The sequence below is a fragment of the Rissa tridactyla genome, chromosome 9 (assembly GCF_028500815.1).
Source record: "Rissa tridactyla isolate bRisTri1 chromosome 9, bRisTri1.patW.cur.20221130, whole genome shotgun sequence".
NCBI lineage: Eukaryota > Metazoa > Chordata > Aves > Charadriiformes > Laridae > Rissa > Rissa tridactyla.
The window spans coordinates 36,336,480-36,624,837 of record NC_071474.1 but is presented as its reverse complement, the minus strand read 5'-3'; the positions used below and the strand labels follow the sequence as shown (position 1 = coordinate 36,624,837).

Genomic DNA, 288,358 nt, shown 5'->3' with positions numbered 1-288,358 from the left:
ATTGAGAAGAATGCCTTTGCAGCTCCTCCATTCCTCTGTACCCTCATCAAAATCAATCAATTTCATTCATTTGAGATAATGAGTACTTACAGCATCACCTCTTTTGAGAGAGGACAGAGGAAGGCAAGAGAAAAATAAGCAGAAGAGTAAAGTAAGATCCTGAATCTTGAGCTCTGAGTTTAAAAGGTAGTTTTGTCTCCTTCTAAAATAATAGCTCCTTTGGCACTGTTTGAGGACACAGAGGACAAGAGAATTAATTTGGAAGCTCTCTTATATATATGATACATGAATAAAAAGGCTTGTATGTACCTTACAGAGGAGTATTGGAGTTTATCCACCTTAAGTAGAAATAACACTTTTTTCCCCTCAATATTTTATTTTGTGCCAGCACTTATTTTATTTACAAACCAGTGCTTTAGCTAAATTATGCAATATAGAGACAAGTAGCCTAAGCTATAGGTTTATTATAACAGAAACCATATATAGTTCACCTCACAGAGAACGACTGTCAGAAGTTCAAGTTTAAATGCACATTATCTTTTTCATATTGTATACAATAGACTCTTTATATATATATTTTGTATTCTATACCTGTATCCATAAAGAAAAGGGTAGCTCAAACCAATGGCTTTAGAAAACATTTCATATCCCTAGCGCTGTCAATAACGACAAACAACTAATCTCCCCTCAATAAATGTAGCTGTTATAAGAGCATTTCCTTTTACAATTTCTAGCATAGAAACTGTAAGAAAGGAACACACAAGATTAGATGAGAACAACTTGACCTAATATTGAAAAACAGATTACTGCTGTCCTATATTATAGAGGTTATAAAATCAGTGATTTCTATGTGGAACAGCTCACAAATATTAGTAACGATTTCTTGAGTAGAAATTGGGAAGACAATAAGACGTCCCGTTTAGTCTGAAATAATGCAAGAGTGTTAGATTCTTTTCTCTCTCAAAATGCAAAGGTGGCCCATGTAGCCACCAGGCTACATGGCCCATGTAGCAGCTAATCAATAGGCTTTGATACTTGCGCAGTCAACAATAGTTCCTGTGTGCTTGCATAATGTCCACTATTAAAACTTGTAGCTTTTCATGCTAATTCATTTACTACCTATGGCCCAAAGTCAGCAGAGAAACATGTATTTACACTCCACACATCACTCTTTTTTCAGATTCAGGCTGAACACATCAGAGCACAGGGGAGATGGACAGAAGAGGAGAAGAGGAGGAAGAAAAATAAAAGGCAGGGGGAACAGGAGGTGAGATTACTGGAGATTTCAGGTGAGAATTTAAATTCTATTACTTCTGGACCTATTCCATGCTTCCTCAGAAGAAACAAACCATAAAATAATCCTGCTTCTCTCATAATGAACAAAGTCACATGCAGGACTTGGGGATGTGACACAAAGCCATCAGAAGACAAACACAAGATCCCCATGGACCTTGGACACATCTCTGTTTTAGCTGTTGCAGACTCATAAGACCTAATTTCTCATGCTTTAGTTTTCATGACATATTTCATTCATTCAGCAATCCCCATTTCCCTCAGTAATAAGTCACAAAGAGCAATAGGTTATTATCTGTTAAGTCCAGAAACTAGCATTGAAAAAAAAGGGGAAAAAAAGAAAAAAGAAAGTGGGGCTGAGGTTCTTCAGAAGACATTGTGGTTGGACTTCTTGGTCAAACTACATACAAATGCTTGACTTCTCTTTTTAGCTTCTTCAAATTTGGGATACTGCACCTAGGATATTTAGGATCTACTTCACAAATGTACTGAGGAACAGTAGGTGACCAGGAGTTTCATTTGGAAGAGCTGATTTGGATTTGAAATCTTCAAAGACAAGAGCCTATAAACCTTACAGGGCATTCCAGAATCAAAACTTTGCAAGTAAGTGTCTACACTGAAGCCAATGACTTCAGTATCTTTAGTCTTCACGTTCCTTGGCTTTCATCTCCTTTCTCCAGGAGATGTGATGATACTGAACTCATTACTATCAGAAAGGTAGATAGATACAACAGGCTAAAATGCACTGTACAATGTAATATATGCATTTATATGCAGAGTTCTTATTGTTTTGTGGCTTCTATCTTGTGACTCACAGTTTTCTAGTACAATGGAGGCTACAAAAATGACAGCAACAGTGACTTATGCTCAAGGTTGGAAACCAAATGCATAAGAAATGATGCTCTGGCTGTTTTTGAAAATTATCTTTTGTCTTTCACCTTACAGTTTGCATCTTAGGAACAGTGACTTTCATAAGGCTCTTTCAAACTGTTTAAGGACTATGAAAGGAAGTTTGTTATCCTTCCTGCTTGCTGGACCCTTCAGCCCCTGTAAAACACAAAATGTTTTTCTTTTCTTTAGCCTCTACAGGTGGGTACTGTATTTTCTTTCATTTTTTTCACTTATTCACAAGTATCCCCCACTTTAGCTTTCTCTCCTATTCTTTCTGAAATATTACTGTAGATATTAATTCTCAACTTCAATACGGTGTTTTCAATTTCTTGCCTTTTTGATCTCTCTTGCCTACTCAGTCTAATCTTTTATCCATAACTCTTTTATCCTGTATGCCATTTTCTCTACTTTTATATTCTTTCTTATAAGATGTTCATCACTGTACCCACAATTTAATCACTACTCTGTGCTTTTGTGAGCTTTCTACCTTAAGAAACCTGACCTGACCATCTTACTACCTGACCTCTCCATTTTCCATTCTCACCCCTTCTAATTTATGGGCTTGCCTTACTCACTCCTTTGCAATTAGCCTTTGACTATTTTTTACACAGTCCCCAAAAGCACTTAGTTCTAATCTTGTTTACTCTTCCAGCCTGTTAATTCATAACCCCTTTTGCATTATCCAAAATGATTATTCAAGTGAGCACCTCTTGCAATTCCAGCATGTTTTGCATCTCTGGATAGATATTGCCACAATATTGGTGTTGCTGAAGGAAACGTATTACATCAGACAACTGCAAGCAGCTCATGAAATCCTTAAATCCTTGTGTACCTCAGAAGTGGCCACCTAAGGAGAAGTCAGTGCAGCACAAACACCTAATACACCAGGTCACCTATTTCATCAGCCAGGACAAAACAAAACTCTTCTTTATCCACCTGCACTTTGCTGACCAACTATTTGTCCACAGTCGCTGGCCCTGTGGGTTGGTTTTTTTCTGGCCCACCGCCCCCCCCCCGCCCCCCGCACTACAGACATCAGACTTTTCCAGACTGATGAAATCAGAGTTTTCCAGACTAGAGAAATATTCTAAGTTTCTTTCTTACTTAGCAAAACATCTCTGGTTTTCTGTAGGGTGGGTATGGAAAATAAATCAATTGGGATGTATTTTGCTTTAGTTTTACCACTTGATTAAGCACAAACTAGCCTTCATTTAAGTAATGAATGACACAGCTTGCTTTTTATACACCAGGGAAATTTCGCTTGCTCTAAAGACTTTTTCTCTTCTGCAGAGAATCAGAACAAGACCAACAATCTTTCTGACTGACAAGAAGGAAAAAGTTGCTGTGAAGGAACTCCCACCTTCTCTTCTGCCAGCAGCACACTGTGGGGAATTTCACTTGGGATGCGTTGGAACCAGCACATGGAGACTCCAGAAACATAGAGTGTTTACATTTCTGATTGCACCCCCACAAAGCTAGGCCACTGGGGATAGGTGAATACATGTTTCTGGACTTTGTTTGAATCTGCAGAGTAATAACATCAGGAATCTTATTTGTCCAAGTTCGTTTCAGAGGAAAACAAAAAACCCAGTGTATCAGATCTTCCCTGAAGAATCTCCTTGCCGAATTACAGTGGATCCTTACACACACACCTGTGCTATTGACTGTAAATCACCTATGTTAAGTCAGGAGGAACAGGAAGCACACAATCAATTGCAGGAAAAGGAAATACTGCACTTCAAGTTACCTTGGTATTGACTTCACTGGAATTCAGACTATGTCAGTCTGAGAGTTACTTTTACCTCATTAGTGTGACTATCGTAATACAGGATTGGTGCCATTTTATTTAAAGCAACCAGTTTAACAGCTGCACAGGAGGTGCTGCACATAACCTATTGAACTGCTAAAAAACAATGATAATGGAAAAAGTGATGATATCTGATCCTTTCCAGAGTAACCAGTATTCAAAAAAGGACCAGAGAGCTCAAAAAAGGTGATCTGTACTATGGCATGTGATAAGGTGCCTCCAGGACTGGTTTTTGGTAATGCACAGGATGCATAAGTGGTCCCAGCTCTCCAATAGGGGATTCTGGGGTGTGTTCAGTTTTACACAAGGTGGAAGATAAAACATAGGTGCAAAATCTACTCCTGGATCCTGAGGACATCATGCACATCCTCTCCATCACCTTTGCTAAAAGTGATGTGTCACATACATAGAATCGTAGAACTGCCCAGGTTAGAAGGGACCTTTCAGATCATCGAGTCCAACCATCGACCGAACACTGACAGAAACCATCACTAAACCAATACCACTAAGCACTATGTCTACCCGTCTTTTAAATACCTCCGGGGATGACAATTCCAACGCTTCCCTGGGAAGCCTGTTCCAATGCTTCATAACCCTTTCAGTGTAAAAATTTTTCCTAATATCCAATCTAAATCCCCCCTGGCACAACTTGAGGCCATTTCCTCTTTTCCTGTCGTCTGTCACTTGGGAGAAGAGACTGACCTCTACCTCACCACAACCATATGAGGTCTTGGGCTATAAGGAGGGCCATGACAGGGATGATATACCACAGTTGTTAACAGATGCATAGATAGCCTAACATTCACCAACAAGATTACATTTCCTTAGTAAAGTAGAAGCATTCAAGGAAAAAAAAACCAAACAGCCAACACTTGCTATATTGAAAGAGAGAAGGTTTCCTCTCTGCAACACAGTAGAGGGATAAAACACAGAAATCAGGTACATTTGCACTGCACTACCTCACCACCTTAAGTCCTGGACCAGAACCAAGAAGAAATATTAAATTTTATTATCTTTTTAATTTTACACTTACTGTTTAATCCATTTAATGGGATTTCACCCAGTGATTCCTGCATCTCTGGAGGAGGTCAGACTAGATGATCACGGTGATGCCTTCTGGCCTGCAAATCTAGGAAATCACTGGGCCATTATAGCCTCTCCAAAATATGCAATTAAGAAGTACTTATAACACCAGCAGCTGTCTGAGATTTAAAAAGCCTCACAAGCTTATCTGGCTCAGGGAACAGAGGAGCAGGAAAAATACCCAAACTGTTAAAACTTCCATAGTTTCCCCAAACTTCTAACAATAGAGGTACAAGCTTCATATTTGAGATGACAAGATGATAGCCAAACTGCTATCTCCTGTATTCTTAGCATCAAGAATCCTAAAAAAAAAAACCAATAAATCATTGCATCATTTGAATAACTTCTAAGCTGAAAGGCTTGCCTAAAAGCTATTTTTTAAGATGAATCTTTATGCATGCTATAAGCAGAAATTGGGTTGGATTAATTGTTGTTGGTGTGAGGTATAAAATTATATTTTTCAGGGCCTACTGCAGTTGCTATATGGCTGAGAGGCTCAGCTATTGCCTCTCGCATGCCTGGTAGTACACAGGGAGATAACTGGAGCACCTTGAGTAAGAGCGGAATATAGACAGATGCTGAATTAGAGACACAGGCTGGGTGGCATTTCTCAGGTCAGAACCACAAGAAAACTTTGCAGACACTTGGATCCAACAAAGTTATCACCACCTTATCAAAAACGCATAAACCAAGTTCTCAACTTAGAGCTACTCTCTGACTTCCACTCTTTCCTGTCCCTCCTGAAGAACACCTTATGTTTCACCACTTCAACTATTTTCTAACGAAGTAAGGAAACAGCTTTCTAAAAGACCAATAAGTCTAGTAGCCAAGATGGTTATAAAACTTCAGTCCTTTAAATTTGCAAAGGAAGTTAAAGGAGTAAATGTTGTTGAAGAACACTCAGTCACTCAAGCCAGAGCCATCAGTGAGGCTGCCAGCAGAGTGGTTTTCCACCCCAGAAACCCCATGCAACAATTCAGCAGTCTCCCAGCATTTGGTGATCATGTCAAAACAAGCTGGATAACACTTTCACTGTGGTGCTGCACTTTTCTCAGGATATACAAGTATTTCTCTCTTTCAAAAGGGAAACACTGCTGCTGCCAAAAGTGTTTATTTTCCCACTATTCTTTTTAGAGGTAAGAGAGCACCCTCTCACACTGACAGTAACCACCTCTTGCTGACCCTGCAGAGCACCTGGGTTAGATAATAATGACTTGGCTTACTTTGCAGGTGAGATTTTATGTTATATGCTAGATGCAACCTTTAACACGTGTTAGAAGGTCAAAGAAGAGGCTGCTCAGAGCAGGGAAGTCTGCAGCAACCTCACAGCCTTTTAAAGGGGAGAGAGTTAAGTCCCAGGCAGCAGGGCAGGGTCAGCATGGCTTTAAGAGGAGTTATTGGGAGTTTTGCTACTGAATTCAGTGAGAAGGGGAAGACAAAAGCCTAAGGAATAGGAACACAGTTCTCTAAAAGGGAAGGAGCAGCAGAAGTGCAGGACAGAGAAAAATGACAGGTATAGAGCTTTGGAGACGCAAAGTAGGGAGGTAGGTTTCCAGGGGAAATAGAAGTGCCAGCAGGAAATGGAAGAACTGTGTGGAAAAACAGAATGAACTTTTTAGCGATTACTTTCCAACCCAATAGAAAAAAAAAAAATTGAAATAAATGCAAGCCATCTATACAAAAGCAAATACGAGTTGAGAAGGGAGTTATGCTTTAATAAAAATGTACTGGGTAATTTCTGATTTTGCAAAAGGAAACTGGGACTGAATACACACAGCTCCTTTCCATTAGGATCTCACATTTTAAAGATGACCAAATAAAAGGCCATCTCACTTATGAGCACCAGCATTTACCAGCAATGCATTTCTATAGTCCAGGCACCAGCACCTTCAATTATTCTTGGTGGTGTCCATTGTTTTTAAAATATATAGTTATACAGTTTGTTTTTATGAACAACAGTTTCACAAATTTCTTTGTGCTCTAGAGGAGCTGAAGCATGTATAGTAAATACCGCACTTTAAATACCTCTCTTTATACCTCTCTATTATAGATGTTCAGTAGGTGTAAGCTTAAGAACACACACTGTTTAAATATAGAGTAAAAATGCCTTACCAGAGGCAGCACTACTAAAAAGAACCTGCACTATTTTCCATATGTTAAGTAATACATTAAAAGCCATCAAGAAGAAATTACACGCAGCTCACATTGTTTTCAATGTGTTTTTTTATTTTCTCTTTTTTACCGTCTTGATCCGTATAAATGATGGACCAACTATAGAGTGAAAATGGTTTCTTGGGAGACATAGGTATAATGCCCGTTATATGCTGTTGATTCCCAGTGTGTAAGGGATGGTGTTATGCAGAAAATTGCTGCAATGTTAAATTTCACTGCAATCCATTTGCTGTGAATTGATGCAGCCAAATAAAATGAAAAAGTTTATTACAAATCCTTTCATAAGAAGAACTAATCAGAAACCACCATTCACTCAATTACACATGCTAGAGTTTAGGTTTAATCTTAGACACTTGCACCTGAGCTAACTCACTAACTGGGGGCAGAAAATTTGCTTCCCATCTTCCCACCTAGGAGTTATTTTTTATACCCTTTGAGTGATGTCTGTAAAAGATAAACGAATCTCATCCCTTGAAAAACTTACATCAAGGCTTCCCTACAAACAGTGCTAACTTGCTTCTCATAGATTACTGATCTTGTACTTGATGTGGACAGAGAAGGAAGAAATACCTTCTCCAGAACTGCATTTTTCCAGACATCTTCTCTGTTCATGGGAGGTTCACTTAATGCATTTAATGGAAAGAGCCTCAATTGAGCAGGCACTCAATACCAGTAAAAAAGCCAAATGAGGAATCTAACTGTAACAAAACAAAGCATAACTCAAAAAAAAGGCACTGCAACACACATTTAAGTTGTGTTCCAGTGTTTCAAGCTTGACCCAAAGCTCACTGTGGTTAATGACTGTGTTTCTACCAGATGTCTTCCTAGGTGCTTTAGTAATGTCTCTCACTAATTAAGGTCTTAAGAACCTGCTCGAGAGCCTTGCTGATTTAGTCTTTTTTTCAAATCAAAAAGGGCGTTTTGTTTTCTAGTTAGAGAAAATAGCCAAGAGGATATTTGGAAATACCCACGTACATAGAGGAGGCAAGATTTTCCTGTAAGTCAGCAAGGTTGTGGCCCCTTCATTAACACTGTCTGCACTGTATAAAACATCCCAGCTCCCATAACAGGGAAACACCGGCGTGGTACCAGAATGTGCCTGATCCCCACTCTCAGGAACATGTAGGTTTGGGATGTCTCTTCATTTGTCACACATTAATGAATCAACAATGTATTTTGAAGCACTGAGGCAAGTTGTCCTTCTTCAAGAGAACCTTAAGTTTTTTGGCCTAACTCCTTGAGTCCTGGAGCTTAACAGACGAAGGACTGTTCTATATTTATCTTATGCCAAGAAAAAGTATTTGTATGTACACTGCAAGTGTACAGCTCCACATTTGAAGAGAGCAGTCCATTGCTGTCCTGTGAGACTACCCTTAACCTTGCACAATAACACCACAACAGCAAGAGCCATTCTGTGACACAAAGTACTGGCATTTCTAAAAAATTCTGAGATTTTTGAATCTTCCAGAATAAACTGGCTTCATGGATACTGCATTCCATCCAGGAGCTGACTGAAAAAAAAAGCTGGAGGGAGTTACCTGGGCCCACAGCCTGAGAAGCAGATCCGTGGAAAGCATCCTTCACAACTGTACAAAGTCAGACCCAGGAGTCATAGAGCTCCTCTTATTCTTAAAGCCCATGTACTAGAGACCAGGACCTGCCTCTTCAGACACAAATGCTTTGAAAAAAGCCACATTGCCAGGCATTTAATCAAACATATTTGCTTCCTTCAGTCATGGAGGAATACTACTGGGAAAATTGTACATATTATGTATTTCATATTTTTAAAATAACTTTAGTCTTCATTTTAACAGGCTGGACCCAATTCTTAACTTGCCATTTGTAGATTTCCTCCTTTAAGACATCACTGAAAATGACTGTAAAATCAGGCCACTTAGTCATAATATGGCCATTTGTTTACATGGCATGTTTTAATGAATCATTAATATATTTTGTGGGTACTTTAAGTAATCTGTCCTTTACCTTGATGCTACACAATACACCCCAGGCTTAATGGCCCATTAAAATATGCCCTGTTGAATCTTGTGGCTTAATTGATGCACTTTTGCTGTTTTCATATTATTTTCAGGAAATTTGTTTTTGTTTTCAGCAAGAGAGGACAGTACTAAATTGCAAATGAGCTCAAAAGGCCATCTATTAAAGGTAAATGTGTGTGTTTTCCTTATGATTTTTTTCTAATCCTCCCGGTGTTCAAGATTATGGCACATTTAGATTTAAATTACCAGATTGGTTGATCACAGCAGGAAATAGAGTAAGCACATTATTTCTATTTTGACAGAACAATAGAAGATTTTTATACATTTCATTAAGCAGAATACTTAAAGAAAAAAAAGTCTTACTGTGTAGCACCATCTTTTACTCATGAACATCCTGTTGAAAATCCAATTAGCATTTTCAGAAGGAAGAAAAGTCCTGCAGTTAAACTTCATTGCCACAGTAGACATCATAAGTATGAAATGAAGCTCCAATATTTAAATTTTTCTGTGATCAACCTTTGTAGCGCCAGAAATTGATCATAAATTATACTAAATTAGGATTTTTTTCTTATCTGTTTTTTGAATTCATGCAGAGAAAATGGAAATACATAAATAAGCTTCGTAACAACTCTGAAAGCATTATCCTATTTGCTTATGAGTGGACTTTTCCCTACATAGCAATGTTTGATTCTTACTGATTGCAATAATATATTATGAGACTGTATTTGGTTTTTTCATAGAGAGCAGATAACAGAGATCCTATGAATTTCTGATAATTTTAGCATTATAACTGATCAGTGTATAAACCTAAATCCCAAATGGATCGGTCACTCCTTGACACTAGAAGCTGCACAGGTGAAAACAATTAATTCTTTGCAAATTTGTGTCAGGGACTTCATTTTTTCACATATTTTAAATCTGAAGGTTATGCACAGCAAGAGCAAACACACTGGTCACATAAGACACATCCCATTCCATGAAGATAAAAACATCAAAGCAAGTGGCAACTAATTTGGAGGTGGTCAGCCTCACACCTATCGTATCCAGACACAACAAAAATTCCAGCAACTCTAATATGGAAGTCTTCATTCCAAAATTCTGCTGCTGTTATTTTATAATACATTAAGGTAATGCTGTCTGTTACCACTCAGGTTTAAGAAACAGCAATAAGTAAGCGTGCTTCAGAAAATGTTTACTGCAACAGAACTTTTCCCCTAGTAAAAACTGTCTCATAAGGAGGTACAGCAAGCAGACAGTTTGGGTGCCATGGCATTTTAATTTAGCCTAATATGGGGTAAAGGTCCTTAAAATTACATTGTAAAATACTATGCAAGTTGCTAAGGCAGAGGCAAAGAATGAAAATACAGGCAATTGCAGATAGTTGAAATGCAGTGACATAACAGCACAGCCAATGATTTGTGTTTGTTTTCCTCCCCATTTTTCTCCTCGTTCATTCCCATTGAGAAAACACGAAAAAATAAGCTACATTAAGACAATATCTTTGGTTCAGACTTAATTCCCTGTGTTGATACAGACTGCCTCTGTGACCCTGGACAAGTCATACGGTCCCACTGCACCCTCTTCTCCATGCCATAAAATTGGCTATCCCAGTTTCTTCCTCACAGATGTCAGATGCTCCAGTACTACAATGATATGGACCATAATTGTAATACCCAGTGGGACTTAACATGGCAGGCAGTCTTTGTTCATTACCTGCTTTCACCTTCTAATGCTTTCAAAGGTGATACCTTCTCCTGGCTGAAATCTAGCATGGAGTCTAAGCATAAACTAGGAGACCATTTATAAAACACAGTCAAATTATGTTTCCAGATGACTGTGTACTGACTGTATATAGATGGGACAAACTACTGTCAGTAGTACAACACAAAACTAATAAAAGCAGCTTGTCCCTGAGTAACACTGTGTGGCTAAGATAATATTGTATGAAGTCTGCATTCACTGAAAAAAAAAAAAAAAGCCTAAAAGAGCAATTATTTTTGAAATGACACCCACTAAATCACATAAGTGTCACAGAATCCTGGTCACCTTGAGCTACATGTGCATTAGCAAGTAATGCAGCACAGCAGGAGGAATTGCTAAAGAAAACAGCTGGTTTTGATGGACAACATCATGCTGTGTGCATTTGAGGATGAGAGGGGAAGTAGCTTGGACCATCTCTAGTCTGATCCGGTGGACAGGATATGTGCAGCACCTGGAGCACACCTTGCTCCAGCAGCGTATCTCCCAGTCCAATTGTATCACAAAATAACGTAGCCTCTTTGCTCTACAAGACTGTTTTGTGAAGCAAATCAAAGCATGCGGTAACTGGGGATTATTGGGAGACTCATTTCAGAAGCCAGCTCCTGATCTGAACTACAACTTTAATGCAGATGCATCTTTGTAACACACGAAAATACTTAAACTGTGGCAAAAGCCAGCCTGTGAACTTTAGTGTGCCTAGTGACATCTTACAATTATCCCAACATACTGCAAGGCAATATGAACAACTTCCAAGCAGTGCAATAATATGTTACAGTTTGAATGCCTGGAGCAGGATTGCAGGTGAGCTCTAACATGAAAAGTTAAGCAGCCACAGATTCCAGTAGCCCAGCTGGCACACAACAGAGAAATGAATTAACAGCACGGCATCCTCCTGCAATGGCACTGGTCATATCTTTCCAGTATCCCAAAGTACAAAAAAAATATGGGGTTTGTGAGGCAACTAAAATGGTAATCAAAAGATAGTTCATGATGAACAGTGATTCCAACCTTAGGTAGCTTAACAGCAGGCTTTATACAACTCCTAGCAAAGGATGAAGTGGGGGCAAAGTGCAGCAGGGACCAATGACCAGAATTTGCTTTTCTAACACCCATGGTTATGAAAGCTCAGAAAGCCTAAGCTCAATGCCATTCAGACAGTCCATATCATAGAATCAGAGAATTGCCCAGGTTGGAAGGGACCTTTCAGATCATCGAGTCCAACCATCGACCGAACACTGACAAAAATCATCACTAAACTGTACCGCTAAGCACTACATCTACCCACCTTTTAAATACCTCCGGGGATGACAATTCCAACACTTCCCTGGGCAGCCTGTTCCAGTGCTTGACAACCTATTCAGTGTAAAAAATTTTCCTAATACCCGGTCTAAACCTCCCCTGGCACAACTTGAGGCCATTTCCTCTTGTCCTATAGCCTGTTACTTGGGAAAAGAGACTGGCCCCCACCTTGCTACAACCTCCTTTCAGGTAGTTGTAGAGAGCGAGAAGGTCTCCCCTCAGCCTCCTTTTCTCTAGGCTAACCAATCCCAGCTCCTTCAGACGCTCCTCATATGACTTATTCTCCAGACCTCGCACCAGCTTCATTGCCCTTCTCTGGGCCCGCTCCAGCCAGAAAATGCCTCATCGAGGTCAGCTGCGATGAAATTATGAACTTGTGTCATGACAAGTTAATTAACGTCCCTTTAGCCTTACCCTTCCCCTCATTTCCCCCATGTCACTGCAAGCAGACACAGCTGAGTTGCCACAGTAAGCACCTGCTGCACAGCAGCCCCTTCCCTAGAGCTCACCTATGGCCTCGGGGAGCACCATACCTGCTACACTCCATCCTGGTACCTACTTTGAAAATTTAACCTGCGCTCCCCTGCTGGATGCCATGGCTGTGATCAGCTACTGCACCAGTGTGGGCTTGTATCCATCTTGTACAACCTAGAAGCATTATTCCACTGGAGGAAATAGGAATTTTTCAGCATAAAAGCTAGGACTGCAAAAGAATAGCACGTATTTTAGCTACTGGGTGTATAGTATGCACTTTCCAGAATTCAGACTGTATTAAAAGACAAAAAATCCCCACATTTTGTTAAACAGCTTCAGCTAATGAAGTGCACACAGAATACTAAATTGAAGGCACTAGACCTAAAATATTCTGGTTTCTTCTGCCCTCTTGTTTCTCATTAATATGCTGAAAAACAAGGAAAGGATAACAGTCTGAGTCTATGACACAAATTAAAATTATATATACAAAGCCAAAGAGGAAATAACATACACATTGGGCTCAGCAATTATATTGAACAGGCAGATGAAAAATTGATACAGAGGGAAAAATACACTGCTATGTGAGCCTTCTCCTCTCCCCAAGGATAAAACAGGATTTTGAATTGCTTCTACAACTAGCATCTATATTCACAAAGGCAGCAACAGACCAACTAACTACCCTTTGCAACTGCAAAAGCATGGAGGTATCCACAGCTGTGCCATAGTCATCATTCTCTATATTCTGTGAGCCCCATCAAACCACCCCATACCTGGTGACCTGCCATGAATGATGTGGACTGTGGCATGTTTTCCAGCTCAATTTTTCCACTAGTGAATCCCAAATGCTTTCCCCTCTTCTCCTATGAGAGAGGAACCGTCAACTTTAGCTGCCCAGAGCTGATTTGAAAACATAAATTCAATTTATATTTTTATCCTAGCAACTCAAAAAAGTATCTCTCTGCTCCAGCATACCCTGTCTGAATTAAAATCTTTTCAGAGATATCTAGTCATTAGTTTAAGCTTAAGATAGTAAGACTTCTCGAATCTTCTCTCCTTTCTTTCTTCAGTCACTGCTGACAGTACAGTGCCACTTGCTGCAATCCATATCTTGGGATAACCTTCAACTCAGATCCTTCTCTCCGTCCCCAAATCCAGCTTATGTGTAAATCCTGCAGATGCTCTCTACATAACAAATTCAGATGTGGCTTTTCTTATCAGATCACACTGGAAAAGCTCTCTCCAGGCTCCCAACACCTTTTGTCTTTATTAAAGCAACATTGTTTGTTTCCAGGTTTGACAAATGCAATTCTGGCCCTGCTCACATCCATTTGCAATACTTCTGAAAAGATGATTTTCCTACCCTGACACTTTGACCACATCAGCCATCCTATCTGTCCTCTTTTGGCTCCTTCTTTTATGTTGTATCAAACAAAAAGCATCTTAATTTTCTAAGATCTTCCTTCCCTGTCCCTGCCTTGCCATCTCTCATTCTGCACTGTGAAACAGGCTGTCTCTTTTCTTCAACCAGTGACTTGCACCTTCAGCATCAACTCACTACAAAAACACAAAAGCAGCTTCATCCTCTCTGCCACCGTGTCCTTCATGCTAGGAAACAACTCACTTTGAACATCTCCAAAGTTACTTATTATAGCCCCTCAACTCTCTCCGCAAAGATTTCCTTGCTGTTACAGCTAGGGAATGACCAGCCTTGGACAGCTGCATGCTGAGACCTGGCATGCCATCTACCGTCATCACCCTGTTTCTTTTGTGTTCCTCTGTCTATAGTATCCACTTTTGTCTCATCTTACATCAACACGTTGTCTGTTCAGTGTTAGTGCAGTGCACAGCACACCGCCACCCTTCATAGCCCAAGGCTGGGCTTCCGGGCACTGTGGGAATGCAAATAATAATGAACAAAACTGCTGTCTTTTCTCTGCACTTGGCTGTGCTGCTGCTGGCTGAATAGCCTCATTTGGAAGCTGGGCTCCAGCTCTGCGTTGGTTGCACACATCACAGTGCGTACATCTGAGCACGCCATGGGTTTACTAGTGTGCAGTCTAGGTTCTTGTAATTTCCTTGGTGAGTGCTAAGGGCTCAAAGGATTTTCAGATCATCAAGTATTGACAAGTAAAAGCTTTTATATTGGAGAAATATGAAACAGCACAGGTCTTGGGCTTCTTTTAAGAAACACATAAACCACAAGATTTCATTTCATGTCATGAGAGTTTTGCTTTCAAAGATCAGAAATCTGTGCCAAAAGGCACTTCTTTGCCCTAGCAACCATTTCCAGGGCAACAGACTTTCTTCTAAAGTTGAAGGTCTTTATGCCTTGCAGAATCAATTCTTCAGAGGTCTCAATTTCCCATCCTGTGCAAGTGATATATGCTCAGGTAGCTTATTATATGTACACCGTACCATCCAGATGGAAATTTATCATTAGAAAACTACAGTAATACTGATCTTGGTTACCAGTTAGGGCTCAACATGGGACATCAAGAACCAAAAAGCAGGTTTTGCATCTTGAAGACGGACCCATGTCTGGAGACTGGTGAAGACACCTTTAAGTGTCTTAGCTTATAGTGTACTGGCACCCCAAGAGTAGATGCAAAAAGAAAAAAGGAGTTTGGATAGACTAGAGAAAGCAGAAAGGGAAATGCCAATAGAAAAGTGCAAGAAAGTTCCAGATATTAAAAAGGAAAATCCTTGAAGTACTTCAATTTTTCTTTCCCAAGAGAACACAAAATGAACCAGAATCCTGGTTCATAAATCTACGTTAAAAATGCTTGACCTAATATAGTGAGCTTTGATCTACTCACATCAACTTTCATCTTCAACTAATCATTGTGCTCTGGGCTAGGTGGCAGCAGGACAGGTATATCTTTCCAAAGCCTATTGGACAGTAACTAATTTTAAAGATTGGTTTGCAGTTTGTAATGACATGGCTCTTGTATATGCTCTGTATAAATCAGTACAGTCTCACATGCTACACTGAACAAATCAATAAATCACTTACAAGTAACACTTGCAGACCTTTTATTATCAAGTGCCCTTTGAAACACTTCCTGCCCCTTTCACATATTATTTCCTATCTTCAGTAGTTACTAGAAAGGTATTTTATCATTTAACTGTCTGTCACATTGGAGACATTTTATGCTTAACTTAGCAACTACTAAAAGATTCAGAAGATTTCTGTGAACCTTTTTTCTTTGGCCTCGATACCCTTGAAAATTCTGGTAAAACCAGGACAAACTCTGGCATATGGAAATGTGAGCCCCATAACTAGATACAGTCAAAGAGTTGCAACAAAATATTACGGGATCTGTCCATTCACTCAAAAAAAAAAAAAAAGCCTCTAGTTTTCAGTGAAAGTGAAAGTTTATAGCAAACTGCTCACAACCAAAGAACACATGGAGAATTCTTTATCTTACTCATTTGGTGAATAATTTTGGAAAGAAAAGCATTTGTTTATGGTGAACTGGTGAATTAAAAAGTGGGTTTGATCAAGTAAGTTATTGATTAAGAACTCAGTCAGTTTTAATTAAAAAATTTCCTCCAGGGTGGTTTAGAGATGTTGGAATGATTTCTAAATGCAAAAGGATTCACAGGTATCCATTGCAATTGCTTGTCTTCGTAAACACAAACAAAGCCTTTGCCTCGCTTCCTATTTCCTATTTCTGAATAAATTCTTCTACCCTTCACTTTTGGGTGGTTTTTTTTTCTTTTAAAATTCCTCCCAACAGCAGTAATGGAAAGCAGCAGGTTCTAGTCCAAAAGAGTGATTTGGAATAAGAAAACAATTTCCTCCTTTTTTTTTTTTTTTTAATAAAGGTTTATAGCATTGTAATTGTCATCAGTGCTAACAGCACGTAAATCATCATTCTTCTCAAAAGATCAACCAACGCAAATTCAGGTTAGCTGTATACAAAAAGTGCCATGCATCCTTTTGCTAACAGCACTAAAATCAGAATTTTCAGACGAGTCTATCTGAACCCCATGTACCCAAATCTCTTTGGAAGTCAGTGGGCCACAGTTGCTAATTCGCTCAGAAGTATCAGAAATTATTTCTACTAAACTCTCATGTAAGCTGTAAGGATTTGTGCTCTTAGTGTTCAAGAACTCACATTCTAGTCTTTGAGATTAGTCAACCGAGCTCCAGTTAGAGACCTCTGCTCAAGAAAGAGCCTAAACATGTTTAGATACCTAAATAGGATAAAAATGACTGATTTTATTTAAATGGCCCAGCCATACTAGAAATTTTTCTTCTTCAGAGATCCTCTTTATACTGCAGCAACCGATCCTGCTCATGTCTGCTGCTGAATGAGCAGAGGGAAACTGGGAAAAACATGTCAAAGAAAATGTATCTGCTTTGGACATCTTTCATTATCAGGTTTTCCACACGCTCATTTTCACATAGTGCTTCTCCTCAGCCCAAATGTGGGTTCACAAAGGTCAAGTGTAGCTCAGCATGGCTGGGAAACCAGAACTAGAGCTGCCCGGGTCATTCACCTGGGCCTACCTGGCACAAGTAATGGGAGGTATTTTTTCTGAAAATATGAGAAATAGAGATATCAAAACACAATAAGCAATATAATAAATCCACATTCTTCAGATCTGCACATAATTCTAGTCAAAAACCTAAACTTCCAACCACCTATTTCAAAGGACAATGTGTTTGAAGAGCAACATTAGCGGATCCTTCCAGTTTGCTCTTTCCATGAAGCCAATAAAAAGCATCACATGCACCTGTGCACTCCAAATTACACAGATCATTGCAGAAGGGAAGGGATTTCCATCATATTCAGCAGCAAAGAGTGGATGATGGATTTTGTTACAAACTTCAAACTTTTAGCAGAAACTTAGAGCAACAAATCTGAGCTAAGCCTTCTTTAAGGAGAAAGCATGCTTTATTCCCCGTTGTAGGCATGAGAGACTGGATTTCCACAGTTAATGTAAGACCTGCTTTGGTCCTTACGCTAATTGGGACTTTGGCACAGAGCCATATGAAATTGACAATACTCACATATTTGATATAATGTTTCAGAAAGAGTAATAGCCATAAGTGCCAAACCAAAAGAGATTATCAACCTTAAAATCTAGAAATTTTTAATGTGATTTTACTAATATAGCTAGAGGTTTCATCTGTTCTGGATGGCAAAAATTAAAATACTTGGATAAAAGCTCAAGGCTTTGGTAGGAATCATCTCTTCCCCAACACTTTTGTAAGCTGGCACACCAAACTTCTTTTCTGCAAGGTAATCAGAAACGTTTTGTAACAAGAAAGCTTCACAGAACCTATAGATATCCCCTTAGGTTATGTAAGAGTGTATATATTTCTAATGTGGTGGTTGATGAACTAGAGTGTGCTGGGATGTGAAAAAAACATTAATGGGAATGAAGATGTAAGAAATAATGTTAACTAGGCCTTTTCATTACAATTGAAGAGAGCTGTGCATGTGTAAAATGGGTACATAAAGTTTTATAACATATTGCCTGCTCAGAACCTCTAACATTTATAATACATTTCCATTACTATTTGCTGTAAATTGCCTATGTCTTTTACATTAAAAATAAACGGTTCCAGCTAGACAGCTAAAAGGTTTGATTGCAAGCAATTGTAGTTGCCAGTATCAAACAGAAAAGGTCTATAACTTTGAGCTTAAAGCAGAAAAGAAAGATGCAACTTTGCAGAGTTGATCACTAGAGAATGAATCCTGAGCTGTTTTCCATTCCATTAATACTTTGTCCTGATTTGGGGGGTTATTCCTCCACATTACTTTTGGAAAGCAAGAGAAGCACCACCCTTTGTCCTCTTCACTCACCAAAGAGCTGAAACAGTCAGTAGCAGTTTTTAATTTGATTCAGTTTGTCAATAGAGACAACTGTAATCCTCCACAATCAATGCTCACATACAGCACAAAAGGCTGTTAAGAGTTTTACCGGCTTTTATTTTATTAGTAGGCAGGGGGCAGGGATCTGACAATACTTCCTGGAGCTCTTGCTACTGCGTGAGCAAGCAGTCTAGAAGCCAGCCTGCCCCTGCTTTGATGATGAACCCTTTTCAAACAGTGAAAAGAAAGAAAATGGAACCAGTGGAGACATCAGCCCTTGCTTGGTTAATCTCCACATCATATGCAGCCTGAGTAGGGTAGACAACAAGTGGACTAACCAGGTCTATAGGTCAGGCCCTTTATGAACAAGGAAGGAAAGTAAGTAACCCCATCTATGTTGTTGAAAAAAATGTATGCGTAAAAGCTAGAGCATACATTGCTCACTCATGCCCCCCTGCTTAAGCTGAGGAGTGCTGGTGCACCGTCATCTCCCATTATTTCACCACACCAACCACTTGAAAGCAGGTGGAAGAGTGGCATACTGCCAAAAGAAGATAAATAATTGATGTTAACATAAAGAACATATAGCAGCACTCACATCAACAGGGAACAACTAAAGCAAGAGTTCAACAGCAAATATGCTCTTGTAATCTCCTTTTATCTTTTGTTCTCCCTCATGGGTGTGACCCAGTTTATCATGACTCCATGGACTATCAGCGAGTTCAGAAATCTGCGGCAGAGTTGCCTGGGAAGACAGCATAAGTATGATGAAATTTTAGGTGATTTTATGTATTATAAGGTAAGAAAAAGTCTTTCAAGGGGGGACATGGAATAAATCTTGCCAAAATGCACCAAAGCCAGGTCTATGGGACAGTTATACACAGCAAACTGGCTTAACTAACCCTACTCCAGGCTCCCTCTGCCATGGTATGCCATTGCTGACCCCAGTTCAGAGAGGAACTAGAGATCTTATGAGTAGTGGAAATAAATAATACAGAGACGTGCCAGGAGTGTTACATTCCCAGAACAGTTCCCAGATATCTGCAGACTAGTGAAAATGTCTGATTGCTGGAGACCGGGAGAGAAAAAAAAAAAAAAAAAAACAACCACAAAACATATTTTCCCTATAACTCTTGATATTTGGTCACAGGACAGAGAAGTAGACCTATCTAGACCTAGTAGAATCTACCTATTCTTAAAACACTATTCCTCTTCAAAAGTACAATTAAGTGGTACTCCCAAATCTTTTTCTCCCCATTACTGAGTGGGATAGAAGCTAGTGAAGGAGTTTATTCAAACAGTCACGTGACCCAAGAGCTCCTGCTCCAAGCAGAACTTTAGAATCTTTATCCCACAGCAGCCCCACCATTCAGTAATGAATTACTGCACGAAATACGTGAAGGAAAGAAGAATCATCTTTCCAGGTTACACAGTAATCATATGGGGTTTGTGATTTTTTTTCAGCTGTTATCTGGTTAAATGCTTATCATGTGACCCCAATTCCGCAAGCATCACCCTGGTGAAGTCTCCATGGAAATTGAAGTCATCTCATGTCACATCATGACTTTTACCTTGGTGCTGGCACCCTTCCCTCTTGAATAAAGGTAAGTGTTTCACAACTGTTACCATCTTCACTGTTTGACTGACAATTAAAAGAGGGGTCTGTAATTGACTTAGATTGGATTACATTCTGCTGTGCAAAGACAAACAAAGCCTCAATAACTAACAGGTGAAAGAAATTAGTTTATTCAGCTGTCTACAAGTTTCAAGAATAAAAGCCCTTCACACTTCATGCAGGAGAATGGTGGAACTAGGTTGCGTGTCTGCAGCAATTCAGTGTTCAGCATCTGGAAAGCTTCTAAGATGCATATAAAAGATAAAATGGGAATGACATAAATTTAGAGCCTAAGAGATGTGAGCAATTTATTGCCAAATAATCTGTTCTTGCTCAGAAGAAGTGTTAGGTGGAGCAGTGAGGGGAGCCTTTGATTCACATATCCTACAACAGCTCAGCCTAAGCCGAGCATTAAGCAAGTAGCACAACCAAGGGTGACCATGGGCTCCCAGGTATTCCCTGTGCTCAGCTACAAGGACGGGCTCCTCTACTTTGTCACCCGCCACTTCCCATAGCTCTTGGTCCTAATCTCAGTGACCTGAACCATGTGCTGACGCCACTCACTCGCTGCTGAGTGGCACAGAGCAGCACTGGTGTCCATGGGACCATGCTGTTAATCTGAGGTGCAATCTTGCATCCTGACACGCTTTACGGGTAAATATATTCTTTTACTTAACAAGACACTGCCATTCTTATACCTTCACCCACTATAGGCACTGCCTATCTCTAGCAGGTGCCCTGTCATAAATACATATTAATTTGGCAGCAGCAATGCTTTTTCTAACAGCGTCTGAATTATTCTCCATGCAACATTCAAACCAGGAAACACTGAAACTGGGTAAGCAAATACTAATGTCACAGCAAAATCTCTTAGCCCATCAGCTGCCTGTGCACGTGCTCTTTGACACTGGATTTGGATGTCAGGCGTGTGGTGACAGCAGAAGTATACACAGCCCTGAAATAATGTTAAAAATATGCAAGTTCTTGCAGTGAGGCAGAAAGAGCGTGTGCACATATGTACAACTGCCACCTTTGTGAATTTTATTCCTAGATGTGTAATGCAAACACTGCAATCATAAAATATTCTTTTGGTACTTCTTTTAGTATTCATAGTGTGCTTGTGTGGTCTAAAAACAATTTAGACCAAAGAAAAAGTAGTGCTGCTTTTACTGATTCTGATATTGAATTCTTTTTCTCTCTGCTATCCCCTCCATGAATACACAGTGAGTCAATCTGGTATGTCTTGATGGTTGAATAAGCTCTTTGATTTTTGAATTATTTTGAGATTAACTGAATTTGAAATGTGTGCTGCATGCAATGTCTTGCAGGCACAAAAAGATGAGCTTTGTTATGGACAGAGAAAAGTTGCAAAGCCACAGTTTTCATTACTACTCTGTATTGCTGAACTTGTGTTCCTGTCAGACTGCTGCCTGCCACGACAGCAGGGGCCATCAGGTTGAGAAGTTCAATTTCCAGTATTCTCTCCTGACCTGCCTGAACTTCAGAGAGTAACAAAGAGGCCCTTTCCAGCATGAACCCAAAACAAATCTCTTTTATAAATAATAAAAGATAGTGGGCATTACATTAGGCTGCCTGAAAGCTGTATAATACTAAGAATGCATCAAGCTCCACCTGAAAAACATGGTTTTATCAGTACAATCCATTATAGTGCCACAAAAATTTACTAGAGTTTCTACAAGTTCACCCCAGTTGGTGCTCTGAGGTGCTGTTGATCAGGAGCTCTGAAGAGCTGGCTGTCCACCTGAAAATTTCCAAGGCTGTAAAATTACTTTAGAGCATGCACAGAAGCACATATTCATAATGTTTTTGTCCGTACAACTTACTATTACTGCTGTAATTGACATTGAAAAACTACACATCAGGACCAAGAAGGAGAGTTGCCAAGCTGAATGCAGGGAAAAACAGAAGGAAGAGTCTTATCAGATATTCCACCGAAACCCAGATACAGAGTTCAAGAGGCTTTGCCCTTCAGAAGAAGAGAGGGAGGGGAAAGGAATGCTGGAGCGACTAGTTCTCTGCAACATCGCCTAAGCACGTTAGAAACACCACATCTAATAATAACCCTCTTTTCTGCCTTGAAATTACCCTTATTTTCCTCTACTTTTCTCCCAAGAGTAGCCCCTAAAGAAGTCTCCTGTAAACTCTGGGTGCTCGATATCTGACCTCTTCCTACAGTCACTGCTAATGAACCTTGGGTCCATAACTGCCACTTTTGATCCTGCCACAAGACCAAGTCAAGGGAAAGGACTTTAGTCTGTGTCCCAGCAAAATCCAGGTACAGAACCCAGAGGACCCCAAAATAGATCTGAAAGAAACCAGCAAGTGCATTATTATTCAGCCTGAGCTTCACAAGCTCTGAGGTCTGATGAGAGAATGACTCAGAGACTATGGGCTGTGTTATGAGGGTGTAAAGTAAAGCTGCACAAAGCTTGGTAGTGTTACATTTCTTGAGAAGTGTAAATTAGGGGAAAATTTCAGTGAGCCCATAAATGTAATCATCAGAGGGAAAACAGCTTTTTCTTCTCATCTGTTTATCATTGCCTTCCAGTCCTTTTGTCCAGACAAAAAGTGTTTTGTGCATACAAAATGTATTTGTAGTTCTCCTACTGCTACCGTAGCACTTCACACCCTCTCTCTTTCTTAGCCTTCGTTCTCTTCATCACCTCTAAGACTCCTCTCACCATTCTTCTTCTCTCCTGCCTGCTTTCTGCCTGCTCTCTTTCAATTTCCCATTTTTGTCTCCCTCCTTCATCCCACCATTCTTTTTTAGCTCAAATTCCTGGTACTCAGGTTGAAAGTGTCCCAAACCATCTAGATTAATTTTCCTTTACTATTTAGACCTGATCAGCAAATATACCAGGTGCTTTTTGAAGACAGGAAAAGAGTTCTTGTCCCATGGAGGATGGGCCTGTCCATTTCCAGAAAATCTATGGTGGTACAGTAAAAACAGCATTGCTAATATCATATTTCACTAGCTTCTCTGATGACTGGTGTAATTGAAATAAATTATGAATCCCACATGTGCCATACTAGCAGAAAGCAATAAAACACAATATTTATGAATAAAGATAGCAATTATCTTATTAAATCAGACAGTAATGTTATTCTACCAGAGGACTCTTCATCTAACATTATAATCAATACTGATTATGAGTGTAAAGGAAAGGCTCCTGCAATTACTGTAACAAGGTCCCATAGATTTTAAAAGGTAATGAAAGATTTTCTGTAGAAAGTAGAATTCAGCAGAGTTATAACTGAGATTTTGAAACAATCTATTTGGCTTTTGAGGTAGAAAGTCTTGGATATTAAGCCAGATTTTGACATCATTGACACCAGTGTCAAGCTGACATAATTGTATCGACATCAGTATTGTTAGCCAAGATTGATACCAGCAGGACTGGGAGCAAAATCCCAATCTTTTAAAAGGATTTTTTAAAGGCTGAAATAACTTAATAAGACACTCAAGGTATTTCTGTATCTCTGTTTCAGTAGGTGGTAATTTCCTAGAGATGTAGCACAGAAGCTTGATTAAAAGATAATGATCCAAAATGTATGACTATTTCTGGAAGAGCTATTTTAGTCATTAAAGGCAAAAATTATCCCCAAGAAACATATACTTTGTGCCTCAGCTCCATGTCTATATTCGAAGACAGGTTTGACCAAGATTTTCAGAAACAGTAAGTGATTCTGACACCTCAGCTTTGTGCCTGTTTCCTTAAGATTTATCCTTGTTTTCCAACAGATGTAACTTTTTTAGAGGTGTTTTACAGACAACTTAAAGCCACAATAGTGCTATTAAGGTAAGAGGTAAATACATTTATTAAAATTGAATAAGCTATAGAAATGACACAGAATATTAAACCTGTATTTAACACTGTTGTTCTTGTTCTAAAGAAAAAAAAATTCTAAGACAAAATAATTCTTTTCAAAATTATTTTCTCCTTATTTTTCTGTGGAGGACAGAGGAAAACGCAATCATTGACCAAACCAAGCATTTCCCCACATGGTCCCAGTACATCCATGCTCAGTAAGGAATAATCTATTTCAACTTTGAAATACTCCATAACCAGAAACGAGCAAGTAGTTAATAGAGACAACATTGACTGGGACTTTCCCGGTGCCTGCTGGTGACATGATTGTCATCCCAGGAGCTTGATAACGGTTTTGTATGTATCGTGTATATTTCATTATTTTCTGATTAATATTATTATTTTTATTATTTTATTATTACTATTTTATTCGTTTAGTTTCTTTTCAGCTCATAAGTTCTTTCTTCCTCTTATTCTTCTCTCACTTGGGAGAGAAGTTAGAGACCATTTGTCATTTGTTTTAGTGGCCAGCCCAGCCCAAACCACGACACTGCTGATTTGAAGACTGAAAAGGGCTAGGGAGGAAGGGAAAGAGAAGGGGAGCTTGTTAGAGGGAAATGCGTTGAACTCCAAGACGGATTTAATCATCTCACATGGGTTTTTTTGTCAGAGGAAAAAGCAGAGATTGTCATGGCTACCATGGAGCACAAGAAAAAGTTTCACTTAATCAGAATATGAGCTAAGCATGAGCACCACATTGCAGCCATTTAAATATATTTCACAGATAACATGATATAAACTGGGAAACAAGTAGCTGATACTATAGGGGCAGTCACAGAACAAGAGAACTCAAGGAAACGTATCAAGCTAGTGACATTAAAGCCTCAGCCACAACCCAAGGATATTGACTCTTGTAAACTCTTACTCCATTACTTTGCGTGCAAATACTCACTCCACTCCCCTCACTCTCTCCTCCTATTTTTCAGTTCACAACCACCATTATAAGAACAACTCTATGCTTAGTATTTTTGCCTTGTCTTTATTCTCCTCTTTGAAATCAAGGGCACTTTTAGATAACGAGATTCATAAATTTCCCCTGCTATTCAGCAGAAGTCTTTTGACCCCATGCAGGAACCTACGATGCAGCTGGACACAATCTTAATAGAAGCAGAGCTATGAAATATTTTCCCAGCAACTTTGAAAATCCTGGAAAATTCCCCTGACCTCTTGTTCTGTTACTTGCAAGTAACGAGCTCAGCCAAAGTTCTCTGACATCTTTTGGAGTTTGCAATTCTTTCAAATAACCTTTTACTAAATTCTGTGTGAACCTATCCAGATTTACAGCTTTAGGATTAAATCACTCAAACCTCAGTGGGCTCTGTGTAAAAATGAGGTGAAACCACAATGGCTTTGAGTTCTGCTTGCAATTTCAGGCTTGCTTTGAACTCAATGCACAAAGAAAAATGCACTTTAAGCCCGAGCAAGCAGTCTTTTGAAATCCTGCTGTCTTGGAGGTACAGTAGACAAGCCACCTCTGCACATTACTGGGAGCTTTCTTCTGTGGTACAGGGTCAAAAGGAGGGAAAACACATTCTTGCCCTTCTGACTAATAATTTCCATGTCCTAGTTTTAAATATGTGTCCATCTCCTTTGATCAGTTTTCTCAGCCAAGCTCAAAGTTTTACCTTTCAGAAAATTTCACCTTCTGCAGCATGATGCCAAAAATAACTTATTGTGAAGTCTTGAAAGCAGTACTCACTTCCTCCGCTCTTGAGATCTGTCTCCTCCTCCTTTTTTAACAGCCTACAATGTATCATGTATCTAAGGAACACACTGGTCATGTCATTCATATTCTACATGCCTCCTTCCCTGCTCTTGAACACCTCTGTGTTGTAACGGGCTCTACCCTTTTCTAGTGTCTTCAGATTAGATTTCCCATTAATAGTCCAGCATTCAAAATTTCAATACTCCTCTCAGCAGATGCCTACAAGCAGGGTTTATTCTATAGGTTCCAACACTTCTTTCCTTCTACAGACAAAATAGAAATGTTTCTGCTGGTTCTTTTCCACTTCCACTAAAACTCTAAATTTAGCATGTATTGATCTAACCTGTCACTGGTGACTTACTGACCTTGATATTTTAGCCTAATCATATCCTTTTTTCCCCTCCCTCTGTCTCTCAAAAAAAATGAACCCAGACCAAAATAAGAGGAAAAGGTAGAATCTTCTCTCATACACATTGTCTTTCTAGCCTGTAATGAGCTTTGTCATTATTCTAAGATTTTCACATCCTGAGGCATTCTCCAGATTAGTTCGCAGTCCAGAATGCATGGAGCCAAATGTAAAAACAACAACAAGAAATTGTTAATATATGTAGCTCACAATTGCAAATGATATCATAAAACTAGGCAAGTGCTCCAGTAAGCCAGTTAAGACATCTTCGTTCTCTACACACACCGAAAATAACAGGTGCCGATCTGCAAGAGTATCTTTAGAGACCATGCTGATGTACATGAAAGAATTAGGCATTTGATGCTTCATTTCAGAAACAAGTATGATAACAAGATTACATTCTTGCACCAAATCTGGGTTCTCCAAACTAACTAAAACCCTTTCTTAAAATACTGGTACACTTCATGAGCTAGTATTGGAAGAATCTTTTCTTTTACTTCTGCATAAAAGGTGTTCAGCTTGCAAGTCTGTTTTGTTGTGGTTGTTTTACTTTTGCTTTAACTATCAACTATGAATGCAACCTGGGAACTGAAAATGAAGTGGTATTTCTACCCCATTTCACAAAAATCACTACCAACGAGTACTGAGTAATCAATAATAAAGAATTAGTACTTAACTCATGGTTTCATTTGTACATGAAGCAGAACAGAATTCACCTCCCTCTCCCAAAGCTATATTGAGTTTGCAGTGTTAAGATTACCCAAGTGCAAAGTAATTTATTAACAAAGTCTACAGATATGTCCTGAAGAGAAATATATAGACTTGATCTAATACTCTTAAATCAGTTACACGATTCCTGCCGACTTTGATAGCTTAAGATGGGGATCATAGAGCAAATATGTTTAGACATAAACAACTAAACTGCTCAAAACAGACTCTATGTAAAATTAAACTCTGTCCAATCACTTTTTTAGACTTTATAGATTGTTTAGAAGCAAATTAACTAAGAAGATTCAATAATTCAACATCACATTAGGCCATTTGTTCATAAATAGAAGTGTGCAGAATATGATCGTGTGTCTGCCAAGAATATTTCCTTTTTCCAGCATAGCCATGCTTTCTCTAGATACTCTAATTGTTTCATTTTGGCAAAGATAAGTTTTCCAAATTAACTTTTACTGACCCTCGCTCCCTCCACCAGCTTCATAATTCTCATCATCGCCTTCCGAATGAATAATGTTTGTTTATTTCAGCTTCTTTCCAGCAAACACTTTCCATCAAACATCTGTCCCAGGATATGTACTAGCTGGAGGGTATAAACGATGTGTTCACCCTGGTTGCAATTTCTCACTGCCAGTCTTTTCAACAGTGAGACTGTCTTGCAGCCATGCAGACTGTATACTCTGGTGGCTTTCTGCAAATACAACTGCATTTTACAAACCCCCTTTGCTGTTCAAGGCACTGCCTGATGTTTTTCTGTCCCCCCCAGCTCAAAGCTAAGCTTTGTCAGGCGGAGGTGTACAGCTACCAGTTTGAAGTCTGCTCAGCCATCAGTCATATCCCATCCAAACAACGATAATTGTTTCCTGGAATTTACTCACTATTACAGGCAGTATGATCACTAATATTTTTGATGTGGAAGGCTTAGAGCAGTGAAGCAGCAAGAGTTCAGAGCACAAGAGTGGAAAGGAGACATTATTAATTACTGTGAAATGCTACAAATATTGTGTATCCACTTAATACTGCATCTGCAGTTCTGGTGGTGAAGTACACTCTTCCATTAGCACAGTCTCCTCTTCTGATTTTTCAGTGCCAGATAAGAAAAGAGGTATTTACAGCCAGAAGCAAGCACTTGATATCAATTTCCAGGACACTTTATAGACCATATTAGAGATGCTGACATTGGTCACAAGACCTTATCAGGATTCAAAAGCATTTTGCTTACTGAGACTGTTATTTAACCCACTACCAGTGCTTCATCTGGTGAAAAAAAAGAAACCTTGGCTCCACTCCTCCTGCAGTGGAGCTCTGAAGTGTCAGGGAAGACAAGAGGCTGATAGAGTACCTGGTGAGCCTGCTAATATACATGATCCTGGGGCAACTGCATGGTGAATGCAGATTTCATGTACTTTTGACACCTGAAAATTGAAAGTTTATGAACTTAAGCAGGCCAAGAAAGCCTGTATCATTTCTCTTTGGGAGCTTTTTGCTCCCAGTGAAACCTGTCCTAGGACAGTCCAAAATATAAAGCTTAGTTAGGTAGACATGTTTTACCCCAGTCAGATAAGCATAACAAAAATGTGTAGAAAGACCCCTATGCATTAGTGAAGATAAGTACTCCAACATGTTTCTTATAGAATCAAGGCTATAACTGAAAGAAAAGTACTATGCAAAAAGGGGTGAAAAGATCAGGGAAGGGATGCAAGAAGGCTCTCTCTTTACAATCCCAGCACAGGTGTACAATAGCAGCTGCTAATAGGAACTGTCAAGGTAAAGAAACTGTAACTGGACAGCATCAACGCTGGGAAGGAAGCAAAAGAACAGTGAATAACAGCAAGCACAGGTAAATAGTGGTACAAAAGTGCCATCTACACTTATAACCAAGGACAGCACTTAATGTTAACGAATGCATTAACATTCTCAGGCAATAAACTCATATACTCATAGCATTAGAGCATTTTAACATGTCTTGAGTAGCCTGTTAAAGGAGGAGGACAGGTAGTGCTTCATAAATTAAATCAAATACATTATGTGATCACATTTATTTTTATCTGAGCCTACACCTCTTGAATTTTTTATCACCTTAAAAAAAAAAAAAAGATTATAGATATGCCCTGCAAACCCATCAATTTGTCAAGTTTAGATTTTGAAATGCATATAAAATTTACACCCACTGAGCATATTTTTATACCCACATAAAAATTTATTCTGGCAGTGTTTTGCCAGTATGTCATCTATAAAGTTCTGTTTAGACTTTTATATATATATACATATATATATATATATAAAAAAAAAAATATAGGGGGCTAAAGTTGCTTTTCTGTTGAAGAGCTTTTCATCTTAGTCATGTAAGGCATGCTCTCAGCATCATTCTGCTCATATTTGAGATATAACATTTTCCAGGTGAAGACAAACAGTGACCGTAATGATCACTAAATTGGATTTCAATTCTGACTACAAACTCAGTAAAGACTGTAATTATGCTCTGCAGGGTCCTCTCTGGGCAGGCAAAATTCAGGGTCTGCATACCTCACAGAGGACATGGACACCTGCCTGTCTGTCTGCTCTGGCTTGTGATGTAGGAACCTAGAGACTGGGTAATGATTTAACTGGCCAGATTACTTATTCTTACAAAAGATCGCAGCTCAAGCTGTATGGCTGCCTCAGCGTTACAGCTATGCAGTCCTTGTTCATGCAGGCTTACAAACTCGGTGGCTCTAGACCCCACGCTGTGCCTTCACTGCAGAAGTCATCACTAAGGAAAGATGCAATCTGCCTGGTGGCTACTGGGCACCACAGCTACACCTTACCCCATCACTCCGCCCCCCTGCAAATCTCTCTGGAAGATTCTCCAACGCTGGGAGAAAGCAGAAAAGCGCCAGACATATTGGTAGAACGCTGTATCTGCACCCAGAGAAAGCTACTGACACCTTTGCACGTATCCCTGTGCATTTCTGGTACTAAGCCACAACGCAGCCTTATATCTCTCAGTGTGCATAAAGCAAAATATCATCCCCACAAAACAAAATCCACAAACGTATACCACAATGTAATAGCCAGCAGGTAAGAGATAAGGAGGCAGCTGCACCTGGCGTTAATTTGAGGGAGAGGAGGGAAGCATGGAATGTCTTTAAATGGCAAACTATAGATTTCCCACTTGAGTGTAGAGTACAGAAAAATCACTTGTAAGGGTATTCTGATTTTTACTGTAGTAGAAAACAATAACACAGATATGCCAATTTTCTTCTTAAGCTAAGTACCTGTCACATCCTGCTCCGTTCTTTTTATTCCCTCACAGGTTCTGTTTGATTAGCGAGAGATAACTCATGAAAAGCAATTTCAAAAGCTGTACAGTACCACACTCATTTTTCCAAATGTTGCTTTTAATGGGTTCTGCACACTCTATGGTGTCCTGGGTTTTGCATTAAATAACCATAGAAAGTCACTGTGATACAGCTTCAATGATCAACTAACACAGATCTGACGATATGATCCAGGAAAAAAAGCTTTTATGCCTCCTCTGGGCCATGGCTGTGTGGTCTGCTTTCCTTTGCTGTTGTGTACTTTGTACTCCTGTCTGCTTACTACCACCAAGATAGCAATTTCAGAGAATCTACATGGTAGGTAACTTGGCAACACAACCAGCCAGTGAAAACTACCTTCATGTTACAATTTGCCTTAAGCTGGACAGATGCATGTGAATTTAGGGATAGAGTTAGAATTGTGTCCATGTGTCTCCACTGACTATACACATGGAGAGCCATTTATCAACTCCCACAGAGGCCACGTAATTCCCGTTGCACTCCAGGAGCTTATTGGCATCCTTAGGCACTCAAACCCCTGTTTTATTTCCTTCCTTGTACTTAGGCTGACACTTGACACATCAGAAAGGAAAACCTGTCTTTGTCCACAGAATAAGTACATGAGCCAATGTATGGGATAAGTCACAAAGCGCGAGAATATAAAATCTTTTTCTCTTCATTTCATTGTGACTGGTCATGCTGTTATATTTACCTTTGGCACAAGTAAAAGCAGGAATGCTTGGTTTTGGTGTTTGGATTTTGATGTGTACGGTGGCTAGCGCATGGCACCATTTTACACTTGCCTGTTACCAGGTGCACGCAAAGAAATATAGGAGAGCTCGGCTCCCCAGGCGCTGCAGACCCCCGGATGCTCGCTCAGTTCTCTTTCCTTTTGAGAAAAGGCAATGCACCAAGCCAGGCAACAGAGCCCGTGGCAAGCACTGTGCTGTTGGGTGCATCCCACATTTACACATAGCACAGAGACAGAGTAAACTAGCAAAGGTACGACTGGAGAGAATGCCCTTCCCAAGAGGGGAGATCATGGCGTGGTCAGACAGGACATTGCTCAGCAGAGTTTGAGCCAAGCCTGAGCCCAGATCTGTGAAGAGCCTACCACAAGGCAGACCTTTCAAACTCTGAATTAGTGAAAAGACTGAAAATTATCTCATTAATCTATTAATATTTGAAACGGGCACAGCCAGCTTAAGAGCATGTACCCCCATTAATTTAAAGCACACCGATAACTTCCCGCCCTCCCTGTTCCTGTAGGTTTTCTACATTAAGCAGTGCCTTTCACTTCCATATCTCATCTCTAAACATTTTCAGATATGACTTTTACAACTGCAGTACGATTTCACCTGGGCAGTTCTTGTGCTCCTTCATATGTGTGTACTGTGGAAGGGTATTTATGTATTAGGTAATTAAATATCCAATCACAATCAGATTTGTGTGCATTAAGTGACAAAAGAGTTTGAAGCTTAATTTTAACTAGCCTCTAAGAAGTTACTATAAATCCAAACTGTAATTCTTGAAAAGGGCACTTCAAGCCTAATGTTAGACAAATTTAATAGCTAGCTGCAAGAAGAGTGAACTCTTCTTCAATTCCTGCTTTTCCCCAGCTGTCAGCTGTTATTCCCTGCCCCCTCCCCTGTGCACTCACTGGTCCTGCAGAGGTTGTGTTCAGGAAGCTGAACTAACCTGAGACAATTCTTTTTTCTTTTTTTTCTTCTCCTCCAAGATTCTTTTTTTTTTCTTCATAATTTAGTTCAAGATATCAGACAAGCACTAGTGCTAGAGCAAGGAAGTAGCAGGCATGAGCAGACAGAGAGAGACAACCGATCATTACAGTAATTTAGCTGCATTGCCAAGGTGAATGGGTAAAAATCAAGGGCAAAACTACTTGAAATTAGAACAAAATCAGATCCCAACATAGACTTTTCAAGCATACATTCAGTGTACTAATAGCAACCTCAGAGACACGAATGTTTGTAGCTAATTTCCACCAACACTGCTTTGACTGCACCTCTTACCAGGGTGAAGTTCACCTGCTTTCCTTGCTATAACTTTTGAGGCTGTTACAGACGCTCCAGTGTATAAATAATAATTAACTTCTGCAAGCAGAGGCTTACAAATGGCATTGTTTGATTTGCAATACATTTCAGTCAATTTTTCTTCCGCATAGAGAATTCTTAAGGAGAATTCTGACAAACAAGCAGCATAAGGTCTGTGTATTATTAAAATTTAAAACACATGCTGCATACACAGAATGTCAAAAGAATATGTTAATCAAGTACAAGTAATAAGAAGCCAGCTTGATCAGCTCTTAGCTGTGATGGTGCAAAGCTGAGGGAGCTGTCAATAGCAGAGTTACTCTGGCTCCTTGTAACCATAGAGGATTTATCCAAATACATTAAAGGAAGTATAGACATTTACTCTTCAAACTCAGGCACTTCTCATGTTCTAGTGGATTCACGCTGATAATTCAGAAAGTAATGTAAACCTTTGAATTTTGTTTTACTGAATGATGTTGCCAGAACTAGGATATTCAAACTGTAACCACAGGCTATGAAAGAGCAAGGAGGAAATCAACTTGCTGACCACGAGCTACAACTCCACACAGAGCTTACACCAAATGATGTCCAGAGCAGCCCTCAGAACATCCAGGCTTGGCATATTAGCTTTGTCCCCCTCAGAAACCAAACCATACATAGTATGCAGTCTTTTGCACACAGTAAAACCTAGCTGCAGGTACGTCAACTGGCTTTCAACTTTGTCAAAATGATTCTTTCAATCCCTCTTAGAGAATAAACCCTGAATCAGAAGACGAAAAACATTAGAAGTTAGAGGACCAATTCCACTTACCTAACTTAAGAGACCCATCATTAATGTCAGTTCATATCCTATCGCTCTCCGCTGTTGCTTTGCCAGGAAACATGAATAAAAAAAAAAAATATTGATTTCTAAGGACTGGATTCTTACTTGCAATAATTTAGGATAGCTTTTTCACCTACAGCAAGTGAGACTGTGGATTTTTGTTTCCAACTTGAATTCAGTTTCTCACACTCAAGAAAGAAGCGGGCTCTCTAGGTTTGCATTTCCTTTGCCATATTTGTAATACTCGGGTCATCATTTATGTGCGGTTAGAGGCAATTGATCACTGAAGAACACTTTTGCTTTATAAAATGAAAACACAAGAAAGCTTTTCCTAGATGCAAAATGCTTTACTCTTAAAAAAAAGAAAAAAACACACACACAAAAAACCCAGTTGATTGCGAATGCTGTTCACAGCTACCTCTACTTTCAGTTTACATTCATTCGTTTGGTTTGGGGTTTTTTTGTTTGCTCACTTTTTCCAGTAAATCCAGAATAACAAAGAAATCTCAGATTAAAAGAGGCTTAGGCCCAAATGAGAATTTGCTGATGTTATTACACAAGCAGCAGCAGAGCTGTATATCACAAATGTGATTCCCATTGATAATAGTTTACAGCAGAAAGTCACAGATGTGATGGCACGTGCAGTGCTTCAGCCACAAACAGACACATGTCCAAGGCAATTCCCTTTACTGCACATTCATTCTGGGAGCAAATGAAAATGGATGGAAGAGTGTTTTTGTACGAACACTATGGGGAAATCTTGCTCTGCTGAAGCTGGGCACATTCCGTGCCAACTAACAGCAGAATCTGTTTAAATGCATAATTCACTGCAAAATTAGTATGTTTTGGAGTTTTTTGGTTTGGGTTTGTTTTGGTTTTTTACCTCCAAAGAAGGATGAATAATGAGCAAAAATGTAGCATGCAGGCAGGTCACTGTCCTTTTGCATTTATTTACATTATATTTATGATGTGCTTCTTAAAGTGGCACCTACTCCTTTTAACCAAATTGTCCTGTTGCAAGTGCTAATTTTTATAGACTTAGTGGAATTTTTTAAAATTCTTTTTTTCCCCTGTTAGAATGATTTCCTATGCAGAAACTGGTTTTGCTGATAGATACTCCTTTCCGTGGGCTCCGTTGAGCTACTTCTTATACCCCTGAGCTGTAGCATGGGTTGGGAAAAGATGCACAAAGAGGCACAGAGAATACAGAAAAGATGTGATTGGCCAATTTTACTGCATAAATCCTTTTCAGACCTCAAACATTTTCCTCTGTTAACGTAAACTGTGCACAAAGGGAAGCATAAAAACTTCAGTGATTCAGGCCTTAAATGTTACTCCTACAGGGAATTTCAACAATTTACTGGTAATATACCAAGCAGGAGAGCTAATGTAAAGTACAGAGCTCAGGGCAGGCATTCTTATAAAAGGATCTGCTGATGAACTGAATTTATCAGTCCAGCTACTTTTTAAAGGTGAAGGAGGTGGTGCTTCAAGAATTACCACTCCATTTCTTTAAATAGTGTCACTTTCCCTACCACTAATTGCTTCTTCTATTTGAAGAACTGCTAGCAAATTCTTTTTACCAATAAACTCTATTGTCAATGTCAGATTGATATTACTTTTAGTAACAGCTTTAGAAAATAAACACGATTCATTCATCAGATTTTAATCAATATCTCCAAAATTTATATTCAGAAGGCATCTTCACTTTGCTTTTAAACAAATAATTTCATCATCATAACCTACTTCTCAGTAAAACTACAATAAGTTTTCACATTATATTACAGGAGCAATGGCTATTCAGTTCTAAATAATGGCTCCTTTGCTAGACAAGTCAATGGAAATTGATTTGTTTCAGCCTCCTGTGCTCGCACACACAAAGCCTGCGTACAACAACCCTATTGACTTCTGCAAACAGTATTCAACCTTGCATCCTCAAGGACTCATGGCAAAATTTTTAAATCATTCCCCTCCTGTATTGTACCCTTTATGAACCAAGACTGCATTCAAATGTCAGTCCCCAGCGATAATACTATAAAGAAGAAATTCGTCACTGAATTGAAAATCTACTTTATATTGAAACATACAGCCTAGGACTGGATATAAGAAGGAGGAAAATTAAGATGTATTGAACTGCAAAATGAAAAGCATTGACTGTACATACGGTAAAAGGAAACAGGCTCCAGCACCCTTTCTACACAAGAGAGTTTTGGCGTACAAGCCACCCTACGGGCTAGCCAGGCTGCCTGCCATAAAGCTCCCATCTGCACACAAAGTGTTCTGCATGGCAGAGAGGCCTTTTCCAGTCCTGTGTGTACTGAATATTTTCTCTCTTCTATAAACAAGAACATTTAAAAACAATTAAAATAAAGATTAGGGATATTAGCATGGTAGAAGCATTAAGTGCGGTATCAAAGAGACAAGAGACCATATGGTCCATCAAAATCTGTGTTTATAAGCCCTGGAAATACAAATCAACCATTTTCCCCATCCTTTTAATCCTTCCTTTCCTATTTAAATCTGATTATCAACTTTACCCCTATGTATCCAAATGAAACACATTATTGTTGCCACGTTTTACATTTCAAGCACTGCTGTAAACAAAAACAATTGTGAAAAATCCATATCTGAATGCCTTCAAGGCTGATGCTTGACCTCAGCTTTTTGAGTTAGTTACGATCACACATAACTTATTGGTCCCAACTTGTTCCACTCCTTTTTGATTTTTATATAACATTTAAGAGAGCACCTTTGGCATCTGGCGGACTCCATGACAGCAGCTTTGTTCACATATGTCATGGCAATATTTTCACTTACATTTCACACAATGCCAAGTGTCTAGTGACTGGTACCCTGTAGTATTAAGCTTTAGAGTTATTTATATGATAAAAACCTCAGAAGTGGGCACTTGAATATGTTTTATGGTGGCTAACCCTCATCCAAAAGGGATGAATAGGTGACTTTTGTTGTTGTTCTTCCTATTATACCAGCATAAATACTACATTATTTACTAGTTCACAGAGTTAAGTGACCTAACAGAATTCTGAAGCGCGGCAGAAATCAGTCCTGTTCTATTCCTTAGGCTTCTTTGCCTAAGTTTGAGTTTTCTTTTAAGAACAAGGAAGGAATTAGCATGCTCGTGCAGTACATAGCATGCTATGTATGTGGCACTGGTCAGGTCTTGGTGAGACTGTATCACACGTAAGAATGGGTAACAGTGGCGGGGGGGGGAATCAACGACTGACAGCAAAACCTGCTTTTGGTTGAAAACAAGATGTGCAGCATTTAAATGCAATCTCATTAGCACATTGTTTACCTACATTTTTTATAATGAAAGAGATATTTAAATTTCCTTACATAAACATGTACAGTCCTGCAAGGGACAGGATACCTTACGGGTTGCCTCAGCTGAAGGCTGGGCCTTCAGAAACCCTTATGATGAGATATATGAATCATAAATATTTTGACTGTACAGATAGATGTTTTCACTGATGCAGTGTGGACTGATATGAAACTACTGTACCAAGCAACAGCTTTCATAGATTATTCAGCAGTGCTCCAAGGATAGATGAAGAACCTATGAATGCCAACAGAGATCATTTTGATACATGACTAAACCTCCTTTCTTCCCTCCCTCCATTTGTTTTGTTTAAATATTTACGCATGAACTGCCTGACCCTGAGCAAAGCAAACATAACAGAGAGAAACTTAAACTAAGCACTGGTTTTGTAAGAATCACTTTAAGACCTTAAATCTCAGCATGCATGAGAATAGCCTTCGGATAAGAAGTGAAGCCACAGATACAAACCACTTTGGAATACAGCCATACGTGTCACAGTGATTCCTCTTGATATTATCACTGAATGTTATTTTGAGATAGCCTTGACTTCTTTTCCTAATTTCCAACCAGTCCTGTTTCAGGTATTTCACAGCAGAGCCTGTACTTCGCTAAAATCACGATAATGAAGTCCAGCCCAAAGACAAAATAGCATCTTTCAATTCCTCCCTTCCGATAGATAGGATACAACTTTAATAAACCAAATTAATGACATTTTCAGTAAATGTGAATGCTCATGTAATAAAAAAAAATTAAAAATATAAAATAAAATAAAGTGCTCCCACTGCAGCTGGTGCTTCTTTTCATCTCAGCGCTCTGCAGGACCTTTTACTTTCCAAGGTAATACCACATATAGCAGATACTGACCCCAGGTCAAATGGCAGTAATATGATTTGAATGCTGCTTGCAGGTTTCGTTTTTTCTTAGAACCACTGAATATAACTTGAGGTGCTTCTCCTCTTACAAACACGCTTTTTATATCATCACATCATATATATTAACATTTTGTCTCTCTCTACCCATATTTACTACTGTGTTCTAAAACTCATTTCTTCCTCCAGGTTACAGAATAATAAGCATCCATTTGATTCTCATAAATGGCCTTACAACTATTTAAAATTAGTCTTTTCATTTTCTGATCTAACCTTACCTCTCTCTTCTGTCATTTACTTCTTGATTGTTTCATTAAAACAAGAAGTGTTCCCTTTTGACTGACATTCACCTGAAGTAATACGCTCATCAACTGGAAACAAGTTAGAAAACAAAAGACCTGACCATAACCAACCAACGCAACAAAAATATTTCACATTTCAGAAATGCTATTTCCAGCTCTGAGACAAACGAGTGAAAGGATTTGAAGAGACCTGTCTACAGTTTTGGGTGGCTATATTTAACAAGGAAAGAGGGGGATTTAACAGCATAGGCTGATTATTAAAGCAAAATTGAAGAATTTCGCTTACTTACTTACCTGACTAAGAAGATAAAGCTTCTCCATCAGTATATCATTGGTACAGACATCAGCAAAGAAGCAAAATCATATACACTAAAGACAAGAGCTGGGAAGGAAAAGCATTTACTTTAAAAGTTACTAAAAGGTTCTGAATCAAAGAGAAACATGAGAGCAGTAAGGATGCAAACACTTTTCTTCTCCTTTTAAAATTGAGCTTGATCAGCTTAAGGAAAAAAAATATATGGTATACACAGGTAAAAGGAGGGAATTAGACATGGACACAGCGATCAAGAAGATCCTAACAGCCCAGTGTTTATATGAAGGAAGGATGATCAGTGTAAACCTGGGGGTTATATAGCCAGACAAGATTATCCTGTTTGGTGTGGAGTATTTGCAAGAAAAAAAGAGGCGAAAAAAAGATAAAAGCCATACATTTGTAAGGATGAAAGTCTGCAGCCCAGGTGAAATAAAGGGAGAGAGGGGGCATGCCCACTAACTTCCAGGGGATAAGTCTCCACCCAGGAATCACAGCAAGACACAGCAAAGGAGAAGTAGCAAAAGATGGGCATGGCATAAACACCCATGCTGAAGCTAGGACTCTATCCCACAAGATGATGTCACTGTCATATCTATAACATCAGGAAGTCTGTACGTAAATAGAATTATTCATCACAATTTTCTTCCTCTTTCTGTGTGTTAGGTTGGGTTTTGGGGTTTTTTTCCATTGAAAGTATGGACGAATAAAATCTTGTCTACAATAGCTGCAAAAGAAGGAGCATTCAGACCTGAATCTTGTATCTTCAACCCACCACCTTGTGGATCAACTCAAAACTGTTTCACAGAATTGCTTACCATTGCCTGTGATCTTTGAGAGACTTCAGTACTTAGAAGCTGCAGCAGAGGCTTTCCCTAAAGCCTCAACATTTAGCATTTCATGAAAACATCAGCTTTAATTTATAAATTAAATGTTCAGTCCTTGAGGTGGCAGAAGAAAGATTGGCACAACTGTAAATAAAAGGATCTCAATGTAGAAAATAAGTCTGAAAAAATTCACTTGGAAAAAAATAGGAAAATGTATGTTTGATTATGCAGAGCAGACTCAGTCTGAAAGCTTGGCATGGGTAACGCTGTGCCAGACTAGAGCACGGAGTGTAAGCACACATCACAACTGATGGGATGCAGCAAGAAACAAATCACATTCACATGTATGAAACCAGGCAGAGCAGGTGAATAGAAATTGATTAATTAACAGCATGAATATTAACAAGATCAATGATGAAATCTAAAACTGCAACTGACAAGAACCAGTGGGAAAATTACTAATACTCAGCTGCACCTAAGCTTCATTTTCTTTCCTTTTCCCCACAGTGAAAGATAACCATCAATTCTTTAAATAAATCTTAACCACAATGTCACATACCGAGCAGTGTGTGAACCTCAGCAATAGGGAGGAAGCTTCTTTGTGGCAGCAGCTGCTCTGTGCCATCATGCTGCTAATTATTTAAAACCTGGTGTTAAAATTCACGGCACAGGACAGTTTATCAGCCCAAAGTAAGCAACAAGAGAGACGCATCTTGATCCTAGGAAATGATGACCAATTTGTGGAAATCTTACCTCTCGTTCTCTGGGGAATTTTGGCACTGTGACATGAAAAGGTGCCTTGCTATTTCATTCTGGTAATTGCCAGGTCTTCAGAGAGTGATGACTGGATGCTAATGTTCAAATACTCATGGAAAATATGTTTATTTTGGCTGGTCAGAACCAAAACATTGCCATTCATGCTTCCTAGCTAGCAAATGTAAAATGCAACCCACTCCTCTAAAGGCATTAACCCTGCATGCCCAATGAACGCGTATAACATTCCATCATCCTTTATTATTTCACACCTTAGATTTCTGGTGCAGATGAATGAAATACAACCTGCCCAGCTAGTGCTGCTCTAGTAATGGAGGAGTTAACAACTCAACCACTAAGAAAAAGAAACAAAATACTTTGTTTCCTCCACTTTGTCACTGTTTTGTAATTTAACATTTACCATCAATTAATTGCTGGAAGTCTCCATTAAAACTCTCAACATTTTGACTAAAATTTCAGCATAAACTCAGGGTCACTATTTACAGTGCTCCCTGAGCAAGCAGTCTTATTGCTTGGAAGTAACCATGAACACTGAAGGGTACAAGGCAAGTATAATCAGGAAATGAAATACAAAACCCTAAAAATATCCCTGTGATCTATGCATGTAGCCGTGGTGTCTGACAAATTCAATTAAATCTGTCATACATCATTCCTACAATGTTATTGATAGAGACATAGCGGTATTGAATTTTAATTATTCAGCTAGTATTGATCCCACAATAATCTCGTGAAAATCATCTCAGGTTGTCAGTACCCCTAGGAGACAACGGCTATTATCTAATTATAAATCACACTGTGTCATTTGATAAAAGGTTAGGGCTTTCTTTTTACACATTTTTGCAGTCAGATTCTCATGTATAAATCAGAGTGACACGATTGTCTGCAAACGCTAATTATTTTCTTCCCATTGAGCATCTATTCCATTACCATGACGGACTCATAAAAGTGAGCTCTAAGTGTACGTAGCAAATTCCCAGAGATGCAGCAACAACTAAGGAACTGGGATTTCAGATTTTTATTCCGTATTGACCTTGAGCAAGCAATTGTAACGCTCGCAGGGTTTGCATTTCCCCCAAGGAGAAGAGTGGGATAATATTTGCAGTGCCCACTCTTGTTAAACGCTTTGAGATTCTCACAGGAAAGCTGCTGAAAAGCAGCAAACTTTCCTCTTCAGCTCATAAGCAGAGACAAAGAGGCTGGCTAGTAATCCTGCAGAGTGCTCTCCTTCTCTTCCAAAAATCTTAGTTTCCCTCTGCACCCTGGGCTGGTTTCCCTCTCCACCCCTCTGCTGGGAATTGGGTGGTTTGACACTATCTATCCATTTCCTTTTTCTCCCCTCAGATCCTGATGTATCAATCCACGCAGGACACCAGGAGGACACATCACCTTGCAGTGACAGCGATGCCAGCCGGAGGGATTCTCATGCCTTGCAATGCCAGGAAGCTTATTCTTAGGGGTGAGCAGTGTTCCCGCAAGCTCACCCCATGGCCTCTGGCGGGGAGGCACTGCCAGATGAGAATAGCTATGATATACTGCTGACATAACAAAAACACCCAGAAGTTTGAGGTAATCTGGCATTATTCAGCAGCCCTGAAATAACCACTCGAGGAGGTCTCCAGCAGCCCCTTACAGACCCTCATTCTTCATCCTTTATTATTTGGAAAAGACATCCCACATCCAAAGAGACCTTTTATTAAATTTGGTAATTTGGGCCCAGAGGAGGGAGCACACATTCCTGAATCTCTGAGACGGTCCTAGCAACCAGCCTTTTCCTTTTATGACAATTGTCTCTTGGCTCAAGCACCCTCGGCTGACCAACAGCTGCAGCACTATCATGCGGGCAGAGAAATGCCAGCCCATTTACTGCTTCAGAGATCATAACCAGCTTCTTGAGCTCCGCTGAGAGACCCAAGGGCAACCAGCGCAGCTCCCCAAGTAAGGTAGTCAGAGGGAATCTTTACACACAATCCAATAGCATATGACAGACGGTATCCCTGCAGGGTACATTTATGTATAAGGAAAGAGGGTAATAAAAGTGCCCGATCATTGCTCCCTAAAATACAATGACTTAAACAACTGCAGTGATGGTCTGTAATAAACGCACCATTCAATGCCATTCTGGGACGCCCTTTTTTTCCCACACATGCCTTGAACTTTATGATACAGAAATAAGGATAAAATAAATGATCAGCAACAAATGGCCTAAACCGAGAACATGAAATCTGAAAGGGGAGGTTAAATATTTAGAAAACTGTAAATGTTCTCCTTTAGATTTGAATTTTAACTGATTTGAAAGTGTCACTATTGAGTCAAGGACAATTTAGAGATGAAGGAAATTTTCCAGCTGAAACAAGGGACATTTTGGAAAATCTGGTTCAAATGAGAAACATACACATGAAAGCTATCGCTTGGCACTCATTGCAGTCTGCAAGCCTTCAGCGGGCTTTGGGACTCACTTTATTTTGTCAGTGGACATTTTTACACTTGTACTGGAGACCTCTAAAATTGTGACATTTTCTGCAGCTAATGGATTTCAGAGACTCCACAGGGAGACTGACTACAATCCTCCATTCCCTAACACTGCCCTGAACTGAAGGATCTTTCAGAACAAAATGAGGTACAGTATTAGCAACAGCCTTAGATTAGCACCTAACCCATGCACTTTTACAGGGGTAAGGGAACACCAGGATCCCCCTGTATATGCTACTACCAGCGACTTCCAATCCTGTCACTGGTTTTAAGTCCTTGGGGGACTGAGGTCTAGTTTGAAGGGAGGATAACCCAAAGGCTTCCTTTCATTTCATTTCACAGAAAGCTAACACATGAGATAGTATTAAAAGCTCCTCTAGCTGACCTTTGCAAACCCACTCCTAGCAAGTCTAGGTGAAGTTCAGCACTGTGTTCACTCCCGATTGCTTATTCACTCTTCATTTTCATTCTTTTAATTACTCCCAAATCTCCCACACAACGCAGTACGACAAGCCACTACGAATCAGTGCAGAAAACCCCCAGTGTGAGTCGTTTAAACTACCACACAATTCTCAGTCACTTTTCATACCCGAGCCAAATTCATCTCAGTCATCTAAAAAAGAAAGCTGTGTGCCCTAAGCCACTGCTGTCCTGAGCCACCTTGGTTCTTTCTAAATACTTCATTTGATGACTCCTTTCTATCTTTATAGGTCCTTTCTATTTTCAGTCCTTGCTTTTTACCATGTCACTGTGACTACTTCTTTTGTATTAACCTCATTTGTTTCTAACTACCAGTGTTTTTTCTTACTCTGGCTGTAACTTCTCATTTTGCTTCCTCTTTAGAGTACCCTATGTTGTGCCAAAAACTTCATGAACAAATAAATGTACTGGGAAACTCAGTCTCAGCAGGGTGCAAAATTGTGTGTTGTTACTCTATTAGCATGAGTAACCCGAAACCAAAATGAACTTCCAGAAGGCACTTAAAGGAAAACAATGCCAAGAAATGCCAGGCTTACCATACACCATTTCTTCCTGCAGAAACATTTGTCTTTCTCATCACGGCCCAGTTCTTCCTGTTCAAGACCACCTATAACTCTAGATTAGACTTGCACACACTTCACCACAGATTCACAGGTCGTGGGCGGTGATGCAGAAAAGCAGTGTTTGCTTCTCCACATGCTGACCCAGATACCTCAGGTCTGACCTAAAATCTGTGCCTTCTCACAGTCTGCAACCCAAAACTGAGATTATGCCTAGTAACAAGGGAAAACCTGTGTGACAAAACACAGAAGAAAACCTACCTGCTAATTTTAAGGCAAATGCATATTTGTAAAGAAACCCGTATTTTAAACAATCCAATGTTTTTTTGAAAACTTGAAGACCTGTGCAGTTTGAAAAGGCTACATACTTAAAGGCTTGAATTATCCCAGACAAATGACTACATTTCACAGGCAATACAAAAACCTACAGACTGAGTAATGGCAGCTCACAGGTGTACAGAAAATTCGCATCTAACCAAAAGGTAAAAATAACACAGAAATTAAAGCATGATTGTGAAATGTTTGGCTTGGAGAACATTCCCTGAGAGGCCATCCATCAAATCCTGTACTATGCATGAACATGGTATCAGACCCATGCAACATGCAACATTTTCTCATCATGGAGACACTTGGCATTGCTTCACGTGTCTAATTTTGTGTGCTTTTTTTCCCTGAAATTTAAGCTACTTCAAATGGATTTTTCAGAACTTCTTGATTCTTTTTACTGCTAAAACCTTGTAGGACCACACACTTTGTTCAGTGAGTTGAGATGATCTTATTTACCATTTTGTGCTCAGAGATCCTTCTACCACAGGACAGGATTTTAAAAAAAAAAAAAAAAAAAAAAAAAAAAAAACACCACACAAAAAGCAAGAGCCTCAATCAGCCCAGGATGGACAAGGACAGCACAACCTTGATTGTACTGAAGTGATATTTTATGGCACAGGACAAGAAATGGACAGGACTCCATTTCAGGCATAATGATAAGCTGCATGAATTGGCTGAGGTGTTTGCTGTAAAATGACTTATTTCTGTCTCTCTAAGTATTTATCTATAAATAACATCAATGCTGTTTGTGGCTTTTTTCCCCTCCTGATGGCTTATGCTGCTATCACACTCACTTGACCCATTCATCTACCACTGCTGACCTCTGCAGGAACTTCTGCAGTAACCCCATCTTCTCTATCTTTTCCGCACATATCCACACCAAACTGCAACACGGTGAAATAGCTCTGTCACTCAACTTACAGCCAGAGATCCAGTTACTCTGAATCCTCCAGGATTACTTTGCTCAATCGGCTTCACTCCAAGGGTGAAGAATGAGTGCTTTGCACTCACTTTCTTTTTTCTTTTCTTTCCTCCCTTTTCTATGTCGAAGGAAATGAAGCCACATCCATTCCAATTATTACTACTATCTAAAACCTTTCCAATAACAAGGCATATGGACAGCTAAACATGCACAAACTAATCAGCTTTTACTGCCTGATAAAGTGTCACACTTGTCGTGTTCCCTGATCAGCCGAGCTTATTAGTTCGCTGCATATGACGGTCACAAATTTGCATCTATTATCCACTGTCTGGAGATTTAAGAGCTTCCTGTTCTGCAAAGATTATCCATCAATGGAAGCAATTCTTAAGGGAGAGAAAAGAATATGTTAGTTCAGTGCTAGCTTTGCTAGGCAGGCCTTGTTGGATTTATCATCTTAATCTGTTACATTGATTGAACCCATTGCAGCTGTTTTTATCCAACTGTTTCAGAACTGATTGGCAATGTATCAGTAATAATTGTACTAAACGCTCTTTTGAATCCTTAAGAACATAAGTCAAATGGGACTTCTTTTTCTTTGGTTTAACAATAGTTCATTATGTGCTCATAAAATCAAGTAGGTACCTGAGCAGATGTGAAGTACCTTTGGGTGGTACAGTGTTTGGCAATTTAAGAAACTGCTTCATCCTGCCATGGCATAGCCATGTCATCTGGGGCCCACTTACGATGGGAGGAAGCAGAGGTGGCAGGACAGGGCAGGCTCCCATCCCTCTGAAGATCACAGGAAGCCAAGACGCCCTACCTTGCTTATTTATCTTTTGAATGGAGCAAGCTGGGCTTTTATTATTCTTAATCTTACACCTTAGAGGAATGTCATAAAGGTGTAAAATCCTCTTTAAAGAGTTGGCTGGAGCTTCTTGTTTTCCATCTCCCCCTCTTGGAGCGCAGGTGCCTGCATCATCTCTGCTGCTCCACTGTAGTCAGTGGCTCCTACTGCCCACAGTTTTGCTGAAGCAATCTGTCCTCTTTCTTCAAATGAGTTAACATGATTTTTATTTTTTTTAAATTGAAAGACCTTTGTCATGTCCTAATCTGAAACGTGCTCTTGTCGGGGTTTTCCTCCTCCCCTCATCCTCTCCACAAGTTACTTGCCTCATATGTTTTGGAACGTTTGTTAAGGATTACTCTTTCTCTAGAATACTGCATCCAAGATCGTATCCTCTTCAGCAATCACAAGTGACTCTAAAAATGTATGTCCCTCCTCTTGCAAAATGTACCATTTATCATACTTAATTTAATTTTTAAGAGATTCTGTGTACAACTCTACTCACCAGCACAGGCCTGTGTGGTGCCACACTCTACTTCTAGCAAGTAACCAAGTCCTCATCTCAAGTATGTACTTTTACATGCTAATGCACAGATATGCAGTCAATCTCCAAAAATAAAGATAATCTTTATCTATTTACATATTCCAAGCAGGGCAAGAAACAACTGTAAATCAGAGCCAAATAGTTTATCTTGCAAGCGTCAGGGCTAACCCACATGAGGTTCTATATTGTTGATTCAATCTGGCTCCATTTTATTTTCTTGATAGTGCCAGTCTCTGTTCTTTCTCATTATTACCTTCAGCCAGAAGGAAAAAAAAGGCTGATACTTATTCCAGCCATGAATCAGCAAACAGAAGATAATACATGAGCATTCAGGCTGGCATCTTCCCTAAAGAGATTAATTGTGGCAAGCTTGCTTGGCCTTCTGCCACTTTATACTCCTGCATAACAATCTCTCCATGGCATTTCTGTTAGCCATCGTGCCCCTCCAAATGAGCGTAGATAGTTAGTGTAATTGTGCTCTCCAACAAGTCGAAAAGAGGGAATTAGCTGCCCTTTACTTTCTGCTCAGGTCAGCTAATCCTCAGGGTGGTCAGGCAAGTTGCAGAGAGAATGTCGTATAGAAATCACATCAGGCAGACAGAGGACCGAGTCCATTATCAGCACTTGTACAAGCTGCCTCCAAATCCAGACTGTGAGCTGCGAGTTGGGGGAGAGGGACAACGGGAGCAACAAGGCTGGTGGGTGTATGAGCAACCCATCCATAAGCCTACAGCAATGGAAAGGAAAGATGAACAGTCAAATTAATTCTCTTGTTGATCTGCTCAGAAAGAACGGGACTACAGATTGAAAGTGTCAAAAAATTAGATGGTAACTGGCAATGCAATTCTCAATTGAACTGGAGAAAGGGGCCAGCGATTTTATACTCTTTGCAAATACCTTTCCATGTTTCCAAGCAGCTATGCCTAATCAGAGTTGTATTTGAGTAAAATAACACACAGATTGCAAAGCTCAACATGCTTAAGGTGATGTCTTTCAATAAATATATTATATCACCTAGTGACATTTATTCAGGAACTGGTAACATTGGTGCTGCCCATGAATAAACACTATTGCTTGGGCTAGCACTGCATCTCCCTTACTTATTCCAGTCTTCACAAATACTGGTCTGATCATCACTGAACTAAATCAAAAGCTGTAGCAATCACAGAGCACCTCTGTATGGTGGCCAGTGAGCGCTGGAATTTCTGACAACACCATGAATTCTCTGTAATCAATTTTTGGATAACCAGTAACAAAAAGTAAAATAGCAGAAACATCCAGTTAATTCTCAGTGGTCATATACTTCAAGGTTGTGTGACAAATGAAAGAATATGGAGAAAGCAGTAACGACTTTGTTGTGATAAGCCGTACTTCCTCGCTTTGTGAGATACCGCTTTGCCAAATACGTTTGTCATTCATAAAGGCCAAGCCATGTAACAGGTGGAAGAAGAGAAATGTTAACTCCATTACACAGGTATAGCTGATTGGTCCAGCAAATTGTGCAATAAAAGATCATTACTGCTTATAACCCTGTTCAGATAACTGACCTGTGCAGTTCAAGCACTGCCATCCTTGACCACAAGGGACTTTGAGTCATGATAAAATTACAGTAATTTTTCTAGTAAATCTCTTCTACTTCTAAAACACACAAACAAACCAGGATGAACCAGAGCTGCCAGATACTACCATTTTATATGAAAACTATAAAAGACACCATATGAAGAAAGTATTCTCTATTTGTGGACCCCAAAAGAGAAAGATGGGAAAACATAACTCTCTCCAACTTAGTGACTGGGAAGCTGAAGCAAAAAAGACTGCTTTGTGACTGTCACACAGATCCAAATAGCAGCCAGTGGCCTGGTGTCTCACCTCTCTGCTCCAGCAGTTTATTCTTCACATTGCGCTGCCCCTTGAGACTAGGCAACTAAATATTTATAAGAGAAGATCAGAAGAAGTATTTAGAAGAGAAGAACATTAAGTAAGAAAGAAAAAAAAAGAAACAGACAAAGTCTTTTACAAATTAGAAACAAACCACCCCTGCTGTTAAATAGCCTGTAACCAAGGGTACTGTGCCATTCTCTCAGGTCTTTTTCACCCAAACTACTTAATTCTAGGGAGGATTTAGCTTTACAGGTTTAATTCGGTCTGTGAAGGTAACCAAAGATAAGCCATTCATTGAAACCATTTCCCTCTATGCTCATGAGACTTGAGCCAAGTTCTGCCCTGGAGAAGAGGTACGCCAATCTGTATTGATAGCAAAAATACAGCAAGATATAAGTCCCAATTTAATTGTGACTATTTAATTCACTGCAAAATAAACTGTTTTCCCAAGAGCTTCATGAAGTTAAATGGAAGTAAAAACTATTTTATATTCAAGTAAACAAACTGGAAGAGGAGACAATCTCGTTAATGAAAAACACTGAAAATAGCTGAAAGAATAATTCCAAGAGTTGCAAACATGACACACTGTAGAATACGGAGCGGCAGCTGATTAGCAGTCCCATCCTTATTTTCTAATGGTGTGTAATTAGTGGTTTCTTAAAGAAGATGCACATGGCATTTCTTCAAACTAAGCACAGGCTCTGTTTGCTGAAGACATGGGGCTTCATTCTTATCTCAAACGTGTTGCACTGCCAGGACGTGCCCTTTCTTAAGGCTGTGTTCTCAAATAACAAACACCACTAGGCTCATTCTCTGAAAAATCTTTTGGAATGTCACAGAAAGGAGTATTTTTAACATTTCAGTCATTATCTTTTAGTAAAAAGGAATGCATAATGCCAAGAGTATATTTGCCAAGGAAGCTGGTTGATTTATTTGAATATTTGCACACCTTTTGCAGCAAATCTCTCCTTCACTGTTTCTTCTGCATTTTCAGATCAGAGAAGAAACCCAAGTATTTCAGTAGCATACAAATGGAGCAAACAATACCCGCCCCAACGGACTGGGGAGTAAGAAAAAGCCTAAAAATACATACACATGGGAAGAACAGAAATCAGCTTTTTTAACCGAGTAAGGTAATAATTTCATGCAATCATGGACCTTATTGCAACAGAGTTAGGACAAAACAACACAATATAAAGATGTCAGACAGCTAAACATCAGCAAAAAAGCAACGTGAGGCTATACTTCTCTGGTAAAGTGCTTAACACCGTGTGCTAAAAGTTCAGAGAGTTACGGTACAAGGTGAACTTAGGTCCATATCCCCAAAAGTCATCTTACTGCTCACATTAGCAATTATCTCAATCAATCAATAAGAAAATTTTTTTCCACTCTAATGTGAGATTTTGCATCAATACTGGAAATGTCACTGTGCATCCTAATGCCTACAACAAATAGAAGATGCCCATGTGTATCTGTGGCTGATTATTTCTCCACACAACCTATTTCTTTGTGCAACAAAGGCATTAAGCCTCCACACTGAAGCCCTCCAGAATAATGGAACTACTGCTATCTGAATTCAAAGACAAACACTTCAAATGGCATGGAGCTTGCATTTTGGGAAAAGTCACATGGATGGAAAGGATTTCAGCTTGGAAAATCCCACAGAGAATGAAACTGGGAATTAATCTGGGTCTAAATAAACCTGGGAATGAAACGTGTTCAAGCCCCCCCACACTTTTTTTTTTCTTCTTGAATCCATACCTCACGAAGCATACCCCTTACTTCTCCCAAATATTTGTGAGAAGAAAGAGCATGAGGGCTGAAAAGCTTTTAACTGTCCTGCCCTATTTGCAATTGATTTTTCATTTGGAAGTGTCAAACCACACATTTCCAACTAGTTCCAGGAAAGGCCATGGGAAAGGAATCAGAGGGAAACTTCTTTGCTTCCCCTTGCTCACAGAGACAAGCAACCAGCCCTCCTGGGGAAGCTTTGCTGGAGGAGAGCTGAGATTACACCTGTGGGCTGTTCCCTCCTCCAAAACCTTTCCTGCAAAGCACAGGCATATGGCTCTGCTTGTGACAGCGTTCTTGCCATCTCAGTGCAGGAATGACAGAGGCAAGCAGAGGTTCACAGGGACAGAAAACTGTTTTTCTCTTATATTCCTGTACAGCCACTTAGAGACAGACCTTGATCCCAAAAGTTTCATACAGGTAAACAGGTAAGTCAACAGTTCAAACTATTTTCTTAGGTAGACATTAGTACAGAAGTGAAAATACCAAAGATAAGGGAGAACAGAGATGAAAGATGTGAGACAGCAGAATTGAATGGCTTGGAGCTATCTTTTACACATTCCCTTTACAATCTGTATTACCAACTTCTCTGTTGAGGTGTACTAGAATTTTGCATGTTGTCAGGTATTTGAGGAAGCAAAACACATCGAAGTACGTAACATCATATTCTATCTAGCAGAAGACTATTCTACTGGCAGAAATATGCATTTAACTTCTTAAATTGTATGCGCAGCAGCTGGTTAAATGTCTAACTAAACTTTCACTTCAGGCAGTCAGAAAATGCTCTAGAAATCGTCTATCAAAGTGATGAAGTGAAGGACAGACAAGTGCAGTAAGGGTTATCCACACGTGCAACCAGCAGTGGCTCACCTGATGGGAAGAGGCATTGCAGGTTTTTTTCTAAAAGGCTTCCAATTTAACAGTTGGGCACATTGCAGAGACCTGGTCCCGCAGCAGGAAGGGCTGCTGGGCAAGACATGCACACCTGAAGTCCTGCTGGCTCACCATTTTTTCAACCCCTTCCTTAGAAGGGGACCTTCTCACACTTTTTCTCCACAGAGCAGAAGCAAAGTCAGAAGGAAAAGAGGCAGCTCTCAGTGACATGATCCAGTAAGGGACAGCCAACGGTGCTGGGCAGACAGTGCCTGATAGTGATGATTTTTCAGTTTTACCTGGAAATTTGATGCAGATTAGGGCCTGTAGGTACTGCAAGAATAAAGTAGTCTTTTGTGCCATATTATGGAAGAGACTACTAGAGATGAGAAACCACTACCCTTTTTAAAGGTGGGACTTAAAAAAAAAATTAAGTCCCTCTTAAAACACTTTACACACACACCCCTATCTCCAGGGTTCTAGAAAGACTTCTGGAGCCAGAATTTGCATTCACTGCAAGGCAGAAGTAGAAAACAAATGGATCTACCATATAACTCACCTCGTTGGTGACCCAGGAAGCTCATTACAATTCTAAATACCTTCCTTTTGACTCCAGGCAGGTCCCTTACAAGCACAGCCACAAATGAATTTGTAGCTAAAAATCAGATACTGCAACCTCATGCCTTGAGGTCTCAGTGTGGGGCTCTGAATCCTGCCCTTCTTTCCACATTGCCTGTGGAAATTTTGCAACAGAAAGTTTTCATTCAGTGTGTACTTGGCATGTGCCAAGAGTGCATGAGAAGTCACAGATAGGAGAACACTTACCTCAGAAGCTCTCATTTCACTTAGAAGTAAGCTGGGATCACACCATCTCAGCTCTGTGAAGGCAGAGACACTCTGGGCCAAAGTGGAACTCTTAGCACTGGAGAACAAAATTAAAATAAAGACATGAGTCAACTATAATACTTTCATTACCTTCAGCATTAGGTGACAGCTAAACAGACTTCCAGTATCATCATTTTGGATGGGGCACCCAAATCCTCAGCAAGCACTGATCCTCAGCTTGAGCTCTGGTCTCAGTTCTTTGCCTGTGAAAAGGCATGAACAGAATTTGCCTGTTTTGTGGGAGGCCGTAGGGACAGTGCTAAGATATTGAAAGAGCGTCAGTCATAAGTACCCATGAAATCCTGGAATCCAGTAATTGAATATTAGTGCAGAAAAAGGTTGTGTTGGCTTAGATATAGAGTATCCTGCTGGTTAAAATTATTTCTGTTTTACAATGTTAAAATCTCTCTGTGCAGTAGTATATAAATTTTAAGACTAATTATTTTCAATGATCGTTTGCTTCAAGATGTAATACAACTACTATTACTCCAGTTACCCATTACTACTGTAACAGCATTCAAAAACTATAGTATTCAAAATCCACAGACTACTCACTCAGCAAATAAAAATTCTTTTCTCGATGGGCAGTGGCTTTCATTTTTCCACACTCATCACTTACTGCTACTGCCTCATTCTTCACTGATATCTTCTGCAGAAAGAAAAAAACAAACAAACAGTGAGTTAATCGGGATTAAAATTCCTTTCTCTGAGTTCCTGCCACAGGGATCACTCTGTTACTACCCAGATCAGCTGGCCCTATCCGGCCTTCCAGCCTGTGCTCGTGGCATTATTCTGTCTATGCTGTACCTGAGTCCATGGGAGAGAACGTAAAGCAGGCTCCAAGGCACTGATTGAAGAGACACCTCCTGCCTACGTAACAAAAGCTGCTGATGGAAAAGATCTCAGCGCTCTTGTGTGCTGTTTGCAGAAGAGCCACAGGTGCTCTCAATCAACAGCAGGCAACGAGGCAGCCCGAGACGCTCTGGGGGGACTGGGGGGCTTGAATCCTGCTTTTATCATAGGATTAGATACTACAGCCACTGTGGGCCAGCTGTTTTTTATAAAGAAAAAAGAGGTAGCACAGCACCCCTCTAGGAGTACACTTAGCATGACAAGCTCATTTATTCCCAGCAGTTGTTTACCACTCTGTAGCTTTCCTGCAGCAAGTGAGACAAAAGACAGGATTTGAATGTGAGATGGTTTAAGCATCACAGTGGAAATGGCGGGGGGGGGCGGGGGAGGGGGCGGTGTCCGGATTCCCTCCGCTGATCTATTGCAAGACTTGTGGAGGCCTTCGGCAGCTTGTTTCTCTCCTGCACCTCAGCAGTTCTCTACAGAAACCAGGGATACTGGTATGCAGTGTGACAGCCTACTAACGACAGGATTAATGTTAAACCTCAGCTGTGTGAGATTTCAGGATGGGAAGAGCTACTGACCATCATTGTGCAATTTTATTCATTTTCAGTAACGAATTTTCCAGTCTCCTCCTTTCCTTCCTTCCTGGTAGTACCAACCTACTGGAACTAGTCCTCACCACTGCTGGCATGATGAACTGAAGTCACCAAAGCTGTGACCATGCACTTAGTGCCAAGGTTATAGCATGCAATGACTCAGACTAAAAACTCGATGATCACAGTAGCCCCAGTCCTCCATCTCCACTGGCCAGATCCTGCCTCTTAACTCACACCCGCTGCAAGGCTCTCCCACCCACCACTGGCACACACCAATCCTGAGGAAAAGAAATATGGAAAGTGGGGAGGACCAAAAAAAAACCACCTCCAAAACCAAGTAGCTTGTCCAGGTCAATCGTTGTCTCCAAGAAAGTCACTGGCGTGTGCTCCTGGCAGGGTGGGTATGGGGTGGCCTGGAACAGCCCCTGTCCCTAGGGGCAGGGGACAGATAAATTACACACCTGGAAAGGAACTAGCAGAAACCCAGAAAAAAAAATTGTATTTAAAATCAACAACTGTGGCATATCTGATGCAGGCTGGCTGATCTCTTCCCCTCTTTGCTGGTGCTCTGGAGCTTCAAGAGACATGTATATCAAGTAACAAAAATCAATTGAAAATTCCTATACGCATCTCCTTGTTGAATTTTTTATTTTCATTCATTTAAACCCCACAAACTACACAGCCCCAGTTTTCAACATCACGTGTCCATGAGTCCCTCTTGTCTCCCTGCTTTTGGCTGGAAAAGCAGCTTCATGCCTCAGTCTGTTGGCACCAAGATCAGCACAGCAGTCCTGAGGCAGTAGGCATTTGACACCCCTGTCTCTAGAGAACCCCAAAGTCTCTACTTGTTAACATCAGGCACGACTGCATTTCTGTATTTCTTTTATACAATGAATTCATGTATATCTGCAATTTAATTTCTAAATCAAGTTTGCTTTCTAGTGTCTGAGCACCACAAGTGGCACCACCAGGCAAGGACTGACTGTGCTGGGAGCGCACATCTCTGACCCAGCAGAGCAAATCGCATTCAGGAAGTATTCCCTGTCACTGGAGCGCAAGACTTGTATGGGAGCCATCATTATACACTATATTTACTATTATTTTGAGTAAATTGGGGTTGATTTTGCGGAGTGAAAGAAAAAACATTCAGTTTGGGCTTACAAGAAGAGAAGAGCAGCCCCTACTACAGCAGCTCAGCTGGGGCTAATACCCAGGTGGGAGCCCACAGGGCAAGGCTCAGTTCCCCAGGGATAGAGCTTCCAGCCTGAGACATGCCCCAACACTTGTTCTCCCTATGGCTGCAGAGCCCCTTAAACCCATTTTCACCTCAAGAAATCTTCTTTTTCTTTGGCATGCCCTTTCAACAGTACCTAAAGTCTCAGGGAAGAAAAAAGGGTAACATTTTCTGGAAGTGCAGAGAAGTATTACATTATATTTGTATATATTGTAGATATGCATGCATATATGTGTATGTATAGATTTGTCATCCACATTTGAGTTATTGTGAAACTGTTCCCCCTAAGAATAACGCTGAGAGGCACAGGGGTTTCATCAGTCACCTTGCAAGAGATCACATGGCTTTGGATACTGAGGAGCTGGATTTATACAGTTTTTTTATTTTCACTAAGTTTTTTGTGTGTTTCATAAAGCAGAACATGGTGTAATTTATTGCTTGTCTAGCATCTTTCGTACCAAAAAGATTATAAAAATGTTTCACTGCCAATTACAGTTAACCAGCCTCACTCAAAGGCAGCAGAGCTAATGCTCTTCAGTTCATGGGCAGATGAAAGATCTCAAAGCTCAATTACTTTTCATGGACAGAATTCCCATCATCCTCCTTCTAACCATATCCTTCCCAGGAAAGGGATCTGAAACCTGAAGAGCTCAACAAAGATGGCTTGAAAGGAAACCTGTGAGCCAAGCTGGCCCAGGAAAAACATGTAATGGAGCATTCCCAGGCAGGGCACACAGGCAAAAAAAGGAGAAAGTTCTCCTCCTCCCTCAGTGTCCTCAAAATAGCAAATACAGACCAGAACAATGAGCACAGTTAAAATCATAGAATAAGAGAAATTGGCTAGGGCAACACAGCAGGGAGATTTTTAAATGAGCAGGATCATTTATATTTGACTTCGAAAAGAAAGGATATGACTATCCTCAGCCTGGTGTGGAGATATTTTTATTGCTTGACTTTTACATGAACTTATCAAGCTAGTATTTGGACAGTAAGAATACATTGCAGAGATATATCAGTATGTCTGTACTGTGTCTGGCAGGGACTTGCAGCTTCTCTATTCCAAGCCTCAGGCAATAAAGTCCTGGGTGACGTGTTTCTGTGTTGAAGCACTGAACATCCATTGGATTTATGCAATTCACAATGCCCATGTGCTGACTTCAAAATCCATGAAGTATAGATGGCACTGAGATCTTTTTCCCCTAAATAAAGGGTTATTCTTCTTTTAGAAGATGGTTGGAGCCACAGACAATATATAATGTTTTGAAGGCTAAACTTTAATTAGAGAGATAAAGAAACGTATCTTCTTTTGTTAACAGGGCCGGTTGTATTGAATGCGTGACAATGAAACTGCTTTCAGGACAACCACCAGAGATGTTCCTGCAAGAAGCTCTGGAGAAGGAAGATAAAGAGCTCACTCTTCACAAACACTGTCTTTTTGCCATCTTTGCACTTTTGTGACTCATCTCCTACTGATTTCAGTAGGAAGCAGGAAACCTTAAATGCAAATAATACTTCTCATCCAGTTTTATCAAGGGCAACGTCCAATGCTAAATCCAGAGTTAGTCAATCCTTTCATATTAATACTGAGGAAAGGAGGAAACTTATGGGTCTATTGTCATGTGAATAAAATATTATAACCTATGAAAGATAATGGGCCTTTAGAGCAGGGCTTTAAAGTTCTCACAAGTGCTGCTGCTAGGAGTTAAAGCAGATACTTCTTTCTTTTAATAGAGTTCCCTACAAAAATATGCCAATCAAAATACTGTGCCTTGCATTTGAGAGGTGCCCTTGTCTAGCATAGTCAGAGAAGAGTGTAAACAGCACAATTCAGTCTTCTTCCTTGGCACACAGCAAAGAGCAAGCAAACCCTAAAAGAAGGGCAAACAATCCCAGCGAGCAGCGTGATTAGGTTTGCTCCAGAACACCTGTACGCAAATAAAGACAAAGAGAGTGCCAGCGTGTATCTTCCTCTCTGGGAAAAAGGAAACACGAGATCTGGCAAAGTCCATCCCTAGTGTGCTGATACACAAGGATGAAGTGACCCACACTGCAAGAAAATGTAAACAAGCAAAAAGAGATGACAAAATCTTATATTTAATACTACAGCCTAAGTTTTCTTGACTACAGAGTTCAGACTAGAGTTTCAAAGGTTGGTGTCTAAAATAACAAATAATGATATTGTCAGTGCAACCTAAAAAACTGTATCTGGAAAATAACGCAATGAGAGTTTGTCTAAGGACAAGCTTGGAAATGCAACCTCTGGGAATCTGCTTTTTCATGAAATTTTAAAGATGGGCATAAAACAGGGGGTTAGGTTGTGTGCTTAGAATTGTGTGGAATCAAGTGAAAAAAACCACTTCCTTGGCATCCATTTACTACTTGAAAGAATGAGTGCTGGCAATCTGTATGCTTAAAAATAAGATTAACCCAAACTTGGGCAAAATTCCATACCTTCCTCCTCTTCCGAGGTCCATCTTCATCCCAGGAGCCAGCTCACTATAACGGAAGGCACCCTGGATTTTACAAAGATGTTCTTTTTCTTAAGTAAAATGCAAAAATTTACTTACGTAAGTATTCAAGTTTTCAGACTCAGGCACTTGACTTTAGAGCAAATAGTCGTGGATGCCATGGTTCAGATTGGCATTTGCTGTTTTATAATGCAAATGGGAGTTTTTAACAGCTGCTGTGACAAGCTCTGGCAGAGATGGGTGTCCCAGGGTGCTACTGGGACCTGACACTAAACTGGTGTTACTATTCCCTAGTTACATGTGGCTTCTGACAGTGCCAGATCTTCCAATCCCTGCCTGCTTAGCAGTTTCCTAACACAGGAGTCCCTGTGTTAGGCAGCTCTTGAACCCAGAGTGATGGGCTGGAGCAGAGGGTATTTCTACTAGAAATAAACTGGTGCATAGACTGAATCCTGATGACGAAACCAGCACATCGCTGCCTTGTGGAGACAGAACGTCACCTTCTCAGCCTCAGCATCCTCAGGATTGTTTAGTTCTCACATATTAGTTTCACTATTAATCACACTATTCCACCTAATCTTGTAATTATTTACTACCAAAAAAAAAATGCACCAAAACCAACAAAAAAAACCCACAACGATTAAGCCCCTCAAATACAAACAGAATATTTCAGCAGTTAGTGCATCACATGCAGCCTTGCTTTGATTTTCTGACTTAAGGATCATCCAATTTGCTGCAATGCTGCACAAAATACATCACTAACCTCTTAAAATAACAAAAGGAGGACATTTAATGAGTCAAAGACAGTATTGTATTACAGAAGCAAAGATTAAAGGAACTAAATTGTTCCTTTAAAACAAAATTTGAAAGCTTTACAGAGCCCAAGAAAGCTAAAATGCCGTACATGAAGGAAATACAATTATTCCAACCATAGAAATACAAATGTTATTGGTGGAAAACATAGCAGACCTTTTTGAGAGAACACCACTGAATGAAAGCAAGAGAAGCAAAAACTGGATGAAAGGAGGAAAGGATGAGACACATGAAAGAAAAGATGAGAGCCGGGTGAGAAAACAGGAGGGTCATTTCCTTTATCTATACTTGCTAACTTCACTGTTCAGAAACAAAGGCAGTGACTGTTCTTCACAAAATTGTCTCCAAGGACTCAGTGGCCCATTTGGTGGTATTTTTAAAAAATAGTTTGAAGAAAAAAAAAAACCCTATATTCTTTAATGTCACTCAGCAGTAGTTCTGCAGCTGGGGATTTCTGTTCATACAATAGTTTGAATTTTTTTCTGCTCTAGTTATTTCATTACAACCATAGGATTTATTACATGGTAATTCCCTGGGCTCTTATAAATCTATTGCAGGGGGTTTGGGGGTGCGGTTTGTCTTATGATTCCAGTCTGGAAACAAATTTTCCATGTAAAATTTAATCTATTGTATCTCACTTCTGTATAATCAGATCATTAAAATGCATTGCTAATATGTAAATCCGAGCTAACCTCATTACCATAATTATGCTCCATAATTATTGAATAAACAAGCATTTTAGAGTTTCTGAAGTCTGCTGAGAATGCTTTTGCACTTTGGGAGTGGCTTTAATTATGTGCCCCCTAATCATTATTATAAACCTTTGTGGCAATCCTGCTATGTGACTGTTTTAAAAGCTGCTCCTAATCTGACTGGCAAGGACCAAAGGTTTGTGTGCTGAGAGCACATCAGACGGCATCCTTCACTCAGCCTGACTGCCATGCTCCACATGAATTAGTATTACTGTTTAATTTATAGACAGGGCTTTGCTCACAAGCCTCCACGTATTTTAAGGAATTATAAGCAATGAGTCAAATTCTGCCTTTCCCTCTGGAAGGAGAATTAGTGAGTGAACATCCCTGTGTGTGACATAAGCTTATTGAACATAAAGTATTCTGAGAAAACACACTCACCATAGGTTTTACACCTGCACTGCACAGATGCCCAATGAAAGAGCTTTCAAATGTGCTGCCTACTGAGTATTTTTTCTCTTTTTTTCTTTTTCTTTTCTTTTTTTTTTTTGTTGATGGTGTAGTTTTTTTAATATATCCCTAAATGAGGCACAGGGTAAACATTAGAGCCACAGCCAATACAAGTAGCTCCACTGAACATAATAAATTTTTGCCAATGTATGGAAGATTCAGCCCATTACCTTTAGAAAGCATCATGAGCAAAACCTTGCTGACTTCTTCAATCCAGTTTCATCTTTAAGAAGCAGCACATCATTCTCAGTCTACCGTTCTCAGAACACGTTGTCACATCTTGACCTAAACACATAATGGAAACTTACTGTCTTTGCAGGACCCAGGAAAGATATCCACAATCTGTGATAGATATGACCTTTGAACAAACGACTCATAAATGATCAATAAAGTCTTGGCAACATTTGAGTGTCCTTGACCCAGAGTGATATAACCAAAAATACCCAAGATATTGACCTTTTCTTCTTTAACATGAGATTTTGTTTAGGAGATTTAATTAAAGTCTGTCAAAGTATAAGAATGTCAATAAGATTGAGCCATACAAATTTTCAGAGTGAAAATGAAAAAAAAAAGTGTTTGATCCATATATTAGAAAAATCAAGCCTAAACAGTATAGCAAGCATACTAATAAATGTGCTAGCATAGAAGAAACATCTAATTAACACCACCACTATAGTTCTCCAAAGGGCAACAGAAAATACAACACACATACATTGGCAAGGGTCTTTCAACTCAAAAAAAATCCCCAAACAAACAAACAAAACCAAAACCCAAGCAACCTAAGAATGAGATTACTTTAGTACTTTTTTATAGAGTCCCAAGGCTCATCTGATTTTCCTATAACAAACATGAGAAAAAGACTAAGAATGTCTTAGCACTCGGAGGGTAGCTCTCTTTCTCCAGTTCTTTGTAAGAACGTCCCTCTACAGTCTGTCCTTTACATATTCAGTCTCTCAGGTCTCCTTCCCTGGAAAGCGAACTAGAAAGGAAGCTCAAATTAGATTCAGGCAGTGATGAACATTACCATTTTGGTGAGCTGAAGCTTGTCAAGCTCTCTTATCCTTTAGGTGAACATCACATTACCTGACCATGGGACAAAGATTTGATGTGAAATTACACTTCACTGTGCATTTATGGGACAGACAGACTGTTTTATGTTAGATGGGAGAAGAAAGATCAGACCTTTATAGGAAAGAAAAAAGGATTATTCACATTCACTAACAATAGCATCACCTCATAGGCAAAGACCAGCACTTCTCTTTTCTATGTATGGATTTTGTGCCCTTCTGCACAACCTTTTTTTGAGAGCATTAGAAAGAAAAGTGACAGGATTAAACATCAGTATAATAAATCATTTGCTCTTAAGGAGTTCAAGATGTAAAATAGAAAGAAATGCAATTGATACAAGAAATGTATATTCGGAGAAATACGTTAACCTGGAAATTAACCACAAGGAGCTGGTTTGGATACATGAAATGACTCTCAAGCTAAATTTAAATCTCAATTTATCCCATTAAATCCTGAGTCCATCCTTTCACTACAGAGGAATTTCCAGTGCAGGACAGCCAGTAGAAGGAAAGATAAGATCAGTTCTTTGTTCAGTAGGAAAATCTTAGTACAATACCAAGCTTAGGGCCCACACCAAGAATGACACTGACTAATAAAAATAATGGTTTTCATTTCAGTAGGGCTTTTCAACAAAGAAAGCAGAAGTACTTTCAGTATCCATTTATTAAACTTACTAATGAAATGATACGTGTGTGCACATTTTCTAGATTAAAAAAAAAAGGTACATAAAGATCTGGGGCTAGATCCCTTTTTTTTGTTTTTGTTGAAAAAGGCAAAATAACATAGAAGTTTCAGGTCTTTCTTGCAAGATTGTTCTTTTTATTATTGTCTTTTTCTGCAACCTGAATCTTAGATCTCCACCTGCATTGCACCATAGCTTAAAGAGTCTAGATTGGCACCCTTGTTTCTAGGTGAGAGGCAGGTTTGGCCCCACTCTTCCTCAGGTGAACCAAACTCCTATCTCCTGCCACCTCACTGAGCCTGAGACCCCCTGAACAGCAAAGACATATTCCATGGTGATACACACCTTAAAAAGAAAGCAAAAGCCCCACAATGCAAGAGACCTGAGCCTGCCAGGGTACAGCAGAAAGCCAGCAGCAGCACAGGCATCTCAAAATGCTGCAGGGTTCTTATGCCCCCTCACTACCACTGCTCACCCGGAGATGTGCAGTGGTTTGTGGTGCCATACTGCACTCAGCTGAGAGCAGAGAGGGGCAGCGAAGAAGAGCAGGGGGAGAGCAGGGCTTGCCCTCCTTTGGGAGCGGGGGCTCAGATTCCTGCAGAGCTGTCTCCTTGTCTTGGGAGGCTTTGCTAATACTGGAGGACAGAAAACATTCAGGTAAAAAAACAAAAACAAAAAAAACCCACCAACATTATTTAGATGTTCACTATCATCCCATATGCTTCATTTTCTTAAGTGAAAACCAGTGTTGATTCATCAGTAAAAACAGATGTTTTCTTGAATTGCAAATCTTGTTATCACTAGGTACAGATACACCCAACCACTGAAGCAAGATGGGGCATTCTTTCACCTTTTTTGTACTGCCAGAAGAGCAAAAAAAGAGCAGGATTCTGCCTGGGCAAGGGCACTGTACACAGTGTAAAGCTGCCATAGCACTTCCCATCACGTCTGTCTCTCGTACAGTCTTCACTTGCAAACAACAGGACAGAGGGAGAAGGAAAGGAGCTGTGTGACATACCATGACACCAGCTCACAGACTTTGTAACATCCCTCCTTTGACTTCAATAAGCAGATTTCACAAACTCAGTACATACAATGAATCACACAGCTGAGAATCATGAGCTAGCCTTGTCTTTTCTTCTGCCTCCAACTCAGGATGAAATGTGTTCCTTATATTGGATGTTTACTGACTGACCCTAGGATGGCACACACAGAGGGACCTTCCCACTGGCCTGGAGATTATTGCAAGATGATGCTCAGAGCCTTAAATTCAGGTTCAAATTCTCTGTCTGTTTCACTGGCAATTTCTTTCAGCTGAGTGCAGTTTTCTTTTTTTGGTTATTTGGGTGTGGGGTTTTTTTTTGGGGGGGGAGACATAATAATTAAAAGATTGAAATGACCCCTCTGTCCCAGATTTCCCCAACTTCTTCCTCTGTGTATCTCTTAAGTAGTTTCTCAGTACAGAAGAGCTGTTATTGTACTCTGCACATGCTTGTGACACTTGACTTCAAAGAACTGCAAACCCCTCTTCCTGAAGCAGCACTAAAACAGTTAATTACACTAAGCTAGTTAATAGCCTTTCATCATCAAGGACTGGTTCTTCTGCACACACAGGGACAGAAGCCATTTATTTTTTATGTATATCCTTTTATTTATCTCACTCCTACCAGCTGTATGATAATTTATTCTCTGTCACTGTTCTTAACTCATGAGTTCATTTAAAGTGTGATCGCAGTGGAAATACATTAACAGTTTCAGAGAATAAAACCTTTCCGAAAATGGAATCCAGCACTTTACTTTTACAAATACAGAATTTACACATTTGCACTTGGCTTAATTAATTAAATCCATACAGGAATTGCCCGAGCCATACAGTATGGCACAATATATATGCTGATACCTAATTATCATCAATTCAGATGAACAAAGAAGCCAGAAAACTGCCTCAATATACGAGGTGTGTTGGGGTCAGCCAAGGAGTGAGAGGAGCAGTTCCAAGCTGACAGTAGCTGCTTTGAGGTGTCTGGGATGTGGTTTCTTAAGACTCTACTGTAGCCCAAAGGAATGGACCCTGTCTTTCTTCCATCTATCTCTGCACGTACATCCCATCTTCCCCACTATGTCATACGTGGCCCATTTAGTTAATTCATTCATCTGAAGACTGAACAAGTTTAGGTAAGGTTAGTTTAGCAATGCTGGAAATGGCTGGCAGTTAGGAGGAGGGCTGGGGCCATTTTGGGAAGAGCCTGAGCAGCTCACATAACTGCACCCTTGGAAAACCTCAGATTGCTTTAAGCCACAAGTTTCTGAAATAGCAGAATATCTGAGAGCCTTTTCTCCTCCAAAGCCATGCTACCTCATGTGCTATTATTGGGTAAGGGTGTGAAGCCCTGAAGAGCAACAGACTCTTATCAGTACACTGACCCCAGAAAGCCCTTTCCCTGGAAATGTTCAGCTCTGGAGAGTTTCCGTGAGGTCCCAAAACATTCAGCTCCCTGTCGGTTTTTGCCATGCCAGTTACGTGGCTATCACTAACCCACATCAGCAATGCTTTTGGACTATGCAAGAGCAACAGCCACTTCTCTCTTGGGAAGTGAGTTTGCAAAAGAATTATCGTCTTTTAGCCACTAATCCTGTTTGCTAGTGCAGCAGGGACACTGATAGAGTGTTTCACCCTCAGCGGCAGCTGTGTCACAGTGCCCTCACCAGCCCCCAGCATGGCCCTGGCACAGGGCAGCGTAGCCATGGGACTGCAGCTGCTGCACTGACAGAGGATCAGCAGCTCTGCATTTCAGGAGATTAAAAAGCCTGAGCAAAATAGATTGAAGGGGTGGTTTTTTCCCATTTTTTGTTCCAAACAAACTCTTCCACTCCCCCTTCTCCTTTTTTCCTCAGCCTCTTCTGTGTAATTAAGAGCAGTTAGAAAAGAATTAACCAGGAAAAAGCCATCAGATTCTTGGGTAAAACAGCCACTTGGCAGAACTGCTTCCAGATCTTTGCATGAAACGTCAGCTGTTCTTTGTAAGTGGCCTTTCAGAGAAAGGCAGCTCCAAGAAAACAGCCGTAGAGATGGCACACAGCTCATGTGCAGCAATAAAGACTGGAGGGACAATCTGATAGAACACACCGACAAATTGAAAATACGTCAGGCCTCTCCCCAGAGGCAGTAGCCTGGCTGCAAGGAAGCCTCCGGTATATGCAAATAAGCAAAGGAAAACGGGAAGGGGGAAAAGTTAGGAAAAGACATACACACCCACAATCCATTGTAACAATCATTATTATCGATTTTGCTGCTGTCTTTAAGGTAGGCATCTATTACAGGAACCAATACTTAATGAAATTAGAAAGAAACACATATGCTTTCCCATAAACATGCTGGAGACAATTGCCCATCACTGTTCATTTGTTACAACTCTCTAGATTCAACCACAATCTGGAAATACCATTCCAATATCGACATTGCTCATAAGCAAACATGTAGTTAAAAAAAAAAAAAAAAAAGAATTCTACTTATTCCGTTCTTGGTCAAAACAGATCGGTTTTCACCACCTTTGCTGAGTAGAAACATTCTGCTCCCACCAAGAAGCATTACTTGCACAGCTACTAATACGCTTCAGTCAATACCCCAGAGGAAAAACAGGAACCACCCAACATATGAAAGATTATTTCAGTCTTCATGTCACCTGTCATGCTGTTGCTAATACACTGTTAATTTCATAAAGCACTTAAAAGTCAAATGCTTCTCAGTTTTAAAATTATAGTTCTACTAATCAGTCTCCTTTAGCTAGAAACGATATTTAAATGAAAGAGATGCAAATCACAGAACTGATTATACAGGGTATAAAAGCTTTTCTCTGAAAAACAAATTTTTAATGGTTTTCTTCATGTCTCAAAAGTGTCTCTAAAAAAAAAAATATTTTGCAAACTTTCATATTTTTCCTATTGTTTTTGGATTAATGTTAATGTTAAACACAGGTAGAAGTTTTTCCTTTGCAGGTAACGTCAGTTACCGGACCCTTAAACCTGGAAATCGACTACCATGACTCAATTCAGAAAGAAGCTGTGTTCAACCTGGCCTCTTTCACAAAGGCTTTTAGCTACATCTCACTCAAAGTACCTGCACACTTTGGACAAAATAAAATTTTCAGCTTCAGTTATTACACAGTTAAACAACATAGCTATCCTCAGAAACACCAGAGAGCTTTTTTAGATCAGCTCTGTGTACCAGGTAGAAGACCAAAATGCAAAAGCATTTTATTTGATTTGATTTACTCCCAGATCAGGCTCCATTAGCTTTTCAGGTTAAAGAGGTGATTTCTGAAGTTCTGTTTGTATATAACAGAAAATCGCTGCACTTTAGTGTAATTTTTGCTTCTCCAAAATACAATGTCACTAACGCAGGGCTGGTACTAACATGAAAGTCAAGTTGTATCAGAGGCCCATCAAGCACTACAGTATACACCAGTTTAAACACCATTGTGGAAAACCTCTAAGGAATTTTATAAAACATAATAGACTTTTTAAAACCAACATTTTAGAGCAAGGATATATTTCTATTAACGAGTACTATACAGTTCAAAAATTTAAAAGTGATCTCAAACTCTATTAAATTCTATCAGCTTTCAGAATCACTTCCATAAAACTTTTTAGACCCAGAGTCAGCCAAAAACTTACTCGGCTACTGGAGTTTAAACATATGATTTGTACCATTCCAGTTCCACTGAGCACTTCAGCATGTGTTAATTTTAACAACACGTTAGGGCTCCCTTGTGTCAATGCCAGTAAGGATTTTGAGGTCTTTGGCAGTGGGTCATTCTTTTCTTTCGAAGCACTCAGACTATATTTATACTAACACAGCAATACAGTCACGCTCAAAAGAAAATGAAAATCCTCATAGGTGTTAAGTGGAAGAGACTGTGAACCCTGCAGATGCTGCTTTAGGTCCCAGTTCAGCCCCAGGTGAGAACTGCTGGACAAGGTGAATTAGTGCCAGACCAGAGGAGGAACGGCTGCTCTCTCCTGCTGCCCAGCACTGTCTCTGCGAGCCTCCACACTGCTGCACTAGCCATTTCCCTTACCAGCTTACTCACCCTGCAGCTGCATCTTTCTGCAGCTTTCTGTGTCTGCCTTTCTGGGTATAGAATAGATGAGCTACAGCAATAAAAATGAATCTGAGTTTAGGAGCAAATAGTATAGCTCCTAACATTTGGAAGCATTAATATTTTGGATTTTACTTCATCCCTTCACAAAGGCAGTCACTGACTTGAATAGCTTTATAGTGCAAAACCTTTTGTTTAAGCTGCCCCCAAATTAGCGAGCAATCCAGGTTACAGATTCGCCTGTTTTATGGCACAGTGGTTTATCACAACTCAGATTGCAAAACTAGCTCCTCTGCATATGCCATTTTGTAATTTAGGAAAGGAGAAGCTAGGAAGCGGAGCTGTACACGTCCGTATTCTCCAGCTCTGTGCTCAAGCAGAACAAGCTTGAAACAAGGTTGCTAGCAGACCCTATGCAAAATTTTAGTAATGTGTGCGCTTCCACAAGTTTTAAATCATGACAGTCATGATGACATCTGTGCGAGTGAATATGTGGTGCTCTGTCACGCTGTTGTTGGCTTTCTTCTTTCAGCAGCTCAACTTATTTGTGTGCTTCTGTGAAGAACTCCAGCATGTCCTCTTGGGCAGCAGGACACAGTGAAGAATGCTGTTAGCAAATCAATCCTAAAGTGATTTATTTCCAAGTGGCAGATACCAAGCAGGCAGCATATATTTATCATTTGGACAAGGCCTTAATAAAGATAAATTCAGAGTATAAGGCTCTCTAAGAAACAGCTTCAGCTGCAGACACATGCCAAAGCTCACTTCGCTGTTTAATTAGACACATATGCTTCAGCTGGGTTTTAATATGGATGATGTTTGCTTTCAGTTGTGAATACTACAACTAGTTCTCTAAAACTAAAGGTTGTCCAGGTCAAATAGTGCGAAATCCTTTTGCAATGTTTTTTTCCAACACCAATAATCAATAAACATTAGAAATCAAAACATACTCCCTGAGACAATAATTACCATATAGTTATTACCTGAATAAAGGTATTTTAAAATATTTTTTAATTTTAAATTTAAATTTTAAAATATTGCTAAAATACCTGAGCAATACTGAATTCTGTGGAAGACTCAGAGTAAATGACCAATTTAGGACAATAGGAGCATTGCTTTAAAAGTACTTCTTCTCTTCTTTAGAATCTGAGCACCATAAAATAGGGGGGGGAGGGAGGGCAAGGGAAGAAGGAAGAAGAACACAGTTTCTTTTTCTTCAAAAAATACACTAAGCTTCCTTTTGTCTATGCCTAGATAGCCATCCATCATAAAAAATCATCTATTATTTACTGTAATTTAAAATATTTTCTGTGCTGTACAGTATAGTTTCCCAGTTTCTTTGAGACTAACCTTGAGCCAACCCCATCTTCTTGCACAGATGATCTTTCTTTCAAGTCAGTGGGAGCTGCAGGAGGACATGGGTTGCAGAAATGAGGCTGAGCTACTCAAAGGAATTTAGATACACTTGTTCCATCAAAACGAATGAAAGGTAAACCTCCTGCGTGCCTTGAAAATCTCAATTACTTTTCTGAACTTAATTCAGTGAAAAAAGCTCCCTTTATTCAGCTGCTCAATAGTATTTTACCTATTCCTTTATGCAGAGCTGCCATAGGATCGTGTGCTCTGTGGCTATTTCTATTAGTTTTGTAAATACAACCACAACAAACCTAAGGCAAATGTCAAATTCCAACAATAAATAACTCTGTACTACCGTCTGTCCACCACTCCTGCCCCACATATATAATGTGAACCAGGTTCTTCTTAAGTACTCTGCCGTAAGCCAGGAACAACCTTTCTGAAGTCAAGGGAATCACGTTGAATAAACCTAGTTCAAGTGCAAAGAGAAACACTTCAAAAAAACTGGAAGGGAATGTCTGGTCTGTGATTTCTCACCAACTCCTGAACCCACTGTTCCACTGAAGGCAGAACTCCGCCTTAATATCTATCCTCTCAACAGTAAGGTTAGAAAAGCATCCCTAGAGATGTAAGCTGCAAAAGCAAGGATGCCAGCCCACTGGAAAGGAGCACAGAAATAGCCTGCGCCACTCCCATTCACTCACAGTTCCTACAAGTGTCAGCATGGTTGCCCAAATGAAAAGCAGAGCCACACTTCACCAGGTACTCGCTGTCTGGAGAGCTATCATCCTTTGCTATGGATGATAGATCCACCTCCTACATAAACTGGAAGCCATACTGACATCAGATAAGACTTCTTAGAAATAGAGAGGCTTGGAAATATATTTTAAAACAGCTTCTAATGAAAAGGAAGCTTCTTGCCGAGGTCTTCTGTTCTTGTGCGCTTCCTCCAACCCCTTTTCAACTGAGAAATCCAACAAGAAACCCACACAAGGGCTACACATAAGTGTTCTTTGCACCAAGAGTCCAAAATGCTTTTCAACATGATATGTCTCAGACAGGTTACACAAATAAACAGCCCTTCTCCTAGGTGACTGCCCAGAGACTCCCCCCAGCCCCAAGAAATCCATGTTTTCCTCAACCTTTTAGTGCATCTCCAAGAATGACAAGTGATAATGGCTCTTATCAATCTTGTGTTGTGGCACATCTCTTTCCTTAACAAAGGAGACAGAAGAGACCAAGGAAACCTCAGAGGGAAGTGGCTCAGTGTAAGGCTAAAATGCAAAGCTTAATACTCTCACGGGAAAGGGGAGACAAAGGAAAACACAAAGGATGAACTTCCCTGCAAGGTAACAGAAAGAGAATCTAACAATTCTTTGCATTTCATGTTATCACAAAGCTCACACAGATGCATGAAAACACATATACTGAAATGAAAGTGAAGATCAACACAGCCCGCCCTGTTACCTGTGTGTCATTCATTAGTTTCACCAAAGTTTCACAGCAGAAAGGGCTGCTAGAACGTAAAGGAGTTGCCTAAAGTTGGGGTGGAATTTGAGGACCTCCACCTCACTCTGCATATGAGGAATACAGTTGAAAGACTCTAACATGATGGGTAATTTGCAATTTTGAATGATCAGATATCATCTGATGGCTTTTTAGCTTTCCTTGATGTATCTATGTTAGACAAGTGTGGTAATGCAGGTTAGCTAACTTAAGCTAAACGTCTCAAGGTAGAACACTAGTGAAGGGGAATTTTTACAAAACCCTTTTTATTTTTCTCCTTTTTCAAAAAAAAAAACAAACCAAACAACCAAACACACATTAACAGGTCAACATGGGAATTCTGTGGCCTTTACCTCAATTCGGTATTTTTAGAAATTACCTTGCCTTCACTAGACAAGAATTGTGGAATGTCAGGGGTGAGACAGATCAAGAACTGTAATGCTTTATACAGACAATGAGTTTTTAAAGTCAGTTTTTGCTAAGCATTACAAAACAATTCTCCCTATTACTAAGGCTGTATCTTAAAAATGGTAATCACCACCTGGCATACTCCATCAACACTTAGAAAACCCACAAAATGAGGCTGCACTTTACATTTAGGCAGCAGATCAGCAGGAAAGGAATGCATCCATGTGCTAATGTAGGCAGACACATGGAAAGAGAAAAACATGAAGTAATTTAGAGGGCATTATATAATAATTGTTGGCAAGTGTTGGCTTTTTAACAGCAATGGCTTTAGAAATTGGGCAGCAACCCATCAGCCTGCAGGTGCTAAGCAGAGAATAAATTGCTTATCTGTCCCTGCTGCTCATTCTCAGGAGAGATGCTGTATCATGTCATTCAACTTGCTGATCTCTTCAGACAGGTTTCTCCAATGACAGAATTTTAGTGCCAAAAGTATTGGTTTACTAATAAGGAAACATGGCTTCTCTGAATTGATATTTCTATATGCTGAACACATAGGGATACCCTTGGGTAGTCACAAACAGCAACCATTTTCTAATTAATTAATCCACACATCTCCTGTTTCAGCTACATCTGTATACATCAGTACTGACATCAAATTGTCTGTTAACTTCATCAGAAGTATTTCCTTTCCCCGAATTTCCCAGAGGCTGTATCAATACCTGCTTCCCTAAATAAAAGTGGCAGGCGGATGTAAAGTGAGTATCAACTGACTCCCCTGTTCAGCATATCTCCAGTGCAGCCAACAGTTCAAAATGGTTATTAAAAGGTCAGAGATCCTTCCAATTGACAAGGCACCAAGTCCAGGTGACACTCATCCAAAAGTGCTAATGGAAATGGAGACAGAAATTGGAAAACCTGTAGGAGACATTTTGACAAGCTCAGCTGAGTAAAGATCCCTGAAGGCAGACAAAGGACTAACATAAAACGGTATTTTAAAAAGAGCTAAAAACAAACAGGGAAATACATAGATATATAAATTTACAGACCAGTATTAAGGAGTATTTTGAGAATTATTTTCATGGCTCAGGATTTTAAAAAGCCAGACTTCTTTGATTTGATACTGCAAGCACGTGATATAGTTTCAAGAAAATGCAAGTCTCCCTTCTTTTGCCACCTCCATACCCTTTACGACTATGCCTTTGCTTTCTTAGTGGAAGAAAAACCCTGTTCGAGGGATCACATTTAATGAAAAGGGGCTGAAAGGGAATTCCGACAGCATCAGATGTCAAGAGTTGATGCCATTCCTTATATATTATTGTATGCAGAAAATCCTACAAGTACTCAGCTGCAGAAAATTCCCTGACTTAAAATCAATACTAAACTAAAGTCCTTTATCCTGCCAGTAATAGGTGTTTGCATGCAAAGTTGCTGCATATGCCTTCACTGGGAGAAAAACTAATAAGAGTTTCCTTGTATCGGCAGAAAAACAAAGAACTCGGATGTATGCTCTTAGCACTTTTGTGCAGGGCTGGATTGGGAGGAGGTGGTAATGGCCGCGTATCTTCCATCTGAACCTAGAAAGCCATGCAAGTCATGCAAAACAGCACTTTCGGTTTCTTCAGTAAGCTGCAAATCTCTAGATCACAACTGCCTGCATAAATTGTGTCAACCCGTTGACATGCAATTCCTTATGTATGTGCCCAATATATGTACTTCCTGAAAGGGGATGCCATGTTACCTTAGGGGACACACTGAGGTGTCAGAACTAGAGGTAAGACTGGAAATCATCACAAATACCTATTTAAAGACAAGTTCTTCTGACAAAAACTGAGTTGACTGAAAAAAAGAGGTGAAAATTTTACTGCTTCTCTGGCCTGCCCAGAGTGCATGGATTTGGAAAAACTGGTGAGGAAGTATAGTTACGTGCCCAACCCTATACCACTAAGGTCATATCGGTTCGAGTACAGGAGTCTTTTCAGAAAACTGCAAAAATATCCAAGTTTCCAGTTCTTGCTTCTTAGATGTTTCATTTTTTTTCTGGTAACATACTAGTCTCCATGTACTGAGCCCTGTGGCACACCTGTGGTGGTACTTGTATGCACTGCACCCCCTGTAAGAGACCAAACTCATGCTGCTAAAACCACTGAGTTTCTAAGCAGCATCCTTTTGATGAGCTGGAAACATCAGCTGCAGAGCTGCTATACAGCTCCATGATCTCTCTTCTCCTTTGGGTTCCCCCATCAGAGAGCTGGTCAGTGGGGCACAAACCTGCTGAACTAGGATAGTGGAGACCCAGCACAGGGGAATGGCCACACACCTCACAGGTGGTGCAGCAAGATGTGCGCAAGATTCGTTCTACAGTCCTACACAGAGTTCTTTGCACCCCTCTTTCCTCATTAGTCACTTTGAAATGGAAAGACAGGAAAAAAAAAAAAGATGCCTAATCAATGTCAAGAGATACTTGTTCTGTGTCTGTTCCAATAAAGCAACCAAATTATCAAGGAGCAGAATTGCAGCATGTTCCAGATGACTTCACAGTTTACCACTTGCTAACAGAGAGAAGGTGAGCTGTGCTGTACTGAAAGGATCCTGATGTAGAAAGGCCATGCTCCTCAAGGTCAACGTGTGCAAAAGACAGTGACTCTTCATCCACCTCATATCTACTTGCTCTTCTTGCACAAATACTACTCCTGCTTGGAAGCATTCAGGCCACCTGACACTTATTCCTCCCCCAACCCCACCATGCTCTCCCTTTGAAATCGACTGATTTTAGTTTAAAGGACAGACAGCAGAAATAAAAAGAACTGAATTCTACAGATCACATGTATTCCAAAACTTCATAGGATTTGTGTTGAAATTGCTGTCTATCCCCTATAACGTTTTCACCTGAGCGGTGCAGTTTGTTGGCTTTGCAGCTGGCCAGATAGTAGGGGGTATTTGATCATCTCTGAAAAATCAAATTGCACCTTTTGTTTCCCTGGGGTTGCACGGCCATTTTAAGCTGTATTTTCTAGCCAGCCTTTCCACAGCTTCTGCAGAAGCATGTAATTTCCACCAGCACCTTTAATGCCAATGTTGTTTAATCCCTTCCTGAAATGCAATGAAAGGGAATTTAGAAGCAAGTGAAAGTACCTGGATGAATAAAGAAGGAGAATATCCCAGTGTCAAAACCTGAATTAGTTAGTGTGCCTGCATGCATGTTGTTTTATTATAGACCTGACTATTAAAAATGGGCCAGTGTACCGCACTGGTAGAATCAGAGCTTGAGAACCTCATGAGCTCTCTCAGTGAATCAAAATCACGCAATCCCCTGTGCTAAATAACTTTGTGCTGATGTGCTCTGAAAATGCAGAGACAGTCTCTGCTCTCTGCTCAGCCTGTTTATCACTTAAAGTGGACCTATGGAAAGTATATTTTGCCTTTGAATCAAATTACAAAGGCAATGGGGCAACGGCTAAGAAAAAGCCAGGGCATCATGGGAAAGCAATTAGGTCTGTGGTCACTCACGCTCACTAACTGACCACCGTCATCCAGGTCTGAGGCATATCTGGCTTGCTTGGTTTTTCCCCCTCTATTTGGTAGAAAATGATTGCCTGCTAGAATATTATGGTTTGATGCTCAAGTAAGGAACTTGTCTCCATCTGCGTGTGGCCCTTCAGCCACCAGACACACTCAAGAACTTGAGAAGTCCCCAAAGGGAAGCTGGGGTTTGAATCCAGCCCATCTAAATACCCACCATCACTTTTTATTCTTTCCCAAGCAGCATGACCTGAGACTCAATGGGGTTTGGAAAGTTCTCCTCTTCTTGATCTGACTGAGTATAAGTTAGAAATAGTTCCTTGGATGTCAGTAGTAATTCTTGTAGTCCTGTCTGTTATATAATAAACATCCTGTGTGCAAAACAAGTATGAAACACTTCCAGGAAAAATTCTTCTCTCTGCTGGAGCAAGATGGCATTTCACACTCACTCAAAACTGCCTGGTGCATCAGACTGTAAAGAGTCAGTCCCCTAAGGCGCAAAACCAAGAAGAAGGCCATACTGAGTTTTTCATTTTGCTTTCAACTTTCTCCACTTAGCAGCTCAAAAAACAAGAGGTTCTTGCAATTAAATGCTACAGCAACAGTTGAAGCCATTGAACCCTTCCCATGAAGGCCTATGAAGTTCGATTTGGATACATACCTTTTCCGAGTCCCACTGAAACCAGTAAGAACTGTATCAACAGATGATGCCCAAAGCATCCTGTATGTACTGGTGCCCTTTTCACACAGATATCCCTACTCTGCCTCACCAACAGTTTAAACTCTGAAACACATGAAAAGTAGAGATCGAGGCTACAGCACGTATGCAGATGAAGCGAGTGGAGGGTTAAGTGAGCTTTGTTATTTACATTTCCCATGTTGTACTGCATTTCTTTTAAGGAATGTGAGACAAAGCTGAATAGAGGAAGGAAAAAAAAAATCAGGGCAGTTGTCACCAGACTAGGTGTTTCTTAGAGGAATGGGGAAGGAGCTCTGGACCTTGGTCTGATGGAGTGCTCTCTGCCACCCCAGAGCTCTGCCCTGGCCTTGCCCTATTAACTCTATCTCTTCATCCAAATCAGTCCTTTGTGCCCAGTCTCAGTTCTGCCTCAGTACCAATTTTATCCATTCCTCACATCTTGCCAGCTCACACCCGGACTCCTGTCAGCCCTCCCTCTCCTGCTGTAGCAGGGTACCCTGCTCTGGGCAGCAATGCCTGCCCCAGGAGAGCCGGGCGAGAGCCATGGCCGTTTCCTGGCCAGTTGCTTTCATGGCAGGAGACAGGCCACAGGGTGTGGTGGACAGGCAGGCAGAGGGGACACGGCGCCAGGAAACTCTCAGCTGGTGTGCTGAGTGAGTGCTAAACCTTCTTGACAAGTTCACATCCCCAAGTGGACATTTTCTTTTTTTTTTTTTTTAATTATTCTTGAATTTCCCAGGGCTTGAGTGGTAAGGCATTAATGGCAGTTGCTTAATTAATTAATACTCCGAGGAAGCAGAAGTGCTGCCTTGCTCTGAACTGCATTTAGTTGTGTTGATCCTGCTCCAGTCAGGCAGCAGAACTGAGCAAGAGCCCAGTGGACTTCACACAGGCTGTTTCAAAACAATATGCCCAGCCAAGCTCAGGAAAGTATGTCACGTAGGGCTACAGGCAGCTGCTTAGTGCACATTTCCTTACACGTGCCAGTCAGATCAATATTCACAACTATACTTTTGACAATGCTGATATAAACCCGTGTTATAGATTTCAGGGACCTGTAAGACCTTTGTAAAGAAGAGAAACCCCTGTGGCCTCCCCAGAAATAATCTTTATCAAAGTTATGTAAGGGCAGGCACATACTCCAACAAATCTATCTAGTAACTACTTCTGTACCATGCCCTGTATTCAGAAAACTCTGAGGAATGCAAGTAGCAACAACATTGAATAACAAATATCAACAGTAGCTCTACAGCAGCTGCTCTTGTTAGCTGTCAGGAAACTAGAGCGCGGCAGATAAGCAATGCCCCACAACAAAATATGGGGTAATGCTGTCCAAAGGGAGCATTGCTCCATCCTGTTACTGCTGCATGGTTTTGAACTTTACTGCAGTGACACAATACAACTATGAAGTGGTGCTTCACTTAATTAAGTCAAAACTGAGACTACCATGCATATTAATGAGCACCCTAATGAGCATTAATTTTTGATGTTCCTCGTTAACAAGCATTATAAACTATGACAAATTTCTGTTTGACTGAATGCCAAAATTTGGATGAGCAGTGGTTTAAAATTGTAAATCTGAATGCTTCCCCAGGGGATTAGAACGCCACGCATAAATACTCTGAGAGTTTGCAACGTCAAAGAGGAAATATAAATGCCATGACAGGCTATCTTCTACTGCCCTTCTACATGTGCCAGTGGAAAAGCACTCGCGTCTTTCAAATAGAGGCAATTTAGATTCAAGGAATAAAAAAGGAAGTACCCAACTCTCAAATGGTAGAAATGAATTATTCTGTTCCTAATGAAAGCTTTAATATTGAGAGCTGTGCATGAGCAGAGGTGTGCTCACCGCTTTGAGTTATGTTTGTGGATCCTGGCGCAAGTCAAGGAAACATGCAGGTTTGTACCTGTTGTCATGACATTAGCATGAACAAATTAAACATCTTTAAAAGATAAACATCTCTAAAAAAAAGTCTGCCTCATGCAACACCGTGATGAGAAGATCTAGATGACAATAAACCCATATATATATTCCATGCATATATTCCTGTGCTAATTGGTACAAGGGGTTTCCTCAGGCTTCAGCTGCCCTGACTTGAGCGACGAGACGTGTGGCTCCTCTAAAACGCATTACTGATGTGTCTAAGCCATTGTTGCATTTTATTTGTGTACAGATAACCAAAGTAGTTTTGGTTGGGGTTTTTTTGTTGGTTTTTTTTTTTTTAAATTTCTACCTTCCTTTTCTGTTCTAATTCTATCACAATCAAGCACCATTTTGAAGATGATAAACATAACACACCAGGCGAGGCTCATCTGTGCTTCTCACACCTCACCAGTTTAGATGGTACAAACTAGAGATGTACAATCTGCATTTGTAAACAAATATAAAGAACATGGCAAGCGAGGAGAAGGAAAGCTGCAAAGTCAAGGGGCCCTGCCCTGCTGGAGTTTCACCAAAAGCCTCCAATGATTTTCTGCTACACTTCACGTTACCCATCTAACCATGCTCTAAACATAAGATCCCCATCCAAAAGGGAACAAAAATGAGCACCAGACTGGTACTCAAGTCATAATTCATGGAACTAAAATTGAGGTTTCATAAAAAATGATTTGTCAAGGTTGTTTGTTTTTCAGAGAATTTAAATTTAGACTCTTTTTGTGAGGTCTTCCCCCTTTTCTTTTTCTCTCAATATTTTCCTCTAAGTATCACTATGATCAGTAGTGACATTTTGCTTTGTCAAAATCTGGTGTTCAGTGCAGCAATACGCTTATTTTGATAAAGTTTGAAAATTAAAAAATTCTGAAAAAGAAGTAAGAAATTCATCAGCGTTGATATACTCCCCACCCCCCAAAAAAAAAACCCACACGATTTTCAAAAAACTGCCTTCCATGAAAAAGCAGCTGGTCATAGACTGACCTCACAGCAGTTAAAGCGCTGAGGATGGGCTTCATTTTGTCCTAAAGCAGACCTCTGGAAGGGCCAGACAAACAGCACCCCAGAAGGGCCTGTCCCTCTCCATGGAACCCAGAGAGACTGGGGGGCTCCGTCTGTGCGTTAAACAGGTAAAGATGGGTAAAATGAATCCCATCACTACCACAGACATGATTTTTTTTTTTACCTCTGTTCTCTAAAAAGAAGATGCAGCCAGATTTTAAGTGCCATCTCACACACACTTGCATATCTGTGGAGCTGAACACACAAAGCAGGTAAATACAGGCTCTAGCCAAACTGGTCACAATTACAGGGCATGGTGCTTGAAAAATGGAAAACTCTAGGGAAGTGTCTGTGAGGTACCATCTTGGCACATCACACTGAGCTTGTGTAACAACTATTACACTTGGTTATTCAAGTAAATCAAGGTGTACCTACCTGCCTGCACTGGGTGCGCCGGCACTGGCAGGGGCTGCAGGGTCCCCTCTGAGGAGAGCCCAGGGGCTGCCCCGCGCCGGACACGGCCGGTTCCAGCAGCCCCAGCCCAGGGCAGAGCTGAGCCCCTCAGCCGGGCTGGCGGCGCCTTCGGCAAAGTGGGTTTAGGAAAAAGCAAAACGCTGCGGGCAGTGAGGGGAAAAGTGTGAGAAACAGCCCTGGGCAGCGAGGGCCGGGCAGGGGGAGGGAGCCGGCACTCCAGGCCCCGAGCAGAGACTCCCTTGTGCCATGGAGGGATCCCAGTGGAGCTGGTTTTCCTGACAGGAATGGCAGCCACAGAGGCCTGGAGGGACCCCAGTGGAGCTGGTTTTCCTGACAGGAATGGCAGCCACAGAGGCCTGGAGGGACCCCGGGGGAGCTGGTTTTCCTGACAGGAATGGCAGCCATGGAGCCCTAGAGGGACCCTGGGGATCTGGTTTTCCTGACAGGAATGGCAGCCATGGGGGGCCCACGCTGGAGCAGGGGAAGCCATGAGGAGGAAGGGGCGGCAGAGAGGAGCCGTTACGGACAGACCACAAGCCCCCATCCCCACCCTCCGCAGCGCGCGGGGCCGGGGGAAGTAGAGGGGTCGGGAGAGAAGGAGCAAAGTCGAGCCTGGGAAGAAGCGTAGGGTGGGAGGAAGCGGCTCGAGTTTTCATCTGCTTTTATCACCATCCAAATCTATTTTTAATTGGCAGTTAATTATTTTGCCCCATTTCAAGTCTGTTCTGCCCATGACGGTAATTGATAAGCGATCTCCCTGTCTTTATCATCTTATTTTCTCCCCCTGTCCTGTTGAGGAAGTGGAGTGAGTGAGCAGCTGGGTGGGCGCCTGGCAGCCAGAAGGGTCAACCCACTACCCCATAACACACACCCTACAAAATTCTGTGTTCCCTGCTCTTCTGTGTTACAATTGCTGTTATCTGACACACCGCAAAAACCCTTGCCAGTCTAATTACTTAATTTAATTGATATTCCTCTGGCTGTACTTGAATAGATTCACTCCCTTTACTGCTCTCACCCTTGTTAATAAATTAGAAGATGGGATTTTAAAAAAAAAAAACAAACAAAAAAAAAAACAAAAAAAAAAAACCAAAAAAACCCCAAAAAAACGCACACTACTATACCCTTTATGTATCAGCCAGTCCTGAATTGCCAGCTGATTTTCTCTGCAGAAATATTTCTGATGCTCACACTAAACCAACCTGGATGCTTTATACCTGCCGAGCATCTTCCAGTCCTGTCCCTCCAGCTAGGGAGGTGAAAACAATGTTGGCCTTGTCAAGTGATCCATCACAAATTTTCATTTCTGTTTTCACTTTACTTTCTATTGGTGTGCCTTTGATTTCTACTTTGATGTTGTTTCCAATAATCAAAATAAGAAATCCAGCTTTTTACTGACATCTTTCAAAATTGTCTTCAAATTATGACAGTTTCGGCATCCCAACAGGAAAATTCAGAAAGATCTGCCATTAATACTTACACTGTAGGATCTCAGTGCAAAAAAAATTGATTAACTCACAGACATTGTTTAGGTCAGGAAGGTAATTTGTAATTGGAAAATAATAACATCCTTATTCTTCTGTCAAAGTGAATGATAACTGACAGCAGAATTTTCTAAATATCTTCCATTAGAATATTAGGGAGAGGGTTAGGTTGTGTTTTTTTTCTTTTCTTTGGACCTGTGGAAAAATTGGGGATGATTAGATTAAATGGCAAATCAACAAACACTGAGATAAAAGAAACCAGTTGTCCGAGGTCATTATTCAGTGACACTTTTTTCAGTCACTTTACTCCACCCTGAAATCTGTCTTAACAAAGCTCACACAATTGTTATTAACATAAGCCTCTTGGATAACATTAAGGAAAACTCCTTTCAGTAATCTCCCTCATGCATTTCTGAAAAGGATGGAAAAAGAGCAAGAACTACAAAAATCATATCTTTTTCCAACTGACCTGGAAATACACCTTTTAAGAAATAACAGATTATGGGGGGTTTTCCCCAATTTTTTTGTGTCTTTTACCCAGCGATTGGATAGAAGCATGGAGAGCTTTAGGAAAAGCCACTGTGTGCTGCCCAAAAGCAGCATTTCAGATCCATCTCATTTTCAGATGGATAAAATCAGAATTGGTGTACCCGGCAACAGATGGCTATTTCATCTGATCAAGGCATGATTCACTAACTATAAAAGGTATAAGAGAGAGAGAGTTTGTGGAAGGGGGAATGAGTACTGTCTGCCAAAAACAATCTCCCTTCAAGACCCCAGGAAATTCCCAAAATCATCAAAATACCACTTGTGCATATTGCTTGAAAGTGCCATTAGTCGTCTCGGGGAAAAAAGAAAGGTAAAGTTTTTAGTTCAATTAATGGAATTGTGCTGTTTGAGACAGCTCAGACCACCAGCTGCTAGACCATGTCTCTGCGTCCCACTCCCACCCTCTATCAAAGCGAAATGGTGAGGGCACCAAGACAGATAATATCCCCTGTCACTCCATACTTCAAAATAAATTGTTGCCTATCACAGCACACCAGAGCAGGGGGCATACATCCTGCCCGATGCTGCAGAGAGAAAAGGGGACAAGCTGACCTGCAGGGTGTCCATGAGACCTTTCCCAGGGGAACAGCTCTGCACTATGATGCTGGGAAAGGCGACGCAGGAACTGCAGAGAAACACGGAGAAATTACAGGAATCACTCACTGCCCCGAGAGAGGAAGGCAGCCCGTTCCCCTCTGCAAGTGGCTTCCTGGAAGGGTTAGCAGCAAGAGCACATCTGCAAAATCATCGTAAGCCTGAAGCACAAGGTGCCCTGTTGTCCTTTTCCTCACCATAGGCAAAAGGAGCGGTCCTCTTCCTCCCTCGCCTTCCCAAAGAGGGCTCAGTTTCAGCATAGCCCAATGACAATGAGCAATGTGGTTATATAAAACTGTGTTGGCACTGTATGGATCAAACTGGCTTTTGTTAGCCAGAAGTGAAGGGTTCAGTGGTGCATTCCTCACTCCAAGAGTATTCCCATTGAAAGCTGGGGCATCCTGAAAGCCATCCAGGCTGCCAGGGCAAGGAGAATGGGATCGGTATCAAAAGCTGCTGTCGTTCTCACCTCACCCCACTTAAATATGTGTTTATGGGCAACAGCAGAGGTTTGCTCTCACTGTAGTCACTGAGAGGGCAACAAATAAACTTTAATGAATATTGCCACAGTCCAGGTCAATAAATGATTCTGTTATTTAACATAGCTCTCAGAGTGACTTCTAAAAGTAGAAACCCACATTTTATACCTCCTTATTCAGTAACACAAGCTACAGTGACATTTAGCTTGGCATCGGCTGGGTTTTGTGAATTAAATGGATAAACTCCATTAATTTTCTCTTGATAAAATGTTATTTGAACTCATTCTAGTATCTATTTTTCCCTTGCCAAGATCTCCAGTTCCTTTTTTCCCTTGCTACTCCCTATCTGCACTACATAAAGTCAAAGCTAGGCAGTAGAATATTTCCTCTATTGAAAAGTTTCCTTTATTGTCTGTTGATAAACTGGCAGTCTGCAGGGACTGCTCCATACAGCCCATTCCACACAAGTTGCTGCTGCTGCGCTACCATGACTTTGCACAACAGGATTGCAAGAAATGCCCCCAAACTTGCATCCATCCTATCATCTCCAAACAGTAAGATTACCTTAATCTAAAGAAACACCACCTGACTTTCTAGTCCCAATAATATAGTTTTACATGAACAGTTTTACAGGAAACTTTCTGCTAAGCTAAAAAAGAACATTTTAAAGATTATAACATTCTGCTTTAACATTTGTGACCAAACAGTTGGGCTAGTACATGAGACCACTGGGAACGAACCCAAAACTGATTTATCTGATTTCACTTGCCAAACTGAATGACAAGCTGAAAATTGAAGCAACCAATTATGTTTTGAAAATAGTTGCCTCAAATAGCTGCCTTTTGAAAATAGTTCCCTTATCCCCTCATCATAACACAGAGCAGAATTAAAAGCAGCACCCCTTCATCTTGGCAGGCAATGCAGATAAAGCCACCTCTCTTACAGAAGTCTCCAAAAAAGAAGAATATAAATTCCGTCTTCTCCCTAGGGAGCAGGACTCTCTGCTAGTAGAGGAGAACACAGTTTGCACCTCTGCCAACTTGATGCTATATGGAAAATATTAGTTAAGAGTGAGAAACTAATGTAAGGAAAAGAGGCTAGGACAGTTAAGGTGAAGAGAAGGAACTAGAACAATTTTGCAAGAATAGCCCCGAATGTTTTTCCTTATTTAATATATTTATTCATGAGACAGGCTACCAGTAAGAGTGTGCTAATGAAAAATCATTAGCTGATGATATCAGGTTATGAGATCTGATCAATACACAAAGGAGGAATGGAGTATCACAGAAGAAGAACAACAAGATCAAAGCTGAACACCAAGCATTTAAGAACTACAAGGATTTTGCTGTAAAGTGGAAACTCTAGAGAGGACTGAGGAAGAGAAAGACTTGGGTGCATGGCTACAGAAACAGCAAATACAGTGCTAGCGCGCATCAGCCGGCCAGATCCAGCAGCGACCTGAATGTGCTAATGCAAGTCTCCGAGCAGGGGAGAAAATTCAGTGCTGAGAATGGCAACGGTTATTGTCTTTAAATTTGTCATGAAAGAAAATCTCTTGAAGATAAATGTTATTTTTGCCCCCAAAACGAATGGGTACATGTTGACCAAAAACCAATTAAAGACAAAAATGGGGGTGGGCAGAGTGGGAAATATCAAAGGAAAATATTCTGATATTCTGTAACAGTTTTCAAATAATGGAAACAGCAGAAGAGGAAGTAGTCTGAGTTCAATATATTTGTAAATGGGAATATTTCGTATGACGTGAACAGAATTATAGTTTCCTGCACTGGTAGGATGCTGGACAATGCTCTGGGAAGGCCTCTCCAGCTCCTGTGCTCCAGCAGCAGGAGTCACCTTGAGCTGGATGGTGCTGCAGGATTAAGGCCTAAGGGAATTCATCATATTTAATATTAAAGACTTTACTTTGACACAATTTCAATTGACTACAACAAATCAAAGCAAACTCTGCAATAAATGTCTTCATAATGCCTTGTGCTGTAGCTGTACTTTGAAAGTCCAAAATCAATAAAAACAAAATGGTGACATATGTTTGTATTATTTGGAAAGCTAAATGCATGCAAGGGATCTGTCACTGCAGGATTAATAGAATACAAGATGTTCTGTTTGTTGGGCATCTGATTGTCTGTCTCATAATATGAATTTTGAAATAGCTAGGGATTTCTGCTAGTGCATTTGCAGGTTTATGCTGAATTTCACATTAACAATAAATCATCCTGTATGTATAGTTCTCTTTTTCAATTTACTGCAACATAACTTCATCAATCCACATAGGGAATAGGGCCATATGCATAATGAGTAGAAATCTGATAATAAAATATTAAGTAAGACAACGAAACAAAAACATTTGAAATATTAATACCAAGGCTCTAAAATACCCCTCATTGCCATTCAGCCTACATTTGGTGTGCACATACCTCTTGCGTGTGGGTGGAGTGACAGCAGGAGAGTGCCAGGTAGCTTATTCTAATGACTGCAAAATAATCTACTTGAAATTAAGAAATCCATTTAATGATGATGTAAATGAAAATAAGATGCATTATGTTGTGAGTTGAAGGACATTATTTTTACTCTACTTGGTAAAATTACCTTTGACCAAGTAATTATTCACTACGTTAGGACCTTTTCCATATCCCAAGTGCTTCACAAAATGAACTCGAATGTATTTGTCAAGACTGATCCTTGGCTGTCTTGGTGTCTGTCCTAATGAGGCAGAGAAGAATTCCTGGCACAGCAAGGTCCCCATGGCGCTGGATGGCTGCAGAGCCAGCGCTAAGCCTGTGCTTAAGCATTCCCTTGACTTCAAGCACTCCTTTTCAGCAGACATTGCAGTGCGTGCTTAAATTTAAGCATATGCTGACACATGCTTGACAGCAATGGGAACTCTGCATATACCTGTGTACATACCTGAAGTCAGGGCTCATACTTTTGCCCTCGCCTTTTTGGTATATTCTGCAGAATTCAGACACTGAAACCTCTGGAATTAATCCAGTCTTGGATTCATTTTTTAAATACATCTATATTCAAAAGCCATAGGCAAGACTTTTTCAAGATCAAATGCTTTTGGTATTCCACAAAATACAGCTCTCCCATCCCATGTGTCATGCAAATAGGCTCATGAATTGAGTAATTCTCATCTAACTAGGATCATATTTACTTAACTGATGTGAACAGACAAAGGAAAATATACCACTTGCTCAATGTGTGCAAAATTTATAGTATGTTGCTAACATAATGTGTTTAACAATTTTATCCAAGTTTCAATCTAGGACAAAACAAATATGTTCACATAATCCCAAACCATATTATAGCAGTTGCATGCAGTAAGTGATTTAAAGTTTTAATTCATCATTAAATACACTGTACACATACAGGTTTTTCGTTTTAAATAATAATATGCAAAACTTCCAGAGTCATTAACAATTTAATAAGCTGTTTAAACAAGAGAACTCTCTGAAATGCTTGATCTGTGCCTATGCCTTCTAAGCATCATGCAATAATTTATCATTTTCACAAATTGCTTGTCAGCTGGGCTGAAAAAACAAACTGTTCTGCAATTACCTCCATTCTGAAAAGTCTCTATATAAACTTTATATCAATGGGTACAGGAAGTATATGGAATCAGATCAAATATATTTTCCATTGAGAAAATGTTAATTGGCCTTACCTATGTCATTAAGACTTGAGGAGAACCCAAGGAAAAATTAGTCTACTGCCAGATCATAAGGCTGCAGTATCTATATTTCATTTGCAATAACATAAACAGTCAACAGCAATAATCACCCAGTAGAACATAACAGACTTGACAGCATAAAGTCAACTGCAGGACACTGCTCATGCTACTTATGTTTTCAAAAGTTCACTGTACACCTTCACCTGCAACTGGGGGGTTATTTACCTAGACATCCACCAGTTTCACCTCCAACTTACGCTCAATTTTTGCCAAAGGAGGGTGAATTAGTGATGAGGTTGACCTTCAGCACTACAGAGCCATTTTAGTTCTTCCCCTACTCGAGCTGCAGTTGGGTTAGCAGGGCACAAAGTTGCTATACATGAGCCTTGGGAAAAGGACACATAGGCAGAATTGGTAAAACAACATTTCCCTCCAGCACACCAAGGTGAAGCAGCACATGGGCAGCTCAGGGCTCCACCTTCTTTGCCTGGTATTATGCAAGGAAGAGATGCAGGGAAGCTTCTCTCTAACTCCTGCCTAAATTCAGTCACGATTTGTCCCATAATATTAAATTTGTGATGAATGCAGCTGACTGCAGGCCATCAAATGAACTATCACAAGGGAGCATCCACCAATGACCTGCAACAAAAACTTCTGGATATCAGCTTTTTTCTTGCTGCTTTCCCACAGTAACCTACAGCCACGTAACACAGTCTGTGGCCTCTACTCAATAAAAAACTCGTACTGAGAATAACAGCAGTTTGAGTGAATATTGTTGCTAAAGACATACGCGGGGCCGTACTTTGACACTGGGCTCTAGCTGGCGCCAGGGCATAGCCACTGTGTAAAACCAAACCACTGAGGAGTCCAGCTGCAGCTTTGAGATTCTGAGCTTGGGAGAAGAGCAGCACTGTGAAATTTCATCAACCCCATAACTAGCTCCATCTGCCTTTATTACCCGAGTATAGCCATCCAAGAAATTTACCCTGTAGCTCTCCCTCACTTTTATAAGTTACCCTTTTATAGCTTTCTATTATGCCACATAGTATTTAGTCAATAGAGGGAAAGTCTTACTGCATTTGAAAGTACAATACAAATCTTTAAGTGCTTTTTACAAAGCCAGCCAACGAGTAGCCATTCCTGTTTTACATCAAGACTTGCATTCTAGTTTTATTGCATTATTAATTATTTAATTAATATTGTTAAGGAGAAGCAGAACGAATGTAAAATTTGGCCCCATGGATTTCAATATCCAGCTCCCACTGTGGCAGGTGAAACATCCTATGGAAATTTCTGAAAAGAGTGCAGTGACTAACCTCATCCAAATTCATGGACTTCGATACACTGCACTCACAACGTAATAATTCAGTCCAAGTTCTATTTTCTGCAATAGTTTATAAAACATTGTTTTATAAGCATAAAGTTCAGCGATTTTTACCTGCAGGGGCAATAACAGTGCTTGTCAGGACTTGCTGGTCTCTAAATACCCACGCTGGCACCTCACACTGCTGAAGCATTACGTCTTGTTCCCAGAGTCACATTCCTTTGTTTTATGCTGCTGAAGTATAAGAACACAACACAATTGACCTGTCACAGCAAAGAAATTGGAAAACAACTTGGTTTTTGAAAATGCAGGTTAAGGAAGAACCTACACATGTCTCCAAGCCTCTACCTTTGAAAGCGTGCTTCCTGCGGTTTGGGATGGATTTGTAAGGTGGCTCTGACATTTTGTGAACGCCCCCAACCAAGCATTATGAATTATTTTGTTCATTTCACATCCAAGATCCTACGGCTTTTCAAACATTAAAAGCATGTACTACTGCATATAAACTTGAAATAATAGGGCTCTGAACTCTCATTGCCTGCCAGTTAAATTGCAGAATTACCACAGAATTTAAAAGCTTCAGAGATCAAAAATGTTCAATGTTAACTAGGACAGCCATCCAAAACAGAGTGGCATCTGCTAGCAAAGTTAGTGAAACAAGGGAAAGAGAAGTAGTTCTTATCATAGAGACAGAAACTAATATGATTAATTCTGTTGCCAGCAATGAACGATGGTGGTAACAGGACTTGTAAGATTGGCATGATAAGTAAACAGCTGGGAAGAGAAACTTTGGCTAGATGGCAACAAGAAGACTTCCATCAATGGAAGAACAAACTCGCAGTGTGCAGGTTTCCAGAGCCAGGCATCAACATATGCGTAAGAAATGCTACTGAAGCCTCAGAAACATTGTAATCCTATTCTCTTTAATTTTTGGTCCTGGAAAAAATGAGAGCAGGAATCCAGCACTGTATTCAGACAATTTAATATTTCTAATTATATGATCCTATCATATAATTTGATGTGTGGAATCCTATGAAAACATTCTCTCTAACCTACATCCTGCAGGTCTCAATAGCATATTCTGGACTCAGTAGTAAATTGCCATAATGTCAGTGGGTGAACTGCACAGAGACCAGGGGAAGAATCTATAGCTGATGAAAATAAAGTGGAATAGACTGCCTGTCACTGGGGACTCTGACATTTACTCACAAGGATCAACTTGATTCAAAGCACTGCTGAAAAAAGGTGTCTTAATGAAGACGAAGTCTTATTTGCATTGTAAGAAGTTGTATTTTCTGTGTTTCAGATGCTTTGGAAAGACATCTGAAGACAATGTGGTGCTTAATAGAGATGTTTGTTCTTAGTTACCACCTGTACTTTTGTTCTAATTTCATTGCAGTTGATTCACAATGTCTCTGGGAGTTATGAGCCAGTTTTTCACTACACAGTGTGCCGCAATCTCTCATTAATAACATGGAGATATACGTAAGCTTCAAAAACCACTCAGCATTTGGCAGGATTAGGACAACTCAACAAAATGAGCTTTGAAATAACCTTTCAAAAAAGACCCGTAGCACTTAGCACTGCAGTTGCACATGACGCGTTGTTTGTATGCCTTGCTGAATCTTAACTACAAACTTCATTAAATATGATTCCCTACAGAGGAGAATGAGTACGCATCTTACCTGCATACATTACAATTTTGAGGCCAGCTGAGGATGTACGTTTCCTGAAGAGCAAGGGAGATAACTCCAGCTGGGCTGGGAAGGTAAAGCAAAATCAAGACAGAGAGAAGCAAAGTATTGCATCACTAATGCAGTGACATCCACCAGGCAGATTGAAATAGGCTAGAAATACAAACGGAAGTCTGAAAGCACAGTGTGGAGCAATGGATCCAAGCCCTTAGATAAGAGTTACATCAGCCAAAGGAAATAAAATATCCTCTTGACCTACATTGCTCACCATGCCATCCATTACAGAGGTGTTGCCAGACAAGAGTTAGGACAGATTTACCCCGTGCAAGTCGTCTTCCAAATGTGAGTACATCAATGATGATATTCTGCCCCCATTTGAACACTCATGTGGCACTGAAGTGGATATTTGTGCCTCAGTCTCACTTCTCCACCAATATGCAGGAATGGGAATCCTCAGGCACCCACATTTACAAATTAAGCAAACATTATTCTGTAACAAATGACTACATACTTGGAAATTATTTTAAAGCAATCTGAAAAAAAGCCTACAGGGGCTCTACAGATTTATTGCAAAGCAAAACCAACATTAAACCACAAAAGAATGAGAAAAAATAACATCATTTCCCATATGCTCAATGTGCAAAATGGATATACAGCCCTTTAGGTAGCAATAGTAATAAAGAAAAGTCATCTGGGTCAAATGGCATATTTCTATTTATTATTAACATTATTTAAACTAGACTTAAGGTGTACACAGTGCTCTAAAAACAAATAAAAAACTGTCAGATCCTTTCCCTGGAAAACATACAATCTGAAGTAGGAGAATCAATGGATAATAACTTTCAAGTTTTTGCAGTAAGGAAAAGTGTCACAACAAAGAATGTATTTCAAAGTTTTTGGCCATGAAGTGAAAGGCTAATTTAAATTTTTTTCATTTTATTACAGAGCAAGCAGCAGTCTGGGTTCAGATGGGCTCCTCTGTTAACACAGATGAAGCTACAAACAGGAATATTTCTAATTCTACCAAGCAAACACAAAACAAAAAGAAGCCCCATAAAACAAACAAAACCTCAGATCTCATTTGTTGGGTGCCAGCAGTGCACTATATATATTTCAGAGAAGCTCACGTGGAGTAAGACAGAGTTTCAAAGATAAGGGAAGTCTCAGATGATCCCCTACTGTTAAACTAACACAGTATTTTATTAACCACATGTCAGTTATTGCTACAAAATGTGTCAAATCCTGCCTGGGTTTTTCTCAGGGTATTGGCTGGCTCATTCCTGCGAACGCGCCCTGTCTGCCCTGTCCTTGGCCCTGGGCCACCAGGCTCATGCTTTCAGGGAGTTTCTAAACAAACTTTGAGGCTGCTCCTCACCACAAGCCCAGTGGGACTGACCCCAAGGGGGGCGACTTCCGTGCCTGAGTCACCCCTGAACAAGCGCGTGTGCTCAAGGGGATGACAGCAGGGCACAGAGCCTCTTTAACGCAGAGAAACAGAGGACAGCAGTGGGGGTTTGGGGGCTGGAGACCTCTGCAAGCGTCATATGTTGAAACTAGAAAAGTATAGGCAAGGGCACTCAGCTGCTCAAATATCACTCAGCAAAGTGAGTAAGCCTAACACAATAAAGCCTGTCTGTGTTGCAAGCAGATTCTGTTGCAAGCAGATGAAGCATAAACTCTTAAAAAAAACCCAACTAAATTAAGTTTAAAAAAAAGACGGAAAAAGCCAAAATCTCCATCTACCTAGGGAAACATCTGATGACCTTCCAAATATACAAAAAATTTCTGATGCCCCAGGGCTTAGCAAGATGTAAAAGAAATCCAGAATGGACAGAAGTGTTAGAGTTTTACTGTAAGAAACAAACGACATGGACTGCTAGGGAGAGAGTTTGATGGAATTACAAACACAGCAAACCTTTCCAGATCTGTGTGACATATATATATAGTATAAAGGTGCACACCAAAAATGAAACACTAAAACATTCATCTTCTGTTATGCATCCTTTTATTTTTCAATATTTTTCCAACTGCAATCCTTGGCAGTACCTTGTAGGTGAAATAAGATATTCTGATCATCAAATTTACAAGACCAAACCAACTAGAAGATAAACTTAATAGCATAGAGCAATGGCAGTTAATGGTTTTTCTTTGATGACAAAGAGAATGGATACAGATGTAGTGACAGCATGTAATCGAGCATCATAGTTCATAGAAACATCCACAGAACAGCCGAATGCAAGAACCCAGTGTTACTTTCCCATGTCAAATCAAAAACACCTTCCCCACCCCCCAGCCCCAAGTTTTGTTATGGAGTATTCTTAGTATGATTCAGAAAACTCACTTCTTTTTTCACTGGCTCTGCTAGGGCTGAATGAAATGACATCAAGGAAGGAATTTGCCTCAGGTTATTTTATGCAGCCTTTTTGAATGCTAAGGGCAAGAATACAAGCAAACCTATGAAGAATTCACAATAAAGCTCACTTCCACAGTTAAGAAAATGTGGAAGTGTTCACCTAACAAGCAGTATGTACAATTGCTAAAAGCTGGTCCATCAGCCCAAAATGTGCATGTACATCTGGCAGGTAAAAGGGCAAGACTAACATCTCTGTAGGGATCCCTCCTTTTCCGATCATGGTGACTCTGAGGTGCTCGGATTAAAGTCTGCCTTCCTCGGCAATTTTTATACATAGAAAGCTACTTAACTGAAAGACTCCTTCCACCAGTGGCTGCCACCGTTATCAGTTTTCACTTGGGCTACAGGAACCAAAGTAAGTTTTGGTCTTCCCCTTGATCTGGGCAGCCCCAGATGTGACACAGACTCCTTGGGCGGATGCTGTAAATCAGCGTGGTTCCCTTCACGTCCTGCTCCACCAGACTTCCAATGGCAAACGAGTTCATCCCGTGTACCTATTTTTCCTACCACCTTAGTATTAAAACACAATGGACAAAGAATAATTTCCATTTACAGGAGTGTGATACATAAGAAAATTATTAAAACATTAAGTCTTTCTAAATAAATGTGATGTACACAATTAAACTCAGCATTTAGTGTAGGGGGAAAAAATGCCCTCAGACTAAGCTTGTTAACAGGGAGAAGACCGTCTTTCAGGTCTTCTAACTGGTTTCTATGATATCATCATACTTTTGTCCAACTTGTTATGGTCGTCTCCCCAGCAGCCTGCATTACCTGGTCCATGCTACTGGAAACATTACCTCCAGCCATGCTTATGGGGGCCGATTTTATTTCTCTCAGTAATTTTTTTAATGTTATATGCGCATATGGCATCCGGTATTTCAGCTCAGATTTACACATCACCTCTGCTATTTCCTACATGCAACTGTATTTCTCCGAATTGGATTTCTGAGTATAATGCAAGAACATTTTGCTTACAAAAAAGCTTGTTTATTAGCAACATAAAACTGTCAGTTGTTTATGCCCCACTTGTAAATACCAGGCCACATTAACATAAACTTGCCAAATGGAGGGCAGGGGGGAGAGCGGGCCATTTTCCTTGCAATCCTTCAACAGACCAAAAGAATAAATAAAATTCAAGCACGGTGGGAAGAGTTACTGTTCATTCTTGTAATTCTCCCCTGGCTCCAAAGAGGAGGCACATGGCCTGGAGGACAGGAGTGTGCACAGCTGTGGCCAGAGCCCCCGTATCGACTGCCTCGAGTCCCAGCCACGTTTGCCAGCCTGACTTTACAGGGGAATGTGTTGGCTCATCTTGTGAAAATATATTGTCAGGCTATATATTTTAAATGCTGTCTACCCTCCTTATAAGATTCAAGACCTAATCAATCCTTTATGTTATAACCAGGTGTAAGTCATAAAGGGGTTGTTATTACAAAATTTTATAGAGTGAGGCGCTTAGATACTCATGCGGGAGAGAGATATATAAACAGCCCTCTATGCCCTCCTGTTTTCAGGTACCAGTGTCAAGACTTCTACCTACTGGTCCATTTTAGATATTTTCAGTTACTCTTAACCCACTGTTTTCAAATTCTAGAGTTACATCTGCTGCTGGTTTATAAAGGCAAAATTGTGCAGCCACAGAAAGATCCAAATAAGACTCACCAGGGTATTTCAGCTTGGGGACCAAAGCTCACGGCATGCCATAGCACCGAATTTGACTTTGCATCCGTGTTTTGGAGAAAGAAGGGTAGAAATTAGAGTGGAATGACAACAAAACGTTTACAGACAGTATAATTTGACCTTTTACACATTGCAAAGTATAAAATCTACTCTTAAAATTAAAACGGCAGTTTGAAATCTACATGGAGACCTCATTGTTAAGTTACCAAAATGTCAAGGCAACAACAAATGAATCCTAACTAAACTTGTATAAGCACTTGTGAATTTATACTTATTTCAGGTTAAGACCACTTTTTTCAGTTTAGCTTAAATCACTGCAGTATAATTCACAATGAGAAGGCCCATATAGATTTAACTAAACTCATTTCACTACCAAGAAAAGTTAAACAAATGCAGTAAGTTATTGCAAAAAGTTAAACTTCTACTTTGTTTGACAAGTATAATATAATTTTATTTAGCTTAATCCATGATTTGTCTTCCTATCCACTCCCTGCACTGCAGAATCCCACCTAAGTGTGCTTCAGCTTTGGTTAGAAATTTGGTGCCCCACTTATATTTCTTGTAACACTTGGCTTTTTGGAAGTCCTGTCGAATTGCTGAACAGGCCCATGACCTCTGCCTATGAGGGAGAAGACTCAAGCCCGCAGTGGCGCTGGGGAGTAACGATGCTTGCAGAGTGCAGCTCTGCTCATCTACATTGTCCTGCACGGCCACTGAACCCCACAGCCCAAGGAATGATCCCAACTACTTCATTTGCTAAACAGCAGTTTCAGAAGCCTCTGGGTTTCAAACCTGGATGGATTCCTTAATAAGTGGAATTTATCTGCACATTTCACATCTGCAGTTAGTATTCGAGCTGCCCGCTCACAAATTTCCTGCTTCTCTCACCAAATTCCAGCAAGTCGCTATATTAAATCCCGCAGAGCGAGCCCAACCTTTGGTGGTGTCTCACTCTGCTATTTTTGTCCTAGGTGATTCTGCCTCCTATGTAATTTGTCAAAGTAGTTGTAACTCAAAGGATCCAGTTCCCACCCACACAAATTGAAAAAAAATTAGGGCAAGACAAGACACCAGGTATCCACAGTGCTATTACTATTTTCTTGATAAAATAGCAGGGACACAGATTCTGCCTGTCACAATTAAGGTGATAAATGCCTGTTTCTTCGAGACTTGTTTGAAAGTCAATTATGCAGATTATTTCTAGAATACAGACAGATGGTCTTTTCCCCCATATGAGACAATCAAGTTGAACTTTGATATGTGCATAAAAATACTGTAATTTGTCAAGCTCCAATGGGGCCATTTTATCACAGATAACCAAAAGACTATATGGATTTTTGTATTTGCCTCTTTTCGATTAACACAGCCTATGTTCCTTTTTATTCAGATTTTTTTTTTTAATGGAAGCTTTGCTATGTTTCATCCTGAAGTCAAATATTGATCCTTCAGTCTAGTCTTCAGGTTTTGATTAACGCAGAAGGTTGCCAAGCGAGTGGCTTTTTGTTTGTTTTCTGTTAATTCTTTTTTTATTATTCACTTGCTGCAGTAAATCTCGCTTTTATTGTCCAACCACTGAAAAGAAAAAATGGATTGATTTGAGCACCTAAATAATTTACAATGCAGAGCTTTTTTGAAAGACTGATGCAATGTTGACCTTCATTCTTCCCCCTTCTCTTGTTGACAATAGAACATTTTTGATTGACTTGAAAGGAAAAAAAGGAAGAAGATTGATTTTGACGTGCTAATGATGGTTTAATGCAACAAAGGCTTTAGAAAATGAGTGTTTAGTAAGACATGTTTCTTAACAAAAGAAAAATAAGCTGTTGTAAGTAAAAGAATTATTATAAATGTTTTTCTTGTCATTTTCATTCTCTATCAGGCCAAATTTCATGCTCCTCTTTAAAACCGAGTTATATTTACTTGTTATTCACAAACGTTCTGACCGCCTGAATTCCTCTTCATCAACTCCATAATAGGTTTGCTAAGCAATAAGAATAAATGGCAAAGCTCTGACAAATGTAGGAAAGCATAGTCTGAAACAGACTGTGAGAGACAAAGATTCTGTTTATGTAGCGACTTTTTAATATCATTGTGGGCAAATGACTTTGGCTCCCAGGGAAACACAACCAAGTCAAAGACATAGCTCCAGTCCAATCCAATCCAGGGATGCCTTAAGACTGCTTACAAATACAAGACCTCATCAAGGGTATGAATATTAACTTACGTTGTAAGTTCATAACATCTGGAGTCACTAATAGATGCTGTCTTACCTCTCTGAGTCTGGGTGTTAAAGTGAGGTAAATAACACCTGCTTAATCAAGGAACATTTTGAGGTCTCCAGGTGAAGAGTGCAACGGAAAGACAAGGTATTATTAAGATAACTTTTTAGATACTGGAAGTTTTCCTTGCAGCACTAAAGTATGCAGCACCAATCACCGGTAAACAAATCACACAGGGTTGGATCCAGCCAGCTGCCAACAGGTATTCAGGTGAAACATTTTACCTACTTCAGCTGTAAGAAGTGTAATGTTGATTATGAAGGTTCACAAGGAAGCATGGATATCAGAATCCCCAAAACCCACAACATTTCTGCAGAACATATAAACACACACTTCAAACAACTGCTCTCCACAATCTACTTGCCAAAGTACTTGCATTATCTAGAATTTTCTGTTCAGCACTTCTCAATAAGCACATCCTGACTTTCGAAACAGTGCTTCAAACAACTTCAGTTTTTTCAAGTCAGAAAGTTGCTCTCACAATATTAATGTTACCAGCTCTGACCCCCTCCACCTTCCAAACAGCAGAACTGCACCGTAACCTACCAGCCATGCTGGGCTGGAGCAGTTACCACCGAATGAGTCAATATTTTTACCGTTTTTTCTGTTACAGTGATTGTTTAATATCTCTGGACATGTAATACCTTCATTGAAATTGGCTCCATATCAATAAAATGCTATGGAAAGCTGGTAATAAATATTCAGCTTTTCTCCTGGGGATGTATTAGCTCATTTTCACTCCAATGGAATATAATAGCAGCAAGTACTCATGGGCCCGGTAATTCACATGTTACTATACACCTGCCAGATACACATGTGTACTAGCTCCATATGCTAAAGATTATTATTGTATTCTCTTAGAATACAAATTAAATTAAGCCATTATCTCAGTAAGGTTCTGATCCACCGAATATTCAATATCACCACAGAAGTAGTGAAAGCTGAAGATATGCTTAACTGTTCTGGACCGGAGCCTAAATTAGATTTCCAAATAGAATAACATATGTCTTAAATGTCAAGCTACACCCAGAGTCAACACTGTCCTTATGGACCATTTTGTTTGTTTCAGGCAGTTGTATTTTTTTTTAATTAAATAATAATTTTAACTCAACACAATCTCTCTTCTAGTCATCAATTACTTACCATAAAAAAAAAGTCCTAAAAAATGAGCAAGTCGTGTGTCTTTCAATTATCAACTCCCATTATCTCCGTTCTATCCAGATGTTACTGAGACTAATAATCTCCCTTGTACGAATAATGTTATGTATGCATGGTAAGCACAAATGTATTTTAGGACTGCTTATTTCCATGATTTTTGCTGCTCACAAAAAAAAATTTGCCCACACGGTGAGGTCTCTGTAAAGATCATGAAGGCTAAACAATAACAGGTTATACTGAATTTGGACAGTTTACATGCAGAAGGAATGTGAAGCCTGAAAAACATACATAGTCTGTAAATCTATAAAAGGAAACACACTTCATTTTAATGAAACTCTATTCATCACAAGTAATTACACGTCCAAGGTTGTAAACAGGACATCTCAGTGGCCTTAACTTGTCCAGGGAATGTGTTCATATCAGAGGATCATCTTTATAATTGGCTGTGTCTGCTTTGTTTTCCATGACTGTTTGGCAGGAGTAGAGGCTCATTTATGCTACTGGATGTTGGATCAAGCCTCACGTGTTCTCAGTTCCCTTCCTTCTCTGCTTTGAGAAGAAGAGTTTGCCACTGTCCTAAGAGAAAAATGGAACTTCATTTAACAGGTTCGTCAGCCAGGGTGTTAGCGCCTTGCCAGCCGGTGAGCCTAAGTGGGAGCATTCAAAGACACATACTCAACTGCATTCTCTGCTTTAACATGCCAAACAACAAATATTCAAAAAATAATAACTGGGATTTTCATATGATCTGGCTGGTGAACCCGATCTGCTTAGTTTCTAAGTTCACCCAAGATCAAACTCACTCACTACAGCTATACTCATATATGAAGCATTTCTTGAATTTAACAATGAAGGATGAAACTTCACAGCGTGGAACATATTATCAAAGCTTGGACTAAGCGCAATTTGTATAAATCAATAAGTCTCAGTAAAGGCAATAAAATTACTAGGTCAACCGAAGACCTCAGCTTGTATGTAAACTCGAACTTTTCCACTGCCTGCCTTCATAAATGTGGCTGTGTTATCGTGCATAAGCGTATTTTAACGTGATCCCCTTGTATCCGCTGTTTGCCACAACATTATACCATGCCACTGCGTGGAAACTGCTAGGAGAGTGAATGCGGGAACAACATTCAACCCATACTTGGAAAAGTACATTGTAGTGCCTTAGTATTTTCAGGAGAAAAAGCACAGAACATGAAAGGATAAGCATACACTAACAGAGAAAGAATATATAAGACGACAAATGAAATTTTTTCAACTTATTTTTAAAAGCACACTGTGGGCAGAAGATGCTACTGACAAGCGTTTTCAATAAACCAAATTCATTACCATCAAGTAAAGGAATCAAAAAATTGTTGAACCTTGCACATCCTTAAAGCTACTTACGGGGCTATTTTCAATTGTGTTTAAGTTTACAAGGACAAATCAGACCTTTGAAACTAACAATTTCATTTTTAAGGGTGTCCTTGAAAGAGTGCAGCCATATACAAATAAGTTACAGGATACAAGAGAAAGCCACGTAAATAACAACAAACTTACACTGAATGTCAGCAATTGAAAACATACATGCAACAGCTGCAAAATAAGTTACGACAGTCGAAGCTGTTCCTCAGACTCAAGAGCTCATATGGCAGTCTTTTAAAGGTCAACACTGAAGTCAGTCACATTGGAAAAGAAGTCCAAGAATATGAAATCCAGCGTTCAAATGATTTCTTTGCCCAGGGGTCCTTATTAGAAAGGTAATCTCTTTTCTATCACTGTTTAATAACATATCATTACTTTGTGAAGTGCTTTAAAATACCTGGAGTACAAAAGATGATATTTAAAACCAATTCATTCTACTCCATCCCAAACAATACATAAAAAAACCTGGAAAGAACAGGATAAAGACGTTAATTTTACTGACAATTTTGTAACACTCCTTGAGAGAGAGCAAACAGCCATAACTCCAAAATTACATTGTAACCACAGGCCATTTTATCACAAGAAAAGTACCAAGCGATGATAATTTCTACGCTGACTTTAATTAAGCTTCTTGGAGACTCTCTCACACGCTCTCCTTCCTGCTCTCTTTGTTATTAAAAAAAAAGAAGTGAAGTTACCCCCCAGGTGAATTTTGCCAAACGCTCGTAGTTCCAGTGTCAGAACCATGCCTTGCATAATGGAAAGTTTACATGAAAAGTCAAGGTTTTGATGAATGTCACACTTGAAAGCCAATTAAGTGGGCTGAAAGGAAGACACAATTTCCCATTGTCTAATTGCCTCACAGCACCTTCAAGGTAATAAATTTGTCACATTGAATTATTAATGAGAAACGAATATTTGACTTGCAGCCTTGAATAGAAAGTAGTTCATTATCAGTTGGCATTGTTCCTTGCAAATAAAGAGAGGGGCACGATGGGAGCTAAGGAAAAGGTGTCAGAGAAACTTCCTTGCATCACTGTCACACACACTGAATGCGCCTTTTGGGTGTAAAAATTCCAATAGGGGAAAAATGATGGTGCATCTAATTCTGAATTCTCTTTGGCCTTTGCAGCCTGACAAATAAGCTTCTATCTGGATTCCCCAAAACACACTCTTTTACCGAATCACTTCGAACACAAAGGTTGTAAAGTTTTTTAAATTGGCTACATAAAAGTACAAGGAGCACAATAAAGCAGAGGCCAGTTTTAGGTTTATGTGGCTTTTAAAGGCTTTCTGCCTTATCTCCTCTGCAAAGTATTGTTCATACGTGTGGGGGGAGACAGGTAGATAAGCATATTTATTCTTAATCCACAATTGCTGAAGCAAAGGTAACACACCTGAAAAGCATTCATTTCAGCACAGGGGACCTTTAAAATGGCGAAGGACTCTCTGCTACACATCCTATGCACAATGAAAGAAGTCGAACTAAAATGAAACCTAAGTCCTTGGTTTGGTGTTAGATCTGCATCTGAAAAGGGAATTACGAAATAGAGTTCATGTGACCGTATCCTGGTCTTCTTGACAGCCCAGACTCTGGCCGTGTAACGCCTGGGACCTCCTGTGAGTTGGGGATGGGCAGACCAAGGCAGCCCTAGAGGTGAGGAAACAGAAGCATATTTTAGGTTGCATCACTACGAGTCAGCAAGCTCCACGTCCTTCCTCTCCACGTGGCGTTACAATGCCCTTGCCACGGCTACACCAGAGAAGCATCTGTGCAAGGTAAGCACCATGGCTCACATTGCACCAGGTGGGTAACACAACAGTGCCGTTCCCTTGTGTTTTCTAAATGGAGAAAGAAAAATGAAAAAAAGGAGAGGAGCAAAATCATGGGCCACCAAAAATTACCTTAAAAAGAAAATAAGAACACTGTAAAGATGACACTTATGAAAATAGTTCTGGGTCATCTTTTTTCTGCTCGTAAGAGTGAAAATTTTAGAGAATAACCACCTAACACAACCCAAAATCCTGATACTGGTTCACCATGAAGAGTTTGAATATTGTTTACTCCCTGGATACTACCATTCGATAAAGCGCACTACAGGTTAGTGCACCCTACATTTACTGCTTTATCTTTTTGAAAGACATCATTAGCTGGGAGGAAAATTCCTTGCACTCAGAAGGTACCTGGGGGAAAGAGGTAATCTGTCTGTATTCTGATTGTGAAGGACTAGAAAACACAAGGCCTGCCAACACATGGAGACCAAGCACTTGCGTATATTCAGCCATCACTCAAACAAACATTTTCTGGAATATTTTTCATTTCCACAGAAAGAACCTAAAATCAGTAATTTGGACCACAGGGCTCCAGTTCATGAATTCAGGTGGATTTGTTCATAACTCCAAGATAGCAAGCCCTTTCCTTTTTGATCTCAAGATCAATAAAATTGACTACTTTTGTGCCTGACCATTGCAGAACTCAAGTGGTCCACGAAAAGGGTCTTTAAAACATCCTCATCCTCACTTTATACTAAGATTCTCAGTGTTATTTAAAAGCGAGATTAATACATGCTTAACCGCTGTTTCCATAAACAGGTAATCACAGCCAATGATTATAAACTCTCACAGAGTGCAGAGGGTCAATAGACTGCTTTCTCACCTAAATTATAACCAATCACTCCCAAAAGAAATCCTAATAACACTTCAGAGCTCGTATCACTCCAGGCTGAATGCAGCTACAGTGATTTGGGGAATGGAAGCAGAGAGGAGGGAGGACAGACCCCTCGACCAGACCCCGGGGGCTCAGGAACGCTGGGTGGCCATCAGCTGTTGGAAGGAAACGCCTGACAGACAGTACCCAGCTTTGCTGCTATAGTATTGCAGCGTCATTCGCCATGTCTGTGGTAATCCAGCACATTCATCCTGGTGCACAGAAGAGCGATGCAGAAACCAAATGCTAGTTACAGAGCTTGCAATGAAGCAGCTTTGGACATTAATACATCTGTTTGTGTGGAACTTGGCTGCAGTCATGTGTAAAGACCGAATCTCGTTCTCGTTGGGCAGAAGCTAAAGTACTGTTAAGACTCTTTTGAGATGCAACATTTGCCAGAGAGGTTTGCTGATCTAAAGAGGTGCTTGAAGGGCCTATTCCAAATACTAGCGTGAGCCCTTAGCAAGAAATCTCTCAGATGCCGGCATTTCTGGCACTTTATCAGAACTCTGTAGAGATGAGAATGCCTTGGGGCTTCAGCGGCTTTAATTTTGCTATGAATTTCACTCGGTGCCTTTCATGTATGTACCAATGAGACCTGTAGTAGAAACCTTAGAAGTTAATGAATAAGACAGGGAGATTTAGAGATTTGGGCATATAATTACTATAGCAGCATGTATTCTTTCTTGCACTACACCATGAGATCTTCTATTAGGCATGCTGCAGTAAACCAAATAAATCACAGGTCACAAAACACAGCAATAAATCCTGCCCATATTAAATTGCAAAGTAATTAAAACTGGTATGGTATTTTCATTTCAAATTCACTAATAACATCAGAAAAAATTCTGATTATAAGTGCATCCAAAGCAGCCTCAGAATTGTTTCTTCATGAAAACCTAACATGAAGCTCCGCTTTTTCCAGCAGGGCCAGACATACGAAGGTATTTAGATCCATAAATCATAAAATCATAGAGTTGCTTAGGTTGGAAGGGACCTTTCAGATCATCTAGTCGAACCATCAACCTAACTCTGACAAAAACCATCCCTGAACCATATCTCTAAGCACTATGTCTACCCGTCTTTTAAATACCGCCAGGGATGGTGCCTCAACCCCTTCCCTGGGCAGCCTGTTCTAGTGCTTAATAACCTTTTCAGTGTAAAATTTTTTCCTAATGCCCAGTCTAAGCCTCCCCTGGTGCAGCGTGAGGCCATTTCTTCTTGTCCTATCACCCATCACTTGGGAGAAGAGGCTGACGCCCACGTCTCTACAGCCTCCTCTCAGGTAGTTGTAGAGAGCGAGAAGGTCTCCCCTCAGGCTTCTTTTCTCCAGGCTGAACACCCCCAGCTCCCTCAGCCACTCCTCATAAGACTTGTTCTCCAGACCCCTCACCAGCTTCATTGCCCTTCTCTGGACCCCCTCCAGCACCTCAATGTTTTTCTTGTAGTGAGGGGTCCAAAACTGGACACAGTACCCAAGGTGCAGCATGCTCTTCCTAAGGCTTAACAGAAGTTCCTTGCTTGGGTAGATCCCTAATTCCACTGATACCTGCTAGTGAAATAATCATACGCTTAAAGTCCACTCTATAAAAACCCACCAAAACGGTCACCTTCATCTAATTAAGTTTTTGTAGAGCACCAAACAGTACTACTTAAACTGCTTATTGGCAACTTGATTTTTCATCTCTCAGTATCACCTCCATCCATGGTCATTCCAACAAAAACAAAAGGAAAACCAGGGGTAGCCCTTAGTGCTACTGTACATGTATCGTTCAGGGGCCTGAGTGGTGCCAGACCTCAGACTTCCACTGTGCCTTGCAAATTGAAAATCTAAATCCCCCATAATCTTCCAGGCCAGAATCTTTCATTAGTGCTGAAACAACAAGCAAGAAAATTAATTCAGTCCTATAAAAACCTGACAAGACAATGGTGAAACACTCATTATTATCCCTGACTTATAGGGCAAGTCAAGCCTTTAGTCATCCTTGTCTTAGTACACTCTTACTACAGATAGCGAACAGCTTTCATCCTATTTCAGAGTAAAGCAGCTACTACAGCTGATACACTGAAATGAAACTCAAGCTTTCATTACGCATCTGGTAGATTTTATTATTCTGCTGCTTTTCATGTTGGTCACCTGTCAGTAGTTACGTATCCTCCTCAGAAATTGGGATGCAGCAATTAGATATCCTCAGTCAGACAATGATAGTGCTTCAATCCTGTGCGTGCACTCAGTGCAGTGACTCCCAGTACATCACCAAGCTACTTCTAAAGAGCAGCCGACATCTCCTGGCAACCTATGAAAAATGTCCTATTTTGAAACAATTTTGCCTCTGCGTGATGTATGTCCTGTTTTTCCTTTCCCTTCGCTCTTCGTTACTAACATCATTTGCATGAAAAATAGCATCTTCCTTCTTCAAAAAGTTCATCCACTCCTGCTGCTGCTATTTTTTTATTCTCTGCACTTGAACTCATAATCCTCTTTTTGTGTAGCTGTAGCGGGATGCTGTGAAAATGACTGTGGTATCGGCAAAGAGAAGAAAATGTGGCTGCTGATGAGTTCTCAGGAGGAAGGCTGGGTGCCAACATGGCCCCTGGTAATCAACACAGAAACCAAATGGGCAGCTGCCAACATCTAAAGTTTTGCCACCCTCAGCAGCAGTTGCCTGACTGTCAGCGCTCACGGCTGTAAGTCAGGCTGGAATTTCTGCAGGGTGCAGCGCACCCACCTCCACAGTGTCCCATGCAATGCAGAGTAAGATAACCTCTGCCCCTTCTCCTAGTGCTTCACTCAAAGGGACAGCACAGATCACCAGTCTCTGGAGATGCCACTCCTGAGTCAGACACAAGCAGGCACCATCACGGGTGTGAGACACAACCAATGCAACACCTTTTCCAGCATCCCTGCTCTGTTCAAATCCATTTGGGAGACTGGTGCAGAGACCATTTTTCTCACCCATTGCTTTTTATTCTGCAGAAGTGGTCAATTATGGCCTCTTGCCCCTGTCCCCTCTGTGCCATGGGCCACCTGGTACCTGTGCAAACACCCTTCTCCTGTGCCAACCCCTGCCCTCTGAAGGCACCACCTGTAAAACCATTCCAGAGCCACATCCACTCCTCCCAGCCCTTTTTAATTCTTCAGTGGCAACGGTCTCACAACAAGCAAGTCCCTGCTACTGGCTGATATTCCCCCGCTTTTCCCCTGTGCTGTTCGGACTGTCTCTGTCAGTTGTTTTACAGCCCTGGACAGTGTCTTCTTTTGGGCAATCACCATCAGTTTGTGCATTGCGATTCTGGTGCATGAATAACGCTCCAGCTTGCTCTGGCACCAGAAACAGCGCACATAAATAATAAGCAGGGGTGAAATATGAAAAGCACAGGCATATGCTCATTTCACTCATCTCCCACTGTTTTTGCTGGCCTTTAATCCCTAAAACATCAAGCCAAACAATGAAATTATGTTTATGGTGAAATAAGATCTATGGGACTCAGTCCAGTCATTTTTCCTTGTGTAAAACTAATACACAAAAACATTTCTAGCGAAGAGTTGGAGCATTCAACTTCCCAGGGAGAATGTTATTTCTGCAAGAATGCGGCCAAGGAAATTTACCCCAGCACAGAGGGAGCAAGAACCACCTACGTGCGGGAAGAAATTAGCCCAGAGCAATGTAAGTGGTGCGCAGACCTTGTGCTGGCCCTCAGCAGGGGCGGAATTTCTCCCAGCGTGCCCATTCCCACGCAAAGATACAAAGCACGTTGCTATCAAAGTGCCTGCCCCGGAGCATCACCACAGCCATCAAATTGCTATTCTCTACTTTCCTTTTCCAGGATGCAATTACTCAGATTGCATTATGGCTCCAGAACAAAGTCGGGGGAAAAGTCAACAGGAGCTACCACATGCTGTAAATCCTCAAAAGACGCCCCTGTCAGTCACGCTGTGCCTTTTCCTTTCTTAGGAGGAGCTAGCTGCCGACTACCATGTTTTCTGTCCCTCCCACCTTCTTATCAGAATTACTATAATCGTTTGATTATTCCTTTCTATGCACTGGACAAAAACATCAATCATTTAAACCAAATGTTTTAGGAAGTTAAGTTTAGCTTTCAAAAGGTGGCTATTTCCATGAAATATGTTATTATTCATAATGGCTTTAAACAAAATCTGTTTTCCCCAAATGCCTGAACACAAGTTGAGAGCTCTTTCATCTTCTGGTGTTCACCCATTTTATTTTTTTATACACGTGGTGGGCTGTATTCAGCCAAGCAGCTCTGTAAAATACGAAGGATCCATATACAATGAACCTGATTTACTGAGCAAGCGTAGTCTTCTCAAATCCAGTAATATATGAACAGCAAAGGTGGAGGAGAGAGGAGAGCAGCAGCTGAACGCCAGCCACCAGAAAAAGGTAAACCACTGCAAATGGAGAGAGAAGAAATGGGGGAAAGCCATAGCTCTCAACATCTCTGTGTGAAGTAATTACGCCTGTGAATTAACAAAGCAATAAAGCAATCATGTGCCTAAGAGGCGAACTGTGTCTTGGTCTCATAAGGCGAGGCATAATTTCTGTAGCCATAAACTTGCCAGTGATACGGCGCTGGTTGATGCGAATGCATCCTGCGCCATGGGGTTCCGGTTAGGCCGGGCCATTCCACTTTGCTCCGCACAACCATTGCGCAGCTGGAAAGACTGAGGCTGCGGCCGAGGACAGGTCCCTGAGCACTCTGGTTGTGGGTGCAAAGGGAACCACAAGCCGCAGGAAGGAGCGTGCCAGCAGGCAGAGAACCAGCACGCTCATCACAGCCTGGCGAGCACAGTCACCTCCTGGGGATTTATAAAATCCACTTGCTTTAACAAAACCTTGGGTGGTGGGAGATGAGACTCAGCTCTGCCCATGCTTCCCCACAAAAGTTTTCCTCTCACTGGTTATTAATGCGATAAACACAAAAGCAGAAAAGATACTTTAAAGAAAATCAATGTTTTTAAGATAAAACATCAATGTAATTCAAACAGCCTGAGTCAACTGCCTATAGTAAATTAAGTTTAAAATTTTAACAAACTGTCATGTAAAACTGGTGGTGTCTGACAAATTGAATTACGATAGTAATACATCACTCACAAAAGTATTATTGATAGTGACAGGAAGATATTGAATTTAAATTATTCATTTTTATTGATTAAACAGTATGTCTTCAGCAAGAATGGGGCAAAACATCTGACAAACATTTGAGATTCATATTTTAGCTCCTGGAATAAATATCTGTCAAACCACCCATGCTGGGCTTTTGTGTATGCCCCTGCAGCAGAACAAGTCAGCACTGAAACTTCACATGTGAAGAGCTATTCACCCATGTTTCTCGCAGCAAACGCTGAGCTGCAAAACACGCTTTCACTTTCCAGAGACCATTTTAGAAGCTGTTTCTGTGAAGATGCACGGGCGAGCAGCTGCCTTCCCACATCCTGCGATGCAGGGCAGGCATCCCACCCAGGTGGGGCACCTCAGCTCAGCACCAGCTACGAGATGCCATCCTCTACCCTAATTCCCTCGGTCCGGTACTAGTAAGGAGATTTCAGTTGAAGACTAGAGCTTCAAGTCATTCGACAAAGCCAGTCTGAACTTCATTCCCTGCCAGCAGCAGTGAGATCCCAACCAAAATGAAAGGAGTAATTGCTTTCTGAGCTGGAAGACTGATCCAAGCCACACAGAGAATACTGACCCTAAGCAGCTCTAACGCATGTACAGTGAGAGCAAAAATAATCAGGAAACAGAAAGTCAGGTCGGCTTCAATAACCAACATGCACTTCTTCCCCTCAAACTATTACCTGTGAAAAGTCCTGGGGATTGTTATTTCATTTAAGCCCCCAAGTTTCCTTGGCCAGCTTCTGTCCTTTGAGATTTTCACTACGATGGCACCAAACATCATACATATAATGGGAAAAGAAATCTATGCCAGCAAAGAAGGCGAGAAGGCGGAAGCAACAGAATAAATTTTACAACTTCACCCAGCCCAAAACCAAGCAACAATCTCATATGGGAAGCAGATCTTTTACATCCAAACTTGTGCCTTCTATATTTTTTTTTTTTAAGACTTTCAGCCGTGGCAGCGTTCACATGCCCACAAAATCCCAAGCTTTCCCCTACTGTAAGAGAGGGAATGTCAGGCTGAGAGCTCGGATATGTTTGTGCTGTTAATATTTTTGCTTATCTGCACAGTTTTAAGGGCTGAAGGAAAATAACTCGACACACACATACATCTGGGATGATGTTCATGCACGATGAAGAATTTCAGAGCTGGTGGATGCACATTCTTCAGCTTCCTGTAGGAGCTTACTCTCACATCAGAGCACGGGGAATGAAGCCATCTTTTCACATATATGTGCTGGGTAACCTACACATGGGCTGTGCACATCATTAACACATACACGAACAACCTTTCATCATTATAATGCATTTTCAGTGGATTTGTAGAAGTTCTATTGCCTTTGTCTATGTCCCAATGTAATCACAAAATGCTACAATGCCACTCTTTGGGCTGAATAATCTTACTTGGCTACATGTGACTAGTTTTCTCTTTAAAACATTAGATATGAGTCCTCATAGCTTGAGCACACATTGTTACCGACAATACTGTCATAAGATTAGCCAGCCTGTAAAGAAAAATTCTGTTATTCCAGACTGGCAACATCTGTGTGCAAGTGCCAAGGAAGAGAAGAGTTTGCACTTTCACACATTTAGGATCTCAAGCCATGATCAGTATTGGCTTTTTGATAAGCCGACACAGCAGACTGCTCTCTGCATGCTGCACGCGGTGGAGCCCCAGGCGCAAGCAATTCATGAGCTGGTCCCAGCACACACAGCCCAACACGGCCAAAACAAGCCTGGGAGATCAGTTTTACCATTAGCTGGTGGTTCTTCCCATGTTTAATGTTAATGTTTAATTGTATCTTCCAAAGGAAGGTATTCGCTCCTGTTCTGAACTGTCAAGAGGGAATGGAAACGTAGTGCAACAGCTACGTGTCAATGAAATGTTTCACTGGAGCGTTAATACAGGAGCAGCATGCTTTACTCTTTTCCCTGGTCTGCAGAACAACACAGAAGTAAATAATATTATATTAAAGAAAAGCTCTACAAAGTTAGCAATCAAACTTGTTTAGATACTAAGCTGATGTACGGGCTTTTTTTCAGAATAAAAAAAAAAAAACCTCTCCACCTGCCTCCAGCTGACATTTTTATTTCTTTTACATGAAGAAAAAGTGTCTTTTGGTACAAGAAAGTTCAGACTGCTACCCGGATTATTTCTGTCTACTTGAAATAAAAAGGAATTTGTTTTATATACTTGACCTTTGATAAACTACCATACAATAAATCCTTTTCATTTCCCACTCCCTGCTGAATGTGTATTTGGGCCAGTCTAAATACAGCACCTTTCAGCAGCTCTGAGAAACTTCAACAAGAGACCATGAAAATTAGTTTGTTCCTAGCATTACTATGCCCTTGTTTAAAAGCCCTCTGTGATCCATCAGAAAAATACATCAAATAAAGAACATCAATGTTTAAATGATTCACAGCCACTCTACCAAAAAGCAATGAATCCAAGATGTTTCAATACCTCTTAACACCTTAACGACCAGTTTAAATGTCCACTTCTTAAAAGCCCTAGATTTAACACATTTCAGCTATTCAATGGAAAGATTCTGAACTATGAAATCAAGTGGAACTTCTCAGTCCTAATCTCCTACCAATATTTCACAACTCATCCTCTTCATACCAAATACACAGTGGAAACCTATAGGAGAAGCTTTGGATCGATGCCCAAAGTTCTACAACATTGGAACAAAAACAGGTATCCAGAAACCTTGTCCCAAAGTAAATCCAGAGGCGAGACTCTCTTCTGGGGGCAGTACTGAATGAAATCTGGTCCCTCAGACTTCCGGTCACTGCAGACTCCCATTAGCGAGACTCTCCTATTAGCAAGAGCTCACCACATACGTTCCTAAGTTATACTGTCACATTGGTCACGGCAGAAAAATTAGCGCAGGAAGCCTAAGAATGGACAGGTATGATATTTTTCTGCTAACAGGTGAATAAATCTGTAACTGCCAAGAGGGCTGAGCAAGGAAGAGAAGATTTGGGAGGAAAGCAAAAAGGTCACATCCCTTTCCTCCAAATGAGAGAAAGCTCCTCTTTATTTCCACAGTGAAGGATTTCCAGGCATTTCTGAATGTCTGATTTTCAGCAAACAATATGAAAAATAATCTAATCATGTTGATAAAGCCCCTTTTATCTTCTACCTAATCCAGAACTGCCTTGTGCCAAGTCTCCTGCACTCTTACAAGAGAATAGAGTCAGCAAGCCCTTCCTCTGCAAGATTGTTTTGCTACCTGCTAGTTAGTATTTCCTAAATATATTTCAATGAAAAACAATGAATTTCAGGAAAGATGTTATAGGAAAATTTTTAACAATTTTAGATCATTTTCTTAATTATTCAACAAACTCTGCTTCTCTCATTTAGTTTATAGTTCTGCACATCTGTCCTATTATTGAGAGATCAATGCTAAAAACAAAAGCAGCTCTCCAGACCCTCAGGAAGTAAGTTCTATGCAGACAACCACAATTAAAAAGCCATAAACCTGCTGGGTGCAGCTCTCAGATGCAGAAATGTCCAGCTGAAAACATCCACATAGCCCAGCTACATCAGTGTGCTTTTAATTACATCATCACACACCAAATTTCTGAAAAGACCCACTTTATCTTGAGTTCAGGCAAGCGAGTAAGGCAACCTGTCAACATTGACCATGATCATTTCTGTGCTGCTCCTCTTATGCACGGTCTGCTGTCCAGCCTCTGTAATAAGCGAGTCACATAGTTTGGGCAGTTTGTGTACTAATAACTGCTCTAAATCAAGGCAGAAAAAAAATGCCATAGATGCCTTTGGAATGCAAATACCTAGAAGGACCAAGACTGTGTAGTCCTAACACCAGCCTTCTGTTTTGCTTTAATCGCTCTACCTTACCACCTCAAGCATCCTTAGTGTCATCTGTTATTTCTAGAGTTTTTATATTTTCCCAGTGATAAAAGACTTTCCATCACACAGAGCTGTTTCCTAGACAGCAGCAGATGCTCTGTCTTGCACTATGTGGAGCACAAAGTCACCGAGAGCTGCGGGTCTCTGTGCCAATCGGGGCTTTACCTTCACTGACAAAACCCAGCGCTGCTTTCATGCAGTACAACTCCCCTCCGGTGGAGACCCGGCACTGTCGTTTTATCACAAGGACAACTGCAGGGAGGCGAACGCAGCACTGACCTCTCCCGCTGACGACCAGCCGCACCGTGCCTCCGTGAGGATTTCACTGCAGAGCAGCTGATGAACACAGAGCTCGCCCAGGGCACAGGTGAGAGAGGCAGCTGCCAGGATGCTGCCTGCAGGAAAGGGCAGCCCGTTTGCTTTACATTTGCCAGAAGAGACCAAGATGGACTATTTCAAACCTGCACAGCCTCCTGCTCTGTGAGACGAGGGAGAGACGTGCAGGGTTGGCACAGGGGATGGCTCTACCCTGCTACAGCCACCCCATCCTTCCCTCAGCCCTTCGGACTCTTCTCACCAGGGTCTGACTCCACTTTTCCACGCCAACCCTACACCACTTGTTTTCCTTCCCTCCTCCTCCTTTCTTTTGAAGCTGCGGTCCCTTCCCCAGCAAGCTGGAAACCAAAGAGGGGAATAGGGAAGACCGCTACCTTCTGCTGGAGATGGAGTGCTGGAGACAGAGAAATGCAAAGCAGGATCTCTGCAAGTCCCAGAATGAAATGGGGAAGAAAGGGAAGGCCCAATGCGGGAAGACGGGAAGAGAGACTCCCTACCCAAGCCCTGCAAAAACCCAATATCCCCATAGCACCCCGTTCTTATATGCAACCTACTCTGTTGCCCCTGTGCCAGGAAGCCACGGGACAGCTGTGCTTGCACTGACAGCAAGCACGAGCCACACAAACACCTTTTCTAGCAGTGGAAACATGGCTAATGCTATTCATATTTACAAGCATAAACATAAGGATTGTGATTGGAAAGCACCAGCAGCAAATGACTTGCCAGCCTTCACTGCGTGTGTCAGTGGCAGCGCTGGAATGTGATTTCAGGAGCCCCGAGCTGGAAGCTTGGGCAAGCAGACAATGCCATCCCCGTGCCTGCGGCAGGGCTAGCAACAGCCGTGTCTGCCCATGGGGAGGCTGGATTTACCAATGCACAAAACTGGGGAACGGGGTTTGCTTTATTTATCTTTCATCCTTGACACCTGTGCTACAAACCATATACTTCACCTCTACGGTAAAGGCAGCATGAAATCCAAATCACCACAAGGAGCCTGAGCCGATAAAAGCGCAAGGCCCATCATGCCAGACTGCAGATGAGAGACGGTAACCCACAGTCTCACGCCGACCGTGCCGACCCCACCGCATACCTTTGAAACAGCTGCAACGTCCCGTTCTGAGCAATTGCAATGTTCAGTTCTGAGGCTGGCACAGAAGAGCCGAGCAGATCAAACCACTCCCCTGCTGAGGCTGCAACCGCAGCACTTTTTCGTCCCGCTGGCGCTACCTTTAGGGCTTCAGACTCAACTTTGCACAAAACAACAAGAAAATCTTGTAATGTAGGTAAATAGAAAAGTGGCTTGGCCTGAGTACAAACAAAACTCAGTATTCTCTAGTGTTCTGGCCACAGGCTGGGTTTTGGCAATTATTAGCTGGGAAAGGGCAGTAGACCGTTTTGGAAGATAAAATTTCTGGAGATTCCTCCTGTTCTTTCAAAAGGATCACGTGAAATTGCTCTTGATTCCACACAACACTAAAGAGAAGGGAATAGCAAGCACTGCTAAGAAAACTGAATGACACCCCATCCAGTTACAAGAAGTACTCATTACTGATGGAGATACTCATGAATTTAGCAGAAAGTTATTTGCAAATAACGTCTGTTACTAAGGTTGTGGTGTTCAACATCATTTCTCTTAATTATTTCTGACACATTCCATATCATTTATGGCCCCCAATGACACTGGGAAATTAACTCTGAGTCGTCTTTAGAGAAAACGTGCCAAGCAAACAGAATGAAATGCTGCATATTTGTATTATAGCATCCAGACATCTGAAGTAATCAACCAGTGCATGCTACGACATGGTGGGAGTAATATTCATATAAATGCCTACAATGGACGAGGGCATCCTTAGGCAGGTTTTGCTGTCTCTCCAGAGTCCTTGTCTAAACAACCAAGGGGGCTCCTGAACTTCCAATAAGTTTAATCAGCCCGTGCTGATAGCAAGCCAGCCCAGCATGGCTTGTGCAAGGGACTTACAGAAAGGAACAGAAACAAAACTCACTTTTCAAGGAACTCTCACCCCAAAATATCTGTCAGCCTGGAGGTGTACAAACGGTCCAGCTGGCCCAGAATACGAACAAAATCTCAACCCTCATTCATACTTTCCCCCCATATTTGCCCATGCTCCCTACAGCATAATGGCTACATACGGTATTTTTCAACCCATGCCAGAATTTTCTTAATACGATCAGTAGCTTCAGATAGCAGCATCCACGATGTACTTCAGAAAGTTAATGAAATCTGCCCACCAGAAAGGCTGAGAAATTGTTGTCCTTCAGCTGTGTCATATTTACTTTCCAGTGATATTTCCTTTTCAAAGCAGTGTGGGGGCAGGAATAGCCTTTCTTCTTGTGGCAGGTGCAGGTACTAACTTACAATCCACAGGCAAATTTATAACAGGGATTTGGTACCAAAAGATAGGAACTGGAAATTAACTCTTGCTGGCTTCAAATCCACTAAGTTCCTACCTGCTCCTTTAGGTCTCTAAATCTTCTAACCATCTGCCCCTGTGGGCCGGCCCGGGTGGGACACCAAGGTCTCTGCTGGGGGGGAGGGGGGGGAAATAAAATAAATAAAAGGCTGCTTCTTAAGCAGGCTTTCTTTAAAGACACAGTTATTCTCCTGAACATGTCTCACATTTCACTAGAGCTTAACACCACCTGGGTAGCTTTTTTTTAAAGTCTGTCTCTTCCCACAGACAGCAGTGGAAAGATGACCGGGCAGAGGAGAAGACCCTAAAATATACTCTCTCTTCATGTTCATTTGAATTTCGACTGTTCAGTCTGACTGTGTTATCTCCCTGTTTTATCTGCAACCTGCAAACATTTCCACAAGCAGATTTGTATGCACATAAATGTCTGGGGAATAGTTGTTCTTCAGACACATTTGAATGAAAACAAGGCAATATTATGCACAGATCAGAGACTCTGCAGCTCATCAGCACCTATTATCACTAAGTAGGAAACTGCAGACAGACGGAGAGACACACGGATGCAGCTACTCCATCAGGATAAGGGTGCTGCGATGCCAGGGCTACGCAACCACACAACGATGACAGCGAGGGTTCCCGCAGCGGGTACCTTCTACACCCCACGGGGAGACACGACGAGTGGTTGGAGCAAATCAAAGAGGGGTACAATGCAACCATTATATCTATAGTGACAGACAGCTGCCATGGAGGAAGAGCTGTTTCATAAGCATCATGGCACAGTCTCACTAAAATTCACCTTTTTTTTTTTTTCCTTAAAAAAAAAAAAAAAAAAAACTTTTTCTCTTTTTTTTTTTAAATGCCAATCTTGCTGAAGAAGCGAATCCCATGATGCCAGGCAGAGAAGTCTAGAGGTCTGCTAGCAGGATTGCAGTACCAGTTCTAACGTGTCATGAATAGTCTATGGAAATCCTTTATTCATCAACTTAAATAGGTTTCTACAAATAATCTCATCAACTAACAAATGATTTGTAAAGAGGCTATAACTAATGAAAATGAAAAGGGCTAAATTCACAGAACGTTATGAATTGGTCTGATAGCACTTGGTGACACTCAACAAGCAAATTGGCCACATTAAAAATGCATGAAGTCACAGTCGAAGCAGAAGATCTGGCAAAAGAATGAATGTTGAGAACTCTTCCTCTTTTCATGATTAACTTGATCATTTGATGGCCAGATCAAATCAAACCCATAAATGGGAGCCCTGACATGATTAAAACCTCCATGAAAAAGTTAAGGGCTGCTTAATTGTCTTACAATTCAGCACAAGATTTAAGAGAAAAGTGTCACATATGAAAGATGAGCATTAGGAGATATATAGAGTAAGGGTCAGGCTGGCCTTTTAATCAATAGTTAAGGCCCTGAAGACAAGGACTTGGCAAAGTCATGAATGTGACACACTAGCTTTCTGAGAAGACAAGATCCGTAAGGACCCTCCATACCCACCTTTCTATTAAAGTCTATCTTTTTGGTCTGGTTCTACATGTGCAATATCAAGGAGGCAATTACTTATCTACCTTTCCAATGCACTAGGAGAATTACCAATGCAATCTGCAGGTAGGAGATGGCAATAAACATCTCCAAAGTACAGGCATCAGGCAAAAGAAAAGCAGAGATTTTAGCATTTTTAATTTATTGACTAGCAGGGAATGATATCACGGGTGTCTGACTGCAGATGGAATAGCTGCTTCAATTCATTGGTATAACTGTCAGCACTGAATCCAAGCAAAGAGAAAAATGTGACACCTTTCAGCCAAACTTAATAGGAATATAAATGGGTTGAAACAGAATTGCAATCAGGCCTACAATTGAAACATCTAGGTGCTTAGAAAAAATTACTTATTGTGATAACTCGGCGAGTGTGATGTGAACCAACAAGTCACCAAAGTCATGACTGTTCAGTAGATAATATAAAAATATATAGCTTGGCAGTTGTTTGGAATTTTGTTATGATTTTTTTTAAATATACCTGACAGCCAGTATTTTTTGTAGGCTCAAAGAAATTTCATATTTATTTCAGACTCATTATCCTAAATAAATCATAAACTTTCACGCTGCTTAGTTATCTAATGAGCAAGAGCGTGCATATAAAATAAAAGGCCAGACTGGCCTTTCAACACACTAGCAATTTTTTTCTCTCTCATTTGGAGTAAAAGTTTACATCTGAATTAGAAATCATTAGAAACATACCTGAAAATCAAAGCAATACTTCTTTCCTTCTGCAGAAGATATTAGCACAGAAAAATTGGTTCAAATCAGGAGGGACACAAGAGGCAGTAAGGCAAGACAAGACATGACAAGAAATCAGTCGTGTTTAACCCCCCATCCTTAACAGAGAACCAGCGTCATCATTCCTGACTCATCTTTGCCTAAATTATTATCTGAAAAAGTCCTTCAGCATGTAGACTCTATAGCTTGGATAATGTACACAAATGCTATGCCAACAACTCCACCTCAGCTTGCCAAATTGAAACATTTAAAAGCCTTGTGTCAGGCTCCAAAATCACTGGATTAAAAAAAAAAAAAGTTTCTTGAGTTCTTTCACTTTACACCTTATTTTTTGAACCCTGAAAGTTTATATTTCCCAGTCATTCTGAAATATGATTTATTTTTTAACAGAAATTGATAGCTTTTTGTATTCATCCGAGTCTAGATTCTCGATCTTGGGAAGCAAAAATTATACGCTTCTTTCAAGTGCTGGCATTTTTCATTTAATTTCTTGCAGACAGGGTGGAGGGACTAATAGTCCGTTGCCCTTTAGCCTCCCCGTGCCCAAAAACTCGTACAAGTGTTGCTTTTCGCATAGTGTTCGGCTGGACCTTGCTGGAGCCGGTGGAAAAGCTGGCCCTAGGAAACGGGCCCCCGAGCCCCCTGCAGCACCCCTCATCCCTTGCTCTTGTTTCCGTTGTTCCCTTTGCTCCAAGGGACCGTGCAGCAACAGTTTTACTTCCCTCTTTCCCTCCTGTCCTTCCCCCTCCTTTAAGCACATCGATCCAGCAAGTATTTACCTGGTCCTTCGCTCCATCTGCTGCTCAAATATTAAATGTGAAAAAAGCCAGAGCCCCTGGGCTAAAGCAAAAATGCTATTTAGGGTATGGTGCTGCTATGGAGCTCACTTGCATTACCAATTTGAAATAGAAACAAGATGCTTAGTAGAGGATTTCAGGTATTCAAGATTTAGCTTCACTTTCATTTGGACAAAAAAAAAAAAAAACCAAAAAACAAACAACCCAACAACCTAACCAAAAAACAAACAAAGAAAACCCCAAAATTCTTTATGCGAAAGGAAGAACTTTTTCTGCTTTAGGGGGGGTTCTTCCACATACACACAGGCAGGATGGCCACCATCTCTGGGGACCAGCAGAGTGGGGGCTCAGCCCCACTGGCCCCACCTCCAGGCTGCCTAACTGGGAGCCCGCCGCCCTCCCACGCTGGTTCTGTGCCACAACAGCTGGTAGATGGGTGTCCCCACAGGGTCCGGGGCTGGCTGAGCAGTGTCAGCCGCTTCCTCCTCCTCCTCAGACCCTGCACTTCAGGAGCTGCCCAGACCCAACTCTTGTTACCTCTACAGCAGCAAACAGCCAACAACCACTCCACCAAGGCGAGCTTATGCTTGGCACGACCAAAGAATGTACATTACATTTTACAGAGGTTTTTTCTTTCTTTTTTTTTTTTTTCCTTCCCTCTCCAGTTTGGACATACGCATTTTCTTTCTCGATTCAGGAAATGAAACAGGGGAGCAGAGCAGGACAGAAGAGATTTGCCTTTTCGTTTCTAGAACGTGGCCATAGCACCCCCTGACTCCTGAGCTTTCAGTTCACAGTGGTTTGTGCAAATCAGCTTTTTTTTTTCCCTGAAGAAAACCTTGGAGATGTTCCTTTGGTCTTCAGAGGAAGAAGCAGCTCTATCCATTTACCACTTTTCTGTTTAACAGGAGCATACAACATAGATGAATTTTAGCCATGTTTTTTGTGCCCATATACTTCTCCTGCATGATAGGCTGTAAAAATTTAGTCACAGCCTCATGCATCACTGGCCTGATGCATCTTACACTGAAATCAGTGGGCACATCTCAACAAAACTGGACCCATGCACCCAACAATTTTCCTCTAACCAGGCTAAAAATAACAGAGCTCTTGTATGAAACTAGATACAAATGGATACCAGACAATAAATCACTGTAATAAATAATAGCAAGAGAAGAAAATGGGGATTCAAGTCAAGCTCCAGATTTATAAACTATAGCGGTAAACGATCTAGCAGCTGTGCAGAAACAAATGGGTATGATTGACTGCTTTGTTCCATTTGCAGATAAACTTTGCAATTGCAGCTCTAGCTAAATAATAACGCAGGAATACTTAGCTGTAAGCACAAAGGGAACAATAAAACAGCAAAACACAAAAGTTACAACGCACAATAGAAGATAGGAGTTGATGCAGCCTGCTCCTTCATTTGGCAGTACTGTCAAAGTGGCATAATGATTTAGAAAATAATGAATACATAACTAAAACTATGTCAGAATAAGCAGGAAGGGAAAAACCATGGGTTTGCTACCAGTCTCTCTCACCACTAATTGCTGATTTTGATAGCTTTGCATTTCTTAGCGGGCAACACAGGGGATGGGGAGGGAAAAATGTTTTATTCAGAGCTCAATAAATGCTCTGCAGCTTTGTACTGACACGCCACTCAGGACAGCAGCACTCCACCGTGCCATCGAGCAGCTGAACTTCTCGTCCTGCCTTGTCAAAAAAAAAAAAAAAAAAAAAAAAAAAAAAAAAAAAAAAAAAAAAGAGTGAGATGCCCCTTTCCCCAGTCAAATGACACATTAGTGGCTGTCACTGTTGTCAAGTTTGAGTTATAACGATAGCATTACAGCTCGTACAGCCTGCAGTCAACCCAAACAGCATCAGACGGGGAGGCTGCCAGAAAGGTGCAGTCACAACCTGATCTGCCTAGTGAGAGGAATGATGTTTTTTGCAAGAGATACTTCCCAATGAGCAATGATCCTAGAAAACTGCCCTGAGAAACACCCATCCCTTTTGGACGAGTCTCCTTTTTATTCTATGGATACAATAGATCAACCTCCACATCCACAGCTGATAACAGTATTTTTCCTCGTCAAGCTGAGGCCGTACCGGGCTTTTTCTGCCATACCCAGCCCGTAACAGGCCATTCACATCATGCTGTGCTTTGACGCCATCTCTTGTGGGAGGTTTCCAACCTTCCCGTGCTGCAATCCAGCTTTGACCATATGGCTGAAAGGCGCAAGAAGTGCAATATAGAAATTAGCATGCGGCACACAACATCAGCCTTCACAGGGCTTCACTTTGGCCCAAATAAAGTCAGGGTTATGTCCCGATAGGATTATTGGCCTGTCATGCAATTATTATTGTGAATAATATTTTATTCTCACTTAAAGAGAAACAATTTTAATTTTACAACCGCTTCCCTGCACTCTTTCTCCTAGCATTTCCAATTCTGCCAGACTGTTTGAACTCGCATTAATAGCCCCCAATTTCTCTCCATTCTGACAGGCGACGCACTTGCATTATGTTTGTTTGCTCACAAACTGGAGCTTCCACTTGGATTTCTGTGCCCCTGGCAAAGAGCTGCCCAAGTTGTGTCCCACCACTAACGAGCCTGTGGGTATGCTGAACAGGGAGGGACCAGCCTCATGTCTCAGCATCGCAACGAGCTGCAGCAGCGACAGCACCTCGTCAGAGAATCTGTCCCACCAAAGCTCATTAAGGGAAAATAAGCAAGGAGTGCTGAGGAAGGATCTTGTCATTGTTAATAATGTCAGACTCATTTCTGCCTTGTCTTTTCATGTTAAAATTTTCAGAAGAATGTGGAAGAGTCACACTTGACAGGTCCTAGAGTACCTTTGATATCCTGATCAAACTTGGCACCTACTACTTTATCTCTGGAGTAAATGATCTTTGGAGCTCACATATACATCACATATTAGCATATGTAGCTTTTTTATATCTATTTGATATGTATGATTCTGTTTAGTTGTATATGGATATGCAGCTACCTATTCCTCGGCCTATTTTAATATCCAAGGGCATTCTTGGGCAAATTCCTACTAGGTTGGCCTCAAGGATGGTCTTTTTCTGCACTATACACAGCCACAGCAGTTACTCTGAACAGCTTGTGAGCCTGCCAAAGCATTAAGTGACTCCTGCTAGCCAGTTACACAGACTGGCTATTTTCCTTTTTCCCTTTTGACAGATAAATTAACAAACATATGGAACATGAAAGTTTTAAAGGAAAACTCACAGGCAGAACATCCACACACCATGGCAAGCTCTTATATTTGGATACCTTTCTCCCATGAGCCTCTAGCTGCCTTCTCTCTCTTAAAAATGAGGTTCCCAGTGGATATGAACTTGGTTATCGTGATGCACAACCCACTCCTAAACACAGCTCCCTGCGTTATTTCGCCAGCTCACGTCTCCTCAGCAGCATCAGATATACCAGACTCCCGAAAGGTTTGCCACCTCACTGGTAATGGCATATCTCCTACCTTCCAGATTTTTATCCCAGGCTCCCTGTAAACCACATTAACTTCCTTGAGATTTGAAATTAAGCCTGTCTGGCCCCACAGTCTTTGCGGTATCGACTGAATGCAACAGTGTGGTGGCCTGCAGCCCATTCAATGGAACAGCTGGCTGGGAACCTGGCTGCAGTGTGTTTCTGATGGAACACACGAAGTGAGTTCTTCAGTGAAAATACTGACACAGCAGTGGTAGCATTTCTAACAGGTGCCACTAGCCCTGGGTATAACAGCCATCTTCCCTCACTAGGATGCCTGAACTCATCCTGACACACTACTGTGCGTCCCGCTGCACTCTATAAACAGTCTTCAGCTACTAGAGCAGGTCCAGAGGAGGCCACGAAGATGATCCGAGGGCTGGAGCACCTCTGCTGTGAAGTCAGGCTGAGAGAGTTGGGGTTGTTCAGCCTGGAGAAGAGAAGGCTCTGGGGAGACCTTACAGCAGCATTCCAGTATCTAAAAGGGGCTACAGGGAAGATGGGGAGGGACTCTTTATCAGGGAGTGGAGCAATATGATGAGGGGTAACAGTTTTAAACTGAAAGAGGGGAGATTTAGATTAGATATTAGGATGAAATTCTTTACTGTGAGGGTGGTGAGCCCTCAGCCCTGGTTGCCCAGAGAAGCTGTGGCTGCCCCATCCCTGGAGGTGTTCAAGGCCAGGCTGGATGGGGCTTTGAGCAACCTGGTCTAGTGGGAGGCGTCCCTGCCCAGGGCAGGGGGGCTGAAAATAGATGATCTTTAACATCCCTTCAAACTCTAACCATTCTATGATTCCATGATTCTATTGTGCAGAGTGCAAGAGAGAAGTTTTGTTGTCAATCTCCCATCATTTTTGTGCAGATGTAAGGGAAGGTGGAAATAGGCCTTGTTCATTTAATGAGCACATCCATCAGTCCCAAAAGGTGCCAGCCCTAGAGCCTGCAGCCCCCATCCCTCTACAGAGCATGCACAGCTCAAGTATTTGTAACATGCCCTTCCAGACACCCCCACCCCCCTGCAGCAATCAGCTCCAGCAGCTGGGTCACAGGAGAAGGTGACTGCTCCCGCAGGCACTGGAACAATCAGTAGCTACTGATTTTCTGCTGCATTCAGTGGCCTGACTTAGACAAAGTTTCACCAAGTTACTCCAGGCCGTGCATTTCCTCAATTTTGTCACCGGAGCTATCACTGTGTACTACGTAGGGTGATGTTTTCCCTTGATGCAGTGATTTGCCCACAGGGAATTCATCTGAAATCTCCTCCCAGACCCAGAACAGCACCAAGCACACTAACTAGATTTAATCCAAAACTTAAGGACTGCCTATGGCGTTCCTTGGGGGCTGGCAGCTCCAGCTGCCCCACACGCCCCCTCCTCCAGCCATCTCATCTCTATTGATCTTTAATTACCAAGAAGCCCTTATTTCTGATGCTAGCTGTCCAGAAGTCTCGCATATAGCGGAATCATCTCCCCATCTTGCTTATATTACAAAACAAATTAGAGATATTGAAGTGAAGTGTGTTAATCCTGTAATTATCATGGTAATAATGAGGCAGTTTAATGATCTTGCTAATTGTCTGTTCAGTGAGACCACATTGGAAAACATTCCTTACCCCATCCACCCTTTTAATTCTGCTTAAATCAGATGTTCCCTGTAAGTGAAAGTTGTAACTATGTGTATCACTATCCCATCACCAAACTAATGTTTAAAAATTGCTGCAGGTCTACCCAAAGGCCAAGTATTATATTGTAAGCAATATCTATGTGGCCACAGTCAGTAGCTATTCAGCTATATATTAACTGAGACAAGATTGCCAGAGGAAGTAAAAAGAGAAATTAAAACATATCCACGAGGACTAAAATTTTGCTTATGGATTGCCTGTTAAGGGTTAAAATTATGAGCGGAAATAAACTGCCTGAGACTTGTATCTGCCTAATCAACTCCCTCTCCTGTTTACTCTATTCTGCTGCAAAGCACCATCCTCAGCATGTCAGTGCGCAGCGAAATACAGGTGCTGCCCCAGAAACTGCCTGCAATGCCCCAGGAAACTTCCAGCTCCGACTATGCTCATCTTGGGAGTAAGTCAGAAGCCCCCACATAGACCGTCAGAGACTCATTAAAAATGATTTTTAAAAATGAAAATAATCAAGAATAAGTACACAAACAAGCTATTGTTAGCTACTGCAGAGCACATACTTCCAGCACATCAGCTTCTCTGCAGGAGTCATCCTGCATATGCTGATACTGGAGTAAACAGAAAGTGATTTCAAGCACTGAAGTAATAATTTACCCCATGTTTACGGTAATGCAGCTGATACAGCCGTGCTTGCCCTGCCATTGCTTGTTCAAAACCCCACACCTCATCTTTCCAGCACTCTCGGTTATAAAAAAGGTGAACTAACTGTAACAGGTAAAGTTTACCAAGCACCTCAATGTGGAATTCCCATTTTGAGGCTGACACCTGTGTTTCCCAAGCAAATTATTACATGAGAAGTGAAAGAGAATGAAGCATGGTCTGTCCATTTATCCAAACACATAGCTTTGATCTACTGAAGCAACTGGTAGAACTTCCTTCTGCTACCAGCCATCTCTCTAAACAGAGTGAATCCCTACTCCTTATGCCTGCTGCTCCAAAGCAAAGGTGACTTGTTAGCCAACCCTGGTAATAACAGTGCTGCGAGCAGCCATCCAAACCCCAGAGGCCAGATTCAAATTGGGATTAAACCGGTGAAGCTCCGCCAGTCAGAAGATACAGTGATTTACAAGGAGTTGAGGACCCGACCTCAGCATCCAGCAGGCTTTGCATCATGTTGCACAGGCAGACGTCCCAACACACGTCAGCTAGAATACCCACCGCTGCACAGAACAGACAAACATCGGTAGTCATCTCTCACTGTATCCATATCTTAATGCTTAGTACCTACCAAACATTGTTTCTAGCACATTTGACACGCTACAGAAATAATGAATAGTAATTAGAATTAATCATTGCAAGTTCCAATGCAATTAGCAGCAGTGTTTAGCATGCCAATTATTTATGAACACAGAAGTGATGCACTGGATCAGCCCAAAGATTTAGTTAACCCCCTGCCCCATTTCCAATAGCGGTCAGCAGCAAATGCCTATATGTACGCAAGAGCAAGGCAGGCATCAAGCAATGCTTTCCCCGAATATTCTTCCAGCCTCCAGCGACTCGCAGCTCAGGAATTTCCCAAGCCAGACACACTTTCCAGACATTCAATAAGCCAAAGCAGATCTCTCAGCAGAACACGCCTTTGACCCTGCGTAAGCTGTGACTCCTGGGGGAAGGTACCCAGGGCTTAGCACCGTGCTGGGCAAGGAACCACCTCCCCACAGGGGTCCTGCCACAGCTGCACCTCTGAGCAGCTGTCACCAAGCAGCACCTACAAACTCTCCTTCGGCTCCGCGGAACATCACCACCTCTGCCTTAAAGGCCAAGCCCCAGAGGATACAGGCACCTACTGCATGTAGCACTATTTTGTTACTTATTTGAGATACGATCCTTCCCTCAGCACCACTGTATGAGCACAAAGCAGCGCAGGGCTGGAACACCCTGTTAGCCAAGTGCTGAGTGGGGACAGATTACTGGAAAAAAGGGCTCACAAGTGAGACAGCTTTCACAATAGCCAGGTAATAAATATCCTGTACTCTAATGATTGTCCATAGCTTTAAAAAATACTGTCACTGCAGCATTTGGCCATGATAGCCAAAGGATGCAATCAAGAGAAGGCTTGTAGGTAAGCATTGGATTTCATTAAACCAACCAACAGGGATTAAAAATAAAAAAAGAGACAAGCTTATCAGAACACGAGTCCTCTTCCCAGTTCTATCACCTCTTCTATTAAATTGTATCATCTCTCCCCAGAGACATTCCTTCACTGAGCACTGCTTGGAGCGAGGACAGCAGGGAGCAGGTGGGCTAAGTGGCCCCTGGAAGGCCACCGCCCCCGCTCCCCGCCTCACAGCGGCCAGAGAAAGGCTTGACATCTCACATGTCAAGCGAGACCCAGGAATGAAAGTGCATTTACCAGCAATGGGAAAATATTCCCTTGGCGGGAAGAGGAGAGGCCAAGTCGTAGTGCAATCTATTAAATGAGCCTGTGCGTCTTACCATGTTTTAGACAACAGAGAAGAAAGAGCGGAGTGCAGACAGTAGGTGGAATCATTGGCAAGATGAGAATTGACCACAGGTACTCTGTAGGGAGATGGGTAAAAAACCCAAGGGGATAAGGCTGAACTCATTTCCTTCACACCTACAACAGGTATTTTTCATTCTGTGCAGCACATCCCTGATAGCAGGGAAACAGCCATTTGCAGCAGGTCGAACCGCAGTGCGCTCAAGTCAAAGGAAAGTTATTCAATAACTTCTGACGGGTTTTGGCTTAAACTCCAAAAGCCCTTCCTACTCAGCTCTGTAGTAGCCGCTTGCAAATCAGCTGTTGTACCTGAAGCAGGTAGGCTAGTGTGAAATTTTAAATAAAATACATATTGATTTCCAGACATACTTTACAGCAAGGAATCCACTGGAGTTGATGGAGAGCCTTCTTTTGTTGTTTGGGTTTTTTTGTTTTGTTTTTTTAAACAATTTAACCACCACTCCAAAACAAGCTGCCACGTCAAGTGCCAGACTCAGTATTACATTTTAAATAAAACAATTATTTGTTTCTCATTGTGCCTTCAAAATTATAAGCTTCTTGATTACAAAGCCCCAGTCTCAGAAAACCTGAAATTAAGAGGTATGTTGCTGTGCTGGCAGCCAGAGAAGAGCAACAGCTGGACTGTTATCAGCATCATACAATCCTCATCAATATATCAGCACTGCAAATGAATTTTGCATACCATAGATATTTAGGCCAAATATGGCAGAAACTCCTAGCTATTCCTCAGCTGCAACATGGCTCAAACTGTCCCTCTATCCAACACTTACTGGTCCGCCTTTAATATGAGCAACTGGTGGAAAGTTTGGGGTAAAAAAAAAAAAACAAAAACTTTGCAACGATGAATTTAAATCAGAACCAATATTTATTCTGAGATCGTTCTGCAGTCCCCCCAATCTGCCCCCTGGCTCTCCACAATAAATCACCTGGGTGCCCCATATACTGCACCGCGGCAGTTCTCAACAGCATAGATCAGAATACACAGCTGTGTTTATGTGAAAGAGAAACTAATAAATGAAAAATTATGAGTGGAAATTGAATCTGCTAGACGAATGCTCAGCAATAGATTAACATATGCTGCATTTGCAAAAAAAATAAAATACTTTAACTCCAGCTTATATTAAATATTGAAATTGCTGAGTTTTCCTCAATATTCTGCATGTCTTGATATATTGTAAGCGAGCATATTTCATTAGCTGCATATATCCATATCTCTCTAATAACTTTCAAACTCCTGGACTCCTGTCATTTGGACTTATATTTGAAGAGACACTTGAGACCTATAAAAGAAAGAAAAAACACGAAAACCAATACTAAAAGCAATGTGCTTTCACTGCTTTTGTCAGTGGAAACTTTCCTTTGAGCTGTATAATTGAAAAGCAATGCAGTAGCACAAAATATTACATGAGATGAGGAACACTTCAGTGACAGACTCGCAGCCCGCAAACCAAAACATAATGCATTGTTTATCACAGATAATTGCAGGCTTTCCTTCCCATTTTAATCCTTTTGTTACCTCTTAAACAAACTCTTGGTCACAATTTTAGAGACGGGAAATAAGAAAAAACATTTGCATTCTCTTCTGAAGAATATTCATTATCCAGGGTAACAGAGAGAATAAACTGGATCTTCTGCAGAATATACTACCCAGCTCGTGGTAGCTACCCTTTGCAAGATAAGATACAAGCCAATGAACCATCACAATACATTTTCTTTATTTAACTTTTAGGAAGCTGTAACTAAGTGTTAAGCTTCTCTGTTTATATCCCTTTGCTTTGAATTCATTTTCTTCCTTATTTTTATATTTTCCAAAATAGAAAAAAAAAACCCAAACAACCTAACAACGTCAAACCTTTTTCATGCAGATCGGGATGGTAGGAGGTAATTCAGTTGCAGATTTATCCTTTAGAACAGGGACCAATTTAAAAAGGCATATCTCCATTTTTTAATCTTTTTTTTTTTTTTTTTAATAGACTAAGAGGGAGCACCTTCTAGTGAGATATTTTTCCTCCTGCCTAGACGACACTGAAGAGCAGTCACAGTCTATATAACATCTGAACTGCTGTAAAATCCACGAGAAGGTCACAAATGTAATTCTGACACCAATCTTAAAGCCTAATTCAGCTAAAGCCACTCAAGGGAGAATAAAAACAAACAAACAAACAACAACTTAGTGGTCAATAGGCAGAGAGAACTTTACACGCACCCCTTTGGGTTACTTATTTCACAGACGTCAATGTTGATGACTATTCTTATTTTCATTTGTATCATAGCAATATGTATTCATAAAAATTACAGAGGACTAAAACATCTGAGTGCAGTACTGGAGACACAAGCAAATAGAACAGGTGAAGGGATGTAGGGTGGTATGGGGCAGCCGTGAGAGCCGTATTTGTCACCTGATGTTGGCCAAGGGGTTTGCTGGTGCCACAGCCATGACAAGGCAACTGCCAGAAAATAAGTGTTAGAAGCTACTAATAGGGAGCTGTCAGAACGGGCAATTGAGACCTCAGTTTTGGCAAACAGACAAACAACCAACCCCTCAGCAACATGGACAATAGCCAGGTCTTGCTGGGGCAACAGCCGTGGAGGGGTCGCAAGGGGTGCTCAGTCCCAGGGGCATCCCCGAGGTGAAGCTGCAGGACCTGGCTCGAGGGGCTCAGGCAGTTGCCACCAACTTCCCCGCTCCGTACGCTCCCTCTGCTCATCAAGGAGCCAGAAGGATTGCTTATTAGTAAGCAGCTGTCCCCGTGGATGCTTGCTAGTTGCTAGTTATAGTTTTCAGCCAGGATAAAAGCTCAAAGGTCTGGGTCCCTCATGACAGAATTCATCACAAAAACAAAGTTATTTTTAACGTAGCCATCACAAGTGCACGGTCTGATACCAATCTGTGGATTGTGTTCACCACATAGTCATACATAAGCTTTAGCTCCTGTGATATCTTCCCAACAGGTATCATAGGTAATCCACAGAATCCCTTAAAAAGATGGAAATTGATGCCTGAGACGTTGTTCCTTACACATATACCCATACCCCAAGTATTTTTTGTATGACCAATACAACTCATCTCATGAAAGTCAGTGGGATTACTAATGCTCACCTGCTACTGCTGAATTAAAGCTGACTGTTTACCACCCTTTGATATCAGCTTCTTTCTCAGGGTGACCCAGTTTGAACTTCATACACATATTTAACAAAAAAAAACCAAAAACCACACACCCACTTAGCTTTCCTCCAGTGAGATACTACTGTGCTGGTTTAGTTATATTCTGCAAATACAAGGGCTAGCTAACGCAGAAAAGCTTATGCAAAGTCAGCTCAGTTTGCTGACACCACTCAGATTTTGGTCCTGCAAGGCACCTGCTATAACAAGATTTGCAATGCATTTTTTAGAAGAGCACTTGGTTAAACCAGTGTCTGCTAACTACAATGAACACATGCATAATACAGTGTAGCAGCTCTGAAGATTTAGTAAGACTATACAGACAAGCATCCACCGTGTTAAATGAAAAGTACGGGTTTTCAAAATACAAATCTTGTGCCTCAAGACACCTGTTACGTACTCTCAGAATGAATGGAAAACTACCAGAAATAAGAATAGGCATTCTCATTAGGTTGTTTTTAATTAATGACTCTGTTTTGCACCCTCGGCAAAGCAGACCGCTCTGGCTGTGCTCGGGCTGTTGCTGTCCCAAATTCAGGCAGGGGAGAAAACCGGGCAGCACAGCAAAACCTGGATCCAATCTTAACTTGCCCAAGGTGTAGGGATGTCTGAAGGACAGCTCAGAAGAGGAAAAAGGACATTAAGTGGCTCAGTCACTGATGTGATACTAAGTAGGACAGTGCAAGGTCTAAAGAAGTAAATTGTAACACAGTCCTGGTCTCCAAAGAAAGTGCAGAAGTAGGAGGATAAAACTCAAACCCTTGTGCTTCAAAGGCATGAAACTTCTGCTGCTGAAATGAAGAAGTGACAGTCCAGGACTCTTAGTAATACCTGATCTGGCAAATTTTTCAGAAGACAAAAAAACACAGAAAACAGCAACACAGAAGCACAACAAGGTTTGAAGTCACAGCTTTAGAGAATTCCACATTAATCCAGTTAAGGTAGAGCTTGCTATTAGAGACTATTGCTTTCAAGTTGCTTCTGTTGGAGTATTTATTAATTTGGGGCTTTTTAGACATTTTCTACACAAAACAACAGATTGATTTTAGACTTTTGGATAATATTCTGTCCTATTCTACTCACTATTTCCACTGAGCTGCATGTAGGGTAAGCTTGTGAGTGCTCCAGACTGAAGCCGTCTGTTCAAAATGCCATGTATGCTTTTGGCAATCAAGACCAATAATAATGCACAAACAAGGAGTCTGCATTTGTAACTAAAAGACATTATGTACTTCTAACTTGCATCCTCCTGCCCAGTACCCCTGGGGAACAGCCCTGCCACCGGTAACACCCCAACACAGAGCAGCCCTGTCCATACCCCTGTCCCCAGGACTCATTCTCTGCATCAGAGACAGGTGAATATTGTCCCCTCACACCAAGTCTCATACAGCTGACAATTCCCAAAAGAGGAGCCTTTGAATACTCAAGCAGGCATTTGTACGGCTGAAATACCAAGAAGCCAAGACCAGGGTCAGGAACCGACCACTCCAACTTCTTCCTCATTATAAATTGGTTGCAAACGTTTCTGCTTGCTCTAGCGGCATGAAGTTGGAAGTCATGAGCGAGCAGAGCAATTCCCACTGCAGCTGGATAAACCCTCCCTTCCCAATCTGTTACAGCTGTAACAAGATATACGTGGAGAAATAATGTTGATCAAGGTGGAATAATATTTAGAGCAGAATGTCAGGTTCAGCCACAAATAGATTTGCTTGTGGAAGCAGCTGCTTCATGCATTAGAATTTTCTAATAAACTGTTATGAAGATTGACACCTTGGAAGTAATTAAGTATTAGGTATTTTTAGGTAATTACTGCAGCAATAACATAAGACGTGCTCATTTTCAGAATGAGGAATTATCTGTAGCTCCCGTTGCTGTGCTCCTTTTAATAATTCATAATAGTTTTGACACCAATGATTATTTTTGATTACTCCAGCTTTTCAACTTTCCAAACAATCTAATAGGAATAAAAGAAACTGTTTACAGTGTGGGGGAAATCCCATCAGCTTAACTTCAGCAGGTTATATGTTTAGGAAAGCTTACCTGTAATCACTCTGCAGAGGAAGCGTACCTATCCTGAAGCTATTTTTAAAAGAAGAGTGACCAGGCAAGACCTCAGTGCTGTCCCCCTCCTCCATGGTGTCACAAGGCCAGAATTCACACTAGCAGAAGCATCCTGCACCCGCCACTTGAAGGAAGAGACCCAGCAGTGCCAGCAGGCTGGGGGATGCCACCTCTTGGACCCTGCCACGATGAGAGCAGCTGGGCTCAAAGAAACTGCTCTGCCGTTCTAAAAGAAATTTTGAAAATTTAAAAGTAAGTAAACGTCAATACTCATCAATTAGACAAGAAGTCCAAAGCGTCAAAAATGCAACTGAATGAAAAAAAAAGAAATCTAAGGAAAAAAATAAATGGTCTTATTGAAAAAGTTTGCTTCAATGGTTTTAAAACTACCTTAGAGTGGCTTTGGCCTTTTTATTTTCAGTTAAATCTGGAGGTTTATTTTGTTTTGTAACTTAAATGTCAAGTTATAAATGCACTTTGAACTGAAGACACATTGAAAAAAACCTTTTCAAAATGGGAAATTCACTGAAACTAACCATTTTCCCTGAAAACAGTCTTGGCTTTGACCAGAAAATTCAGCGTAAGACATATCCATCAGCTCCATTCTGAACTGTGGGGACCCCAAATGGCAGGATATTCCTAATTTGGCCTTCTCAAAACATGTCTGTAGTGCCTACCTACCCAGGGACTCCCAGACATCCTTCTCCAGCAGCACGGGCAGTCCATTGGTGTTCCTCACAGTCAGGATTTACAGCCGCTGCCCCACTCTGCCCTCGTGGCAGAGCTGCTCATCAGGAACGTTCAGACTCCTCCTCTGCAGAGATGGAAGTATTTGTGGTTGGGATGGCCAGATATAGTTAGATGAATTCCCACTTCGTCTTTATTTGCTCGCATCACACCACAGACAGAAATATCTAGTCTGCACGCAGCCTCTGCCCAACCCCATTAACATTTGGTTACAATAGGCACCAAAGGAGAGGATAAGAGCTCCTCATTTATTTTAAAGTGTTTCCTGGTTTGTTTTTAAAATGCACCATCTGTGCTTCCACCATGATGTGTTAATGAAACACAGCTCTTGCTTTTTTTGAAGGCACAAAAGTGATTTTAAGCGCACCCGCAGCCAGGAAGCTGAACCCAGCCGTTGCAGCTGCGACTGTAGGTACGCTCATGGGAAGCTGGAGTAGCGCGAGGCGGCGGCGGACCCGACTGCCACCCTTCCTTCCGCCAGGGACAGCTCATCTCCACGGCTGCCAGGAGCTTCCTGGAGAAGGTTGTGCAAAACACACCAGCCACATCCAGCCTCTCTTACAATTAAGACATAATGAGGCCAAGAAGACTTTAGTATCCATAGATTTCAAGTAATGGTTGGATTCAAAGAGCTGGAATTGAGACACACTCTCACAGATGGCTCTTTTGTTTGTTTTAACCAGCAGACTTCGGGATAAACGGTTCCTCGGGATCCCAAGGCTCTAATAAAATTGCATTTCACCTCAGCTCTGTTTTTATTTGCATTGCTACATGAGGTACCTTGGCACCTGCAAGACAAGACAGAGAGACTTACAAAGTGGATCAAAGTGTAGGATTAGGGCAGAAGTTGACTCTTCAGATAAATATACAAAAACCTGCAACTAAACTGTGCTTTGGAAAGGAATTTGAAATTTTATTCAGTCTCTGTTTGGTGCTCTCTGCCAATGTGTACTCTAGTCATAAACACAAGATTTTTATCTGGCTTAAGCAAGCAGTAGAGGCAGTTAAATTCCAGACAAATTCTCTCAGACCAAAATCTCACAAGCGCGTCTCCACAGGAGATAACCCAGATTACACTAACAAAGCGGTGGATTAACTTCTTTTTCCTGAAATGGCAATGCTGTTAAGAATAACAGCATTTAAAAATACAAAGTCAAAAGACACTGTCTTGGCTAGCAAAAGCCTATCAGTGTTTTGCAAAGATTACTCTTATTAAATAGTAATATCTCCATCTGTTCAGAAATTACTTTCTTCTGGGGGAGCCAGAGAAGGAAGTAAAGCAGGAGGGGGAGGAAGAGAGAGTGGGACAGAAGCTTTGACATCTGCCTGTAAAGTCATTGTTCTCTTTGGCTTAAGCGACCTAATTATGTCTCTAAAGAGATGAAAATCTCAGCCTAATGGCTTAAGTCTGCCTTTTCCTGAGGAACAGTGCCATTCCAACACTTTTTACCCATAAGGTGAAGGGGTACCAGTTATCACGGGAAAAGGTAAATAATGATGTTTCATGTCCAGATCAAAAATTAAATAAACTCTGAAAAAGCAAAATGTGGGATGCCGCATGCAAAGTTTTATTCCACTTTAAACATGAAACAAACCTTCTATAAACATGGAAGAAAAAAAAAAAGCTTGAATTATTCCTGAAGAGGCTCTGGCCATATGTGGTGCAGTATTCAGAAATTTCTTATTAGGCTGCTATGGCACTGTTCCATTTGTTAAATTATTTTATGTTAGTGAGAATGATTAGGTTTCTTGTGCAGTTATTGGGACCCGAAAGGCACCTTTATTTACCTCATTTATCATGTACAGCAGCATTCAGCTGAAGTGTAGAGGTAAACAATTTTAAATAGCAATACTCTTGCTAGAACGCAGTCATCTTGACCACAGGAGCTTTGGAAAAATGCAGATTTAAACTGTTCACATTACTGTTTTATCTGCATTTCAGTCTGAATTACTAACTTATCACCAAGCTCAGCAATAAAGAAACATGGAGGGGAGATATTAAATATTTATGCCTACAGTACCTTACAAGTTTTCATCAAAATATTAATTGTAAAACAAAAGCACAACTGTTCCAACTACCAGGAGTGGGAAAGGCAATACACCCTGACAGTGCCACAGCCAATTTAGTTTGAAGCGTTTAAAGAATTGTTAGCTCAAATTAAATTTGGTGAAGAAAATACTTTCAAAATATATGTTGAATATACTTGTCATTCGCTCTGAAATCAGAATCTGCTAGAACTGTTAAATTGCTGGCATGTTACAAGATAAAAATAAACCAAGGATGTGAGGTATCTCCCTACCTTGACTCCCCAGTGTTATGCTGAATTACTGCCACAACTTGCCTCAAAATTCAACCTCAGTGATAGCCCCTTGGTGCAGGCTGCACTCACAGGGCTGGGCGTACCTCGAACACCTGGGTCCACAAAATCCAGGTCGAAGCATCCTCAGGACGAGGAGCATCAGGCACGGACGTCCACTCGCCCTCTTGGTAGGTGCTGCTGGAGGCAGCAGTGAGGTCCGCAGGGCTGACACGCCTGCAGAGCTCGGCACCAGCACAGCCAGCAGCCCCTGCTGATGGTCATCCCTGTGGGTGAATTACAAATCAGTGAAGATGACAAGAACTCAACCTCTCCTTGCATTTCATCTCTCTAACTATCTCAGTTATCCCTTATACTGCACTTGGACAAGTTTTCACTTTCTTCCCCTTCCTCTCCTGCTGATCTATATGGCATCTCCTGTTTACTTTCCAGGCTCCCATCTTTTTTGTTTCTGCACCTTTCAATGTCTTAGGCCTGCACAAGAGAATTACTGGAGAACTGCTCGCTCCTGTGCTAGGACTGACTCAAAGCATGCTTAGGAGAAAGGGCCTGGGAAGGGGGAATGTTCTATCACCATTTTTAGAAATATGTTTTGAGGTCTACAACCCCTGCAATTCATAGTGTTACAGCTCACAGCTCTCACACCTTCCCTCACTGGCACCCTGCAATACTCCACCAGTGTTACTACATTTACCTTCAGTTTATCTAGTAGAGTAAAACTGTGTTGAAACCTCAGTTTACTTAGGCACCAACAAAGGATCTGACTCATCAGAAGTCACTTGTCACCTCATCACCATCTGTCATCCCCAAAGCCCAATCCATGTCCATGGCAGCTACTCGCCCTTCACAGTGCCCAGCTCCAACCCCCAGGCTGCAATCACCCCCTAACTCTTTGGAAAAAACAGCTCATTGCCCAGCCTTACGGCTGTCTGGCAACTTGTGATTCAACACAGCTGGAAGAAGGCATCCATGTAGCTCCCAAGCTCTGTATCGTCTACCGAGAGAGTGCTTCCCCACGCATTCACCAACAGCCTCACACCATTCTGGGGAAAAGCTGAGGGGAGTCACTGCCACCGTGCCAAGGACTCCGCTGAGCCAGCACCAGCACAGCTCAGCCCTGTTATTCCGTCAAAGAGTCATCACAAGCTCTTGTCCATATGAGATATACCTGGGGAAAAGCACTGGCTGGATGTAAACATGTCTGGTTCTGAAGAGGGACTCCAGGGGAACCACAGACCTTCCAGGAGACATCTTTTTCCCATGCTGCTGCAGCAAGCTCAGCTAAAGGACATGCAACAAGCCATCAGCAAAACATCATCACACCCTTTTAAATGTCAGCCACACTTAGCACTGAAAATAGATTTCTTGGTTACTAACGAGTAAACATTACAGAAAATGCTAAAAAAATTAAATAACCTTTAGCATTATATTAGTTTGGAAATAAATATATTAAAACATGTTTGGGGCATATATTAGAGAGTTTATTCTGTGACAAGGAATGTTTATTACCTCTGGGGTACTGGGTCATTCTTTGGAAATTATTTCATACAGATTTAGGCATCTGAAACAACAGTAACCCTCAGAGAGAAACCAAAAAAGTCACACACAAAGCCCAAGTAGTTGGAGAGTTTTTTGTTAGTAACTGCTTTACAATGACTTGTATGCCCAAGAAAGTGAGGCAGCAGAGACCAAGGTAGCGGAGAGAAAGCAAAAGGAAACTTAAATGCATCCTGGATGAACACCAACAGCTACTTAGCGGCTTTTTCAGATTTGCTAAAAACGATGTAAAAAATGCAAAGGCGAGAGAGAAAATGTCTGTCTCCCACTGTTCAGCTCCTGCCATGCTTAATAAAATGGAACCTTGTGTGTTCTTTTTTAAATAAAAAAGTGCATCAAAAATAAATGAGTCCTTTCATCAAATTCTACTAATGGAAGCAACCCATGCGACTCCATATTTGACCAACTGCTCACATCAGAAAAGGCAGCTGTAGACTGCCAGGCAGTACACTCCATGTTATTCTCTGCTTTTGGCCCCTGACTTTTACAAACTTTTGTCAGCTGTAAAATCTTCAAGCTTCACCCCAGTTTTGCACCTGGAACAGTGGAGACCCAAAAACCATGGGTGCAATTCTGGAGTCATTGCCCATCAGCCAGCTTATCTCTCCTGCAGTAAGATCCTGAAAGGGTAAAAAAAAGCAGGGTTGTACTTCTAATAAGGAGATTTTCGTAAACCCCATCCTCTACTGACAAAGCAAGAAGCAGCGGAAATCCAAAGAAAGAGCTCCCTAAAACCAGTGATCCATTGCCTACAATTGCCCCTATTAAAGAATGCACACAGAAGGGAGGAAGCGATGTTTCTTCTAGATACAGTTTTCGAATGCTTTGGAATGAGATTTCTCTATGATTATTTTATAATCATATGATTATTCTGAACAATTAGTCCCATTTAATCATTCTGTATGTCTTCCTGTTTATCCTCCACTAACAATTTTGACCCTCATTGTCCACTTTCACCCAAATAACACAAAGGGTTTGAACCCAAGTGGCTGTGAAGTGAGAGACACTGATAGCTTCATCAAGGGAAAGGAGGTACCATGGACTTTGCCTCTCAGACACCCGAAAATCCATAACAAGGGAGACGTTAGAGATCCAAATTTACATATACACAGGGGAAAATCAAGCACAAAAATACAGATTCACAGAAAATAAGGCTTCATGAATACTGCTGTATATGGAAAATACTGGTTATAGTAGTGAAACCCCCATTTTAGACTCGGTTAAGAAATCCTTAAGTGCTTTGCTGATTTGGTTTACCTCGGTTTGGGACAGATCTAGCCCAGCTACACCACCAGAGAGACCTTGCCCAGCACAAAGACATTAGATTGGTGTACTGCAATAGGCCAGCACACGGGGGGAGGTACAGGCAAGTATCTTCTAGTGTCAGGCAGGTCCAAGGCTTTGTGGCAGACTTGAAAGCAGGGAGCAGAAGTAAACAGCAAATTAATTGTCTGTGATTCTCGGCAGCTTCACATACGTACACAGACATACGGACGCATTAGCCCAAGTCTCTATCACCTGGCCTAGGAATGATGGTTATAGCAAAGCAGGTACCACTTCGTACCAGGCACGGCAGGGACTGCAGCTCTTCATCACGCCATTTTCTTAAAGGTTGTCTGTTCAATCAGAGAATGTCTTTTACAGTAAGTCACAATTATTTTTTACAAGAAAGAAAAGCTTAGTGCAATCTGAAAGAAATAAAGCTGGCCTTTGCTGAAAGAGCTTATTATAAAGGCAACCTGCGTGGGTGAAGAGGGGAGAAAGGGAGAGATGCCAGCTAAAATGGGCTGAAGAGAAAAATCAAAGAATAGTTGGGATAAATGAAGTGCAACCTCTACTTCACAGAGATTAAATTATTAATTACTCCTGAAGAAAGCCCTGTGTTTACCTCACATATGTTCAATGCCTTAACAACGGCCACCACCAGCGCTGCATTATAACAGCACAGCACACACTTAGCTGGAGCTCAGGCTTATTGCATTACAGTGGATTTTAAATACTGCTGCTCCTCAAAGGCAATGATATGGGGTCAAGAACATAATACCCATTGCAGAGAAATCTAATTCCAAAGCTGGGAAAGTCTCTTCCCACCCCAAAATGGATTTAGGTATTGAAATGAATCCCGTATTACAGCTCAGCTTTGGTCAAAGTAGAAATTCTGACAGATTTATTACTACCTTATCAAGTGACTTCATGGTTTCAAAAAAATACATATATTCTTCTAAAATCCATTTATCCAGACAGAATTCAATACTTACATGAAGCATGCTCATTTAATTGAAATTTGCTCTTAGCATGTGACTCTAGGGCTCTCTCCATCTGCAGCACCCCACTGACGCGCGCGTCCCTTTATTCCCGCCGCCTATCTTCCACATTCACAGACCCACTTAAAATCATGTTCAGGCACTTTCCTTTATGCCTTTGCATTCTCAGAAAATTGCTTTTTAACTTGGGTCAGCTTCAATTTTAACTTTATTTTTTAGGAAATGTTTTTAATCTGCAGCAGCCCAGCATTTATATACCTCATTTCACAGTGCTACTCTTGAAGAAATGAAGGAAGTGGCCGAGGCCTCATCACCCCAAAGCAGCCAGCTGTGTTCACTGAACGCGCGGTGAGGCTCTGGGGGAGACAGGGCAAATAGGTTGCAATTTCAGCTCAGGCCCTCCTCAGCCTCCAGCGCAAGGCAAAAATACTGCTTTTTAATGCTGGATTTTAGGACGTGCTCTCCAGCACGCACATGTCCATAGGCCCATTGGAGCAGTTACTGTCTCAAAGCATTTTACTTACACAAATTTGCCAATTAATGAAGAAGGCTAAAAGCTCTTCCAAGAGCTAAGGACAGCCCTGGAGAAGGGTAAGCAGAAGTCATCACTCAGCTAAAAGCTTTCAATTGCACTAGTACAGATTTGAAATAACTTTTTCAGTTCAGGTCACCTCAAAACAAGCTGACAAGATGCCACAGGAGTCTCGGGTGAGCAGGAAGTCCGCAAGGCAGCTTTACGTGATCCCCCTCCAGCCGCAGGTGAGGTGACATTGGGGCTCTGGGAGCACTCACAGACAGGACACAGGGAAAAGAAGGCTCTGGCAGAAGGGAAGTCAGAAAGGAAAACTTAAGACATCTGGACTGAAGTTTCAAGTCACTGTAGTTACTGCACATCTCAGCCCATTATCTTACTTCCAAGGTTTGCTTTAAGATGCATTAGTATTTACAATACACTTCTTGGCAAGGGGTACAGCAGCACCATTACAGAAAGAAAACTGCTTGATTTGAAGTACCTCCCTGCTGTCCCCACTCCTCTTAGCACAATACACCAGCAGAGACTACGTACACCTTTTAACTGAATATATTTAACATGGCTTTCTCTGTGCTAGAGACAGAGAAGAAAGGAGTCCAGAAGTGGGAACAGGAGAGCAGCTGAGGTTCCCAATCACCTACTCTAACTACAATATACTTCCAATAAACATTTCATATCAGGATCCAACAGGCAGCGCTCCTCTTTGTTTCTGATTCATAACAAGCAGGTATTTATTGCAAAGAAATAACGCAGAATAAGCAGGGATACTAAGAAACCAGTGTTGCATATAAATGAAGGAAGACTCCAAACAAAAAACAAAGCTTTGACTATAAACACATTACAAAAGAGAATCTTGACAGTTGTACAAGTGATTGAACATAACTGATTCAAGAATGTAGGCTACAGACTGAACTTCTAAAAGTTAACTAAGAAGCTTTTTAAATCCATATTGTACTGTTTTCGGTTCCCGTGGAGGAGCTGATGCTTCATATTTCTTTTTGTCCACTTCCAATCACAGTGCCAAGTGCACTTATCTGAAGGACGTTGTTTTAATGAAGTCATTTATGCCCTTAAAAATTAATATGTCAGAGCAGTTAAAGTCTAGTGACTGTAACCAAACCAAATAATGTATAATGGAGAAATGTAATGAGAAAAAAAACACAGCCTGAAGTCAAGGTTAAGTAGTTAACCTTAGGAAAAAAGTGAGAGGGAAAAGAAAAGCCAACACCAATTATATGTCCCCTTGACATGCCATAAAGAATACCATTACATTGTCATCACCCTACTGTATACATTTGTGAATTGAGATTTTTAACTATCACTGTACTGTACACTGGAGGCACCAGGAGTTTTGTCTTCATTCGAGGAGATAAAAGTGATGTTCTTGTGGCCTAGAAACACCTGACCTTAGAGAGGGCCCTTTAGCAGCGCAGTACCAGAGCTTCTCAGAGAACCAGGACTAAAACTGTCCTTTTTGTAGTAAAGGGTTTCATGCAAGCACAATACACTGCAAAAATATGATGAAACATTCACGCTTCCTGTTCTTTAAGCTAAGTCATACAGAAACTGTTCTTTAATTCCATCAGCACATGAAAATACTTCAGTCAGCATTTGCATAAAGCCATAACAGGCTGTTATTGCAGCAGTTCCTTAAATTAGAACAGCTCCAAGTCAGGGCTTCCTGTCTTTAAATAATTCAGCTTTTCCCATATTCAGGTAGAACTGAAATGGGTACATCCCTCCAGCCCTAAAATGCCAACAACAGGAGTAGCAAGAATACAAAGTGCACATGTTGATACGCTACTACTTCAACTCCTTTCTTGCCACGAAATTTTCTTCATTGAATGCCATCATTTGAATGATTATTAAGAGAAGTAGAGTTAGCCCCCTGTAAAAATGAAAGGAAATGTTCAAATCCAGAGTTCAGGTTCCTCCCTGCCCATGAATTCACTGCCCTCCTTGGGTGGTGGAAGGGGATTCCTAGCTAAACATGCAGGAAAGTCTGAATAAATGAAGAGTTACTCCTCTCTCCAGAATTCCAGATACCCAACACCCCCCACCCCACTCCCAACAAACTGACAATATTTTTCTCTCCTGCAGAGAAAGACCGCGTCCACTGGAATCCATGCATCAGTCAGTAATCTAAAACCACAGCAGTTCACTTAAGCTACTGCTTGCATTGGGGTTGATTTCTTCATTATTAGCTGCAAATGTTTCCAGACAAGAAAAGCATAGTCACATTTACAGAACCCATCACAGATATTTATGTGTTCATCTTCTTGGCCCATGGAATTTACTGGCTTGATGAACTCTCTTCCCCTTTCAGAGCAGCTTAGCAGTCTCAGATGTGCATCTCCACACTGGGTTAACGTACCTCCAGAACATTCATAAGGTAAAGAAATGTAATTTAATTTGTGATTGCATAAACCAGTCACGGAAGCCTCCCAAGAAGCCTGAGTTTTCATTTCTTTCATGGTAGACATTTAATTATATGATAATTACTTACAGCTTGCAGCTCAGCTTCTACTTTTATGAAATATAAATTGCACTTCACTCAAAAGTGCAGGATGAGCATTTAAAAGGCTTCATTAAGTAGGTTTTAAGATTTTCCTGACGACTTTCTTTAAGCCGTGGAATGGAAAGCAGATGTACCTGTAAACTGAAACTTGCTTCACAGAAGAACAAAGTAGAATTGCTAATGTAATACCAGGAAGGATGAGCCTTTACAAGAAAAAAAATATTAACTTTTAACAAATACATTTTTTTAAATAACAAACAAAATATTTCTGTCAAGCTGCATGATAAAAGGGACTAGGAGGGAAGAAGCAGTGTTGCCAGCTTTCAGATATGAACAACAAGGCTCTTTATTCCAAAATCCCAGTGCTCGGAAACCTGAGGTTGTGTCAGACCCACACTGTCATTAAAGGAGACAGACTAAAAAAATTAAACTCATTTGTAGCTTCCCCAAAGCCTAGAAAACAGGAATTATGAAAGCAGAAAGATGAAGACAAGAAAAATAACTTCACCTGAATTTATGTATTGTAATTCTGTGACCGTTTTGACATCCCTCTTGATTTTAGACCATTAGGAGATGCTGGTACTTCTGCTCTGTTACACCTTCACAGGTATGACAAGCTGGGACCTAGAAAAAAAGGTACGAGGACATAAAATCACCAAAGGCAGAGGTCCTGGCTGCTCCAAAACATTGTGCAGGTGTTACTGTTACCTGGGGGACATACCAATACCACACAGAGACGGTAGAAAGGTGCTGTTTGCTGCAAATCTTCAAGGAAACCGTTACTCTGACAGAGTGGTCTGCTGCTGCAATGTTGTGGCTCTTCCTATCCCAGGCAGGAGTGGTGAGCTGAGAAAGGTGCTAAGATGTGAACGCTACCTTTTGAGCTTCCAACAGGTAAGTTTTCTTACTTTAGTTTAGCAGTTGGGTATGCCCATACTATTAACTACATATGGATTCATTAAACATGAATATACAAAATGAGATAATAAAACTATGTTAGACATCACCTGCCTGCAAATTCTGGGAAGAATTTGTTCCTGGACAAAGGAGAATGTACAGAACTGCAAAAGTCCTCTCTGCAATTGCATCAGGGTGCCATAGGAAAAGCAATCAAGTAGAGTAATTAAAATTTGTCTGTCGTTTCCAAGGATTGAAAAAAAAAAAAAAAAAAAAAGATTAAACAAAAAAGGTAGAAGTCTAAACCAGCTTTTGAAGGAAAGGCAATAAAACAACTGTTAGGAACAGCAGTTATTCCAAAACAAAACCCAAAGAATTTGTAAAATTCACTAGCAAAGCACTGGCCACCAACAGCCGAATTTTAGTCTTCTGCAGTAATATAACCAAGAGATAACATGCAGTGACACCAGCACACCACGAATCAGAACCTGGCCTGTACCTTCTCCCAGCTCAACACAAAGACAACAGAGTGAGAAGTCTCTTTGAGCAGCTTACAATGGTTCCCACCAGCTAGAACAATAAATCCCAAATGAACGCAGACATAGACAAAGCACCTTGCTATCTTGCTTAACTGAAGTGAATCACATTCTCCATTAAATGTCACTAGTAGCTGTTAACGGCATTAGGCACAGGAATAGAAATTTGCATAGGAATTATCTGGTGCATCCCCCTCCCTGTAATGATGATGGTCTCCCAGTGACTTTTGCAGGAGCTTTTAATTGATTTGTTGGAAGTAGATCTAGAGAGCGCAATTGTTCAACTGAGACACCAGAGTGAAAACAGACTGTTGGCTTCAGCTGCCTTAGGAGATCTATAAATAAGTACGCTATTTCATAGTAGCTAAGTGTGTTGCATAGTTCTGGTATGTTAAACTTAATATTTAATACACTGTCAAAGCAGTTCTGTGCTTTTGTGTATTCTGTATTTGAGACTGAACAATTGCTTAAAACATGTTGTCCAGCATCTTACTCTCCCCAGCAAACCTAAAGGCTGAGCTCAAGTGAGAGTCCACTGCAGAGAAGTATGGCGCAGCTATTTTCTGCCACCCTCCAAGTCAGCACCATAGTGGAGAAAACGAATTCTCTCGGAAACAGAGGAACACAAAACTGGGGACTTGCCTAGACCCGCGCACTCTTAAAGAAGCTAATCAGATCTAAACACACAACTTGAAAGGCTCAGTTAAACTGCATTAAATCCTCTCACTCAGAATTAAAGTACCCTTAATTCAATTGAGGTTTATTAATTTCCAAGAAAAAAATAAAAGCTTACCAAAATTTTAGTCACTTAAACTCTGAAGAAACAAGTCTACACAGAATTTGATCACTTGGTTTAAAAGTTACTTTGGAATAATTTTCTTAAGGGCTCCCATCTAGAGCAGTGTTTGCAGACGGTGGTGCCTTTACAGAGACAGCAGTACTGAGCACTCACGTTACCCCAGAGTCACCTCTGTGCAGTAACTGAATTCACTTTACTATGTTGTTTTTCTTCCTCTGGAGATGCTAAACCCCAAAGAGACACTTTTAGGGGTGACTGGGCAAGCTGATCGCTGCGTACAGGCTGTGAACGGTGCTCCCAACTCACTGCCGTCTGGAGTCAGCCATGATCCAGTGGAAAATATGAGAGCCAACACCCCACAACAAGGTGTGACTTGTCTGGAACAAGCAGAGAGGTTCATCTTTATTTTATATAGTTTACAAAAGGGCATAAAATGCCACGCCATTTCATTCTGAACAGCTTCTTCCATTATCTATTGCAGCACGTAGCACTTAGCAGCTAAATAACAGCAAAGAAAGGAAATTAAGAAGTATAGAGGAAAGAAAGGAGTTGTATTTCCAGCTGAGACGTGAAGTGAATTGAGAGACAGTGCAAGGCTGCTTTACGTAGGATTGAACATATCTTCTGTACCCTTAATCACACCAACGCATTCTGCCGGGGTCAGGCTCTCATATACCCTCATATTGATCGTAACATCTCAACCTGTGGAAATCAGCTTAACACTGAAACAAAAGCTACCTGCTGGGCTACGGCATATAAAAGTTTAAAAATGTTTTGCGAGTGCGAAAGCTGTACTGAAGGGCAGTAGCCCCGTGAGCTGCCTGGCAGCCTGGAAGGGCCTTTCCCAACATGAAGAAGGCCACCAAGAGCAGCTGGCCACACACATTGCCCTGGAAGGGGACAATGACTTGGAAGGGCACCTGCGTGGAGCCTCACATCTCTGCAAACTCCCTGGGTATGGCAGCAACACTGAGCGTTTTGGTGCCTAAGGAGGGACCCCACAGCTGCAGCCACCCCAGAGCCAGAGCTACAGCCTAAGAGAACAAACATGTCATGGGCAAGCACCTCTCCAAAACTACATCTTACTTCTCAGGTGAAGCAAATGCCCATACGAGTACTTTGTCCTCGATACCATATTGTCCTCCACCCAGTTTCACATCTCCCCCTCGTTTACATATTCCACAGCTGTTTTTCTGGAACATGTCTCACATCCAGTGAGGGAAGAGGTGGGTCAAGGGGCAGGGGGACATCACCGTCTTCTTTGTCCTGGCCTCTCTGCACTGCTCCTGTTTCCATCATAGCCCATGAGTATACAACAAACTGGTCCTTCACCAGAAGGATCATTCAGTGAAACGTTTTGAAGACAACAGGGAGGTAAGGAGAAGGTATGATCACGCAGCCCATAAAAATAAAAGGTTTCTTTTGATCTCAGCTGCTGCAGTTCCATTAAATCCGACTGAAATTTTGCATCTGCAACAACTGCACAATTAAGACTATAGGAGATAAAGTTGTAATTTAAATGTATAATTAAAATAAAACTTCTAAAGAGCAATCTTTTATTCTTCCCAATCTGTGCTTCTTACTTTTTAACAGTTCGAGGCATTTTTAAAGCCCATTGCAAGACATAGCACCACACTGTTCCCAGGAAGTTAAGTGGCAGGGCCTCAGACAACATCTGCGATCAGGCAGGTGCACTTTGTGCTCCACTGAAGAACATCCCATTTTTCATAGTTGGATACTGCTGGGGAACCTCATTAGAAACCAAATTACTACCTGCATCAGGTTTACACTAATGTATTGACATCTACAGCACTTGTTAAATGAACCGTAAATCCAATACACTAAAGTCATTTTCAACTGAATCAAATCAGGTTTCAGTCAAAAGAATTACAATTGTTATATACTTAATGCTTGGCACTTTCCTGGTGTCTCCAGCTAGATCATTTCAGACACAGAGAGAAAATTGTAAACCTATGAAACAGTGCAAGCTAAATTGGACACACTGCAAGCATACTAAACATGGTGCTAGGAGTTTAAGGATGATAATTGGCTCTAATTGACTAGTTGGTAAAGCTATCCAGGCATCCACGGGCACCCTCCTCACTAATCTGTTTTCAACATGCTATTTTCTTCTCCTTAGTTAATTTACACTTTCTTATTATAAACCACATTGTTTGCATTTCCTAGAATCTTTGCTTTTTAAATCTTTAACTCTTTGCTCCTCTCTGAACTAATGGCTTTATCAGAATATGGTCCCAGCTGCAATACATAAGGAAAAGGCACAGCAGCAGCACATTGCACAGCCTTCCTCAGCCCACTTCAGCCTCAAGAGGAATCAAAATGCCTGCCAGGTCTCGGGAAGCAAATTCACACTCATGTGCTGTCTCTTCCTCTCACAGGCACCACTCATCTTTTTTTAATACCGAATTAGAAAACCTTGACCCGTGTGTGAGGGCACCATTAACCCCTTATTTCCTTTTCACTCAAGGATAGATGATTTCCCAATAAATTCAGCACTACCATCCAGGGGCTGGTTGTGGCCACATGCACAGTACACAAGGGGATGCCGGCAGATAGGACAAAGCCAGTTTCCCTCTAGCCTACTCCTCCAGCCTACCCCCACAGCTTGTTTAAACAAAGACATTTGAAAGACCCAAATTCAGGACAGTTATGAATTTGAACTAGGAGACTTGTCCAGCTAGATTTTCCTCCAGCCTCATACAGACACTTCCTAAGCGGCCTTACAGTTCTGCTTAATTCCTTTCCCAGAAATGGAAAACAGCAAAATGGAAATTAAAAAGGAAATACATATGAGCCAGCTTCTCTATCAGCATAAATCCGTCCTGGTACCAGTGAATAACATTGACACTGGTGTCTGAGGAACCAGCTTCTGATCAAGAGTTTATAGAGATTAAATTCCTTTACTAGGTCAGACTCTAAACAACCTTCTCTGGTGTCTTGCTACCTAAATCCCAGCAGATTATCTGCACATGTACTCCTCTTCCCCTTTGCTTGCAACAGTGCTGTCTCCATGGTATTCTCCAGCAATAAAGAGGTGTCCCTTGGAAGAAGTAACCACACAAAAGAATAAAAGGCCACATTAAATTTATGCAGCCTGGAAGCAGTTCTGCTGATCAGCCAGAAATCAATCTGTGGCCTTCTATTATGTGAAGAAATAACCTCAGTAGAAAGGGTGGAAACTACTTGCTTCCATTCATGCACAGAGCTGGATTGCCTGGAGAGCTAAGGCTGTCCAGTTGAATAGTGCTATTGAGCCTCTGGCCACTTTCCATCCCCATTTACCATTTTCCACTGTGCCTGTGTTGCTTTGACAGCCCACCGTGCTGTTCCCAGAGGACTCTAGCAGAAAGTCATCCTGCCAGTGTATTCAAGGGCATTTTTTCAAGACAATGTTACTCATCTGACACATTTATAGGCTGATGGTGAAAGTGCAGATCACCCACACAGTGCATCCCCTTCCCTTTTCATTGCTCAAATGCTGTATCTGCCCCGAGAGTGGGGCTCCTGAACCTCCCAAGTCAGCCAACCAGCAGGCAGTTGTCCAGTCCCCTGAACCAACTGAAACCAGAGCACAGGGGCAGGTCTTCAAACAGGAAGAGCTGATACAGCTCAGCAGACGGCAGTGGGCCATTTGCTCAGTATGTTTGCTATCAAGTGCAGGATCAGAAACTCATTGTGGAAAAACATAGAAAATGTCAGTAAACTGAGGTAAATGTACAGTCCCAAGCAGAGTATAGATGGTTAGAGTGGAAGAGTACACTCACCTTGGAAGAGATTTGTTTTCAACAACTTCTTCCTTGTGATTCTCATATTCCTTTTTGTCACACTCTGTTTTCCAGCATATCATTAGTTCCATCCTCCCCTGTGAACATGCATTATGCACACAAATTTCACCTAGGTGTAACGCCTTTTTGTTGCTTCCCTGGACTGCTGGCAGTTTGCAACAGTATCCATCAGAAGGTGGATGAGAATGACATAATGCTGCACAAGTGGCATCAATTCACCACAGCCATCTCTTCAGAGAGGTGGTACGTGGGAAGGCTGCACCCTCCTCGCCGCATCGTAGCTCCTGATAAACAAAGGGCATCAGTCTACAGTCAACACGCCTACACTTTAACTATGGTGATTTTATCCCCACTCCCTGCCCTGCAAAATAAGAGTAGGTGCTGATTTACCAGCTGTAAGGCTGCTTGGCATCCTACAGAGCCAGCTACAGTGGGGTACCTGCACTGGCTGCTCAACAGACAAGCAAAATGTTAGTGGCATAAGCAGGACTTCAACTAATGCAGAAGTCATGACTGGAGATCTGTGTTACTGAACACATAAGCTGCTATAGCATTAGAAAGAATAAAGTCTGGGATTTCACCGTAGCTGAATCTATAACACATATCATCTGTGAACCTGGACCTGCCCCACACATTCTCCAGGAGATTAGGGGACCCCATGACTACCCTGGACTTCACTTTACAGATGATAAACAAGCTGGAGGGCAAGTGGGGAAACAGAGTTCACAGAAAGCCTGGTCCACTGGGTAAGGGGAAAGAGTTTCAGACTGTGGACCAATGAAAGGGCAATACCAAGAAATTGAGGTTAGTTCTGTGCCAGTTACAAAAGCTGAGAACAAGGAGTGGCTATATGAGACTTTAAAAACTAGTAGAAGATCCAAAAATCAAAGCCAATCTTAAAGTGAGTTGTAAAGGAAACACATGAAATCCCTAACATAGTAACAGGTCTGAAAGGTTGTTTCAGTGCAAAACTCTCCAAATACAGCACAACAAACAAGCTGGTTAATGCTGTCCAGGAAGAGTCAGGACAGTTTTCTTGGAGCACAGCATCAGTACCCAACCACATTGCAAACCAACCACAGCATCAAGTCACATCATCAGTGCAGAAGGATCAAAACACCTTCCTCAGACATCTTTGATGGAGGCTTCTGCCTGTTAAATTAGACACCATTCTTCAATTTATTATTTTTAATGATAGTCTTCTGTCTTCATCCAAACTAATTATGCCTAAATCAATGGTAATGGTAGATTTGGCATTGATTATCCCTGCAGATGCTCTCAACTTAAATTGTCCTTTTGTATAAAGATAATTCCCTTGGCTATCTCCTGCCAGAACATCAACACCTGAGTATTTATTTAACTAATTATTTTTATGCACGTGTCATCACTGGCGTTTGATATAAACTACAGAAATACAAACAGCTTCTCTACCCTATTTTGCCCAGAGACATCAGAAGATGGGCTCCCTTAGCAGTAAGTCACCATCTAATATTCCACTCAAAAATGTGCATTGAAACTGGGCTGTGTTCACAAGATCAGGTTTCTCAGCCACAAACCTTGTAGCAGACAAGGTGTCCGAGTAGATCATTTGTGTAGTCTTACCAGTGTAAGACCAAATCTACTGATGTAATAAACCAATGTGCCTACATTTACCTTACCGTAGTGCCAACAGTCCAAAAAAACCTGGAAACTGGCATAATAAGAAGACTTATGCAGTTTTGCAACTGCCTCTCTAATTGTCTGCCTCTCCAAGTCTTCCCTGACCTGAAAGGGGACGCTAGATTCTGAAAGAGAAGCGAAGCCCACAGCAATTGGGATGATAGTTAGGTCGACTCACTGGCATAACTACCAGCTTCAAAAATGTTAAGGGGTGCAGGGCATTTATGGGCATAACTGTTTTCTGTGTGTTCCACTTCTAAATTAGAAAAAAAAAAAAGTTGCCTGTTGGAAGGGAAAGGCTCCTACGTTGTCAGAGGGAATCACTGTTGTCCACCTTTTTACTCACATAAAAGTCATCTAGGTCAAAAAGTACTCACCTGACTTTTCATAGAGAAAAGCATAACCAAATAGATGCAAAGAAATTTTTTCTGACATTCGAAACTCAGAATGTAAAAATTGTCTCAAATAGTCCCTTCATATTTTAAAATTGTGCTTACTTCCGAGACAAACAGGATTAGTCTCAGTGACAGATTAATTTGCTTTTCGATACAGAAAAAGTGCTCTGCAGGATGAACACAAACACTCTGCAGGCTCCAGAGGATTGCAGCAGCGCCTTTCACCTCCAAGTCACTGGTTCAAATTCCATCTGGGAGTAGGGACTGAAAACTTTTAATGTCTAATGGTTGTTCAATGGTCCATGTGAAATGAGTTTTGTGGTTGTGCCTTCACTCCAAGTAACACTACTGAGTGTCTTAGCGGTGAGGCCAAGGACTGGGCAAGTGTAGTGAGCAGCAAACACTCACGCTTCCTGAGTTTCCTTTCCATAAAGGAAAGTCTGGTCTTGAGCTGGCTGTAATACAGTTGTTCAGTAACAAAACAGAAGATTTCATGGCATCGGGGCTTATCAGCTCATTACTTGTCACCTGAATTAAATTTCTTCTAAGTGAATGTTCAAAGCAGCATTTATAACCCAACACCTGTTAAAAACTAAGATCTGATTCGGTGGTGAACAGGCTATTCCCCTCTAAAAGTTTCTCCTTTTTTCCTATTTGCAGATATTTGGGTTTCACTAAAGAAATATGTACAGTCCCAAGGCCTAGGAGACTGCAGTTTTGGAGCAATTCCAGATGCACCAGACGAAACACACTGCACCTGGAAAGGTCAGCTGTGGGCAGATGGAAATAAGCAATAAGCCATTTTTCCTTTATGTAGTCCCACACTGCCAATAACACTGCCCAGAGGGCTCATTCCGTACCTGATATGCATATTAAGTTACTTTTACTCCTGTGAGATAACACACTTACCGTAGTTTAAAGGCAGAAGGCTATTTGAGATTTTCCAAATTGGAAAACCGGTTTTACGGCCAGAACTTGAAACACTTTGTCTTAGGGAGAAGACTACTGCTCTCACAAATGCTGCTCTGAGGACCCTCACAAAAATCACAGCACTAATAAAAGCATTGCAGCCAGACACAGAGAGGGCTGTGCTGAATGCAGTGCTCTGCAGGGAAGGGATGACACTGGAGAGGGAAGGCAGAGAGGCTGCTGCATGCTCCCAGCTTTGGGGCCTCCGAAAGCCGAGCAGCAGATACCAACATGATCCTCAAAGATCCAAGAGCTGCTCTGAGGCTATTCTGATGATTTTGTCCTACAAAATACATCCTTTCAGGATAGCTCCAGCCATGGCTCTTAACATCTCCTGTGTCATATGCATAGATTGGGGGAAGAGAAAGGCAATATTGTGCTTTGCCTGCAATGAGTAGAGGAAGCGAAAAATTAACTCGCATGTTTGCCAAATCTTGCCCCAATGCTATATAAAACACACAGCGGATGGGGAAAAGGCTCTTGCCCCAGCTACCCACCCAAAACAATTTATAGCACCTGATTTGAGGGCATTAACCTGTACATGCAAAATGTGTCAGTTATTATTCACTGTAAATGTGTCATAAGCATGGACATATGCTCAGCAAGGCTCCTGAGGCTGGTACTGAAATTGTAAACAGCCCATTAAACAGAAGCTGTAAATACTCCAAAGTGCTGTAGATCTTGGTCAGTTAAAAAGCACTGGATAGGCTTTAAACCTAGAAAAATACTTGGCTCCATGTAAATCCCCTTCTTTCAATCCAACCTAACTGCACTGCAAGAAATTAAGGGGAAAAATGACCAAATCCACACAAGGGCAGCAAACACAATGGCGCTTCAATAAGTACTGGGTTCTACAGCAAACGCAACAGTCAGTATGAAAAATGGGCTCCACTAAAAGACAAGAAGGGGATCAAACACAGACAGAGGATATCTATGAGCACACATCCTTGTTCAGGACAAAGGCGTATCCAAATCGGTTCAGGGAGCAGAAACACTAAACAGACTGCTTCACTGGCGGTAACCGATGATTTCGCGTTGGAACACAGGACTGTGCAGTAGGCAGAAACAGAGGCAAGTCAGTGAGATAATGGGAAAAGAGGAAGGAAGCCTGACATATATATGTAAATTATCATCAGATAATCTTGAGTAAAGAGCCAGAAAGAGCAAGAGCTTTTGGAGAGCTTCTGGGCTGCCAGAAGGAGACTCAATGCAGCACTACATAACTCTGCATTCCTTGTCCCACCACCCATGCCCCATTGGAATGGATATAAACCCATAAAACCTTCATTTCTTTGGCTATCAAAAGGAGTAAGAACATTGCTCATGTCTCAGAGGTATTGTGCTCAGGAGAGGTGCAAAACAGAACTGCAAACCCGCTATAAACAGCTCAGCTTATCCCTCCCATATGTATCCACCGAGCTAACAACGACACCAGACTGCCAGCTCTGTGTTTCTGGGAGCTCACGGACCTCCAAACAGTCATAGCAGCCACAAAGCCCCATGAAAAACAGAGGGAGAAATCTTCTTAGGTCATGTCTGTGCCCTACATTATGCCAAGTGCTTCAGACCAACCTTTAGCTTTAAGTGATTTCCTTTAAGGGCAGATACACTTGGGCTCTTTCCCTCTTCGTTAACTACATGTATTTTCCAGTCACACAAGAGCTACATTGCGTTACAATTTCTTCCTTTAGAATAATTCTTTCTCTGTCACAGAAGTAATAGTGAGGAGAGTCCAGAAGTCTCAATAGCACATCAAATGAAGCCCAGTAGATCAGGAAAACACCTGCGCTGGGGATGTTCAGAGTGGGCTAAGCTTCACCACTATGCGGATTTCCGTATCAGTGCACAGCTGGCGCTGCCATCGTGGTCCTGGGACACTGACGCTGGTGCAAATACCAGTGTTGCCAGACCCAAAGCAACTCTTCTCATCAATCCCAGATTCATATTAATAGAGACACTACAGAATTTAAGACCTTACAGATGTATGCACTGCTTTTAACCCTTGCATAACTAGTGAAAACTTAGTTTACTTGGATTTTAAGTTGAGTGATTGGCTCGAGTTCCAGCTTATGAGAATGACCTCAAGTTGAGTAACCAAGGTATAATACTCTCTGTCCTGTTTTAGCCTGACTTAAGCGCACCTTTGTTTTTGTAAGGTTGAGATGTATGGTGAACCTGCCACATGAAACTGAGAAGTAAATTTTTCATTTCCAGGCTCCCCATCTGATATAAATAGGTTCTCCAAGGATTTGGTATCTAGTTCATAGGAAGATTTTTGCTAACAGGAAGGCACAAACATGAAATACAGCTGCCTCCGTATAACCCAGCCATGGACCAGTGCAGACACTGGGACAGGATAGGGACATGTGTCTTGCCACCAGCCAGCAGGAGTGCACTGAACTGATTGTTGTAGGGCTCAAACTCACCTGTGCCTGACGGTAATTTACACTGCTATCAAGGATAGAAACCACATGCTTCTTTCTCTACCAAAGACCACAAAACCTCATTTACTCCCTTGATTGCATTAGCCAATATGAAACAAAGTAACTTTTAATAAAGTGTGCCATGGCAGAGAAAAATTGATACAATCACAGAGCCGGTATAATAGGATTTAATTCTGCTTCAGATGTGCTAGTTTTAATAAAAAAGGATTGAGCAAATCTAAAATAAATTACACTGAAAGGTCAGGCTTATTGCTTGTACAGTTATGTTAACTCTTCCACAGACATTTTTACAGACTGTATTTATGAGACCTTTTGATTTTCAGAAGAGGTATAAAATACATCTGCAATTTTCCCATTATTTGCAGCAGTGTTTCTTCTACAAGTGTCATTTCCCAGTACTTCAATACAGATTTCTTTAACCGACATTTATAAAAACTGATGAGTTATTTATGGAGTGGTTTTGTTAAATTAGTGAAACTGTAATTCCCAAAGGGAAGTTAAACCCAACTAGAAAAAAAATTTGTTAAGAGGAATGATGATTCCCATTTGTGTGCCAGTGATGCTCATGATTTCTTATTCATTAATCATTCCACCAGCATATCATTTATTCAATAGGAAGCAAATCAATTACTTATTTTTATATGTAGCTAAGGCCCTGATACTGTGAACTACTCAGAACAGACAAGAATTGGAAAGAGCTATAAACACTGAATCTTATTACAAGGCTCTTATTAATATTACATCAGCATCTAGAGATCCTAGCCAAGATTGTAGCCCACTTTGCTCAGTGCTACTTTAACACAGAGATAAATATCCATCCTAACCCTAAAGGAAATACACAGCATAAACAGACCTTAGCAGGGGAGAGAAAAAGCAGAGAGGCTGCAGAGGAAGGAGTTTGCTGCAGTCACAGAGGAGAGCTAGAAATACGTGGCAGTGTCCCAGTGCACAGTCCTGCACTGCTATTCAAAGGTCCAGGCTGGTCCCCAGCCTTACCTGGGCACAAAGACCATATAAATCCTGCAGGCACAACCAGGGACCTTACAAGCACTCCAACAAGTTGCAATTACACTCATTCCAGCCTTAGAGAGTTTCTTGCCATTGTCATGGCTGCACAAGCCTATCACACGTGAACACAGATGTTTTCTGTTGTTTCTATGTGTTTTTACCCAACTTGTGTACGTGAGACCTCACACTTGGAACTATCATTTCTACATCAATCTTGAGACAGTATCTAGACACCACAAACTCAGTTCTCTACAGCCACCACCAGAGAAATTCTGCTGAATTTGATCAAAGGAGCTATTGGAAAGAACAGAAAATCCAATCCACTGCTGGTATCCATCTGTATCCACACTTTCAGAGAACCTAGGTACAAGTCCATCAGCACTTAACATAAGCAGAGTAGGCTGGACTGTGTCATCAGATTTAAAAGTAAAATTAAGTCTTGAGTTCACTGTGGAGTTCTGCTCAACGCTCTTGAGTCAGTTAAGAGTAGCTCCAGTAGCAGGAGACTGCACACAACCACCACTGGCAGCCACAGGATAATAAAGACTTGCCACAGTGGCCAAGGACTACCCCAGGGGGTCCTGGGTTTTAAGAATCACTTTCATTCCAAAACACTGATTTTTATTTCATTCTGATGAAATCAACAAGAAATGACTGCCAGCCGCAATTACTGAGGAGCAGAGGTGATACCTACTTTTTGTGCAGCACAGAGAATTCAACCAGAAATCTGACTGCCCCATAACTAGGAACATAAGCAGCTATTGTTTGAAATTAGAAAGACACAGCTTTGTGCTGTGGGCTACAATAATTTCCGTGGGTTGGCAGAGAAGATTCTGCAAAACACACAGATCAAAGAGCTACACAGGCTTCTTTGCATAGTTTGAGTTATATGAATATGCAAAACAAAGGCATCCTGGGAACACCTGCAAAGCCCCTTGACAAACTCCACTTAATTTTATCAACATTTCTGCTTCTGACAGCAGAAAAACACGTTTGAGGTAGAGTGGTACCCAGCAGACAAAATTCTGTCTTCAACAAATAAAAACGATGAACAGAACATGTCCATTAAAAGACCAGTGCTTGCAAAACAGAATTACTGTTTTGATTTTGAGGCTTTCTGAAATACTGGCAACAGCCAGTCCAGATCCTGGCCAAGAGCAGTAGACACTGCACAGAAGGAGCAAAAGACAGTCCTATCCACAAAACAGTACAGTGAAGGAGAAGGAGATCAAGCAGTACCGAAAGCCTTCTAGAAAAAACCAACAGTCCCTTCAGAAAGAACATCAAACGGCTCCAAGTGAACAGATAAGTGTCAGTTTTGCTGCAGTCAAACTCAGAAAAAACACCATACAAGACAAGTGCGGTCTTTTTCTTTTGGTGACTATTAGGTGACTAGTAAGCTGGAAGAGGATGTTCTCTTCATTTTTCCATTTGGAAAATATAGCAAACCTTAGATAGCTCCAGAACTTTGCTTCAATGGGTAAAACACCTACCAAGCTTTTATAGATCAGCTCACATACACTTTCTCTTCCAATACCACTGACTCTTTGACAAGATATCTGTATCTATTTTTATCTAAGACAGAGACACAAACTTCAGTCTTTGCACAGGCCCCACTACATACAACCTGCAGTTACTACTGCTGTGATTGATGTGAATCCTTTGATCTCCAACAGGAATGTGGTCCCCATCTGACAAAACTGACTATCTTGTCTTTTATTTTAATAGGTTTCTTGCCAGCAGGGCTCTGCCTCCATTTGATCAAGTGTAGTATGTCCTCAACCAACTCTTCTCCTTGTTTGGGTTCCCCCCCCCCCCATTTTTAAAAGTAACGGCCCAAATCCATGAAAGCAGTAAAAACATTGTTTTTTCCTCAGCTTTTATTACTATAGCTAATTCCCAATGAGAAAAATAGTTTGTACAGCAACCTTCAAATGAAGGTCTCAAAGCTCTTTAAATCAAAAATAAATTATGCATGTAGACAAGTTGGCACTGCTGCTGATCTCAGGTTGTGGGCACCTTCTTTCATCCAAAAACAACACAGAAAAAAACAGGTACATAATCCCCTCACACAGTCATAGCAAAGCTGTACTTCAACACAAACTCATCATGCTGCACTAATTACAAAGCAGACTCTCTCCTCAGCCCTCCTGCACCTTGGCACACACAAGCAGGCTCTGAATGACAGGTGACTCACGTTGCTTCATCCAGTCCAGACCATGAACATCTAGTTTTGAGCAAGAAATACCACATCCACTCAAAACTCTTGGAATAACTTATAGTGCAATGGTTTAATTCCAACCCAGGAAAAAGACAGGACTAATTTCTATGTGGTGTGTTAATAGGTGTTTTAGCTCCATATTACTTTAGTTTCCTCTACTGATGAAGGCCTTCTGACCATGTTAAGGCAGACTACATTCAACACTGCATTGAGCCTTTTGTGCAGAAAAGATACTGATTTCTGAAAAGCGATGCAGTCAGCCTATGTACAATATTCCAAAGGCAGATATATGGAGAGAGCTAAAGGTAAATATTAAGTAGATCAGGTCTTTAGGCCACTTGAATACCACTATACATAATTTTCCAGAGTTTTGTATCTCAGAAAACAGCCATGCAGAAGATGCTATTTACTGATTCTTTTTTTTTTTTTTCCCCACTTAACTACAACTCAGTAGCATTGTAATCCTGATTACCGTGAATTATTGCCCATAATCCCTGTTTTCTGCCTCTGCATTTAAGATTAAGGTATGCCTCAAACACTCCTTACTTTGTACACAAAGTACAAATGCTCACAGGGCTCTGCAAATGCTAGAAGTGAAATGGTGGGCAACATGCAGCAGAGCATCTGATGCAGAACTACAGGGATCAGTACAAAAACAGAGTCAGCAACACCCTGCTTTAGGTAACGTCTAACTCTAGAGAGTTCTTTGTAGACGTATTTAGTACATATAACATCAGAGAAGTAGAATCAACATTGTTAGTTTTAAACACAATGCGATTGTGGCAATTGGTCAATATAGAAAGACCATTAGGGTTGGAGGTAGCTCTGCAGTAGGAAAATAAAATTACCAATGCACAGAATACCACAAACCACCTTACCACAATCAAATTGAGGTCCGTGTTCTACCTCCTGCCAGAGATGCAGTCTCCTCATAAAACCACTACACCTGTCTTTCCAATTCAAATCAGCTCTGTTATTTAAATGAAACACTATCAGAAGAGAACAAGCTCAGCCACAGTGTACAGGACTTAGTGCTTTTAATATGAGGAAAAATATGATTATGCAACTGTGTTCTGTTCCTCAGCTAGTTTTGGCTGATTTCTTCCTCAACCATCAAGCCACTGTTTGTAAGGATCCATGGAAAGAAATAGCCATGCTCACCTGCTGGCACACAAGTGTCATTCCCTCCACCTGGTAGGAGCCCCCAGTGATGCTATGGGTACCCTCAAACTTCTGCTGGGCAGTTGGCTGCTCTGCAATACTAACAGCAGAAAGGTATCTGCACTTCAGAGTGAGGTCAATAGCTTACCTTAAACGGTCTCCACCACTTCCTGACTTTCCCAGTCTCACTGCTACGGCATTTTAAGCGTTTGTGGAAATAGTCATCTCCTTCAGCCAATATCAAGTCAAGATATCATTGTCCATAAGGTGAGTGAGAGCCTGAAATCAGCCCTGAACTACTGAATCAGCACAGCATAGCCATGGCTCTACCAGCACCTGTAATTGAGCAAATTTACACAAAAGGCACAAAACCACAATTAAAAGGATTGTACACAAGATAACTTCCCACTTTTTACCAGTCCCACAGAAGATCGGATGGGCATCAGGACCTGTGATTAGGCAGCAAACCCTTACACCCCAGGTTTCTAAATAAACTTCTAAAATGGGACGCCTGACAGCATTTTAAGAAAATCCTATCAGCATCCAAGAAATACACAGACTAACATTATTCTTGTATTTCTGATTCTGCCTCAGGTTCATTACAAAGTAACGTGCAGCTCAATAAACGTTGACATGTTTTCATGTTATAAAAACAAAGACAAAAACTTATTTATTCACTTTTTACCTCATACATCCCAAATCAATAATTGCATCTATTGATCCATGACATAAATTCAAAACATTAATTTACATTGAGTACCATAACCTAATAAGATGGCAACAACTGAATTTGTTGAAATCGATTTTCCTTTTGTTTCCAACAGAAAATCTTCAGGCCTGTAGAATACGATGCAGTGCATGGAGCACTTAATTGTCAATGAGTATTAGAAAAAGCTAAAATTAAATTTCTTTTTGAAAATGGGAAGAAAATGATGAGTCTCCAGGGTTGATGTTTAAGCAAAAGAAATTTCTTGTACCTCTTCTGCATGTGCATTCAAGCAACGTGAATCACGGAAAGGTGAATTTCAGCATGTACTAAAAATCACTTCATAACGTAACTAAGTAAAATTATTTCAGAGATGCGTACCTATAGCAGTTATAAAGTAATGCTGAAATATTTTGTTTTGAAAGGGCAGTATTTATTTATTTAAAATTCCAGCAACATAATTTTAATAGCAAGTCACTGAATCCTGTGGCACAAAGTGATGCTGCTTTTTGTGGCAGAGGGGCCTGCCTTCAAGCAGCAATTGAAAGCACATGGATACGGAGTCAGCACAGTTCTTGCTCAGAGTGTTGCACGGAGTGCCACATAGCTGATAACTCAGTTTAGACTTTGATAGAGGTCTTTTAAGTTGAACATAATGCAATTTTTGGACAAGAAGACCTACCCAAATCACCTCTCCTGTGATAACTATCCCACCAGCCAAGAACTTTGCAGGAACATTTGGTACAGACTGGGAAACTTGTAGGAAACACCTGGACTACAGCCCCATCAAGACAAAAACATAAGGAATTGCAGAGAGCATCTCAGCATTGCCACACCAGCGGTCTCATCCATATGCGCAGGGAGCAGCTCCATCCCCAGATTTCCTCCTTTCAGATCCACCACCGTCACCTGGGGGTCTGAATGGGTAAAAAAAGCCATGAGTGCTGCAAACGGGGAAAGCAAGAGAGGAGAAAAGCCTAACTCTGCCTTCACAAGCTACACTCCATCCTGAGGCACACGCACAGCTCCACTGCCCTTGGTGGTAATTCCACTCACTCGGCAGTAAATCAGTGGCTTTATTTTAAATTTGGGTTTACTACCAATAAAAATAGATTTAGCCATCAATCTCCAGTTAATTACACACAGAGTTCTCCCAGCCCAGCTCTCACCCCAGCCTGGCATGGATGATTGTTTCTGAGATTCAACCTTTTCCCTCTGAGCTTCAAATGTCAGAAGCAGAGCCTGCTGCGAGAGCAGCATTTGCACAATAACTGGGAATTGCGCCAAAACACCCAATCTGTTAATCTGGACAGGTTTCCAAGGAGTCTCCTCATGAAAATATCCATGATGTCAACTGACCCAGCAGGGTTTGAAACAAGGCCTAGAAGCAAAGGCTTTCTTCTCAAGCAAGAGCTGCTCTTTAATTAAGTGCATCACACATACCTGTGCATCTTCCTGCTCCTCACAGGGACTTGACCACCCCTCTATCCAAATACCAACCAAAATTTACAGCAGGTTACAGTAATAACTTACAACTTCTTCCCTCTTCTCCATTTTCCAGCCCTGTAAGCATGGTTCAGCACGCAACGGCACAGCCTAGTATCAGGCTGCAGGACTGGCCCAACCTGGTGTCTGGAGAGGTCACACAGACTCCACACAGGAGAGCGACAAGTGCCTCTGAGGAGGCATCACCTAAAACAGGTAATCAGTGCTCTAGTTTGATATTGCTGAATCAAAGATATTAATACATTTACCGGTGCATTGAGTTAGGCCCCCATTAGCTAATACTAAAGTACTCAACTAGGAAAGTGTTTGTCTACAAAAGGTGTCTCAAAATCTCTAATGAGCAGCTGTTTTTTTTTCAGAGGAGGATAAGAGCACTTCCCTCACAATAACTATTCAGATATTTTGAATAAATAAAAGCTAAATTCAATATCAGTGAAGAGATGAAAATTAACTTCTATTTTTCTATGCTGTTATCATGCCTACTACCATGGAATATGAGTTCATTTAACAAAGCATTAGTCAATGAAAATATATTTCAGTCAGGGAAAAAAAAAAAAAAAAAGAGCAATTACCAAAGTTGTCAACATTTTATCCATCCATACAAAAGGAAACAATTATTGACACAGATAAATATGAAAGTTGATGGTTTACCAATAAGGCTATTTACTATATTGGTGACTTTACTGTAAGACGATAATGTTTTATAGCCAGTTCCTGAAGGTGAATGACAATTAAAAAAAATTTATAACAGCCAATTTCTTTAAGAACCCTAAATTGTAATGAGTTACTACTTGAACAAAATGCTGTATTATATTTATTTAGAAGTGAGGACTGACTGCTAACAGCATGGATATATGCCTGGAATTTAGTAAAGGTTCCATGAAATTCATAAACCACTAGTTTGCAACACAGTTAGCACTGTCTTCACAAAATCTCAACTACAATTTTATGAGCCCAAGGATTATCGTCCTTAGGCTTATTCTAATAATTTGAAATATTCAGTAGTCAGTACACTTTTTTCTAAGCATAAGTGATAAAATAAACGGAAAAAAAGCAAACAAAAAACCTCCAACCAAAACCCCCCAAAAAAACCTTGAAGGAAGACATGAGAATCAAGGTATCTATAAATTCAGAAGGCCATCTTAAGAAGATGAGGAAGCAAGTTTTAAGGAAAGAGAAGTAACAGAAGCTTTCTTACTGGACTCTAAACCCTCACTGTGATGCAGTCTCCTGAGGAATAACCACCTGTTAAGCTAGAGAAAGAAGACACATAATGAATGCCATTTACAGAACAGCTGAGTGGAATTTCAGATATTGTGGCCTCCAGCAGTGTCCACCTAATTAACAAATGAGAAAATAAATAAACATGAATTTTCAGCCTGTTTTCTTATGGCAAGGAATTGCCATGTAGAAATGAAAAGGTCTGTTCCCTGAAAAAGGTGTCCATAGCCCGACCATCCCTGAAACACTGAATGCATACAAGGAGAAGAAGCATCACCTGACAGTACCAAATTCCACTGCAAACTCAACAGCTACTGAGTAGCCCTGCAGACAGGATGACTGTTCCCATTAAGAGTTCTGATGTTTGAACATAGCATCTACTCCAGAAGAGTTGGCATGTACTGCTTCCCAGAAAATCTTGAAAACAGTAGACTTTAGTGCTGGTAGACCACCAAAGAATACGTAAGAAGCAAAAACCAGCTATGGGATCATACTCATCCTGGAACTAAGCAAAGATATCTGAAAAAACTATAGTTCTTGTAGTGAACCCAACAATTGTTTTGGCCTGCTACCTGAAAGACAGTGAGGTCCATCAAAAGCCACGGTGAAGCAGACAGAATTGCTACCAGCCAATGCCAGGATAAATTGGTCTCCTTTTTTATAAGGGGGTTGTCCTGAGAAAGAAGTAGAAAGCTGAGCATTCATTTAGAGCATGCACCTCTCCAAGTGGACAAGTATCTAACATGTCTACTAGTGATCAACAGCTGCTATGACAAAATTCCTGGTCTCTACCTTCCATGTCTCGTAGACTTAAGCTCCAAAGTCTTTAATTTTAGTAACCCACCAGAGGTATGGAATAACAGAAAAAACAGTAATATACTTTAATAAAGTATCAATATACATTGTATCATACCATATGTACTATGTGACAACACCGGCAAGGCTGTCAGAAAGATACAGACATTACTAATATTTTATTTTAGATTACAGGAAACTACGAAGTTTGAAAGCAGGCATGGAACAGCCACACACATGCTCCCCTTAGCCTTCAGGCTATGGTAGCTGAATGTATGAGAGGGACAAGAGCAACGAAAACAAATCAAACTATTCTGAACAGGATCCAAGTGCATGGGCCCATCTGTAACAGAAGTATAATTACCAGAAGACATCAGTTTCATATTAATTTTTATTTTCATGTATGTACAACTTAAGAAATGAATCTCAATTTGAAAAAGATCAGAAGTTACCTTTCAACAACACAATGTAGACATACCTTTGAGGCAGCAAATATTACTCCTATTAAGGCGCTTATGAAAGGATGAATATCATGCAAATGCAATTAAAGAGTACATTACATTTCAAAATATGCAAACCAAGTTCAACTTTTAACTCTTTCAGAAAAAGAACATATCAAACGTTATAACTGTGACCCACCAAAGCATTTACATACATGCTTGAAGCTAAATACATGGACTAGATAAACTTAAGTAAAATGTAACAGCTGTCAAGCTATCTTAACCAGATCAGAACAACAGTCAGTGATCAATCCTTTCCAACATCACAAGTGCCAATGTATGCACCAACCATGTCATTTTACATTCACATAAACTGCTGCTGACTGCAAAATTCCATATGCTTTCTCAACCTGTAAGGCCCGCATTTTTTGCTTTGGCATTAATCTGTGATCACTGAAAGTATTTAATCCCCCCACTGAACCCGGGGAAGAGGCACCCACAGAGAGTGCCTGTATCCTAGCAGTGCACAGCAGGAACTGCAGGCGCTGCAGGAGCTGCATAACGGAAGTTACTTCCATCAGGCATTTAGAAAGATTCCAATCAATTTCCCTATAGTGTACCCCTTGTTTATGATCTCAAAGAGTGAGAGCTGGGGCTTTTTTAAACCATAAGCAGCTTTAGCACTACACCAAACAAGCAATACTAATCTACAAGAAAAAATTCTTACTTAATATTTTAGTATACTAATGCTACTTATGCAAACAGTATCTAAAGATGATCTAATATTACCAGCAGGGAGAAAGCTCTATGTCATTATAATAAATGGAAACTATATATAATGAAGATCATCAGCTGTGTGACTTTTACTGTTGTAAGAGTCAAAACTCAAAAATAAAAGGCCTGAAAATTTGAAAGCAATGAATATGTGTAAAGAAAAAGAACACAACAACTATTGTGACCTCTCCCAGGATGCTGCATGCACTGCCTGATGTGTTAAAGGTGCTAGATGACTACTTTTTCTTTCTTCAAACCTAATGCTAACACAATCAAATTTTAGTTCTCTACTCAAATGGAAACAATAAATCATTTTCAAAAAATTTATATCATGTAATTTTTTGGCAACTATCAAATTGCCTAAAGGCCCAGACTTTTCAGAAGTTTTGTATCACATTACATTCAGTGCTTACAAGTTTCTCACAATCAGTATTCCACGCCTAAGAAAACAGTAGTTAAAAGTAGGAAGATTCCTTTATTTCAGTCCACCTAATTCTGAGTCACAGCAGCATATCATTTAGATACTGCTAGGCACATACTGCGTGTATATCTGCAACTAGAAGAACTAAAAAGGAAAAGAAAGATCCATTTTACTTTAATCCTGACCAGCAGCTGTTAGCAATTTTCTTTAGTTATCACTGTGGGACGTGATGGATGGGAAGACTCAATATGCTGAGGAACTAGTATATAGTGTACAAGTGCTCTCAAGGACTGTTGTTCAACAGCACATTCAGTTTAACTAGGAACTACAGACTGTAAGAGATAACAGGTAGTTCCTGGGAGCATCTATCATTCTTCAGAGAAGCTGTCTGATCAAGAGGATAATATCTGGAAGAACAACTGCATGATCTTTTGCTATATAGCTAGTACATCATGTCATTGAAGGAGGAGAAAAGTGAACATTAACTCAAGTGGTAACTCAAACCAAGAAATCTGCATAAGAGAACAAGTTGAGATATTATCATTTTAAGACTTTCCATACACTTTGCAACACAGAGAAACTGGATACACAAAAAACATGCAAGTCAAACAAAGCTAATCTACAATAACAAAACCAGAATACACTTATTTCAAGACTTAAAACATTAAAATATTCACCCAATGCTAAATAGGAGCAATGGAATAAGGTCTAGACCTAGCCATGTAATTCAATAAAAATTCAATTGGCCCTTCCAGCCTTTATCTCCCTCCTCTTTTTTGTGCTTTTTACAATTTCAGGCCACAAACTTACTGAGCGACATGGGAGCCAAGAAGCAAATGTAAATAAGGCATCTTCCTCTCTCTATTAATAGCAATGCTCCAGGGATTTGCGATTATATATGTATGTAGCTGTGCAGCCTTTTTCCAGCCCATAATTACATGGGATGTCCTTCTCCCAAGGATAAAGCAGATGTCAACAACTCCAATACCAAAATAGCATTTGAAAAGACAACCTTCTTTTCTGAGCACACCTATCCTATGTGGGTTGCATACTCATTTAGAAGTATGCCTTGACACGCACCACTAACCTTCTGTCTGAAAGCTGTGCCCCATCATTATTAGATGTAGCTCTCAACAGATGAATACTCTTTTTTACACTACAAGTCTTATTAATAAAAGCCCAATGAAAACATTAATAACTTGGTCCCCAAACAAAAGCTCCATTCCAAAATACGAAATCAAATTATCAATCTTTCAAAATGCTCAACCAAGTCATCCCACCCATTTTTCCCCAAACCTTAAACAGACTATCAAGAAAGGCTGGAAATTACTCATCAAGCTTACAGAGATTAATCCCAGAAAACTTCAAAGACATTCCAATAGATTTTAAATGACATAAAAGAATATGGGCAGAACTCTGTCCTAAGACTCAAGAACTTTATAACGTCCTGAATTTTACAAATACAGAAGGTAGCCAATGCAAAGCATGAAATATGAAAAGTTTAAAGTTTTTTTCATCTCAAAACACCTCAAACCACAGAAGGAAGCAAACTGCACTAGAAGAAATTTACAAGTAGTCTTCAAGGGAAGTACCATGTAAAGCACACTGCATTAATCTAGACTTGACATTATGAGGGCATGTCTCACTGTAGCAAGGTCCATACTAAACACCAGATCAGAGACAGAAGATCAAAGTAAAACATCAGATGTCACAGTCACTGTTCTACTGATCCAGGAAATGCAGAGACTCCAAGGTGAGCAGAAACTATGAACCTGCTTAATAAAGGCCATTCTTGCAAAGTAAAAAAATCATACATCCAACACTTTCATCCCTTCATTAAAACAGAAATACTAAAAAGGAGCACTCCATAACATATCCCCATTGCTTCTGACTGACATGTTGAATCAAAGGTAAAAAGCAGAAAGTTAGCAGAGATAATTAGAGCAACAAAGATCTTTCAGCACAAGGCAGCATAGCTGAGCAGCCTACCAACCAGAAGATGAATTATTTTGTTTGTTACTTAACAAAAGAAGCTGTTAGTTGACTACTTCAGTTTATTAGGCATAGAAAAGTTTTCATCTAGAGGTCATTCTGAAAAACACCTCACCCTGTGTTTAAGCATTACAAAGCCCAGCAGAAACCAGTGATAAAGAAGGAGGAAAAAAAAAAGGTATAAGTATTTGCTGGCTTTCCTTCTCAACGTTTCAGAGAAAAATGTCAATTTAATGCTGACAGCAAACAAGGATGTCAGTCTAATTAGATTTTTTTGTTCTGTCATGCTCCTGATCCTATCTAAGTACTCCTCTGAAAAAAAAAAAATCTGATCGATGATGAAGGCACAGTTATACAAACCTTAACATTCACTCTAAATGTAGCTATGCAAAAAAGGGAGAGAGGGTAGGGAAAACAAAGGTGAAGTATATTTCTCTTCAAATAATTAAGTCAGTTTATTTTCCAACAGCCATATAAATTTAAAATATGAAACAAGAATAATACAGCTATAGAATCTAGGTTTTCTTTCAAAGCAGCAGCATATAAAACATATAAAAGCTAAAACCTCAGCACAAGCTTCAAAAAAACAAGGACTGAGTGAATTTTGCCGAAGACATGAAACTCACAAAATACAGTACACAAAAATACTGGAATGCATAAGATATAAAGCTACACATTTTAGGTAAGGAAAGATGTTTTAAAGTATACAAAATTCACAAAATTAAGCCATGGGATTTGGGGGAGAGTACCATGAATACAAAGAAGTTGGCAATTAATACTTGTAGATGGAGAGAAGAAAGTGGCAGTTTTACATTCAGCATTCAGTTTTCATGTTCACGACTTCACTTTCTTAGCATCTTTTTTTCCAGAGTTCTCAGTAGCCAAATCTGCTTTTCTCTTCTGTGACTAAAAAAGAAAAAAAGTTATTTTATGAATTCAATGAAATCGTGGCATTATAAAAATAAAATAAAATTGAAGTACATGACTAATTATTCAAAAAGAAGATAAGTGACCCTAACGTATTACGTATTTCCATTTGGCCTTGTAGGATATAATGGAAGGGCAAACAAAAATCCTGGATTTGTACGCTTAATTCTCCTACCCTATTTATCTTCTTGAAATCATTACATGGTCTCAATGGTACAAGTACCACACATATCATGAACTGGATGAAAAGATCAGGACCTTGACCTATACACAACTTATTCTAAACTCTTCAAAATAAAAACAAGTGCTTCTTATCTCTCTTCTTCCAAGCACTACTATGTAGGCAAGGAATAACAATCTGAGATTAAATTAAAGTAAACACAGGATGTAAATATGTAGGTAGAAAGCGGGCAGTGATAAGTTTTCTTAAAAAGAGTCTCCCTGTGCTACTCAAACAATAGATTCTTCTCAAAAAACAAAAAGCACCCCAAAATACTATGAACTGGGAATACCTCCATCAAATCTAGGAGAGCTGAATAGACAAATAATTCACTTTAATCTCTCAACTAGTGGTTTATACTAAACCAATCAGTGGCTACAATTATCTTTTTCATTTTCTAACAAAATATAATTGAATTCTGCCCCACTAGAAGTAAAGTAAGTGCTGCTAAACATACTGCTGTAACTTTTGCTCCTCTTTTCTTCTTTTCAGCTCTTTCTTTTTCTTCAATTTCCATATTTTCTTTTTCTATTAATGATATGAGAGTATTGCAGCGTCTCTGAAACTCCTAAGGAAACAGAAAACATCAAATTATCTAAATAATAGATTATACAAATTCTCTCATTTCCATAAATGCTCAAAATTCCTGAATTCAAAATACTTCAGTTTTCAAAAAACTTTCAACATTCCTGTACTAATAAGATTAGATTAGTTATTGTTCATCTATCTTTACCTTAGTGTAACCTTCTTTATAAAAGAGAGATATTCACTGAAATATTCAACTTCCTGACATGAAGTTTTCAGAATTGCCTGTATCTTCCAAACTAACACCCCAGAAGACTGATCTGATCTTTCATCTTGTTTAGATGAAGCAAATTATAGACTGCCAGCATACTATGCCAGATTTTAAGAAAATATGTCTTCAAGTTTATCTTTAAAGTAGAGAGAAAAGGAATCAAAGCTACCTTAAGCAATACTTTTCTAGGGCACACAGACTAGTTTTTTGGTGATAAGACATTGTAGAGCTCCAAACTGACAAAAATCTATCCGGTCTTAAATCATGAACTCACTGTTGTATTTTTAGTCAAACGGCACCCAAAAGGTAGCAGGCCCTAAATGCTTTTAGCATCAAGACTTACAAGCCATCTGAAAGGGATCAAGATTAAACAACATAAGGTCATTTGTACACTAAAAAGGAACTCCAATACAACTCTAAAAGTCTCTGCATTGCAGTTAATAACAGTAGGCTTGGTTAATAGAACTCATTTGACTTGGACAGTTGAGTCCACTTCAAAAAAAAAATCTCTTACCAAATACATAATAGTACTCAGTTTTATTATCATTATTCAGTATGTTCTATGTACATTGAGAATAGTGATTCCATAGGCTTTTCTTTCCAACTCAAAGCAGGAAGCTTTCTTCTGAGGAAAAAAGCTGGAAACATGTGTCTTATCTCTGTTAAATTCAATGTAACAATTTTTGAAGCACAAGCTATCCTAGAATTATCTAGTAGCATAAATCTTAACCTACAACTGGTCTATTTGCAATGAAGTGAACAAGTGACCTTTTTGCCCAGGAATTAGTCTCTATTTTCTCAGCATCTGTAACCTGTATATTGCCTCAGCCATCATGTTATATGATGGAAAATGACACAGCCTGCACACTTTCTTGATCCTGAACATTCTGAAACACTCAAGCATATGACTCATCTTTGAGATGTTAATACCCTCAAGCTCCTTGTTCTTCCTTAAGTTCTACGGTTTCCACAGATTCCTCTACAAAGGGTGCTTCACGGGCTTGGGTGAAAGCTGTGGAACTCAGAATGGACACAGAGAATCCTGCCACCACGTGAATTTTTTTTAACACAAAAAAAAATTTCTTTAAGACATTTTTCTTTACAAATCCCTCCTGGAAATGTTCCAGTCTCATGCATGTAGCTTTGCAAACAGGGTATGATAATGAGTCATTTGTACCACATCCATGTAAAAGTAACTCCATGCCTCCCAGTACAGGTTCAGCCATAAATTAGGATGCCAATGCTTGTGCCCTGGAATGCAACAGTCCTGATGGAACTAAAATACTCTCACTTCAACGAATAAAAACCCTCAAATTCCACCCACACAGCAGTTTTTAGATAAAAAGGCAATAAGTCTGAGAAGACTTGAGTACAAGCCATCCCAACATACACTGCATCCCCAAACAGAGAAGAAAAAGAGAGCTTCCATCCCCAAAACCTACACTCTATAGATGAACAGAGGGGATAACAAGTAAAAGACAGAAGCAGAAAGATCATTGTCAATACGTCAGAAGGATTTTACATCATTTACATTTGTGTATATTGCACTCAAAGACTTAGGAACTGTAGGTAAAGAGTGATGACAAATGGCTCTGTAATAACAATCAGCTAGATCTTTTCTAGTATACGAGAAACTGGTTTGTGTTAAATTCAAGACAAGGAATTAATCAGAAAAGACTAAGGAATAACCTTGATCTATTTGCCTGAGGCATGAAGAAAAATCCTCCTCTTTCCTGGGGATAAATGCTTGCATAAATACATACATTTATTAAAGAATACATGTTCATGGTTAGACTTTCCAGATGGACTGCTACTCCCAAACAACATGCTGTGCACAGAGGATGGATTCAAAACCAATTTTCTCTTGAGAATCACAGAAGCAGTTGACAGCAAGATGTGACAAACACACAGGTTTCTTCTACACCTACCATCAGAAAGAATCTGCATGATAAATCCTGCACTGAGCTACTGAAATTTCAGTATGGACTGATCCATTCCATTTAGTACTATAAAAATACACTTAAGAGTTTAAAAAGCCTTCCACCTTCAGAGATGTGATTTTATTTGGTGTGACCTGATACTTTTCTCTTTAGGATGGAAAGAAATAAGATGTACTTCGCTCACCCCTTCATAGCTATAAAGACTAGTATTGCAATAAATAAGATGGGAGCACTGAACCGTCACCTTCTGCATGACTGAAGGCAGAGATGCTGACTTGGGAGTGAAAGCAGTCCTAAGCTCTGTCAACAGGCACATATATTCCTGTATTTACAAAGGAGTCATTTGTCTTATACTGGGTAGGGTTTGCAGAAAGGTAAGAGAGAATATGCATAATTTATGACTTCAGAAAACAGATACATGATTCACTACTGCCATGATATTTTGCATTCCTCCTGCATGAACAGAAACAAAAGACGAGATAAACTTAAAAATTTAAGCCTCTGTGCCCAGTTAAAAAAAAAAAAATTATAATTTTAAGAACCCTCAATCTCGTCGAAAAATTACATTTTGTGTAAACAATCTGGTTTTGGAATAAATAAACGAAGCAGAACTTTTGTTTTCCAGAGAGAAATCTTCAGAAGGAGAAGAAACAGAAATAAGATGGAAGATAAATTAGCTGTTTATATGGAATTCAAGAGACATCTAGTGGTTAGTAGAACACAGTCTTCTCAGAGAGCCTGTTTTCAGACTTATGCTGCCCTTTCTATCTTTATATCAGTTTGAATGTAATAAAGGGTAATTTTGAGATCACATGTGAATTTCAGTATTTTAAGAGTTTTTAGTAAGTTCAGTGAAAAGTGTATATTTACCCCTTTATAAAGATTTGTATTCATACTTCGTTCATTATACTTGGTATGAAATGACATTCTAGCACATTTCTTCATAAAAATTACCAAGTTCGTGCAAAATGGACCCATAGAAATTAATACTTCCACCAATGTCAGGATATTTGAATACATAAAATATACCAGTGGTTGGCAGTTTTAAACTACTAAACCATACATATCACAATAATTTAAAACATTTAAGAAAATTAAATGCACGTTCAAAGTGAAAGATTATTTTAGCTTTGTATTTTCATACTATTCTTTTTCAAATGTGTAAGAGCAGAAAAAACTAAAAAAAAATTATTAATGGATAGAATTTTAAGAGAAAACAGATGCCAAAAGATTCACTATATTCCTAGTGCCTCAATTTCAGCATTAGACACCACAGAACATATTTCTACACTTTAGCAAATTATTCCCATCCTCTTTTAAAATGAAAATTATACTGAACATAAGGATCTGCAAGAAGATTTAAATCGAATATTTAACTCTACCCCTGACACAACTATATGTCAACCAATATTAAATGTCGAGCTACATTTTTAATTTCTAGTATCCATTTCTATGATTTACTTAAATGGATTCTTCCATAGACAACCTAAAAGAAACTTCATAGTAGACTAAATATTGGATGTTTCTCTCTTCATGGACATGATTTTAAAATACAGTATTTCTTCAAACAGACATTTTGGCCAGTAAAGCTTGTAATTCTCTTTAATTAAGGGATAACTGCTATCTAGCACTGTCTAGAAACACTTTAATTGCTGAAATATCAAGTAGAAATTGTATTGCATAATTATAAGTAGCACTGGGAAAAGCAAATATTCCCACCTGTTCAAATACACATTTTAAGTATTTTACCGTATGTTTTATTTATTCTTATCACAGCACCCAGAACTCTGAAAGAACATTTTTATAAACAAATCCTGAGGCCAGGAAATGAAGACAGTAAATAACAACGCACAGCAGTTCTGCAATTGCTAGACTAAACTACTAAAAAAAAAATAAAAATGCATATTTGTATATGAAAGGACATTTAACTTACATGACTGGAGCATAGCATTTAATTAGAAATTTGCTTACAAGACAACAGGGAGGATCTATGACAGCTGTATAAAGGACAGTGTTCTCCACTCTTTTGTATTAGCCATGACCAATAGGGTTTTGTATTCAAGCACACAAAAAAAAGTGTTACAGCATTCACTCATCACAAGTGATTAAGTTATTTCCAGTATTCTAAAACATTTGGAAGTACATTTTTCCCATATAAATACGTTCACATGAAAATACACGTGGGCATTTCTTACCTAAGGTGCACATACTTAACAAATTTTACTCATGAATAAAAGGAACTGAATCAAGGGAGATCCAAGCAAAAGTTCCAGGCCAAAGCTAACAGCTTTTTATCATTAAGAGTACCATATTCTGAGGTCGGTACCTACATAGCTTATTTGCACCCACCAAAGCTTCTGTTAGTGCTATCACTTCTCACTTGATGACTAAATTAAAGAATGGCTCTGCTCTTCAGACAGAGAAAGGAAAAGAAAAATACAGCTAAAATTCAGAGTACTAGTCTACTTGCTATCAAACTTATATTACATTCTCTAAAGTATGAACATCTTCAGAAAAGTATAACTAAAGAAATTTAAGCACTTGCACGTGATAATCCTTATTCACAACTACAAAGCACATTTTAATCCAATTCAATGATTAACTCTTACATGAATCACTAAATTTCCTCATGCTTTCAGAAATTAAGTACCAATATTAGAAAAGGTGTTCCTTTCTCCCAGTACATAATTCAGATGTTTTCAGTCTTTAATATTGTCCAATTCTGAAAAGCAGTCATATTTTCAAGAGATCGTTTGGTGAAACTTCTAAGTTGCAATAAGAGTAACAAGGATATTTGCAAGAATAGTCTACCTCTCCACTAATCCCTTTGGCTAACAGAAGACTTTCAGCTAGGCATGTTTTCTAATCTGTTTGTTTCAACTGTATTGTGTTTTTTGCTGTACTAAGGAAAAAAGGTTATTTTATTAAAAACTAGAAGTAAGAATAAAAACCAAAGTTAACTTGTTTCCTAGACTACAGTATTCTGATACAAATCCCAAATTGTATGTGATGGTACTTAGAAAAGAAGGAACAACATACATGGACTAAGTCATAATTTGAAGTAACTGATACCTACCATTGCAGTTCTAGATTTGATAAACCAGTCAAATCTGAACTGAGGAGCATTGCGCACACACTGCCTTAGTTCCTCATATACATTTTCTTTGTCAAAGCCCATCTTGTGTAACATGCATATCAAAAATCTGTCTTCCTCTTCTGTGTAATTTTTCCCTTTGTTTGTTCCATACTGAATACGCAACTGATGAAAAGGTGCTTTATACCTTGCAATCTGAATACAAAACAAAAATAAGGACGATTAAACATACAATATTACATCAAGAGTTTATTACATATTAGTACAGGTTACCGATATATGGTACAATACATATACTATATAAAAAGATGGAATTCCCATCCCCAGCTACTCTTTTTCTGAAGGAATTTGGAAGAAGTCACCTGCAGAAAACAAAAAACTTGCAACAATTACTTTGGCATCGAGTGCTTTCTTGATACTGATCCTCCGTTGAATTCTTGCCTCTCCTCGTTCAATTTGAGCCATAATCCTCTCAATGTCCTGAAGTTCATTACAACGTTCCCAGAAAACGGCTAAAAATGCAAAAGATAATTTGTAAAGAGAGATCTTTTCCTCTACTCTTACTATTTTACTTAGTTGAGGCAGTCCAGCAAAAAGAGAAATGCAGTTTGTGGTTCCATTAAATCTTAAAGATTTGCTACTACGCTCCCTTTTACTATGCTCACCAAGAAATAAACTTGCACAGACCCTTTATTCAATGTCTTCAGAAGTTATCTTATAAGTTAACTATAAGCAAAGGTTTAGTAACAACTGTAACAAAGTTTACATTCAACGTAATTAACTGTTGTCACCTAAACCTGAAAAAAAAACCCCAAACATTGTTAGATTGTTTGTAACAATGGTGAAACAGGTTAGAGCTGCTAGTCTAGCAGTGAAACATCCATGTTTCAGTTTTCACTACTTACCCTAAGGTCAGAGACTACTTAGTCTATCTGTTATAAAAACTAGTAATTTGTAGCTTATCCAGTGACATCTTTTACCGAACCCAAAATAAATTCAACGCTTTGAAGGGAACTCTTGTGGAGTTCTTCCTTTTTAGGCTATAGAAAAAACATTACAAAGTTCAGTTTTATGAAGATATTCAGTAAAATTAAATCCAAGGATGGAATAGGAAGAATTCTGTACAAATTAAGCAGCATTATGTAAGCACAAAAGGCAAAGATACAGTGTACTAGCTAAAATAGCATATATACTCACAGCATAAAGCATCATGTTGCCACTACAAGGCAACTTCATGATTCCACAAGACCACGTTGTCAACGTAAATTAACTATGCCAAGTTCTAAATTTTGACTAAGGAGGGATAAAGGCAGCTGAACGCATATTTATATGCTGCAAATTCAACCTTTTTAAGAGGTTAAGTCTTCTGAAAAGAACCAGCATGTAATTTAAAAAAAAAAATATTATTCTTGCACACATCCAAATTCTACATCTTGTAATTTTAAAAGAACATGTAGCAAAAAATGATCATGATACCACACGATCGAGAAATACATTTCAAAATACCACAAACCTGAATACTCAATGACCTCCTCAGGTGACTTTCCCTCCACCTCACGGGCAATATTGTCTATATCATCACGACCATATTTCTCATTAGCTTTAATAAACTGGTTAAAATCTCTTTTATTCCAGTTTGTAAAACCCTGTAAGCAGCAAGAGATCAAGAAAGCATTAGTAGGTAGAAGCGAAACATTTTGCAAAATCTTGTCTTATGTATGTATCATTTGCTCCAACTGGCAATGCCTCTGCAATGTCACATAATTACAGTGGTTAATGGTCTTTCGGGATTTCCATAAACTTGTATTATTCAGGGATTACTACTGAATCATTAAAAGCCTAAAGAGTTATTTTTGTGCATGACTCCCCATGCATTAGTAAGAGCTTTTTACTCTTTCTTTTTAAATGCTTTTACATGGTATTTCTCCAAAGAAACAAGCTGAATGAGCGGTTACTGTAATTTTAGTAACTGTACTGTAATTTAGCAACAAACTTCTTAACAGTATAGGGTGCACCAATACAAGCGTCATTACAAATTCTTAGAGTAGTGCAAGTATCTAATGCAAGGCTCCTACTTCGGACATTTACAAACTTTGAACCAGACAAACAGTTGGATGAAAGCATAAGTATGTCAAGAAACTATCTCTATTCAAAAAGATGCAATCAAATGGAAACTCTATAGCACTGACAAATGGAAAATTTGTTATGCACCATAGAAATGAATCCAAAACTGAACAACAGTTAAGTGAGATGCAATGCACAAAAACATCACCCAAGAATAAGACATTACAATTTAAAGACAGGGAAAGGAGAAAACATCAAGAACAAACAAACAAGTCACATGCCCGAACAGAAATTTGTAGAGCACTGAGTTTCTTTCATCACAGAAATATATTTACAAGGAACTCTTGTCAGTTCTCCTGCTGAATAAGCTCACTCCACAGTTAGATAGCATCTTTACAAGAAGTCTAATATACACAATACAAATATTTCTTTTTAAACATTAACAGCAGTGCCGACATGCATATCAGCCCGAACTTAAGTATTTCCTCTGCTATAAACAGGTGAAATTAATAGTCAAATTGCGCCCTTGCAAGTTTCTTTTCAGGGTACATTACCATTACGCCTAATTCTTTTTTCCAAATCAAAAAATCCTGTTACGTTTTGAGACACACTTTTCTCCTTAACAATTAGCTTTTAATAAGCCTACTCAGCAGGATAATAGTCCAAAAAGTGAGAAACTAGCCAATGACAGAGATGCAGTTCCAGTATAAACAGAACATGTCTAACAACATAACTGGGACAAAAATCAGTGAAAGTGACATGATGTCTTATACATCTGTGTAAATACAGTATATGTTGATAGAGGCTTGTCCTCTCCGATTCAAACCCTTGTTGATAAAAAAAACATGCAAGGTAGATGCATATATAAGAAACCCTGGATTTCTGCATATATTGCTGGGTAGTGCAGCTGCTGTACAAGTCCTCGCCTCAGAAACATTGCAGACATTTAAGGAAATAGTAGGTGACTAAGACGTAAACTTGTTCAAGGACAGGAAAGGTCCCTCAGAGCAAAACCAAGTAAAATCATTACATGTGTGCTTCCCTCTTTCTGTAACATCACTGTAGCTTTCCTGTGCATATTTGTCATTATTAGTATTTATATTCCATATTAGTAAAAACAAAAAATGTACGAAGAAATACTTGAGTTGGTTTTATTTTACCTGTGTTAGAAGCTTTTCTTTCTCTTCTGTTTCCTCAGCATTCAGAGGCATAGACTCATCTATCTTCTTTTGTTCCTCTTTTTGTACCTGAGCTGCATTTGGGAGGTCAGGATTCCTGGGGACCTAAAATCAGGAGTATCAATAAACAGCAGTGCAGTAATGTTATTAAAGAGACTGTACACTTTTCTATCGACCTTGGTTTACTATTTATACCCACATGTTAGGTCTCACAGGACTGATTTAGTCCACACCCACTAAGCATTTGTTGTCACAGAAAAAAAAAAAAAACAAACAACACCAAAAAAAACCCCACCCCCCACTTTGGCTACCCTGAAGAAACCAAACCAAAATAAAAACATTTTTTAAAATAAATACCATAATATTTTTATCAGTATCTACAAAACTGTTGCAAAATTGAAAATATTATCCTCCAAGACAAGGTGATGTATCAAATACTGTCATTTATCTGTGTTTGTTCCTTCTTGTCTCACAACCTCTAAATGCAAACTTTATCTTCACCTATAAGTAACAAAAGGGTCCTATTCACTTTTTCTTTAAGAAACTTCAGTGAAAAACACTGTAGCATACATGTAAATGGTAAAATAAATTTTTCCAACTGTTAAATATTAAAGCACTGATCTGTACAACAATTACCAAATGTGTTTTAACCAGATTTAAATCTTATTGCTTAAACCCTTCCTCCCAAAAATACAACATTTTGCCACCTATATTACGCCCTGTACCCACCACTCCTATACACAATGACTTAGGGATATTGTGAAAGACAGAGCCTCACTTAGTGTATGCCATCATAGTTCACTGACTTCAGTGGCACTTTCCATTAGCTAAGGATCTGGTCTCTTACAACCAATGGTTTATAATGGTTTAGAACTAGAGCAAAATACTACGTTCTAGCAGGTTTACTACAAAGCTATGCACACTGCCATATAAGGACCAGAGAGACAATGTTATATAAACAAGGCCTAGCAACATTTTATCTGTCCCTCTCCACACTAACACCAATTTAATATTTGTGATCTTTCAACTGTAATTGCAATTCCGTACTACACAACAGCAAACAAGTCAGAAACCAGTATCCAGTAAAGACTTTGTAAACCTTACATATTTCTACAGCAAAAGGCAAAAGAAGTTAAGAGCTGGTTTTAACATCTAGCTAAGAAATTTTCTTGGCTATGGTGGTTTAAGTTAAGACTGAAACATAAATTCTATGATTCTATAAAGCCTGGTCTCTACCTATGCTATACATTCTGATACTGCTTATATCAAGTCTTCAGTTTTAATACTGAACAGTCTTCAGATGGAAAGTTATACTTCCACTTCCGAGCAGAACAAACTTAATCATATTAATCACTTTCACCACCAGTAAACAGTCACACTAAGTTTCTGAGTAACAAGTATTCATGTTCGACCTATCCAGTCTGACAGATTTCATTAACAGGACTGAAACACTTCTCTTTTCACATGCATATTGTCAACGTTGGCAATTCTCTCATTCTTATTTGTTGGAGCATTAATTGAATAATTTCTTTCCCTAAGTTAATTATACTTCCTTTAGTTCTTATCTTAATTCTATTCTGACATCCACATAAAATTCTTTTTGCTTCAAACTAGATTCTAAGACACCTTCTGCTTTTTCTTAAAAATATATTTTGCTAATATTAATTCTACACTTTTGCAACACTAACTTCCTATCCGTTGCTTTGTATGACAAGTTTATGTTCTCCAACATGTTTTACACATGGTTTCCTCTTGCTGCAACCTGATGTGAAACATGGGGCTTTTTAAAGTAAGTTACATGTCTAGAAGTAGGGGATCCATTTGATTTACTCAGCCAATACTGGCACATGTAATGAAAATCAACATCAAAACAGAAGCAACGTTCACTGCTTCTCCAGTAATGTCAGCAGGGAAGAGGGAGAAATTCAGCAAAGGCATAGTAGGAAAAAAGGTAAGTCTGTTGACTGGTTTTCTTCTTGTAGTAGTAATACATTCAGACTTCTCCATACCTTTAAACATTTCATATCCTAGCAAAATGCAAGGAAAATTGATGTCACTTTGCTTACCGTCCTATCAACACAAAGTCAACGTCAATATTACCTTGTTACTTTCTGCACAAAATACACAAAAGCTGTAAGGAAAAAAAAACCATGCCCTGGAAGGTGATCTGGTACTAGCCAAAAATAGTTTTCTCAATTTACACCACATACCACACTTTTGTTTTTGAGAAGTATATGAAGCACCAGAATTGTCTTTCTTTTTTCTACTCTATTTCATTGTTAGGAACCCAATTCAAAACACAAAACTACACAGATACGAAATTTTTAATGAAGGAAGGAATTATAGATAACTTTCTGTTCTGCACTGGAACGGAAATGGGAATAGAGGTTTTAAGCCATCTTCCTTCACAATGAGAAGCACTTTGAAAAAATAAGACCAGAACGACATATTTTTTAGTTGCTGTTCTCATTTACTTCACTTAGCTCTTGTGAAGGTTACAGTAAATCTGCAAAGAGGAATACAAATACATTTCAAAAATCTGAAGAGAAAATAGAGCATTACCTTATATCCTATAGTCTTACGATAATACAGAATTTCTTTCTCCAGAAGTTCAAATAACCGTGGTGGGAAAAACTGGAAATCCTGAATATTTGGTTGTTTTGGAGGTCGTGGAGCCTTCAAAAATACACAATACATTAACATTATATAAGCTTTGATTTCTGTACAATTAAACTACCATAATTCAGCAGCGGTGGCCACCTATCACTTTGTGAATACATTCGTTTTATTACCAGGATAGTGTGAGAGCAGGAGATGCAACATGGGAGAGGAGATGAGCAAACCAGTAACAGAAAAACCCCTCCATACTTGCCAACTTCTTACCTTTGGGACTTTTGGTTCGCTAACACGCAGGGCTTCTCTGAAATAAGCATCAACTGCGTAGTTAGCTTTGCGTTCTCGTTTTGGAGGCTCTATCCATTCCATCATACTCAGCTACATGCAGAATACAATAAAAAGATATTAGAGTACCTGTATGCTTTCCTAAAGTCACAAAAATATTGACTAATGGGGCACGGCAAACCTAATGGTTGTGCTCAACAATTTGGATACTACAACAGAGCTCAAAAATAAGCTAGAAATTACAGCTGATGATAACACATATTTAAACATATAAAACATAAACTTATAAAAGATAATACACAAGTAAGGGAGTGCAGTGGCATGGACAGACCCCTTTACAGTATTCTATGTACTTCAGACACCAAGGCAAGGTTATGATTCCATCTACCAAAACACAATGGAAGGAATGGGGACTTGGGCTCTGAATTCTATAGTATCTTGTAAAACAAATTAATTGCTTCTCCTCTGAATATCACAATCAATAACCTCTACAGAGGCTACAACACTGGTAAAAAACCCAAACAAACAAACATTAGCAGCAAATTAATCTTAACTAAGTTACTTGAATTAAACATACTAAAGCATATTTCAAGACTATGCTGTATTCAGCTGGCTTCCTGTAATGAAATTATCAACACACACACACACACACACAAAAAAAAAATCTTATGTATATACACACACACACATCTACTCTATTGTCATTAATTTTTTTTTCTAAATGTTTCTTCAAAATTGGTAAGAAACCTGAGTTAGAAAGGCATTCTGTAAACAAATAGGAGTTCACATATCTGCTTCCAGATAAGACCTTAAGACTATCTTGATTATACATCCCATACAAAACACAGACACACAGAGGTAATGTTGCGGTATCCTGAGTAATACCTCTGTTTGGATGATCCTTCTATAATTACGTAAATCATTGTACAAGCAGTTCACATTAATGCTTGTGACTAAAAGCTTCACTGCTAAAGAGACTTAAGTCCAAGTTCCACACATAAAACCCTTACCAGGCCTGTTTTTTCCTCTGGGTTATATGGCAGTAAAATAACACTGACTGCAGCAGTATAGTAGGATGCAACACGGTATTTTAGCTTCAGAAAGGATAAAATCTGAGCAGTATTATCAGATTCTACTATGAAGAAAAACAGTGGGGCTGCAAGCTAATTCAACAAAAATTCAGAATATGTGGATTTTTCAGTGGCTTCTTACTTCTCTAAAATAACCTTTATGGCCATAACATTTCTAACATGGCCTTTATGCTTGCACCTCTAACCTAAAGTCTTAAAGAGTTTAAGAAAAATTACCTTTTGTTTTTCTCTATAATCTTCACCTTCAAAATTGTATAAGCTCATCTCTGTGTCCATAGTGAAATTTCGCAAGGAGCTCTCCCCCATTTTCTGCAATCGTTCATTCATTTCAGCTGTCTAAAATACAGTAAGATACTTTTAGGCTCACTCAAGCTGTTGTATTTTTTTCTGAAAAGAAACAAACAAAAAACACAAACAAAAAACCACACCACAAACCACCCACCTTTCATCATTATTAAAACATTCTCAATGTCTTTTTCTGCTTTAAATTTCTACTTACATTTTTCTCGTAAGGAGAGACGCTCATAATGCTTTTCAATTTTGAACAATCTGACTCTAGACTTTCCATTAAACTGAATTTAATGCTGGGATGTTGCCCTACAAATGTATGATTTAACTTTTAAACTTAAATCAAATTTATGCCAAGCTCTTTGGAGTTGAAATGGTAGTTCGTTTTTCCACAGAGCTACTTATTACCTAATAAAGTTCCATAAAGTTTTTGTGTCTATTAAGACTTGTTCGTTCGCATAAAATCTACATCTTTCTAAAAGCCCACAAAATAAACAGTCCGCAAGACACGGTGCATACAGTCTGAACGTTGAAAATAATTATAACTCACTAATTCTACTCCTTCAAAACTTTCATAAGCTTTAAAATATTTACAAGTAGTAAAGTAATACTTGGGCATAAAAATAGATTTACATAATCAGATTTAATTTCTACTTTGTGCATACATATTTAATGTTTCACACATTTCAAATTCCATACAAAACTGTTCTCTAACCTTCTTTTCACCTCTTTCTAAAATAGTCGTTATATCTTCTTCTGTCAGCTCACTATCTTTGGAAGCAAAAACATGTGTGGCTCCATGCCGGATCATCTGTAGCATTTCATCTTTTGCCAGTTTGTTAGACTGTTGGTCTATGAGCCTTCCTAAAATTAGAAGAAACATGTTGAAAGTTATAATACAAGAGTTCTAGTAGCACCATGCAAACAGTGGATTTTTTTTTTTTTAGTTCACTGGCAGAACAAGAAACGGAAAACAGAAGAACAATGCAGAAAAAATTACATTTTACTTGAGATGAAAGTAAACAGAATCAGGAACTTCAGGGAAAATAAAAAAGTGACAACTTTGTATCAAGCCATAACAAAGAATGTTTCACATTCAGATAATCCAACTTTTATGTTTAACATCTTATTCTTACAAAGTTAGCTGAACTTTTAAGATCAAAATCTTATTTCAAGATGAAAAATGACCAAGTATTCTGTAATAGCCATTATGAAGTACTTAAGACTTAACACTGATTTCAACCCAAATCTCTGAGTATTTTTCCCCAAATTCTAATTTCTGTCTGTAAGTTTCACTTATCCTATCTCATCTCTTCACAGACCACCAAAATTTTGACAATCATCCTTTCAGTAGCCCACCCTTCTGGAAATATAACCGACCTTCAAAACTTAGCTTGAGAACCTTGTTTTTTGGCAAACTATTCTTCCAAGAACTTCTAAACAAAATAGTTTTAATGTTCAGTAAATTCATATATGGTAAGAAGAATGCCTGTCTAATTACTTTTATCTGTCACAGAACATTTCTTTTTTTCCCTTTTTAACATATCACAAAAGCCAAGTAACATCTATTCATCTGTAGTTTGCTTTCCTCACTTAGAGTCTTAGTATAATTCTATACACACATTATTTAGGAAAACAGATTTTTTTTTTTTTTTTCAAAAATTCCAGATGAAGAAGCGAGTAACTTATGTGTTATAGTTTGTTAGGTTGATTTAGTGTACTGCTATTATACACAAGGCCTGCTTTCTCTCATACTGTACATTTGTACAGTTATTTAACCCATACTTTAAGGGACTGAACAATTCTGTTGCAGACAAACATATATAGCAGTTGATACCTTGTTGTATAACTATAGAGTCCAGTCTCAGTTTTATTTCAGCTCTTTCTACAATCCTCTCTTCAACAGTATTATCAGTGATTAGTCGAAACACCCGTACTGGTTTCTTTTGACCAATACGATGCGCACGATCCTAACAAACATAAATCAATGAGTGTTCAGCAACAAAAAAAACTCACAAGCAATAGACAGTTAGCTTGCAGAAACAGCAGACAAACTAGCATGTACTTCTTAATTCCTTACTTATTCAGGACCATACAAAAACATAATACCAGTATAGTAATATTTACTATATCTGGCTATTACACCTTTTAAGTTTCAGTCATTCTATCACAATAAGTGCATCTACCTCATCATAAATGAGGATAACTGAACTTCTGTCTAGACTGCGATTGGGAAGCGGAGATACAACAGTATATACATACACACACCTACCCTGCTTCAAACTAATGCTCTCACTTGAAATAGGTATTGAAACTTTGTCATCCCTGGCTTGAGCATATTAATTCTATGGGCAAAGTCCATGCAGCCACAGCTTCAATACTGTAGTGGTTCCAAGCTACCTACATTAAAGCATTGATACGCAGCTCACATAGTACAGGGTACAATACACAGCAAATGAGGTTACATGGCTAACATACTATACTTATTTGTAACAAAACATGTTTATTCTCTCTGGAAAACATGAATAAAAATATTATTTTGTCCTCTTAAATAAAAAAAGTTAAACAACTGCCCTTCAAGCTGTTGGTACCAGGATTTTCTGACTGTCCTTTAAACACAAGTCGTTAAAACCTTTACTCTCCTGCATAATATTCATTTCTTCCTGTAAATCGTACTAAAGCTCTCAAATCACACTCATCAGTTTCCAGGAAGTCAGTCTACTATTGGCAGTCAGCATGCTCAAGGAAAGGTTGAGTTATTCACAGTAAATATTTGATGTGTTTAAATGCATTAAAACACAAACAAAACCAAACACAAACCAAAGAACAAATACACCACCCCCCAATCATGCAAGAAGGATCACGTGAGTTTTATTCCACATGAAACAAGTTATAAACCTGATTTTTTGATATTCAGCATTCAGAACGTGAAGATTTTAGTATGTTTAACCTGAAGATAAGGGTGTTTTTTTCCTGGCATCACCACCAAGTGATTTTACACTTATGCAAAAACAAGGTGGGTTGCAAAAGCATAAGCTTCCCAAGAGGAAGGAATATAGAGCTGCATGCTTTTAATTATTTGCTCTTATTTTGGAAACAGTCTGCTGTTACTCATTTACTGTGGTCTTCTGAAAAAAACAGAGTAATTCTATGGATAAACGATATTGCTACAGTATTTTGACAGAAGTAATTTTATTCAATTATGAAAATGATTGAGACAGATATTTACAGAGAAAAACGTACAGCTTCTTCCACAATTCTGTTCATGCCCTTTTTATGCAATTCCTTAGTTTCTTGGTATTAAATACAAAGAGTAAAGAAAAATAACAAAAATGCAAGTTCTGGAAACACAATGACAATTTTAACAAATGAATGTGTATTAGGGAGTTAACTCACCATGGCTTGCAGATCTACTTGAGGGTTCCAATCTGAATCATAGAGAATAACCACATCAGCAGTTGCCAAATTAATTCCAAGACCTCCAGCTCTGGTACTCAGCATGAAAATGAATTTACTGCTGTTGGGAGCATTAAATGTGTCTATTGCTTCCTAAAAGAAAAAAAAGCATCATTAAAGTATCAGTTTTCAAACGAACTTCCAATATGCTGGTGGTTTTTCAATTAAATTTCTTTGAAATTTACAGAATTTTCATACCAAAACCGATTTTTTATGTAAGCAAGAAACTGTAGGTTTGCATCGGTGGAAAAATCCATTCTGAGACTACAAAATATTACATTTTTCATTTAGTTGAGCAACAAATGAAACTTACTTTAGTGTGGACTTTAGTTAGGAAAAACATATACCTTAAGCAGCTTTTTAAAATTGTACCATTTTTGCTTTACTTTAAGCAATGATGTAGCTACTTACATATATATATATATACAAAAAAATTGTAACTTCTTTATAATCCAATATGTAAACCAAAGACATTTCTCGTTTATATACAACTTTCCCACCTCTCTCTCTTCATGTGGTGTCTGTCCATCAAGTCGGCAGTACTCATATCCACGCCACATGCAATAGTCTTCCAAAATATCCAGTAAGCGAGTCATCTGACTAAAAAGCAGAACTCTGGAACCTGACATAACACAGAAGGTTTTGACGTTGGTTTTATGTTTTCACATTAATCTTATCACAGAGCCTAGTATAGAGCATGAGTAAGAATTTACGTGAAATTCTGTACTATGCCTAACTTACTCAAGTAAGTCTTCTGAAGTTACTTTTCTGGTATTGATTTAAGATCTCGTCAAGACAGGTTATTTGATAATTTATACAGAAATACACAGATGAAGAAACAGAACACTGAAAACCACGGTAAGGTAAGTAGCTAACAACTGATGTGCACAAACTAATCCTCTCATCAGAAATTTTCTTAAAGACAGCAGAAGGGAGGCTCTGCTTTTCCTTTCCTTCTACTTCTCCGTATTATTAGTCTTCCTCATCATTTCTGCAAGACTTCCTTCCACCCATGTGTTAAGATCTACAGAAAAATGATTCTCAACAAAAACCTCACTGAAAGTAATGAATACATCCACTGGAGCAAAGACAAGAATGAATCTATGCAATTTTTGAAAGACGGTTTTACTTACGAGCATTCAGATCACTACTGTTCATAAACGGTACTCACCTTGCTCTCTGAGTTTTGCTAGCAGTTTATCCAGAACTAACATTTTACCACTGTTAGTGATGAGATGTGTGTCAGTGGTGTAAGGAGGGCCCGGCTCAGCACCATCAAATAAGTAAGGATGGTTACAGCACTTCCGCAGCTGCATCAGAATATTGAGCAGACGCATCTTATCCATTTTCCCAGCTGAATTCAGGATATCAATATCTTTCATCAGGATCCTTGTATACCTGAAGTTTTACAGGCAATTTTGAACAACTCTTAGTTTTCATTTGGTATTTAAAACATGAATGAAACCCTGCAGTATCCCCAATAATTTATTTCTAGATGCAGGAGTTTGTTTTGTTGATATAATAATGAGCTATATTATTATGATGAAATTTGGCAAAAATGTCTGACTGATAATAAAGACTTATAAATCCATACCTAAATATGAAAGGCAATCTGTCTGTGAGTGGCAGTGATCTGTCATTTACTGGGTTACCTCACACTTCCATTTTAGAACTACAAAGTGGATTAAAGACCTGCTGCTATGCTGACCTGGCTCCTTTTCTCATCTCTCTTCTGGGTATGTGGCTCCTCAAGGTTCTGTTTTAATTTCAGCTCAGACTTTTATTGGTGCATACATACTTGGACGAAAGGAGGAAACTTAGTAGGCGTGTGTTCTTTCAAATAAAATTAAGGAAGGAAAAGAAGTTTCTGCTTTCTTCCTCCCAACCCTTTCCATTACCCTTCCTGAGCTCTTTGTAACTTGTGCATCTTTAAAAAAAAGCCCTAGAGACAGCTATAAATAGGCTTCTCCATCTGACTGTCTTAACATGCAACTACAAGAAAAAAAAAAAAAGAAAAAAATCAGTGTGAAGAGCTGTAGTGTTCTTTATCAGAAAAGAATCTTACTTTGATGTAAATAACTCACCATTCCCTCTGCATTTTGCTGAGCCCAAGATAAATTTTTACTTCCTTCTTTGGAGGCAAACTCTTTTCTACTTCAGCTTTTATGCGACGTAATAAAAATGGCTTCAAAACCTACACAAATTAAGAGTTTTTCCACAGATAAGTTTACAAAATTGATTGTCTCAAATACAAGACTAATTAATAGATTCAATTATCTGATATTTATTCAGAACTAATCAGTATATATTGCTGTCATGGTGACTCCTTCAGAAAAATTCTATTAAACCTGAAAAACAAAGCTGTCCACCAATAGGCTAAGCTTACACATAAATATGTAACACTACATAAAGATTGCCATTATTCAGCCCAGTTGTTACCCTAAGCAAGGTCCAAACCCATAAGCTTATAAAAATCTATTTATTACTTGTAGCATAAGCTCTGTTTCATTTCCACTAGCAGCGTATACAAAACACACCATTTCAAAGATAAGCAATGTATGTTGTATTTCCTTCTGATTTGTTTTGTTACCATGTAATGATAAATGTCTTTTATTTCATGCACAGTAAAACAAAGGTAAAGGCATGCCTTTATTCAGACTAGCATGACACATGTACCAGTATACTATTCATAATAATAAATGGTTTCAAAAAGACCTCAAAATTCTTCATTTGCGCATTTTATGTATAGATTTTGTCTGCTTCAAACAGTAATGTTACAAAAAGCAGTATCTATAATAGTGAGTTCTGACATTTAATTCATGAAAATTCTGCTGGGCATTTCTGTAACTACGTACCTTCACATTCACCTTCTCAACTTTGAGATAAAGGGGGAAATAACCTGCTTTTCTTTTTTACCCTGTGTATGCTAACGATGACACATGATTACAGCTTTAATTACTTACAGCATGAAGTCTTTCTACAAGTTTCTGATCACCGAGACAATTTTTAGTGTCGAACCACGAGTCAAAATCCTGTGGTGAGAAACAGCACAATTGGTATGAACGCTTTATCATTTGTGGTTTTAACAGACACATATTGACTCTCTTTCACTCCAGCTGAGAGCGGCATAAATCTTGAGACAAATGACTTCTGTGACTGAAAGAAAAAAAATCAGTCTGCAATTCTGTGCCAGCTCCCCAGCACGTTATAATATTCGAGTCAACTCAGTAACTCTGCAGACAAAACACTACTACTCTGATTAGTTTACAATGGTTTTCTACACTCGTCACTGCAGTGTCCAAGGTCTTCCCCTTAGTGCTTGTGTCATGATGGGGCAATAAGGTAAAAAAAGAAAAAAAAACGCATCCTTAATTAAACGACATGGACGACAGAGCAAAACCAGCGGAAGCAAGCAATAAAAGTACAAGAAAACATTAACAGTAAAAGATAAGAAAGATGTCTCAAGTTCTAAATTAAAAAAGGTTATGCCTATTTGGATGCTTCATATTCTTCACTCTGCATTGCTTTTCCAAGTTTTCTTCCATTTTGCATAATTCCTGAACTATTTAGAGTATTACTTTTCCTATTACTGGCCTGAGGCCTTATCTGCACTAACAGAATCCACTGTTTTAAGTGGGTAGAGAAAAAAAGCTTGTCTAGAGTTAGGTCAACCACAGAGCTTCTACTGAATCCAGGACTTGCACATCATATGGCTCTTACTAGGCTCGTCATTCTTCTCTTCTGCAGAAAGCAGCCTGGGAATCAAAACGATAAGAACAAGACTGTACTTCTAAACCTCAACTTACATCTGCAGAATTGAAGACATCAGGCAAAAGAAAATTGAGTAATGCCCACAGTTCATGGAGGTTATTCTGTAAAGGAGTTCCTGTAAGCAGCAATCGATTCGTTGTCTTGAACTCACGTACAATCTCTGACAGCTAGAAATACAACAAATAGTCATCATCATCACAAACATTTAAGCATAATGAACTTTCATCAGTTTCTGATACCTGGAACAGTGACAACTAAATTTAAAGACAGTGAGCTACCTATGAAATTCATGTTTACCACACAATAGCTTTCGGCTTATTTTTTAAAAAAATACCACACGTAACGCTTAAAAATCTGCTACAATCAGATGGAATCTTTTGTGTCAAACTATCTTCAAAGTATCAAGCAATTTTGAATTTACCTTAGACTTCTCATTCTTTATTCTGTGGGCTTCATCAATTACCAGGTACCTCCAGTTAAATTTTTTGAAGACTGATTTCTCTTTAATTACCATTTCGTATGATGTAACACAAACATCCCATTCACCAGGCATCATAACATCCCGGATAAAAGCAGCCTAAAGCAGAACAACTGAATTAATAAAAATTTATAAACATGAACAATTTACATGGAATTCAGTGAAACCGATCTCTGCCAACATTACTGACGCACTAAGCTAGCACACAGAAGACGACTCTGAAACATCTTTCCAGTAACTGAAAGTTACTGTAATAAAAGCCTTCAACCCCTTGTACTTTAGGCACAGACAGACCATCAGCTGGGGTTAAGCAAAACACCAATTTTCTCTTATTCAAAACTAAATATTTAGTCTTCAGCACAATTTTTCTGTAATTTAGATACAATACATACTACCATTAGGGAAAAAAAACCACTAAACTAACTAGTCCAAAGACACAATCCACAAAAAAGTGTTTCAAAACAGCTCATGGAGCCCACTTTCATCTCTCTTCCCTAAAGATCTCCCTCTTCTGTCCCATCTCTATTTTGGAAGTGATACATATCTAGGCATATAAATCCTTTCACATGAAAGAATATCACCCTATGGAAAAGCCACAAATTCAGGTCTCCCGGAACTTACTTAGTAGGGTATACAGATCACCCCAGCTAGTAGGGCTGACATAACTGTTCAAGTCCACGGCCTGAAAGAGCTACTTAATAAAGGAGTGTTCTGTACAATACTATGAACTGACATAAAAATGCAAATGTAAGCTCAGAGGTGCTTTAGACACCACAGAACAGAGAGATTAAAGAGAAAATGAGGAAATGAAGAGTTATGACAATACAAACATAAGACTGAAAGCAAAGAAAGTACAAAGTGAAGATGCACACTTCACTTCATCACAATCTTAATTTCATTCCACGGAACTAGCAGGTTGGAAGAGACTCTTCACTAATGTAACACTACCAAGATCCACCACTACATCATGTCCCTAAGTGCTGTGTCTACACATCTTTTAAGTAACTCCAGGGATGGTGATTCAACTACTTCCCTGAGCAGCCTGTTCCAATGGTTGACAACCCTTCCTGTGAAGAAATTTTTTCCTAATACCCAATCTAAACCTCCCCTGGCACAACTTGAGGTCATTTCCTCTTGTCCTATCACTTGTTATAACAACCCCAGTTCCCTCAGCCGCTCCTCTTATGACTTGTGCTCAAGACCCTTCTTCACCAGCTTCATTGCTCTTTTTTGGACACACTCCAGCACCTCAATGTCTTTCTTGTAGTGAGGGGTCCAAAACTGAACACAATATTTGAGGTGCAGCCTCACTTCCCTTGTCCTGCTGGCCACACTCTTTCTGATAAAAGCAAGGATGCTACTAGCCTTCTTGGCCACCTAGGCACCAAGTGAAGTAACCGGCACTTAGCCTTGCTGTTAACAGTGGTCTCAGCCCATCAATCCATTCTGTCCAGATCCCTCTGTAGAGTCTTTCTACCCTCAAGCAGTAACAGGCAGCCATGTAATCCAGGAGGCACAGAATTCACAGGAACATCCAGCTCGTTGATCCCCTTCAAATTATAAAACCACCCTATATCTATTTTAAGGCCTTCACTATGAAAGATGAAAAGCTCTACAACAGAATCCTAGTTACAAGGCAAGGTACAGACATAAGACACAAGTACAGAGTAGAAGTCACTTAAAAAAGGGGAAGAAAGAGGTAACAAAGTGAGGGCAATAAAGGAAACTGAATAAACACTGTCACAATGCAAAGACAGAAGAAATCAAAAAGAGGTGCAAAAATCAAAGAGGAAGACAACAGAAAAAGAAGTCAGACAGCTGTACTTTGATCCCAGTCTATTATTTCACCTCCTGATTTACATTTTTGCCTCATAGTTACCAGCATGACATTTTGCTTTTTCAACACTAATATAGCTAAAGATTACTAAAAACCACTGTAGTTAAGGAAGTAGCTTAGGGAGAATTACACATAATCAAATGCTAGTTTTTGACAAATAATGCGTACATCTTTGATATGTAGAGCACTTACTCTGGCATCTTTATCTCCAATGAGGCAAACAGCACGTAATGATGGAACCCAGCGTTTGAATTCATTCATCCAGTTGTGTAAAGTTGATTTTGGAACCAGGACCATGTGTGGCCCAGGAATGTTTCGGTAATGCTTCAGATAGCCTAATAATGCTATTGTTTGCAGAGTCTTACCAAGACCCTGCATTGACAAAGAGGGAGGGGGAAGAAACATGCTGAAATGAAATACCATACAGAAATAGTTTCAAACAATTTTCCTACTATATAATTACGCCACTTAAATTGCTTAAGGCAAACTACACAGCAAATGTTTGTAGTACAATTTCTTTCATTGCATTACAATTTCAGTTGTGCCAAATCTAACTGTTGCAGAATGACGCATACTACTGCATATACATTAAATACAATAGGCACTTTAATGTTAAATTTTGCTCAATAATTACCACAAAAATTCCAAAAGATTACTGCTTACCATTTCATCTGCCAGAATGCCATTAACACCATTTTCATACAATGAGATCATCCAGTTCAAACCTCTAACCTGATAATCTCTTAGTGTTCCTCCTTTCACATCTGTAAATGTAAGATTCCTCTAAGTAGAAAAATACTAATTCTACGTAGAAAATTTCACTTGTGATCTGCTCAGATCTTAATTACATCAAAACAATCAGAAAACTGTCAATACAATACTTACATGAAGGAGACTCCTCAAATCGAATACACACATTAGATGTTTTTCGACTCTCTGACAACAGCTCTTCATCTTCTTCTTGTTCTGTGCGCCTGTGACGATAACTAAAGACAGAATCCAAGATTCATGTTTATTATGAAATAGTTTCAAATACTGATTATAAAATCAAGAAACAAATTATAACAGAAACAGTCATTGATCTACAATGCGTGTGTTCTAGTACCCTGACCAAAATCATATCCTGTTAATAAGTTATTCCTTATGGTTCATTCCAGCTTTAATTAGAAAGTCTGACACAAAACCCTCTCCTCCAGAGACATAACGATATCCTGACACCAAGTATCAAGAGTTCTCTAAGGTGCTTTTTAATGAGCAACACAGAAATACAAGACACACATCAGTGTTGGCCTTAGAATCAATTACTTCATAACTATACCATTCAGAAAAATCAAATATTCAAGTAAAAAAAAATTAAAACAATTTATAAAATAGAAAATATCAATTTGGAAATGTTCCAAAAACTAGTTGCTTCCTATTACAAGACCCCTCAGAAACACTACATGCAGGCTATGCCTCCACTACTGACTAATATAGACAGACTAGAGGAGCAAGACAATTGGTGCTGAGGATCCAACATCCACACTACATGTACGTTGCCCTGTTTTAACTTGGTCTAGCTCCACTCTCATCCCACTGACACATTCACTACCAGCTGGAGCATATCAGCTACATTTCTGGAATGCATCTTCTAGTTCAGCATCACACAAAAGAAATTCGTTTCACGTGCTCCACAATCACTCCCCCATACAACCAAAGCATGGTAAGTGGCAAGAATCAGAGAATTTACTTTTAAAGCACATTCCTGATCCAAGGTCATTCTAACGTTGATGGATCAGCATGCATACACCAAACAGCTTTTAAAGAAATTATGATAACACCGTTAACAGGAAAAGTTCTGGACTTACTTAAAGCAAAATCTCTATGCTATTAACTAAATAAATATGCATAATTTGTTTGAAAGTGTAAGAAGTTGGAAATAAAAATAAAACATACTCCCCAGCTGAAATCAAACTCTGTTTTTCATCTTTCTTCATCCGTGGCCGTCCCAGCTTGACTTTCAATGGAGATGTTGGTGATTTTTGTGCCGCAGGCTGAATAAAATGTGCAAAAAGTTCTGTCTGCTTCAGGAGGAATTCAAATCTTTTTGCTCGATCTGCTTTCTAGTTTCCAAAGTGTGGAGAAAATTTAAAAAAATAAAAATCAGTAACTTTTCTTCATAAAAAAGTTTATTTTTATCAAGAAACAGAATTCGGACGCTTGTGAGAACAACTTATATGAAGACAGACTGACAAGACCATCCACCTACTGTTAGCCAACTCAGAGAGCTACAAGCATCATGAAATAGCTCTTGAGCTGCTTCAGCTTACAGCTAAATATGAATTGCACCCAATTGTAATGTTGCTGAAACAATCCTTCATGAATACTGCAGCAATCTGGAAGACACGTCAGGACTTGAGAACCTTATCCCAGCAACTCATCCCCATTCAAAATAAAAGATTAGTAAAAAACCACAAAACCAGTTTATTGTATGGATTACTTAAGTCTGCACAGCACACCAGCACCTGTGAAGGTATCCTTTAAAGGACTGTCTAAAAAAGATAAAGAAAAAACAAAGGTTCTGACTTATTGCAAATCCTAACCTTGCTCCAGTCAGTAGCAAAATTTATATCAGCTTCAAGGCTATAAGGATTTGACCGAAGACAACAATGCAGCAGCTCTGCTTTTAGAAGTATGACTGAAGTAAAAGATACACCAGCTCAATACTGCTTTCACTGGTTTGTGAATTTTGCTGTCAGATTTCAAACTTAAACCATTTCATTTTTGCCACATCAATGAGGCATATGCACTTCACTATACAGAACCAGAAAAACATGTCCTTCTCTATATTTAAAAGACAACACATTACATAACTTTTTAAGAAAAATATGATAAAATGCAAATGCTACCTGACACAATGCAATTGTTATCAGTTTCTCTATGCCATTTTTAAGCATCGCATAACACTACCACTTAAAGCAATTTTCATGTGATCTCATTTATATATCTTGATATAAACTACAAAAGTGAAATTGTAGTTCTGTACAATAACCTTTATAAGAAATATACAAACAACAGAAAGCTTTTGCGCAGGTAACTTACATGCAAGTAAAAGTGCTCTAGCAGCAATAACATAAACCAAAGAAAAGAGCAATAGAAATGAATCTGACGTGCAATGCATGATCTTGCCACATGAGGGCAATGCCTTTCTTCTAATAGCATACCACTTACCACCAAATAAACATCTTTGCAAAGATCTCCCGGAAAAAAAATTGCTGCTATTTTTCCCTTGCATTCATTATTGGACCATTTGTGTAAATAACTTGATAACCAAATAAACTGTAAACATCAAGTAAAACTTTTAGGAAGAAAAGTTCTAAATGGAGGAGTAAAGACATGGATGTTTATGCTTCTACAGGATAAAAAAAACTGTTTTGTTGTGAAAACACTTACCATCTTCTCTTCATATTCTGGGTCAACTTCTTTTTCAGGTCTAGCTGCCTTTGGAGGAAGTTTGAGTTGAAACGGGGGATCATTTTTCTGGAATTCAAATTTTAAACACTTTATAAATATCAGCTTCTTTATTTGGTAAGGCAAAAGGATATCAAACTGAATAAACCTATGCACTACAAGTTTAGCATGCTACTTTTAAAAAAATAATTATTTCAAAGTCAAGTGACTGCATTAATCATATTAATTCACCCAAAGCAGAACCTGATATCCATGATGAAACTGAAGAGGAGATATGACCAGATAAAATGTAAGTTGAAGATGTGTCTCATCCTCCTGTTTATGTCTACAAATAGGATCCAAGTTGAAAGCACTGGAAGCACTGAAAGAGGATGAAGTTTAATGTTTCACAGACATCTTGCTTTAAATGCATAATTAAATTTCTGGCAATTACATCTTGTTTGGGTTTTGTTTGTTTCCACTTCTAGGTGAATACTCAGAGTTCATTTGGAAACACAGGTTTAACTACGCTTAGCTATATACCTAGGAAGTGACACAAACTAAACAACCAAATCAATCCATGCAGCAATCACTGCATGGTATACTCTTAGTTAACGAAGAACTACCTTATTTAATATAAATGAAAGAAACAGCAACAAAAATAGCTGACTTTTGTAGTTTATGAGATTCTTTTCTGTCTTCAATTGGGAAGCTCAAAGCAGATTTCCACAACTTCAACGGCTACAGTGCTTTATATATTAAAAAAAACAAAAAAAAAACAAAAAAAAAAACCACCAGAAACAAAAAACCTGGCCAAACCCATGATATTGGCAAAATATCTTTGTTTTAAAAAGAACTGAGGGAGAAATGTTTGGTGGATTTTTTTTTTCCTAATTCAGTCTTTGACATATGCCTTTTTATGCACCTCCTGCAAATAAAAAAAATATGAAATTTTTTTTTGAGATGCACTAAATTATAAAAATGGTTTTAAAAAAGCACTGACTAATGTGAAAGGATCTGCCAAAGTGCACGTCTCTATAAAATGTAGCAGAGCAGAGTCTTAATCTGACAAGTGCTTTAAGTATCAGCCTACTACAAATACATTAAAATGAAATAATAATTAATGCAAACTATTCAAAGTCAAGTAGCAAAACCAGACCAAAATGGGACTAAATATGTAGAAGTCTGTCAAGGAACTTAAGTTTCAGAACTGTTACTGATAAATATATATGCCAACTTACTCTGTAACTTTCAGCACAATCATGCAAATGGAAGGAATATTTTCTAAAGTCAGAGATCACCTTTTCAAGTTTTGGCCCAAAGGCATAATTCTCTACAAAGATGAATAGTACTAACAGTATAATGAAGTCATTTGACAATGTAATGATTTTATAAATGCAGGAGTTTGGTTTTGCAAGGCCAAATGATTATGTTGGAAATAGGTAGCATTAGAAATGTTCTATTCACTTACAGCTTCTTCGATCATATAGGTAATTAGGTCATCACAGAAGGCAGTGTTAGAAACATGCCAAAGAGCAGATCATATAACTACGTGTATATTCACACCCCCATTATATTACTAGATAACATACTCTCCAGTAAGAGAGACTGTCAGAGCTAATATAAGGCCCAATCTTTCTTATTAAAGTGACAAAATACTTCTCCTTAGAGGAAAACAAAATTGACAGTAGGCCATTTCAGATGTCTCCCTCGCTTCCTCTAGAAATAAATTACATAGATATGTGCTACAGGAAAAAAGCTGTCTGTCTGCCTCAGGTACGTATGAAGTTTCTCCTGGACAAAGCAGAACAATTCAGTATTATGAGAATCCCTTTCAACTGCAAGTTTTTCATGTAAAATGTAATGCAATTTTATCTTTCTAAACCCAAAGGCAGATGGCTCTAATGCCAGTTCTGTATTACTGAGATTTCCCCAGGAGAATAAAACTTAAGAGTGGCATACAAACCAAACTTATTCAGAAATAAGTATTTGTGAATAACACACTCTGAGTTAAAGAAATGAACCGATATGTAACGCTACTGCAGCCACAGCACTATAAAATCACATCCTACACCTTACCTTTAAAGACAAAACACTGTCCCCTTCCTCCCCCCACTGCAGTGTTTGTAGAACACTGATGGCCCCAGAATATTAGAAATAACAAACAGAAGACTGATAAAAGCTGATGAAAGAGACAAACAACTTAAGACACATGCACCCCAATACCCTTTCTCTTCCCCACAGCTTACAAGGGAAAAGAATATGCTGTAGTTTCACTAAAATACTATTCTATGCTAGAGGAGCTAAATGGGTAGTAGGCACGAACATCACAACCAAACTTTCTTCTGCATAACGTTCTGATTTATAAAAGTCTACACATTGCCAATTATTAAATTTTGATATGAGTAAGAATACTTCTCTCTTACTACCAACTGGATTACGTACCTAATGCAACACAGAACCACAAAATATTTCAAGTCTGTGCGAGTTTTACCCTAGAAACTTTACACAATGCATCTTCATCACTTAGCGGGCTGACAACAAGAAACAAGAGGATCAGTAGAAGCCTCAGTGCAAACAATTAATTAACCAGCAAAAAAAAGTACTTTCATTTTCAACTCAGGGAGCTAGCTGGTAACAATCTGCCTCTATCCTAGAAAAGTTTTACATTAAAGATTAAACCCTAAAGAAAGGCCCCTGAAAACAAAAAACATGACCAGGCAGCAGTTTCAAAAATAACAGACCCCAAGTACTCCAAGAATCCAAAACGCTTCCCCTTAAAATCTCTACTAACAGCCAAAACAGAACTAGTGACGTCAGGCTGAGAGAGATTTCGATCTAAGTGCAATACTTAGTCCTAAATTGGGTGGGTCACATGAACACCTAAATAAATAACTGGGAATAAGAACTGCTGCTGCTTTAGTTGACTACTCTTGTAACCTGTGCTATTGAGAACTTTAAACAAATACATTAAGAACAATTAGAAGGCCACTTTTTGTGTTTAACTCACATAGACAAAACGGAAATACATTCCAAATAGCCATTAAGTTAAGACACTGTTTTGGTACTACTACAAGAAGAAAGACTATCTATAGCAAAGTAAAACAGTGAGAGGGGAACAGAGCACAACAGGTTGCATTACATGCCATTATTATGGAGAATGTGTAACTAAACGTATAGCTATGTAACAGATCTGTGGCCTGATATGAAGTGAAATTCCAGTCTGAATAAAAACTCACAGAGCAAAACCTTTTTTTTTTTTCTTAAGAAACATATTGACCAGTATTGCACAGTAGCACAATGTTAATAATATCTGAAACCATTTACTGCTTTCAAATTATTTCTCCAGGTAGGCATTCTCTAAACATCTAGTACCAACTATTTATTAGTTGACATGCACAAAATTTTGCAGAATAAGTTATATCCAATACAGAAACTTTTTCCCCTGAACAATCAGGTAATGTTCAGAATTACACTGTATCTCGTAGCTGTTTGCATGCATAAGTAATGAAATACAGAATCGAGTGTTCCTGTCAGGCAAAAAAGAACTTTTATCAAGTGGAATTAAAATTCTGATTGCACTAAAATCAGTATTTCTGCAATTTTCTCCATTATCATACATATATATAACACACTGTCATCATTCTTACTGAGTTTTTATAAGATTCATTCTTCAGGTTAAATCTTGTCCAGTTTCCAAGGTTACTTGAACACGTCACTTTCCACATTCCTTGTGCCTTAGCCTGTAAGTCTTTTTTTTTTTTTTTTTTTTTTCCAAAAAACTGAAGGGAGGCGGCTGGCAGCCATACATGCCCTCTTGATGGGTTTATTCTGCATCACGGCTGCCTTCCAGCCGGGCAGAGGGAAGGCTGAAGCCCTGAGGGCAGGGACAGCCCGGTTCAGCCGCCAGCCCTTCGAGGCAACACACCCCTCAGGGCCCTCGCTCCCCCACCCTCGGCTCCACCGCCCCCATCCCGCTCCGGGGCAGCTTCACCTGGGGACAGAAGAATAGAAACAACAGGGCGTGAGGCACTATGAAGGGGACTGGGCTGCACAGGCCGGCTCGCGGCCCTGACCCGGCCGGGCCCTCACGGACGGCGGCCGCCTCAGGGCTGGGACGGCGCGGCCTGAGGGGCGGCGGGGCCGGACGCACTCCCCCCCACACCCCGAGCGGTACCTCCTCAGCGCCGGGCTCCTGGGGAGAGGCTGCCGCGGCGGAGGTAGAAGGCAACTCGCCATCCGGGCGGGTGGCGACATCGCCAGGGTCGGTCCCGGTATCCATTTTGTGCGCGGCGGGTACCGGAGCCACTGGGGGAGGGGAGTGGAAAGGCTGAGATGGGGGGGGGGGCGGCCCCACCGCCCCAAACACCGCGCGGCCCCGCCCCTCCCGCGCGGATCTCGCGATACTTCCGAGAGAGGGGACGGGGCCAGGGGACCCCGTTTCCCGCCGCCAGCGCTCGGCGGGAAACGGGGTCCCCTGGCACTTGGGCGGTTGCTGAGTTACTTTTCATGTCCTACTCTGCTATCTCTGTAATCTCCAGAGAGCAGCCAGCCTACGGCTCCTCTGCGAGGGGCAGGATGCTCTCTCCTTGCCCTGTCTTCTCAGGCATGAGCCCCTGTGGCCTGTGCACAAGCAGGTAGAGCATGTGGACTCCAGGTCTCCCGTGGAGGAATGAAGCATGGAGGGCTGACAAAAAGATAAGGTGCTGCAGGAGCCAGACTGTAGAACAGAATGGCGTGGGGGGCAGAAAGCTTAATGTTTGCGGTTTTTGGCACTGGTGACGTCCCGCCTGAAATACTGCATCCGGTTTTTGGCCCCTCACTACAGGAAAGACACTGAGATTCTGGAGCAAGTCCAGAGAAGGGCGACGGAGCTGGTGAAGTGTCTAGAGCACAAGTCTTATGAGGAGTGGCTGAGGGAGCTGGGATTGGTTAGCCTAGAGAAAAGGAGGCTGAGGGGAGACCTTATCACTTTCTACAGCTACACCTGAAAGGAGGCAGTAGCCGGGTGGGGGTCAGTCTCTTCTCCCAAATAACAGGTGATAGGACAAGGAAATGGCCTCAAGTTGCACCAGGGGAGGTTTAGATTGCATGTTAGGAAAAATTTCTTCACTGAAAGGGTTATCAAACATTGGAACAGGCTGCCCAGGGTAGTGGTGGAATCGCCATCCCTGGAGGTATTTAAAAGACAGGTAGACATGGTGCTTAGCAACATGGTTTAGTGGTAGTTTTGTCAGCATTGGGTTGATGGTCGGACTCGATAATCTTAAAGGTCTCTTCCAACCTAGACAATTCTATGATTCTATGATTCATTTTCCTCGGTTCTAAACCCTGTTGTAAACAGCACGTGTGTTTTCCAAGAGGAAATGGCTTCAAGTGGCACCAGGGGATGTTTGGGATGGATATTAATAAAAGTTTCTTCACAGAAAGGGTTATCAAACATTGGAACAGGCTGCCCAGGAAAGTGGAAATACTCACCATCCCTGGAGGTATTTAAAAGACAGGTAGATGTTGAGCATAGGGATGTGGTTTAGTGGTAACTTGGCAGTGCTAGGTTAACGGTTGGACTCGATGATCTTAAAGGTCCCTTCCAACCTAAATGGTTCTATGAAATTCCCTAGGCTGTATTTGAGAGAGAAAATCATCTCTTAACATCTGCAGGGCTAAGAGGTACCAGTGGAGTTCACAAAGCAAGAGTAGCTCATGGGAAAACGTATTGTTTTCTTAAGCCACTTGGAATTCAGCAGTGTTTGTGTATCTCATACTAAAAATTACACTAATGAAACCACTCAATTTAGTTACTGTCAATGTGCACATTGCTGACTGTCCACGCAAGATGTTCAGATTCTCAGCTGCTGAGCTGTAACTTTGCTTATACTGCTAAAGGATTCCAGAAGAAGCCTTGAGATGGCAGACTTAAAAAACTGAGAGCTCCAAATCAGCCATTTTACCTGGTGATTACTTACAAAGGCAGAGGAATAGATGAAACTCTAGCCTTGTAGGCAGAATGAGCAATAAAAGCTTTTGCATTCCAGTAAAATCTCAGTAGCTGTTACCAAGATCTTTTTGCATAACTCAACAACTAAGCTAAGCAAATGGGGTTTTGCAGCTCACATACACTGCATTTAGAAAGACCTCTGAGACCTCTTTTCCATCCATACATTGACTTAAATAGGGTGCCATTATGTGAAGAGTAACTGTATGTCTGAACTGTTTCCATGGCTGCCTGATTACTCTGAAATTCAGAATCTAAATTATGGTCCAACATAGAAGATTTAAGCTGTAAAGTCCCCTTTGCCGTGTTGTCAAACAGCTGCAAAACAGTAACCGTGCTGTTCTGAATTATGTAGCACCCTTCTGCGTCTGTTGCATAGTGTGCAACAAAGCAAGGCCCGCAGTGTCTGCATTAGCCCTTCCACACAATTTATTTTTAAAAGCTTTGGGAAGTACCTTTTTCATGGCACAGTTGAGAAGAGTGACATGACTGGTTTTGAAAGAGTACTCCAAATAGCTTTTCCAAGCAAGGCTATCTAGAAAATGAAGCTTACCGTTAGCTATGCAAAAAGTCTCTAAGGTGGGAAAATTCCAGTCTATGATGTCTTTGTTCTTAGCCTTTACGGAAAATAGTTCACCAACCATTTTTAATATTTGACTTTCCTACTCAGTTTCAAATGCTTGTAGCTTCTGTTTATGCAAAACCCTCTCAAGTGTTTGTCACAGCTTGCTTTTTACTTGAAATTCACAGGAACATTACATGCTGTACAAAACAATCAAGCTGCTGCTTTCATGAAAGATCCCCTTTGGATATTTTTTGCTGTGTGCTTGACATTTGCATTTGGCACTTTGCTTAGATGTTCTTAGTTGCTTCTCTTAGACTATGTTGTGTATTCCTGTGGATCCACAGGCCATTGGCTGAAAAAAATCACTTAGTCATACACCAGTATTATCGTATGGTAGTCTAGTTAATTATAAAAAAGGTAACAAAGTGCTTTTTTGTACTTCATATACTATTTTTTGTACACGTATCTTTTCTAATGTATTTGCAAAGTTCTACTGAATTTCTCCACTTGGTTTGGTTTGGTTTTTTCCTGTGGTTGGGAGGCAGGGGGCTAGTTGTCATGTTAAAGATGTAGATTTAGGTACTAGGTCTGCCAGACACAATCACCAACAATTAAGAAGGCCCCCTCTGTCCAACTCAGAAAGGTGGCACTTGACATATTGTACGGTGAGAATTATTTTTTCTTGTCAGACACAAAAATAAATTGCATATACTTAGACTCACTGTTAACCACTTCTATGTTTCAGACACTGCTGAAATACGTAAAGAGTTGATGAAATATGGATCCAGGGGCATTTTCATTACTATCCAGGTAAGATTTTTGAGAACTTCGACTGTGGCTACTCAACCTTTCCCAAACAGGGGACTAATTGTAGTGGTCTTAATTTCTCTAGCACAGATATATTTGGTTTTAGTAACTTTTTAAAATAAATCTTAGTGTTATGTGGAATGACTTTATAGGCCAAGTTATTACAAAAACGCCTTTTGTCTGAGTTTGTGTAGATGAGTTGTATTGGTACCTCCTTATGGGTGTGGATGGAGAAATGTTACCAAAAAGCATGCTTAAGAAAGAAACAGTACATGCTGAGAGACAGTGTGTGAAAATCCCCCAAGAACTGATAAGCTTTAGAGACCAGTAGACCTGTTGAATTCACAAGAAGAGATAAAGTCAGTACACCAAGAGTCTGCCAAATCCATACAAGGCCACTGGCACACACAAGCTATAGCTGCTAAATACAAATGAAGCTGACAGGGCTATGTATACACCTGCTGAAAAAAAGAGGAGCCCTTCAATGCCCTTCTGAGCACCTTAGTAAGCACGTGAGTTTGGCTTCCCAACTGCTGCACAAACCAAGTAACTTAGTGTTCATATGCATAATTGAACGATGTGAATGCATCATGTGGATAGTTATGTGCTGTTAGCAGTAAAAACTTGATCCTGTGGATAAGCACGCTTAAATAATAAAAAGTGTCTTAGATAGCGGCTGTGATTTGTGTCTTCCCTGACTTGAAAATCCAATTTACGAGTGACAGTACCGCTATCAGATGCCACCAGGTGGCGACACCGACTTGTGCTCGTGTGAGGCCGGCTGTGGGAGTCCTGACTTCAAGGTGATTCGGGAGCCTGTGTACTATTTTATTATGAATGCTGCTCAGTCTTGAAACTGATTTGATCAAGAACAGGAAAAAAAGATTATATAGTTTATATTTCTAAACGATCTTTTACTTGCTGTTGTTTAATTACTTCTAGAACTGTGTCATGTCCATTCCATACCTTCCCCCACAATGGCAAAAGTGTTTTGTTAAGAAGCGCCTTGGTAGGAGGTACCGTCTGACTTTGGGATCTGTTCACTCCCTTGTGCACATTCAGGAGGCTCTCCATTAAATGCCATAGTCCAAAATCCACACATACTACACTACTCATTTCCGGCTTAAATGTACTAGCGATGAACTTAAACCACAACCGTGTAAAAGATGTTAGCTGTAAGCAATAAACAGCTTTGTAAGCTCAGAAACAAACAGGTTCTGGGAGTAACAGAAGTGCTATCTCTGAGATGTTTGCAAGATGACTTGCATAGTTGCCACCTTTATCTTTGTACTTACATTAGCCTAGCCCAAGTATGAGCAACCACAATACACTAACCACACGTTATCCTGAGTGCAATGTTACAATCTTGCTTAAAATGCTTATATCAAATGTTGCTATTTAAATATTGCTTATATTAAATACTTCTGTTTTCATCTCAATTGTTACCTGGTTCAGAGTTTCACAGTTGCCTTGGTTAAAAGCTCTCCCTAGGCTTTTTCTGGTGTTCATGCAGGCTCCTATGAATGTGTCAGGGGTTTCCTTGTATCTTCTTTGTCTTGTTTCATGGTGTTTCTGCCTCTTACATCTCTTCTAAAATGTAGTTTGCAACACAGCCAATCTAACAGCAGTCTGAAAATGGTGGTCTTGCCACCCTTCTCCAGGTGGAGTCTTGCTGTGTACTGTCCTGTGCGAGCAGTGCCATTCATCCTAACATAAGGTGAGCAACATCTGCAAGGCTGACCCAACAGAAAACTATTTCCCATCTTTTATAATTTTCCTACTGGTTTAATGCTCTAAACAGACTTGCAGACTGGTCATAAAAATGCCAGAAGTGATACAAGGAAAGCAGTGGGAGGAGTTCATAGCTAGGGGCAGGAAGGAGAGCGAGGCCTCCCTTCCAGCAACGGCTGGCTGCTGGGATATGAGTAAACCCCAACTAACTCCGCACCCTGGCACATAACCAAGCTTCATCTACCACCACTATCTTTGTCTCTTGGTTCTCAAGTCAACTCACAAGGTGAAAGCCTGCCACCACACATCTCCTGTGCAGTTTTACTTATGTTCTGTAGTTTAACATGTGCCTCCTATTGTTTAAGTTGTCTTAACCATTTATCTGCTCCCTCATTTGGCCTAAGCTAAAGGAGAACATTGTATGGAGAAGCTGTTTTCCAAATCTAGGAAGGACTGCTTTCAGTGAAAAAATGACTGGTGTTTGTGAATTCTGATGCCTGGCTGGAGGGGCTTGTTTGGCAGAGAAACCATCTCTGCCAGTTTCTGTTATTACGTCTTCTGTTGCTAAGAATTCAGAAATGCTGCCTCCATCAGTGGTTATGTCCTTACAAGTAACTTTGGTTATGTCCAGCAGCACAATTCCGTGTGTTCTCATACTTACCTGTGCAGCCCTGTTTCATCCAGATCCGTATTTCATAGGTTCCCTTCCACAGTTTATCCTCTTTAGGGCTCCAGATTTTTTCCTTCCTTGTAGGATTAGAAAGAAACCTAGGCCTCCTCCTCCAGAGCTTACAATATAGAAACTACTTCTAAAATGAGCTCTTGGTTTATGCGTCACTCCTTTGTAGCACAGTTTTTGCTGAAGATGTCATTTCCGAGGATGTCCACTGCTGCAGGGCTTTGTGGCCATTGAGCAGATAAGAGCGGTCCAGCCACCGCATGACGTAGTTCATGGCTACAAACAAGTGATTACCTGATTCTGCCTCAGCTGGAGGCACAAGGACATCCAAGCAATGCACTCTAATAGGCTTGACATTAGGTATTCTTTAAAAAGGGGCTTTGGGGGGCTTGGGGTTTTTTTGCTGGTGGTTTTGGTTGTGGTTTGTTTTTTGGTTGGTTTTTGTTGGGGTTTTTTTGGTGCAGGATTGATATTCATGCATCAGTTTTGTGTACCAAGTTTTCATTTTACCTAACAGTCTCTGGAGTTGCCATTAGGGTTTGGAAATGCAAGACCTCATTCAGCATTGAAAACTATAACAAAATAGCTAATGTATCCTTTGTAGCTGGTTCAAAGAGCTGATAGTTGTACACATAGTCATTGTTTTTTTCCCATCTTCTCTGCAATGTTGCATTTTTAGTTCCAGGTTTTAGCAACTAAAGCTTTACTGTGGTACTGCAAAGGCTTCTAATATGGCTGCATTTCCCAAACACACAGTTTTTTTGCTAAACGTTTTTTCACTTGGTATCCGCATTTTTTTTTGTCTGGGTGTTCATTTTCTCAGTGGGAGAGCCAGGAACTTTTACAGTTTGGTAAATTACAAAAATGAGAAGACTGTCATCTCTTCATGGATGTGATGAGCCAGGTTTATGTGATCACATTAGAATGTGTTAATTTACTGAGCCTCATCAGGAACTTACTGTGATGATACCTTAATTGCCTATATGGGTACCTTTAATTGTTTGCAACTTTGAAATTGAACATAGTGGCTCCTTCTGTGTTTCTGTGTTCCTGACCCCTTGCACTGTTACTGGTGTTTCTGCAGGTGAGCGGTGGGTTAGTTCAAGGTTCCAAAAAGCAAAAATCAAGCCCAACAAAGAGAATTACTAGTATTTTTCTCAGCTCAGCACAGCAAAACAGCGCAACTGCCCACACACTCAAGGGGGCAGTGCCAATACAGCAGGGAAACAGATACATGGCAAGATGGAGGGTGGGATTGCTGCCACACTAATTTGTATCAGTTTAAGCTACCATAAAGCAGACTTTATTAAACAATGTTACAATTGTGTATTCTGTGGTGATCTCCAGATTTTGCCCACCTACAAACAATGATGTCATGGAGATTTCACAATGATCAGGGATTCCTTTGGAGGTCACACAATAATTCCTGATGTAATAAGCTATGACTTTGCCAAAACCTGGAGCGTTGTGTCAAGAGAGCTCCTGACCAGAAGAGACTAGTTTTGTTGAAAGTGAAAAGCATTTTAAAAGTGATTTTAGATCAAAGCAAAAGCTGTCAAAAGAGGTTTTTCCAGCTGAAATAAATCTGAAGCATACTTCGCTGCTCACTGCAATGGCATCCTTTTCTCCTCTAGACTATGCAGTGATATTGCAAAATTGAAAACCTGTAAATAACCTGCCCATAATGGAGACAGAATTTTACAAAATTTTGAATATCTGTGAGTATACAGGAAGCAGGCCACTGCAGTATAGCCTTTAACTCTTTAATGATGGGTGAAATTCTTCACAAATTCTATGCTCAAAATAAATTTTCTCTTTCTTAAGCCAAAGCCTGTTTCCGTGGGTTTGATTTCACACTGTTATCCCTAAGCTCATCACAAACTATTTGTAAATGTAACAGTTCTTGTTCAAAGGTTTTAGCATGCACCAGGATTTTCCTTAAATGCAGGAAAAGTGCAGAAGAGCACTGTAAAGTACTGCCTCCATTAGCCTTGCAAACATGGCAGATGCGTTGCGTAAGCCAAAAGCCATCACTACAGTTGCCACAGGCTTTATCCTGCTGTGAAAATACTTTTAATCCTGTCCTTTTTATCCATTTTTACTTGCCGGCATCCACTCGCTGTGGAAAACTAGAGTGAACGTATTATATTTTCTAGAGCACTATCCATTTCTGGTGAAGAAGCTGTTAAACTACAGTAGCTGGTTTTAGTTTATCCTAGTCCACATCATAGAATCTGTTTCTGCCTTTCCCCTCACTCCCCCATTTTTTTGCTATTTTGCTTCCCTAACTGCCTGGGCCTTCTTTCTTCCTCATCCTGTAATGATTCTTCCTTTTTTTGTAACAGTCTCAAACACACAGCCGCCATCAAAACAATTCTTCCTTTCCTGCGCTTACATTCTTCACAGAGGGCAACCTTTTACATACATCATTCAGAAATCTGGTATGTTTGCTGTAATACCCTCTGTTCAATCATAATTACATAAAGTAGTATTTCATTTTTCCTTCAATTACCTAGAAGGGGAGGGTGTCTCTTTAAACTTTTTTGCCATCTGCATGAAAATTTCTCACAAAACACAAAGTAACATGTATGGTTCCTATAACTCTCAGTAACATGTTTTTGGGCAACATAGAGAACAGAGTCAGACAATATCCTGCATTAATTTTCCTGTGTTCATTTTCTCATCGCTCTGGAGTGTTCTCTGGTCTCAGTAAGAATTTTTTAGGGAACCCATCCTGTGCTTCATGATGAGCCTTCCACATTTATGAGTCTGAAAACAGACAGGTAGATTTTTTTCACTTAAACATAAAACTACAGACTTCTTTTTCCATCTGTTTCCGCAGGCATCCCTGAGACCTTTCTTTAAGCTTCACATCCAAACTTCAGGGTGCTCCAGATAGTTTGGTGTAAACTGGTTTCAGCAAATCCTCACTTTGAGGAATTAAAATTAAAATTTTAAAATATTTGCTGTTTCTGATTTGGAAGGGGCATGTTATAATCTTGATGTCAAGTAGATTATTTTGGATTTCTGGCTGTTACAGGTTTGACTGTCATATCACCAGAATCCGTCAGCTGTGCACAGGTAAATTCCTCCAAATTGCCACATAAAGTTAATATAGTTATATATGAAAAAGGAAGTAGATTTTTCTTAGCTTCTAAGAGTAATTAAGACAGTTAGAAAAGAAATTTTGGCTCTTTAAATAAGCCGTTTTCTCTACCTTTTTATCTCCTCCCTCAGCCACAAGAATTATTTGGCAACCTTGAGGAGCCATTGATAAAATTACCCCACAAGGAAATCATCGGAAAAGGGTTGACACCAATGCATATGTAGAGTAAGAGCCACAACTTTCTTGACCAGCTATGTAGATGTCATTGGATTGTTTACTAGTCTGCAAACAGGCTGAAAAATAGCAAAAGTGCAATTTTTAATGTGTTCCTCCCTGGATGACAGAGAAGAGAGAAGCCTATCTTCTGGCAAAAGTGCCAGGCCAGAGGTTTGCACCAAGATGGGGCTCTGCTTGTTACCACCCCCACTTCAGAAAAAGGCAGTTGTACATTTGAAATAGATACGCTATTCAGCAGAATGCCAGCTCTTCCACCAATTACTTTCCTGAACAGGAGGCTTTCCTATGAGATGCTGGGTGTCTGCTGCTCTTTCCCAGAGGAGATTGATGCCAGAGGGCATTGGTCTGTTTTCTGAAATGGATTGACAGAGTTCTCCATATGTGTCATGAGAGCTTTTGGTAAAATTAGATTCTGCCCTGTCCATAACAATAAAGGCCATACCCACATGCAGCTTACATAGTTCATATGCTTCCTGGAGCAAAACCACAGCAACGTTCAACTGTCTGTTTTCTTTTTTTATTTTCACAGTGGATCCTGCTTCAAAAGCAGGTATCTGACCGTTGGGTCCTGCTGCCACTGAGAGCCTCTGGGTGACCAAGGACGCGGCCCAGTTCAGGCAGAATATATTCATCAGCTAAGCAGTATAGTGCAGACACGGTCAGCATCCTTCTATGCCAGTGGTCAGGCTCCAATTTTTGTAGTTAATTGTTTAAACAACAGCAAATGGTGTTGCTCTGATGATCTGTGTGCTTTCCTCTATTAGTCCTGATTTGTATGGTGAGGACAGGCTACTGGAAGGAAGAGAAGGGGTTGAATTATCCCCTGTGACTTTGCTGAATTTGTCCTTGTGAATGGGAAGAAAGTGAAATATTTGTCTGCAGGGGGGAGCAGAGTGGTAACTGTCAGGAACAGCTGGAACATATATACTGTGTCACATCTTTTTGTGGTACTGGGCTTTTCTGCTTGCTGTGGGAATGCCGCAGAGGCATGTTAGCATTTTGCTGAGTAAGTGTGGTGCAAGCTCCATATGTAAACACGGATCAGTCACTAGATGAGAGAAAAGGGCTGTTCTCCCAGGGCTAGGGCTGCCTTTTGCATGGACCTCAACCTTCACAACCCCTGCAGGGTTTTGTAAATTAAATGTGGGGCTATATTCTGGGAAAAATATATGCTTGTGGGAATGTCAGTCCAGATAACTCCCATATCTCCTCCTGCTTTGATACCTATAAATTTGTGAACGAAATAAATCCTCCTGATTTTTCCCATCCTCTCCATCCCAATTATTATTCTGTCCACAGGGGAGCAAGGACTTGCACTGCTCTCATTATTAACACCACCACCACCAGTTGCTCTGCAACATGGAAATGGACAAGCTTAAATAGCACACTTGCTTCTTTACATCAGTTGCCTGTAGGGTCATGAAGGAATTTCCCATCAAATGCAATTAGCAAGTTCATTCTCTTCTGTTTTGTTAATAGTCAAGTGTTGTTTTTCTCTGAAACATCAGTAGCCTAAGTTAGGAAAGGAGAGGAGTAGACCAGTACTTTCATGACGAGCAGAGAATTCCTCTTAGGTATGTGGGTGATGTGGCCAAACTGATCATGCTTACTCTGATCTTTGCTAGTGGCACATATGACATTAGTCTGGTGAGAACAAACACTCTGACATGATCCAAATAAAGACAGATTCTTGAAATTTGATTAAGACATATCAGAACATGAGTGACCCGTACCATCTATGTAGAATAGAGAATGATTTTACCTTCTGGGGTTTCAATTTTATGTTTGAAGTTTTATTTATTTTTACTTTCTCTGTAATCCTGTCTACAGTTCATAACCTTGAAGGCTTCTCAGCTTATTCTAGGAAGTGTCATATCAAGAAAAAAAGTCTCTCGTGTCAGACTTTGAAAATTTGCTAAGACTGGCTCTGATCTCATAATAGAAAGAAAGAGAATTTTAAGGATAAATGACTGCAAGTCATTTTGGTTTGGGTTTTTTCAGTGGTCAGTAATTTTTTAAAACATTTCTGTATCTCTGCCTACAGCAGATTTGGAGCACTGGCCGATGTTATTGTTACCAAGCAAAACTTGATCTCTCTCAAGGTAACTATTCAAAATGTATAAAATAAAAGCTTAAATAGTGAAACAAATAAACCTAAGCAAACATATGTCATTCTGCAGTTTCAAACCTTTTGGCATTGCAATAATATTAGGAAAATAATTTTTATTTTTACACATTTTTAATTGGGTTTTGCCCGTGATTTCAGCATATATATATTCAAAACACACTTGAAGTCCGAAACTAAATGCTAATGGATAAATGCAAAAGCTGGAACTAAAATAGAACACCCCAAGGGTTTTGCAGAAATGTTCAGCCAAAATCAATTTTTTTTGCTCTTCTTTCCCTTCACTTTCCATTCTGTTTCCAGCCTTAGCTCAGTCTCTACATATGTCTTCAACTGTAAGATTTTTGAAACAAAAACCCTGTCATTCACTATCATGATGAAGGATTTAAGTAAAGAATTTTATAATTTAAAAGTGGTTGAAAAATTTGTGCCTGGAGCAGGATAAAAGTGAAATCCCACTTCTTCCATCAGGGCTAGATATCATGCATTTTTAAGCCTGTTATTGTCAAACACATACGTGAGTGATGCATTATCAGCACAATGAAAATCATTAGGGTAAGAAAATAACTTTATTTGCTCTTTTAATGTTTGGAGCACAAATACCAAGAAGGCACAGCAGCTTTCATAACAAACATGTTAACCCCCACATGCTCTGCTTAATTATGATTTCTGGCTTCCTGTATTTCCCCTGAGGCTACTGGCACCATAAGTAAACTGGCACAGATTTTATTTGTTCTGAATATGCTGAGCTTTAGTGTACAAGTAGTTCAGCAGGTGCTTCACAAGCAACTGAGCTGTTCCAGCAGTGAGGACAGGAGCCGTCTGATAGGGGAGTGACACATCTAGTGGGGAACAGAATCGATGTACCCCTCCCTGTCACCATGGCTACCACTCAGCAGGCGTTTTTTGGGGCAGAAGTGCCAATTTAAGCAAATGCTGATTTCTTATTACTGCCCTGCATCACCCCCTGTGTTGGTCAGGTACAAGTGTGTAGTAGGCCACAGCATTTACCAGATCAGGAAACTAGTCCTGATCCAGCTGGAAAATAATCTCTTTTTTTTGACTCATTCTTTTCCAAACAGTCAGTTTTATGATTCAATTCACCCTGTAGCCACACAATGTTCTGTGCCTGTGTAATGGAGGAGATGGTAGAAGGGCAGGGACAAGCTTAAAAGCTGGGAGGCTACTGGTGGTTTAAGCAGCTTTATCACTGAGCGCAAGCAAAGATGGAGCCGGAGCTCTCTTTAAGGCTGTGGTTTGGTGTTCAGTGTTTAGATTCATTTGGCCGTCCAGGTTCCTCGCCACCCTGTCCTGCCCCCTCCTTGTCTCCTCTGCTGCCCTGTTGCAAGTGGTTTTGCAGCTGTGCAAGGAACCTGATGCGGAACCCATCTGCCTGAAGAGTGATCCAGTAAAAAACGGGTATTGTTATCACACTGCAGGGATAACACATGACATATATCGCAATTCATTTTATATTGGCAGACTAATGTTTTAAAGCCTTCAGGTTTAAGGCTATCAAATCTGTCAGAGTGACACAGTCAAGTCACATGTGGAAGGAAAGTGTGACTTTCCTTCCCTAAATAAGTTCCATGGCTGGATGCATCTCTCCAAGTGTTCCAAAACCTTGTTCACAAACTTGCTATTAAACATGTGAAGTCGTTAAAACATCACTGTGGATAAAGGATATATGGAGCTGAGTGCAAGTGGTAGTAGAATGTCAGGTTGGGAATTAAAAAATATTGCAAGGCTGCATAAAAGTCACTCTCAAACAAAAACCTGTTCAGATAGCTCAGAGCACATTTGAAATAAAGTGCTTATAGTTTATCCATGGCGGTTTTCATTTATGGTGAGATTCTTTTAAGACCAGTGATAATGTAAAGCACTAGCAACAGGGATGCTAGGAATTTGTACAGATTATTTATATTGTTGGGTAGATGTACATAGGGCATATATTTATATATTATATGCCATTTATAGTACATATTATATTACATACAATAAATACATATTGCCACAACATTTTTGCTTAAAATCTTGAAAAAAACACGAAGCCTGGTTTCCGGTTTGTCAGATTCCAGCAGTGACACTGCAAGCCGTTGTCAGCCTGCCTTGCTGGAGAGCCCCAGCACAGCTGTGAAAAATTCTGTGAAAACATGGAACTCTCACCCAGGCCTGATACTGCCGAGCCCACCTTGCAGCCTCAGGCTCCATCGCCAGTGCTGTGCCTCAGCAGAGTCATGAGAGACTCCTCAGAAATTAGACTCGTAAAACCCAGTGAAGAAGCACCGCATCCACTTTAAGTCAAAGTTATGAGCAACTTCTTAAAAATGAACACAAGCTGCCCTGTCCTTGACAAGCCAGGAGTTTCCCATGCTGTAGAGAGGCACTAACTGCAAGGACATCAGCGATGTTATGCAGTCTGCGGTCATATCTTTCAGTTGTGACAGTGGAATGGCAACCTGTCTCCCTGAAGTCGCTTCTGAAAATGTCCATTTCTAAAAAACCTGCAATGATGCAACTAGAAAAAATCAAGTTTATTCGTAGTAAATTCATACAGGGGACAAAATGCCACCGAAAACCCTTTAAATCCACAGACTGGAGAAGTTTGGAAGCAGCAGACCGGGCAGACGGGGTGGTGGACGTTTCAGTGGGGACGGAGGACAGCAGATGTGCGGACTGGCACCGCATCCGGCCGTGCCTCCATCAGCCAGGCCAAAGCCCTTCTCCCGCCCCCGGGGCCAACCCCGCTGAACCCGCACTTCACCGGGGCCGCGGCAGCCCCGCCGAGGGGTGCTCGCCCCTCCGCCTCCCCTTCCCCGGGCCGCCGCATCCCCGGGGCGCCGGGCGGGGCCGGGCTCCCCCATCGCCCGCGGCGTGCTGCGGGGCCGGGCGCGGGAGCCGGCGGTGGCGGTGGGTGTCGCAGCCGCCGGCTGGGTGGCGGCGAGCCCCGGCCGCCCATCACGTGCTCGGTGTGTTGCATTGTGTTTGCGGCGGAGGGAGGGCTGGCCGTGTCAGTGATCAATGTCATGACTTCCTCCTCGGGCTGGAGCAGTATCAGAGCGCAGCTGAAGGAAGCTGATTGCTGCTGTGTTCAAATTGGCTGGGAACAATACACACACGCACACGGACACGGGGACAGGCGGACACTCGCAGCCCGCACCCTGGCTCCCGCGTCGCCGCTCCGCGCCGCGGGGGAAGATGAGCTCAGGGGACGTCGTTTGCACTGGATGGCTCATTAAATCACCCCCCGAGAAGAAACTCAAGAGATACGTAAGTGCAGAGGCTCTGCTGATATTTTTTTTTCTTCCTCCCCTTGCTAAACGTATTTCGGCATGTGCTCGGTGCCTTACTCTGCCTTTGCAATGTCTCGCCGGTTTCGGCTTCGCCTTGGACCAAAACAAAAAGATTTGCAAGTCCGTGCGTTTATGGAGTGTTTTAGTTTTCACCGATGTTCTTGTGCCCCTTGGAATTAACCTTTCCCGGCTTGTAAGATTATAATACTTCAGTTGTTATGCAACATATCTTAGGCTAAAAACCACATTTCGGTTTCAGTTAATGTTGCCGTAATTGTTGTAACAGAATTGTTGTAACAGAATTTCAGATGTCACTTTACCAGGGAAGGGCAAGAACCTCCTGAAGAAAGCTAATACTTTAAATTCTGAGGCTCTGCTTTGTTAAGATGCTCTGTAATTTCTATGACACTTGCTAAAGGCAACATCTGCAACAGTTTTATTTACCAATTAAATATGCCAGATGCAGTTGCTAGCGGAAAGCTTTACTTTGTGTCTGTGATAAAGAGGTGCTAGAAGATGCCATGCTGTAAAGTTCCTGATAGCTGAAAGGTGACGGGGGCTGGTGAGAAGCAGCGAGCACTGCCTGCATGGTGAGCTGCGACTGCATGATGTGTAAAGGGGGCCCCTTGTTTCGTTCTGTATCTGCCTGCCTGTTTTTCTGGGAAAAAAAAAAAAAAAAGAAAAAAAAAAGGGTGTGTGTTGCAAACATAGGAAACTGTATCATTGCAGGGCTGCGAGGAAGACATTCCGGGTAGAAATAAATGACCCTTAAAAAATTGCTTGGGACAGCATTAAAAATGTAAGCCCATCGTGGGCCATTTTGCATACTCATTTGTGATGGTTCTTCATCAGGCATGTTGTCACTGTTGTTACACTTTTGGAATCGGTAATACTCGTTTGAGTCATGCACTTCTAACCTAACTTACCCCAGAGCACTGCGCTGTACTAGAAGGATGCCACCATATGTGTCTGTCACACTCCCGAGCCATATACGTAGCTTACATCATTTGTCATATTCTCTTCTCTTTATCAGCATTTTTTCTGGACTGCTGATGTTAGCTTTTTCTAGTAATATGAGGAATAACTGTTTCATGAAGAATGTGGTAGCTATAACTTGGTTGTGTGTTTTTCTTTGCACTAAAAACTAGGAGAAAGGATAATTTACTGATGTTAGAATTTACTTTTAACTTATTCTAAGCTAGAGTTTCTTCCTTTAGATCACAGTATCACATTGAAATGGATTAATATTTGCTTTATTCGGTTAGCATTTTCCAATTCTAAAATAACCCCTATGATGTGTCTCAAGGGAGCTGCAAATAAAATGTGTATATCTAATTCTTGTTGTATTTTATAACGAGAGTACTAATAGCACTGTGTAGCAGGCACTAGACAATGTAAGAGCCACTGATTCACCCAGCTGGTATCATTAGTAACTCTGCCAGTGAAGCTATTTTTGATGACTCAATATTCATAAAAGGGCAAAGTAGAGAAAACAGAATGTGATAAAGCTGGGATTTGAAAGCCCCCATTATACAGTCAAGATAATAGTCACAACAGGGGCTCTGATCAGCTCACAAGACTAGTTGCAGTCTGCTCTGCTCAGATTTTGCACTACAAAACCTAGGGAAATTGGGTCTATGTTATTCTTCAGACACCAACCACTAGATTAGCCAGATCTCTGCAGATTAGACTTTGTTTTATGGTTAGGAGGATAAACTACTCCTTTGTCCATAGTAAAGCAGAAAGAAATCTGCTGCAAGTACAGCAAGGATTAATGTCCTTTCTCATATGGCTGGTTACATAGTGGATGCTACAAACCAAATGGAAATTGTCTCTTACCCACTGTAAACTATTTTTTCCCCACTTTTTATATGGTTTCACCAGCATGGCAGCTTGCGCATCTTGCACTGGGGTGGTAGATAGCTCGGGCTGAACCACAGTAACTGCTTAAAAACAACACAAGCTTTAAAACAATGACTGTTTAAACTGACTTCAGTAGGTGTCAAGTGTCAACCGCTTACAGGAGAATGGTGTTGGCTCTGGTTCTGAACTGACAACGTACATAAATCCCCAAGCTTTACACCACCCTTTGTGTTCAGCTGGCAAAACCCATGCTCTGAGCTGAAGCTTCCAATGCAGGCTGGCTCTGCTGCTCAGTGGGATCTGGTTCACTGGAGCGACTCAGTTGCTCTCACGGGCTTGTCTCCCCGTTTGCATTTTCCCGAGTTCAGCATCTGGCGTCTGTAAATCTGTCCTGAGGGTCTCTTGTTTTACACGCAGATAAATTCTTAATCCTCAATCTGCTACAATCACTAAGAAAATCCAATTAATTTCAGTGGAATCTGTAGTTAAGAGACCAGACAAAGTGATGAATTCAAATTGTGAGACTGGGAACTGCAGAGGGTCCCACCGAAGCCACTGGGAATATTTACAGTGTTTATAAAATTAAACAAATACATCTTTGCGAGATTAGAGCCTAAAGACCAAAATATACCTTCATTTACGCTTGTTCTCTGATGAAAGCAATTAGGTTTTCCATGCATAAACAAGTCAGAATTTGGCTCTAGGTAAGCAGAACATTATCTTCAAAATTTTGAAAAGCGAAAAGCAGGTGTTAAGAGTCTGTATTTTTCCTGTAATGTCTTACAAAGCTGATGCTCTTAGTAGCACTATTCTTAGAAGTGTCTTATCATTCCCTAACAAAGGCTGCTCTCTTACATGTGCAGGAAACGAACATGAGATTAATTACCCAAGTGTAACTTTCTGTAAAAACAGAGAGCTTAATGCTAAATGCAGAGAATTCATTAGAAAGCACAGGGAGCTTCACTTCAGCAGGCAAATACTCTTAATAGTGGTTTAACGGCGTGTACAGTGCTTTTCCCTCTGTCTGATACTTGACCCATGAATCCACCATGTCAGCCTACCTAAAGAGGCAGTTGTGCAAGGAGTCTCCCGGGAGAGCATTCCGTGTGAGTTGCAGTTCTTTGTCCCCTAAGTGTGACCTGAAAGCTGTGCTGCTCTCGTTCCCCGCCTTGGTTCCAGCTTTTCTCACTGGTGGGGGCTGTTTGGGCCTGAGGGGTGCTGGGGAACCCCCCAGAGCTCTGGGGGAGCGGGCTACGGGGTGGGGACAAGAGAGGAAGAAGCTGCTACCAAAAATTAGGAACTGGTGGTGGTGGAGGTGAAGTCCATCATACTCTAGGCTGAAAATAAAGTTTCAGACACAGCTTGACACTCAGCCCCACGGGAGGAAAACCTGTCCCCACTGGAAATTTTTGTTATTGGTATTAGTGGATCATGAGTACCAGCCTCAGTAGGAAATTAGACATCATGGGAGAATCTGCTTCAGGTTTGATAGGTTTCACTGTGCCTTATATTTAGTCCTGAATACATCCAAATGGGGATTTGGACCAGGCATTCCAAGCTGCAAGGGAGAAGACTGTTTATGTCTGTTAAATTTTTTTTAAAAAAATCAGAAGGCTCAGGATGGTGTTGATCACATACCCCAATTCTGTAATGTCAGCCTTGAACAGCCGGCTTCTGATACTTTTTATATGGAAATATATCTGCTCACTGACTGCTAATATTTGGTTTCTGTTTACTGGAGAGGAGAGAGAATGGTTTCATGCCCTAGAAAAGAAAGGAATTACTACAGCCAGTGCAAAAAGTCACTGTGAGGGGAAAAAAGACAAGAAAGAAGGCAGAGAGGACGTCTAATGAACTAAGAGACTAGCACTGCTGAAAAGACACATTGTTCTACGCACTGATAAGGAGAAGGAGTTTTTAACAGGCAGTTAATTTCCACCTATCCTCAGATCCCTGTCCTGTAGTTTGTCACACCTGTGGGGAGCAGCTAGCGGTGGCTAGCCAGCCTGCCCGCTGGATCCCGTGAATGCCACGCCAGTAATTACTTCGTGTTAAGTTTTGTGGTTTGCAATAGTAAAGGCCTATGTACAGATACTTGCTTGTTGTGAGTCAGTGCAGCTCCATTTAAGTCAATGCTGCACAGCTGTACCCCAGCTGAAGGCCTATTTTTAATCTTCAGTACTATACAAATTGATGAGGGAAGACCACTTGCTTAAAAAAAGGCAAGTTTCCCACTTTGCTTGAGTGACTGGATTCTTCAAACATCATTGAAAATCAAAATTCCTTGTCAGCATCTCTAGAACAAGAGTCCAAAATGGACTCCATGTTAGAAAAATTAGCCGTGCACTTCTTACTGCACATCTTCTCGGAGTGTGTGGCCTGGGAAGACAAATCGAGGTGTAAGTTAATGTACCAATTGCAGAAAGCTAGTAAAGCAGTGTCCATTCCAGCTGTCTCTGCATGAGGGGGAGACAGGCACAGTAGCAAGGAGCTGCAGACAGTTGGCTCTGGCTGTTGGGGGGATCTGCCAAAACTCGACCACAGCACCCCACTGCCAGGGTTTTACAAGGTAAAAGAAGCTAGACGACTTCTCCATTTTTAGCTGAAGTTTTGGTATTTATCAGGAGAACAAACGAGAAGTTACTGGCCACTAAGAAGGAAAAGTAAAGTAGAATTATGGAAGAATTTACTCAAGTAATAGGAACAAGAGTCCCCCAGCACTGCTATGGGTGGGTGGGATGCAGAGCAGCTTCTTTCTGATCTAGCAATGGCCTGGTGTCAGCAGAGGACACTGCCACCCTCCCCTAAAAGAAATCCCCAAGTGCTGTGTGGCATCAAGTACTACTTCTGCTGGTTTGGGATTTGGGGGATGTTTATGAAAAAACAACTATCAAAGAGAAATCTGAACTTAATTTTTGTCCATAAACCTTTTTATTCCCAAATGCTTCCTACAAAGTCTCACCTCTTGAGCTCTGTCCCCTCTGAACAGAGAGTTACAGCTACCTTTCATACCCTGCTGGAATCAGCATCCCGAAGTCTTTGTTGAAATAACTGAGTTTAACCAATCTGTACAGGTTTTGTAACTGTAGTTCATAGGCCGGGTGGGAATAGGAGTTCCATGTGATGGAGAAAGTTGACAGAGCCTTTTAGCTGGTTCTAGTTGTAAGTTTTGTACTTATGCTTTTCCTGCTGTTACTTCACTTTAAAACCCAGTGTATATTCTATCTGGTTTGTATATTAAGGAATAACTCAATTTTGAGAAAACGAAGCCTTTCATATAGAAGCTACTGTGCGGCCAACTACGTGTTCCCTTCTCTGTGAAATCCTGAACAAATTGATCTCACTGGTAAAATAACAGCAGAAAATTTATTTTAGGGAGGAGTTTCCATCATTATCATTAAACGTTTGTAATTAGCTAAGTGCAAATCAGACCATTTTCCACCACTTAATTTTGTTTTGGTAGATTAAGTGAGATGTTTATTCTAGACCCTTTTCTTCCATTTTAACCATGTTTTGGTAGTTTAAATGCAATGTTTAATGAGATAGGCTGACTTCTAAGAAAAAAATAATTTCTAAAATATACTGCTGTTCTTGGCAACCTGTGTATCAGAATGTTAAGCAGAATAATTTCCCTTGGACTATTTGTTTGGGTGGAGCCGTAATAGCCCTGAAGCCCCAGTTTAATCTTTGACTACATGTTTTCAGTGCGCAGGAATGTCCAGCTATTGGTTTCTATTCAAAACAGAAACCCACAAGTTATCAGGTCTTTGCATTCAAAAATAGAGACTTAAAAAAACCCAAACGTGCTAGTTTGAAGTAGAGAAGGAAATGTTAAATTGAGTGGTAATTAAACTAGTGATGCAATCAAACATGTCTTAGAGGAAAAATCATTACAAGTAGTACTTTGGTGAACTCTTTGTTGTAGCATGAAAACTATAATATGGATAAACACTTCTACCAATAATGCATTAAAAAGCTATGAATGTGTATTATGACAATTTGATAGGTTTTCAGGGAAAGGAACAAGTTTAGTCCTATAATGTTACTCAGTAGAGAAACAGTTGTTTTATTTGCTTTCTTGTCCTTTTCATTTGATTTGGAAATTAATTAGTAATGTGATAAGACAAGGAAAAAATGCTATCTTTGAAATGAAATTTGCATGTCAAAACATTACAGCCAGCCAGATAAAATAGATTTTCCTCTCTCTCATTTAATTGTTGAATAAAATACAATATTTCAACTTTTTTTTTTCTGCTTTACAATATCCTTGACTTGTTTCAGTTTGTGTTGCATCAGAAAAAAAAAAAAACCCAGCAACAAACATATAGCCATGCAAAACTCAGTTTTGAAATCTTGTTTGCAAACTTGGTATTTGCTAAAAATAAACCAAAACTGATGTCTAGTCTTCATGGCAGAAAAATACTCCCTTTCTGAGGCTAACTCATTAACAGCTTTGTAATTGTTAGAATGAGACAACTGTTCTTCGAGATTTTGTTATTCTCTTCCCTTCTGATGCCAGAAACCCCACCTGACCCCTGCAGGCAAAACCGCTTTGTAGTTTTCCACAAAAGCCTTGAACCGCACATTTCAGTTATTCAGTATCCTTTCCCATAGAGCATTTTACATAAAGGCAGTAAATTGTCATTATCGGTATGAATTTAAAATTCCTTAAATGAAGGTGTTAATTTAAATGGAACTTAGATTGTCATCTGGAAGTTTTTGACTCATTTTTGACAATGCTTTTTAAAAGACAGTAGTTTCTGTGAGCCCTGTTAGTGACAAATATTATTCACCCTGTGACTCCCATGTCTCAGGGACCGTGGGTTATGTATCCATATTTCTGTTGGATAGAATAATGGCCATAACAGGACCCTTTCTAAATTTGCAATGGTTGTAATCTCTCAGCAGAGTGCATAGTTTGTGAACAATCTGTTTTTACATATCAGACTTGCAAACTGTTTGTAGAAGTTCAAGGATTTTACAGTTGTGAAGCCATTTTTTCAAGCTGACATGAACTGGTCGTGCCAAGGAGAAACCAATAGTTCAGAACAAGCTTGAACTATGTTTTACTTGCAGACTTTACAAACTGTGCAGTGCAGCCACTAAGTTTACAGAAGAATTGAGTTTATAAGTGCTGGGAAAGCTGAGCATGTATGCCTGCTGTAAAGCTGCACTTCCAAAACCCATTGCCGATTCCACAGAAAAGCCACCGGCATACAGAGGTGGCCGCGTGCTGATAAAATCGCTATGAGATGAGGAAAAAAGCATCTGAAGAGATGCCAGCTGAGTTTACAGTAGCAATGAAGAAACAGTTTCATGAGAAGTCATACGCTGCTTCATGAAGTGCTCGCTGCTATTCCAGCTACCACATCTGTATTGTTTACTAATATTTATAGTGGAAGCTTTGCAAGCTTAAGAAGTTTTATTTTTAAGAAGTTCAACATTTTTAACCCATCCTAAGAAAATGATTGAGTTTTCACTGAGGCCTTAGGTTTAAAAATAAGAAGCACTTGAGTAACTCCTTTTTTGAGCTACTTAGTCGCGTTGCTCCCACTGAAATAGGATTTGCAAAATATTTTCCCTGGGTACTCCTCTGACTCCAGGGCTGTTTTTACAGGTCTTCACCGGCTAACTTGCCTTGTAAAACAGTGGGATTTGGACTGTCAGCTAAAAATGGGACTGGTACTCCAACTTCACTATGTGCTTTTTAAGATGTTCCTTTCTGACAGGTAACTCTGAGTGTCACACCACTCTTGAGGTATGGATTATAAAATAAAATAATGGTGAACTAGTTTTGAAAAGTGAGAGAAAACCACCAGATAAATCCCATGATTATTTCAGTATCCTCCCCAAACTCCCGCTTTCGTCTGTGCTGAGCCTGAGAAATATTCAGGCTGAAACATCATTAAGACAAACAAACAGAAAGGTTAGGGGACAGTCGGGTTGGCACAGGGAGAACAGGCTTCGTGACGGTGACACTGCTTTGGTTCCCCTGTGCATCCCTTCGCATTGGGTTTGCAGACTGGAAACCTAATAATTCTGGCTTGTAAAGGGAAAAATAGAAGCATTTACTGAAGTGTTACTAGACTCCAAGTCTTTAACAGTTTTCTTATGAAAAATATGTTCTTTTTTTTTCTTTTCATTTTTTCAAATTCACAACTGAAAGTACTGTTGCTATGTTACTGTAATGGTGTGTAGGCTGCTAAATAAATAGAGGGAGTTTAGTCCATGCCAGAAATAGAAAGCCAGGTCAGAGGTGACATTTGGGACATGTTGAGAAAAAAGAATATATAATTATTTCTTTCCTTCCTATCATTCTCTTCAGTCCCATTAACCCCAGACTACTTAGAAGGAACTTACAACAGAATTTCTAGGCATGTGAGAGTACTAAAAATTGACACCTCTGGAGTTCTACTAAGTTTTTTGGCTTTGTTTTTTGCAAGATAAAATTTGCAAGGGAAACTGGTAGAACCATGGCACCTCACACACGTGTGAATTAAATAGCTACTTTGAGGTATCAAAGGGCACGGGGAACTGTTGAAAATTCACTCTGCAAAGGTGTGCTCAGAAGGGAAAATCTGACAGAGGGAACGAGCTTTGAGAAAATGTGCCCCCGTGAAGCCAGAAACAGGAAATTTGAGTCCATTGTCCTTTTTGGGATAGTTTGGCAGGTTACCAAGGACCAGATATACAAAAACATGCTTAGGCTTTTATGCGAGTAGCCCTAGGTACCTGCTTGCACCCTCAGCTGCCTTAACATCTCTGTAAACCTGGCTTGAGACTGTGCTTGAGTGCTTCATTTGTACAGGAGGGTCATTTTTATCCCTCCTCTGCTGCCTGCGTGTGCTCTTCACATACAGACCTTAGCACAACGAACGCTCATTTAAGCTCCAATGGCTGATTCAGTAAATGGTGGGAACTGCAAGCCACTAACGTGAGAACTAGAGCCCAGTCCTCCCTCCATCTGTGTCAGCTGGAGCAGAAGCAACCCTTATCCTACGAATGAGCACAGCAGTCTCGTAACTTGCAGACAGACGCCTCTGACTTTATTTCCAAAATGTTATTGCAGATGTTGAATGCTCTGGGCTGTGTTCTCCTAGGCACAAAGCTCCTCAGCCCCCTCCCAGCCCCTTGCGGGTGTCACTGTGAGTGTGCACAGCACCCTGATGCTCCATCCTGCCTTGCCCTTGGCCCCGCTGCTCTTGTGTGAGCATCGGGAGCAGAGCAGCTGTGAGCCATCAGACCTTCCCCTAGTAGGAGGTGTAACACAGAAACACAGACCAAGCTCGCTCATGTATGAGTTAATTTAGCAGATTTGTAATTAATCATAGAATAGTTTGGGTTGGAAGGGACCTTAAAGAACATCTCGTTCCAACCCCCCTGCCCTGGGCAGGGACACCTCCCACTAGACCAGGCTGCTCAAAGCCCCATCCAGCCTGGCCTTGAACACCTCCAGGGATGGGGCAGCCACAGCTTCTCTGGGCAACCTGGGCCAGTGCCTTACCACCCTCACAGTAAAGAATTTCATCCTAATATCTAATCTAAATCTCCCCTCTTTCAGTTTAAAACTGTTATCCCTCGTCCTATCGCTCCACTCCCTGATAAAGAGTCCCTCCCCATCTTTCCTGTAGGCCCTCTGTAAGTACTGGAAGGGGATATAAGGTCACGCCAGAGCCAGACTGAACAACCCCAACTGTCTCAGCCTGTCTCCATAGGCTGTCTCCAGCCCTCTGATCATCTTTGTGGCCTCTTCTGAACTTGCTCCAACAGGTCCATGTCCTTCTTAAGTTGGGGCCCCAGAGCTGGACGCAGTACTCCAGGTGGGGTCTCCCCAGAGCTGAGCAGAGGGGCAGAATCACCTCCCTCGCCCCGCTGGCCACACTGCTTTTGATGCAGCCCAGGATGCAGTTGGCTTTCTGGGCTGCGAGCGCACATTGGGGGGTCATGTTGAGCTTCTCATCAACCAACACTCTCAAGACCTTCTCCTCAGGGTTGCCCTCAATCCATTCTTCACCCAGCCTGTGTTTGTGCTTGGGATTGCCCTGACCCATGTGCAGGACCTTGCACTTGGCCTAATTGGGAAGATCTTCTCTTTAAATATATATGTTTACTTCTAAAGAAATTATTAATGTGACACAATATGAGGTATCTAATTTCTTTGTGAATTAGGCAAGAAGCCCACAGCCATAACCTAAACCAGTTTAGTGCATGCAATCCCATTAGATTTCTTCGTGGTATTTTCGTAGTTCCACAAATCTGTTACTTTCCTACAAACAAACAATGTAAATATGCCCCCTACCCAAGAGACCTTTGTATCTAAAGTTGGAATCTGAGGCATTTCAGAAAATCCCACATTTACCATAAAACTTATACAGGAGAATAAAATTAGAGGGTACATCAGGAGCCAATGATGCTAAGTGCAGTTATTCTCATTCCTAAATGGCAGGGGTTTTTTTAAGTTTCTTTTGATTTGTTAACACTCCTTGAATGGAGGGCTGGAAATTGAATGGCTAGGAGTATTTCCTAACACAGTGGATGTGAATAGCTGGTTAATAAGAAACTTTGCTAATTTTCAGCCACAAGCCAACCCCTAGTGCCTTAGACCTTGAGACATGTCCACAGAATGTCTGAGGTTCTGTGTCAGAAAATGAACAAGTAGTTTAGGATCTGTCAAGGTTGTTTATTTACTTCCATTAGGAGTTTGCTTCTGCTGTGATTGGAGACATTTCTTGTTTTCTAGCACAACCAGCATTCATTCTCAGACTGAAGGAGAGAGTGTTAGAGGCTTTCTTGTCCCCTGTGGAGTTCAAACCCTCATTTGGGCTCTGTCAAATCCTTTACCCTTGCCAGAGACTGCATTTATCTCAAACTCTAAAGACCAATTATTATGATTTATCTGTCTTTGGAGTGAATAAGATTTTACCAGGCATTTTCTACACACAGAAATCTCCAGCCAGGAGAAGTGCAACCTACAGCCTGTCCTTTCCACGGTTTTGTTGCCCACGCTCAGCAAATTGCCCAGTTTTAACCACCAGCAGCAGCATTGCTAAATGGAAAGGAGAATGAATTATACCCTCTGCAGTTCTCTTATGTTATCCTCCTAAAGGACCTATTTGTCTTTCATTATATTTCCAGGTCCTTTGTGCTTGAAATGATCTTCTAAACTTTATAAGTAAACTGGGTTTGCTGGCTGGTAAATTAAAGCTGTTTACCCATTAGAGTATTCCAAGTGGGCTGCAATGACATTTGCCTGCACTCTTTCTCAGGGCAAAGATCTTCATTGTTAAAACTGAATGAAATGGTGTTGAGGCAGAAGATGGTAGACATGGCCAGGTTTCAGATGAGCTATAGTTAGCTAGGTGAAGATTAAGTGACTTTACACTGCTGCTTTAAATCCCTAAGGACTCCCTCCACTATGGCACTTACCTTGTCGTGGGTTCAGAGGTGCTTTAGTGAAACTTGGCATTCGAGAACAGGCGACGCAGGTTTGGGAGGTGAAGAGCCAGAGCCAACTTGCGTAAAGCGGGAGCTGTGCAGTCCTTTCCAGAACACAGTGATGGAGAGGGATTGTCAGAGAGATGCACCCCAGTGATATGTCTCAGGAACATTTCCAAGCAAATGATTTGCATGTAGTTTAGCAACCTGAGCTATGTGAAGATTTCAGCAGCGGCAGCCCTAATTCTCATATGTTGAGAACTTACTGTGCACCCACAGGCAGGTTTCAGTTTGACTTGTTCCTCAGGTTTACTGGATTTGGAAATGGAACTGGGATCTCTATATGAGCATATAATTGTAGATTTTAGTTCAGAGATAGGGGTGTTTTTTTTTAAGAAAGCAACTGTTTTATGTGCCTTCTATGCGTAGGAATGAAAGATAAGGAGCAGAGGAAAGCACTCAGATGAACACAACACATTTTATTGCAGGGCAGCTGGTCACTTCTGACTTTCACCTAGGGTTGCTGCAGTCAAGGTACCTGTTCTGAGTGGAAACATGGTCATGCAGAATCACTCTAGATTCTAGTTCATGGTGCAAATTTAGGGCAGGATCTTCATGATTTCTTGCTGGGACTGACAAGAGAAAACATATGACCCTACACAGCAACAGCAGCAAGTAAATACGGTGATGTAGCACAACTGAGTCTATACTATCAAGCAGGAAACTTCTCCCTTCCAAAATAAAATGCACCCACAATGGACAGAAAGGCCAAGGAAACACAGGGTTTAATAAGCTGCTGGAATCGGGCAGGTGTGCAGTCAAACTGGAAGGTTAGATCTGAAGCTTCCATTTGCATTTATCACTTTGCACAAATCTGCTTGGAATACCTCCCTGAAAAGATTTCAGATATAAAGTACTTAGACTCATCAGAAAAAAAATCTGAAATAGAAATGGCATCTCATGTTCTCTATCAATATAGGAGCTTAAGGAGAAACCAGAAACCAAAAAAATGCAGTCTCAAATTCTAACCCATTATGACTATATTTATGGGGAACATTTAAATAATATCTGAGCTGTTTCCCCTACATATTCCTTACTACTAACCATAGTATCTTATGTCTGGTGGTGTATTTTCTTCATTAAACAGTGAACTTGAATATCAGAGTTGAACTTCAGGCTTTTCTCTTTAGCTTTTGTATCAATTGGCTGGATGCAGATCAAGCACAGAGCCATGGTCCTCAGCAACAAGGAAATGGGGAGAGAAAAGTAGAGAGGAAGATTTTGCCTTCAGGTGGAAACCCACAGGTCTGTCATCATAGAGCTCCTGGTAGCTTCCACGTAACTGGGAGAGGTGGTATGTGATATGGGAACTGCAGCACTGACCAGCTTGTAATGGATATGAATGGATAAGAATGTGTTAAAATGCACGATTTCACTTTATTTTGTGTAACACCTTTTGTACAAAACGTTCCACTCGAAGAGATTACAGCCAGTTAGAATTACGGTGGAAAATAAAAGCAGAGTTGCAGGGAAATTGGTGACTTCTTAAAAAGAGTAAACTGTCACTGAAAAATCTCACTTTCTATTTGAATGATAAAGTCTTTGCACAGTGCAGCCATTTTTGCTTTGCCCGACATGAGATTTGCATGACTCACAGCCAGCAGCATGCTGAGGACCTAGAAATACATAATACAAAAGCAGATGCTGTCTGCTGCCTGCTGGCTGGGGAATTCCCGTACCATCTTTGAAATGATGATCCTGTTTGATAGGGCGGCACATGGAGTGTGAGGCAAGTGCATAGGATGTTTCTCCCCTAGGTGAGGTTATTAATCTGAAGGGTGAGAGACCATGTGAAGGCTGCTGAACACCTACTACTGTGGCAGTCAGACCCAGCTGGTGAGGATGGGTGATGTAATGGATGGAGCGGGAGGAGAAAGTTTTCAAATGGGAGGGTGTAAAATTTGAAAGGCTGCATGTAGGAATGAAGAGTTGCAGTCCTAATTTGAGTACGCCGGCAGCTCGGCAGATGGCCCAGCAGATGAGTTGCTATGCAGCACCGTATGTGTGAGAACACGAGAGTAATGGCAAGGCTCCACGCAGAAACATCGCCTTGCCCTGTGCATGGTGTGGGGTAACATCAGATGCCATGTTCCTCAGCACAGCTGGGCCCTCCATCCCTCATCAGGGCACTTTGTTGGCTTCCACACTGAGCTTTTTACAACAGTATTTCATATTGCTCTTCTGCATTACAGTAATTTCCTCCATCATGCTTTGCCTTCCCTCTCCAAACAGAGCAAAAGCCATCCCACCCTTGTAGGGGGACCTTGTAGATCCCCCTAATGCTGACGTTGCATCGCTAACTTCTCTTCCTTCCCTAGGCTGCAGCTCTCAGGGCTGAGCTGGCACATCGCTTGGGGTGGAAAACCTCCTGCTTCGGGCTGTAGAACAGCCTCACTGGGATGTGTTGGGTTTATCTCCTATAATTCCATTCCTCCAGCAGTGAAACCCTGTGGCCAGAGAGATTTTGTGTGCATCCTGTGTGGCAGCCCTTTGGAATTCAAGGGAAAACTTCAGAAAATCTCTAAACATCCATTCTTTGTTTAAGAACTGACCAGTTTCCGTCTGACTTTCTCCAGGGGATCTGTTTTGCTGCTTACTGTTTGTGAGACTTTTGGGCTCTATTTGCATATCAGCTATGCACTTTTAGCTAGATCCTGGAAAAAGCGTCTTTACCACTAATAGCATCGAGTAGCCCTTGCCACCTCACAGTCACATTGCACTGATGCTCAGCATAACAGTGTCAGGAGCTTTGTTTTTTCCAGTGGTTTTCTGGCAATCTTTTAATCCAGAGCAATATATTCATACGGGAAATGCCAATAATCCGTATTTTGTGATACAGCAAAAATCTGTCTCACTAACCAGTTCATGTGTAATGTTGATGAAATGACTATCACCAAGTTTTTCAAGAAGCTCCATTTCCAATACAATCTACAGGAGAATTACATAGGTGTATAATGATGCATGAATTCAAATCACTATAATTATGCTGATAAACATCTCTTCAGATGCTCTTGGGATGAGTGACATCTTTTGCCTTTATCTTAAACCGCTTCTGAAGTGATATGAACTAAACTGGGAACAATGTTCTTTTTTTCCATTATTGGAGTGTTCTTATGTACTTATGCCAGCAGATACATGGCAGCTCAGCTGTGCCAGTAGAACTGCAGACAAGCCCTTAGATTCAAGCAGCAATGACACAAGCAGTGGTAATCCCTGCTTTCCCACATGCTATCCTGCCAAATTCCTTTTATCATCTTGCAGCTTAGTTCAGGTTTTCTGTCTCCTTTGACCTTGGTATATTTGCTTGACTTGAGAACAAAGAGATTCTTTAATCTCTCCTATTTTTGTTATGGTCCTCTGGAGCCGGCACAGACTACCAACCGCCCTGAGCTCATCCAAGGGCAGACTGTCATTTCCATCATGGGCTGGCCCAGTGGGATGACAGTGATTCTGTGGGCCCCCAATGAAGGTTGTGTGGACCAGGTGGTGAGCTAGGATACATGGTTGAGGATATTTCATTATCAGACCTTTAAAGCGTGTTTAGCAAGAAGAATATTCTGATCTTCCATAATTAAATTCTGTAGGTACAGCAGCCAAGCAACAACAAAAAAATCCAGGTCTATATTCACTGTTTTTAAAATAAAACTCTCCGAAGCGCGTCTCAGCATAAGGACTGTGACTTAAAGTGGAAGGTTCTATGTTAGTAAAGGAAAAATTAAACATCATCATCATCTGTCTTATTGTAAAGAAGCAGAAGGATGTTAAAAATTATGTTATGCTGGCTCACATTTTTTCTACATAAATGAATTTTTTAGGCATCATACATGCTTACGGTAAGACAGTTAAATAGGAAATAGTGAAATCCACTATGATTTTTACATAACTCTTTATTTCATAACATACTTGTGCAATAGAGTAGTTAGAATACAATAATCAAACTATGTTTTTTCCATGCTTGAACATTAGTGGCTGTCTGGAAAATTGCACGCTACCTGTATTCAGTGAATTGGCTGAGCAAGGAAGTCACCTCCAAGGAAACTAAAATTAGTTTTATGTGCTTGGCTAAGTTGACTTTTGCTAGGAAGAAACATAATGAGGACAAAAAATCTCGTTTGCCACCATCCCTCCTTGTAGATGGTGCCAGTCGGCACCGGGGTGCTAACGCTGCTCTCAGACCCCATCTGCAGCTGCCTGACGTCCAGGGACTGTCCTCACATAGGAATGGTGGCAACAGGCCTGATGTGTTTCTGGTAGAGACACTGGAGGATCCTCCAGAGCAGCAAAGAGAAATGCCCAAGTGCTGGGAAAAACCTTAACCTTTGGTTAAGATCTTGTAGAAAGCACTGACCACTTCTGACAAGGGCAGGTACCGTTTCTGCCTGTAGCACTTAAAATTGCAGTGTAGCAATTTATTTGAAAACCTTTAGCTGAAACAGCCAGTTATCACTCTGCTAGTGTAGGGTGTTGCCTCTTCTCTTCCCAGTAAAATTGCTGAGCACGGCCAGGGTCTGTTCTGGGAATGGGCGACAGGCGCTCTCCTTAGTCAGCAAATACCAGAGCCCCAGGGCAGGGAGACAGCAACAGAGAACGGGGAGCGGTGGAGACATCCAACGCCTGTTGATAATCCAGTTATTAAAAATAAATGTTGACTTCTAACTAAACTTCTAACTAAAAACCTTTATGTAGGAGGGGACTCTTATAATGCTCAGCTCCTAAGGTCAGGGGTAGAACTGTGACAAGGCTGCGGACATCTCAGCTGGGTGGAAAGAAGAGCTGAGCTATCCAGATAGTTATTTAACTACATGACGCCTTGGAAGCTTTGACCCCTGTTCTTTTGAAACCCATGTCTGACTATGTTATATATTTGGCTTACTGTTATTCCTGGATTTGCTCGGTTTTTTGGTGACAATGTCATTAATTACTAATCTACTTTGGTGGAATAAGAAAGAGTCCAACTGTATATGTGTGGTGCATTTAGTGGTTCCAATCCTTAGCTTGTAATCGCTCTTTCCTGAATGTGATGCTGTTGGGAAAATTGTTCGTTTCACAGTGTCAAGCCATTAGTTAATCAAGGACCAAACCAGAAGCAGAGCGCTGCAGAGAAGTTTCTTAGGTATCGAAAGTGACTGATAGTAAACCTCTGTGGAAGCGGTGCCTGGCTGCGGCTGAGGAGCTTGCTTTCCAGTTACACGTTCCCTGGGCTGCAAACACAGTGCTGCTGCCTTTGAGACTCTTGCTTATACTTATTGCTATAACAATCAAGGTCAGCTAACTTTGTTTTGTGCCCCGTTGGAGGGTCAGAAGCGGAACAGCGTAGAGGGGTCGCACCTGGGGGAGGAGCAGACAGGACAGGTTACCCAAAAGTGGCCAACAGGGTATTCCATCCCATCTGCATCATGCTCAGTGTAAAAGCTGAGGGATCAAAGTGGTCAGTCTCTTTCTTCAATAGTTGGCATTCAAGACAAACCGTCTGTTCGTCTGCCTTTGATCCCAGTCTGTGCATTCCTGAATCCAGTTCCTGAGCTCAGCTCCCATCAGTCACTGAGTCCAGTCTGGGACTTTCCCAGTGCCTGCCAGGGCCATGATCATCATCCTGGGAGTTCAATATAGTTTTGTATATATTGTATATATTTCATTATTTTCTGATTATTGTCTTTCTTTTTATTATTTTATTATTAATATTTCATTAAAATAGTTTAGTTTCTTGTCAACTCATAAGTCTCTCTCTCTCTCTCACTTGGGAGAGAAGTTAGTCTGTCATTTGTTTTAGTGGCCAGCCCAGCCCAAACCACGACACAAACAGAAATATCTCTCGTTGCTCTTTCCCTCCCTTGAACTGCAGCTCCTTTAATCACACATTGCAAAACGGCGTGTGGAGCAGGGTGGGTTTGCCGGTGAGTAGGGCTGTGTGGTCCTGGAGCTCTAGAGAAGTAGAGCTGATTCTCTCGGACGCTGTTTCTAACAGCACAGCACATGACATCTATCACATAAGGCTGTGACAAAACGGTGTTTCTAACCCAGAGCTGAAGCAATTTGTGAAGTGAAATTAATCATAGGAATATGTCATGGTTATTGATTTAAATGTGGATGAGAATGTATAGCAACAGTCTATTTCTAAAGACATTGATTCTTTACTGCAAAAGAATGAAATTGAAAATATCCTGAAAAACAATAAAACAAAGAGTACTGTAGCTCTGGCTCTGCAAAAATACAAAATTTTCATGTTGGATGTAAGAAGTGGTATGAGGAAGGGGCATGGGATTATTTTAGTGCTCCATTCAATTTCAGTTGTATGTTATGGGTCTGATTTTGCACCTGATATTGCAGATCTTGAGTTCCCCTTTTAGCTGTCAAATAGGAATGAACACAGAATCAGCCATGGAGATGGAGTCTTGGATTAAACAAATGCAAAATCCTAATCCAGCTTTCTTTCAAGGCAATTGGATTAGTCTGCTTGATTTTAGTAAGAATTGAAATAAACTATAATGGAGAGGAGACTTAGGTTACAGGAGCAGAATTAGCACTCAGGGACATGGACAAAGATGTCCTATGGCATATTTAAAATATCATCAGGATAGTCTTCTACTGGATTTATTGAAATATGAGTACCCAAATATCCCCAAATTCCTAGATAGGCTTAAAACTCTGTCTTCATTTTTTTTCAATAAATCATAGCATAAATTATGTATCTTGTAACTTTATGACAGCAGCAGTGCAATAATATTAGTAAGCACTGTAATTCTCAACTTTCGTTAAGTAGTAAGGAAGTCACAGAATAAAATATGAAAATATGTGATGGGTTTAAAAAAAAAAATGAATTCAAACAATCAGTAAGACCAGAAGCTCTGTAAGTGCCAAATTATTGTTGCAGAAGTATTCTTTTTATCTATGGGTCATGATTTCCAAGAAATGAGTGAAAAATGTAAACACTTCCAAGCATTTGTCCCTTTGGGCACAGGGTGTCTTGAACAACAACAACAAAAAATACTTCATGGACAGAAAAGAATTGTTGGCCAGGGCACTTTAGACAGAAAGCAATAACGCCTAACTTGGTGAACAAGCAAAAAGAAAAAACTTGCAATGATTTTATCACCTGATTCATGGAAGTTCTGCATTCACCTGAGTTTTCAAATGAAGTCTCCTTTGAGTTTAAAGAAACAAACTGGAAACCTTTTTCTGTAGTAGAATTCAAAGCAGGAGATGGTTGTGGTAATTACTGGCAAGCAAACAGTAAATACTCTCAGAGGTGAAAACCACAGAGCTGGAAATCATGCTTCTGCTAAGCTGGGTCAGATTCTGTGCTTGATTACACTGCATGAATAAATTATTGGAAGACACACTGCAAGATCTTTTTTCAGAAGTGAAAAAATAATCCAAATTCTTACTTTTTCATAGCAGGGCAGAAATATGCAGAAGAGCGTGGCATCAATAGTTTGCTGCATTATTGGTTTAGAGGTGCCTTTTTGAGTAATACAGGTACAAATATCTCATTGCTGCCAGGCTAGATTGTAAGATTTGTAAGATTGTATAAGTCATTTAGGCATCTAAATGCATTTTGTTTCCTATGTCGGGTCTTTGATGTTGGTTTGATCCCACAATAAAAAGTTAACTGTTATATCAAAGATAGGCTGGGAATCCATGCTGATAGGGTGAATGAAAATTGGCAGCACCCAGTCTTTTGTTGATATAAGCATTAAATAATGGCACTAGAACTGTTTCATCTAAAACAAGAAGCACATTGGAATGTCATATAAATCAGTAAGGTTGGTTTTTCTTTAAAATCTCCTGGAACCCAGCTAAGCAAATATTGTAACTTTTGGAGCTGCCGGCTGGCGATAGTAATGCTTTGTGTTGCACCTTGAAGTCTTCATCGCTTCAACTTCTGCTCTGATTGCACACAAAAATAGCTATGGCAGTGCCACAGGAAGGATCAAAGCCAGAGCAAAATTCTTTAAGCTGTACCTGTTGTAGACCAAGACCACCAGAAACCACAAGTTCAGGCAGTTTCAAGTGCAAAACTAGAAAGTGGCTGAGGCTTTTCTGTCTGTTGCCATCCTTGAAATTTCCCCAACAAAATACAAAGGAGTATTGTAAAAATCTCCTTTGCCTTCTTTGTAAGAGTTTTCATGTTTCCTCCACATCTTACAATCAATCCATTAGCTCTCTGGAAAGATTAGTTTTCAGCATACTTCCATAGTTTGAGACATTATATAGTATCGCTTTTCATTATTCTGCACACTGTGCATGGTTTTTGTATGTGTCTGATTATTCATGTAACCTGCTGAAATCAGAAAAGGAATTTTTCACCTTGTTTTGCCAAGGCCAGGATGCCATTCATCACCTTCCTGTGTGATACTGTTTTCTCCCTCTATGGTCTTCCCTCTAAATCAGAGTCTTTGGGAACAGAAGAGGCGCTTCTCATGGCATACCCCTGGGAAACAGCTCCCTGGTGTTTTGCAAGGATTTCTAGCACAAACATCAAGACAGCATCACCATATGACTCTTCCTGGGCTTTGTAAACTATTAAAAAAATATTTTGTATTTAGGAAAGGCTTTTCTATCTGCAGAAGGATTAGATCAATCATTAAACTTCCTTACAAGTTCACATGTGTACTTGTCTCTTACCATCTCTCTCAGCCTGTCTTTTAAAAGCTTCCTAAAAACATCAGCGCCACATCAGTGCCCTCTGAACAGCCTGCATCTATGCTACAGCCGCACTTACTCTTTGGCTGAAAAACGTCTATAAGCCTATATTTTAGAATCCACTTATTTCTGACTGATTTAGCAAGATGCGCTTTTGTAACACAATTCTTTGTCCTGACCAGGGGGTATTGTACCTCCCAGTTGGCTTCATTTGAACCTAGCAGTTAGATTCAACATTTTAGTAACCACATCAGCAGCACACAGCCTGGTTGGATTACTGACTGCAGCATACACGTTACTTCTTACACTGCATCCTAACGAGTCACATTTACAAACTGCTTCTCTGAAAAACATGGTAAGAAAGAGTCATAAGCGAAGGAGAAGAGTAGGAGTAATTCCGCATTCAGATCTAAATTTGTGTCAAGTGTGGGATGAAGTTTAAAATAAGAAAAGATAATAGTTGGGGTTCTGTTGTTTCTTTCCACCTCTTCGAAAAGTCACTTTTTATCATACTCTTTACCTCTTTAAAAATGTAAATTCAAGTGATGGACCTTTGCTAAAGTGTTTCATGAGTTAAAATTAACCTTGAAAGTTAGCAGGAGGTGTTACTTGCTCTGCGTTTATTTCTACTTTGCTTTTTCGTATCTGACCAGAAATGGGTAGCATGCAAATGTAACTTTGTGGTTTAAACAAATAAGCCATGAAGTCTAAAAAAGGAAAGCAGTCACTGCTTTCTGTGTACAACCACTGCTTTCAGATGTCTCTTTTGTATCTGCTAATGCCTGTGACTATGGCTCTGTTTTTACTCAAAATACTCTGTGTTGTTGGGGTAGGAGGGATCAGAAGAAGGAATTTTACTAATTTGGTTTTCTCCTTGAAGAGAACTCCTGCAGTATCCCTCCCCTGAAAATCAGCAAGGACCTGGGGAATGGCACGAGGATGAACTTCGTCTTTCCCTACAGAAGGCAAAAGATTTGTTATTCAAAATGTCAGTTCATCCACATTAGAAAGCTGTAAAGGTTTCAAACACGGTGCCCATCCCTGAATTCCCCTGACAATGTCCATGGGTTTACAGATGTCCTTCCTACGCACTGTTCTCTGCCCTGTTGCTGTGTGCAACACCCAGACAACAAAGGCAACACCTTCAAAGAAAATCTCTCTTCTCATTCAGGGCCACCCTTTTGGGGTATTGTGTGCAAGAATTATCTCAACCTTCGCTGGACAGAATTTCTCTCTGCTGTCCAACCCTGGCTTCAAGTCTGTAGACAGCACTTTGCACTGGTATGTTTTAATGAAAGCCAGAAGAAAACAATAACTTCATTATATTTTTCCTTTTCCTCTTTAGTGTATTAGTTTATTTTTGTCAACTTTGAGCTTTTGGATTTAATTTAGCTCAGGTCGTTTTCAGTTAAGATGAATCCCATGGCTGTAGCGAACTGTGAGCTCTCACCAAGTTAGCTTTGCTGCTCCTATTAGACATTTTCTTGGTCCTTGCTCTGCTGGAAGGTTTGATGCTTCCAGACTGGTGATTTTTCTCTCATGGTTTATTAGTGAATCATAAAGGCATCGGTCCACTATATTCTGATCTATTTTATTTACTGATGATACATACTTCATGGCCCTCTAGTTTAGCAAAATTGTTTTTATAGAGAATAAATAAAACAGAAACACATCTGAAGGATCAATGACCGTTCTCTTTGTTTAAAATATATATTATCCTCTATATTCAGAGTTATTTGGCATTCTTTGCACTTTTACAGGTCTCCAGAGATTGGGTCAGACGTTTATATAATTAAGAGTTAAGCATTCTAAAGTTCAAACCACTTTCTTCTTCATTTGTGATGAACCTGGTTTCTCACACTGCATTTCAGCCTTTGGTTTACGTACTTGGAAAATGTTTAATTACTGAGCTGCCTTTATAATACCATGAAAAATTAGAATATATGGTAAATTTTGACTTCTTTTTAGAGAGGGGGAGTTGAAGAAACCCATTGTGCTGAAGCAGCAACACAATGCAAAGTCTTGCATAAGCAAATGTATTTTGGTTAAAAATAAAAGGTAAAGTTTCTGAGACACAAGGTAATTAATTTGACTGCATTCTGGCTTTTTCTAGAAGAGTTTACCCCTTCCAACTTCAAGTTTCTAATTAATGACACAGCTGACAGTGAACTGACTGCTGCTGCAGGCATAGGGAGAATTAAAGTGTACAGGAGGTCTAGAGCTTGAATAAGATTTTTTCCCATAACTTATAAAAATAATAGTGAGAAACCCCAGAAAGATATGTATTATGAATACACAGAAGAAGATCAGTTCACAACATTCATGCAGTCCATTAGCCTCCAGTGGATTTACAAACCCTGTCTGATGATATTCTGGTTGGGGCTGCCTGTTATTCAAGGGAGCTGTGCAAAACCCCCCCCTCAGCTAGAGCTCCCATGGAAGGGGTGAGCACCTCACAGCATCTGCCCTGAGCTTGTCTGGTTGAGCATCTTCTAGGTAGCTGGGAAATGTACTGCCTTGTTGTCCAGATTTAAATTCCTTTTCATAACTATAGGTAAAAAAAAAGTGTGTGATTCAGAGTTTGGCTTCAGCTGACCCATGGGTCGAGCTGCTGTTGTTTGTTGTTGTAATTTCTATAGTTACACTGGAAGCACTCTGGGCATTTAGGTATTTTGACTGCCGAAAGCCAGAAATAACTAGTTGGAATAAAAGTGTTAATAGTCTGATGGCTGTGTGTGAGTCATAGCCACAGTGGCCTTTGAGACAAAAGAGAGATTGGTCTGAGTACAACAGTGGAGAAAGCCCTTCCTCTGTGCAGCCTTATACGCTCATTGCAAGTCAAACTTATACTTCCTTACGCAGAGCACAAACAGCTCTTCTATTATACAGTCCGAGCTCCCAAACCCCAAGATCCCTGTATCAGAGAATCATAGAATCATTTAGTTTGGAAAAGACCTTTAAGATCATCAAGTCCAACTGTTAACTTAACGCTGACAAGCCTGCCAGTAAACCATGTCTCCCAGCACCACGTCTACCCATCTTTTAAATACCGCCAGGGACGGTGACCCAACCACTTCCAAAGAAATACTTAAGGGACCATTGCAAGGCTTGCAGAAGCAAACCCTGCCTCGCACTCACTGCTGAAGCCTGGGGAGGCTTCTTCCCAAGCACTCCTGGACAGGCAGAGGTTAATCATGCCTCCTGGTTTTGCATGGCCCAATTGCAAATCAAAATTAGTGGGCATCCAACATTCAACACCCAAGAAGATTTCCATGTACCTCTCATGCACGCGTTCACGTATGGTGCTTACTTGCCTCTTTGTGGTGCATGGCTTTTGCATTAGAAGAGGAAGCGTCTTCTCAGTTTCCTACTATACACAATGTGTATGTTTCAATTACATACTGTGAAATAGCATTTTTCCGAAAGAAAATCTTCCCTGTCTTTGAAGCGAGAAGATGGTTAAATAGGAGGAGCAGATCACTCAGTTGGAGTCAAGATTCTCACTTCATCTTGCCAGGGACTGCTCAGACTTTGGGCAGCGAAAATGGCAGGGAAAACTTTGACTATAGCCCAAAAAAATGTGGGCTCAATTCCTTGAAGTATTTTAGTTTAAATTTAGTTTAAAGACTGTTCCTGAGCTTGCTGTGAAGTGAATGCTCAAGTACCTTCTGGAAGTGGGATCTAAACTTGGAGGGCAAGTGATTTGGTAATAAATGATTTGGCCTTTTTTGGTACCCTCAGGAAACAGCCTACAACAGAAGAGTTTCTGTCAGATTGAATTTGGGAGGTTAAATACTGCACTTACCCTTTTGGACTTGAGAGATAGGGTCTTTTCTAATTGTGCTAACCATGCTGAAGTCTCAGGATCAAATTGCTTTAGGGTGTTTGTTTGCTCCGTGCTCAAACAGCCCTTATCTCACATCACTTTTTGTGGGATTCAGTTAGCAAAACCAGGGACTGTGAACTTCACACTTCTGCTTACAGCTCCTGACACCATCATTGCGCTGTAGACAGAGCAGATTGTGTTGAGTTTCGTTGTCAGTGTGACGATACAGTACCGGGGCTGTGGCATTACAGTGGCACAGCTTCCCGCACTGTGGGCAACCTGGAACCAGGTCAAACAACTAAAGCAAATAATTGTTGAAGTATTAGAAGGTGTGTGTCTTCAGAAACGGGGTGGGGGGCTCTAAGTTCTGTAGCCAACCTGCAGAGACCATTTTTTGCAAAGACTTCCAGGAACTTCATGAGAATGCGCAAAGAAATTAAGGATAATCTAACATTTTTGCTGATGTGAAATTTGTCTGTTACCATGAGAGAGCATCTCGATGTGGAAGGACTGCACAGTGCCATGATGTGGGGTGCCCAGTTGGGTTTGGATCAGAGGCCCAAGAGCTCTTGATGGAAAAATAAACAAACCCTGGGACGCTTTGGGATGAGGAGTGAAACCGTGCAGAAAAAGCTGAAGTCTGAAGCAAGTCTGAGTAACAGGCTCTCTCTTCTGGGGCTTTGTTTTTTCTGGTATCGTAGAGAAGCAGCCTAAGCCTACAGGGAGATGAGCTGCAATGTTTTGCATCGTTTTTTTGGTGGTGTTTATTTTGGGGATTTGTTTTTGGTTTTGGTATGGTAAGACTGCTCTCACACCTACACACTGAATTATGTTATGCCTAGGTAGACACCCTCATCACCGGCCTACTTTACACTTGCTCACCAAAGTGTGAACTATTACATATATACCATGACCCGGTGTTTTTAATGATAATGAGGTATCAGGCATATTTGCATACCTGTTCTGGATGTGTCTGAATTGTGACTGTAGTCAGCAGCTCAGAGTCTGCTAACAGTGAGAGCAGGGGAGAAAACCCACACATAGGAGAAGCTCAAAAGAATCTGTTAATGTGCATGATTCTCCCAGTCCTTGTGGAAATGTACGGTGGCTTCTTGCTGCACAGCAAGCAAAATTATTGGGTCGAATTGTTGGAATTACGGAGTCGTGAGAAAGACTAACTACGCAGCCCTTGGATACATTTTAAACTGTGAGTGAATAGAAGCCCCGTGCTGTGATGGTCCACCACTGCATTTTTGACATTTGTGATTGAGGGTAGAAAAAGAGCATCACATGCAACACCATTGATCACAGGCTACAAATTTTTTTCGGTCTGGAAGTACTAGTAGTTTTATTTTTCTTTTCAACAGCTCCACTCATGATACTTCCCCAAACTAGTCCAATCACCTTGAGGAAGTTTTCCTATATAGAGCATTAATTTGTGTCGAGCAGTGATATCACTGATTTTTGTAATAATTTAAATGAGAAGGTAAAAGTATTTGCATTTAATTATAATTTCTTAATCTCATCTTTTTCCACAAGTACTTTTTCATTTATTTCCTTGAAATACTCTTTCATTAGTTGCTGTCTAATGATTTACTACTAAATGGAGTTTTTAGAAGAAATGTGGCACTTATTTTTGCTAACAGCGATAATCTATATCTGTCCATAAATATCTATGCATTTGTGTAGCTTAATATGCAACTAGTCATGTTCTTTATGTTACAATTTTGTTATTAAAGAAGTGCCATTACGGAAAGCTTTCTTTCCCCTAGCAGGGATTACTTGATGTGATTTGAAACAAGCTGCATTTGAATGGAATTGTAAAAATGCACAGAAGCATTTAAAAGCTTTAAAAAAATATTTAAAATTAATTAATTATGTTAAATTACCTACAAATAAGCTAGGTGGGTTTTTCTCTGTTAAATTTTTTACCCTGTTTTGATTGCAGTTCTTTTCTCTTTTTTCTTTTTTTTTTTTGAAAACATCTTCAAAGACAAAATTCCAGTTTCTTTGACACTACCTATTTAGAAAGCAGTAAGTGAAATACACGTAGGAGTCAGAAATTTAATGCAAACTGATAAACTGCACAATCCAGTACTGCTTCTTTCTGCTATTTAAGAGAACTGCTGAGTGCTGAAGCTCAACGGTGTGATGTTACCCTTCTTACCGTATTATACAATCATATTATAAAGCACATATGCTGGTACATATCAATAACACCTCCTTCAGTGAGGGCTGAAGCCAGCAGCAAATACCTACAGAGAGCCAACCTGGGAGGAGATGGAGCTGAGAGCTGGGCTGGCCTGGATGTGGCCTGAGTATTCCCCAGTGCCAGGGGATCCCCAGCTGGCACTGCTTGGAGTTTGGTGGCCAGAAGAGCGCAAAATTATCTTTTTCATCCAAGGATCCTACCCATCAGGTGATGATATATGTTCAGTTGTTCAAAGGAATATCAGCAAAAGGCCAAGATCATTCCTACTCCAAATTCTAAGGGGAGTCAGAAGCAGCCAGTCTGCGGGTGAGTCACACAGGAAAACACTAGCACACATGACTTGTACATAGTGACTTTGCCTACTGATGAGCAAAATGCAAGAAACAACTAAAAGCTTGCTTTGAAAAGCCTTTGTTTGAAGTACGTGTTCCCTTAATTCTTTGGGAGCTCCCAACAGCTCTGCCGAATGACAAGAGACTGTCTAGGTTAGGTCCTACCTTGCCTTTACCCACAGTGTCACTGCCTGCCAAAGCTGGTGTGTGGAAGGACCACAATGACAGCTCGAGCACTGAACAGTTACATCAAAGCTTTATCTGGAGCTTAAGATGGAGCATGGCCTGGTTGCGCAGGCTAGCACTTATTTACCTGGGAGCAACTGGTGCTCTTGCAAGTGCCACTACAAGTTCCAGTGCACTAGTTGTGGTTGTAAACTCCTTGGATCAAAACCCATCTTCTTTGATTTTAATGTTTTTGTCTAGTGCAACAGGGTCATGGATGAAGGCCATCAAGGAGTATTACAATAGCATGTCTGCATCTAGCCCTTGTTTGGATTCCCAGGGCTGCACGGGTTTGTCAGACTGTACATATTGGCTTCTTTCATAGTCAGCAAGAGAGGGGTCCAGTGCCTTTCTCCAGGTGTCCCCCCAGACAGTGCCAGTGCCAAAGTCATCAGTTTAGCAAAGGCAACAAGGGTCCTCCTCCTCTTCAGCCAGACAGGCGTGCTGAAAACATCTGACCTGGCAATGTCACTTTTAAAGGCTGCTAAAAGTCAGTTAAAGATGTAACAGAAAAGATGCAGACGACTGTTAAAGGCAGCAGAGCAGTCCTCCCTCACCTCAGCCTCAGCGCCTGCCCGGCATCCCTGACTGCGCCAGCCGTATTCGGAGGCAGAGGAAGGCTGGAGGAGGAGGGGGAAGCTTGCACAACTATTACTTGCTCTCATCATCCCAAAGGATCAATTTTCAGACCATTACCTACTTTCCCACACATGCAGACGCACATACTTCACTGATCTGGAGAGGATTTATAAGTTAGCATCTGAGGAATAATTATCAATATACAGAGACCATTCGCTTAAGGGGTTGTTAGTCATTCTCCAGTAATGGCTAATGCTGAAAAATAGAAGCAGCCCAGGACCAGTTGTCCTCCTGGAGACAATGTACGGTGCTATCAGTTTATTTTTCTCTAAGGCACATGTGGTGTCTTTGGCATCTTTTAAATCTGTCTTCAGCTTACTCACAGAGCAGAGGCTTTCTCCGTTCCTAAGCCAGCCCGACAGACACAGCTATCTAGCAAGCCAGACTAGCCCTCTCCAGCACAATCGCAGGAAGTTATTCCAAGCCTCAGACAAATCCCATTTCTATCTCTGGAAGAGTAAAAGGTCAAAAAACACCAGGCTGTAGCTCTGCCAGCAACAGCAGCCTGAGCTGTCGCAGGGCCGCGGCAGGGCTGAGCGGAGGGGAGCGGGAGCCTGGCGGCTGTGTCCCACCGGGGCTCTGCCCTCCTGGCAGGGCTGGTGGCTCCTGCCCACATGTCTCCAGGAGGAGGTGGAGGTGCAGGGTGTTCCCAAAGGTCTTCACAGGCTGTGTCAGTCCGCAAGCAGCCCTGGGAGAGGGAAGAAGGAAAGCGTAACTACCAGGTTACCAAAGCAGACTTTCTCTGGGAGTCAGCGGAGCCCTCTGATCCCGCCTACCATATTACTGTTGGCATCCAGCCACATCCCCATCCTCTCCCAGCAATAGGCAGCTTAATTAGCACAAGTCCTGATTAGCTCTTGCCCTCTTCTTGCAGCGTACTAGGAAAACAGGAGGTTTCTAGGGCTCCCTGCAACCCTTTAGCAGCAGCTGGCTGCTCCAGAGCGAGCTCTCCGAGACGCCCTGGCCTGGCCATGCTCACCATGCAGTGTTTTGGACACTCTGCCATGATAGTGGCTGCTCCTCAATCTAAACAGGGATGTGGTGCATGGTCTTTCATCATTTGTCACTGTTCTCCTAGGATTTCAGTAACGGCCTCTTCCCTCCTGTTGCTTCACTGGCAAGCCACTGCTTGGCTTTAGCAAAGAAGATACCTCATAACAATGCATACAATGGCCAGCCCACGGCCTGATGATTCAGAGCGCGATGAGGCTACTCCACCCATAGTAAAAACCTGGGTGTGATGTTGAGAAACCCTTGCCTGAGGAGCTGGGAGGACAGCCGTGCTGGCCATGCCTCCCTCGTCCCGGGACGGGGCTTGCTATCGGTGGGCTATCAGTGAACCACTGGGGACGGAGCTGCTCCTCGCTCAGGCTTTTGCTGCTGAGCTGAAGAGCCCGGTCCTTTCGCTGCATGATCCCCGCAGTTCATTTTCTGTTTGTACTTCTTTCTTCAGTTTTCCTGCTCCTCCCATTCCTGTCCTTCCAATCTTCTTGCCCATTTGGGGCTCCCCTACTCTTCCTTTGTAGCTCTCACTTTAACTCTCCCTTTGAAAACACTGATTATTGCTCTACTTTTGCTTTGCTCCCAGGACATAAACACTCTTGCAGTGACCCCTGTTTAAACACAGCCCTCACCCCTTCTCCCATCGCTACCTACAAGCACCAACAGCCCTGTGGTACCCACATGCTGTCACTCATAAATTAACCAGGCAGGAGTCTAAATGGCAGAACTAGGGGGCAAAACATTGCTTGCCAAAACAGAAGTGAATCTGAGACCTGTTAAAAAAAGAGACCTGCAGTGACCTGTAGCTCCCAAGTGCATGTGCAGGGCTACAGAGAATAGCATTTAAAACCAATGGTGGCTAAGGCCTGCCTTGGTGCCAACACAGGTGTAAGCTGTGTGGTCCTCGCTGCTGTGGCACACTGTCATACTGTCACCTGATGGCACCCAGGTACCTGGAAAAGTGTTTCAGTCACTTGCTGAAAAACCTCGCAGCTCTGCTCCCCACCACTGCCAGACAGGTACTCTCCTCCAGGATACTGTATTCTTTATAAAAAGGGCTTAACTGATCCGCATGGCTCCCAAACACCACATGTCGAGTGAGGGCAGCAACAGGGAAAGTCATCTTTATTTTTCCCGAATGGACCGAACACTGTGGGTTCAGCCTGGAGCCAAGCATGTTTCACACAGTGTCTTTGTTGTAAATCTGTCTCCACACCCTCCCTAAGACAAATGCTCTGAGCAGTGATTCCTTTGCCAGTGCGAAGGCACTGACTGTCAAGGATCTGCACGCTTTCAAGCAAGCTGAAAGCAAACTGTTGGGCACAAACCTTCAGTTATTTAACGATTCTGCAGCGAGGGCATTGGTGGTGGGAGGCGGAGGAGAGTGGCGGAGGAGAGTTTGTCCTTGGCTGGGAAGGGAGTGCAGTGCCCTCCACCCAGGCGGGAGATCCTTGTGGATAAACTCTGCTTGCACATTCAGCTGATCAGGAAATGGTTACATCTGTGGAGAATTTGGAGTTTTTATGTATTGCCTTTGCGGTTCAAGTAGATCTGTGTATAAGGCTGTCTTGGCATTTCTGCTGTTAAGTTTTTCTGTCCTCATGGATGTCTCCCATGGGATTAGAAGCAATAAAACCCACTTAAAAACTGAAAATGAGGTTATATGATTTCAAAAGTCAGCAGAGGAACTCCAAGCCAGCCTGAATTTCACTTCAGCTCCTGGTTAGCCGTTCAAGTTGACAGCATCATGTTAGCATTCACATCAGCCACGCTTACATTCACTTCCTTCTAGAGCATATGCAAGCATTGCAGACTGTGCAGAGGACTGTACACTTTCAGTTTGAAGATTTATGAAATTTGGGCTGGGTGAGGTCTGGTTTTAAGACAAATTAACAAACTCTTCCCAACAGAGGAGAGCAGAAGCCAGACTACTTGGTCATTATTAAGTTCAAGGGGAGGTCCTTCGCCCTGATGCAGTGTGTGACCTCGCCAGCTGGGTGAGATTGCATCGTCCTGGGTAGCCCTGCAGCCTTACCAGGGATGGAGTCAGATGTGCTTCGGGTGCCCCAGATGTGCTTCAAATGCTCCTCACATTTCAGGGCACAAGGGCAGCAAACATACAGTTATGTACACAAGGGCAGAAGGCATGTAGGTGGCTGTTGCACAGAGCTGGTGGCACTGACCTGCTGTCACCGGCTATGAGGGCTGCCCAAGGAGTGAAGGCACTCACAAGTGCTTGGGTGAGGCAGGGTAACAGGGAATAAAGGGGATGGCCAAGTAGCTAGTGGAGCTCTTCATATTCCCCACTTTCTTGCAAGCCTTGACATAGGAGAGGGCAGCCGGGTGAAGCTGTGACAGGCCCTGCCAGCTGCATGCTGGTGGGACACAGCAGCCTGCGTCTGAAGGATCCCTCGTTTGTTTAGGTGCAAACACCAGGAGGGTGCAGGAGGCACTTCTCCCTGCAGCAGCATCTCATTTACCTCTGGGGAGCACCTATGCCATGTGTTTCTCCACTGCCGGTTCACTCAGTGCCAGCAGCAGAGGCAGTGGGACATCCCCACGCCACAGCAGTCCAGCCTCGATGCCTTCTCCTCCTCCCTGGTCCTTTCCCTCGCCGCTGCCCGGGAGCCCTGGTGTTCCCGCCCCAACAGCCGACAGCACACGCGCCGAAAACGATGCAGTCACAGTCTGCATCCATGTCCTGACTGCTCCTTGGTGACCTCATTTTCGGGGTGTAGCTCGGAGTGCAAAAACCACAAAAAAAGGGGATAGGGAAGGGAGGAGAAGAGATAGAGAAGAAGTTGCAGAAAAGCAGAAATAAACGCTCTAGTTTTGAAAAGGACTGTGGAAAAACCCAGCTGGCTCATTATCCTCACTTTTGTACCAGTAACATTGGTCCTATTTCACCATCCCACAAGCACATACTCTTCTGATAGTTTGACAGTTTAAAAAAGATTAAGATCCGGATAAGCTGCACAACACCACTGCCTGCAGCCGCGTTTACTAGTTTACATTTACTAAGAATCTGGCTTTTGGTGTTTCATAGATTAGCGTGCTGACAGGTTGAAAAATGATAGAAAGGGAGCTATTACCCTTCTCCCACATTGCTCATATTTAAGATATTGCTGAGCACATTAATTGCACGTTGTTCCCAATAGATCAAGCTGAACTTTCATTTCTGAAGTCTGTTTTTACTCCCAAACTGTTCCACTATTTGTGGAGTTTGGCAGAGAGTTTTACTCCTGCTGTACTCGCAAAAAAATCTGCATTACAAAACACTGACAACTGCCCGAACATAACCCCAAAGAGAAGGCACCTGCTCAGGAAAGCCAGCCCAGCCTTTTGCAAGCTGCAGCTTCGCAGAGGAACCGGCACATTTTAGCTGTGCCAGGGGAGCCGGGCAGCGTGTAAGGACAGGCTCGCCAGCTCCTGCCAGCCTGGGCTGCTGCGGGGCAAGCCACACCACTCGGGTCTGTCATGAAGCTCCTATCACAGAAGTGTCATTGTGCCACCAGTCACCTCACAGCAATGAACCACTCTGGATGTGAAACCCATGGGGTTCTGCAGAAATGAGTGCTTTTTTTCTCTCTTTCTCTCCATCGCATTTGGGGAGCCCCCGTTACCTTCCCTGTCACTCAGCAGCCCTCCCAGGATTCCATAGAATCATAGAATGGTTTGGGTTGGAAGGGACCTTAAAGATCATCTTGTTCCAGCCCCCCTGCCCTGGGCAGGGACACCTCCCACTAGACCAGGTTGCTCAAGCGCATCGAGCCTGGCCTTGAACACCCCCACGGATGGGGCAGCCACAGCTTCTCTGGGCAACCTGGGCCAGTGTCTCACCACCCTCACAATAAAGAATTTCTTCCCAATATCTAATCGAAATCTCTGCTCTTTCAGTTTAAAGCTGTTATCCCTCGTCCTATCGCTCCACTCCCTGATAAAGAGTCCCTCCCCATCTTTCCTTTAGACCCCCTTTAGGTACTGGAGGGCCACTGTAAGGTCTCCCTGGAGCCTTCTCTTCTCCAGGCTGAACACCCCCAACTCTCTCAGCCTGTCTTCATAGGAGCATGGGACCTGGCCCTTCACAGCACAGGGAGGACTGTGGCCATTTGGTGAGGAGCAGCCCCATTCCTACCCTCCCCTTTCCCCATGGCCAGAGTGGGGAAATTGAGACACTCGCAGTGGCTCAGGGTCGGGATGGAGAGTGGGGAGGAAGATGTAGACGCACAGCCAATGCAGTACATCGCACCTCATCATTTTAGTGCCACATTGAATTTGGGCTTACTACACCCTGGAGACAGCAGGACACTACCCAGAGCAAGGTTAGGCACATCCCTGAGTGACACTGATCTGCTGCCAGCAGGTAGGAAGCTGGTTTGGGGCATCCTGAATTTGCCGCCTGGGTTGTGCACTGCTGTGGCCACCTGAAATCCAGGCTGGTGTTTGGCAAGCCCGGGGGATTTCCTCAGAAATAAATCGTGGCACATAGTTGTTTTTAATGCTGCTGTGATCAGAGTGCAAGCTTGTAAATATGAAGGGATAGCTGAATTCAGAGTGTTAAGGATAAAGTGCACAATGTGCCAAAAGTAATTGTTTTCCTTTTGCAGCCCGTTATATTCAGATGTTGAGGAAATGATTTAATATTTCTGAACATGTTGTGATTTCATCGTTTGGTTCAGCAAGGGAAGTTTGAGAAGCCATGCAAATTAAGATAAACATGAAATATGCAGTTAGTACTTTCTTTGCCATGCTAAGGTTTTTCTGTAGCAGTGCTATACAGGGGATGCCAGCCTAGGGCACGTAGACACCTTCAGGTCGTGACAGAAAGCTAAAACAGATTGAAAAAACGTAACCTGTATGTGACTCACAATTGGAAAGACCAGTTCCAAGAGGGGAAAAGAGAAAGGCGATGCTGCTGGGGACCTGTGCCACAGGCTGCAGGGTTTGCACCCTGCTGCTCATTCCCAGCTCTGTTGGAGCGTTGCGCTCCGGTGTGAAGGAGGCAGAGCATGAAACGATCCACTGAGAAAAAAAGCGCAGGTCTGCAGAATTTCACAGGCAGCTCTGCTGCCTTCCCACAGCGGAGCAGAGAAGCGGGCAGTTATCTCCTCAGCATGGGAAGTTTACATGATGAATGTTTGGATACTCGAGCTGACTTTAACCAGCTGACTTTGGGAAATGCACCTAAACTGTGAAGGAAAGCGGAGCTCGCAGGGTGTTATTTCTTCAAGCCCTTAGCCCTGAAAAACCCTGTTTTCTTGGACAAGATGCAGGGCGCAACGGCAACAAAAAAAATAATTCTGACAAGTCAGAGAGAATTCTTAAACAAACAAAGGAAAACCTGGCACAGGGATCATTGTTTATATTTTTCCTAACATTTATGTATTTTAAAATAAAAAATGACAGGCAGTGGATGCAGTACATTACAACCCACATGAGTGATGACCACTTTTCCACAAACTAAGGAGAATGAAAAAATAATTCTAAAAATGTTTACAAACCAGCTCAGCATCCTGTGAAGTGTAAAGCAGAGATTAATTTAAGACAGCTTTTAAAGAAGAAGAAAACCCGGTTCTGGAAATGTAACACTGCCTAGCAGAATACTTAAGGGTAAAACAACACAATTTAGTTGATGAGAAGACAGCTGAAAACAGCAGAACTGCAATCAAAATAGATTTTTAAATTCCTTAGCATAGCTGGTTTTCTAATATTGCACTTTGAAATGAGCGCAGGGGTGTAAAACCAGCTATTGAGCACTTCCAGCCTCCTTCAGAACCTCAGCCGAGGTTTAGCTCAACCCCCTGTGGAGCTAGCATGGGCCACCTGATATACCCACCAGTAATATGCATTCATCTTTACATGTATGCAAGCAATATAGGAACAGACTTCATCCAACGCATTTCGCCATGTGTTTTGGTTTGTGTCTTACCCCCACTCTTAGCATACTCTTTAATGCAATTATGATATTTACTAAATAAGCCTGACAAATAACTCTTAGTTTATAATCTGGTTTGTTTTCTGTAAATATTCAGTGAGGGAATCTTGCCGGTGACGACTGGCTTCGGCTGAGCATCTGAATCACACTGTGCCATTTCCAGTTTGAGACTGGAGAGACCCAATTTCTTGAATGGCATTTCTGTGACAAATATGTACCTTTCCAAAATCCAGCTTATTTCATCATAATTCATTTGTTTGCTGGTCGTATTCTGGCAGCTCTCGCAACATGATGGACACTCTCTGCTACCACGGGAGACCCAGGAGGCTACCTGTCCTGTCCAGGCATGGCTAGGTTAACAGCTATGAGGGCAGCCTGCCTTCCCCCAAAACAGGGTCTTTTACCATGCCTGAAGCCACCAGTCCGTGTTTGCTCTCTGGCTGGAGAAAATTCAGTGTTGGGGGCAGCCTGTGTGTAACCCACAAAAGCCAGGCTAGACCCATGAAGGGAGACTTCGTCTTCTGATGTGGTTGATAGAAAGGCTCCATGTCAGTCCAGGGGCAGATTTTCTATATTCAGATAATTTCTTCATATCATGTTTCCATTTTTGGGAATCTCTGCATTTCTCAGAGCTTCCTGTCAAAAGGAGGACCTGGCCCCCACAGAGCAAATGGGAGCTTTGCCATTTGCATCAGTGGAGTTTAAATGTCACCGCAAAGGCCGGGTGCTTCCCGTGGGACTGATTTCAAGCCAATACGTAGATCCCAGCAGAGATCTTCAGAGTCTGTATAGCTAGAAGCATGCAGTGAAATCAGTGCCCCCCTCCACATGCCTAAATCCAGAGCTCATCTGGATACTAGATAGTTGCTATTATGATATTGGACCTATTTCTGTTTTTCTTTCTTTCTTTGTACATATGTCCAGAAAGGTTGGTTCTTATTTTCCACAAATGTGACCTGCTCTCTAAGACAAGTTCTCCCACACATGTGCGCCTCCTCCCTGTTTTTCTGCTTGCCTCGTGCACACTTCCTTTCTCCAGGCAATTTTAGGAGTGAAATGAAGTGCAAAGGTCAAAGCTTTTGCAGCATGTAGCCGTGAATTCAATAAGGGTGTAAAAAAGAACAGTGCAGATTTGGCTCAAAGGGGATGTGGAGGGTATGTCTTTATACTCCTGCACGCACCAGGCTGGGAGATCAGCTGAGCTGCTGAGCAAAACCCCGAACGCGGGTTCATTTCACTACACTGAGCCACATTGTTATGATCAGGCAAAAGCGTAACAGCGTAAACATTTGTGGCTTTTATTCTGATCCTGCTGGCTGCTCTGGTTTTCTTCATTAGGTCCGACAGCGTGTTGTTGAAGGGTTTTGTTTAAAATAATAATAATAATTAAAAAAAAAGCGGTGTTGTGATCCCCTACTAAAAGAGTCACTTTGCCCAATTTCCTGTTTATGTTCCTTCTCTCCGGAGCCATCGCATCATGTGAGCACAGACAGTTATAGATAGGCTGCGTGACTGTTGCTGACCTCACACCACATGTTCAGTTAACAAGGTGAAACAGCAAAATTTGGTCTGTTTGTGTAAAGAATACTGAGAAAACTGCCAGTTCCAAGTAAAATAGAAGGAGAGGGACTCCCGATAGCCCGAGGCAGGACGCAATCTCCAAGCAGTCCTTTCTGGTCTTTAACTGCTTTGCACATCTGTATTTACGTCATGCTTGCGAGTTATAAGAAAGGGGATTAGCCCCGACTCTATTTCTTTCCTTAGCAAAGCAGGTTTGGAGTCCTTCCATAAAAGCTATTAGTTTAGCGAATTTGCTCAAAATTTGTCCAAACTTCAGTCCCTTTGGTGTATACATTTTCCTATACTTGCTTCCAAAAATGATTGAAAACTGCTGTGACTTCGCTAGCTTCAGTCATCCAGCAGATGATTATACCCAGCATTTGTATTTCAAAACTGTTGTTCCTTCAGCAACCTGGGAGCAACCTAATTTTTATTAAGATCTCACGGATCCGTGCAGAGCCTTCTAAAAATCATTTAAGATTACGCAAGACTTTTAGATTAAAGCCATTCTAAGAAATTGAAATGTACTTCTATTCAAGATTATGTCTTATTACTATGTTGGTATTAAAGAATTTATTGTGAACGAGTCAGAGAGATCTTAGGGGTTTCCAGGCCATTTTCCACAAGTAGTTTTGCTGTAACAGTAGGAATCCCTATGGTGCAGCATGAGGTTGCAGTGGCACTTTTCCCACTAACAGAAAACAAAGTTATGTTGTTAAATCCAGGAAGACCTGTGTCAGTGTGTTAGTTTCTTCTTTCTCACTGTTTTCAACTTGTTTCTGTAAAAAGCCCAATACTGCATCCTGAGAAATCAGAATTTTATTTTCTAACTGGGCAGAGCAGTGGCACTAAGCCAGACCAGCAGTTTTCTGTCCATCAACCTCCGCCACCTTAAAGGGGTAAATAAGGATTTCAGGTGGAAAAGGTACACCATGGATTGGTAAAAGCCAAACACAGATGTGAATGCGTACCTGTGGGTGTATGGATAAGCAGCGTGAATATCAGGAACACAGTGTAACTTCAGAGGCAGGTGTATCTCTGTGACAGGTGAACGAATCAGCGTACCCAGCATGCAATGGTCAGGTACCAGTTGTCAAGTGCTTTAGGATTTAAAGGTGAAAAAAAAAGCACTCCATAAATTTAAGCTGCGTTCACAATGATAACAATAATGTCATTTTAGATACTACACATAATCATGCTGGGAGGGAATATGGAACTAAAACTCTTGGCTAGCTGGCGAGGCTGTAAACATCCTCATGTAAAGAGTCCTGCCTGTAAGTCTTCACTGTCAGGGAGCTTAAATGCCTGCAAAAATGTAGCAGCAGTCAGAAGGTGTCATTTGGGGGGCAGCTTAAAGGAATTAATGTTTCACTGTGCCTGCCCTCAGGAAAGAAAAAATGTGCCGGAGCAGAGGAGGGCTCTGGGTGGGAGGAGATCCTTGAATGGCTTTAGTCACTTCAGTGCTGTCTTCTGCTGCAGGGACCTCTGCTCTGAGCTGCAAGCGACTTTACATCCCCATTAAAAGTGAAAAAGACAGACAAAATGAAACAGAAAGGAGAGTATGAGGATGTTCACGATGTGAGTCAATGTCCGCCCCCGGCAGGCCCAGCAGTTTGATCCCCCCCACAGGGTGTCACGGCCGCTGGGGCTGCAGCATGCAGGGATCCAGGTGGGATGGGGTCCACCTCCCTGCCCACGGCAGCGGCAAGGCCAGCTGGACAAACCCAGCTTCCCTCCACCCGGGGCTTTTGCTCATGCACCACAGGTTCATTTTGATGAGAGCCAGTGGCCCACTGGAAGGGCTGGCAGCCCAGGTGGTGGGTGGCCAGCCCAGGGCCAAGGCTGTGCCAACTAAAAGCATTGTGGCTGCCTGTGCTCTGCCACACCTGGAAGCTTCCCGAGCTTGTGTGGATCTCACACCACAGCTGGCTTGCTTTTCCTCGGTTCTCCAGATCCCTCTGGGCGCTGCTTTATAATGATGCTGAGTCACAAAAATTTCGGTTGCTTCCTGAAAGCGTGTGAGACTGTCTTTACCATCTTGTTAGTCCCAATGAAACGCAGTCAAGCGCACTGGGGGAGTGAGTTTATTTATTTATTAATACCAACTGTGTCTTTTTACTGGCGCCCTGCAGATGCTGTCAAGATTGCTGGCCAGCCCTGGTCGCTTGGTGCTCCTGACAAACCCCACTCGGCCACAAGCCTCTCCCTAGGAGGTGCAGCCCTCCAGGGCACAGCTGTGTTTCTGCCCTGTGGTGGCAGTTAGCTGTAATTTCATAATGACTGATCCTTATGCTTTCCATAAATGAGCTCAAAGGGGCCTGCACATATTTGCAGGGCAGCTGTTAACAAGAAAAGCTCCAAGCTTTCAGCACCACTGCTGTCAAAATAGGAGGAAGAATAGAGAAGTCATGCCCTGGGCTGACAATGGGGAGGGCGGCTTATTTACTTCGTGCCTGTGTCAGGATTTCACTGTTAAATAAAACCACTGAGACAGGATTGCCACCCCGCCATCCCTCCTTTGGTGTTTTGTTGCTATGGATTTCACAGGTAAGGTGTTATCGGCCCGGAGGCATTTCTGTAGCCATGGGACGCTGGGGAGCAGTGTGCTCTGTGGAGCCTTGGCAGGGACGATCTGGTCCTCCCTGACCACATGGCCCAGGGCAGGGCAGGCAGTGCTGCCAAGCCATTTGACATATTTCAGTCCCCTCAGGCGACGTGGAGCCACGGTGGTTTTGCTGTGCGGTAGGGTTTGTTGTAGCTGGGATCAAAGCTGGTGAGGCCTTGAGGGTGGTGAGGCACTGGCCCAGGTTGCCCAGGGAAGTTGTGGCTGCCCCATCCCTGGAAGTGTTCAAGACCAGGTTGGATGGTACTTTCAGTAACCTGGTCCGGTGGAACATGTCCCTGCCCGTGGCAGGGGAGGTTGGAACTAGAGGATCTTTAAGATCCCTTCCAACCTAAACCAGTCTATGATTCTATGATTCTATGAATCCTTCCCCATAGCAAGATCTTGTGGGATGAGATGCACCATCAGCACCTTCCCCTGCAAAGCTCAGGGACCCATCCGCGTGGCTTGACCACAGCACTGGCATTTCTTCTCTGCAGGAGAGCCCCTTGAGACCAACCTGCCAGGAGCCATGGGGAAAGCGAGGAGAGGACAGCCCTGCTGCTCCCCTTCAGCCAGCAGTGTCTTGTCCAGCAACTCCTACTTGCATGAGGAGCAAGGGGATACTCTGTCACCTTGCCAGCGTCCTCTGAGGAAACCTCTAATCAAAGTGTTTGTGAGAAGCACAGTTCTCCTTTATTTACTGCTCTTACTAAAGGATGGGGGACATGAGTGAAATGATATTTCTTCATCCAAGCATCTGCCTCCTCCCTCTGTCCCTCCCCAAAATGCAATGGTGTTATTATTAATTTTACTTTCAGAACTTGTTTTCTTATCTTCCTTAAGGTTTTTAAGAACTTGGAACTCCCAAGTTTTTGAGTCTCTATGACTTTGACCCTTCATGCCCAAATGAACCCGTTAGCTTTACAAAGAATCTGCATGTTCATTAAATAGCAGTGACTCATTCTATTGCAGATGTTTGTATTTGTAAAGCACCATAAATATTACGGATTAGGATGTAGGCCAGGCAATGGGAATGTGTGTAGGTTAGTAGGCAACATATGACTCTGGGACTTTTTCTCCTTTCTTTTAGTGTGTGTCATTTTTACTTCACAAACCACAGATTTCTTTTTGTGAGAAACAGAAACAAAGGAAACCTCTCTGCTTCTACAGGACGTCATCTTAGATGCTTTATTACAAAGCTTTCATTGCACTTACAGTGCAGGAAATTTTTTGGTTAGTGTTTTTAGTCAATTAATGTATCTGTATCACCTTGAAAGGACGGAGGTATTTCCCCTTCTACTATGTACCCGTTGCATCTCCTCCGAGGAAGACTCATGCTGACTTTCTTGAAACAAGATTCATTTAGTCATACTGAAACTAGCACAATCTGAAAGACAAGTGACTCAATAAATGACTCACAACTTAGCAGATGGAATACAGTGTTAGACTGTATTCTGTCCTGAACTCCTTGTATGATGGTCCTTTGCACAAGGTGAGCCAGACCATTTGTGCTAGTCTGTGTTGAACATTGTTTTGTATGAGAACACTGCTTAGCTCAGAGCTTTTTCACGCCATAGCTGAGCCCCAACCTTGAGAAAACAGTGCTGTAGTGGCCACGAACAGGCAGGGGAAGGGAGAGCTGATTCCTTTAAAGCACCCATGGGAATGCACGTCAGCTTCCAGGCACCCAGGTAAAGGGAGAAAAACTACTGCAAAAAAATTCTCCTTCTATTCCCTAGGCTAAACAGAATTACATGCCTGTGGAGGCAGCGCAAGGCCTTAAAGGAGGAGGAGTATTTCTCTCTGAAATTGAGTACTTTTTGATTTTTCTTTCGCAGCCATAAACCATGAGTTTCAGCCTCTCGCTGCTGAAGAAGTTTGTGAGATCTGAGTAGAAAATAAGGGAAACCAGACAGCAAGGGAGACAAAATCCAAGAGAAGTGTTAAACCGGTGGGTGATGGGCAATGAACTCAGCTGATTCCAGAGCGCTGCATGGGGACATACTGGAAGGGACATGCAGGCAGCCTCATTAGGGAGAGATTTATTATGCAGAGCTGATGGGAGCTTCAGACCAACAGCCACAACTGAAATAGCAAAACCATAACTCCAGCTGGGGGACAGGCTGGGTGGTTTAAGAGGTCTTTTTCATCTCAGATTTCTGCAAGTGAGTTAATCGAGCGCTATTAGCCAGCAAGGCAGGCTACTGAGCGGGAGGAGTGAGCCCTTCTGCAAGGGTCTCGCAGTCCGAGGAGTTCGAGCTGCATGGGGCTGGCCCGTTTCTCTTTAAGGAGTGGCATGAAGAGCTCCCAACAATGTCCTCGGCTCTTTGAACATGAGGATGCTTGATGGGAGCTGGGCCTGACTCCTTCCTCCTTCCTTGCAGGGACCATACTCTGCAGTTCCAACACCTTCCGCTCTGTGCAGGCAGGGGGAACTCTCTTAACTTGTATGGTCTTAATAGGCTTAGACATCAGCTGCCTACAAACCTGTCTACATATGAATTTTAACTTCCTCTTTTAAGTAATTTATAGGAAATGCTATAAAGTTCCGCCTAATTTTTTTCACCCAAAATATGTTTAAAAAAAAGACAAGCTTTGAAAACTTGTGTCCCAAGTGCTGGCACTTCTGCGGGACTATTATCCTGCAGCTCTGCTATTTCACTAGCCCCAGGGATGCCTGGGGGCTGGCGGCAGCAGTGAGTAGCAGGAGGAGCCCTGTGCACGCAGTGCCAGCCCTCAGCCAGCCGCGGGAGGGAAGCCACACCAGACCCTTCTCTTGTGGGATTTGCTGCTTTTTCTTTCCAAGGGAGTTTGCGGGAGGAGAGTAATCCCAAATGTTCAAACCTTTCACAGTCCTGCCCATCACTGAGCTCCCGGGCTCTTCTTTCAGTGTCAGACCCACAGCAGGCCTGGGGACGAGCACTTGTCCCTTGCCCAGCTGCAAGGGCACCTTGGTGTGTGAGGAATTGGTACACACCTGCTGGTCATTCCAGTCCCCCTTGCCATCCCCTTCTCTGCATTCTGTAAAATGAAGATTATCCTCACGGGGGAGTCATGAGCATTAATTTAGCTGGTAAGGAATTTCAAGTTTGTTGGCTATTCCATCTTTCATTATTAAAACCAGAAAAAAATCAAAAACCCACAGGACAAATTATATTTCAGGCCAATTTACCTCATTTAGCTTGTATGTGCTCTAATTAATTATTTAGCCCTCAGGTACTGGATATTTTGTACATACAAATGGAAACATTGTCCTCAGACAGAAGGTAAGCGGTGAAGGTCCTTGGTTAAACCTTTCCCACGCGGGCGCTCACCTCCCGCTCTGGCCTTGCTTACCAGCTAGGTGTTTTCTCAGCACGCAATAGGTTTGCTTGTGGCCTCTCTTATCTGACATTGCTGCAGCGGAGCAAATGTTCGCATGTAATAGCAGCCCTTTTTAAACCTCACACCACTTATTCAGCAGAAGCAGAGGCGTCAGATTGTGGAAGTAGCGATCGCTTTCTTAGAAACCCTACTGAAATGGAAACAGAGCTATGCCTCTTCCCTTCACAAGTGGCTTTGGAATTCCCAAAGTTAAAAATTCAGGAGCAAGAAGAAAACACTGATAGCTTGTGTTGCACAGAGCAACGTACTGGCGTCTGACCAACGCTGCTGCAAATTCTTTCTTCCTTTTGGCACCGAACTATTCCACTTATGAAGGGCAGATGAAAATTGTTCTAGATTTATGTTGGCTCTTGTCTGATTGTAGTTGTGCTTTTCTGATAAAGCCTTCTCTCTAATGCCAACAAAGCTTTGGAGGACATGTAAACACATCAGCATCGTATCATTCCTTCATCAAGAAAGAGATAATTTCAAGAGTCCCCCAAATAAATGTAATATTTCTTCTGGGTGCGAAGATCTTTTCTATAGTGTAAGTGAGGAGCCTAGGCTGAATTCCAAGAATCAGTTCCTATTTAAGTATATAGGTTACTTCATCTCAACCATGGGAGCGCAATCTTTCACCCTTAAATAGATCCAAATTCTCTTGTAAATTTGGCAGTGTGTGCGGCTCCAGACTAAATATTGTCAGATATTGGCTCTGATACGCTGAAATAAATCCCTTCTGGGCACAGGCTCGTGGTAATAGCGACTGTGCTTTACAAACCATGCGGAGGAAGGTATTGCAGTAGCACAAGGTGCAGATTGTTTGTGCGCACCCAGGGCTGGAGGGAGCCGGGAACAGAGCTCCTGACTGTACCACGGACTGCTGGCACAGCGCAGCCATCGTGGTGCCGGCACAGGCACAGCTTCTGGTTAGCAATGGGAAGGGGAGGAAGGCACATACCGCACCACTCTGCATCCTGGTCTGTAGGTGAAGGTCACGCTGCAAAGACAGAAAACCAGGGATGGCAGAAAGAACCGTAACAGGGGACAGAGGAGGCAGCCTTGTGACTGGTAAATTGTAAAAGGAAAACTACCAAGAGCATACAGCTAGGTAAAACCCTGCCATGCTCTGCCATGGGGCTGGGGTGGGCACTGGAGAGGAGCTGCCATGGGGCATGACTGCCTGCCTTGCAGGTGCCAGGCACCCTCTGCGCCTCCATCCCAGGGCTGAGGAGCCCCGGCCCCTGCTCCGGCCGAGCGGACTGTGTGGTACAGGGGCTGCCTGGGTCCCTGCGAGCTAAAAGCTGCTGCCGCCGTCTTGTCTGGCCAAGGTCTGCCACAGCTGGGCTCCCAGCGACTCCAGTGTGCTGCATCCCCTTCCGCTGGGGAAAGGAGACATGTAGCTCATTGCAGGCAAATGCCAGGAAAATGAGGAGAGGATATTTGACTCTTGGAGATAAAAGCTTGTACTGAAAGGTGTGCCAAAACCCCTGCTTTGCCTACGCCATGGAGCAGGGCAAGCCCTGTGTATCAGTAATGGTACACCTGCTTGTGATCATTTACAGGCAAGCTGCATCTCAAACACTCGGCGCATGGTACACTCAGCATTGGAGGATAAGCAAAAATGTTTCAGAGTCTAATATTTTGATAATAAAGGCACATATTGTTGAAAGTTTCAGAATGGAGATGTGCCATTGTGGGGAGACAGTGGTGGGACTGGATGTGTCAAATGGGAGAAGAGGTGCAAAAGATGTCTTTCATCCCCATCCACACAGGTGGCTGTGTCAGTAGCTGATGCTACTCTCCTCCTAGAGAGAGCAGGGGGAAAAAAGGAGCCCAGAGTGGCAAGGTGCAAAGGTACTGTGTGTGTGGATGCAGTTTGATGGTACAACGAAGCTGATGTTAACAGCAAGCACCGAGGGAAGACCTGGTCCTGTCCCCTCCCACCCTCCCTGTGCTGGTGCCCGGGGCAGGCTGGGTGCCAGGGTACCAGGCTGGCAGCACTCCCCATTTCCCAGTGTGGGATGAGGCGGTTCCCGCTGGGTTTGGTCCCTGACACAGGTCCCTTTGGTGGCAGGCAGGGAGCAGCCCTGGCGTGGGGCAGCAGGCGAGCTGGCCGGGCAGCTCCGGCAAACTCCTCGTTGGCCAGGCTACGCCGTCACCCTGCACTGCTGCCACCCTGCCCTGGCACCCCACTGATTCCCAGGGAGGCTGAGTCCTTAAATGTCTGTCTGTGAAGATCTGAGCCTGCGAGCACCAATTCCCCCGTGCCAACGCTGACTCAGGCTTTGCCTGCTGAAAGGCCGCCATCCCTCGGCCCCTCTCCTTCCCCTCGGCTCCAGGTCTGGCGGTGGGTCAGCGGCACAGGCAGGTATTTGCTCTGGTCCCCGCAGCTCACAGTGAGATAACACCATCCATTTCAGAGCACATTAATATTTGGGGGCAATGAACGGCAGCCACCGAGGACTTGTCCGAGCTTGCAGTATCACCAAAGGGCAGTTCCACTGTCCCTCTCTGCTGCACCTCCTTCCTGCATCTTTCCTACAGCTCGTGTGTTACCCCCACAAGAAAAATCTACTCCATTTTCAGCCAGATGGGGGGCTGGCTGCCTGCACGGGCACCACCGCGAGCCTGAAGAACACAGAGAGGGGAGCCGTGCTGGAGATGGAGAGGGGAGGCCCACCCTTCCCAAGAGCAGTGCAGATTTGGGCAGCCATTTGGCATTATTTCCCCTCAGCCCTGTTTTCATGGCTGCCCAGCCATGATAGACAGTGTTTTCTCACTGTCTCACAACCTTGGCCCTGCTCTCCTCTCCCATTATAAGCTTCACTGACCAGGCACCTTTCCATCTCCAGCCTCACAGCGCCAGCCAGACGATAAGCCTGATCAAATTGCGTATCTGCAGGGAAACAGGTTATCAGGCAGCTTCTCGGCTAGTACAAAACCAAAGCCAGCAGAGCCATGGCCACTCACATCATGCTGAAGCCAGCCTTCACCTCCGAACGGAGGGACTATGAGCTTTTCTGCAAAAGACAGCTGCAGTTTTCTCTTTCCTCTCACCAGCTGCCCGGGTTGTGCTGAAACTGTAGTTTCCCCTTTAGACTCATGAAAATTAAAAGCTAAAGAAATGGGGACTGGGCCGTACTGCCTAAGGGTGTTGAACTGGACACTGGGCAGGTAGTGCTGAGCTGGCCCTGCCCTCGGGGCTGGGGTCCCACCTGCCCACAGGTGCATGGGTGCCAGTGAGGCAGGGTGTCATCAAATCATAGAATCATAGAATGGTTTGAGTTGGAAGGGACCTTAAAGATCATCTGGTTTCAAGCCCCCTGCCCTGGGCAGGGACACCTCCCACTAGACCAGGTCTCTCAAAGCCCCATCCAGCCTTGAACACTCCAGGGATGGGGCAGCCACAGCTTCTCTGGGCAACCTGGGCCAGTGCCTCACCACCCTCACAGTAAAGAATTTCATCCTAATATCTAATCAAAATCTACCCTCTTTCAGTTTAAAGCTGCTACCCCTCATCCTATCGCTACATGACCTTGTGAGAAGTCCCTCTCCAGCTTTCTTGTAGGCCCCTTTAGGTACTGGAAAGCTGCTAGAAGGTCTCCCCAGAGCCTTCTCTTCTCCAGGCTGAACAACCCTAACTCTCAGCCCATCTTCATAGCAGAAGTGCTCCAGCATCTGATCATCTTTATGGCCCTCCTCTGGACCTGCTCCAACAGGTCCATGTCCTTCTTGTGCTGAGGACTCCAAAGCTGGACACTGTACTCCACACGTGGCATGACATGGCATGGCATGGCATGGCGTGGCATGGCATGGCATCCCTTCCCGTCCTATCCCATCCCCATCCTCAGCTTGCTCATGTGCAGTTATTTCCATCAGAAGGAGCCAGGTGTATTTAAGCAGCATGGCTGGTAGCCTTGGGAAGAGGAATGAGACATGGTCTTGCAGTGTTGGGGGGAAGATCTGATGGCTCCTTCCCCTCTCTGCCTTCATAGCCTGCTTCTCTGGGAGGCAAAGTAGCAGGTCTCATTTGGCTTAGACCTCCTGAAGCATTTCTCTTTTGATGTTTAGGGGTGAGAGTGTGTGAGGGGATGTCACCTTCTGTCCTGGTGCATCTGTGGGGTATGCATTAGGCCTGTATGGCACTTACACTGCTGGTGGCAGAGATGTGAGCTCTTTCTGGGACTATACACGTGAGATACCTGCTGGGCTGTATTCCACTGTTGAAGCTTGCTCGTCAGGAAAGTGTTTTCTCTGTTAAACATTTTTCCTTTGTTTCTATTTCCTTTGAGGGGGTGTGTGTGTTCTTTTTTTCCTGGCTCTCACAACATTAGACTCGTCTGAGATCTCAGACATCTGTTATCTCTAGCTACTTTGAACAGAGACCAAATCACTTTCAAACCTCAACAGGTCATGAGGGCAAGACTTAATTTTCTTTGTGCAATACACTTTGCACCTCACCTCTGCTTCCTGTTTACTGCTGATGTGACCCCCCTCTATGAAAACCCCTCCTTTACACAGGCCAACATAGAATCATAGAATCACTGAGGTTGGAAGGGACCTTTAAGATCATCAAGTCCAACCATTAACCTACCCTGACAAAAACCACTTCCAAACCATGTCCCTAAGTACCACATCTACATGTGCTTGTTGAGCCTTGCAGGGTTTCCCCCTGTGATATTTCATTCTCTGGTGCCTGTATATTGTTTTTGAAGAACATTTTGCTTTCAAAAAAGATTAAGGTACTGCGAGGCTGAACAAACTTACTTCTAGATAAATTTTTGGATGAATATCGACAGACTGTGAAAAGCTTGCTGCACTGTAAGAAAGTCTCTTTTGAGTAGGAAAAAAACCCCACCTTTTTCTTGACAAATGATTGTTGCTGGTTTTTGTTGATAATTTTAACTATCACCATGCCCACGGGAACTCAGAGTCAGCAAGATCTGTAGTGCCTGTATTGATCCTAAACTGTGCCAGTAAGGGCTCTTACATCTTAGTGAAAACATCCTGAACTCGTTATTTTGCCTGAAGGCCGAATGGTTGGCTGTCTTTAAACTGACAGACAGATCCACTCTCTGCAAAACGAGCATGATTTTTAACTTGAACACAAGCCATCACCCAGATTTATGTCCTTGTGACAAGTCCTTTTGCAAAGAGCACTTGAATAAGATGCAGATAGGGAGGTTGTGGTGGTTGTTCACATGGTTCTTTAATGAACTTTAACTCTTCTGAAGGCAGCTAAAGCAGCCAGTGGCCGTACAGTTATTGCAGGCTCCTGGGCAGTGGGTGAGCCCCTGCACCTCTCCCGGCTGCCATCGGAGCCAGGGCAGCTGCTCCCTGGCAGCCACCCAGGACTCGCTGGTTTGGGCATGGATTTATCCAACACGGTTTTTATGCAGTTTGGTAAGGGGGAAGCTCCTACTGTCTTGTTTTAGCTTTTCTCTGTGGAACAGAGCTCGGGGTGGATTTCTTCTGGCCCTCAGAGTAAATGTGTTGGTGACAGCTGTAATCAACACAGAGGCGCTTATACTGTTGATGAACAAAAACAGCTGCTGGAAAAAGGGGAAAATATGTCATTTTGTTCCTAGCAACTTGCATGTAGCTTTACAAAGTGATGATGCATCTTAGTCCTGCCAGGACTTCATTTAAGCCTATATGGGACTCATACCTTCAGTCACAAGGGTCTAAAAGACATCAGTGCTTACCAGGTTTGGTTTGGGTTGATGGCCACTTGAAGCAGTGCCTGGGTAAACAGACATTCTTCTGTTAGGTTTGGAAGTTTTCTGTTTAACATTTTTAGCGCTACAACTCCTTTAAGGTTTGCTTTGAGCTTTCAGAAGCAACTGTCAGCTGATTAACAGCTTTTTATTAGCTCTGAAAACCATTGAAGGGAAGCTGCCCAGGTCTTCTGGAGTCCTTGGCTTTGCTGGGCAAAAGTCATTTGTTGCCAGATATTGTTCATGTGCCACAACACAGGGTGCAGTCCTAGATGTTCTCCTTTCACAGAGAAAAATATGTTATAATCTCTTCTATAGATGAGACAGTGAAGTACCAGATCATTTCAATTACCCCATGCTGGCAGGCTGAGAGGAGGGGAGAAGACTTGCTCCTCTTGACCTCCAAAGAGACAACCCTCTGCCTTTTTTCCTGTCACAAGTGCAAGCTGATAGCAAGTACATCAAATCAAAGTCACAATTTGGCCAGCTTATTAAAACAACTATATAACCTAGAAGAAAATAAGCATGTGTGGTCTGATTGATATATTACGTGGTTGGCACTAAAAGGGCTGTGTTTGTGCCATTTGCAGGCATGGCGGAAGCGCTGGTTTGTGCTGCGCAGAGGCCGCATGAGCGGCAACCCAGATGTGCTGGAGTACTACAGGAACAACCACTCCAAAAAGCCCATTCGCATCATCGACCTCAATGAGTGCGAAGTGCTGAAGCACTCGGGGCCCAACTTCATCAAGAAGGAATTTCAGAACAACTTTGTCTTTATTGTGAGAACCACCTACCGCACCTTCTACCTGGTAGCCAAAACTGAGGAGGAGATGCAGATCTGGGTGCACAACATCAGCCAGATCTGTAACTTTGGACATCTAGAAGATGGCACAGGTAGGATCATGATCATGCTCGCCTTGGGGGTTGGGAGGATGACCACTGCCTGGGTTCCTCCACAGCAGCACCTGGGGTGAGAGGAAGCGTGGTCCTTGCTGGCTGGTTGGGCTATCGGGGGTCTCACTGCTGCTGGGTAGAAATAATAGCTGGCCGCTTGGTCTCACTTTGATGAAGCAATTCCTGCTAGAATAAACAGCAGGTCCTTAATAAGAAAAGGTACTGTTTATGTGAAAAGCTGACTGAGTGTTATCTTCTGGGGCCGTTTATTTCATTACATGTCCCATATTTATTTAGTTTGGCTTAATGTAAGACACCTGTTCCAGGAAAGTGTCCTGCAAAACTTGCATTTTCTCAGGCTTTGCTGGATGTGGAATGTGCACAGACTTGGGTGTATATGCACATACATAAATCAATGACAAAAATACTGAGCTGTCTTAGTCTATCAGTAAGAAGAAAAATAAAGAAACGCCAGAGGATGGGAGGGTGTTAGAAGTATGTGTCTAGACGAAAGAGATGGTCCTGCCAATGAAGCAGAAAGTCAGCCTGTTTTGCCAGGACCTACACCTATACATACTCAGTAGGGTGAATTTCTTGGAGAGCTTCCAAGAATTAACCACTCCAAGATGGATGTAGCCAGTAATTAAAGTCAGGACCTGTATCATCATTAACCTACCTTTCAAATGAGACAATTAGGCTCAGATAACAGCAATCTGTCTTTCCCTTGACATTTCCAAGGGGCAGATACAGCAGCAATTTGAGAGCTTCATAGGAAGTGAGTCAGAACGAAGTCCTTTGCTGTGATAAAGAGCAGTGCAAGAGCAGAGGAGAGTGGTGATGGGGGGACTCAATCCCAAGGGCAGTAATATGTTTGGGGGTATCATAGTGTGACCAGGCAGATTATCCTGCCGTGGTCCCTGTGCTGCTGCACGCAGACTGCTACTGGTGTCTGCAACTGCCACATAGCCATACCATTACCTTGTAACTTGAAAGGAAACAAAATGCTGTGGTGAGATGTTTTATTTTAATCTATGCTGGTTCTTGGCCTTCTTTAATCTTCTCTTCAGTAGTTTATTCTGAGGGGAACTGGGGGTGGAAAGAGCACTGCCACGGTGCATTTATACTGGGAAATGTCAGTTCTGTTATGCTGGTAGAGCACAGCATTGCCTGTAAGACTTATGCATGCGCAATACTCAGAGTATTACACAGTGGTATTTCTCTCCCAGCAAAGATTGCCAGCGTAGGCACTGACGGACAAGAAGTGACAACTCTTGGTGTGGCAGTTGGGAAAGCTGACATCCCAGTTTTCCGCTCCGTTCAAGGCAGATATTGCCCCCCAAGAAGTTCAGCAGTGCAGAGCTTTTGCCTTGGTTGGGTATAAAGTCTGGCACCTGAACTTCCAGCCCTCATCACAGGCCGCGCAAGCTAAGCTTCCAGACATGCACTTATCCTATCTCTAATGGCAAATAGCTCATAAGATCTTCTACTTATCCTGCTGCTCATGGTGGTGAGGTCAGGTCTGGGCTGTATTCAGGTCAGGCTGCAGGGCACGTTCAGTTCCTCATATTTAAATGTGCACAGTTCCACAGGTTGCACATCACATTTCAAACAGTTGTTAATTGCTTCAGCTTTTTGGAAGCACCTAAATCCCCCAAGAGCCTGTAGCTTTAAACAAATTACCCTTAAAAATTAACATAAGAAGAGAAAAGCTCTATTAAATGCCATATGCTTTTTTAACTTGAATGCTACTGTGTTAAAAAAATAATAGTCCCTGAAATGAATCATCAAAAGAAAGACACATCAATTGCAGGAAACTTTAATATGCTATTCTGTGTATTAAAATGAATCTCAAAGCCAATATTATATTGTGAAATCACTCACTCTTAATCCTTGCATCCCTGAAAATTTGCTGTGACTTTGAGGCCAAAACCAAATCTGCTCCTTTCTCCGCTTAGTGCACAGAAAGTGCAGCCACTGTTTTACGCAGTGACTCAGCTGTAAACACCATCCCGTTGTTCCCAGTTAGTCCCTTCCAGTAGCAAAGCAGCGGGATGAACAGCCAGGTCCTAGTCGTCAGCAGCCTCTGGTCTGACAAGTAAGCAGCCAGACATGGACCAAAGTCAGCAAAAGGCGGCTGGCCCCGTGAGGACAGCTTTTAGTCAACAGGAGGGGACGGCAGAGAGACGGAGGTGCAGTGCAAGCGCCAGGCAGATGTCAGGAAGCACCTGGGAGGGCGGCTGTCGGGAAGGACTTGCCAGCAGCAACAATTGCGCCGTGGCACTCGACTGCCATAAGAAACTGCCTCTGGCTGTGCTGAAAACGATGGGGGAGCTGGCACCTTCAGGGGAGTCAGCTGGAGGAGACAGGAAGGGGCCTCTCTCCCTATTTTCCTACTATTTCTATGTAAAATCTTGCTTCCACCTCTGGTGCTCCCGACGGAGCAGTCATTCCCCAGCCCCATGGGACCCACGGCCACACAGGGGATCAAGAGGAGCCTTGGGCCAAGTGGCTGGGCAGGGGAGGGGGTGACATGAGGTGGCAATGGAACATCAGGGGCACACTTTATCCCCGTATGCAGGCTGAAACCATAACTAATTGACACAATGCAATGTAGCAGCTTTTCATTGGAGAAACTGCTGTGAGAGTTGTTTAGCCTTTTTCATTCTGAGGCCTTACTTTTAAAGATTGTAACTGTGCATTGAGTGCTCCCCCCGGCCATGCCTTGGCAGGCAGCTCCTCAGCACAAGAGGGACCTTTCATCTTCGGTTCCCTCTTCACTTCTTCCACAAGCTCCAGTTATTGTTCCACATCCCATGAAAATGCCTTGCTCCCTCCAGATTCAGCCCTTACCTGAAGGTCCCTGCTGATCTCCATCATTCTCCTGCTGCTCTACTCTCTCCCACAGCACCCAGGGCCACAGTGGAGCCTGATGTCCCTGGGGAGGCTCCCTCACTGATGCCCTCCTGCACAGTGCATGGACTGGGACATTGGCAGGGTCACCCTAAGTGACAGATTACCCTTGGGTCCCTCTTGGCTGCTGGATTAGAGCATTTCTGCTTTCCCACCTCTCCCAAACCACTGGTTGCTCTGTTTTTCACACCCACCCTTGCCCATTGCTGGGACCTTCTCCCTTTCTGCCTGCTCCTCTGATGGTTTCTTTGCCTCCTTAACTGTCTCTCATGTTTTTTTCTTTTGCCAGTGTGCACAGACCCTGCCATGGCGTGGGGATGGTTTGGTTCCCCAGGACCTCGGTGCAGCCACACTGGGGAGCGTCTCCTCCAGCCAGGGCAGCATGCTGGGAGCAAAGGAAGCACCACACAGAGGGGCTAACTGGAGGGACTGCGCTCTCCTTGCAGAGACGCTTTCTCCTGAGTGTCTCCACTTTATTTCCCACTCTGTTCCCATACAAAGCGGGGCAGGCAGGGTCCTGGCAGGCTCGCTCATGGCAGCACCTGGCCCTTGCACAGGAGTTCAGGGGAGGTGTGATGGCTCCTCCCAGCCCACGCTGGAGGACAAGCGCTGGGGCTACTCCCTGCACACTCCTCTCTCAGCGGGAGGAAATCCCTTCTCAGCTGCACAGACTCAAGGCTGCTCTTTAATGTCAGGCTCTGGCCCCTGGCCAGGAAGGGTGGGTGGCTATTCTGCCTCCCTTGTACGGCCATGCAGCCTAGTGGGGGGTTTGCTGTGAGCAGGACCCCCCCCTAGTTCACTGTGTCCCTGCACTGCTGTTGCACCATAACAATTTTTGGGGAGCAAGCTGGGGTCTGTAGCAGGAGAGAAGCCCTCTGTTTCTCCAAGCAATGTCCCTGTATCGATGGGGAACGTGATGGGTGACTTTCCCCATCAATGCAGGGCAGAAATTCTTTGGGTTAGTACCCACCAAAGCAGTTATTCTGTCAGCCGAAGGTGCCCGCTGTCTCTCTGGCAAAGGGGAGGGCAGGCACCAAACCTATTCTCTGCCTTCTTGCTGTCGAAATTGGCCATGCATAATTTATTCTACCCAGCTGCTGCCGCGGTACAACTTTAATGCATGCTGATTCAGTTACCAGCAGAGCTGGCAGAGACAGGGCCGGTCTGTTAGGAGCTGGCTACAGGTCCCTGAGCCCCTGAAGGTTAGAAAAGGGCAGGTCTGTGCTGTACCCATCCCTCCCTCCTGCTCACAACGGTTGCCATGTGGTCTGCAGCTCACAGCCTTTCCTGATGGGATAATCCATGGCTAAACCCTGCGAGTACCAGATGGAGTTCAGGCCTGTTCATTCTCTGTGTTAATAATCCAGAATGTCATTAATTTCTCTTTCTTATGCATTGTGGTGGTTTTAGTTGTTTTTTTTTTTAAAAAATGCGGTCAGATGGTGATGTGAACATGCTTTTCTGAGATCCCTATGGAGTTAGCCCAGTGCATATTTGATCATCCTCAGCTTGCAATGCAGCTCTCAGAGTCCAAGGTTTGAAAGCAGAGTTACAGTCTGAGCCAGCACAATGAACAAGAGAAAAGTTATTTTTCAGATGGGGAGGCTGCAGTCCTGAGCTCTGCTTTGCAAATGTGAAACCCCGTAAAAGCTATTCCTTCCAGATACTCGCTGCTGAAATCCTGCTGCTATAAGCACCTGCCCAAAATTAAGCAAATGTTTTGCTTAAGCTCGAATTTAAGCACGTGCTTATGTGCTTTGCTGACCTGGGGTCCACTACTGTACCAGACCTCCAAAGCTAACAGGAGGAAGCAGCAGTGAGTCAATGCTGGCAGATGGGTAGGAAAGAGGTGGCTCTATCCCCAGTTTAAAGGGATGAGGTGTCGGGTAGTACAGGGAGAAAAGATCAGCTGTTTTACTCTTCTTGATACTGAGATCAGAAGGATGACAGGGTGAAGCCCTCTGTGGCTGCTATGGAAGTCTGGGTCACTGAAGGGTTTTTTTGTGTTTAGCGACGTTGCTGTCTAACCACCCCAAGTCTTGGCAGCCCTCTCCATTCCTCCTGACCTGCTTGCGCATATACCTAGCACCTCCCAGGGTTGAAAAGTGACTACAACAACCCAGTACAGCGCCAAGGCTTGTTGCTGTGTTGAGCTGAGGACTAGACAGAACCTGCCAGAGGATCTCAGGACCTCACCGCACAGTGCAGGATCTGGCCTGCAGCAGGCATGCAGATGGCCAGGGCCTGGCCATTCTAGCACTTCCAGCAAATTCTGGATATCAGCATTAGAGAAATCTGCCTTTTTGCTACACTTTGAAGGCATGTTTATGCTTGGTTTGGTTTTATCAGCACTAGCTGGTTTCTTGTATTTGTTTTTGATGAGTTTTTTTTTATGTTGAAGGAGGTTTTGCAGCTTTGACTCGGGCAGTGTCTGCGCTTCAGCCAGAGAGATGGGTACCCACTGCCGAGCCCCACAGATGTCGGGGACAGCCAGGGCACCCAGTGAGCACTGCCTGGTCCCCACACAGCCCTGCTGAGGGAACCACCATGCAGCAACCTGAAACTTCATTAGAAAAATCATATTCTCTAATTGAGGGCTTGTGCTCCTGCTGCCAGGATCAGATGCCTTTGGGGAGCTGCTCTGCAAAAACACCCCAGGCCCTTCCTGCTCCACAGCTGCCCGTGGTGGGAGGTCTGACTTGCACCAAGGACTTGATTTTTGAGTTGAAATCCCCCAAAAGCTGGGCCAGAGGCTGTGCTTAGCCTTAACTCTGTGGCTGAGCCATCACTCCTTCATCCCTCCTGCCCAGCACCCCCAGCTGTCTAGCAGGGATGGAGGCTGGAGAGCAACAGAACCGGCCTTGTCTCTGCTGCCATGGCAATGCTCGGGCCAGACAGGTACAAGTGTCTCGGCTGAATGCTGACAGTGAAGGGTGGCCTTGGTGGTCAGAGGTGAACCTGGAGCTGAGCAGGTGGCCAGCTCTGCGCAGCCTGGGCTTGCCCTGCTGCCTGCAGCCCAAACCTGCTCCTCTCCCCACTGCCACCCCTCTGTGCCGGGGAGGGACTGGAGTGTTGTGCCCAGGGAAGGCGTCACTGAGCACAGCCTCCCCTGTGCCTTGTGGCTTCCAGAGAAGTTGTGTCCCTTTTCTCAGCAGAGACACCAAGCCTCCAGCTGGGCAATAACAGGGCACCGCAGCTCTCGTGGCTTTGACGTCCAGCCTAGAGAAGCACCAGGAGTTTGCAGACAAGTTCAGAGGTGCAACAAATCCGGCTACTCCATGAGCAGCAAAGCTCAGTTTTGTCCACTGCGATCTAGAAAGTGTGAAGAAATCAATCCCTCTCCTTGTCACCATTAATTTGAAGTGTCGGAGATTAATAATTAATTATAAAAAATACTTGATAAAACAGACTGCTCTGCCTCAGCACTTTCCCCAGCAGAGGCTGTCTCCATTACTATGCAGGAGGGATGCTAAAGTCCTGCAGGAGTGGGGGACCCCAGAGCAAAGGGGGGTCTGCACCTTCTGCAGCCCCTCAATTTAGCAGCTGACTTGACCAGCCTGGGCAAGGGGAGCAGCTGCAAAATCAGGCTCCCTTTCTCCAGGATCAGTTTTTGCCTTCACCCACTGCTGCTCTGACGTAAAACATCCCTGGTGCAAAAGCAAGGTGATGATGGCCAGGAGAGGCAATGAGCCAGGGTGAGTCAGAGCCGTTCCTCAGCCGGGGCCATCCATTCCCATTGCAGGTTCAGTGGAGAGCCTGTCTCACACGACATCGTCCCCGCAGCCATCACCAGCCGCCTCCACCCACGCCTCCCGCATCGCCGATCCCTCCTTTTCGGTTGACCAAGCTGCTGCTGATGTGTCTGCCGCGGAGGAGACCCCCAGCGAGTCAGAGTCGGTCTTCCTCCCCGACTACCTCTTCCTCTCCAACTGCGAGTCGGGCAAGCTCAGCCACAACAGGTAGGTCTGGGGTCTGCCAGAAGTGTCGCAATGGAGCCACCCTCTGCCAGCCCAGTGAAGCCCTGGGAAACTAGGGCAAACTAGTACTTGAGCCCTGCCACTCAGGGTAGGCTCTGGAGCACAACAGGGGACCATCAGCCTAATCCAATTTACAGGGGGCTCTTCATAGTGTAGATTAGTGGTCGAGCATTGTATGTTGGTCCTGTCTCTTTCCAGGGTGGGTGGCTGGAGACCTCACATACGGCCTCCCTCCAGGTGCCCTTTCTGCCTGCTGCTGCCCAAGGTGCTCCACAAAGTGCCCCAGCCCAGGGGACCTTCCACAGCCATAGGGAAGGGACAGATTCTGTGGGGTTGGCGGTTTTTTTGCTGTGCACTTGCTCAGTTGCAACCAGGAGAAAAGGAAGTGGAAGTCTGACCTTTGTCTCTGTGCAGGTGTGACAGCTGGTCAAATTCAGACAGATCTCTGGAGCAAACCTCATCAGATGATGTTTTTGTCGACTCCTTGCAGTCCCAGCCCTCCTTGTACCTTGTACAGCCGTCCAGCACTGGCACTGTGCACCAGGATGGGGCCCTGTTGGCAAATCCCAGCACCGTATCCAGGAACATAGACATTAGTGGGCCACCCAGTGACTTTTCCTCCTCTTCACCACTGCTGGGGACGCCGCTGACACCAACGTTTCAGTTTGACAAGAGCCAAAACGCGCTGCCCTACGGTGTAACCCAGCTGGACATCCTGTCCAACACGCCCCCGCCACGGCCGCCCAAGCCAACCCACTTCTCAGACAGGAGAGGGGATGAGGTGGGCGGCGGGACCCTCCAGAATGGGCACGCAGGGATCTGCCGGGCTCAGGTCGCTCTGGTGCCCAGGAGGATCTCCTTGTCCAGCTTAGACAACGTGAGGAACTGGAAAGGTGAGTGCATTTCCGAGAGCCAGCAAAGCAGGATCAGTGTGAGGGATGGAGCTGCCCATGAGCGCAAAACTGGTGCCCACCTCCAGTTGTGCCTCCCTGTCTTCCTGCTGAGGAATCATACACCACTCAAAGCAACCCAAAATGCTTGTTTCAAATTAATTAGCAAGCAGGATTCAGACCTGTCCCTCACATTCGGCTCCTGCTCTGTAAAAGTCCCTCGGTGTGTACACATGGGCTGTGATCTCTTCAGGGTGCCTCATGACTTGCTAGTTTTCCATGCCCCTTCCCTCTCCAAAAAATAAAGCAGTAGAAAAACAAAAATTGAAAACCCGGCCACTGAATCAGGCAATGCCAAACTACTTATGCAGGTCAAAATGTGGGCTTGCGCATGGGAAATGCCTCTGTAGCTGTGCTGCTTTGCTACATCCAGTCCTTTCCACAACAGCAGCATGTCTTTTCACAGCTTAGAGTAAAGAACGGGAAGCCAGGGAGACGCTGGGGATGGGATGTAATCCCAGTTGAACCAGGGACTCTGTGTGTCCTTGAGCAAATCCCACTGTGTCCTTGCACTTCAGTAAGGGTAGCCTGAAAACCTGCTGCAAAGCAAGTTCTGCTCTGTGTTGAGGTGACTTTTCCACTTGTTCTGGAAACAGCATAATCGCAAACAAAAATAACAGTCAGAAACCTGGAACATCAAGGTGTCAAAAACCGGCATACACAGTATGAGAAAGTTTTATTTTGTGGAGCCACAGAACAAAGGGAGGCTGCTGGAATACCTGGCTGGAAATGATCAAGTATTTTGCAGTAATGTGTCATTTTTTATGAGTAAGAAAATGTTGGTTTTAAGGACAAACGTCCTTTAGGCTCCTGTAGTTTGAATCACCAACTCGTGTTTGGGGCTGTCAGATCTTGTTCTTAAAGCTCAGAAGCTAAAGCAAGGAGACCTCTGTCCAGCCTGTTTATGAGTGTACAAACAATTCTTAGAAGGTTTCTGGAGAAACACCCATCAGTGGAATTGGTATTCTTAATTATCGGTTACATTTGGTTGCTCTCTGAAAGGTGTTGCTCTTGCTTCTGCACGTGTGCCGCTCTAACGCCGCCAGCGCGCTTGAGACAGTTAATGTTCCTCCAACCCAATTTACGCCAAAATGTTTTTAAGAGGATTAAGTGGCTAAATGTCATGTTCTGCTACCGTGCTGCAAGGTTATCTCTGCCTGACAGGGGGCAGCAATGAATTAATAAGTGCTGCAATTTTTTCTTACCCTAAGTGCAGCTGAAACTATTTGAAAGGTTAAACTCTGAATTAAAATGTGTTTAACAAGAAAGATTGGAAAAAGAAACGGGGAAAGCAGCTGTTCCTCACCAGCTCACAGAGTGAGCCCACTCAAGTTATTTACTTCATTTTTTGCCCTTGGCAACCTGTAAAAGCTGAACAGATGTAATTCACCCAGTGCAAAGGCAGCATATGCTGGTTGCAGTGCCTTGAAGGGGAAGGAGCTGTACACGTATAAGGCACCTGTATCTTGTCATCTGCCGGAGCATTGTGCCTGAATGTCTTTTTTGCCAAAATAATACATAAATGTAGCTGTCCCAGGGCAATGACTGTGTCTACCTGATTATATCTCTGCACTAACAGTAGGGCTTTCTTCTCGTTTAGCACTTCTGCCCTTTATGCTGATGCCACCACAAAGACCCCCAGTTGCGGTGCAGTATTGGCATCTCCACCACAAGAGCAGGGACTGGATTGACATGATTGCAGGGTTTTAAGGCATTCCCACAGAAAAGCCATTTTCTGCACAGAAAATAATTTTCCAGAAAAGGATGGTAGTTGTAAGCATTTCCCACTGCTGATCTTCTATGCACTGAATGCTGGATTTCAGGTTTTTTGCCTTTTGCTTCAAAAATAAAATTGATCTACACCCAGACATAGTCCAGCCTGCACAAGGGGGCACTGTGACTGGTCACCTTTTCTCTGGCTGTTTGTTCCCCATCAGCTTGAGCCATTTGCACCACATCAGCATTTCTAGGTGACAAAGAGAAGAATTTCTCTCCTACCATTAAGTTCCCTCATGCACCCTCTGTACAATAACATGTTCTTCCCTGGCACCTTGCGTACGAGGCTCCTAAATAATTTCCCAAACAGTACTGAATTAATATTCCCCATAGTCCCTTTTCATATAATTTCCCCATTTTGACAGATGGGAAAATAGAGCGGGACTAGAGCAGGAGCTGGGTTTAAAAATTTGCTTGCTTGCTTGCTAACCACACCAGTCTTTCTCCCCAGCTGCTTGTGTTACAGGAAGCATAAGTTACAGCTAGATTATACATGAACATTTTCTTTGGTTTCATCGTACTTAAAATAGATGTAACCACTCTTGAAATGCTACTGAGTTGGTTCTAGTCTTAAGTGTCATTGGATTTTTTCCTCATTTAGGATAAATACTAGGAGTTATGGAACCTTTATGAAGCTCTAATTATTTTAGAGCCATATGCTTTACTCAAGAAGGTTGCACTGCCCTATTTTTAATCACTTTTTTTTTCCTTGCAGCAGACATGGAAGGCAGTTCTTTAAGAAGTCGGGATAAGAGGCTTAGCTTGAATTTGGTAAGTACTCTGCTTGCATAAATTTAAAACACTGGCACATGACAAACTTTACAAAGTGAATCATTTCACATCCTCATCTTCAATCACTCCTCTCCTGCGTTCAGCAGAAGAATAAAAAAATGGAAGAAGCCCTTGGCTTTGGGCAACTTCTGTGCTGCTGCTTTGCAGCCGCGGGAAGCCTTTGACAGAGGTGTCGGGGGGAGGCCACAACACCGAGCACCCTATTTTTAAAGCAGATGAAGCCAGGTCTGTTGTGAAAAGGGATACTAGTAGCCTTGAGAATTAAACTGCTGACCAAGAGCACCTGAGAAAACTGCTTATCTCTTGAAACAGGGTCTAAAGAAGCCTATCACTTCATGATCCTGAGGGATATCTCCTCTTTAGGACATAGGAAAATCTCTGCTCTCAAAGCGCCTGTGATTTAGGGCTCTGTCAGTCCAAGGCTTCCTGACTCAGCCTTTGACAGACGTGGTTTTATGTAGCACCATCACACATCACGTAGCCAGTCTTCTGCCTGGCGCTGGGTACTGTCTTCTGTGTTGGAGATCCTTTGCTTGCTTGTGTGTAAGCTCTGGTGGTGGGCAACTTATATTTTTCTCCCCTTTGAAAGCTTGCAAGGTTTGTAATCAATCACTCTCACCACTCAGCCAGCACTAACCTGCATAAAATGATTTTCTGGTGTTAATTCTCAGCTATCAGAAGCAACATGTGGGTCTGTGTGTCTGCTCTCTCAGCTTCCACATTTGCAAAAATCTAGTTCATCAGATGTTCTCCTTTCAGATGTTTTTTTGTATGAAGAAGCCTTTTTCCTTTTATAGGTCAGAATTACGGCTCGGAGAGGCAAGTGCAGCCTCACTGAAGTTGGAAGGTTTAACCTACTTTAATCACCAATAAGTTTGGTCCTAGTTCCCAGCAGTGACTTGTGAAGCTCAGAAGCGTACTTCTCCAAAGCTGGAGTGTGCATCTGAACCCATGTGTTTGTCTCCTGTCTTTCCTGCTTGTGCCTCTCAGAAAGGTCATATCGGGACTTTCCTGGCCAGGGACTCTGCTCAGACCTGTTGCCAGCTCACAGCACCTCCTGGCTTGCAGGGGGTTAGCTATTCATTTATCAACCCATTTCTCTCTCTTTTCCTCCTTTGCTTCTGAAGCCCTGCCGGTTCTCCCCACTCTACTCGACCGCTTCGGACAGCACGGAGGACAGCTATGTGCCCATGCGCCCCAGCACCTCTCCCTCTGCACCCGGCTCCGACTGTTCACCCGATGGCTACATCCCCATGAGCCCCGGCTCAGCCACCTTCACCTTCCCTGTCGTCAGCACTGAAAAACTCACCAGCCCATTACCCGAGCTTCCCTCAGACCTGGAGCCCCCTCCAGTGAACCGAGACCTCAAGCCTCGTAGGAAATGTAAGCTCAGACCTAAAGGGCAACTGGCAGCCAGGGGGGTCCTGATAGTGGGGACACAGGTGACCTCCTTTGTTAGTGCCCTTGGCACATTTTAAAGCATTTCCTGCTCTAGAAGAGGGACTGAATTGCTGTGTAAGTGGCTTATAGTACTGTAACATAGGATGTGTCTGCAGGGTTGTTTGTGAGCAGAGGAAGAGCGTCCATGCCTGCTTTTGCAGTTGAAGACTGTGTGGCTGCATTAGCGTGGTGCATGGCTTCAGCTCCACTCTGACTGCAAATGACCAAATGGAAGTAACCTTGGAGAGACAGCAGACTAAATCCTGTGGCTCTGAAGTACATGTACTGCTGTCTCACCAGCTCCATGACCTTCCAGGAACAGGACATCCAAACACTCAAATACTCAAACTCGATGTGTGGGCTGCTGGTTAAATTTCTGTTGGGTAGGCACAGCTGTCTTGGTTTAATTAGGAATTTCCTGCAGATACTTTTACTGATGGTAATTTTCCACTCTTGCTTTTCATGCCATCTCCAAAATCTGGGTTGCACTTCCAGCGGATATACAGGGGACAAAATTCAGCTTTGCAGTGGACAAATTGCCTAAACCTGGCCTTACCTTAAAGCTCTTTGGGCTGCAGAGCCACAGAGCTACTCAGAAATTGGTTCGGGAAATGATTCTGTGAACTGGGGACAGAAATACAGACCATTGCCAGGAAGCAAAGCAAGCTCAGGTCCTTTCACAGAGGGTTTTGAGAACGGAGTGGAAAATATACATTGGCTGGTGAGAGGAATGATTTTGATCTCCATGTGTAGGACCTTTTTGTTTAGAAGAGAGCCCAAAACCTGCTTTGACGTGTAGGCTGAACTGGCCTCACCTCTTGAAGGCAGCACATGCGGAGCAGATTTGAAGCAAGCACATGGATCTTGTGGGGCATTTGTTCTCCTTATCCTCATTGTATTTATTGCTATTTTAGGGTAAATGGGAGACTTTACAGCACTGACTGAAGTGGTCATTTGTTATTTATTTCTGTCTTGGTTATATCAGTTATGTTCTGTGAAATACTCTGTTAGTTTCTTACTGTTAATATAAAACGGCATTTTTCTAAACAGTCTGTACTTTTCATTAGCTCTGCTATTGGAAATTTAGTTCCTTTTGTATCTACTTGCAGCACGGCCACCTCCTCTGGACTTGAGGAACCTCTCCACAATCCGGGAGCACGCTGCCGTGACCAGGATGTGGACTGTGCCTTAGTAAGTCAACAAGAAACCTGCCGTTCCAATCTTTTAAGCATTAACACTGTGGAATGGAGTTAAAAATAACTTATCACATCCCACAAGAAACAGTTTCCTGGCAAAGTCCACAAACAAAAATTCCCCAGGGCTCCTTCCAGCATCCCCCAGGCTTTTGCTGTCTCTAAAAAGCAAGGCCCCCTTTCACAACAGGCAGCTCCAGTGTGTTCAGCATCAGGCAGTGCTGCTCAGTCTGTTTTGAAGGTTCTTTTTGAAAAGACTGGAGCTGGTCTGCACTCTGGTGTGGCTGCTGCAATGGCTAAGAGCTTCACATGCCTTAATTATTGTTTTTTCAAAGTGATAGAGCCATTTTTGTTCCTGAAAATTAATATAGCAAAGGAGAACCAGGTAAGATAAAGATCTGCCTGACTTGCAGCCTGGGTGTAGATTTCTGCGCTGCCACACAGCAATTCAGACTTGATCTGTTGGTGTGATCTTTTGTCACTGGAAATTAGTTGCAGGGTAAAACCAAATGCTTTTGGTTCCAAAGCCCAGGTAGTATGAACAGATGATACTGTTGGGCTCCAAGTGCAGTGAAAGATTCATCTTCAGGGAACATGTGAGCAGGGTAGGGCGGCAGCCGGCTGGCTGGGAGGATCTTGGTGCTACGGGGAAAGGCTGACAGCAGAGCAAACTGTGCCGAAGTGTGCATGCAAAAGCCAGGAATTCCCACCAACCTCCTCTGCATACCCCAGGCACTCCAGAAAATGTGTTTTTTTCACTAGCATGAGCGCCAGACATGGCTTTTCCACTCCCCCACCTCAGGTGGTCATTTGGAAGGCAAAAGGGGCACGAGACGGGCACTCTCTCAATTGGAGACCCCCCCTTCCAGCCATACAATCCAATGCTGGCTAAGCCCATCGGTTATGCTTGTTGGGGAAACCCAGTAGCCTGCCTCCTAAGCATCTCTGCCAGAGCGCTGTGGTTAATTAGTGCTGATGCAGTGCAGACTCCCGAAGGATAGCGAGCTCGGAGGGAGTTTGCATGTTTTGCATTAACAAAACTAAAAAAGAAGTATGCCCTGAACTAATAAAGCAAAAGTAATTATGCTGTTCATGCTGCACAAAGTGGCCATCCAATCTCCTAATAACTAACGCCATTGTGCTAGCCTGCAATAATTTACTCACGATATACCTCTGAAAGTTATGTTAGTGGAAGAGGTTTTCTTGTACAAGGGCTGAGTCGCAGACATCTCCATAGCACATACTCTGTGTTCAAAGCCAGACAAGTTTCTCTGCATGCACCTCCAGTAGCTGATTAATTCACATCAGTCTCTAAAGTGCGGATAGCTGCGCAACTAAGTAAGTGCCCCATCAGCACATATTACCCGGATGAATGATATCTGACTCTGTGCCCCTTGCTGGAGCATTCCTCCAATGTTTTATGCTTTCTGTCATACCAGAGACGGCAAAGTTTCATAAATCCCAGAAAAAAAATCAACAAAAACACTTACAGCAATACAGCACACTTTTTCTAGAACTAAGGAGTGGTTTTGGACATCCTTTCCATAAAGGCTGCAGCGTTAGTGTGAGTTTATTCACCATATGGACTGTGTCAGGCTTTGGCTTCATTTCAGAGCATCTGTAAGATGCTTCCTTAACCTCTCCTGTGTTTTTCTTCATAGCAATCGAATGAGCTTTATCTCACCAGAAAGAGACGGTATTAATTCAGCAAGAATATTTGCCAATTCAGTTTCCGGAGAAGAGGAAGAAAGTTACATTCATATGGTAATCTTCATTTTCACACAGCCATCCTTTGCTTTATTCTGCTCTGTCACATTGATGGAGAATGCAGAAGTTTGTTTTCTAAGAAAAAATGTTGAGGAGGTTTGTCCTTTGCCTTCTGTTTTTTTTAAAAAATGATGAAACGGTTTTAAACCAAAGACACTGGGACCAATTTACAGAGAGATAAGGGAAGCCCTTCTTCTGCTCTGCAGAACTCAGCTGCTCGCCCACGAATGTTGCTGAGCAGTTCCAAGAGATCACAGGGATCAGCCATATTTACATGAGAACTCATTAAGGCAAAGGAAAATTAAATCTTTTCACCTTTTAAAAGTGTGCCCTGCAGAATCTCCCAGGAAATGACAGAAAGCCGTTAGTGCACTTCCTAAAGAAACACACCAAATATTGTGCAGAAACAGAACTCCCATTAAAGTCTCTTATTGCTTCTGCTTTGGCTGGTGCCACTAACCCCACTTCCCATCCCATGAAAGAAGAACATCTGGCTTTGTGGCTTCCTTTTCTTCATTCACTCTTTAGCCATATCTTGCAAAAAGACCAGAATCTCAGTTTCCTTTGAGTTCTCAGTGGAAATGGATCTCAAATCCCTTGATCTGAGCCAATGTCTACAGATTTGGCTCCATAGCCAAAGCCCAACAGCAGTGGCTGTAGAAACATATTGCAAAACTGACCACAATCTCCGCGAACCATAGTCTCGAATTTTAACCCACACCTTTACTAGACCAAAATGTGCTCAGGAGAGCAGTTCCAGTTATAACTACTCCCCATTTGATTTTTCTAGCCATATAAAACATTCCATACATTTGTGGTCATCTGGGATTTTCCCGAGATTAATTTTCATTTGCTAGATTTGAACAGAATTATCACCATTTCTTCAAATTCATAGAACAATGCTGGTTAAGAGGGCACCCCTGCAAATCTGAGCCTTCCAGGGGCTTCGGTTGAAAAGCTGGGCACAAGTCCTTCCTGATAACATTGAATTAAAATCAACCTGGTTTGCTTGTTTTGCCATAATTACCAGGAGAAAAAGGCTCTCACAGTTGGTTTTTTTTATGCCATCTCCAATTAATCAGTGTTATCCTGTGGTTAGTCACCAAAAGGCACCCTTGGCATAGAAAACTACGTGGGTGCTGACCCTACTCACTCGTGTTCTGCCAGACGAGTCTCGCACATAGCAGTTGTAGTCCTGCTTCCTTTTAGGATCATGTTTTAAGAGCTTTAAAAGTTTCTCTTCTTTTCCGACAGGAACACAGACAGGCAACATCTCCATACAGTGGTGCTTTTCCATGGACAAGGAAATCTAACCTTGATTACTTAGCATTGGATTTTAATTCTGCTTCCCCATCCCCTGTACAGAAGGTATGAGTCATCTGAAAAACCCCACAGCCTCCTATCTTTTTGTCTGCTGGGAGGAAAACAAGACAAAGATACTTAGGGCACCTCTGCTAGGTGCCCTAAGTATCATGATGAAGCCAATCGTGTTTCCAGCTGACTGCATTTGTGGCAGCCTCAAGATTGATATAATAAAAGCACTATTAGGGTGATGACAAGGTGTCCCTAGCGTGACTCATAGGGATGCCATTAACACGAGCTCGGCAGAGGACAGGAGACCACGCTGGGATGTGCAGCCATGAGGGCTTGTGGGCAAGCTTGTTGGTGCTTGCAGGATCTCTGCATGCTCTTTCATTTTCATTTAGTCTCCACAAACCCTTTCCTGCTAGTTTACCCCCAAATCTCTTTGCAGTAACAAGTTTACAGGCCATGATAAATTCACAGGGTAAAACTCTACCATCTCTTGTAACATGGCAAAATGTGCATCTTTATTCTTGCATCACCAAAACCATTTCAATTTCCTTAGTAATGCTGAAAAAATACATTCCTTGTTCCGGAGAGCTTATAAACTGCCCAGGTGGTGGGTAGGTACCACTACAAAGCAATGAACTGTTGTCAGTTTGGGCCGTTTTATGTCCTGTGTATCAATTTACCCATCAGATAATACTCCTGGAGGCAAAAGCCTCAAGACCCCTAAGCTTTCTAATTTAACTCCCCAACTTCCCCATAGTTAAAATACAGTTAGGTTATCCCTGCAGCAGGATCACTCGGATAAGAAGAGAACGATTATCTGCATGGAAATAGCCAGAACAGCACGTTTCCCTCGCTCGCTGTGCTGGGCTGAGTGACAGGGTGACAGATGGATAATTATAGCTAAAGCAGGCTGTAAAGCAATGCTTTTGTCAGCTGATGTCACTGTGAGCTTCAAGGTGAAGTGAAGCAATCAAGGAACAAGGGAAAGGGAAAACAGAAAATCAAGCCAAGTTTCACTAGCATCCCTTTTCAACCCTAAAATTGATACATTGGTTTTTCCCTCTCTCTCCCACAGAAGCCTTTTCTCTCTGAGGAGCAGAGAGTGGACTATGTCCAGGTAGATGAACAGAAGACTCAAGCTTTACAGAACACTAAGCAGGAATGGACAGATGAGAGGCAATCAAAAGTCTAAAGGAAGAAGATTTGGGATCTGGAGGACTTTGTTTTTTGCACTGGAACCACAATGTTAATGAAGCAGCTATCACAGTAGAGTTCAAAGGCAGAGAGAGTTGTAAGATGCTTACGGTCTGTAGAGGAACAGCATTTTAAATGGAAACCTTTGATTTCAGCTGGAAATAGTGTGTTGAATGAGTGAGTGGTTCACTGATGATTAAAGTAATGCATTACCCTTTTTACTGCCCTTACCAGTAAGCTACATGGTACCATTTTCTGGCATGATTCTGCGACGAGTCATACACTTAATGTTAACAAATCCACTACATGTTGCATTAATCTAGTTAGTTCTGCCTTCTCCCTCTGTTGCATAATTCCTAGTTGCTAAAGATATTTTTTGATATTCCTACAAATACTGCGGGTGCTCAGAGTGCTTTTATGGCAGCGGGCATCTGACAGGTATTGGTGACTAATCAACTAAGGGCTAAAATACTGAAACAATAAAAAGAACTTCGAATATATAGTGCTTAAGCAAAGAGAATTTTGGAAAATATTTTTCCCCTGGGTTTAAAAGGTCTGACTCTGAGCTGATGCTGTCAGAAACTCAGAAGAGGACTATGTACCTACCGATGGGACTGGAATGCATGGACTTTGACCCTCTAGATGACGGTCATTGTATTAAGCTTCTTCTCTCCATCGTGGCTCATACTTGTTGCCTTTCTGTGTGGTTCCTACTGATGTTTTCTCCCCTATCTTGAGGAGTGTCTTCGGCACAGCACAGCACAGCTGCTCCTCTAGCAGGAGGCTGCAGGCACACAGCTCTTGGCTGGCCAAAAAATAGAAGGGGAAGCTGTGAGCCTGTTTCTGCAAGTCTTGGGAGAACTGGCAAAGGATCAAGAATGCTTTCATCTGAACTGCAGAAGAAATGCCATTGGAATTGCTGGTAGCAGTCGTCAGACTGATTGTTTCACTAGACCCACCCCCCAAAAAAAAAGAGAATTAGGAAGTGCAGCATGCTCTGAGAGAGGCCAGCAGGCCTGCCAAAATAAAACAACAATGCACTTACGCGGCGTGAGGACCTCTGGATTCAGGAAGCTTATCTACCTTGGGACTTGTTACAGGCACTATCTCAGGATCACATATGTGTATAGTTTATAACATATTTAACTTTAAAAGCTTGGCTGCAATCTTTATTTTAAGGTGGTACACAGCCACTGGAATCATGGAAGTATGCAGCGCCGCTGAGTGACCCACACTGGATTTGGTCTTGCAGGCTTTGCTGGTGCAGGCACGTCCCAGTAGCCGTAGGAGGTCTGACCCAGGCAGACAGTGGTCCCTTGCGAAAGATTTCCTCTTTGACGGTGCCAAGTCACTGGCCTCCCTTCACGTGCCTGTTGCTACCGCCTTGTATTACTGTAATTTGACATCCCAAAAACGCTGATTTACCAAACACAGGTTGTAGAAATGTCATTGCAGAAACCGCTGGCATTTCCTTGAAGGCTCCTACTTGCTGTCCTCCACGCACACATTCTGCTTCAGCCTTTTGGGCACTCTGGGAGGCTGGGACACGGCCAAGTCACTCGTTCTGCTGGGAGAGGCAGCGTAGCTCACAGAAACGCCATTTTTCTCCTACCTCAAGAGGGCTGAAGTGCTTGCAAGTCTTGCTGCTTCTTTAAAAAACTGGGGATCCATGGTGACCAGGCTCTTATTAGCTTACCCTGTGAGAACAACGAGGTTCCACCAGCACCTTTATTGACTCGGGTAAACTGGGCACCCAGGCCTGCGGGCATAAAGTGTCCTGGACTACAGCTGCTTGGAAAAATGGGATTTATACCGCAGATAGCTGACCGGCTGTTTCCTCATACTCTGCTCCCCACCCCCAGCTCCCAAAACTCTAAAAGGAAAGTTAGCCTTCATAACTTCATAAAAGTTTGGGAAAGAATTCAGACTTTCCCATATAAATCTTGTCTGTCTGGTGTGAAATACAGTTTGTTAAAACCCAGTTGTTTTGTCCTAAAACGGATTTAGGAGGGCTGTGAGCAGCCGCGCCCTGGGTGTGGTGTTGCTGCGGGGGAAGTGGGTTTGGGGAGAGGCGGGGGAGAGCGGCGCCTCCCCGGAGGTGGTAGAGAGAGGTACGCGAGGAAGGGCCACGCTTGCAGAGACGTTCTGCGCAAAAGAACTGCCATTCTTACGATGTGTACAAATAACACGTCACTGAAAGCTTTTGGTGTATGCTGCAGGACTGGAAGAGTTAAAAGAGCAGTTAAGACCGGTAGGGGACAGAAAACATTCACAAAAGGCCGGTAAAATTCTGCTCTGCTCCTGCAGACCCCAGACTGCGGGGTGATGGCATGGCAACGTCCCATGGGGACTGCAATAGCGTATGGAGCAGCTCGCGTTTGACCAGAGCGTTCCTTTTCATGCTGTCAGAAAATCTTCCAAAGTGGAAAAAACACCAAGTTATTGGAGACAACTGACTCACTGTTCTTCTAGTTTATTGTAAAAATATTTAAACTTTTACAAACCTGGCTAACAGATCATTCAGAAGTTCAGAAAAGAAGGAGCTCTTTTGGTATTTTTTTTTCCCCTAAAAGGACATAAATATATATCTTGGCGGGGACCATCCTTAGATCAGAATGGCCCCCTTTCAACTTCCGCATGTCCCCTGCCTGCCCCCACCACTCTCTTATCTTGATGAAACGTTGCTCTCTGGTTTCTAACTTTCACTTTTAAACTAAAATCTAAGTTTGGGGTTTTATTCAGATTTTTAATTTAAGGTCTGTTTTTACATGCTGCTTCAGGTTCCATGACATGCATTCTTGTGTGAGCACAGGACACAAGAAGAGCAATTAAAAAAATAATTAAAAAAAAGTTTTAAAAGCAGAGCAGCTCATCCCCAAGGCTTTTTTTTTTTTTTTTTTTTTTTTGGGTCAAATTCCACGATACTCCCAAGAGGTTAAAGAGGAGGAGGATGGTGGGAGGATGGCAAAGGCCAAATCCGCTGTGGCCACTCCATCGTTGAGGATTTTGGTGTGAACAGAGCCACAGCAGCCCCTGCTGTGGTATGGGACTGGCGTACCTGTGGGCTGCCACGCTGCCAACCCGTACAGCCTGCTGTACAGAGCGAAAAGGAGGCACTCTTTAATTAAGTCTATTCTTAAATACTGATCCCTTGGCCAAAGAGGAAAGAAAACCTGTGGAGGCACCTGAAAACTGAGTCAGCTTTTGACAGTGTCATGTCCGAAAATGTAGCCCAGGCAGGAGCCCTTGGTTAGCGCTGGCTCCGGGGTCAGCCGGGAGCACTCCTGGTAGTGTCTTCTTTTTGCTGCGGGTCCGTTATGTGGTTGCTTGTAGGTATTCCTTTAAAAAAAAGTATTATGAGAGCTGATGCAGAGAGTGGCTCTGCACCTAAATGAGCATGGACCAGCCAGTGATCCCGTAGGAAACCAGTGTCTCCTGGGGGAACGGGCATTGCTCAGGACTTGTAGTGCCTTCTCCAGCACCGCGAGGCTTTCTCATTTTAAGTGGAGAGGAGTGCTAAACAAGCAGAATAGTTTCTTGCTTAATTGGAAATGTGGCTCTGCAGATTTGCCGGATGAAGCTCGGTTGCAGGACGATGTGGAAAACAAACGAGCTAGATGGTTTCGGTCCTGTGGTTACTGTTAGGGCGATGGGCTGGATTCCCCCTGTTGCTGGCACCCAGGCGTGGGAGGGAGGAGATCGGAGATGAGATGGATCTCTCTTACTGAACCAGTCTGTGGCCACTGAATACAAAAATAGCCTGTGTCAAACGCCTGCTTGAAATACATCCAAAAGACTCATAAAGAAATCAGTCTGATATGAACTTCTTTCCTGGAGCGAGTGGGATTTCAGTACTCACTGGGAGTTACGTGCATTCCCCAGCCCTGTTCTCAGTTTGGATTTAATATGGCCTTATTCTGCAGCCTTTCAATGATGACACATTTGAGCAAGGCGTAGCAGGACCCAGGACTCATTTTCTTTTTGGACTGAACTGTATTTTCCATTTATAATTCCTTTCTTGCAGGAGGCACCATTAAATTCCTTACTGGCGGATAGGAACACTTTACCTGAGAAATGTCAACAGCCATTTAACTCGAGCCAGGTGTTTTCAACCAGCTCACTTTTGCCAGCGGTAGCACCCGCTCTCTTCCATGTCACTAATTACACCATAGATGTAGATTTTGGAGTTGCATTCCCTTGAAGTGACTCAGTGGTTTAGTAATTCAAAGACCACCAGATGCTGTGATGAGAATGAAGCACAGGGCAATGCCTTTCCTTTCTTCCCCTGTTCCGCAAAACTCGCTCAGGTTTAAAGAAAAAAAAAAAAAAAGCCACCAAAATAGCAGACTTTTGCCATGTCAAAGCCAGAATATTTTTTGTTCAAATAAAAATAAACTTTTGTCTTGTGCAAATGAAGCATTATACATTTTTTGTATTTGTAAATCTGTGGGGAAGCATTAAACAGTCATCTCTGTTACAAAGGAGTAAGTCATTGATAGAGGGAAGGGCCTCGCCTTCCTGATGTTTCATTGTAATGTTTGTTGTATATATTTGCACATTAAACTGTGTATCTTTTTTCTAATAAATTAATATAAAATATACCTGTGATCTTTAATTATTTTGACGAGCGAAGGTGCTCACAGGGAAAACCTCCACATTTTTCATTTAATGCTCTTCCCATTTTTAAAATCTCTTTATTAGGCTGTGACTTGCTCATCTAAATTATTTGGAGGCAAATTCAGACAAATTCGCAAAGACATTTCATACACCTGTGTATCAGGAACATTATTTGCGGGTGACTTGAGAACCAAAGAACAACAAAGTTGTGACCCAGGCTGGTGTCTGCGTCCTCCGGGGGCCTGGGGAAGCTGCAGCCCCCACAGCCCGGGGGCAGGAAGGGGCCGCGCTCTCTCACCGAAGACGTAGCCCACAAGCACAAATTTGTTCAGCATATGCTCTGGGCTTGAACACAAAGGCTAGTTGTTATTTAACCTGATCCTTTAATTGCTCTGTGCTGAGGAGCGTAGTTGCTGTTAATGCAATTTCCACACGCGGAGAGCTGGGGACGTGGGATCCTTCCAACGTGCCCGTCTCGGGGTTTTGAAGATGAAAGGAGGCAGTCCACGGGAGCAGAGCTGAGCAAGCCTAGCTGCTAACAAGCAAGGTAGTTTGGGAAATAGTTTATTTACTGCTTCAGGCAAGTGTCACTTTTGGATCTCTGTGCTTTGTCATCCTGGCTGGATACCCGCTGCGGTGAATCGAGGGACTCGTAGCGCCTAGAGAGCCATTGATGGAAACTTGGCTGCAGCACTCAAGAAGCACAGACACGTGTAATTTAGATAAGCCTACGCCTGCGGGCTTGATACAAGGGAACTGCGTGACATTTTGTGTTCAGCCTTACAGGCAGGGCAGGTCGGATAAATAAAAGGTCAGATAAAGTCTGACTGCCGGTTCACAGGCTGCTTCCATGTCCTCTCTCCAGCCGAGATGGGAACGGCCCTTTTGGCAAGGTGTTCTCCCCAGAAAAGTGACCTCCCTCCCCTGCACCAGCTCCCAGCCCCTCGGAGGGAAGCAAGCCCTGCCAAAGCCACCACCATCCCTGCCGCCATGGCCGGGCATGTCCCTCCATGGGGTACTTCCCGGAGCAGCAGAGGTGGTGGTGTTCACGGAGGGTCCCAGCACCCAGAGCATCCCCGCGGGCAGGGACATCCTGGCCCGTGGGAGCCAAAACCCTCTGAGCTTGCGATCCAGAAATTGGGCTCTGCAAGTAAACAGCGATGAAACGAAGCAGCAAGAGGCTGCACAAAATTCAGGAAGCTCGCAGGCTTCTCATGCCTCCGTGCAAAGTGCTTTGGTGATTAGATAATTAGGGGAAAAAACTGATAGCAAAAAGTATGACTGTGTAAGCACTTGGTAGAGGTTATCCCCTCTAATCACAGCCACAGCTTCCAACCACGTAAAACACTTCCCTGAAGCAAAAAGCCACAGAGCAGCCGGCCAGTTGCCAAACCCAGGCCATCTTCACAGGGCATGAAACACAAACCCTTCCAAAAAGGCAGTAATTCCCTATCACCCTGGTGATTTTTGCCTCTAACTCTTCTGGTTATAAGTGCAATTGCTTTGGTCTTTTTTAGCCTGAGGTGCTCGATAGAGCGCTACCTTAAAATGGGCATTCCTGTGTAATTGTGTCCACGCTGGGGACTGGATCAACGCAAGGATACAGGCCTTGAGATATCACAGTGGTGACACCTCATTTCTCTCCAGTAGATCTCCAACAGCTTTGGTGAAGGGACCTGTACTTTATTTCTGATTTTTCATGTGTTCTTTGAGGGACGGCGACTCCCCCAGGGCCGGTGGCAGCAGCGGAGACGACACCTGGGTCTGCACAGTCTTAGTCCTGCCCTTTTGCCAGCAGCAAATGCAGGCTGCGCGCTGTGTTTTGACAGGTCTTAAGATCTGCATTTTCCCATCAAACAGCATCTAAAGCTCCTCTTCCAGTTGTTCAGGGCAGAGAGTGCAGAGGGACTGTACTCTCACGGTTATACATATTTATAGGAGCGCGCCGGGTGTCAGCAGCACCACATCCCGCGCCTGAACACAAAGAATGGGTCTGGCGGAGGCTCAGCCCCTTCCCACCCAGGGAGCTGATCCCGGGCTCTGTTGTAATGCAGGAGCCAGCAGGGAGCGACCCAACCTTTCATTCATTGTCCTGTTTTGTTCTACTTTGATATTTGATTTTCCCTTCATATCCGATTTCAGCATCAGCTCATTGTTATACGGCCCCAACGTGCCCCGCTCTGGCAGCTCAGGGATCTCAGCGCTGGTAAATTCATCACCATGTGAGAGCCTGAAAAGCCCTTGCTCCGCTGGTGGGCTCTCATCGTGGGCTTTGAAGCCTAACACAATTTGGGGGTGTTTTCCTTGCATGTGTTTCTGCTGGTTGTGTTTGTTGCAGTTTGGTTTGTTTCTTCATTCAAAAACGTTCAGTGCTTTGTCCGGGAGCTCAGCTACTTGGAAGCACCTCTGACTGTGCCACTATCTAGAGAGGCTTCGTTTTGCTGCTGTTGCTGCTGTTATTTCTTGGCTTCCTCCCCCACATGAACAGCGCAGAGCAATGGGGAAGACCCACTCCGTATTTTTCCCCACAAGGGAAAAACCACAGATCCCTCCCATGAAAGCAGCGGTTCTGCCGCCCACCGCGGGAGGACGTTGCTCTGCGAACGCCTCGGCTCGCTCCGGAGCGTTTTGTAAAGTTACGGGACAATGGAAAAGGCAAAACATCAAATGAAGGCAGCGGTGTCTGCCAGCGCCGGAGGAGATGCCAGAAGGCAAACATAGCTTTTGCCTTTAGGTTTCCAGATCAAAGTTCTGGACGAGCTTTCAGTGCGACCTTTTGTACAGCCTGAGAGAGACAATTCCTCTACAGAGAGAGGTGGAGGATTGAGCAATAAAGGGATTCATAAAACCTCTGAGGTCTCCGTAACTCTTTGGTCTCTCTGTTTTGTATTAACGTAGCTTTTGGGAAGCGGCCAGGCTTGCCCGGCAAAGGCAGACAAGGTTTCAAGCAGGAGTCCTGGTGGGGTTTGGGTGCTTCCACCACTGGGGCACCCAGCTGAGATCCCCTTCCACAGCCAGGGTCTCAGAGATGCTGAGCTCTTCCCCTTCAAAACTGAAAACCCAGACCGGCAGAGGCTGACATTTGCCCTCAGCCACGGGAGCAGGCAGCCCTCCGTCATTCACACCTCAGGGTATGTTCTTTCAGACTATGAACTATTTTCTTCGAAGCCCTGAGCAGCCTGACATACTGACACTGGCAAATGAAGGTCCCCAAGAAGGATAAGGACTTCCCAGCAGAAGACGTGTCTGGCCTTTGCTGTGTATTTTATCCATGAAGATGAGGCGGTCAGCAGGGTAAGCGGGCAGGCTCTTTACAGTTCAAAAATAAGACATGTCCTTTTTAACGCTGGGGGTTTTTTTAATAAAAAATGGAAGATTCATCATTTCTTTGGTTTGACTTCCTCCACAGTTAGTCAGAAATCATCAGGAAATTCCACCGAAGGAAATCCGTCCTGTTCTGCCTGGTCAGCACAAGGAACGTGCGCACGCAGAGAGGGCGGCGAGGGGGGCTCTGGCTCTTCCCAGGCGGAGCTGGGGGATGCAGCAGAGACAGCTCAACAGCAAACCTGCATGACATATAAAGCAAAAATGACAGGGAGACAAAATAAATATGGATTTCTGCAATCAGCACCGCCAGAATCTGACTTTGGCACAAAACGAAAATTTGGAATAACTCCAGAAATGTCAGTAAATTTTTCCCCATGTTTATATATAGCACAAAAGCATCTTTTACCCTCCAGACACCTCTTCAGACATTGCTTTTCTCTAAACAGCTGACTGTTAAATGATACGCAAGGATCATCAAATTGCCTTATTTCAATGGCAGACGTGCCCATTTCCCAGTGCTCCTCTCACCAGTGACCACACTCTGACTCCCTCCACAACCTGCAGCTGGGCTGGCTCAAAAAGCGCTTGAATGTTGTTATTTACCTCCAGCCTCTCTGGATCAAGTAGGGAGAAAGGGATGTTTTGGTGTGGGACGGGAGCCTATACACTTGTGGCTGCAAAAATGGAGACATCTAAGTGAAAGCACCATTTTTTTCCATTGGCAGGGTAATGTTCATCCTCCTAACGAGCTCTTGCTAACTCTGCTGACGGCAGCTGTTCATTGAAAAAGCAGAGGGAGGCGCGTGTAGAGCGGCTGGCCTATAGTGGGAGGAGGTGAGAAACAGAAATGTGCAGGAGTCTGGAGCAAAGAGGAGCAGCGTGAAGTTTGTTTCAATCCAATAGATGAGACACTGCATAGAAAAGGTTAAGTATGTGAACATCCCCAAAACGCAGTTTTACAGGCTGGTACAAAGTCTGTATCTTTTCTAGAAACAGACGTTCTTATTCAGAACAATATACCTGGATTGCGTTATGCTATAGCAGTGAGTAAAACGTGCCAGGTAAGGCAGCGAAGCATCGGTCATTAGCTCTTTGCATCACTCGTTAGCCCTGACGGGCGCTTCTCCAGAGGAGACGGAGGCAGCCGGGCTCACCCTCTGGGCCTCGCCAGTGCCCAGAGAGCAGAGCCCGACCCAAGCCGGCGGGTCCCAAACCGCTGCAAGGCAGATAAGGAAAATAACCTTTCCAGGCAGAAAAGCAGGCGTGTCCCAGCCCTGCGGGTACCGTATCCAAAGAGTTCACAGGCAGAAAGAGGAAACGGCTCTGAATCGCGTCTCATGTTTATTGGGGTTATTTGTCCTTCGGGTGCCTTTGATCCCACTGCCCAGGAAAGCGGCAGGTTCAAGGAGTTCCCATGGCACAAGGAAACCCCTGAGGTCCTTCTGCCGGGGAAAGGCTGGGCAGGTCCGGCCTTGCCGGGGCACGGAATCTGCACCTGGGCGCGGGGACGGCTCTCCGTGCCCCGTGGCTCTCGGTACCAGCATTGGCTTTGTTTGATTTGACAAATACATAGGCGGTCACTTGAGCTTGAAAGCCCTGCGCAGCTCCTTTTGCTGCGTGGACCAAGAGGAAAACGCACCCGGCTGCTTGCACCTTTTCCCTCCCCAAGCACCAGGGGAGGGTCTCAGCCTTCGACCCGGGGGAGGGAAACCTGCAGCCTCGGGAGGAGGCAGAAAAAATCACCCTCAGTCTTGCCTACAAATACCGCGTCTCAGCAGCAGTCAGGGCGTGCTTTCTCAGTAGCCCCTACGCAATTCCGAACAGTCAGAAAAGACTTAAAAAATCGGATTTCCCCGATAACACTGACGCTTGCACTGCAGCCAAGCAGAGTCCTCTGCCTGGAAAACGTTGACACAAAGGCTTCCCAGTGCTGCGGAGCCGCGGTCAGCGTGAGATGGGATCAGCAACTCCCACACAGGGTTGAGCAACCTGTTTGTCAAACGGCGATGTGGCCGCTTCCCGGGGCGGTGCTCGCTTCCCCTCCGGGCCGGCCGCCCCAGCACAAAGGGCCAAGGGCAGGGCAGGCGGGGAGAAACCCAGCGAGAGAGCCACCGAGCACAGGGCGAGACAGTGCTGGGCAAAAGCAAGCCCTGCCCAATACCCTGCTGCTGCTTCCGCAGGGAAATTACAGCCCAGGAGCCTCCAGCACATTCAAGCACACTTTTATAAGAGGTTGGCAGAAGCTCTAGGATGCGCACAAGGTGTCCAAAGATGTCTGTAGCTGAGTGGGTGGGAGCTCAGGCGAATACAACTTCCACATCCCAAAATATGACCTTTTATTTTGGCTTGGAAAGCACACAAGCAGCTGCCCTTCAAAAGATCTAGAGCTTCTCCTCATCTGCTCTTCACAGCATGCATGGCCCTGTGTCCGTCAACCCAGATGGGAAGGGGGAAAAAAGGGAAGCTACTTTGGTGAAAGAAGGTGCTCGGTGCTCATGAACAGTCCCCATAAAGATTTTCAGTTGTCATGGGACCTACTTTGTGCCATGATTGCTTTTTTTTTTTAATAACCAGCCTCAGGAAGTATCACAAGGCAAAGCCAGAAGGAAGAGTCAGTGCCCAGAGCCAGGGACCACAGGTAACCTCGAAACGAATCTCTGCTGCTGTCAAGGCAGAGAAGAGGAATCGCTGCCGCCGCCTCCGTAAAGGCTGATCCTCCATCTCGACTTGTGAAACCTTTCAGAGGGAAGTGGTCAATCTCTAGCTGTTGTTTGGAGTCATTTTCATGGAAGTCTCCAAATAGATGTTATGCCTCAGTGCTGAAGAGGGCATTTTTAAGAAAAATAAACAAAGTTCTGCTGCCACAGCCCACGTTTTGTCGAGGATGGTACTAAAAGTGGACAAAGTCGGGCTGTATTGCTCTCACTCTCTTTCTGCTGACTTTCCCGTGTGCCCGTGGCAGAGGGAAACCAGCCCAGCAGCAACTCGGGCAGCTGAGCACAAAGCAGAGTGGAAATCCAAGACTTACACCCTCAAGTAAAAGCAATTCACCTGGATTTCTTCTCACAAAAGGGCGTTTTTCATCAGCTCACTGGTAATGAAATCAGTCCGAGTGCTGTTTTGCTTCATGCTAAATTGACCGAAGAAGTCACTGCCCGTTGTGGCCCATTCCCAGCCCCTGCAGTGACCACTGCCAAGGGCCACAAGGTCCATCCCGCTTCTGCCAACGCCGAGTGACCCGACTCTTGCATTTACCAAAGCAATCCGGGAGTTCTGATGTGGGTTGTTCTTCTGTAACACTGAGTTAGACACATAGGAGAGAGCTCGAGGACGGCCGGCAAGCAGGGCTCTCCTCCTCCTCCTCCCCGGGACGCTGCCCCGTGCCTCGTGCTGCTGGACACCTTCCCCACGAGCTGCTTCTTCACTTCACAACCCAGCTGAAAAAAGCTGCCAGCCCCGAGGGGCTGCCAATGGAATAGGATGTACTGGAATTAAAAAACCTCACACCTACATCTGTATAAAAACTATATATATAGTGTGTGTATATATATATAGCTTGAGGACATATATATGTGTATGTACATATTCTTGAGAAGCACAAGACATCTGTCTTTCGCGCTGGGGCTCTGAGGTGTGTGGGGGCCGGCCTGGAGCTGCACCGCTCCTGCAGGGAGACCAGAGTTTCTATTTCGGTGTCCACCTCGCTGCCCGGTGCCTGTGCTGCCGTGCCTGTGCCGAGCACCAAAACCCGGAGACTGTGCACGCAGTGGCAGCTCTCTGTCCTCACAGAACGGGCAGGCTGAGGAAAGGGAGAGGAAAATGCTATTTTTCTCCCATCACCTCCTCCCGTGCAGGGCTGTCCTGTGGCAGATGTGACCGTCACTGTCATGTTGTGGCTCCTGGTGTGGGGTTTAACAGTCCCTTAAGACTCCTGCTTCCAGACGCAGGGCTACAGCCCTGCCAAAATCCCCACGCAGTGCTATGGGGGGGTCACCATGGGCAGAATTGGCCCCGCTGTCTGCATACCCTTTATGTAGACCTGTATCACCGTCATCTTTGGAAGATGAAGGTGTTACAGAAGTTGGCAGTTGTGCCACCTGTAATGATTTTGCTTCTGTTCCCTAATCAGGTCAGTAGCTGACAGAGGCCAGACTTCACTCGTAGCCGCTCACATGTTGCCTATGGGATTTACTGTGATATTGGTCTTCGGTTTGGGTTTGCCGGAAGCAGGTACCAACCTACCGGTGGCTGCTGCGCTGGGATGGGAGGGCAGCGGTGGCACTGACCCTGCAGCTCCTTGCCTTGGGCAGCACAGGTGCTGCCGCCCCAGCAGCAGGACAGAGGCGCGAGCGCCGCATGAGCTGGGAAGGCAGGTCGGCCTCGAAATATCTCCCCTCCAGTGCCTGGGGCTCCTTGTCCCGAGGAGATAGGGCAGGGAGCAGTATCTGGCTGGGTGCAGGCATGGGGCTGGTCTGCACTTGGGTGGACGAACCACGCGCTGGGAACCTGCCAACCCCCAGTGGCTTTAAGGCGGAGGGGCTCTGAGCCACACTGCAGCCGTCTGCTCCAGATTCTGCTTCCCAGTGCTATCAGTTTTGCATGCAGGAGGCTTTGCAGTCCCTATTCTTGTTATTTTTACCACTTTTTACCTTCTGAAGCAGGCAGACAACTGTCCATGTTAACACAGCTGTTCTCACTCTGTGGTGCATGGACTTTTGCGGTCGTTGGACTGTTCCCCAGACATGGTGGTGTTCCCAGGGGCCAGATGTTCCCATCGCCCCAGGAACATGGTGCCCATCTCAGCTAATCTTGGCCTGAGGCTGGTCCGTTGCCCCCCACTCCCAACCCGTGACCTGCTGCCTGTTGGGCACCAGCCCTCGACCCACCCCGGGCCAGCGGTGGGTGTTCACTGCTGTGAAGGACAACTCAACCGATGGTGCCCATGATAAGCGCCTACCACCGGCTGACGGGCAGCCTCTGCAGCCCTCCTGCAGCCCCACAGCCTTCTCATCTGCCATCCCAGAGGAGAAAGCAATACCGTTTCCTTCACAAGCTTGTGAGCTTCAGCTCACACGTAACCCTGCTGCGGAAACTCTCAAGTGGGGTTTCACTGCTCACCCCAGGCGGGGACACTGTGGCTTTCCCGGGGGTAAAAGAGGGGTCTCGGGCACCACAAGACTCTGTCATCGGGGCCAAATCAGCTGGAGTTTTCCATCACCTTCTCTGGCACATCTTCTGCCGGCCACAGGGATGCCTGTGGACGAGGAATCCCCCTTGCACAGCACCACGGAGCCCAGTCCCCTTCAGCGCCTACGAGTGCATCGCCCTGTAACACTGACCCCACCGCTGCGTGAGGAGCAGAAACTTCATCCATCAATAAGAAAGTGTGTGTGTGCTTGCCTATTAAATCACATACTTGCATTCAGCAGATAAAAGTGCTGTCAGAAGCGAGAGATGCATTAAGGGTTGCCAGTACTCACTTTCCATTTTTGCTGATTAATTTTATAGACAGAAGGGGAACTCTGGCAAAAACAGGGCTGCAATTGTAGTGCGACGTTTAAGGGTGTAGGGATGGTGAGACCCGTATCAAGAGGTGACACTGTTGAATAGGCACGATGGTGTAGCAGGAGAAAACAGCAAGCGGCTTTTCAGCACACAAATGTCTCTGTCTGTCGTCGCCTGCACGCTCCTTCTGCCTGTGCAACTTTAGTACTTCAAAATGAAACAGGAGCCAGAGCAACTGATTGTAATGAAAAGCCAATCCGTAACTGGCCATAGTTAAGAGGTAAAGCAGTAACAGCATGAACAGCTAGTGAAAGCTTTAGTTTTAACATATCACAATGAAAGGTAAAATAAAGCCCTGTTTGCTGAGAGCGAGACGTGCATGGGCTCATGCTGTTAACATGTACATGTTTCACACTTCGGAAATGGGCGTAATCAGCCATTGGGCTTTCAGTGGCCAGAGCAACCTTGTGCTGGCCGCCTACGGACCACGGCGTGCCTCTGCCCTGAAACACGGCCATCTGGTAGGAAAGAACAGATGCGATGGAAGAAGCATTGCTCTCTAACCCCTTAAAAACACCTTACAGAGGAGTAAACCGCTCCCCTCTCCCCTGAGCCCGCCTTGAAGCCTTGCCATCGTCAGCTGTCTAATTAATTTGCTGTTGCTTTCCTTAGCTTTTCTCCAGTGCAATCAAAAGCAGGACCTGGTTTCCCAAGCCCAGGCCCGCCCGATGCCGTTATCGCCCGTCCGTGATGCTCCCGGGGCTGGATGCACTCCCTTCCCGGTCACCTCCCCTCATCTCCAGCACACGGAGAAATGCAGAACCCCTCTGGTCTGCATGGCCACGCACCCCTGGCAGCCTCTGCCCCCCTCCTCCGCAACAGGGCCCCCCCAAAAAAACCCCAGAGGGGTCTATGCATGTTGTTTGCCATTTGTTTTCCTTCCAGGCAATGGAGCGGATAGCAAAACACCACCTCCGTAGTGATGCTAGTTAGTGAAACCAGCTATTTTACTGCTGTTTTATACACCCATTCTGACCTCTGGGATGACGACAGCCTGTGTAAAAAGAAGGCAAGCGCCCAGAAAGGAATGCGGCGCTATCTGCTTGGCCGACTTTCTAAAAATACCGTGCACGGCTCTGTCATCCGCACAGTAGACATGGCAGCTCCTCCCGCCCCTGCCGGGCTGATGGAATCTGATTTTCAACTTGTTTTCCTGTAAGGTCACACTCCGTCCAACCCCTCCCCAGTAATTCTTGAACCCGCTGCCCACCTTACTCTCAAAGGAGTGATTGCCTGGAAAATATTAAGGTCTTGCAAATTTTGTGAGAACAGGTAATCAGGCTGAGAAAAAAGAAGGGCAAGAGAATGAAATAAACCCTGGGAAAAACCTTACTGGGAGTCCGTGCCTTATTAGACACCAGAAAATCCACTCTTTAATCAAGGTTTCTCTCTCATGTGGATTTGCTGGTGTTTAATGAAGCATGAACACCCATTAACACTTTTCCTGTGGTTAGGACACTCGCAATGTGTGGCTTCTCTGATGTCTTATAAGCAACAGAGTTGTGCTGCAGCCTTGGAGAGCTCAGTCTGCCAGTCCCCAGGCACAGACCCAGAGAAAGTTATTTACTAGTTTATTTATTAGTTCTGTGGCACATGGGGCTGCTTGTTAGATCCAGTATTTTCCCATAAAAACAGGTGAAAGGACAAGAGCGAAAGGCAGGCTATGTACGATAGGAGCCATCTCATCCCATCCCATCCCACCCCACAGACTTGCTCCAGCACCAGCTCAGGCTCCTCTCCCCACCACGACCAGCCCCTCATCTGTCTCTAGGTGTTCTCAGCTACCTCTGTTTTGATTAAATTCTTAGTGTTGCCAGTATCTTGACTGGGTTCATTTTAACTTGTATAAAAAATATAAGTCTTGTATAAAAAAAAAAATCCATCTCCTGGATGATTTTGAATCCACTGCGTTTCAATGGCATTGACCTAGTGCTTGTTCCGTCAGCAATGACAGGCAATGCAAATAAGCATTTCGGTTTCAAAACACTTGTAACTCTTAACTGTTTGCATCTACTTCCATTTCTCCCTTTCAGGATCAGCTCTTCAGAGGTTTGTGAGCACGTAGTAACACAGCGAGATGCCTCGAGGGCACTTCACAAGTGTCTTAGCTCATTTGTCCTTTTATTTTTATTTTTAAAGTCTAGAAAAAAGGTATGTGCTGGTTTGCCCTTATCTTCTGTTTCGCTCACACACTCAAGGAATTTTATATGTTTTGAGATGGAAGATTGTCCTCTATAGACTTCCACAACTTTGCCTCTATTAATTCATGCTCAGCCAAATATCTAATGTTTACCACCATTTTTTGTTCTCATTCATTTATTTGGTATGAAACTAATGCCCACTGGGCTGTAGTTTCCAGGACTGCTTTAAGCTGACTTTAATACAAGGTCGTTTTCCGTTGGCAGTGTTATGTTTTTGGAGGCTGTGCTGCTGGCTCCTTCCCCCGCTGCCATGACGCAGCCCCAAGCCCAGCCAGTGTCCTTGCCCCAAATCCTTCTTCCCAAAACCAGGTACACTCCTCTTCCTTGGCGGGGACGGAAACATTGAGTACCCTCTTTGGTCCAATGCAATAGTTTGTATAATCTTATTAGGCTGATGGTTTTGGCTGTCATGTTTCTTCAGGGTTACTGTGTCTGTGGACGAAATGATCAGCGTCAGGTGGGGAACGGCTCTCCTGGTCCTGACCAAGAGTCCTCCAAGCTTCAAATCTTACACACACACACGCACACACACACAGGGTTCTGGCAAATAAACAAATAAACAAATAAACAAGGCTTGTCCTGGGACAGCTCCAAAGCCAAAACAGAGCTCTGCCCCCTCCCCACTTAAACCAGGACTGATCTTCCAAGCCTAAACTTCAGATCCTAAATTTGCACGAGATTCCTCAGTCAGCTCCTGCTTTTCAGAGTCTATGAGCCCTTATTAAATCCATAATGTAACAGACCAAACCGGAACAGGTTAAGGTAATGATATTACACTGACTACATCATATTGCAGCATTTATTTTGCTTTAGCTTATAAAAAATACTGAATTGTACTGTCAAGGAGAGAAGTCAAAGAAAGGAGACTTTCATTAACCTTCGTTAAATGCTCAGCAAGAAGAAACAGAACAGCTTCTTCACCAAACAGAAGCTCTTTTACAGGGAAGTATTCTAGAAATAATACAGAAATCTTCTCATATATGTCCTTATTGACAGCAATGCGCCTGCAGGGAATACAAGTGGTCTAAGGGCAGGAATGGCAGCGGGAGCTGCAGGGCTCCTGCCCTTCTGCCTCACAGCACTTTTGCAACAGCGGCATAACTCCAGATTGTTTTTTCCTTCCCCTTCTTTCTTTTCCTCTTTCTTTTCTCCCTTCTCTATACAAAGTCAGCAATTTAAGAGTCCAAACTTCACCCGCAGTTTGAGAGGCAGAGGAGCCCAGCCCCAGGCCACCGCTCCTCAGCAGCAGCTGGGGGGAAGGAAGGGGCAGAGGAAGCATGACTGGCCCTCATGTGACAGGAGATCAGAACAAAACGTGTGACTTTTACCAGTTATACACTGTTAAGCACAAATTTCCCATCTGCAAGGCACCTGGAAAAGGGGCTTAAAAGCCCCAGGGATAGAGTCTGATTTTGTGCATCTTGTGGGCTCCAAAAAGCAGCCCTGAAGCAAAGGTGATCGCAACTCGGGGTCTTTCGATGGTGCTGGAGGAAAGGGCTGTATCTGGGATCGAGACAGGATTAGTCCAGCAGGATCACGGTGTTGGCAGGCCCTGCACTGCTCCCCTGTGCCGAGGTGAACCCCCAGGAGTGGGGATGCTCCCGGCTGTGGGAGCAGGATGGGGCGGCACAGTCACCCTTCTGGAAGAGCTGCAAAGGCCTCTTACCACCGCTTCTCCAGCCATCCAGTGTCTTTAGTGCCAACATTTCCATGGAGGCACGTTTTAGCTTTCTGAAGCACTGGCCTGATTTATGGAAGCAGAAATCCCCCCTCCTTTATTCCATAAACCATACCAGATATTAGACTACACGGAGAAAATGTTCATTAAATATTTTTACTGCAGCCTTTTTTATTACTTACTTGTTCCTTATGATGCATAATATCAGTCATACAACTTCTCGGAAAAACAAATGGTCCATTTTTTGTGTTAAGCACAATACATGGGCAAGCAGCTGTAGATAAAATTTTTTCTAAGAGTAAATTTCCTCCAACTGATTTTTCTCTAGCCAGTTTCAGGCCAGATTTGTTTGCCATTCTGTACATATCAGA

The 288,358-nt window shown here is 41.9% G+C and overlaps 2 protein-coding genes across 10 annotated transcripts; one reads left to right on the top strand and one right to left on the bottom strand.

Annotated features, from left to right (window-relative positions):
* Positions 1–155,710: 155,710 nt before the first annotated feature.
* On the bottom strand, positions 155,711–190,784 carry SMARCA1 (SWI/SNF related, matrix associated, actin dependent regulator of chromatin, subfamily a, member 1). Of its 4 annotated transcripts, none has more exons than XM_054214335.1 (25): positions 190,612–190,784; positions 186,699–186,816; positions 186,438–186,524; positions 184,941–185,107; positions 183,891–183,991; positions 183,669–183,769; positions 183,198–183,377; positions 181,112–181,267; positions 180,726–180,857; positions 179,883–179,951; positions 179,004–179,113; positions 178,091–178,317; positions 177,420–177,541; positions 176,860–177,012; positions 175,301–175,433; positions 174,179–174,327; positions 173,392–173,511; positions 172,067–172,177; positions 171,746–171,859; positions 169,166–169,288; positions 167,455–167,587; positions 166,335–166,453; positions 165,924–166,136; positions 160,569–160,679; positions 155,711–159,870 (listed from the first exon to the last, which is right to left on the bottom strand). In XM_054214335.1, the coding sequence occupies exons 1-25, from the start codon at positions 190,689–190,691 to the stop codon at positions 159,799–159,801; spliced, it is 3,201 nt and encodes a 1,066-aa protein (XP_054070310.1). In that variant the 5' UTR covers positions 190,692–190,784; the 3' UTR covers positions 155,711–159,798. The 4 variants fall into 4 exon arrangements, with proteins under 4 accessions (XP_054070310.1, XP_054070313.1, XP_054070311.1 ...); XM_054214338.1 differs by lacking the exon at positions 186,699–186,816 and adding an exon at positions 190,085–190,428 and having other exon boundaries at positions 190,612–190,748; XM_054214336.1 differs by lacking the exon at positions 190,612–190,784 and adding an exon at positions 190,085–190,165.
* Positions 190,785–204,587: 13,803 nt separating this feature from the next.
* GAB3 (GRB2 associated binding protein 3) lies at positions 204,588–275,200 on the top strand. Of its 6 annotated transcripts, none has more exons than XM_054213901.1 (11): positions 204,602–204,949; positions 212,453–212,593; positions 252,983–253,286; positions 259,939–260,155; positions 260,588–261,066; positions 263,615–263,670; positions 264,819–265,074; positions 266,241–266,322; positions 267,986–268,088; positions 269,346–269,459; positions 270,481–275,200. In XM_054213901.1, the coding sequence occupies exons 2-11, from the start codon at positions 212,534–212,536 to the stop codon at positions 270,595–270,597; spliced, it is 1,788 nt and encodes a 595-aa protein (XP_054069876.1). In that variant the 5' UTR covers positions 204,602–204,949; positions 212,453–212,533; the 3' UTR covers positions 270,598–275,200. The 6 variants fall into 6 exon arrangements, with proteins under 6 accessions (XP_054069874.1, XP_054069880.1, XP_054069876.1 ...); XM_054213902.1 differs by having other exon boundaries at positions 204,605–204,949; positions 212,453–212,564; XM_054213899.1 differs by lacking the exon at positions 212,453–212,593 and having other exon boundaries at positions 204,588–204,949.
* The last annotated feature ends 13,158 nt before the right edge of the window (positions 275,201–288,358 follow it).

Bases quoted from the DNA above. Each gene is read 5' to 3' on its own strand.
- GAB3 (XM_054213899.1), top strand. From the start codon at position 204,878: ATGAGCTCAGGGGACGTCGTTTGCACTGGATGGCTCATTAAATCACCC. The intron at 263,671-264,818 runs GTAAGTACTCTG...TTGCTTCTGAAG, and splicing joins AGAGGCTTAGCTTGAATTTG to CCCTGCCGGTTCTCCCCACT. The intron at 268,089-269,345 runs GTAATCTTCATT...CTTTTCCGACAG, and splicing joins AAGAAAGTTACATTCATATG to GAACACAGACAGGCAACATC.
- SMARCA1 (XM_054214335.1), bottom strand. From the start codon at position 190,691: ATGTCGCCACCCGCCCGGATGGCGAGTTGCCTTCTACCTCCGCCGCGG. The intron at 183,992-184,940 runs GTATGTTTTATT...TTCTGTCTTTAG, and splicing joins AGTTTGATTTCAGCTGGGGA to TTATCGTCACAGGCGCACAG. The intron at 177,542-178,090 runs GTGAGTACCGTT...GTGTTATGTCAG, and splicing joins AGCAAAACTCAGAGAGCAAG to GTTCCAGAGTTCTGCTTTTT.